Raw genomic sequence first — 274,019 nt, 5'->3', positions numbered from 1 at the left:
CCATCTCCTGAGCCTTTTCTCTCTCCCGCGGAGGAGGAAGGGGCGAAGGAGAGCGCGAGGCGCGGTGCTGGTCCAGAGGAGCCCTTCTGCGGAGCTGGATGGATGGAGAGAGCCTGTCACTGGTGAGGTGTGACAGCAGGAAGACACGGACGTGGTGCAAAGGGAACGGAGCACTGCTGGAGTTTAATAATTCACCAGCCGGGAGGCTGGAACTTGATCCCAGGATGTAACCGGACTCTGGAGAGAGAGGAATCCTGCAACAGCCAGCACGGGCATGTGACCGCCTCCTTCAATTATTGATCGCTGCTCAGCACCCGGCTCCCCCTGCCCTGGCACCCGCAGAGCCAGCCACCTGCCAGAAGGACACCTTCCAGCCTCCGGCCGCTTGGAGGAGGCTCGCTCAGCCTCCCCGTGCTAACGCAGCATCCTCGGGTCCCTCACGCGCGGGCACCACACACAGGAGATCCCTGTTGGCTTTGTGGTCACCGTCAGCAAATGGCAGGGGAGGCAGAACGTAAGAAAAGCTCAAAATAGGTTTCGCCTCTTCCCTGCCCACTGTTCCTCCCCGTTCCTGAGTCTTCCTCCCACTCCCGGTCCCACCGAGGCTCCCTAATGACTGGCACAAGCTTGTGCCCGAAGCCTCCTGTCCTCCCTGCCTGCGTGGAGGCCGAGCACAGCAGCGCTGTGAAAAGCCCTATGCAGGTGGGGCAGGCTTATAAAAAGAGGGGGAGAGCCCAAGCTGGGGTTGAAAAGCAGGAGAGAGATTGTGTTCTCTCTATCCCAAGATGTGTGGCTGTTTTTCCCCAGGAAGGTAAAGCTTTTCCATTAGGAAAAACAAAACCTTTACTCCATCCTAACAAACCCTTTAGAACCAGCGATCTCCTTTGTAAAACTGAAGATCAGAAGGCAAATAGGCAATTTTTAGCCCTATTCGGGACTCGGCACCCACACCCCTGCCAGCAGCATCCCCTGGGTAGCAATGGGCACCAAAACCAACAAGCTTGCAGCAGTTACCTCGTGCAGGAACCACCCATCCCCAGTCAGTTGTAGCCTGAGGGATTTCAGTGTTAATAGCCTCCAAAAGCACCCTCATGTGGGAGCTGCCCCAAAACCTCCGCACAGGCTGCAGCTGGTAAGCCCAAGGTGTAATGCTGTGCTCTGTAGGACAGCCAGCACGCTCACACCACACACATGGCTTCAGAGACAGGCCATTCACCTCTCCAGCCCATGCACAGGGAATAGTTGTGTGTCCCCAGGAGCCCCACTTGTCATTTTCTCACTGTGAGAAATTCAGCCTGCAAGCTCAGCCCCGCTTCGGGACGTTGCAGGACGCAGAGGCACAAGACAAACATGGACCACATCACAACAGAACCAAATTTTAGCCTCTCTTTATTTCAAGTCATGTTAGTTTTTGTTCATAACGGCAGTCCATCCACTCAGAAGCAAATGATTAGGAGTTCAGTTTTGCAGGTTACTTCTCAGAACTTCCAACGGATACATACGTCATTTATAAATATGCAACATTTGCTACAGAAACATTTAGTACAGAAGTCACAATGGGATTTCCAGCAGTAAAAATGGTCAATCCAAATTGTCACAGGGTCAGTTGCTTTGGTGGGACCTGAGCTCAGGTTCAATTGCACACTAATGTAGAGAAAATCCCTCTACTGTTATCCCTCATCTTGAGCTTGCCATGAGACAAGACGGGTTTTCACACCTCAGCCCTCGAGCAGACTGTCACATCAAATCAGGGGACACAAAACAGCCCCTGGGGGGTCTGCTCCCACCAGAGGTGCTGCCAGAACCTCAGTCATCTCTGAAGGGAAAAGGGGAGGGCATTACAGATGGCAACTGGTTGAGGAAGGGTTCCCCCTTCTCCCAGTGCCAGTCACAGTATTTTCCATCTCTCTACTGCAGAAGGTTGCAGAGTTTCCGCCTCCCTCCGAGCCAGGAGTGTTGAGCGAAGGATCCCTTTCCCCACCCTATACACTCAGAACCACCTTGGTCCAAGCAGGGAAAGCAATCCTTGAACTTTTATCTGGCATTGGCCCGTTCTGCGATGCAGGAAGGTGCACGGTGCTTTGTCACTGGGGGTGCTGCACAGACAGGAGCCGGGCTCCAGCTGCTCCAGCTCAAGGTAGGTGGGGGCTCTGGCTCCTGGAGAGGGCCGTAAGGTCAGAGAGCAGGGCAGCAAAACCAAGCACAGTAGTGGAGATCGGGCTGTAGTACAATAACTGTCAGTATTTCATAGCTGTCCCAGAATATGTGTATGTGCACTGTTGTCCATTAAATACGATTATTTTCTAATTAGCAGTAATAGTAGTCCCTCCCCCCACCTCAACGTGTTTGGGCAAACCCGAGCCCTTTCGGCATCTGCTGCTCCTTGCCACCGGGATGCAGGAGGGACACCTCCAGGCCAGTCATCGGCAAAGATCCCGCACCAGCCGCTCGAACTGCTCCCGCTGCTGGTAGATGTACAGCTGGGTGTCCCAGAGGGCGTTCACCAGCACCGTGTCATTCACCTCGTCCAGCATCACATCCGTGTGCAGCTGAGGGCTGAGCCTGCGGACACCGAGATATTATCACCAGCGGGGCACAGACATGAAGGCAACAAGGCAGCGAGTATCCCCAGCACAAGAATCACAGCAGAACCTGGCTCCTGCTTCCTGGGGCGTTCTTTTCCCCTTATCTGGGAAAACTGCAGGCTGGAGGCCTTTCCCCCCAACTTTCAAAGCCCAGCTGCAAGCTTTGCTGAGCCACAGTTCAGCTACTGCTGCATTTAAGACACGAGTCTCAAAACGCACGGTGCAGCGCTCCGAGGTGGAATAGGGCAGGATGAGATCCGCATCCTCAAAGGACCCTGTTTAACATCCTCCAAACCCCAATAACTGACCCCAGATGAGCTGTGCTCAGCGCATCCATGAGCTACAGCATCCTCTGTTATATTACGGAGGCCTGAGGAAGGGGGCAGGGGAACGGGTCTAGGCTGGCACAGCCCTGGAGGGGACGTGATTTGGGATGACACATGCCCCAGCCAGATCTGGAGGCTAAAAACGGGTCCGTGCAGGGAGCAGAAAGGAAGCTCTTACCGGAAATACGGGATATCCGTCATCTCACACCAGGCCCTGGCACGATCCACAGCTGGGCCATCTGCCTCAGTGCACTGCGGGAGAAACAGGCCCGCAGTTAGGGCAGGACTGACATGCTGCCCATCCCCTGCCTGCAAGAGGCTTCCCTGGCACCAAGCTCCACAGCACAAGCCACGGAGGGAAAGGGAAAACCAGGAGCAAGCGCATCCTGGATGGCAAAGATCACCAACAAGAGTGGAGTGGCTTTTTTTTTTCTTCTCCAAATACACGAACAGCCTTGGGACACAAGGAATTGCACCCTACAGACCCTCGTATCACAGCACAGAGCGAATTCCCATAAGAAACCCCCCAGGATGCTCTGAATCACAGCCTCTTTGGGACTTCATCTCTTATCAATTTCTATTCCGCAGCCCGGTACCAGCAGAGCCTGTGATTACTGCAGGCCTTCTGTGCTGTCCTGGGACAACTGAAAGAAAAGATAGCGGAGGCAGAGGGGCCTCCCCAGGTATTTCCAGGCTCTAGGAAGCTAAAAAGAGATAAAGCCACATTATCAAGATTACAGTCAGAACCTCAATTCTGATCCTTCCAGCTTTCATTCATCTGGAATGTATTCATGCATAGTATCTAATGAGCTTCCTTCTGAAGCATGCAAAATCATACGCCTATCGCACAATCCTAACCACAGCTCTGAACTGCTGCTTCTTATTAGTAAAACTCCCACTTTTCAAGCACTTGCTAATTGCTCTAGTGGGGATAATAAAGCTTTTCTTAAGAAAAATGACTCGCTGTCTTGCTGAAGCATAATTTTTGGTCTACATTGCTCAGATGATAATCCATGCTCCCTGGAAGGATTCCAGTTCCACAAACTCACACCTGCAAATGTTCCTAGGAGTCACTGACCACCGTCCTGACCTTAGCTCCTTTCAGCTGCAAGAACTGCACCTCTCTTGGCACTCGAAACACCAAACAGGCAGACAGGGATTCAGACCTGCTGTGCTCGCACAATTTTTAATTTACCCCTTACCCCCATTCCTTGAATCGGCCGTGGTTGGAGAGATTCCAAAGAAAATTCACTTTTCTTCCAAAAGGAAGAAGCTGAAGACTGGAAACCTCTGCTCCCCCTCTGAAAGCAACCCCAAGGCTCTTCCCCTCCTCCCAGTACTCACACAATCCACCACCATCTTGCCGAGCTCTCTGGCCCCAAACATGGTCTTTGCCAGCTCCCAGGGGTTGGAGGGGCGGAAGACATCCACAGAGCTCACCGGGACCTGTGGAGGCTTCCCGGTCCCTAGGGAGACCACCAGCCCCAATTTTCTTACTTTCTGCCTCTGACCCTGCGGACAAAAAAAAAGATTTATTTGCAAGAACCCACAATTAAGGTGAAGTATGCCCTTGGACACTTCAAACCCATGGGATTCCCAGAGAGATGAGTCCTGGGACCAGCTGGCTGTGAAACAGTCCAGCTCTTTCAGTCATTTAGGGAATAAACCTTCCCTCTCCACTGCAGGGAGAGGTAGCTGCCAGTAGTTAGTCATCCTTCCGAGCAACTGGCCACACCGCAGAAGGCATTCACTCTTCAGCCTTGAAGAGTGCCCTACCATTGTCTTCTTCATTTTGGGGGGGGGGAACAGGAAAAGCCCCCGCAGAGCTGTGTCACAGCCCACAAAACTATCAACTGAATCATCCTTGCTCAAAGAGCAAGGGTAGGCAAAAACTGCCTCTGATTCCAGCCTCCCCATCTCACACCCTTGTCAGAGGGGGTATTTCACCTCTCAGCCAGCATTCCCAACACACAACCCCCTCCATAAACTTGCTTCAAGGGTGCTGCGATGCTAACTTGTTTTTCTTCCACTAGAGAATCATCCATTCCCAGTCTCTCCTCCTCTTCAGGGGAGGCTCAGTGGAGGAAACCAAGTCCCAGCCACCCGTCAGGGCCAGGATTTCCCTCACCTTCTTGATCAGAGACTTGTTGTACTCATGGATCTCCGCCATGGCATCGAGGGTCGGGTTGTTTGCTAGCAGCCCGCCGTCCAAAAAGCGCCCTATGGGCCGGAAATAGGTGGGAGCCGCACCGCTGCAGCGAGCAGCACGCCATACCAGCTGGTCTGCAGGGAGACAGAGGAGCAGACGTGCCTCTTTCAGCAGCTTTCCTTCGTGCAAGGAGCATCCCCTCTTCGCGAGGGACAGCTGGTGCTGGGACACCCCCATTTTCAGAACAACGGGAGGAGAAACAGGAATTTTCCTGTGTCTGAGAGTTGCCCCCCAGCGCCATCATCCACCTGGACCTGCCGCGTGCCCACATTTACCTTCTGGCCGAGTGAGTGGTTTGAAAGACGCGGTCGTCTTATATTCAGTGGAGACTTTTGTCTCTGGTACGGGGTAATTCCGGAAGAGGTGGAGCTCAGCTGGCTGCCGGTCACACAACGTCCCTGTCACAATAACTCTGGGGGAAAGGACAAGACAGTTAAGGGTAAAATGGAAAAAAACCACATGCTTATGGCTTCCATAGTCTACCCATCACAGGATCTCCAGATCTGCTCAAAGGAGATGCCAAACATACTCCACGTGGCATCTAAGAGCATTCCCAAGAGAGCCACCAGCACAGCCCCAAGCAGGACTTACTTGGGTTTTTGGACATCTGTCATTTTGGTGTTTTCCCCAAATTCCTTCTTCAAGAACTCATCCAGGGGCTCCGACTCGTAGGGCCGAGAGCCCCGGAACACCATGTCCTTCATGCGGAAGTACAGGCAGCGCATGTAGTCCATGGACTTCCCTGAGGCAGCATCAGGAGGAGCACGGGGAAGGAGGGAGGGCAGGCAGAACAAACAGCACATCAGAGCGTGGACTTTCCAGGAGCAGAGGGTGGTGGGAGGCATCACCCCCAACCCCACCCCCTTCCCAGGCTGCCCGTCCCTGCTTGGACATCAACAGCACAACTGGGAAGGGTTAAAGAGGAAAGGCAAAGCTGGAGCTGAGTTTCCCACTGCTAGTAAGTGCTGATCGCCTTGCTGTAAAACCACTTTGGGGAGAGTGGGAAGAACAGAACGTTTTACTCTGCCACCATGCACCTCCCCAAAATCCAGACCAACTGATGTGAGAAGCAAGAGCGAAAACAGGTCTGGGTTTTCCTTCGCTGACGGACACACCTTCCCTCCGCAGGTAGGGACGACAAATCTCAGGCAGGACTCCCAGAGAGGCAGCTCCCATCCCACATCCCTTCCACCCAGAAGAGCGCTTGGCCCCACAGGAGTGAGAACGAGCCCGTTATTTGCCTCACCGTGTACAATAGCCAAGGCCAAGATGCCCCCGGTGCTGGTCCCTGCGATCCAGTCGAAAATCTCCCGAATGGGACGCCCCGCGGCCTTTTCAATCGCCAGGAGGAGCTGGATGAGCACCAGGCCCCGGATGCCCCCTCCATCCAGACACAGGAGGCGGTCGTAACTGGAGAGAGACAGACACAGCTCACAGGAACGGTGGCACAGCTTACAGATCTTAACACCTGGCCCTGGGGATGGGAAACCAGGCCAGGAACACTGCTGTGGACAAGGTAATGACCAAACAAAGAAATAAAATAAGACCATCCTGTCTCTTCCTCAAGATGACGTTCACCTTCAATTTGCACACAAGTCTGGGCAGAAGCTATTCCTCACTTACCTTCTTCCACCCTCCCTGGGGGAGTCCATGACATCCGGTGTCTTCAAGAACTGTCCAAGCGTCGCAGAAGCATACAAAAGGTCCCCAAACCCTAGAGGGCCATGAATATGCAAGAAGAAGAAAAACAAAGAATGAGAGACCAATCTGCTACCTGAGCCCTCTGACGAGTGCCTCAGAGGTATCAGTCAACCAAATCATACTTAATCGATTAGAAAGCCTTTAATTATTCTTCCTACTTCCTCTCTGTCCCCAAAAAACCCGGCCAGGGTACCCAAACTTCCCACCCCCATGGTAAATGACTTCCACCACAGTAACGCAGAGAACATCCAACGCCCTTCCCAGTCAAAGCTCCCTGCAGGAGACACAAGCCGTCTTACCCGTAACCACCAGGTACCCCCCAAAATAAACCCCACACCGAAGAGGAGAAACCCCGTTCTCCAGAGCAGGCAGCTGGAGGTATGCTGGCAAAGACGAAGGATTTGTAGAAGCAGACGTTGAGCACCACGGGTGAGAGAGGAGTTGGAGCCTAGCAGCGTGCCCACTACGCAGCTGACTGCAAGCCATGAGATAAAACCTAAATCTACTCCTGCGAGGTAACCTAAGCAGGAGAGGTCTGGGGACAGGACGGCTCGTCATTACCCCTCGGCTGATGTAAACCCAGGGCACCAATCCAGCCTAGGTGAGAAGGCAGCCTGTGAAACCAAAAGAAGAACACGGGGAAGAGAGGTTAAATACTGCTGCCAGCACCCAGGCTGGAAGGTAGCTGTGGACGATGGAGAACACGGCGAGGAGTTTCTTCGAGAGCCAGAGTCCGTGCTGGAAAAGGGCCTTGCTCTGTCAGTGTAAGAGAGCTGAAACTCGGTGGGACACCGTCACAAGGCCGTGGTGAGAAGTCCTGAGGTCTCCAGCCAGTGGGACTTGTGGTGGCACACACTCGAGAACCCGAGGGGGGTTGTCCTCTAGCCCCAGAGGAAGGCCTTTGCAACGGAAACCACCATTTCCAGATGGAAAGTGGACCACAAGCAGCTGTCATCTCCCTGCATGCCCTCGCCACGGTGTCAGAGCCTCCCTCCACGCCAGCTCACCCACTGCCTGCTCTGTAACCCTCCCTGCTGCCTCTGCCCAAGCTCTGCAGCTCCCCAGAGGGTGAAAGCTTGACTTACTCAGACTGGGCAGTACAGAGCACAAGCTATGACACAACCACACGTCCTGAGTTTGGCTCTTCCTATGGATAATAAAAACCCTGTACCCAGGGTCACTTATCCTTGGCCTCCTCCCTTCCCTCTCCCAACTAGTGGCCCCCGCGATCTGAACAAGTGACACTTCAATATCCTTACGCCCACTGGGACGTCCTTAAGACAAACCAGCAAGTGCCTCCCCTTCTGTGTGTGACCCAGTAGATAAACTGCATGTAAGCAAGCAAGTCCTACACCTCTTCCAGAAGGGTGAGGGAAACAGCCTTCCCTTTCCTCCATACAGAGCTGCCTTGTGTCAGGTCTATAAAACACGAGTTTAGAGTGCGAGAGTTTAGAGTACACACACAGGGAAAGCGGAGAAAAGAGCCTGGGTCCAGCTGAACGAGGACAGAGTGGCCAGAAGGCGAGAGCTAGGAGACAGCCCCCAGAGCACGGGCTGTCCGAAGAACAGGTCTGAAGCTAGGAAAGAGGAAAGCGAGGGAGGGCCAGGGAAGGCTTTACCTAAGCTGTTGAAGCTGCTCCGCGGGGAAGATGGGCCTTCCAGGAAGAAGGAGGCGTCAGATGGTGGCAGGCTTTGGGAGTCGGGATTGGGTGGGTGGCAGCGCTGTGTCCCTACAGTTTGCAGCAGGTCTAAGAGCACTTTCCGGTTCGCACCTTAGGTGACGCAGGGGGAGTCACAGATCAGAAAGAGAATCAGTGCACGCACACACCTGGGGGGGGGGGGGGGGTCTGCAAAATTCACAGCAGCCACGACCCGCACAAAACCTCTGGGATAACCCAGGGAAAGAGGAAAGCACGTCCTGAATCGGCCTTATCACCGGGCAGCAGGACCTGTGCACAGCAGGCGTGGCCAGCGCCATGCAGCTTGAAGGGTTTGTGCCACGCACGCTTCTTGCTGCGGAAGAACAGCCCGTGCCTGCTTATGCCTGGGCAGCTCAGTCAGATTCCCATCCCGCTGTGAGTCTGCAGTGCCCAGCACCACGGGTCGAGGAGGGGGAGTGCGTGCCAGCTTTTCCTCTTGCTTCTCTGTCTCACAGAGGAGAAATTCACCACGGGCTATTAACACAAAGCCTATGCCACTAGCTTAGCAAGTGCCGGTCCTGTGAGCAACTAGAAGCTGGGAAAGCATTTTGGAGAAGCATTGCCTATGCTTGGCGTGTTTTCACCTCTCCAAGACACAACAAAGGGACACAGGATGCCAGTTTCTGGTGCTGCCTCACCTTTGCTGCTCCTCGCTGCCAACAACCCCGGTGTCTCCCCGAAATCATTGGGGATCTCCACATCTCCTCCAAACACAACAATTGCTTTGATCATATCCAGGTGGTCATGCTAGGAGGCAAGGGAAAGCTCAGTCAAAAGCCATGCTCCCCTCAGCTACATCTCTCAGTCCCTCCCTCCCCTTTCCATGAGCCAAAGCACCCACGAGGATTGCTCCATAAAAGACAACAGTCAGCATTTCAAAAGGGTCTGCCCTTGCCTCAGCCCTTCACGAATATCCTCTCCCCTCCCCGGCAGCCTCTGCAAAAAAAAATCTCACCTTCATGGCCAGATGCAGCGGCGTGTTGCCATCCTGACCCCTGGCGTTGGTGTTGGCCCCGTGTGTCAGCAGCACCATGGCGCAGTCAAAGCGGCCCCTCTCGACTGCAATGTGCAGGGCCATGTCGGCTGTGCGGCTGGCCACATTCACCTCGGAGCCGTACTTCAGCAGCAGCTGCGTCATCTGTGCCCACGCATGCACGTGCCAGGTCAAGGGAAGAGAAAACAGTCGTGAGGACAACTGCCTGAGCGCTCACATAAGCCAGGTCTCACGGGCAAGCGCAGCAGGTGGAGAGGAGCAAGCCTTCGCCTGGTCACGGCAGGAGCCAGCTGCATTGTCCCAGGCACTGGAGACACGGCTTCTCTGCCTTCTACCTCAGAATTATCTGATGGTTTCACAATCTGGCTACAGCTTCTGGATGTTTTGGGTCTTACAAGCAAGCGTAACAACTGGCTGGTGGCAATGGAGACACACAGTTCCTACTCAGGCCAGAATCCCTGCAGACTGGAGGGAAGGAGCTTGCTTTTTCTCATCTTCTCCTCCTTGTAAGACAAAGATTTATTCTGCTCCAAACCTCCTCAGGGCACTTCTGAGAGGGATGTGATACTGCAGGAGGGAAAATGGTCCTTCCATTGAAATGTCCTCTGCTTAAAATGAGCCCCTTACAGGTGCTCCAGCATATCACACCACTGATCTGGATACCTCTGGATACAGAAGGACTGTAACCTACGTACCACGGCCCTGTGCCTACCTCACACTCCCCTCACAGTTTAATGCACCAGTCTGCCTCCTCTCATTAAGCTGGCAGATAACGAGAAGAGAGCTCCCCCCAGGGGTAACTGTGCTTCAGTGACAGTGGTGTAGTTTCACAAGAAAAAGGGAAAAGGGACAAGCTGGCAGTTTCACAACACGGGATGAATTACTGGGACAAGCATGCCAGTTTCGGGTGTTGGTTTCGGTGTGGTTTTTGTTTTTTTTTTTGTATCTCAAGGCTCCACTGCTCCCCGCAGCAAACAGCGCCGGTCAGCAGAGAGCGAAGAGAATCAAACAGCTTCAATCAGCTCAACAGCAGGGCTGTCTTGCGGGCTGCTTGCTGGGCTCTGACACTGCCAGGGCTCTGCACAAACACTCAGCGGCAGGAGGAATGAACCAGCTGCTGAGGTGCTGGGTGGCAGCAGGGGCTCCGGCCATGGGTTGGCTCTATTTACCTCCGCCTTCTTCGCCCAGTGCAGCGGGGTGGCTTCATGGCGCGGGTCCCTGGAGCGGACCTGGCTGGCGTCCACCTCGAGGATGGCCTGGGCACACCTGGTGAAGACAATAAGATGATGAACTGAGATGCCGGACACCCATCCCAAGGTTCACATCAGCACCTGCCTCCTGCACAGAGCCTTTCAGGAAACCCTTCAGCAGCAGCTGGCTCTCCGCAGCACGTGCAAGTTCCTCAGCTGCAAAGCAGTTTTAGTTTGCTCTCCTTAGAAAGGAAGAGAGCAACAGGAAGCGTATAGGCAGCAGTGTTCAGACACAGCAGGATAATCCCTTCCCAGTTCCAAGTTGTGGAACAACACCTTGGTGCTTCTCCAACGCAGGAATATGGCATTTCTGGAAACTCTGAAGACCTGAAAGGAAATTCTCCCCTTCTCTCCTCCCTCTCCCTAGGTAAACATGGGGATAAAACTGAAATAGTTCAACACCCGCTGAAATTAAGTCTGTGTACCTGCCTCTGAGAGGGAAAAAAAAATGATCACATCTGTTGTTACTAGAATAGCATCTAGTGCCTAAAAACTCTGTCTAGGTAAACTTAAATAAACCCACTCCGAAACAATGCCAAGTAAGTAATGTAAAAAAGATTAAGCCCCACTGCAAAATAAGGACCTAAGCACGTTTTTGGCTTGTGAGTGTCCCTCTAACATTGGAGAGCAGTTTTCAAAATGCTGAAAAATCAGCTGGCAGCAGTCTTCGTTGAGGGCCCTTTCTGCAGGGCTTGGACGCTATGAAAATAAGCATTAGAAAGCACAAACAAAGAGAACCAAATTTCTCCCTGAAAAAGAGAACAGGAAGTAAATATTGCATCTCTTGATTCAGAGTGTGTTAATTAAGGGTCAGGAGTACCTTTGCCCACAGGAGACGGAAATAACTACGCTTTGGAATGAAAGCTTATTGGGATCAAAGCACCCAAAGACAGGAAGGCAGAGGTACGGCAGTTAATAAGAGTATTTAAGCATTGGTAAGTCACCTTCTCGTAGCTCATTCTGAGAAAGTGTTGCACAAACTCTTTTTTTTTTTTTTCCCTTTTCTTTTGTGCGTGCCTCCCTCATTACATCATACGAAGTAATACCTGTAGATAAATTTAGGGAAAACCTTTCTTTCTGAACACGTCTCTTTCTTCCACACCACTCTTCGGCCAGCTCAGCAATGTCCTCAGCAGAGGACAGCAGAGGACACCTACCTACTGAGCACCGTCCAGTCTTGGAGAACCCAGAGTAAGCAGACAGGGCCCCAAACGGGAGAAACAGTCTTTCTCTGGCAGCCCCAGTGGCTACTTACCCCTTGTGGGAGTACTTCAGAGCTGTGTGGATGGGGTAGCCCAGCGTCCCCACGACACCGCAGCTGGCCCGGCATTTCAGCAGCGACCGAACCATGTCTTCTTTGCCCAGCTGACAAGCGAGGTGCAGAGGGGTCAGCCCCTCGCGGCTCAGGTGGTCCAAGCCGACAGTCGGGGTTCTGCCCAGGATCTGGGAAGTGGAGGCAATAAATAATAGGAGGAGGAGGCAATAAATAAATAAAAGGCAGACAAGACATGGAAGCTCCACGGACAGGGTTCCTCACGATGCTACAGCCTGTCCTCTTCCAACAACTGAAGCACTTGTGTATTTTCTCCTCCTCAGAAGGAGGACACAGAGTCAAGATTTTTCCCATTTCTCAAGCTGCCTGCCAGCGACGCCGGGGATGCACGAGGCGCTGGGAAGGGACGTAGCCAGGATATTCCACAGCACGTGACATTGTGCTCGGCAATAAAACGGGGGGAGTTGGCTGAGGGGGGCTGCCATTGCTCAGGAACTGGCTGGGCATTGCTCAGCTGGCAGCGAGCAATTGCGTTTCGCATCACTTGCTTTCCCCCCCTTTTCTTTGTTTGTTCTTTCTTATTATACTGTCTTTTTCTCAGCCCACAAGTTTTCAAACTTTCTTTCTGTCTGATTTTCTCCCCACCCCATCCAGCTGGGGAAGGAGCAGGGAGCAAGCGAGTGGCTGTGTGATGTTTAGCTGCTTCCAGGGGTTAAACCATAGCGCCGGGTTGTTACACAAAGATGTCCCGCTGTGGAAACCCAGAAAGTCCTGGGACACACGAGAAAAGCAGGAATTTAGTTTCTTTTCTTTGGTTTAGCAAGGAATCAAAAGAGAAAGAGAAACAGAAGACTGCTAGGAACTGAAAGTATTTCTTTAACAAGCCAAGTCGCCAAAATCAGAGGAATGCAGGAAGAGGATATGGTTTTAATACAAAGGCCCAAACTGCCCTGCTCCACAGCGTGGCAAGCCCCGATCGATCGTCATCCCTCCGCCATCTCACATTAGGAAACCCCACCAGTCTGGCAGGCAGCGGGAGAGCTGTCACGAGACGTGTTGAGCAAACACGGGGGGTGCAGCTGTAGGCGAGAGCCCGTCTGGCACCCAGTGCCCTGGAGCTGACAGACCTGAGGAGCCAAGCGGAGGGCGCTCCCACACCCCCGCCGCTCTGCCCAGCACCTCCCGGCAATCGAGAACACCCCTGGCTTCAGACTGTCTCTGCCTCGAGGCTCTGATCGCTGGGTTCAAAGAGGTCGTGCAGGCTGAGGAGAGGTCAGTGCAGCTCCAAACCAGCCCTCGGTCTGCAGGAAACGCACACCTGGAGCCTAACGGCCCCTTTGGAGCACCCTACCCAGAGCTAAAGGCCCCGTTTGGAGGAGATGTCGCAGGGACAGCCAAGGGCTGAGAAAGTCAGCATTAAGGCCCGAAGCAAAGTGCCAACGAAGGACACTTTCTGAGAAAACCGCTGCTTTACAGAACCGTTCCACTGCAGAGTGGAACTTGGAGTCCGCTTATGGGAAGCTGCACCAGTCAGAGGAGGGAAGAAAGGGGCTGAAACCAGCCTCGGGTATTCACACGGTGCCGCAGCAGAGCTAGCTGCCCTTCCTCTCCCCAGGCTGCAGCCCTGGGCTCTTCTCCTCCCCCACAGCACAGACAGGACCCACTCCAGTCCCGCTCCCCCGGCTTTGAAAGCGCTCCCACCTCGATGATCTGGGGGTTGTGCCCTCGCACAGCGTAGTGGAAAACCGTCTCCCCGTTCCGGTCGGTGACGTCCACCCGCGCGCGGCACTCGAGCAGCTCCAGCAGGCAGGCCACGTCCCCCTTGCGGCACGCCAGGTGCAGCGGGGTGCAGCCATCCTCGCTGTCGGTGCTGTTCACGCAGCTGCAAGAGAGGAGAAAACGTTACAGCACGGGAAGGCTGGGAAGGAAGGACACGCATCCGCCCTGGGAGCTGATCCGGAGGCATCAAACCTCGAGGTTCATGGAAGCCTAGCCCTCGTGCCCTCACCCCAGCACGCGGTTGTGCCGAAAGGCCTCGAGAAGGCCGATCTCCACCGCGACGTGCGCGGGGGACCAGCCGGGGTGGCTGCGCAGGCAGTCGCAGAGCTGCTGGAGCTCCTCCAGCGCCAGGGGCTGGGGCGAGCTCTCGTAGAAGGGCCGCAGGTGCCCGGCGTAATGCTGGAAGCGCTGCAGGGCCTCCGCTTCGTCGTCGAGCTGGAAGAGCCTGGACGGGGGGGGAGAGAGGGGGAGAGAGGTGAGACCCCAAAACCACAGGTTACACCCCCAAACCCTCCCCACCCGCAGTCCCCGGGGCCATTTGGGGGCCCAGGGCTGGTTAGGGGCCCGGGGCCATTTTGGGGCTCAGGACCATTTGGGGGCCTGGTTCCCTTTTGGGGCCCGAAGCCCTTTTGGGGCCCAGAGCCATTCTGGGGTCCAGGGCCATTTTAGGGCCCGATTCCCTTTTGTGGCCCAGCTCCCTTTTGGGGCCCAGTTCCATTTTGGGGCCCAGGACCATTTCAGGGCCCGGTTCCCTTTTGGGGCCCTGAAGCCATTTTAGGGTCCGGCTCCCTTTTGGGGGCCCGGAGCCATTTTGGGGCCCAGCTCCCTTTTGGGGCCTGGTTCCCTTTTGGGAGCCCACTTCCATTTTAGGGCCCGGTTCCCTTTTCGGGACCCAGAGCTATTTTAGGGCCCGGAGCCATTTTGGGGCCCGGGACCATTTTGGGGCCCGGTTCCCTTTTGGGGCCCTGGAGCCATTTTGGGGGCCCGGAGCCATTTTGGGGCCCAGGACCATTTTGGGGCCCGGTGCCCTTTTGGGGCCCTGGAGCCATTTTGGGGGCCTGAGCCATTTTGGGGCTTGGTTCTCTTTCGGGGACCCGGGGCCATTTTGAGGCTCAGGACCATTTTGGGGCCCGGTGCCCTTCGGGGGCCCAGTTCCGTTTTGGGGCCCAGGACCCTTTTGGGGCCCGGTGCCCTTTCGGGGCCCGGCTCCCTTTTGGGGCCCGGCTCCCTTTAGGGGCCCGGCGCCGGGGCGTACCTCAGGGCCAGCTGCGGGCTGTGTGGGCAGAGCAGCACGCAGTCCCAGTAGCGGCCGGGCCCGGGCCCGTAGAGCCGCAGCCGGCCCTCCTCGCTGAGGAGGCAGCGGCCGGGCCCGTAGTCGGCGGCGGGCACCTCCCTGACGCGGTGCGGGTTGCCCAGCGCCTGGGCCACGCCGCTCAGGGTGCCCACCAGCCGCCCCAGGAACTGCATGGCGGCGACACCCCCGCCGCCGGCGCCGCCGGGGCGGGCCAATCGCCGCCGCCCCGCCCCGCCAACCAGCCAATGGGCTGCGCGGAGCGGGGGGGAGGAGCGAATGGGGAGGGGAGAGAAGGGCGGGGCGAGCGAGGGCGGAGGGGGAGGGGGGAGGGGGGGGGCGCGGCCGCCATCTTTGTGAAGGGCGGGGAGGGGGAAGGGGGCGGGGCCAGGCGGGCCCTCCCGGGGGCGGGGCGCGCGGGAGGGGGTGACGTCAGCGCATGACTGTGTTTTTATGAATGAAAGGAATCCGCGGGTGAGTAATCGCGGGCAGCTCGGGCCGGAGGCGCAGCGCGCCCCGCCCGCCCGCCGCGGGGACGAGCGCGGCCTCTCCCGGTAAGCGCGGGGCGCAGGGGGCCGGGGGGGGGGGGGGGGGGGTGTGGGGGGCTCGCTACCGAGGGGCCGGGGTTGGGGGGGAGGCGGCTGGGCTCGGCTCGGCGCCCTCGCGTCCCTCCCGGCCCCGCGTCTCGCCCTCCTGGGCCCCGATTGCATCAGCCTCCCCCTTCCCCTCCAGCCCCTCGCCTGGCTGCCGGACCCCTCCGGGCCCCCCCCCCCCCACCACCCCCCACCCCGGTCCTTCCTCGCTCTGCCGGCGGCGCGGGGGGGGGGTCCCGAGGCGGGGAAAGGCCGCTTGGGGCAGCCAGCGCCCTCCTCCCGTAGGGCTGGGGAAATATTCAACAATAATTAAAAAAAAAAAAAAAGAAAAAAAGAAAAGGGGACGGGCAGAGTCCGGGTGGCTTTCGGGTGCCCCCCCGTCGCTGCTGAATCACGGTGAGACGCTGTCTCGCCCGCCCCCGCGACGTGGCCGCGGCCCCCACCCTTCGCCCCCCTCGCCCCGGGGCGACCCCGCTCGTGCCCGGCCCGGCGCCTCCGCCCGGTGTCGCCCCGCGGAGCCTCCGCTTCTGCTTTCCGAGAGGTATCGGGCGGATCTCGGCCCCGGTGCCCCCCCCCAGGAGGAGGCCCGGCCTCCCCGAGGCGAGGCTGGGGCGCTCGGGGGGGTCCCCACGGCAGAGCATCCCCGCGGTGGGGCGAAGGAGGACGGGAGGCCCGCCGCTGTTGGCCTCTGTTACAGACTTTTTATTAGGGGGAGGGATGGGACGTGGGGGTTTTAAGGCTGGGCGCGGGACAGGGGGGTCGGCGTCACCCCTGGGCGCACGGCAGGCAATAACCGGCTCTTCTCTCGGCAGGGCTGGCACGGGGCGACCATGGCTGCGGACGGGCTCTCCAGCAAGGCGCTGAAGGTGAGCAGCGGGGGGGGAAGACCGGGGGGGGTCACGGGGGTGCGTTATCGGGGGTCTCACGCGGTCTGTCCCGCAGGTGAAGCGGGAGCTGGGGGAGAACACGCCGTTGCTGTCGGATGAGGAGCTGATGGGGCTGTCGGTGCGGGAGCTCAACCACCACCTGCGGGGCCTCTCCAAGGAGGAGGTGGCGCGGCTGAAGCAGCGCCGGCGGACGCTGAAGAACCGGGGCTACGCCGCCAGCTGCCGGGTGAAGCGCGTCTGCCAGAAGGAAGAGCTGCAGAAGCAGAAGATGGAGCTGGAGTGGGAGGTGGACAAGCTGGCCCGGGAGAACGCCGCCATGCGCCTGGAGCTCGACACCCTCCGCGGCAAGTACGAGGCCCTGCAGGGCTTCGCCCGCACCGTGGCCGCGCACGGGCCCCCCGCCAAGGTGGCCACCGCCAGCGTCATCACCATCGTCAAGTCCGGCACCAACCAGGCCGCCTACTCCTAGTGCCGGCCCCCCGTCCCCCCCGGCCGGGCACGGACCCCCCGGGGCGCCTTCCCCCACGGATCGACTCGAGGGTCGCCTCCCCAAGCCCTCCCTGACCTCTCCTCTGCTGGGACGTGTCCCCAAAATCCTCCCCCTCTGGTCCCCAGACCTCCTCTTGCCGGGCCAGCTCTCCTGTGTAGGGGGAGCTGCCACCACGTGTGTGCTGGGGTGGACAGGACCCCATTGGGGACCCCCGTGGAGGCAGCGGTGGCTCCCAAAACCTGGCACTACCCCATAGTGCCGTCCCCTGCCGCAGCCCCACCTCCCCGGCCGGGCACCCCTCTCCCTGGTGGGTGCATGCAGGAGGGGATGAGCCCACGCGGCTGGAGGCAGGGAAACGTCCCACGGCTCCAAGCTGGCAGGAAAATGATGTGCCCCTTTTTTTGGGGACGATGCGGGAGAGCTGAGCGCAGGGCAGGCGCTCCCAGGAGCATGTACCAGGGAGGGAAATGGGGAGAGAGAGAGTTTGGCGGCGATGGGCAGACGGAAAAAGATGGAGGGGGTCGGTATCGGCCCCACGAGACGGGATGGAGATGGCGAGGGAAGGTGGCAGGTCAGAGCGGGGAGAGAAAGTGGCTGCAGGTTGGTGCCTGGGTATGGGTGGGCAGGTGGGGAAGCGCTGGGGGAGCCCGGGGGTGATGGCGGTGGAGGGGAGGGGTCCTTCGGGCAGGGGATGTGAGGGGCTCAGCCCAGGCTGTTGCCCGCGAAGGGGAGAAGCAGCGGTGCTGTTTTCTCTGTCCCCATCACGCACATCCTTCACGCCTCTTCCTGCCCACGGGACGCTCGGCCCGGCCGGGCGTCTCTGAAACGCCGAGGCATTGGGCAGGAAGGAAGCGGAGGCAGCTGGAGCGGCGATAAAACGCTGTTTTGCTCGGCGCAGGCCAGCTCGGACAGCCACGCCAAGCCCGGCGAGCGCTCCCCTGCGCCCCATTGGCCATAAAGCACACGGAAAGGCCGTCCTGGCCTCCGGGAGCAGGAGTTGAGGCTGCGAGAATTGCAGGGAGAGGTGGAGGTGCGGGAGGTGGGGAGCCAGGGCACAGAGCATCCCTGCTCCTGGGAGCCGCCCCGCCGGCGGTCATGCCTCCCTTGGGGTTTTCCTCCAGCTTGGACACCAGCGCGGGACGACCGGCTCTTCAGAAGGCTTAAAAGCCAGAGGAGAGTTGGGTTTGATGAGCACTGGGGAGGTAGCGGGAGGCGGACGCCTCGTGTGTGGCCTCTGCCACCACCTGTGATCGCCCCTTTCTGCCCCTGCCGCGGTATCGCCACGCCAGCCGCCTCGGCTGCAGCCTCCATCCCTCCCCAAAAAGAGGTGCCTGCCGCTCACGGGGAGGGCACCGTGGTTAGAGTCCCCCCCGCCCCGACTCCTCTTGGGTTTATTTATTGCACGACCGTAAGTTATTTTCACGTCCTCTTTGCCATTCCGCCTCTCGGCACAGCCAGGATGTTGGTACAGAGCCGTACTTTATATTTTATATATGCAAATCACATTTTATCTTATACTTATATAGAGCAAAAAAAAATACTTATTTATTTTCTGACTTACAGTATGTGTCCTACCCGACTCCTCTGTATTTTGTAGACTTTACAAATAAAGCAAGTTTGTTGTTTTTTGTTTTTTTTTTTCCAAAGCGAGTGTGTTTGGTCATTCTTAAACCACGGGCTAGAGCTGTGGCTCTGCGATCTTTAGCTTTGCTAAAGGACACGTTCAAGAAACTATGCCCCAAAAAGACTTGGGATGGGGCACAGCTCATGACTTCCAACCCAATGCTAACTTATACTCTTGGGTGTTGCTCCTCCTCTTCTCCCATAACTAGATCCCGGTGTACAAGGCTTCATAGGTTCATTGCTGGAGCTTTGGTGATGCGTTTATCTCCTGGATGCATCTTCCCTCTTCAAATCAGCAAAATCAGAAAGAGTTTCCCTTGCCTATTGACCAGGAGCCGCCAGGCTAGGCACTCTGAGGACAAGACCGGCAAAGTCTCGGTCCCTGAAACTGGGCAAAAATGTTAAATTGGCTCACAGAAGTCACGCACGCCGACACCACCACGCAGAGGCAGCTTATGTACAATCTATATTATCTCTATATTTTTTATTTGTCATCATATTTGCTCATTTCTGCAGAGTATAACGTCACAAAGACCAAAATAGAGAGAGCGGCTTGTCGCTGAGCTCACATCAGTTAAACACGATAGGTACAAAACTAGGTGGCTCTGTCTTATTTATCATACAATTTTTTTTTTTCAGTCGTTTATATACAAAGAACTACTCTACCTGGAAAAATAATAAACAAACCCCACGGGTATGTTACATGGTAAACAAAAAGGAAGGACAGAGAGGGGAAGCAGGTGAGGGGAGCAGCTCCAAGGGCCTACTCCTGGAGCCGACGGGTTCGTTAGGGCCTGGGGCCACTGCGAGCAGACCTGCAAGGCCATGAGGTGCCGTGGCCTCAGTCTCAAGCTCTGGGTCTTCAAAATTAGGTATTTGTTCCTCCGAGCCGGCGAGGCTTCAGAGCCAATCCTCCTTCTGACACCTGCCTGTTGCAAGGGAGCGCAGGAAGCTCAGAGATGATCTTGTGTAGTGTTAAAAAATATATATATGAAATGCTAACGCAGGGCAGCTGGCTGTTGTTTGGGCGCTAGCTCTTCACCGGGCTTCTCCGAAGGCAGCTAGTGCAAGAGGGTTATGCTTTAAACCACTACAGAGAGGAAGCTTTGAGAATATCCAGATCCTATGCACGGCATACATATGCAGCATCCATTTTAAAACAAAGTTCAGAAAACGTATCCCCAAGCCCAGATCATCTTCAAGCTCAAGAGGGCCATTTCAGAGATTTCAGATCTCAGCCACCCCATGCAACAGACACCGGGGCCGCTCGCCGGTTAGGTGACACCAGGGTGTCACCAAGACCTGCAAATACAGGGACAGGGGGAAGGGATCACGTCCCACACCCCGCTTTCCTAAAAGAAGTTTAAAAACAAATACCCCAAACTAAAGGACTATTCATCAAAGCCGCAGGAGACAGAAGGAAAGCCTATCCAATCTTCAGTCCTGCTGTCCAGGTAGCTTATGGGATGAGGAAAAAGAAAGCATCTGCATGTCTATTCAGCAGTGAGATTTAGGAAAAGCAGTAGCTAGCTGCGTGGCGTTGCTGGATGCGAGCACGCAGCCCTGAGAAGGGTGCTGAGGAACAGAGGAGCCCCGTGCTCGCGGTTGCTTGTGAGAAAGTGAACGAGCGAGTGCACAGATCGTGACACACAAGAGGAAAAGCAAACTCCAGGCAGTGAGACCCCGCTTCTAGCAGAGCAACAAGGGGCAGTCTGGAAACGTGAAGGTATTCTTATGGCAAGGCAGGCGTCAAGCGGGAGAACAGAGAAACTAGAGGCAAGGAAAAAGCAGAAACTTGCTGCAGCCTCTCCATTTCAAGGGCTGGGGCATCTGATCTATGGCACTCGAGTGTGCTCCCCCCGCTCCCCAATTTTAAGCAGTTCCTGGTCCCTGGACAGATGCACAGAGGGATTATTTTTATTTTGGCTCCACTAAAAATCTAGGGGGCAATTCAAAACTTGACAAATGTAAAGGGAAGCTTCTTTTCTCACCCCACGGATGCCGGCTCCACCTTGGAGAGCACCGCAGTTGCTGCAGGGCCCGTGAAGCGTGGAGCAGCAGCTGCTGCCTGGGAAGCAGAGGGACACCTTCAAGCAGGCTGCGTCAGGTTTCAAGCCTGCTCTGGCTTGGCCCGGAATGGTTATGGAGCTGAAAAGCAAAGGAGTGTGCAACATCCCTTTCTGGATACTCCAGTCTAAGGGCAAAGCTTGAGCATCTCGCAGGGGGGACCTGCAAGATGACTGACCGGGACCTGCTCTGACAGCTGGCTGGTGCAATCCACGTCTTTAAGAGGGGCAGGGAACAAGAGGAAAGAACAGCTTAGTGTTTACAAAAGTTCCTTCCCCCCCAGAAGGATGAAAGGGCCAGAGCTGTGCAAACTTCCACCACCTATCACGGCCAGTCCTCGGTTTTGCGAGCAGGAGACAGATGCTCCAGGGAGGCATCTTGCCACAGGAATGCAGGGGAGATGTGAACCTGGTGATTAGCAAAGCCTGCCCTTGTGAGACAATAATTCCACCCCTGCTGAGCTTCAACAGGGAGCAGAGAGGATGCAGAGAGGGTGGAACAGGAAGAAAGTCCCGTCCTTTTCCCTTTTGCTCGCTTACGTACAGGACTGCACAACCAGTGCTGAAGAGGGGTGGGAGAAGCTGTTCCTGACCAAATATCCGAGGCAATGGCTAACAGAAAGACCATTCTCCAGTCTGGTCCTTGGGAACGCTCATCACTGCATCCTAATCCCATTTCCCAAAGATCGCAGAGACCTTAGTACCGGGGAGCTGGGAGAGCAAGCTGTGCCTACACCAACCATTTGGGAGGAGGAATACGAAGCGGTCAGGTTGTCCAGCTGAAAAGAAAAACGTTTTTGGCCACAACTCCAGACTCTGGCCAGTCATGTGCCACACCAAGCTGGGCAAGTGGGGGAGGCCAGAGCCCCCGACCCTGTAGCTTTGCTTCGATTAATTCCAGTCAATTGCTGCTGGAAGGAACAGGCTCAAGAACAGAGTCTTGGCCAATCCCCTAACTCCACACCACTCATCGCATCCGTACCCACAAAACCTAATGGGAATTGCCCACTTCTGCAACCTGTACTCTCTAGGAAGTGATATGACTCGCACGTTTATGCTTCAATAAATTAAAAAAAAAAATAATAAAAACCAACAAAAGAGGAAAAATGATGGCCTGCACTGGCCGTTTCCCCTCCTAGAACTCATCATCAGAGCTCAGCAAGAGGGTCTTCTCGTTGTCGCGGGCACCCGAGCAGCTGTGGGAGCGCGAGATGACGTGACCGCCGTTGCGCCAGGGGGGGCCATGCTCCAGCGTCGACTGCTGGGTGTACTGCTGGTAGGCTGGGGAGAAGTTGTGGATCGCGTCCTGGACGATGTCGTGAGGGTTCATGGTCTCCTTGAGGCTGCTGGAGATGCTCTTCATGGGAGCGCAACGACCTGTTGGGGCAAGATGGGGAGGGACACGTGAAGGACGCTGCTGCCTTCCCCCACGCCCTTCGGCATGAAGGTAGGGACAGGGAGCATGCACTCCTAGATCCTGCAGAGCTTTATTTACAGACTCCCTTAAGCAGCTGCTGAGGAAATGCCACACAAACGGTGTCAAGTTTTTACCAGTAGCGCTCCTCCTGAAGTCCTAAAGAGAATCCACCTCAGCACCAAATGGAGGCCGTGCCACGAGAATGGGACTTTACCCCCACAACAACCCCCACTGTGCACTACCTGTGCTGGCTCAGGTGTGCAGCAAAGACAGTCAAGTGGGGAGGTGCTTCTGTAAAGGTTTTTTTTTTTTTTTTTTCCAGCATGGGCCTCTGGCTCTGCTCAGTCCCGAGGACAAGCTCCCCAAACGACCAAGGCATGCCGATTAGCTTCGTGAAAGTGAAGGGAGGCTGCGGTGAGAGAGACCAGACCGGCCCCGTGCAGTTCTCTGGGGAGAGATGTTTCACACAGGCCCAACACGAACGCTCCAGCGCGGGGTTATGCCACTGCCCGAGGGGCTGTTCTACAATTTATGATCCAGACAACCCTAGAGCAGCTGTGTGAGGCAGTCAGAGCCACACGAAGGGGGGACAAGGGAGAGAAGAGGCAGTAGGCAGGCTGGGAGCCAGGACAGAAGGGCATCCCAGTTAAATCCGACTGAGACGAACACACACAGCATGCTGCACCTACCGTATGGCCCGTACGATGGAACGGCTGCATCGGGGACGAGTGGCCAAAGCAAAGGAGAGAGAAAAAGAGGAGGGGAGAGAGACAGAGAGAAAGAGAGAGAGGAAATAACAAGAACTGAACAAGACCCACCACCAAGTCACCCCCAAAGTACTGGGCAGCAGTTTACCCCTTCAACACACACAGATCTCACCTCCCCCAGCTGTGGCCACCATCCTGCCAAAACCTCTGGGGCTGGCTGGGATGGAGGGATTACCTACACGAACACAGCCCAGGGGTGCTGCCTTCCCACGGCTCGGCACAGAACCCCGCAACAGAAAGGAACCCCTTTATTTGGAAAACGAGAAGCCCCAGTTCCTAGAGAACTTACACCTCCCTCTTCCCCAGAATAAGATTTCTAGCAGCTCCACCTTCAAAGTCATTACAGGAAGATCCTCCTCCTCCAAGCCAAACATATTGCCAAAGCACGGCCTCATCCTCCCAAGCTGGAGTCAAAACAGAGCCTGTTTCAGGCCCTGTCCCTCCTGCCTTCAGCTTGTTGCACAATCTGGAGCAATGGAGTTCCCCTTTGGGGAGACAGGAAGAAGGACAAACCCACTCTACCGAAAGGATGCAACTTCTTGCAGCCCTGAGGTCTGCAACAAGCTATCGTGGGTGGCACACTAGGGAAGCGAAAAGGGAACAATGCAATTCAGGCAAGGTTTCTGCCCTGCAGAGCTGTTGCACAACGAAATCTGCTCAGACGCCACGGAGGAGGGGACATGATTCCAAGCGTCCAGGTTGGGAGTCATATCAGAGTGCTGGCTGCTGGAGGGACCCATCTCCACCCAGTCTCGCCACCCGACAGACACGCCATACACACCGGCACATTTCCTACCTTGTGCATCAAGTCTCTTGTCCGCGTACACCTTGTAGGTGAAGGCATGGCGCAGGGCGATGGCCGCGAAAAACATCTCCACGCAGATGATGAAGTCCTGATATCCAGCAGCGACCGTGCCTTCACCCACAGACACGTTGGCGGAGTGGATTTTGGGGATGGCACCACACTTCTCCAAGATGGCCAACAGCATCCCTAAACGAAGCAACAACCTCATGTAAACATGTGAAAACCAGGATTACACACCAACAGGGGCAAATGGAAATAGCTGTCTGTGCTCTAGGAATGCAAATCCATTTAACACAGGAACCACAACCAGAGCAAGCTGGATACTCCCTAGCTCACCTGTACAACAACAAAAAAAAAGGAGGAATAAATGAAACAGATGTGTTTAAGCAAAGAATGTTCAAACATTGATCCTCTTCTATCCTCAGCTGAACTATTCTTGGGAACTAGCTGCTACAGGCCGTCAGCCCTAAAGGATATAAAGCAGTCAGATATTTCCACGGGTGATCTCAGCACCTCCACTAACTAAAGCTAAAAAAAGAGGTAACTGGGCTTTTCTCTTGAAGCATAAACTGTTTATGACACACAACTGTAAGAAAGATATTTTTCCCTGTCCATAACCAGGTGGCTGGCTGAAGAATTCCAGAGAAGGCAGAAAGCCTGTGACCAGATGGCTCGAGATGAAAAAGTAGACAGCTTATTAGTCTGTCTGTACGCGGGGAGGATGGGCCATACTCCAACAGCCTAAATTCCACCTAAGTTCCTACTCAATTAGTCTTTGAAGTGCAACTCGGTAAACTTAAGTAGGGCACCGAACAGGGAAATGCTCAGAGCCAATTAGTAAGAGGCGCTAAGCTGAGGTGGAATTTAGGCTTTCTGAATGCGCGTCTGCGTCACGACGTGTGTGTTCTGAACGCCCTTCACGAACACCAGTGCTTGGTGGTGTTCCTGTGGCATTCAGCTAGCTGGCTGCTTCACGGGCATCACAGACAAGCCATTACAATTTTGATTACACAGCATTAAAAAAGGAATAATTTAAACGTGTCGCTTTAATCAATAAAATGGCAGCACGCAGACAAAACCTTGGCAGCTTGTGCTTTACGATTGCTTCAGGAATGCAAAGGACCCTTCAGCCAAACAGCTGATTTTGCCAGAGAGATGTGTGTGCACGTGCACATGGAGGAACAGCGAGGATTCAGGAGCACAGAAAGAAACAGGAAAATGAGCAAACCAGCTCTCCCTGAGAAAAGCAACAAAAGACCGTAAAACAAATCCAATAATAGTAATAATAAATAAATAACAGAAAGACATTCTGGCTATTAATCATCTGTTCCATGAATTCTAGTGTCTGAGCCCCTGCACAGAGCTCCCTGTGGCTACAAGCGATGGGGAAGGCAGCTCACCTTGCCAGAAGGACAGGAAGATGACAGACTTCACCATGAAGAACTTGAGGACTGGGCTATAGGGACTGAGCAGCTCACGTGTGGCAAAGTAGAAAAGGAAGAGGGCATAGAGTGCCAGGCTGACAGAGATGTTGTAGATGATCGTCACATAGAGGTAGCCACTGGTTACACTGAAGAGAGAAAATATGTGAACAGCTGAAAAGCTCAGTATGATCCATTCCCCTTGCCCTTTCCCCTTCTCCCCCAAACTAGGGCAGAAAAAAACTGAAGCCAACAGGTTTACCCCCTTTCTCATGTACATATTCAGCCCACGAGCATCCCAGTCTTTTCCCATGGCCCAGCACCCCCAGAGGCTGCAAGCGCAGCAGGGAAGGGGAAAGCGAGGCCTAGAGGCTAGACAAACTTACTCAAAGTCACCATCCTGGTACTTGCCGAAGGCCTGAAGGATGACGGTGCTGATGGCCATGAGGGGCTTCACCACACAGAACTGCAGGGTAGCCTGCGGGAACGAGAGAGGAGGAGTGAGAAGGCAGCGGGTGCAAGAGGCCGAGGTCGCAAACAAACACCCAGTGCACGTGTCAGTGTCCTCCGTGACTTGCCGTGCAAGCACCCAACAGGAGACAGAGGAGATTCGGAGGAAGTACGTGCGCATTTATGCCCAGTAACAGCATGAAAACAATCCCGTGCTGTGCTACGGTACAAGCACAGCGTACGTAGGGTGAAGCACACAACACAAAGCAATACTGGGGGAGGGAAGCACACCCCAAGCTGGAGTTGCCATAAAGCTAGGTAAGAAGGCCTCCTTGGTTAAAGAGATGAAACCCAGCTCTTTGAGGAGGAACTGTGACAGCTGCCACCACGTTAAGGCATTTTGTATACACTGTCTGGCCAAAGAGAAGGTACAGCCGTTCTGTTGTCACCCACGCGCCTTTTCTGAATCTCCCCAAAGACTCTGCAGCACTTGGGATCAGCTCTGTCCAGTCTGGCAGCAGGCACTACAGGTATACGTCATGGCTCCTATCAGGATTCCTCTCTCAAAGCCACCCCACGCTTCATTTTTTTTCTGGGAACAGGGAAGGCCGAATGCCAAGGCCCTAAAAGAGCAGCAGACTGTGACCCTAAAAACATCACCATGTCTCCCCAAAGAAGACTGCAAGAGCCTGGGCAGGTGCTGACCTGCACACGTGGGGAGGGCTGTGTACGGAAAGAAAGCAAAACCGAAGAGGAATAATTGCTTTGGATACGATGCAATTTGTTAGTGGTCATAAGACTTCAAGGAGATTAAAAACCCCAGCACATGCCAGTTCGTGAGTCACTGTAAAGATGTGAACTGGAAAAGGTCAAGCTAATTGGTAAACAACTCCATCCTCTGAGCTTCCCCTCCTTCCAATCTCGGGATGGTTTAACCATTTCTCCACAATCCAAACCACCGCCTTCTATTTTTAGTCGCTTGCCCAGAAGATGCTACAGCATACGGGAAGCACATGGATGGTGTGTGACCCACGAGGGTCACCAGACACGGACCCAGAAAGAACCTCGATGGAGACAACTCGAAGGAAATGAGCTGTCCGGATTTTACAGCGCAGCCACCGGCACGCCACCCGGCTGCTGCAGGACCTCGGGCAACGCGTGCAGACTGAGTGACCCTCGGCAGCAACCTGCCTGAGAACAACTTGAGGCTGGTGGCAAGGATGGAAAGGAGAGGTCAGAACATGCAGACTTTCCCAGGATGAAAGGGGCTGGAAAAGCAGAAAACACGGGCAGGTGGTGGCGGGAAGCAGTGGGAGTGCTAGGGAGCAGGGATAAGATGGGCAGGGGGCTCCTTTCCGCACGTTCTTCTTCCTGAGCATCACGATGGTGGGATACTGCACCAGTCAGCACTGACACCTGCTCTGCTGCCCTTTCACACCAACCTACCCAGAAATTTGCCTCGGAAGGTCCCACTCGCCCGTCCTGGAAGTCTACAAGTACCAGAAAGCGAGTGTTGGTGTCAAAGACTTCTCACCAAGGCAACATACCAGCTCGAGCCAAGGAGGAGGGAAGTACTCAACACACCCCTTTGCAAGACGTCTCCCTCGCAGCCTCCACAGCAGAGTTAGTTGTTTGCAAAGGGCTGGCCTGGTGAGAAGAACTGCTGCCAGACAGCAGCAAAGCAAAAGCAAAAGCAAAATGTCCACCTAAGCCAGAGTTACCAAATGAGCTCGAGATTTGCAGAAGCCAGCAAAATCCCCCCGAAAAGTGCTTCTAGTTCTCATTGTTGTGAAGAAAAAAACAAAAAACTTCCCAAACACAACCACATGCAACCCATGATGTAGAGATACTTGCCAGAGGCTGCGAGACATGAGAAATAAGAGGTCTAAGGGAAATTCTCTCTCCAGCACTCATTCACCTCGATGGGTGTTAGGTCTGCTCGTGACACATTTAGAAGGTAAACGTTAAAATTAGGAGAAAAAGAATAGGTAATGCATGGAATCAACTATGGGAGCACAAATGAACCCCAAGAGAAAGAGAATAGACAACACACGGGGAGCAGTTTAGGAATAAAGTTTCAGGGAAGAAAACAGGAAAGCCACGAGGGCAGAATACAGGACAGAGACAAACAGAGTGGAGAAAAAGATGTGTTATTTTGAGAAAGGCCAACCACGCTGCAGAGATTACCACTGGATATTACTAAGAGGCCGCTTTGTACTTTTGATGTTCCTGCATGTTGCTAAACCACAGAAGATGGGGCATGATGTGGAGGAGAAGCCAGGGCAGAGATCTAGCCCCAGTGACTGGAATTACAGCGACCTGAACCCTTTCAAAGAACCAGACTGGCCTCACGCTGTCTCCGGAGAAGCCTCATGTGTTCATTTCAGTCCGTGAGCAAAGCCTTGAAACCCACCTGCTGTTTCATGGCAGCCAGAGGTGACTGACCTGAACTCCAGGGATGAGCAGACGAAGGCTGTATCGAGGTTTAGATCTCTCATTCCCTCCCCATCAACATACCCAGTCCCGCACAGACAGACACACACACACACGGTGAGCAATACCCGTTTCCTCCTACAAAGCATTGTGTCACGCTTAACCTCCACCCCCTCCTCAACTCTAACCACAACGGCAGCGATGGGAATTCAGGAGGCTGTTACACAACTGTTGGGTGTCTGCAACACAGCCCAGCCATCCATTTCTTAAAGTCATGACCTCTGCAATGTCAAAGGGAAGAAAAATTCTGAGTACGCTTCCCAGGGCTAATGTCAGGTCCCAGGGCTAATGGGGTTGAGCAGAAAATATTAACGTCATTAAAAAAAAAAAGAAAAAGAAAAAAAACACACACACACACACACACAACCAAAACAAGAAAAGCCTCTGAGCAGTCTGCAGGCCTCCCTCAAAACGATATTACAAACCCAGTAAAAGGAATGCACATCTCAGAAGTTCAGCAGCAGAAGGCAACATTGCCACCCCTGCCACAGACTTCATTTGGTTCTGGAGAACGGCACAGCTGCTTCAGCCCATACCTGTTTGCAGAACCTCAGGAATCCAATTGAATAGGTCTTTCCCCACAGGCAGCAGGTCCCATACACACAGCTGGACCTGAAAGAACCACCACGAGATGACAGGGATCAGAAGCAAGATTTGGGCTAGAGCACAAGATTCCTGCCCTCTTTGCCTACCTCTGCAGCAGTCACAGAACTGGTGCTTTCTCCAGTCGTGACCACAGTCACAGCCATAGCCTCTTTCAGAGACATGTTTAAAACACCCTAACTCCAAACTCCAAATTAATTCTTTTTTTTTTAAACTGAGTAGCATGGGGAGAAAACCAGCCCTGAAGGAGCATGCACAACCAACTGCAGACCGGGAAGATTCAAAGGAGAAGAATGGAAGAAAAGAAACAAAGGAGTAGGCAGGTGTTCAGAAGAGCTGTGAATCAATCCAACTTGCCCAGGAGACCACGATCAGCCTGATCTGTCTCGGAGCAGGATATTGGTAAATCACCACGAGCCATCCTGCCCAGTCCCAGCAGACGTTTGCCACCTGACACACTTTTTAGAGACAGGACAGGGATAGAGGCACGGCAGATGGGCATGGAAGGATGAGAGCATCATGCTGTAAGCAGGACAAATACTCACTCAATTGGTTTCCCTCTGATCTCAGACATGATGGAGCTCTCCCCTCCCAAGTACTCATAGCAGAGGCTGAGAAAGTTGTATATTACAAAGGCTGCAACGACATCAATCAGAGCAAAATGACAACCAACTTCAAAACAGGTGCAAGGACTGAGAGAGCAGGCAACAACCCAAACATTAGCAGGGACTGCTTATGCAGCATCTTTCCTTTCAAAGCTCTCCAGATTGTTTTCACTGTATTTATCTTCCTACCTCAGCATTTACAAGACTATCTGAGCTGGAGTTTGGCCAAGGTCCCAGGCCAGTTCCACAGCTCATGCCAAAAGGGTCACAGGACCATTTAAAACCGTGGTCAGCCTCTGTTTTACTTGGCATCCGTAAGGCGCCATTCTTTACGGAGTTCCTGTGCATTATTCCACGACATTACATGGCTACTAAATCATATGGAAAATTTATTTCTGATCCATCAACCACATCTTATCTCCTGACTTCACCCTTTGAAGTGATGAGCACAGTCTCCCCCTCTCTCTGAGGTGACTGGATTGTAGGCAGAAGAGTTGGAGAAAAAGTATTTTTTACCGATGAGTGAAACTCTGTTTTCATGCCTGGTGGAGACTTTTGAACAAACAGGCTCTGTGCTTCATTTCCTCTGAAAGATCAAATCTCTTGCGTACTGAACAGCTCTCTTGTCGGGCCACCTCTTTTCTGCCTTCCCCAGCAGCTTGGTGCAGATAAGGAAGAGCCTTCTCGGACTGACCGCTAATACTCTGCCCCACTCCAGTTCTCTTCAAGGCTCAGCTGTGCTGATACACATAAAAGAGGTGAAGACACTGTGGGGAGGGCTCTCACCGTAATTACAGACGTTTCCTTTTCATGGGACGTGACCTGTCTGCCACTCTCTCAACTTGTCGTCGCTGTTGGATCCTGATGTGTAGTTCTGAGATTTTTTAGGGCGAGGACTTTACTCCTAAATTTGCCACATACAAACATGGGGCTAAATGACAGATCAGGTAACCTCTCTTTCAACTTTATTTTCTATGATACACCATCCCTGGACATTCCCTGGAAAGCCACTACCCAGATCCTAGTTTTGGCCCCTGACGCTGACACAATACAAAAAGAAACTAACTCGGGATGGAAACAGAAGTGTCAAGGAACTTTGGAATGAGACCAAAAGCCTAACAATGCTGAAAACCTGACCTCCCCAAGTAGCCACTCATTAGACCTGAGGTCTGTTTTCCCACATGGATGAACTTCTACAGGCAGAGGCAGGCACCGACTCTAATTTGTTCTACAAGCATCCCAACTATGCCCTAGAAAACAGGTACTCAACGCTCCCCAAAATGCTCAGCCTCAAAACATCGCATTAATGGCTTCTAGATGTGCCTAGCTGGCAGGAACGCCAGAGCACATAAAAGCTTGGGGTATACCTGCTTCTCCTTATGTAACTGGGGAATTGTTATTCCATCTGTAACCTTTGTTGCTGACCAGAGCTCAGTATGTTCACACCGCGCTGATTTTGTGAAAGCCTTAATTAGGAAAGAAAACACCAAACATGGAAAATGTATTTAAATAACCGTGGTAACCTCTTCTGCCTGCAATTTGTCAGCAACTTAGGTGACAGCTCCCAGCATCCACAGGAAGAAAAGCCGAGCTTTTCTTATTATCCTCCAGTGACCCCTGCCCTCTGATGTGGTCATTACAATAGCAGCTGCCCATTCCACAGTCACTAGGAAAGAGATGACATCAGAGGAAGTAAACAAAAAAAACAAACAGAGGTGAGAGGGAAGTATCTGTCCCTCCATCCCCGAAATAAACTAGTGCTGATTATCGAAGCCAACTGCACCAGCAGAACAACTGTTCTCCCAGTCCTGATCTGTATTCTCCAAATGTGCTCATGACATCAACGTAACCAAAAAAAAAAAAAATCTACTTGTGTCAGTGTTGCTGCTTTTGCACAAACCTGGTTGCTGGAGTCACACAAAAGGGCAACACCAAAACACGTTCTTCCTAATACACACCATGAAATGCAGCCCACAAGTGGCCCAAGACAGCTTTCATAATTTATTAGTAGGGTCTTCTCCCCAGCGTTTTCTATCAGAGCCACCCCACCTCGATTCCCAAACTAAAACCTTCCTAAAAAATGAAAAATAAAAATGAATGGCAAAGGAGGAAAGACAACAAGAACGCAGTTTCAAAGCAACCTCCAGAAAAAGCAACGGAGAGAACCTGCTGATTGAAGGTGCTTTCACCTCCACCTGCAGTCCTGTCGCACAGCACAACACGCCGAGGAAGCCGGTGAGCTCTGGAAGCGTGGGCTGCCTCCTGAGCAGAGGCTCTGATGTTTGCAAACTCCTTGCGCAAGGCAGGGGGACAGTGGCAGCTGCTAGGAGAGGAGTTTCGCAGAGCAGCAGACTTCCTGCTAGACCTACACACGCACGCGGGGCTGGGAAGGACGGGAAAAAAAAAATAAACGGGCCCAAACAAAGATGCCTTCTGAAGCATGTGCGCACGTTTGCCATCTGCTGCTGCACCTCGGAGCATTGTCACGGACGTGAAGGAGGGCCTGCAGGTCCTCTGAGCTGATTAACGCGTCCACAGGGGCGGGGGCACCTCTCTGCAACGCAGATCTCACTAAAACAACCGCACGAACGAGTTATTGATTTAATGCAGGTACGGTGATAAACGGCTGGAGCGCGTTCTCTCCTGCGGGTGGGCAGAAAGCTCTTGTCTGGGTGAGATCAGAAGGGAAGATACGATCGTGTCTATTGGGGTGTAGCTCACATAAAACCTAGTGGTATCACCTGCAGCCGATGACCGAAACTGAATCAGTGCCCCTCCTGAACATGGCACCCTCCCTCCTGCAGGACTCCAGAGCAGGACTTTGCCCCTCACCGACACTAACGCGTGGCCCTAGCAAACAGGACGAAGCAAGCACCTGGCTGCTAAGTCAGTGACGTTCTAAGAGCCAGGTGCTAACCGATACCTCGCTTTACACGCCCACATTCTTGCCTTCATACCTTCCTGAAGCAAAGGACGAAAGAAAATGATGAATTTTGTCCCTGCAGAACACAGGAGGGAAGGCTCGGTGCATTTTGTCATGCTTAGAGCCCAGGCAGGGGTCATTTTTCAGTCACTGGGTGGTCACGGTCAACCAGACAAGCACCACCATAAAACTGTGTCTCGGCTGATGACAGAGATGCTCTCTTCATGTTCCCAACCAGAAGCAAAAATTCCCTGACGGCAGAGACTTTCCACCTCCCCCCGCTTTGCGCCTGACCCCTGCTTACCTTCATAGCAGTCCCGCACTGTGCCGAAGTAAACGTAGTACTGGTCGTTGGTGAAGAACAGGAGGCTGAGCCAGGAGTCAAAGGCGTAGATGGGCACGATGAAGAGGATCCGAACAATGTAGCGCTGCTCATTCGGGCAGCTATAGCAGCGAAGATGCATGTAGATCTGAGGGGACGGAGAGGGGAAAACAGGATCAGCTGCATGCTGAGTGGAGAGGGGAAAGCGGATCTGAAGAGTCAACTGGAGCGGGGAACGCTAACGTGGTAAATCAACTCTTGATTGTCTCTGGCAACCTCCAGGTGATAAGCATCAGAAAATCACTGCTATCTTAGGGCATCCACAGAGCATCCCTTAGTTTGCAGAGAGAGGGGAAGGGGAGGAAAGGGAAATGAAGGCATTTATAATCTAGTTTCTCACAGGGAGTTAATGTGCTGATACTATCATCACCTTCCCCTTATTCTCTTGTTCACTCTTTTCTCCTATTACCATCCCCATATGCCTGCTATCCTAATTAGGCAGCTAAGATTCACAACACTGCAGGCTCCTTTCTCTCGGCGGCGTAGGAGCACGCTTTTAGGCGCACGCTCACCGTAAACACACTCACTCTCCAGGCAGTTGTGGATGCTTTTGAGTCTCTCACCTTAAACAACCGGAGAGTGCTTTCCAGTGCTTTTCAGTGCCAAGAGCTGGTACGCCCCAGCCCACCTGCTCCAGAAGTGCCACCCTGCACGTCTGCGACAGCGTGGCCACAAAGCCTCAGCCACCAAGGGAGCACCGCGCTCGGGCACTGGGCTGTGCTCAAAGGAGCCGCTTGCTTCGTCCCGCTGTCCACGCACCCACTCCCTCTGCTCAGGGTTTGATGGCCATCATTAAACCCCACACCTAAGCCGCGTTTTTCACAGAATATCCACCTCGTGGAAAAGTTATTTACTGCAAGCATACCCTGGAGATGAGCAGCGCCGCTGTAATGGGCTAATAGCAGAGCGAGAGCCCCGGCTGGACTCGCAGGTACGCTCCATCGGCCACGCAGGCAGGGGAGGACACGTTCTCCAGAAGCCAGACCTTCCCACAGCAACCCTCATCAAGCTGCTGCCCTAGCTGCTGGAATTAAAAGCACCTCCTTTATTACATAGGCGCCTCATGACTGACTGTGTGAAGTGGCACAAGCGCTGGTTTGAAGCTTCACCCTGCGTTTGGGGGGGCGGGTGCTGCGTAGATTCCCTAGGCTCTAAGAAAGCACAGGCTGATGCTCTCACCTCCCCCTCGTGAGGGAGAGGGGGTTATCTTCTCTTCATCTCTCTCGGCCTCTTGGCCAGGTTTGGTCAAAGTCAACTGAAGGGCTCAAAATACTCCTCTTTCCTCCTCCTGGCCCGCGAGGAGCTCACAAAAGCCTCATTTCCTGGCAAGAACAGGTTGAAAATAACCTAACAAACCTTAGTGGTATTTTTCCCCTGCGACGATCCCAGTGAAACACCTCACCCAGCACAGGGACAGCTGACGCCGGGGTTCAGATGACTCCGAGCTTTGCCCTTGGGATGTCACAAGAGCCCTGCAATCCACGTGCCTACGAGAGCACTTTAGGCAGGAACTACTGCCTCCCAACAGGACAACAGCGTGTTTTAATCAACAGTGTCTCCCCAGCACTGTCCTCCATTGGTTTCTTCAGGGAAGCGCATTAATGCCTAACTATACAATGCTATACTGCAGAGGAAAGACTTCTCCCCACCCTCAGTCGGTGATCAATCCGTGCTCTGAAACAGGAGGATCCATGGCACTTGTAATTGTTACCCAAGCTGGTGAAACTGCAGGTGTTGCTCTTATTCATCAGTGACTAATCCGTTTTTGAACTTCACTATCCCCCGTCCTCCATCAACAGGCTGTAGTTTTCTAGGTCCTACTCATCGCTCTGGCATCTATTGACCAACAGGTACGAAGCACAGGTTGATAAATAACAGGGTTATTTGCGTTTCCCCACCGTGCTGTTCAGTTCACATGACAACCGCACGAGAGAGCGGTACAGAACAGGATGCAGCGGTTGACTCGTTCTGGCTCCCAGGGCACCTACCCCAGAAAGAGGGGAGGGGAGAAAAATTAAAATAAAGAGTTTCCTGCTACTCCTTTCCGCAGCAGAGCTCAGCCCGTGGAATCCGCTGGCACAGGAGATCAAAGGAGGTATGTCAACCAGCAGATGACCACGATCATTTAGCTAGCAGCTGACACGGTAGCCAAATGGCTAGGTACAGCTACAGGACCTGGGAACGGATGGATGGCTTGGGATAATGCACCTTCCTGCTAACGCTCCACGGAGGGCCAAATGTTTTATACCTGCTAGCTGTAACGAGTTTGCTCAGTCAGACTACAGAACCTGGGCAGAAAAAGGTTCACACAAAAGCGGTCACCTTGATCAGCAGAGATAATATATTAGATCCCCAAAGAAAAGGTCCTCATACCACCCCCGAGTCTGCAAAACCCCCATCAGACATAAGTATCCAACAGAGATCTGCCAGGGTATCACGGGTATTCCTCCACGTGGGGAAAGGCAGAGGAGCAGAAGTGTCAGTGACAGGGTTTTTACCTGGTGGCAGGTGATGAGCAAAGCTGTCCACACGAAGAAACCTGAGATGGCCTGAGCAGCCGTGGTCATGAGGAAAATGGGCTGCTCCACGGCTGTGGGGCTGCCGTCTTCTGGCATCCAGGAGAAGTTGGGGGCCACGGCTGGAGTGGTGGCAGCTGACCCCAGCCGGGGGGCTGCAGTGACATCAGTCATCGCTATCATGGTGCCTTGCGGTGCCAGGCTCCGCCTGGGATTGCTGAAGAACCGCCCAAGAGCCGAGACCTGCCAAGGAAGAGAAAGAAAAAGCAACAGCACTCAGTGGAAAGGACCCGGGAGGATCACAGCAGCGGGACTTTGCATCAGCAGGCTGCTCAGGAGCCTCACGAACAGGACCTGGAGGAGTCTGTCCCCGCTGCCCCCTGCGATCACACCATACTCAGGAACCTCTGCACCACTCCCAGCACAGCCTTCCCGTTGCCAACACCCTCCTGCAATAAAAGCATTGAAGAACGAGATGAAAACTGCATTCAGCTGAGGTCAGAGGGAAGCGTCTAAATCGCTTGCACTGGAAGATGTCCAGCACACCTAAGTTAACAACTCTGCCTTCCACAAAAGCACTGGCTAGCCTGCTACGTCCTGAAAAGCCAGAGCCCTAGTCTTACGGTTTCATCCAGAAGAGAGCAGAAGCAGCAGCAGCAAGCAATGAAGACAAGCACCATAAAGGCTCGTTGCGTTGCAAGGAGGTAAGAAAAGCACCCCTGTTCCTCCCACGAGCGATCCCTACCTCTCCCGCTGCCATTTTGACAACAACACTCAGCCCGAAGCGCCTGCATTGGAAGGACGTGTGCTGAAAGCTCACCACGCTACAAAGAGGAGCATCAAAGCGAGGCTTTTATCAAACACCATATGGCACGGCGCACTTAGTCAGCCTATCGCTACCTCTCCTAACTCGCATCATTTTCTATGTGATGCAAATTTAACCCGCTTGGTGTCTCAAAGCCAGCTGACCCAGGACAACACACCCAGAACACAAGTATACGCAAGGTTTCCAAGCAGCGTTACCCTTGGCCATTTCCCGGATGAAAAGCTGGTTTCATCCGATGGAGAGAATTCTTAAAGGTCCAAGATCTAAAGCAGCTCTTATTTTCAGTTCGGCCGTAAGGAGGCTCTAACGTGACCTCTGGGTTGGAAGAAGATAATCCACTTAAACCAAGATCACAAGCAGCCAGCCGTTGCCTCTGCGAACTACACGCGCCGCTCCTGATGCTGCCGTAGCGAAGACGTCGTTATCAAGGGAAACAAAGCCAAAGGCCTGGAGCAAAGAAATGGCTTCCACGCGCACACTACAGTGTGGAAACAGCCTCTCCAACACCCCCCCCCAAACCACACGCTTGCAGGAGTGACACGCAGCCCTCCGATGTCACCTACACCGCGTTCCACCTCCTTTCTGCTTTCTGCCAAGGGGGAACAAGAACACAAAACCCAGGAAATATCTGGGTTTGTTCAAGCAGGTATTCACTTACTACAGAGGGAGCAGCACAACTCTATGGTTTAATTCATAAAATAATTGTCAAACTTGGCTTTTCTTAGCTCTTTCCAGCCATTCTTTTCTTCCAAAACATTCCTGCTCTAAGTTACAGCTTTCCACAACTGCACATACCAAAGGGTAATTCCTTTCCAGTCCTAATCAGCGCAGGAAACATAACTGGTAAGTCAGGAGTTTCAAAGCATACACACACACAGCCCATGCTAAATCTAAAAGTCTGGAGAGACAAAGGCAGCCTGGAGATGTCGGAAGGCAGCAAGGCTTTTTCTGCTTTGGGAAAAAGAGGATTTCTACCCGAGTGGCTTCTGAAGCAACCCCGCAAACCACGCACCCCCCGTGCTGACAGCGCGTCCACGGGGCTCACAAAGGGCACGGCTAAAACGAAATGGGAGCAGATGCACCTGCGGTTAACCTAGCTCTAAATAAAGTCCAGCCAGCTGCGATCCTGCAGATCCCAGCGCACTTTGAGAGCTGCGTGAGAGAGGAAGCTGCTAAGCCCTCCCTAAAGTTCACGGGGGAGCGGGTCACGACTTGCAGACCAGCAGCGGCAGGGGGGACAGGACCCGGGGCTGCGCTCCCCAGCTGCTCAAACCTCGCCGACAAAAACCTCGCGCAGAGCCAAGCGCAGCACCGGCCGTGCCCGCAGAACTGAAGAACCGACGGGGAATTCCTCTGCTTCTCCGCACCTCTCTCTTTTGTAAGACGCCGAAGCAGCAAAAAGCGATCAACAGGCCTGCTGACACAAGGGTTAAGCATTCAGAAGCCAGGACATTTACGAGTTCAAGTCGTATATATAACCTTAATACTGCCCCCTTGTGATTACAGATCAACTGCCTTTAATTAAATGATTATGCATCGTTCTTCGCTTAATCCCTTTTGATTCACACAGTCACGGCAACTCAGAACTCTTTCCACCCCTGGGTTCTGAAACAAAACGTGCAAACTTTCTTAATGGGGGCTCTACTTCTCCCTCTGTACCCCAAACCCCCATCCGCCCCATCCATGAGCATCCCCTGTTCCTCAGGGTTGCCTGAGGACAACTTTTATCACCGGATACTTCTTACTGGTTGTAAAACCATCAGCTTGCACTTCATTCTGCTTCCCAGTCAAACACGCAGGAACACTGCACTCCCGAACCTGCAAAATTAACACACCCCTTCCAAATTATCCCTCCTAATCTCCTGAAGTCCCGTACACCACTACTGCAGCGACGGGAGTATAAGCAGTGCTCCGAGCCTTTATGAAATAAATACGACGGCGTGCAAGAAGCTGGAGCTGTAAGAGCAATTCTGGATTTGAGAAACGGATGACAGCACCGATGACTGGAGCCTTAATCAGGTGAGTGGGCTTCAGCTTATTCACTGCCACCAACACAGACTCTGCTGCCTCCTCTTTTGCCTTTGGCAGACAAGAGCATCGTGAGGGCAGGCTACAGCAATCGTCTGAACATCTTGTTTCTGAGCTGCCTCGTTCCCCCCGTGCAACGGGACGCGAGCCCAGCACATCGCTAGAGCAGGCTTCCAGAAAAGGTGGTGCCTGGGAGCAAACACGCTGCCCAGACAAGCTCCAGACCGAGCACCCCAGCGCAGGCAGCTCCCCTCGTACCCGGCTCAGCAAACGTGTTTTGATATTTGTTTCCACGCTCGGGACACCTCATGGCCTGCAGTTGGTCCTAACCAATTCGCGAGCTGGACATCCACCTCCTAACACAACCGCCCCGCTTCCTCTCGGGCCCAGGGAAAAGGTCCGACCCCCGCAAAGCCCCCACATTCTCCTCGATTTTCTCCCTTCTCCCCTTTGCTACCACAGCTTTGCAGCACCCCGACGCTGGTCCGGCCGCCGGCTGTGATCTCTTTCCTGCGTGCTCCTCCCAGCTGGCTGCATTTTGTTTGTTGTTTCTTCGAGCTCCGAGGGACAACCGTCGCTTTGTTCTCTGCCTGCGCAGTCCCCAGCACCGTGAGGTACCGATCCATACGGCGAAGTAGGGGCATTGAGAAACCTACGTGACCCACGCAGCACAAAAGCAACCGATCTAACGCGGAATAAATCTTGTAGAGCTCCTTGCTCTTCTGTCATATCCCGTTTTCTCTGTCCATCTCTTTCACCTCCACGTCACTGCTTCCAGTTCGAGGGAGAGGAAAGTTCCTTGCCCACTTACTCTCCCTCCCTGGAGTGCCTGCCTAAATGTATCAAAGGAAAACATTTCAACACTTCTCAATTTCACTCCGAAGCTTTCCTGCCTCCAACTTACCACCTTGCTCCCCCCGGAGGTAACCTGCAACACAGCATGTCGTAGGCAGGCCCAGGAGAGCGTACAACCAGGCAAAGCACCGAGCTGTGGAACCATACCCCAGAAGCACACTGGGCAAACCCACAGGGCTCCCAGACGTGGGCCTGGGTGGCTGCAGGAGGGCTCTGGGGATCTCGGATCAGCCGCTGAAATTCCTGTGTGGGCCAAGGGCCGCAGCTGCCAAGGCCAAGGTGAAGGCTGCGGTGATGTCCCCGTCCTGTTATCGCTCCTACCTCGGTGCCGTCGCAATTCCGCACCTTACAGCGAGGCAGGACGTGGCACTGCCAGGGCATTAGCTTCAACACCAACCCGGTACCAGCTTAAAATTACCTAACAGACCTTCCGAAAGCACTTTAGGAGTATTAGGCTCTGCCCTCCGTGCAAGGAGGAGAAAGAAAAGGAAAAGCAGGGGCTATTTGTATCACGATGACTGTCCCGACAGCATCCGAGAGATGCAAAAGGCTGCAGCTGAGATCCCCGGGGCTCCAGCTCTGCTGCAGGCTCGCCAGGGCACCTCCAGACGGCCCGCAACCGGGGGAGAACAGCAGCGCAGGCATTCTCCATCAGGAACAGATTGCCAGCCCGGTGTCTTTTGGAAACACAGGCCTTCTGTCTCTAGCATCAACATGGCAGCTTCTTCCACTGCAAATAAACTCGGAACAGTAAACAGAAGGGATCTGGCACAAGCGAAAAGGAAAAGCTTCATTTTTGGCCTGCGTCAACGCACGGAAAATGTTACCAGCGAGGAGGAGCTATTCCTACATAAAGATAAACAAACATAAACACGTCAAGCCCACTTCTGACGCAACAAAAGCGGCGCGAGAGGAGGGAGGGAGCACTCAGACTCAGTCCCCTGCTCCTGAGGGTGCTTCTGAAGGTGCAGACGCGAACGCAGGCAGCGGGGAGCAGGCTGCCTGCTCTGGGCGAGACCCTCGCCCGTGTCGGGAGGGAGAGAACAGTGAATGACACCGCTCCGGAGCCGCTCTCTGCCATCTGCAAACGCAATCTGCACTTTTAAAATAGATCATCGCCTCCGAGGCCGAAAGTATTTCGTTTCTAAACTGCTGAGAGAGCAAAGAACGATGCACAAAGCTATCCCGGGAAAGAGCCTTAACAGCTAAGCCTCCTTCTGCCGCACAAGGGACGATTGGGGAAAACAAACACGACCTGGCTGCACGGCTCTCCTGGAAAGCCACTGGGCAAGGGGTTGCTCCTCTTTAAGACCGACTCTGTACTTACCACAGTGTCAAGCAGCCATCATGCTTAACTTGTTTTTGGTTAAGATACCATAAAACCATCTTCTGCTCCCTTACCTTATTTCTCCAAGAACTTCCCCATGACATTATCCTTACTCCTGACCCCAAAAGACCAACGTGGAAGTGCCGTGCAGTGGGTGACCAAAAGCCTGAGTTTTCTGCCTTTATTAAGACACAAGTAAGAGCTTTACGTTAGTGAAAGCACGAGCTTTGTGGTTTTCAGAATGTCCCCTAAACTTTTAGTAAGGAGTACAAGAACACACGCCAAAATGGCTCAGAGTTTCTTTTAGACTATTTTAATCGTAAGAATGCCGAGAATTGCCAACTGGGATCAGCTCCTTCCATCGTGCCAGGTGTATACTGCAAACCCATAACTGCTTTAAGTTCTTTTCAGCCCCCAAAGGCACGGCATAACCAGCCGATCTGGCAAAAGGTGTGAAAAGGAGGAGGGAGAGCGTCAGGACAAAATAATGCCACAGAGCGAGAGCGCCACTGGTGCAGATCAGATCAGTGATAACAATAAAAGCAAATCAAAAGCTTTTAAATTGATTACTACTTAAATCGCCTTCGCTCTCTGGGGCGGCATCTCCTTTAGTTAGCTACAAGATACAGAAAGGCCCCAGCAGTGTGTTTTGAAGCTCTCCAAGAGCATCCCCGAGACAATCCGTGAGCTAGGTACGTGACCCGGCACGCGGTTCCTACTAGTGCAACGCGTTCATATTCTACTATTCACGCTAGGGGAAGCCTTCTTAACCTGAAGCCACCACAAGTTACCTCCCCACCCGCGCCACAAGCACGTATTTCCAAGCACACGCGAGCACCGCCACGCTCTGCTAGGAGAGGACGGCAGAAGGCGGCGGGTGGCGGAGCCGGGCGGGCTCCTGCACCCGCAGGTAAAGGCTCAGCACCCTCTGCCCTATTGTACAGGCGATCCAACGCCTGCAGCCACATAAAAACATGCCGCACACACAGATGATTTAACCTCCCATGCAACCTCCTTTCTCGCTTTAAGGAAATCAAACCCGGAGAGCGCCACGGCAAATCCTGCGCGCGGCCCCCACCCGTTTCGCGACCCCACCCCGACAGCGAGCTGCTTCCCCTCCCCAGCACCCATTTGCGAACTCACAACCAACAGCAAAACCCTTTTACCCTGCGCTGTGCACTCTTCTTCCCGGAGTTTTTTTCTGCTCTATTAATTCCTGTTGTCTCGCTCTACCCGCACGGCCCTCCTCCCCCCATCCTCCTCCCCCTCTTTTTTACTTTTTTTTTTGTGTGTGTGTGGTTTTGGTGGACTGACCCCCATTGTAATGGGTCAACATCCAGGCCCTTTTTTGGAAGGACGACAGGAAAAGGCGAGGGAGGGGGAGGAGAGGGGGAGAAGGGATGCTCCCCTGCCTTCCGAGCTCTCCTTTGAGACTAGGATCAGACAGGCCTGGGCCAGGCGCTGCGCCCCTTTCCCATATACCCCGCGGCCCCGCTCCACGTGAACCAGCGCAGCCCTTTGCCCCCCGGACAGAAACACAGAAAGACCACAAAGACTTTCTGCAGCCGGCAGAGGCAGCTGATTAAAAGGATGTGTCGTAAACACTCGCGTCCGGCGTGACACAGGAAGTTCGCGTGTCACTTTCCAAAAACCTCAAGAACAAAGTCAAATCAGAACTTCTTCCACCGCCGCTCGCCTTCACCCTTCCCCACGTGGAAGCGCCGCGACAGAGACCGCAAGCTCTGGAGCTGCCACGGGGCAGGCAGTTACCGTGAGAGGCATCCGAAGTCAAACCGCAGCACGACTGAGAGCCACCGGACTCGCGGCTGTCACCCGTGAGGTTACCCAACGCGCTGCACTGGTTTGGGGTTTATACTGCAGCGTGCTTTCCCCGCACAGAAGGCACCGTGCAAACTCTCAGGTCTGTAGTTAGATGTAGCAGGCCGACGGGCCAGGAGAAGGCAGGGATCTCACCGCGAGCCCAGCGATGCGTACGAGGGCGGTGGCACGGCCGAATTCCTCAGCAGCGGCTCCGACGCGGATACACAGCAGCGACGAGCAGCTGCCGAAGGAAAAGCGGGGTGTCCCAGCACAGCACCCAAAGCCGCTCGCCGTGCAGCCGTTCTGCTACCAGTGAAACAACTGACCCGGTGTTCCTTCGTTTGCCTTTAGACTCTCAGTTTTGCTGGTCAAGGAACGAACCCAGACACGGTTCCTTTACGCAGACGTTACCTCTGGACGCTCGTAGGCAGAAAGCGATCCCTGGGGGAGGGAACCATTCCCAGCCACGATGCAAGCAGAGACACCTCGCCAGCCTCCTCTCCTGAAGGCTACTTACAGCGCGCGAGCGGCCAGGAGCGGCTCGTCCTCTCCTGACTCAGCGCCGAAGCTGACCGCAGAGGTCCGCAGAGAAGCCGGCGGGTGCCAACAGGTACTAAACGCAGCTCAGAGCGACTCTGAAATCGCCTCTCCGTACAGAACGAGGCACAGCAAGCATCCGCCTGAGAGGGTACGCGCTTAAAAAAAAAAAAACCAAAAAACAGACAAAACTTCAGCCCAGTTTTTCCCGACGCGGTAACGTTATTTCACCCGGTTGGGTGAAGCTGCCTAAATGGGAATTTATGTGAATAACTTCTGGTTTGAAACTCTGGGCCGCTCGCATCGCTGCTGCTTGGGCTGCTCCCGCGCTGGAGATGACCAGGCAACGGCGGGCTCCCGAACTATCAGCTCGGCAGCCTCAACGCCCTGTTTTACAGCCTTGGGAGGGAACAACGGGCAGGCGAGGTCGGCTTTCAAGGCATTACTTCATCTCACCTGCTTCTCAAAGCTCCGCTGCCGCGCTAGATAACACGTCGCAGACGTCTTCTTCGCTGAGCTACAGAGACCTTTTTTTTCAGCTTTTTGCCACAGACCGTAGCAGGAGGCAGAGGCACAACATACCCAGGCAGGGAGCTGAGACCGTGACACCACCTCGTTACGCTCTCGGTCACAACATCCTCAAACAGCTGATCCTTTCAGATCATCAGACTCCCAGGCACTGCGACCCTAAGATAATAACAGCAGCGTTTCCATCAGGGACTTGAGGGCGAGAAGACAAATATCCGGGTACTCTACGGGTTAAACGACACTCAGTGTTGCAGGTAGAGCACGTGAGGTATTTCCTTCCACAAGTTTCCTGTAAATTGGGCCTCCCCGGGGGGCTGTAAAGACCTGGTCACACCCAGGTGCGGCACCGCTCCTGGGCAGCCTGCCCACGCGCTGCGTTTTGCCCGGACACAGTTTGTTCTGTTCCCAGACATTTCGCTTATACCATCACGGACAAAAACTCCTCGGAGGCTGAGCTGATTTTTAAAGATTAGAGACAACGTGGCTGCAAGCATCACGCCACTCCCCCGCCTCTTCCTAGAGGAGGAAGGCTCTCAGGGGAGGCTCTGGAGGGTGGCCGTAGCTCGCTGGCAGAACTTCACCTCCGAAACCTTCCCAGGGGATCGCTGCTCTGAAAACACACAGTTAGTTCCTCCCAAATTAGTCCATAACGAAAAAAAAAGCCACCAAAGGTTCCAAAGGGTGTTTCCGGTGCAAGCACTACCGTATTTTACAGTACTTTAGCTGAGTTTTTTAAACCGTCTTATCGGTTTCAAACCGCTTTCAGAGTCCTGAGCATTCTGGCAAGGCATGATGTCTTGGCAGGGAGCTGCTCTTCCACCGCACACCCCGAAGAGTTGGGGGAGAAGCGAGAACAGCACACACACACCCCACTTCAAGCGAACAGACGGGCAAGTCAGCACACAAAACCCAACCGCCGTGCCATTCTCTACAACACCTCGACTTTCCAGGGACTCCGCGACTGCGATCGATCACAAGCTCTGGAAAAGAACAAGCCTCTGTCCCCAGCCCTGGCCGCTCGCCCTTCGGAATCAACAAATCCGATTTGCAGCTTCTTGTTTTACCCCAACTTTCAACACTGCGTCCGATGCAACGCTGGGCTCCGCAAGCGGCTAGGACCGAAGAATAAAGGGCTGCCAAACAATTCGCTGCTCCTCCGGGCACTGCTGCAAGAGCTCAAGGATGCCCTTTGCGCTGCTGGAAACTGAAAGAGGCAAGAGCTCATCTCCACTGCTGCAAACATAAGCCAATTAAACACGGACCCAAAACGGGAGGGGAGGAGGGATGAAGGGTAAGATCCATCACAGAGAAATTAAAAGGTTGTTGTCTTAAGTCAGAACGTGGTTAGAAGCCTTAGAAAATTCAACAGCAGAACTGGACAGAGAAGGGAACTGACATCTTGAGAAAAGAGCGTTTTAAAAGTTACTTTATTATAAGTTGGAAAAAAACCACACCCTTCCTTTATTCCGTAAGAACAGAAATCTTAATCCGTCAACTGCAAATCCCAAAAGCTCATCTCCCAGCCTCCTACCCGTTAACAGGCAAGCGAGCTGACAGAGAACAAGGTGGATTCCTAGTTAGAGTCTGTCAAATCTTCAGAAACAAGCCAGCTCAGAACGCTGTCGTTATGCCAAACCACCTAAAATCTGATTTCTGAGCAGCCTCTGCATGCCTAAGAACCTTCCCCTTCTAGCTGCCACGTGTCCTACGGCAGCTGAATAACAAAAAGTACAAAGGATGCCCCAGCGACTGGAAGGCACTCCGCCCCCTGCACCCCATTTCCGAAACACAACCTGCTCTGCAAAATCTGAACCGATTTTAGAGACCGGGGAACTGCTCAGGGACACTGACTGCAGCAGCAAAGCCGTCCGCATCCTTTCGCAGCAAGACACGGCTTCTGCTCCCGGTGTAGACAGCCACCTGCTGCATACACACCGCTTAGGTTTAGGGTACGTCTGTAACAACAAAGGTATTAAGGACTTAAACACCGCTCCGCTAGACCAGAGCGGACACGCATCCCATTTTCCTTCGGGGCTTTTTGCACCCATTTGACAACGGTGCAAAAAGCCCTGAAGTAGGCCACTGTGGAATGCCTTCACATTACTAAAACCTCGCCTCTGAGCCCTGTTGCTTAGTATTTAGCCAGCATCCCAAAAGCGCGAGGTTGTTTTTCCCCAAACTACTGCACACGTGAGAAACCTTTAGGACGTCAAATCTGAAACTTTTAGGACGACAGACCCGAAACCTTTAGGATGACATACCTGGAACTTTTAGAACGACAAACCTGAAACCTTGAGGATGACAAACCGTAAACTTTTAGGACGACAGACCCAAAACGTTTAGGGCAACAGACCCGAAACCTTTAGGACGACAGACCTGAAACCTTTAGGGTGACAAATACGAAGCTTTTAGGACGACAGACCTGAAGCCTTGAGGATGACAAACCTTAAACTTTTAGGACGACAGACCTGAAACGTTTAGGATAACAAATCTGAAACCTTGAGGACGACAGACCCGAAAGGCTGAGGATGACAGACCTTAAACTTTTAGGACGACAAACCTGAAACCTGAACCCCTTGAGGACCACAGACCCTAAACCTTTAGGGTGACAGACCCGACCACCACCACCGTTTACAAGGACACCTCTGCCCCCCCCTCAGGCCGACGGCCGCAGCGCGACACCCAAGGAGCGCACCAGAAGCAGCCAACTCTTTGTTAGCGGGACGCGTGCTTCAGCACACCCCCCCCGCCCGCTGCCTGTCCCTCAGGGGCAGGACAGGGACACCCTAACCCCCCCCCCGTCCCCCCATATCCCCCCCATATCCCCCCGGCCCGACACGGCGCCGCTCCCCCCCTTACCTGCGGCCGGGGCCCGGCCCGGCCCGGCCCGCTGGGGGGGGGGGGGGGGGCGGGGGGGGGGGGGGGGTTCACGAGCCCATGGCGACGCCGGGCCCTCCCCGGCCCGGCCCGGCCCGGCTGTGCCGCGCATGCGCCGCCCTGCAAGGGGAGGGGAGGAGGGAGCGGGGCGGTGACGTAACCGCGTAGGGCTTAAAGGGGCGGCGAGGGAGAAAAATGAATAAATAAATAGATAAATTAATAAAGAAAGAAATAAAAATTTTAATAAATAATACGGAAACGGGGGGAAAAAAGAAGCTGACCCCACCTTCCCGAGGTGCTAGCGCACGCCAAAGTGGCGGGCAGCACCTCACAGGTTGCCCTCACCCCCCCCCCTTCTTCCATTTCCTCACAGACTCATTTTCGGGTTTTGGGGGAATAAAGCCAAAAAACGCAAATCCCAAATCCCGTGGCCAAGCTATTCCTGCGTGGAGCTTGCACGGACCCCATCCTGCCCTCCCCAGGGTCATACACGGGCCGTGAGGGCCTCAGGGCCATGAGGCAAGATCCCGCACGGCCTCTGGCTCAGCGCCCCGCATTCATCCCGCAGCTCCGGGGATCATAAAAATAAGCTCCGGCTTATTTTTAGGTGCTTTTTTTTTTTCCCAGGAATTGGGATCAAACTCGTTCTGGGAACTCAGGGAGAGAGTTTGGGCCGCGAGGCAGCGCTCCCTGCTCACGGGCCGAGGAAGGAAGAAATGACAGATGCTGGCATCACTTTATCATTTTCTACTTTATTACTTCAAATTAACAACCACGATAAAGCTCAAAAAAGTCCAATATTTACACAGGAAAAAAGTACAAAATCCCCCCCAAAGTTCTTCAGGTTTTTTTTTTTGTTTCTTTTTTTTAAATTACAAAGTAATAAAAAGTTTTGCTCTTTAATTAAAAAAAAAAAGAGAAGAGAGACAGTAAGAAGGGTAAATAAATTAGGAAAAAAAACAAGGGAGGAAAAAAACAAAGTGTTAAATAGAAAGGATAAAAACAAACAAACAAAAAGACTAACCCCACCCTCCCCGCCCTGCCAACAACCCATCGGCTCCACACTCCAGTGACAGTGTGTCTGCTACAGGCCATAGGTCGCAGTGGTGATCCTTGTGTTTCAAAGCCCCAAGCGGCACCAAGCAGCTTGAGGATTCCTAAATTAAATTTAAAAACAACTAAAGTGGGGGGGAGGGGGGGGGGGGGAAGAGGGAAGGAAGGGGGAGAGGGCAGGAAGGGGTTGTGCACATACGGTGGATCTTACTTGGGGTTGCAAGAGGGAAGGAGAGAGCAAGAGGCACCGCTCCGAACGAACACCACACTCTCCAGTTTCTGCGTACCCCTCTCTTCTCCTCGAGTCCCACGCTCTCTCCGCGGGAATTTAAAACAAGTTTTAATTAAAATACAAAAAAAAAAATAGAAAAACACACACAGCCAGACGAAAAAAAAAATAAAGACAGACCCCGCTGCAGGATGGGAGGTGGGTTCTCATCTCCCGGTACGCCAGCTCCTGCCTCCCCATCCTCGATGTGGCCGGGTGCCCCTACGCCGAGACCCCTCGGCACGTGAGGACCGCTCAGAGCAGGGAAGGCTGGCGCTCCCCGACAGCCCAAAAAAGATGCAGAGAAGCCACCCAAGGAAAGGAAGCCCGAGTCAACGATGAGGCCCGTTGCCACAATTCCCCTCACAGCTTAAAATTAATTTAATGCTTGAGAAAATAAATTCTGTTATAATAATAAAAAAAAAAAAAAATCAGACTTCCACCATCCAGCGTGGCTGGGATCTGATTCCCTCCCAGCCCACCAGGCGCCTGCAGAGAACAAAACAAAGAGAGCAAACAAAGCCCCCCACCCCCTGCCCTCGGAGAAAAAGGAGAGCAAAGTTAAAATGTATATGGCTAGAAACCATATGACTTGAAAATGATTAAAAAAAATAATAAAGCAGAAGATAACCTAAAGGGGAAGGGGGGGGGGGAAAAAAAAAAAGAAAACCAGGAGCAGATAAATCAGGAGAGGGTACGGGGTAGGCAACGGTAGGGCCCGGGGGGGCAGCGGAGGTGTTTCTGCACGGCTCCCGCGTCATCAGCTCCTCGGAGGTGCTCGCTCTGGGGGACGCAGACGGCCCTCTCGGAAATGGCTCGCGCCAGCACGGGGGCACAGCTCGACTCCTCGTCGTTGGCAAAAAGAAAAAAATCGTTCATTTCTTGTGTTTTTTTTTTTTGTACGATTCTTTTTTTTTTTTTTTTTTTTTTTACTTTTTTGTTTGGTTTTTTTTTTTTGGATTTTTTGTTTTTTAAAAGAAAAATACAGTGAAGACACTAGAGAGATTTAAAAAAAAAAAGAGAGAAAAAGGAAGACAAAGTTAGGAGAAAAGGCTCTTCCCAGCAATTCCAATACCAACTGAAGCATAACAAACCAAATCACCTTCTACAGCCCTGCCACCCCTCAGAGTTACCCTGTCCAGTCAGAAGAGACTAGCTGTGCAAAGTTTCACACTCTAATACATGCTCAGCACCCTCCTCCCCACCACCATCACACTGCCAGAAAAGCATTCATTAGGAACTAACAAAATGGCTCCCCAGCCTGGCTCCCCAGCCCAGTACCTTCTCCACCCTCCCTACCCTCCAGGAGAAATGGAAGCTACTTTTACGCCCAAGATAATTCATCCCCGAGGCTTTGGCAGCAAACCTTACACTTCCTTCTGAAGCCAAAAAAAAAAAATCTCATTTTAATTTAATTCATTAAATTACGGTAAGGTGAAGGGAAAAGGATATGGCCCCAGTCCCCCACAGTAACTTCAAGGCTTTAACCTAATTCCTAGTGCCAGCAATTCCCTCCTTGTGGGATCCCAGGCATGAGGACAGGCTCACCTAAGCAAACACTGGTCCAGTGGCAATTGCTCCTCACTTCCCAAGGTGATCAAATGGCACACTTGTCTGCAAAAGAAGAGAAAGAGTATGTAAGGGATGGAGGAAGAAAAAGGCAAGAAGGACACAAAAACAGAGGGCCTGCGCTTTTCTCTCTGGATATCATCCCTCCCAAGGGTTTACTGTTCCACTTCTCCAAACCACTGTGGTCTGGAAGACAACCAGGTGAAGGCTTACTCTGAGCAAAGCAGAGCTAACACCATACTGAGCATGGCTTGCAGAAAAAGCACAACTGAAGACCGAAGCCATAACCTGGCACCACTCCCCTCAGCGCGCTGCAGAAGCTTCAGGCATTGCGCTCACGTCAGCTCCAGCGAGTCGAGCAAAAACCGCCTGCAGGGCCCTCGGTCTTTGTTAACACCCAGGCCAAGGCCACGTACATCACAGCGGGGGCTCACCTGTGACGCTGAAATCCGTGACACTTCTTGCCGCCCTGTGAGGTCGGATGAGGAGACGTTGGCAGGAGCTCCTCGGTGTAACCTCATGCTGACCTTCCGCTCCCTGTCCACTCTGGAGATTGCTCTGGGGGACGTGTTTCCTGTTGGGGCAGAGAAACGCGAGACAACAACGTCAGCCTAGTTCCAGCATCCAGTCGATAAACAGGGGCAGCTCCCCCATCCCACTCACCAGACTGCTGGATTCGGGAGGTGGGGGTGGAGGCCATGGGCTCTGTGACATTGCGAAGGCGGTTGGCAGTGGCTCCAGCAGGTGGGCCAGGGGCCAGTGCTCGTGTGGCTGAACCCCGCAGCTGCCCCATCCTCTCTTCTCGCTCATGCTCTCGCCGCTCCCGATCCATGTCTTCGGGGTTTCGGGCTGCTCCCTGGGGCAGAGAGAGAAAACCAAAATGTGGCAGTCAGGCAGGGGAGACAGTAGCAGCAGACAGAAGACTCAGGGTACTTGACCACAAGAAGAAAGGAAAGCTTCATCCCCAAAACAAGCTTGCCCCACTATCTTCCACTCCACCCAGAGGGGCTTCATTCTCTCCCATGGAGAAATGGGGAGGAAAGCACATGGTACTATAGCTGTTATTGCAATCTCCTTCTGTCCCATCTCCAGCTGTAGTTCTCTCCTGAAAGGTTACTTCTACCTACATACAGCGTGAGATCTATCTACTGATACACACGCTGCATCAGACACACTGACAGAACGGTAGCTGTACCCCTCAGCACCACAGAACAGCTGTACCTCTTTTTACGCTACCTGGTCCCCTTTCTCAAGTTGCTCGCTAGGCTTAAGTACACATGACAGGCAGTCTCTGACTTTCCTCCCTCATATCCATGCCACAAGTCAGCCCATGCTCCTCCAGTCTTTTCCCCACACACACTCACAAATTTAAGCATGTTCCAGTCAAAGACGTAGTCGTAGGAGAAGCCCTGGCGGTGGAAGAGGTTGCGGAAGAGCTGCCGCAGGTACGAGTAGTCGGGTTTGTCATCAAACCTCAGCGAGCGGCAGAAGTTGAGGTATGTCGAGAACTCAGCTGGAAAGAGCAGAGAACAGTTGCTTGTTAGACACCGTTTGTTCCCCCAGCCCCACTGGGGATCTACCACAACCTTTCAGCAGCAGCGTGCTGGACCAGGAGAGTGCAAACACGGAGCTGGGTAAGGAGGAAAACAGAGCCTGAGGGCTGCAGTGCTCCGGCCACAGAGAAGATCCCATCCATATTTTTACTGGAGGCAACGCTCACGCATCCCTCTCTTCTGGCTGCTTCTTCAAGCAAGAGGCAGCAAGTCGCTGTGTCTGCTGAATGTGAGGAACCCAGGCCTACGTGGTGTAAAGATGACCAATGCAGTTCAGAGAGTGGCAGGGACATAATCTGTGCAAGAGGAGCTGTACTCAGCTCAGGCCAGAGGTCCTCCTTAGTCCAGCGGCCAGAAGTAGACAGCTACAAAAAAGGAAGACCAGAGCAAGCACGTCTGACACTTCTATTGACATTAGCCCAACTTCCACCTATTTTCAGCTCAGGGACTTCCTGATCTGGACATGGTTTCTAATTATTTAGTAACCCTCCATGGATCTCTCTTCCACACAGTTGTCCAGCCTCTCCTTGAACTCCTGTAAGCTTTAAGCATCCACAACATCTTCTGGAAAGGAAGGAGTTCCACAGGTCTACTACTGGCTGTGTGAAGAACTGTATCATTTTGTTTTGAAGCTGGCAGGAGCCAGATTTATTTGGTGGCCCCAGTCCTTGTACTGGGAAAGAAGTCCACTCCCATCCAAACTTCTGGAGGCACAGAGGGAGTGCAGACTTCTATCATCTCCCTTCTAACCATATCTCCTTTCTGGATTCCAGCCCACTCACTTGCTGCATGTATGGAAGTCACCTCACTGCTGCTCACACCTTTGGTCCTTTCCTGGGCCTTCTCCAGTTCTACTGCACCCTTTCTGAAATAAAGGGAAGGACCAGAGCCGCACAAGGCACATACGGTGTGAGTGGGCCACGGGTTTATACGTATTGTTTGTGCTTTTTTCTTTTCTAACAATTCCCAACACCTGACTGACTTTCCTCAGTAGCCACTCAGTGCGAAGCTGATGCTTTCACAGAACCACTTATTGTAGCTGAAGCAGCTCCCTGCCGAGCGGCACCTGTCACCTCAGAGCCTACTGCTTTATACGTGCCATGAGGACTTCTATTCTCCCCCCACATACAGGGCTCCACATTTGTCTACAAAGGATGGCATTTGCCACTCCACTGCCTGGTTATTTCTGGGATTCATCATGGTCAGCCCTAATTCCTATCAACCAGAATAGCTCGGGATCATCTGCACACCTTCTCACCTCACTGCCCATCCCCTTTCCAGATTGTTTCTGAGGTTCTCAGAGATCCTTCCCAGCACCCTCACGCCCTTACTAAAACAAGGCTCATCCCTCCACTAAAACACCTAAGTTTCTCACTTCTGAGCCAGAACTGTATCATCACGGGTCTCTTTTGCTTCTCTTCACTGGTGTCAGCAGCACATCCGGGTCTGGGCTTACCAGGCCATGCCCTTCAGTACCCAAGACTCCAGGGAGTTTCAGCAGAAGAGCAAGCCATGCACCAGACAAGACAGCCATCGAGATCAGAGCACTTACAAGGGTACCCTTTGCAGAGCACCTCAATGGGCGTTGACATCTTTTTCTCGCTGATCCTCTCGTACTTTTGGCGCTTGGTGGCAGCCTTGAGGCCCTGCCAGGGCAGCGAGCCCAGGTTGAAATACATGAGCACGTAGCCCAGGCTCTCCAGGTCATCGCGGCGGCTTTGTTCTGTGGGAAGAAGTTACACGGGGCAAGGAGTGAGCGGCAACTAGAACTGCTTTGGCAATCGCACAGGTTTGGAGGTGAACACAGAATCCAAGAAACAACATCTCTCTCTTCTTTGTTGCGTCTGTAGGGATAGACAAACTCGCAGAAGAAATTCCAGTACGAATTCCTACAGGGGTGTTCATACTGCAGTTACAGCACTCCTCTCCCCACACAGCACAATCCACTCATAAACGGGTAATTACTCTGACTACCTCCTTCCTCCCTTGGAGGAGCCTTAATTCACAAGAGAATCCAACACCAAGAAGTGCTGCAGCAGCTCTGCCGGCTTCCTCTTCCCTGTCACAGAGGAAGGGCACTTCCACTCCTCCACCCAGGAGGATACCTAACCCAGGGATTAGTCATGGCAGAGACTGTCACGGAAAGACAAAGCTCACAGAAGCAAGCCCCAAACTACCCTTTCAAACACATCTTCCAGCTAATCTGCCGATATTCTTTAAACAGGGCAAAAACAAGGAACTAGTGACCCCTTCTCGAGATAAACAACTGTGCTCATAGTTTAGAGAAGCCCAACAGGTAATATTGTTAGGTAATACTGTGCAGAGACGGATTGGTGGCATTTTTCACGAGGAAGAGGAAAAAAGGCGTATTTTGAACAAAAAGGTTCCCCTCCAAATGGGAATGACTGTGTAACCGGCACCACCAACAATGCTACTTGGGGCAAGGACTGCCCTTAACAGGTCATTATAAAGGCCCGCTTTTAGATGCGTATTTATAAAACACAAAGCTTTGTTTCCCAAGCAAAAACATTTCACACTGAACTTTTTCTCTGGCATCACCAAGCCATTTTGAGCAAACTAGTGACTTAAGATGCTGTTGACACAGAAGCTCAGCAACTTGGACAGGTTAACTTGTGAAACTTCCCTCAGCTCCCCCAGCGTAAGTACGAATTCATCTACATATCTTGCCAAGAAGCTCTTGCCCCTGTTGCCCTACTTCCCTCCCAAATACAAAACACTTTGGAGGAAGTATTTTGCATCTTCAGGAGAAGAACTTAAATAGATAAGATGCAAAATATGGCTTGATGGAGAACACAGGGGAAGAAGAAAGACTAACGAGGTTCATCCAGGACATTCACCTACTACTACAGCACATCTTGCTGGATTCAGTGCCGCGTCCTGAAAGTTGCTGCAGACTACGTATTAGTCTGTGGGTTCAGTGTCAGCTACTTGCTGCCACCTGCCCCATCCGAAGGCCAGTGCAGTGTTGCAGGCACCCCTCACTCTGCCAGCCTACCTGAGCCGCTGCCTAAAGCCTGTAGGAGGTCACAGACCCCGATGACCAGATGTACCCGCACACGCTGCGGGCCTTTCTTCTCCTGCATCCATCCCTCTCAACCTCTTCGTGCTTTTGAAGACTAGGGTGCTTGGCAAATTAAGATATATTAGGGGAAGGGGAAGAAAATAAGTAAAAAGACTGTGGTTGCAGAAGAAAAGGAGGGGCTCATCACTTCAGGACTGAGAGGAGGTGGCATAAAAATGTTACGGCCCAAGTGCAGGAGAAAGAAGCCCCACTGATCCCCAAACTGTCTTACTTTGAGCATGCAGGAATAACTGCGCCACTGCAAGTTGCCCACTTTAGAGGGGCTAATGCTTCCTGATCTCATCAGGCTGCTGCCAAAGATAACTACAGGGCTGGCTGTCAGACGCTCAGATGCTATGAGGGAAGCAGAGGAAGGAAAGACACCGTTTTGCATTTGGCTGAAGGCTGGGTTGCATATACTCTGAGGACTGCGATTACACACCTCACATATCAAATAAATTAAACTATACCGTATTTGATAACAACCTACATCCTGACTGAGACGGGAAGCCTGTAGAAGTGGAGCCAGAATACACATCCAGGGCCTGAAAGCAGAGGTGCTGAGGGCAACCCGGATTCTGCAATTTGCCAGCCCTCAACTTATCCATGGTGTAGCTCTAACAGCCTGTAATTGTTGGTTCCCTGTCTGGAGCGTAGGGGTAGTCCTTAGAGTAGGGATAGACAGGGCAGGAACCAGAGAAACCTACTGGGCAGAGGGTTAAGACGACCCAGGTCAGTGGGGGATGCTGCAAGGCCTTACTGGAGGCAAGGAGCTGCGTCACAAAACCAAACCGGGTGGCTCACGAGTACACCAGACACATACCCAGTGCCTTAACGAGCAACACGATAGAGGAAAAATAACTCTAAGGAGGTTATCCAATTACTAAAACATGGAACGATAAATGCCTTGCTGTGTGGTATCCCTGAAGTGGGATTTCTCAGGTACATCTGGTCATTGTAGCCCTCTTAAACAATTTCAGCGAGATTCAAATCTGTGAGGAGCCCGGAGCACCGACATGATGGGTCATGGCTGTCAAGCTATCTTAATTATAGTACAGACCTCAAACACTGCAGGTTTCTTTCACCTCTAGCCCCAGCTGAAAGATCCTTGATTAAACTTTGGGTGATGGTGAAGAAGAAAAGAGTTCCTAAATCCCATTTATCTATTTAATTTCCAGAGTCACACATTCCTAAGCTATCTCCAGTTGTTTGTGTTTTTTTGTTTTTTGTTTTTTTTTTTTTTAAAAACCTGATCTTGTATACCAACAGCCACAGAATTGTAGGTAACATTAGACAGCCACAATGGAGTAATTAATTAGAGTTAGGAAAAAAAACTTCACCTCTATGAACCAGAGAAGTGTTATTTAACATCACTACTTTTCAATTTCAGAAGCTCGACAATTGTTGAGTAACTCTCAAAGTATCGCTGAGAAGCAGGTCAAAAGTCTCACTCTACAGATTGAGAAGAGAGAAAGAAACACGAGTGAAGTGAATGCGTGCGCAGAGCGAGCCAGTTCAGAAGCAGGATTACAGTCGTGACCTGCGCCTAACCTGCAACGCCACATCACACTTCCTCTCTCCATTTTAGTTCTCAGCTCTCCTACAACAGACGGGGAACTGCTACTTCTGTAACACGCTGCTCCTCACTCAAACACCCTTCCAACACAAAACATGAGGCTGCCTTCCCACACAGCCCAGCACGGCCTCTCAAATCCAACCCACTCTGCAAGCGATCTCCCCCGTGCTTAGGAGCGGCGCGGAGATGCGGTGCCAGTTTCTTCCCACTCCCAGGGAGATCCCAGCCCACACCGTAGCTCCCTTTGCACCGCGGGGTCCTCAGAGGGAGCTGAGTCAGGGGTGAGTGGCAGGAAGGTGAGTTACCTGGTGGAGACGCGCTTGGGCAAAGACAAGAGAACGAGGACTGTTTGCCTCGGATGCCAGGTTCATGCCAAAACTAGTTTCTGTGCTGCTCGAAGCACCTCCCGGTCCCCCAGCATGGTGCTTCCCTCCCACCCCAAGCAAAGCTGTCCCCACGCTGGGCTCCCTCAATAAAAAACAGCTCTCTTCGCCAGAGCCAGCCAGGCTACAAGCAGTCTTACCCAAGCAATGCTTTCCTGATTACGCACTCAGACCTGACTCTGCACATTCTGGGACTACGCTTCCCCTTCCTCTCCCCGCCGTGTGATGACAGCCTTTAAAAGCGCACAGAAATCTGAAATGGGTGGCAGGAAGCGGGATCAGCAGAAGACCTTTATGACCAGCGCAGCCTGCGCCGATGCCGTCCTCGGGACGGGTTTGGGGAGGAACCGTCCCCCGCCCCCAGCCTCCTGTTATCCAGACAGAGCCCACCAGGCTTCCCCCAGCGCTGTCTCCTGGGCACCCCTGGGCATCTATTTCAGACTTCACAAGCTCCAGAGGGTGCAGGGGACTCTCATCCCCAGAGCATGTGAAAATTGACTGGAATGCGTGAACCAAAGCCTGCACAGTCCACGGCCTCCCCCAACGGCAAGTCTCCAGCTGTGGAAGCCCTCCCCGATCTCGCCTCCTACTTTTTCCCCCGGTCACTGGGAGAAGAATGTGTTTCCTCCAGACATCGGAATGCCCAACCCTTAGCTTGCACATTCAAATAAAGGCATTTATTCATTTGCTATTCCCGTCACACGAGTACCCCAGCACCTGGTTCCTTCCCTCTCCCTAAACTGCATTAATGCAGCACTAAGACAGAGAATTTAGTATCTGAAAAGTCAAAAAATTCAGAGCGACTGTTCCCATGGCGATGCTGCTAACTCACAAACACGTCTGTCATTTACCCCGTGCTAAGGTCTTGAGGAACTCCGGCTGCCACCCTGCCACCCCCAGCGCCTCTCCTCCAGGCAGGTCAGCTCCCCCGAATCACAGAGAGGTGACATATCTGCAGCGTGGAGACAACGTGCCCGAGACCTGCTGCACCAAGTAACTCACACCCAGCATTTGAGAAGCAAAGGGCAGGAAGAGAGCAAGTGACTGTTGCGCTCAGATTGACGGCATATGCAATTTGCCCTTGGATTAGTGCTCAGATGTTTGCTCATCCTGACCCACGAGCCAAGCACCAGTAGCAAAGGGCTAAGTTAGGGGTCGGGTGAATAATAAAGTCGTTCAAGAACAAACAACCCACACCCACAACCAGACAGCTAGCCTCTCACGCTCAGTTCAGACAGGGCAGGCACACGCAGAAGAATCGACAGACATAGCAGTAAGAATTATTTTGTGCATGTCTCCTTGCGGCAGTTACCATGGCTGTGGAAATCTTGACCAAGAATTCAATGGAAAGCCAGTTATATATAAGCAGGTCAAGCCAAAATACAGAAGACCAACCCGGGGAGCACCACAAGAACTATTTTTACTACACGAAAGAAGTCGGGAGGTCACAGTCCACTCAACACACAGCAGTCCCTGTTTCAATATAAATAAAGCCGTTTCGGTGTACAACCATACAGTAGGAAGCACGGAGGACAGGGAGAAACTGCTTTTTCCGCAGGTCAAGTGTTGGCTCTAGACTTTTGAGAAAACATCTGCAGGAGGGGAGAAGCAAAAGCTTCCCCTGGGAATGTGAGGACATGAAGTCTTGTGGAAGCTGTTAGTGTAAAATATCGGAATTCTTTGCTGGGATTTTCAAATTCCCAGATCATACATTGAAGAAGAAGGTCTCCCAAATGCAAACTGAACTGCGTTCCTGAATCGCCTGGCAAGGCAGTTTCGGTGCTTCTGCTGCTCAGATGTGCCAGGCAGTAGCAGAACATCAGCCTGTTCAGAACGAACCCTGTGGCAAATACGAAACTCTCACAGCGGGGACAAAGAGGTCACACAAAGAAGCACCCAGTGAGGGAATGGGAGAAAGAACTGCGAGAGGTTTTCACCTCTGTTCCTCACAGCAACCAGGTGTTATGCATCGGGCTCGTTCCCTGGACAAGAGCTTGGGTGACTTCAGGAGGTTTAAGTGCCCCGTGGATTACCCTGTGCAGTGTGTCTACAGAGCCTGTCACCAGTATAAGACGCGGCTGAACTCCCAGCACTCTTTCCCAGCCCAGCTTTATCACCACTGTAGTGGCCTTAAATGCTCAGGGCAGAGAGCCCTGTCTCCCTAGAGCTGCCTCATATTCTCTCTCAGAGGTGAATGGGAGAGTGTTGTTAAAACACCCACGCATTTTAAAGGCCTGTGAAAGCCAACCCTCATTATCACAAAACCTGGATATTTGTGCCAAAGGAAACCTCCCCTCATTTCAGCTTCTTCCGCATTGCCAGCACGTTGCTGTCCCCATCCTCAGGGGTGGCTACCAGGAGTATCACCACACTGTGGTGGGCCTGCATCCTCCTGACAGCTACGAACTCATCACTGATGCAGGCACCAAGGAGTCAACAAGAGAGGTTCCAGTTGCACATATCCCTAAAGGCTTAGCGTCTGCCAATGCCTCCTTACACATCTACCAGCCTGCAAAAATGGCGCAAGGCAGAGTTAGAAGCAGTGAACTCAAGGGGGTCACAGCCTCACTGCTTGAAATAGGGCCCTGCTGTACTAAGCAGCGCACAAACACATACCAGCAGACAATTTCTGCTTTCTGGAGCTCAGAGGGATGCAGAAGGCAGGAGAGGTGACACAGGCATAACAACTAAGTTATTTGCCCACCACCCGCACGCAGGCCAGCAGCAGAGCCAGGCACAGGACCCAGCTGCGAGTGACTCAAACCCTGGAGGTGGCTTTGCAACCTTCAGGAGAACATCTGCTGCCCCCCCAGCACCAGACACACGCTGTGGCCCGTGGAAAGCCCCACCGAGGAGCAACAGCAGGCTCACCGATTCCCAGGTGGGTGTTGATAGAGGCGTAACGGGCTGTGCCGGTCAGGTTCTTGTTTTCCCGGTAAGGGATGTGCTGGTGGGTCCGGGCGTCTCGGTACTTCTTGGCCAAGCCAAAATCGATGATGTATACTAAGTTGCCTTTTTTGCCAAGCCCCATAAGGAAATTGTCTGGCTTCACGTCCCGGTGGATGAAGTTCTTGGAATGAATGTACTCAATACGGCTAATCTGGAAGGGGGAAAAATAAAATAAAAGTGAGAAGTGGAAAGAAAGCTCATCATAGCTGCATCCATTATAAAGATACCATACCCTGTCAGAGCAGGAAAAGGGACAGAGAACATCAGAGATGGCAGCCAAGCAAAAGACAACCCTGCCCACCCTCTGGAGGCAGTGGGATCTGGAGATGGAATTCGACCCTGCACACCAGCACAGTCCTCAGCCTGGGGAGGTCACCACTAGCACCACAAGGAAGGAATGGAAGACACTTTGCACGGACCAAAACTCTGAGCTTCAGCGTTGACACCAGTCGGCTTTCAAACTAAGCCAGGTTGGAAAAGGAGAGGGTCCAGAACAGCTAAGGATCCTAAGCCCAGGGCAGGCGCAGTTTACTCAAGGTGGGTAGCAATACCAGTTGCTTATCATGCCAGTAAAAGTATCTGCGCATGCAACACTAACAGAGGGTGAGCAAAAGAGGAAGGAAGGAGGGCTAGAGATTAGAAAAAGTCAGCAGTGCCTAGGTTCCAGGCCTCCAGCTTCATCAAGAAAGAAAAACCTGGCAGCCACTTGCTGCTAAATGCAAAAGCCTGGGGTACGGCATTTCTTGAGCACAGTGGATGGGGAAAAAGATAAAAGAGGCATGGAAAAGGAGAGTAGGCACAAATGCTTCAGAGGAAACTCACCATCTGGTCTGCTAGGAGCAGAACTGTCTTGAGACTAAATTTGCGGGAACAGAAGTTGAAGAGATCTTCCAGGCTCGGCCCCAAGAGCTCCATCACCATCACGTTATAGTCCCCCTCCGCTCCACACCACTTAATGGAGGGGATACCCACTGGGGAAACAGAAAGATTAAGCCCACAGAACAGAGGAAAACTGCCGCGTTCCCCGCTGAGAGGGTTCTACGCGATACCAAATCATTTTCTTTCTGAGGCCCTCCAGAATAATTTCCTCCCTCAACCGCACCCCCAGCCCCATCCTTTCCTCCCCAGCTCACCTCCTCCTTGCATCATCTTGTAGAACTTGCTTTCGATGTGGAGCTGGGGATGCTTGGTTTTGACACATTCCAGTTTGATGGCCACCTCTTCACCGGTTGCAATATTGGCTCCTGCACAGAGACGAGGGTAAAATGAAGATTGAAGAGGCTTCCAGGGATGTTAACCGTTTTAACAAGGCCCTTACAGACGCCCAAACCTTAAGACTTGCCCTGAAATTTATTCTCTGCAACGCAAATGAGATTCGGCCACTTCCTACCAAGTTTCCAGCCCTGCCACGTGCAGAGACGTGTCCAGAGGAAGGCACATGACTAGTAAGCCAGCTCTGCCCCTGCGGCTGGGCTAGAATAACAGTTCTACGACACGTAAACTGCCTCGTTATCTCAGCGAGTGCCAGACTTTGAGAGGACAGCCTGCATCAGCAGAAACAAAACTGAGTACAAGTTTTAGCTGTCCCCGAGCATACGCTCAGCCCCCTAAACCCAAGCCAGCTCCCAGGCAGGGATATGGAGTACATCTTCCCCAGAAAAATTACTGGTTACCTCAGGTACCAGTGGGTTCAGGAGACATTGCTAACATTCCCTGCTACCTCTGGTTTCTCTACAGCCCTGACCTGCCTGATACAGACAATTCCCAAATCTCCAGCTTCTCCCTCTCCTGAGGGCTTTAATAATACCTTTATCTTTTGCCAACACAAAAACATTTGCTGCATCCAAAATTAGAAGCGCGAAGAAATAAACTGAGTCCGGAACTGAATTAAGCTACTCAGACGCCTTTTGTTGAAGGTATTGCTAGATGGTTTGTGGTGACACAAAAGCACCTCCCCGCGTGCTTCCTTCTAAAAAGGAGCGAGCTGCCAGCCACGAAAGCCAGCACTTTAGTCCCAAAGCGCGCTGCCAAAGGAGGAACAGGCTGATCCTTCTCTAGTATTAGCGGGGAGGATTCCAGATGTTTCACATCATCCTAAAATGGAAAGAATGAAGATCTGCCACAGGTCACGGGAATGACACTCAAGACTTGCTTCTCTCTCCCCCTTCCCGCGCCTGCCTCGCACACAAACAAGCCCTTCCTCGTATCAGGGACTATTAAAAGTTGCACTCGAACACAACTCAGATTACCAGCTGCTTGTGAACTCTCCCAAAGTAAACTGCTCCAGAACACGCACGGGGAACGTGAACTGGAGTCAGAGATGGTGTTTTGTAGGAAACCCACAGCACGCTTTGGTAGGTACGGTTAATTCGTGCCTCCCGATCCCTGTGTTAAGACTCTGAAAGTCTTAACAAAGAAGTCCACACAGACAGACCTCCCTATCCATTCTCTTTCACACACTTCTTCCAGAACCAGGGACTAAAGAAAAAAAAAAAAGGGAACAGTTCATGCAACTAAATCCCTTCTCCCACTGGATCCTAAACGAGATCCACCTCCTGCTGAAGGGTTCAGGCACTGCTTGTACACAGAGTTAGCCAAGAGCTCCCTGCTAGCAAAAAGACGTCATCTAGATACTACAGTGTCAGGTCGAGACAGACAAGCTGCTAGGAATTTGAAAGAGAGGAACAAAAACGATCAGGGCCTAGAGGGATTGATTTACTAAGAAAGATTAAAAGAGCTAAATATGTAACATAGACAAGAGATACAACTAAGAAGGGTGGGGAAGAAGAATGGGACATGACAACAGTCTGCAAATATTTGAAGGCTGTAAACACCAAGGAGGGAGAGGAATTATTTAGGGTGCTCTGAGGGAGGGGAAGGAGGAGCAATGGAATGAATTTAATAAGGGTTTTTACTCAAGAGCCAGTCGAAGGGAAGGGGGAAAAGCCACCCCAATAGTTAGAGCTGTTTTTCCAAGGGTGACTTCTGGAAAAAAAAAAAAAAAAAAAAAAGATTGCTATTTTCCACTTAAAAACCTGCTGGCCAGCCAACCAAGCCTGATATTTCCCTTCACTCCACTACAAGACCCTTCTTACAAAGATCAGGGAAAGAAGAGCAGTAAAAGGGGCTCAGATCACAGTAAGGACGTGGCCCTGGACTAGCGATGTACCTTTTAAATGGGTGTTCAACCATAGGGCCACATTCAGCATGGGAACACCCAGGATACCCAGAAAGACGAGAGCATTTCCTTCCTTTCTCTCTTTCCCCTGCCTTTGTGAAGATTTTCCTCCAAATCCTCCGCAGCGGCTCCCTTGTGCATCCCCTGGGGGTTTTTTCCCCCCCTCTCCTAGCCCATCTGCTGACACACGAGAAACGATGACTCCTGTTGACTTCTGGCAGCGTTAGCATTTTCAACGAACCTTACCCCCAAAGCTGAAGAGCGGAAAGACGAACGCGTTCTCGTCTCCGCATCGCCACGTGTGTTTAGGAAGATGACAATGCATCCACTGGCAAGGCTGCGTGCAGGCGGGGGGTGCCATCTGTGAGCACGTAAAGCGGCTACGGGGAAGGGGTGCATCAGACATTATGAAAGCTTAGATCCTGCAAAACGTGAGGGTGGCACTCAAGTGATCGGCGTGGCCACCAGCCCCACGCTCTCGATAGCCCAGACACAGGTGTCAGTCTCCGAGAGGAAGCACGATCCCCCGTGGCCTGGGACAGCAAAAGTAGGATGAATCAGGCGTGATAAGGGGCTGTTCTTTGCTGAGGGGGTCACGGACCTTCAGCCAGCCCCCCGCCCCTAATATCTTCGGGTTGCTCCCTCTATCATTTATTTTTGGGGGGGTAGAGATCTACTCAGACAGCCACTACCAGGAACCAGGAGGGAATCCTCTCTGATCCTTTGTTCCACGCTTTAACCACCATCTTTTTTTAAAGGCACAAATACAAAAGCAACAGTTCCTCGCTCCTTCCCCAGCCTGAAAAACCCCACGTTTCAGACGAACGCGGCAGAGCCTGCCTAGCTTCAGCCAGTCGAGAGACGTATGTAGGATCGGGGATAATTCCTAACATCCGCCCCCAGTCTCGCTCCGCTGTGGGGGCTGCACAAACGCGACTCATTCATCACGAGCTGTTTGAAATGGGGCCCCGGGGACAGAGGATGTCACCTGCCGAACAGGATCTGGTTTTAAGAGCGGCCTCGCCGCGCGTCTGATGCGGCAAACGCCACCCTCCTCCCGCACCGGGCGAGACAACGGGCGCCTTCCCCGCTCTCCCCACCGCCCCGCTCCCCTCCGGCCAGCTCCAAGAGGGAAGAAAGGAGGGCTGCGAGCAGATGGGAGAAGTCAGAGAGGGCGAGAGAGAGTTAACAGGCCAGGAAACAAAGGAAACGCGCTCCCCTCCCAGCGAGGAGGAGCTTGCAACCAGGAACTGTCCAAAGGCAGCGCCGTGTCCCGGCATGCTTTGTCTGCAGCGCGCTCCCTCCTTCCTCGCCCCCTCCGCTCACCCCAAGGGCTCCCCGGGTGGACCCCAGCCCCGGCCATCTGTACGAGTCCAGCAGTGCCGCCCTGACAAAGCGGCTCTTCTCCGAGATGGGTTTTGTTCCCGTGGTTGAGCCTTTTTGGAGGCAACCGGGCTAGCCAAGGCCTGCGGGCAGCCCCATCGCAGCCCCCATCCCCACGCCAACGCAGGGGGAACCCCCTCGGCACGCACACACACCCCTCGAGGTGGAGCACGAAAGCAAGACGTTGTGGTTTGGAGCCCCAGCCTGAGACTCACAACAGTCCCCCCTTTGTGTGCGCCCGTGTGGAAATTCAAGTTTCCTTCTGACAGGAAACCCAGAAACGAATCCCAAGGAGCAGAGCACGCAGCACCCGTCGGTTCCTGAGGCAGCAACACCCCGAAAGAGGGAGGCCGGGAATACACCACAGCCCGTGCTCGCCTTCAGACACGAAGCCCATCTCTCTCTGCTCCAGCTCCCCACCATTATCAAGAGAGAACCGGGAGCTGGATGTGGTGCCGGGGAGACATCCCCACGAGTGCGCCCGCCTGTCGGCGGAGCAGGCGGCGAGAGGCCAGCGGGAGCCTCAGCGTCCTCCAGACGCACCGCCACAGACTACGAGCCTGATCCCTCCGGGCTGGGGAGTCACCCCGGCTCCAACAAGTCTCGCTATCGCTGCTTCAAAACAGGCTGGCTTGCACCTCAATGAGCATCACAAGGGCTTTGATACCGCGTTCGAGCGACTCGGCTGAACCCAGCCACCCTGTGCTCGCCACACCATGGCACCAGAGCTTCCCCTGCCCCTCGTGTTGTTCGGTGACGGGCCAACCCCTTCGCCTGAGCCACTTTTCCATGCCCCCGTTGTGTGCATCTATAACCAGCTCTATGATGCAGAAATACAGCATCAGGCCTTTCCACTCAGTACCTCCCTCCTTTCTCCACACGTATCCCAGATGTTCTGCAAGATCCTGACATCTTCCACGGCCTTAGAGGGGCTCTGGAAGGCTTCAAGCCCTAGCAGGAGTGGAAAAGGCTGCGTCTGGGCTAAGAAATCATCCCCCCTCGATCCCTAGCACCTGGGCATTACCCAGGCACCTGAGACACCGACCAGCTGAAGGGCCGCAGAGGAACAGGCTGCAGCAAAGGCAGCACACGGTGGAATTGGGATCCCTTATCCATTATTTATCACCTTTGTTCATGCTCTGGATAAAGGTGGCAACAAAGCCCGTTACTGATGATTCCCACAGGATACTTAATCAAGGGGAGCTGCCAACACCAATCAAGAGAGAATAATAAAGCAAAAAGAGAACTGGAGATAAAAGCCAGAGGTAGAAAACAGAAGGTGATTTACGAAACAGGGAGAGGTAACCTGAACTAGAGGCATTCACTGAAGGGAACTCGGGGAGGGACGGAGATGTTGCAGAACCTGGAAGAGGCCTCGCACAATACAGCCGACAGCGCGTTAGGGCCAGCTCTGCAACGTGATACAGCGCTGGTGACGGGGGAAGCCAAGGAGACCCAAAGCGGTCTATGCAGAGGCACCAAGTTACAGATCACCTAAGGGTGGCCCCCCTGGGCCCAGCGCTGGAAACGTCACACCCAAAACGCCGTGGAGGCTCCAAGCTGCTCAGCAGATGGATAAACTGGGAAGAACTGAAAGAGCAGCAACAGTGAGGAGCAGTGGATGTAGTGGGAAACAAAACAGGGCTCCACCGAGCAAACAAACAGCCAAGGAGCATACGCTAACCATCTGTAAGTACCCAAAGGGTGCAAACACCAGGAAGAGAGGGCAATCATTCTGCTGGCCTGCGGGACCGCAGCTTACAAGGTAATGGTGGGAACTGGACAAGAGGTGAAGCCAGCCCAGCCCTCACGAATGGCTCTTTCGGGCTACTGGATAGTCTCGCCACTCCAGCCCCACGTGGTTTGAGCCACTAACATCATCAGCGGGCAAAGCATCAGGGAACGCATCTACACGTCAGCGTGCTGGCTCGGAGGAACTTCTCCCCAAGTGCTGTGGCAACAGGAAACCCCAGAGTTTCGCAGGCTCCGTCCACCGACCCCATGCAGCTCCCAGCTCAGGTCACTCCAGATGGTAACTCTAAATCCCACCCCACCCATTGCAGACCTATCAGATCTGGGTCCCAGGACTTTAACCAGGCCGGCCTCTCCGACCTGTTTTACACCTCCTTGTCTCAGGCCTCTCTCACAGGTGCCGGACCACCTCTTCCACTATCAACCTTCCCATCGCTTTACTCGTCTTACCCTGAAGGAAAGGCCATCTCCTCCCTTTCCACCACCCACTGACAGAGTTTATACCCACACACCCAAGCTCAGGAGAAGGAGGCATGAGAGTTGGAGTAGGGTGGATGACAAATACACCCTCAGTAGTCCAAACCTAGATCAGTCTAATCAAACACCACTGTGTCTCCAGTATCTGTGAGGCAAGGTGGAGTTTACCCCACCCTCTATGCCAACAGAAGACCAGCAGCAACTGGAAGTATTCCTTGAAGCTTTTTTTCCCCCCCACTTTCTCCACCACTTCCAACCTTAGATGGCACCTAAAAATATCAACAGGCAAACAAACCAAGAACAGCGATGCAACTGAGAGAAAACAACCTTGCAGGTGGAAGGACACAGAGACTCGCGCTCACCTAGATAAATGTCTCCAAACGAACCGCTGCCGATCTTTCTGCCCAGCCGGTATTTGTTCCCCACTCGAAGCTCCATGGTTCAGGCGTGCTGTGGAAAGAAGGGCAGAAGACACAGTCAGAGCAGAACCAGGAACTGAATCGCTACCCCGTGGAAGGCTACAGAATAGGCCTCGCCGCTTCGCCCAGCACTCGCTCCAGAGGCTGGGTACAGCTTTTAAAGCTCGAAATGTTTCACCTTCTACACAGCCACTATCCTGACCGCCTGGATGTCCAGGAACAGCGGGAGCTAGAAACGCTGCAGGAACGTGACCCTTTCAAGAACATCACGGGAACGCAGAAAGATTGAACCTCATTTCCCACCATTTTGTTCAGACTTGGGGCAGGAAATCCCTTTAGAAAGGTGCTAGAGGGCGACCACTTCACACCACAAGGAGCAGCACCCTCCCCCTTCACGGCCACCTAAAATAACCAGCGCCAGGTCACTTCTAGCACCAGAAACACCAGAAAGGGTGCTCCGTCCCGTGACAATGAGCTCCCTCTGGCCCAACACCACACCAGCACCACAATGGCAGAGCAGCACCGTAACCAGGGGCTGCGAGAGGCAGACAGACAGACAGACTGCCAGGAGCAAGCACCTCCGCAGCCCCTGGGCTGGGGCTGGCGCGGGGGACAGGGAGGAGCCGTCGCGCAGAGCCGGGCGGTGGAGAGGCGTGCTGAGGAGGAACAACACCATTTGCTTATCTCCTCGCACCTCTGCTGATGGGATCGCAGCTGGCTGAGCCTCCCCACCTGTGCTACCCCCCGAGGTGAGCCAACTGCTTGTTTTTGGCAGCCGGGGCCTTCCCCCGTCCTTGTGCCCGAGGGGATTAGCTAACCCTTTGACCTGCTGTACCCGGTTGCCTTCCCCAGGCTCAGCCTACTCACCTTCCAGAGAAAACCCACTAAGGTAGAAGGCCCACAGCCATGGAGCTTGTCCCCCAGCCGACCTCAACCTGCAGCAAACACCTCTGGTCCAGCAGCTCCCCCATTAGCTGCCCCATTTCCCTCACCCCTTTCACGGCCACCAACTTGTCCTAGGAACCGCGGCTCTTCCTGAGGCAGCGAGCACGGCTCCTTTTAGAGGAATTCGCCACACTCCTGATTTATGCAATGCCACGTTATTAGCGTACAAAACGCAGACACAGAGTCTGTTGGGGACAGGAAAGGTGAGGAATGATTCATGTTTTCACAAGTAGGTGAGAGGAACTTTCCCTCGCTGCAGCCCGCTGGGAAGGAAGCATCACCGAGGGAGAGGGAGGAAGGGATGGCTCTGTGAGACGCATGCCCAAAAAAAATAATCCCAGCCATGGGATTCTGGGCACACCATAAACCCGGAGCTGCTCCTCCTGCCCCAGGAGATGGGATTACAGAAAGAGGAACAGACGAGCTGCAGGGACGTCCGCCCGGGGAAATAATCCTATCAAGGCATTCAGGGGACATTGTGAACCCTGAAAGCAGAGCTCTGCCACCAGAAACCACACACAAAAACACTGGGAGGTGGAGTCCCCTCACCTAGTATTTGCTTATGCATGTGGGTTTCTGCGCGTCTGAAGACTACAAAACCCCGTGGCTATTTCTGACTTTCTTACTCCGAGGAATGTAGGCAGAGCCTTGGGAAGCGAACCAGGCGGCAGGCGTACCTGGGCGAGGGCGCAGCAAGCAGGCACGATTTGTATCCGCTGCCTGCTGTTCCGTATAACCACGTTAACGCACAGCCGAGGTGCTCGGCCTCCTACGCCAACGACGGATCAAAGGTCTGCGTCCCCAGGAACCCATCACGCCACCACCATGAAGACGGCTCTCCGGCCTCTGTCCTTTGTGGCCACCCGGAGCACTTCCAACCCGAGATGGGCCTGGCAACAGGTCCCAGTGGGGTCCCATCGCACCGGGGCACGGTGACACCGGTCCACAATGCCACAATCCCAAGCCTAAACATGGTCCCACCCTTCTGGGACAGCTGGGTTAAGAAGGGTTTCTCGCACAGCAGGGCAGCAGCCCTCCTAGCTGATTGAGCAACAGGCTCCAGAGGGGAATCTAAAAAAAAAAAAATGTTCCGGGGTGAGGGGGTGGAAGCGGGAAGCAGGATAATGGAGTGAAAAATCACAGTCACACAGCTGTCACCCTGCCTTATCTCCCCCCCAGCACGCACACAAGTGCGCCCGGAGAACCTGGGCGGCGATGATGGCCTGATGGGGACAGCGGGGATTCGATGGCCAGATAGGGACAGCGGGGATTCGTGGCGAGGGGGGCAGGCACCCCCCAGCACCAACTGCTGCAGGAGTTCCAACATCCACCACGTTCGCTGGCTGCCTCCCACTCCACACGCGCACCCCTACAGCTCCTGCCCTTACCTCACCTTCAGGTCTACAACCGCAAAGAGAAGAATGGGGGTTTTGCACCGAGGACTTACGTTCTAATATTTTAAAATTATATCACTCTATATATTATTTATAGATGCGGCAATCTCAGGAATCCACCCCCCAGCAGACTTTAACTCCCCTGCGCTGCCACCCTTCTTGCTGTGCTCTCCAGCCAAGGCAGCGCTCCCAGGGGCTGCAGGGCAATCATTCAGTTAAACCATTTAGTTTTCCACACGGGATTAACACGCATACAACCTTAAAGCAAGCGTGTGCTCTGCATGAGCGTTTGCATACGTTAATATCCACATTACCCAGACACCTACAACATACTACACAGCCTCAGAAAAGAAAAAAAAAAAAAAAATACTATGCAGCCGCCTGTGTCGGTCCACACACACGCACCATTTTGCACCAATCCCCTTTTATATAATATAAAATACCCACGTACGTGCACAAAGGCCATTATATAAACACACCACGGAGCCGATCGCACACCGGTGTGTCAGCAGCGACGCCGGGCGAAGGCACTGCCAACCATTTCAAAGGGGGAAGAGTTGTCTCGGCCCCACCTGAGGAGGTGGGGAGCGAGGCGGCGGGTACGTGGGCTACCAAAGGCCACACAAAACCGAACGAAGACGGCTGAGTTCAGCAGCTGCATCATGGAGGCTGCCGAGCCCAGCACCGCTCCGGCTTGAAGGGGAAGTGTGGAGAGTGGGGGTTGCTTTGCCCGTAAAGGCTGTGCACGGCTTTTTTTTGTGTGTGTGTGTGTGTGTGTGTGCCAGTGTGAAGGGAATAAAGGAAGAGGCTGGCGACATGATCATCGGAACTGGCTTTAAAAAAAAAAAAATGGAAAAAAAAAACGCATTCTGATTGAAATGCAAAACATCAAACACCCCCCCCCCCCTCACACTTACAAAAAGGAGAGGGTCTGGCAGCTGATAAGATGGGGGGGCAGAAAATAAAATTAAAAAAAAAAAAAAAAAGCCACCCAGCATCGAAGCCTACATTTTAGGAACAAACAGCCACAAACAAGAAAACGGGGGGAGGGGGGGGGGGTTGAAATTAAATAAATCTTTCCCTTACACCCCCACCCCCTACAGGCAAAACACTCCGAAAGCCAGCCGTACCGGGGCTTTTATTTTTCCGGGTAGGCAACAACAACAAAAAAATAATAAATAAAGCAGCCACCCCCCGGGAAGGGGCAGCCAACTTCTCGGCACCCCCCCCCCAACCGCCTGCCGGCCGCGGCCCCCCATTACCCCCTATCCCCCCAAAACCCCAAACCCCATTCCCCCCCCGGCACAAAGGCGGTGGGGGGGGGGGGGGGGCACATCCCAACGACCCCACTCGGGGACCCCCCAAACCCCCCCCATTTCCCATGCAGGGCCCCGGCAGCGGGGACCCCCCCCACCCCCCGCCCGGCTCCCCCCTTCCCGGGGCGGAGGGGGAATGGGGGCGCCCCCCTCCCCGCACCCCCACAAAGGGGCTTTTGTCCCCGCTGCCCCCCGGCCCGGCGCATCGGGCCCTGCCCTCCCTCCCCTCCCCGCCCCTCCTTCCTTCCTCCCTTCCCTTCTTCCCTTCCCCTCCCTCCCTCCCTCCCCGGGCGCACACAAAGAGCCGGAGGGGCCGCCTTTCCCCCGGGGTTTGCGCCCCAAGATGGAGGCGGGCGCCCCCCATACCCACCCAGGCGGGAAGGGGGCCGTGTGGGGCTGCTGCTCCGCCGGCTGTCAGGGGGCCAGGCGGCCGCGGAGGGGAGGATGACGGAGGATTGGGGAGGGCTGGCGGCGGCCGTGCCCGGCTCGGTCCCTCCTTTCGCTCGGCGCGGCGCGGCACTGCCTGCCGCCTCCCCGCCCGCTCGCCGTCCCCTCCAGCCGGCGTGTGCTCGGCACAGCCCGGCGCTCACCCAGTTTCCATTGAGCCCCGGAGCCAAACCCACTGATGTCACCCAGCGCAGCCCCGGCCCTCCTCCTCCTCCTCTCCTCCTCCTCTTCTCCTCCTCCTACCGCCCGCCGTTAAAGGCGCAACCGCCGTTCGCTCTGCCCCCCTCGCCCGGCACGGCCGCGGTCCCCGTCCCCTCAGCGCTGGGACATGGGGGACCTTTCCCCTCGGTGGCTCCCCGCTCTCCTTTCGGCCCTGAGGGGAACCAGAGGCCCGAGGCCGCCCGCTTCCCTCACACCGCCCGGCCTGCTTGGCTGGGAGTTAAAATGTCGTCGAGTTTTTAGTGGGGAGGCCGCGGGTGTGCGGCCCCGAGCCCTTGGGGACAGCCCTGAGGGTGGGCGTCACGGCCCCAACGGGTTCGGTTTGGCCAGCACCAGTGGGAGCAGGAGCCCCGTGCCCTGGTGTCACTGCACTGCCTTCACACCATCAGCATAACCCAAAATATTTTGCCCGTTCCTCTTTTCACTAGCCATCCTTCCCCTTCCAACCGCAGCTAATAGTAACGTGCTTGCTCCTCTCCCCTCAGGGGTGCTTCCAGCACCTTCCCCATGCCCTCTCCCCCTGCCTGTGGATGCTGTGGTGCCTGACTCAAAATTTCATCGCTGGACAAGGCCAGTGGGCACGGCGCAGGGCGATGCCAGCTCTGCCCCTCAGCACCGGTTGGCACAGCACGGCACAAGGCTGGGGCTGGGGTGGCGGCGGGGGCTTGAAGAAATCCCCAGTGGAGACGCAGCCCTCGCGGGTGAAATCCGAATGCGTGTACGGACACTCCCGCTGCCTTTATTTTAATCATTTCGGGCTTAAAATAATAACTCTTTAATTAGAAGTGTTTCCTTAATTGAATTGTAATCAAGTTTTCAGTGCTGTTATCCGGGCTATCCACGTGATCTAATAACACCCACCTTCTCTCCAACACTGCCTAGCTACACCTCGTCTTCTGGAGTGATTTGTACTGGGGAGCCCGGGCCAGGGGCTTCTGGTTTGGGGATGCCTGGAGCAGCCCATCGAGACCCCGTCTCCATCAGGGCTGTCCTGTTCTCTTGGGAAGGTCCTCGGGCAGCCCCCAGTGCTCGCGCTGCAGTGCTGTGGGGGGAACCCATGGTGATGGGTCATGGGCTGAGTGTTGTAGAGACCCTGCCCCTCTCTGAGCACTAGGAGCGGTCGGAAAGGCACTCGCTGGCTGGTGTATCCAAGGGGGATTCATCTCAGTGCGAACCCAGCCAGCATCACCTCTGCCAGCCACTCCATTCCTGGGGTGGGAAGGGAGAAGAAGCACCAGAGCTGCCCCCGTCATTCGCGGTGTCACTGCTGGGTGGCCTCCCAGTCACCGTACATGATTTTCCATGACCAGGGAGCTGACTTCATAGCACCTAGCAAAACTCATGGGTAAACTGAAGCCCTCCCAAGGGAAAGCTGAGCTCCAGTGACCCGGCAGACCTCAGAGCGCTGCCAGGTCGCGTTTGGCAGCTCTGCCTGCTCTGCAGTGAGCAGATTCCTGTTTCATCTGCTATCCAGGGAGGGACGTGCTGCTTCAAAGACCAGAGCCGTGTCCTCACATCTACGAAAGTGTGAGGAATGAGAGGAAGAGCAGAGAAAACTTTGAATCTGTGCTGATATTCTACCTCTACAAGGCCAGCAGAAGCAAGAAATCTGAAGTGAGAGCAAACACCTGGGATTCAAGAGGAGGCAAACACACACAGCTCGATGCATCCAGCAGCGCAAACCTCCTGGCAGCCCAAGAGTCCCTAAGGTGACTTCCCACTGGGCCAGGGGCACCTCTGCTCATCTAACGCTGTTAAACTCAGCGTAGATCTGGCAGCCTCCTGCGCTCGCTTACCCTGGGGCTGCAGCTCGGCTGCCCTCCTGCCCTTGGTGTAACGGAGGCACGGGGTTAGCAGTGTGTCACGAGGACCACAAGATTTACTTTATCACGCTCGAAATGCTATGCGAGGGCAGCGCTAACGCAGCACAATCCTCAAACCCGAAATGGGCCGAAATAGGAAGGATATGGATTACGGTCCAGGCTGTATAAGACCACATGCATTTCTTGTCCCGGGATCCCTGCCCAGGCTGGCTGGTGATCATTTGAGGATCAGCTGTCTGGTATTCTGTTTTCTCCTTGTTGTTCAAAGCGTTAACTCACAGTCTATTAACTTCAGGATAGTCAGCCCCTACTCTAAAAACAATGATTAATGTTCACGGGGTCTTTTCACAGGACACACACTTTGATTTCTCAGTGCTTCCCAAATAATCAGGGATTTGCCTTCCCAATACTCACACCAAGCAAAAGAGCAGCATTTCAGAGAAGACCCAATGTTCCCCGAGGTAAGGTCAGAAGTAGCCTGCAATGTGGGGATGCCGATCTGAGCGGTGAGCCTTGCCAGAGCACTTTGCATTTTGTAGCCTTTTGTACAGTCAAGTCCCAATTCACGCACAGCAGGGAGCAATGAATACTCCTGCAAATGAGACATCAGGATCCCAGGATAGCACGAGGCTAAAAACAAAGCAAAACGCCAAAATAAATAAAACATAGCTAATAGCTACCTCCAAAAAGGTTGCTGTGAGTGACTCGCTCAGCATCAGGTAGGAAATCCGCGGCGGGGCAGGGATCCAGGCCAGCACACAACCGTCTCAGCAATGAGTCACTCCTTTTCCTTCACACTTTTGCAAAAAAAAAAAAAAAAATTTACAAAATGATGCTGAGGCTCTGCAAGGAGGCTCCTGCATGACACAGTCCCGACTCATCCCAAGCACCGTCTAACCTGCGTGCGGCAGGTGTCCTGTGGAAAATAAATCTGTGGCCGTGTAATTAAAGAGTCTATGGTAACTCAAATGCACGAGGATGCTGAAGGGTAGCTACGCAGACAACCTTGGTGCTGATAAAACAGGGAGAGCGGTGGCCTGCTGTCCCCAGTGAGGACTGGAGGTGGTGAGAGGTGGGACACGCTGCCGGCTGGTGTCCGGGGTCACATCGCAGCAGCGGTGAGCCTTGGGAATTGTGGCCCCTTGCCGAGGTGCTGGAGAAACCTGTGGTCCCAGCAGCACAAGGTGGCACGGCTCCATCCCCAGTCCCACCTGCCACCAAGCCCCCCACAAACGCTCTGGTTCCCACCACCCCTCCTCTGCTCTCCCCGTCCCCACTGCACTGCCCCGGCCAGCCCTGCTCTCTGCTCCTGGGCCCCAAAACTGCTCCTGGGAAAGCCCCAGTCCTCCGTGGGAAAGCCCACACGTCGTTTCTCCAGCCTTGGAAGCCGCGGGAGGGTTGGGCAGGTTCACAGAGGCTGAAATCCTTGTAGCTGGGAAGCTGTGACAAGCCTTCCTCCTGCCTGTAGCAAAGCCATGTAATTTGTCCACGCCGGTGGGGGAGAGCAGCGGTGTCACGGAGCTGGCAAAGCACAGCCTCCGTGACACAAAAACTGCCTTCCTGCCCAGGGCCAAGCCCTTGCTCAAAGCCCAGAAGACCTGGAGCCTTCATCCCCTGGGCCAGACCTTAGGTATATATTCTAGGTTTTCAGAAAAACTCAATGTTTTCACAAAAACTCAATAAACGGGCCCAATTCAAGCCGAGGCAATCGCTGGCAACTTAAAGTTTCTGCTTGGTTGGAGAAACTTTGACAAAGTTATAAGGTAGTGAAAACAGGGTCTTAAAAGGGGAAGTGTTGGCAACGTTAATAATAGGAGCTGCTCCTGGCCACACCTATAATTAAGGGCCTTTATTGTTTTTTTCCATATACCTCACCTTTTTTTATCCTTGTGGTATTCCCAGCTTCTGTCAGCCACCCACGCCGCCTTGCTTTGTTTAAAAAAATAGAATAAAAAAATGACCAAGTGGAAAAAAAAAACAAATAGGAATATTGAGGTGCACCCTTGGGGCTGTGTTAGGCCAGGGCAGACGTAGCAGAGGACTGCGGGACAGGGACAGGGCAGAAGAAGGGCTCAGGGCTGAGTCTGCAGCATCTTGTTTGAGGATGTATAAGCTCATCCTTCAACCCTCATCTTTTTTGGAGAAAAGGGGTTGAATTTATCACTCTCTCTGCTTGGGTTTTGCCCCGTGGCTGAGCCATGGGCTGGGGCAGCCCCATCACATCATCCTGGAGGGCTGGCAGCAGGAGGGCCGGGGCAGGACAGGCGGCTCCGTCCCTTCCCGCGAGGCGTTGGGGGTGGATTTTTTAGCTTCTCAGAGCCTCCGGTGAGAGGATGAGCAGCCCATGGAGAAGACACCGAGCTTGCAGATGACACTCCATTGGAGGGAGGACCGAGAGTCACGGAATCATTAAGGTTGGAAAAGACCTCCAAGGTCCAACCGTCCCCCTACCACCGATATTACCAGGGATGGTCTTGCAGGAACTCCGTGAGTTCAGCAGGGACAAATGCAAAGCCCTGCACCCGGGAAGAAGGAGCCCCCAGCAAGGATACGGGCTGGGGAGCAGCTCTGTAAAAGACAGCCAAGCCCTTCACGGTGGTGCCTGGTGAGGTCCCTTTCATCCCGCGTTGCCCTTCGGTCCTGTGATGTGCAGCTCCCGATTGCGTTTGGCATTTTTGGCACAGGTGAGGCGGCACATGCCTGCCATGGGAGCAAAAATACTCAGATACCACCCGCGGTGTGTGTGTGTGGCGGGGGGGGGAAGCACAGCATTCACCCGAGCTCGTGATTCACGGCGGTGAAAAACGGTGGCCAAAAAGCCTCCCATGTACGAGCGAGCCCCATGTATGCATGCGCCGGGGGGGGGGGGGGGGGGCAGCCCTGGCGGTTATGAAACCAGCTTGCCCAGTCAGGATAATTCACGTACCGCTGTGGGAGGGACGGGAGAGATAAACAACATGCGGGGAGCCGGGAGGGCAGGGAGGATGGCTTAAAATGCAGCTTCCCGGCATGCCCCGCTGGATTAGTTCAGCATCTCAGCACAGCTCCTCTGCGATTCTTATGCAAGGGGGTTCTCTGCAAGGGACAGCCTGTCCTCGCCGGCTGAGCGCCAGGCACGGGGCACCGATTAACAAAAGGCCATCTCACCACGCGGCCCACGCGGCCGAGGGCGAGAGGCAGCTGGGGACCGGCTCCCTGCGACAGCCGAGGAGCGGGGGGGGGTTTCGTGCTCATGGGCAGGTCGCTGGCCAAGGCACACGGTGTAACTGCTTAGCCCCCAGCAGCCTGCACCTAAGTGATGGCCGTGCTTTGCATGTGTTTAACCAGCTGACCATTTCAGTGACTGCAGCGCTGGGACATTCGAACAACTCCATCCACGCACCGCAGCCGGGGACCCTAATATTACCAGGTCCCAGGTCTCAAGACGTGCTATTTCAAATTCGGGGCCGGCACCAAAATAATCCTGCTAATTTCAGAGGCCAAAAGGTTTTAAAGCTCAAATATCCAGTGTCTGACAGACTATTTCAGGACAGTGTTTGTGTCCATCCTGCATTTCTTTGTGGGCACTAGGGCAGTGAAATCGCATCACTCCGCTTAGCAGCACGCATTTCCTCTTCCCACGCTGGCCTGATCTGGGTAGCTTGTCACTCGGGGTCTGCATGCTTAGAGCTACCCAGAGAGCAGAGGGGTTGTCCCCACTGGATGCTTCCTTCTGGAGGGGACATGTTCAAAGGTAAGGAAATGACTAATGGCCCATTGACTGCTCTCCTCTTGTTGCTTTTCTCAGGAACTGGGAGAAACCCAGGAGCAGAGACTCTGTACGGTTTGCAAGCCAGGCTATCATTACCTTATGTCCTGAGGGGATACAAAAAGGTCGGTTGCCAGAAGAGCTCCTAGGGCATTGAAAGCCCTGCAAGCTGTACACCAGCCACCATGCTGGCCAGGACACGTCCCAGCGGGGCATTTCTCCACTACCACGCAGGTTCACAGCTGCCTGGGGCAGGGGAAAGGCAGCATTACCCTGCTGCCCCATAAGATGCGTGTGCCACGCCAAGGGACTGAGTAATGGAAATGTGGGGAAAAAATGTGAAATGTTGAGCATCTGCAACCAGCCAGCTTGCAGAGGTGACAACTGAAGGGACAGGCAGGTGGCAGGGCAGTGACCAGAAAGACCTGGCTCCGAACCCAGGTTTTCTCTGCACAACTTCCCCGGGCTGGCACAGCTTTGCCCGGAGAAGAAATCAAAGCGTCGGTGTACATCTGAACGGCACTCAAAGCCAGTGGGTGCTCTGTGAAAGCTGCTGAGGTTTTACAGAGCTGATAGTTGATAGAGCTGTCCCCAGCCAGCCTGACCTTTGCTGTAGGTTGAAGGACCAGGCTGGGAAAACGTTGGCACCCCGGTGCCCGTCCTTCCAGAGCGGGCGTTGTCTGCAGGATGGGAAGGGGAACATCCCCACCCCCTGCACCCCATTCCGCACCCCCCCATCCCGCACCCCCGGGGGTGTCCCCAGCCCGGTGTGGCCCCGCAGCCGCTGGAGGAGCAGGGAGAGGCAGGGTGCGAGGCTCGCTTTCATCCCTAGGTGGTGCTCTGAGGACAGCCAAGTGCCGCAGCATCCCCGCTCCGGCTCCCGCAGAGCACCAGGGGGCTGGGGAGGGCTGCACCCCCCAGCAGAGCCCCCCCCAAGGGCTGGGCACAGCCCCTGTGGCACCTCGCTGCCACCTCAGCTCCTCTGCTTTGCACCCCCAGTCTGCGCAGCCCCCCTGGCTGAGGGACCCCAAGTCCCAGCCGGCTGCACCCAAGGGTCCCCTGCCCACCCCGCTGCTGGGCGCCCACCCTGCCGGGTGCCCCCCAAGCGATGCGCTGAGCTCCCCCCCGACCCCACAAACTGCCCTTTCACCTCTCCCCCTCCTGCTCAGCCCAGCTTTCCCCTGTCCCAGCTTCCCAGCTTGAGCACAGGCCTCCCGCCGCAGGGGGTTTCCGATAGTGGCACTCCATTAGGGCCCTGCTCCGCGCTCACCCCAGGCAATGGCAAAATTCCCATTGACTTAGCAGGGGCAGGAGCGAGCCCTTAATGGCCTGGGAAGAAGGGGAAGAGGCATTTTACAGCGCAGAGGTCACAAGCCTGCGTGCAACCGGCTGCTCCCCGCTCCGGGACACAATGGAAGCGGAGCTGGGTGCAAAAAAAAAAAAAAAAATGCAGGTTTCTTCAGAAATGAGAACATTTTCAACGTGATTTCCCGACCACGGAAATCCAGACCCATTTTCTCCCTGTTTGAAACTATTATCGTGTTCCTTGACAATATTTTTAGCCGCGGTCGTGTATCAAAAACGTTTCGCTGAGCAAGTTTTGGGGTGAGCTGAAAGGTGCCAACGACGGTCTCTTTTCAAAAGGGTTGGCTAAAAGTGTCACCAAAAATAAAACATGAAACAAATTGCTCAAGTGTCATTTAAAACAACAACAATGTTCATCTGAGAGCTGGCAGGAGCCAGAGCGTCATAGTTAGCTGTCATGGGGTGCAGGATCTGAGCCAGTGCCTGGATCTCATTCATAGGGGAAAAAGCCCTTCCTCTCCCCGTTAGCTTTCTGAGGTTTGAATAGCTTTCAACAACAAGCCAAGCCCCAACAAGCATTGCAGAAACGATCCCTCCATCAGGCCCTGCAGGGGCGAGGGAGCACACAGAGGTGTCTTCTCTGGAGAGCACAGAACCAGAAGGCATCCCCTACCTGAAGGGCAATGCTCCACACATCATACACTGCAGCACCCTGTCCTAAACCCCATCTGTATTCGTCTGTGAATGGCTGGGCGAGCCGATTTGCAGACCCCCTTAAAAGCCTTCTCTATAGCAAACAGCCCTCCACGGTGGATTCTGCTGGTGGTTTTTTGTGGGCCGTGTAAAGGAGCCCCCGGCATCTAACCCCAGAGGCGCTTGTTGCGATGAATGCTGCTGTTGCACAAGGTTTGTGAGCCCGTGGCTGGGTGTTCATGGGGTGCGGTTGTGGTGTAGGGTGGTTTATGCCCACGTGTGACATATGCGTGTGTTCCTGGGCACGAGTACTTGGTGATTTGGGTGATCACAGGGAGGACGAAGGATGTACCTACCCCTGTGCATTGGCAAAGCAGGGGAAATCTCCCCCACATGTCCTCGTGGGCTGCATCCCCTTGCAGATCAGCCTCCCCGGAGCTATCAGGCTGGGGGATCTCATTGTCCCCCAGCGCTTCCCTCCCTCCCAAAGGATGCTGTACCTCGGTTGGGGGTGCCCGGCCATGTGGGTTCCCCATCTTTGGGAACCACGTCCTGGGTGCTCGTGTCCTCGCACACGGAGTCCTTCCCTCTCGGTCCATTAGTTTGTTTCCACTGCCATGGCCAGCGACAGGCAGCCAGCTCTGAAAGCTGTATTGAAAGCCAGGTCAATACCGGCCCCTGTTTATTCCCTCTGGGGAAAATAAATAAATAATAAAGGGAGGGAGGGACTTTGTTAATTAGCAGCGGGGAGGGGAGGTGGGACAGGGACACACGCTGAGAAATGAGGCTGGGTATCAAGCTGTACGTGGGAAAAGCCAGGAGGCACCGTGTGGAAAACAAAGGCTTCTCTTGCTTCTTGTACCAGTTCTGAACTGATATCGAGATGCTCTCTTTCTGTTCTGTAGATCAAGGCTGAGATGGGAAATCATTTCTTCAGCCGTTTCCCTGATAGCACATCTGTTAGGCGCCCAGAGCAGCTTCTTGAGCTACCCATTTATCTTCCCATCCTCATATCATCTACAGTATTAAACGAGTTATCCTGCTGCTCCTAAAGGGAAAGACTCACCAAGCTTTTGTGTCTTCTGTGAAATGATAGAAAAGTGATGTTAGGTCTAGTGGCAGCTGATGCCCTCCCTTTATGTATCCCAGTTCTTACTCGTACCTAGCAATTTTGGGATGGGTGGGTTTTTGTCTTGTTTGTGTATGTGTGTGTTGAGCCTTACATCTAGAGCGGTGTTGAGTACATCTCTGCCTCTTCATCAAGCACACCCCTTAGCCTTTCTTGGGCAAAACTCCTGGTATCTCCAAAGCAGGCAGGATTTTTTTGACCCATCCTATTGGAAAATTTAATGCAAATGCATCCCTCCCTCCACACATTGTGTATGCAACATATCCTAGCCCCAGGCACACTCTTTGAGCCTCTTATGGTAGGTCTTTCCCAGAGAGGCCCAGAACAAGGCAGCCTCGAGGCACTGATGCCATACAAACAGCAAACACCAGCACTCATCAGTCTCTACACCGGGCTGCAGCCTTGGGGTCTCTCCTTCGCTTCCAAACCTCCCCCCGGGATATTAGACTTTATTAAAAATAAATAGTTACAAATTCAGTTTTACAGCTGATGGCAGCAGGGAGAAGAACGGAGGAGGTGGAAGGAGCAAGGAGAGGTTCTGCTGTCCAGTCAGGTCACTTGTCTGCCGTCCTGGCTGTACCGTGCCGGGAGCAGTCCGGGCGTGCAAGCACAGGGCCCTGCCTCCCCTGCCAGGCATCTCGGGGGAGAAGCAGGACGTGTGTTTCGGGAGGACCGGGAGAGCTGGGTCTGAGTCCGTGGAGCCGAGCTGCTTCTGGAGGTGACGGGCGCCAAAAGCCGAGGAGAGTGCAGAGCGGGCTACGTGCAGTGTCCTTCTCTCCTAGCTTGGCGTTTACAGTGGAAGAATATGGATTTCAGTTCTTCATCTGTTTTATGTACAAAGAAAGTCATGTGCAACAAGCGATAAACATGCAAGCAAACCCCTCCCTCCAGAGCCTTCCCCGCTCCCTCCAGGAGTCCTAAACTCTCCTGTCCATCCTCATCTGGTCAGGGCTAAGGTATCACCACTCCTCTCCTCGTGACAATCGTGACTCTTGATAACCACGGGGCCTGCCCACGTTGGGAGGGGCCAGAAAGTCTGTCATTGTCTCAGCTGCAGATACAATTTCAGGGGGTCCCAGCCTGCCCGTTGAGGGCACGGACTCCTGTCGCCTCTCCAGAGATGAGAAACCAGGCGTGCTCCTCTCCTGTCTCTGGGCAGGCAACGGGTCCTCGCACAAGCTGCACACCCCGGAAGGATCGTGTATCCTAACTCCTCTTCCAGGCGGTATAACTTCATGGGATAGGGAGTATATCAGAGCAGCTCCAGGCCTTGATGTACTCAGGTGCTGAGAGGTGGTCACGGGCGGGTTTTTTTTTTTTGGTGGGCAAGGGACTTATCCGGCTACGTACGGGTGCAGAACAAAGGAGGAGATGGTGGGCAACGGGTGTAGCACGGGGAGGTTGGAGGAGTTAGATGGCTGACTCCCTGCGGTACGAGATTGTATCTAGGGGCAGAGTTGCCTGGAGCCGCTCCAGGTCCAGGTGGCTTCCAAAATCCATCATCTGGATGACGCCTCCCTCTTCCTTGGTGCTGCCACCTAATGCCACACCCACTTCATCATCATCTTCATCTTCGTCTTGACTGACAAGAGCCAGCTCATTCTCATAGCAGAAGGCACTGGGAGGTGGAGGAGAAGGTAGGATAGTCATCTTGCTTTCTTGCAGCTCCCGGGCAGAGCAGCAAGGTGTGCCAGCTACCTCATAGGTCTTGTGAAAGCGCGAATAATCCACTTTGTAGTGGTTCTTCTCCTCAAACACGACTGGTTCAAAACGGTGACCCCAGAGTATTTCACTTGCGAGGTAAGAGCTTCGTGCCTGAGTGGTCATGGCCGTGGCTTCCACCATCCCCTCCAGGATAACGACAATCTCAAAGTTCTCCGTCTCCAACTCCTCCTTGCCAATCCCATAGAGTGGGCTTTCCTCATCGATCTCATGAACAATAATAATGGGCGAGACCAAAAATATACGATCGAGGCCCACATCGTAGCCTACATTGAGGTCCCGCTGGTCCAAGGGTAGGTATTCCCCTTCCTCCGTCATGTAGGGCTTGATGAGCTGGGCTCGGACGTGGGCCTCCACAATGTGGCTCCTCCTCAGGTTGCCCACTCGCCACATGAGGCACAGTTTGCCATCCCGCACGGAGATGACCGCGTGGTGACTGAAGAGGAGAGTCTGGGCCCGCTTCTTGGGCCTTGCCATCTTGGCCATGATGGTGCCAATCATGAAGGAGTCAATAACGCAGCCCACGATGGACTGGACCACAACTGCCATGATGGCCAGCGGGCACTCCTCAGTCACGCAGCGGAAGCCGTACCCGATGGTTGTCTGTGTCTCCACTGAGAAAAGAAAAGCCCCCAGGAAGCTGTTCACATGCATGATGCAGGGCTTGAGGAGAGAGGGGCCACCTCCCACTGCCGGTGCGTTGAGGTCACCGTGGAAGAAAGCGATGCACCAGAAGAGGAAGCCAAAGAAGAGCCAGGAGACCAGGAAGGCGGCGGAGAAGATCATAAGCATGTACCGCCAGCGCGTGTCCACACAGGTGGTGAAGATGTCGGCCATGTAGCGCTGAGACTTGTTGCTCAGGTTGGCAAAGTAGACGTTGCACTGGCCGTTCTTCTTCACGAAGCGGTTGCGGTGCTTCCGCCGGGGGGCATGGCCCTTCCCGTTCCGGCTGTGCCCGTTCATGCTGCCCAGCGCGGAGACCTTGTGTCCATCTTCTTCGGTCGAGACGATGCTGTACCTGGAAGAGAAGGGACAGGCAGAGAGATACGTGAAGAGCAACATGTTGTCCCTGGCGTTATATAAGGCTGGGCGTTTCTATTTTCTCCTCTGCTCTCCTCACCGACTCCATTGTGCGTTGGTGACAATGTTTATACACTTCCTGCGCTCAGGACAACTCAGTTGCCACAGCAACAAGCGTGGCTCCCAGCATCCCGCATCCGAAGCCAAAGGTGTAATTTGGAGATCAACAACCAAAGCACTGGCAGTTTCCCTGGGAGAAACTCCCCTCTTTGGGGAGCCTTTGTCCTCCCTGCTCCCCTCTGTTATGGATGGCACCGTTGCACCTCTCCTCGCTGCCAGGAGAAGGCAGCTTCTGAGTGCTTATATGCTGCTGGGTCTTAAGTCGCAGACGCTCCTTAAAGGCATGATGGCAGAAGATGCTCTGAGCACTGAGGAGATTAAGCTGCCTCTCCCCGAGTGCACAGACCCACCGAGACCACTCTGCCCTCGTCACCATGGCCTCCCAGGACCACTTGGGCTGGCAGTGCCTCCCTCCCAGCCCATCACGTTGACAGGTTTGCTGGGTTCCTCCAGCATGACCACCATCCCCCTGGTGCCAAGTGCTCCGTGCTTAAATAGGGTGTTTTCTTCAGGGCAGCCTAACAGCTCCAGCACCATCTGCCATCCTCATCTCATTGGAAAGGGGACGCGGGGCTTCTGCAGTCCTGCTGAAATTGGCAATTTCTGGGCCAGGGCAAGTGTCCAGCACTGCATTGGTACTTTGCTTCTCCTCTGCAGCAGCCAACCCTGATGAGAGCCAAGATCTCCCCACACACATGGCGCGTTTCAGATTGGAGCCAGAGAAAGGAGCCATAACTTGGAGCAGGAAAGCCCCCGGCGGGTATTTTGAGAAGAATATAATGAGAGATGGGCTGAAGGCAGAGCCTGAGGGACCAGATGAGGCTGCCCAGACCACCTGGTGCAGCAATGGTCCTTGAGATGAAGGCTACTCACCGGTTGACTCGGACGCTGCCCATGGCTCGCTGTATCATCGGGTGTCGGGGGCCAGGGGAGCTCGGAGAGCGTGGGATCTCATGCAGCGGCACTCACACGGGACCGAGCGGCTCTAGGTTTCACCTCTGGCCAGCTGAGGCCCACGCTGTCATCGCCATTGCTCCTGGGCATGTGCCTTACAGAGAAGGACAGAGCAAAACCCCATCAAAGCCCCCCCTGAAAGCACCCGTGCTGGGTGTGTGGAGGGTTTACAGCTCCCAGAGGGGCCTGGTGGTGCCGGGGGACACCACTCCACAGCTCTGCTCCGGCTGGTGAAGGGATGATGGATGTAAGCCTGGTTCACCCACAGCCTGCAGTCCCCAGCCCAGGTAGAGGTGCTGGCAGGCTGGTCACCACTCTCCAGATCAAGGACACAACAGCTGAGCAGCTTGCAGGGCCCCTGCCCTGAGCCAATATATTAATATCATAGCTTACATGAGGGCAAGAGCTCAGCCAGCCTAAATACCCCGCACACAAGGACTAACAAAGCACGGACACACGCGGCGGTCCTCAGGGATCTCTGTCAGCCCAGCCTGACCCAGAGGGCATTTAATTCCAGGGAGTGCAGAACATCCCCCCACCACCACCATTTTAAGGATGGGAAGAAAAGCAAGTGGGAGAGCCAAAAAGGAGAAGTGATGCAAAGGAAGAGCTTAGGGGTAGCTAAGCAGAAGCCAGTTAGAGCAAACAGACCTTGCAACATACCACGCTCGCTGTGGGGAGCACGTCCAGCGGATGTTATGTCCCGACCCGGTCCTCCCTGAACTGAAGGACTGGGAGACCGAAGACTTGAGAGCAGACCTATCCCACCTGCCCAGAGCTGCTGGGAAGTGAAACGCAGCGAGGGGGTAATGACTCACAGATTAGGAAGGGCTTTGTACACCCATGCTAATCCTGCACTGTAACCTTTGGATTACAGCAGCCGGCGCAGAGCACACAGCGCAGACACGGCCAGCCAGTTCGCTTCCTCCCAGCCTCACCGATGAGCAACCAGCGGTTGCCATATCTCGGTCAAATCCAAGGATTTCTGGGTCAAACCCAATGTTTAGAGCTTGTTGCAAGAGCGGGGTTTTGTGTGGCTAAGGGTGACCGCCACCTTTCCTGACTTAGGAGCACAGACTGGATGGCAGCAAGTAAGGAGCTCCAGACATCACCTCTGATGTGCAGGCACTGCTGTTGCCATGTCTGTGATGAAGGTTAATCAGCAGTCCCTTCCCCAGAGGCCAAGGTTACTGAGGCAGCTGAAGGCCTGTGGCAACACAACCACGGCCGTTCAGAGCAGGGGCACTACGGGACCATGAGACAGCAGCAGCCTTGTAGTTTGCCACTTACCATGTAGAGGTAAAAGTGAATTTTTGCTCCGCAAAATTCCCAACAGGAAAAACCATGATGCTGAACTCTGCCAGCACCCACCCCTCAGCACCCTACAGCATCCAACTGTTTAAGAAGGGTCCCTTTGGCCAGACATGGAAAATTCTGGTGTGCAGCTGGATAACCTACAGCAGAAACTGAGGTGGGTAACCTAAATTGGTCAGAAATCTTGAGGGATGACTAGGTGACCAAGAAAGGTCACTTTGTGCCCACAGGTGGTCCCAAAAGGATAAAGCTAAGCCACATCTTTGTTGATTACATGGTGAGTTTGGACAGTAGGGTCCTGCCTTCACTTCTTTAGCAGGTGGCAAAGGTGGGCAACTCAGGCATGCTCCTCTCCACCACGTCCTCCCCAGCCTCTACTTTCCCTGGCTGCAGAAATAGGTGCACAAGTTCCAAAGAGACTTCGTATTTCAGGGCCAGGCGAACTGCTGGCTCCACACGAAGAGGAAGGAGGACCCAAGGAAAATCTGCCCTCTGAAGCTGTGAGCAGCAGCACCCAGACCTCCACTTCTTACCTGCCCTAGCTCACCAAGAAGGGGCAAAGGGAAGGGATGAAACGCAGGTACAAGGGCTGTGCTCATCCCCCGTTCAGCTAAGCGAAGGGATGTGTTTAGGAGAACCACATCCCCTGCTGCTGAGCACATGGGAGCCCAAGTCAGCTCTTGTGCAGGCCCACCACAGCTGGGCCTTGCAGCTCAGAGCCTGGGGAGTGCTTGCTTCTGGCTCCACCGTGCCAAAACAGCTACAGCAGTACCCATAATTCATAATTAACCACAAGGAAAGCGTTTCTGTGAAGAATAAAGGCTACCAAGGTGAACATACGCAGCCCAGCACGAGAGCAAACGTTTTTAGTGTCGGCTGTGGTGGGACACACGTGGCCTCAGTCTGCACGCTCCCCCACGGGACCCCCACAGCGTTTCGTTCATAGGTCTTTCTCTTCTTCAGCGTCCGAAATTTTGCCTGTAGACTTAAGGAGCTCAGCAACAAAGTTCAGTGACTCTGCTCCAGAGACCAGCTGTCTGATGGACAAGTTCGCACCCGATATTATCTTGTGGAGGCTCTGCAAGGCAAAGTCTATGTTGTGCTTCACCGCCCCCAGGTCCGTGGTCTGGCCTGCTCTCAGGTTTTCGTTCTCCACCTTGGAGGTCTCCAGCTCCCCCTGGAGAATGATCATCTCCTGCTTCAGCCTCTCCACGTGGCCTTCCGCCTCCAGAGCCCGCTGGGTCATGAGCTGGAGGCTCCGCTCGGCCTGCTGGACGAGGGACTGCAGCCCTTGGGCCTCTCTCTCCTCCTTGACCAGGCTGGCCTTCAGCCGCCTCTCCAGGCTGCGCACCGTGCGCGCCTGGCTCTCCAAGGAGCTCTGCATGCTCCTGACCATCCTCCTGAGCACGTTGTTCTCATCCCAGAGCACTTTGTAGGTCAGCTGCAGGGAGGGGAGCTCCCTGTTCCCGACGGCCTCCTCCTGCTGCATGTGGGGCTCTGCTGCCCTGCCGTGCTCCGGGTAGGCGAGGTACGGGTCGCTGGCGTGGGCCCACAGGGCGAACGCATCCGTCCCCAGGTGCTTGCTGGTGCCGTGCTGGAACGAGTCGTAGGGGCTGCACGGAGATGAGCTGGCAGCGCGGGACACGTGCGGCCTTCGGTGCACGGGGAGGTGGTAGGTCCTGGTCCAGCTGTTGTCCTCCTCCTCCGACAAGCTGCCAGACATTTCCTTCTCTTTGTAAAATGGCTCCTGAAACTCCTGAGCGTCCTCCTCGAGCTCCAGAGCGTGCCTGGCCAGCCTCTTGGCGTACATTCTGTTTTTCTCGCCATCTTTCACCATGCAGGAGTGTCTGGGCTTTAAGGGGAACGGGATGTTGACTGGCCCACCCGGATCCTCCAGCTGACTGTCACCAGAGCTGTCGCGGCTCTTGCACTGGGGCGGAGGATGCATGGAGTGGCAGGCGTACCTGTAATCGTCGTTGTCATCATCGTTGTCATCATCATCATCTTCCAGGTCTTGAGGCTCCGGGCAGGCCCTCTCCATCACCCCGGAGATGCCAAGCGGCCGCGACATTTTCAGGGCTGCAGGGAACAGGAGGATCCGAACTGCCCTCAGCCCTGGTCCCGTAGGCAGGTGGCACCTGCCCCGTGCCAACCTCTGCAGCCTCGGTGACACTGGCAGGGGACCAGGCGATCACCGAGGCCCCTCCAATCAAACCAGCAGGGTGTTCGGGTGCGTGTGGTGGGGAGCGGAGGCGGCAGGGAGGGGAGGACCAGGCATCTCTGTCTTTGCTAGGGGGGGCAGAGGAACCACCTCGGTCTGTGATGTCACTGTGCAGCTTCCTTGCCCACTGTGATGTCACGACGAGGAAGCGAGGAATCCAGCAGCTACACAAGTGCTTTTTGGTATCGGGGTCCCACAGAGCCCACCCAGCCCAGGGATGCTGTCGGTGGGTGGAGAGGAGCTGGCAAAGCGACCCGAAGCCTCTCGCGGTGCACGGGGAGAGGGATCGGTGGCCCTGGGCAGGCAGCGCGGGGATGGAGACATCTCTGGCAGCAAGAGCAGGCTGCTGGCGCGTTGCTGCCAGCGCTGGCACCAGGCAGGGGAAGGGGACAGGGCTGGCGAAGCAGGAGCGTGCCGCGCAAAGCCGCAGTCGGGGGCACGGAGGCTGATGCGGGGAGAGGATGGAGGGCAGGGACAGAGCACGAGTCGGGCTTTAATAAAGACAGGCACCTGGCTAATTCTGTCAGCAACCTGGCAATCGCCGAGCCACGTAAAGTCCACCCCGCCGGCGGCCTCAGCCCGCTGCGCGGGGACACCACAGCCATCCCCTCCGGACAGCCCCTCGAGCATCCCGCGGGGCACCTACCTCGGTCACCGGTGGGCGGCTGGGGACACCGAGGCTGCCCTTGCTGCCTCCTGCGAGGCAGGAGGAGCCGAGCGTGGCTGCCGGCAGCCGAGCGGCAGCAGCGCTTTGGGCAGGGCATCGGCCCCGCGGGCTGGCTGCAGACGGGTCCGCGCTGCGCTGCTGCCGCCCCGCTCTGTCCCCTGCTGCCAGCTGGCAGAGGGACCGCTCGTACTGCCGGCCGCCACAGCCTCGCAGCCGCACGAGCCAGGAGACGGATGGAAATAAACCCGCTCACCGCTCCCAGCCCCACGCACCCGTGAGGGTGAGATGGCCCTGCCTGTGCAATGGGCTCCCCAAGGTCAGGGGTCGTGCCACCAGCTCACCCCGTGCTCATCAGCATCCTCCCCACCGTCCACGCCAAGGGGACACCGAGGGGTCCCATTCCTCCCCCGAGACCTAAAACATGAGTGGGATGAGGTGGGAGGGGGCTCGAGGATGTCCCCAGCAAAAGGGGGTGACATTCATGGCCTCAAGTGGCTTGGTCGTACAGACCAGGGGATGAAAGCCTGTCTGAAGGCAGAAATGCAAATCCCCATCCCATGGGAACGTGCCCAGGGAGCTGGTCCTGCATCCAGGGACTCATGCGGAGATGGGGCAAACTGGAGGGTTGGTTGGTGGTGATTCCTGAGGACGCCCTCGGTGGGCACAGCATGGGGGCAGTGGCAGCCCCTGCAGCCAGGCGGGTGGGAGTGCAGGGCCAGCAGACCGGTCCTGTCCCTCCCTGCAGCCTGCCCTCCTTCCCAGCCGCTCCCCATCTCCTGTGCCATCCACCTGGTGATGCTGGGAGCACCACGGCCGTGCCACAGGTGCCCCAGGACACACCATGCTCTTCGCTTTATTGGCACAAGCCATTGCGCCAGGCCCCGAGCACACCAGCTTGGTCCATGGTGCCTGTCACTGCCCCTCTCTGAGGGATCTGGAGGCTGACAACACCGGCAGCACGCATGGCACCAACACGACACCTCCATCGCTTGATCCCGTGCTCCTGGTGCAGTGCCTGGCTCGTCCCAGGTTTCCTCCATCCCCTGCCGAAGTGGCTCATATTTGTCAATCTTCCCTCAGCTCCGCAGCGGAGCAGCCTCATGAAGCAGAACAGACAAGTCCACGCCGAAGCACTCCCCCACTTCTCTTTTTATAACAACCGTATCTGGCGCTCCAGGACGTACACTGCGAACGACGACGGCGATGGAAAAATCCCATGGTATTTTTACGCTTTGCTTTATCTGGAGCCGTCTGGCAAATGTTTCCTTCCCGTCTGTGGTCACTGCCTCTCCGATGGTGGCCACTGCCTTGTACCTTTTCTCCCCTTCCCCTGCTGCTCCCTTCGGGGATCAGGACCCCAGCCTTGGGCAGAGCCCAGCAGACCTGCAGCCGCTTCCATTTTTTTCCTCTCCATCCCTTTTGTGGCTCCAGCCGGGAAGCTCCCGGTCCTCCCAAATCCTCACGGGGTCAACACCAGTGCTCGGAGGGCAGCGGGGTGCTGCGGGGATGTGCTGCGTGGGCTCTGCAAGTCCTCCTTGGCCCCACTCCTCCTTAGCGTGGCTGCCGTGCGGGAGAGCAAGAGGCAAGTGGTGTAGGGCAGGTGAGGGGAGGAAGCTGGAAGCAGCTCCATGCCATTTTTATATACACACTGCTGCCTTTTCCTTCAATAATTATAAATAGATCAAGTTGGTGCCAGCAGTCCCCATCTGCCCCGCAAGGCACGGCGAGCTGACCAGCTCCTCGGCGCGACCTGCTCTCCCCAGGAGGGCTTTGTGGATGTGCCTCTGCCCGGGTTATGTTTTGGGGTGGAGTGAGAGAGGGGATTTTTCCCCCCTGCGAAGCCCTGGAGCCTGGGCATGGGTAATATGAAAACAAAACAAAATGATTTGAAGTTAAACCATCTCAGTGTGTGACTCAGAGCTATTCATAGCTCTCCGAAGCCAGCTGCAGCAACAGAGCCAGAAGGATTCTGCCCGTATTATTATTCCAATTACCATCTGAATTAAAAGTTTGAGCAGTGATCAGCCCACATACCGACGGGAGGGGGAGAGGAGAAAGAGGGAGAGAAAGGGAGAAAACACAGATAAAAATGGGCTAGGCGCAAAGGTCCCCGGCATGACACAGCCAGCAGCAGAGGTTGCAGTATCCCCTCCCCTGGCCCCTGCCCGCTCCCACGCCTGCCCGCCCGCCACCGAGCTGCTCCCACCCATGGCACTCGTCCCCCGTCCCCTGTCCCTCCAGCACCAGGGACGAAGGCTTGGAGAGCACCGAAAAGCCTGTCACCTCCCCGCAGGAGCAAACCCTGCTCTTACATCCAGCCCTGGCTCAAACAGGAGGCACCAGGGATGGGCACTCGCTCTCCTTGTAGCTGCAGAGCTCCTGACCCCCTTGTTACGGGTCCTCGCCATGTCCCTGCATCCCCACAACACTTTCGGGCTTTCCCCAGCCCGTCCTCAGTGCCACCGCCAGCCTCTGACATCCCCGTGGCCTCCTGGCGCGCGCGTGGCAGAGCCATGCAGGCTCACGGGGCCGTGGCACTGCTTTCCCCTCCTCTGCCTTAAAGTAACTATTGAAGCCCCTTTTTCTTTTATTTTTCCATAATTCCCTTTTCCCGCAATTCCCTTTTTCTCTGCGCAAGGGGTGATGCAGGCCGGGATGGACGGAGAGGGCGAGGAGCCGTGCGCGTTGCGTTGGGAAGGGGGCAAGGCACAGAGGCTCTGGCAAAGTGCATAGGAGGGGACAGCTCCCCAAAACGGTGACCTGGCCGAGGGGGAAGCAGGGGAGGAAGAAGAGGGGATGAAGGCAGGGAACAGGCAGTGGAGGGCAGGCAGGGGCAGGGCGGAGGGGATGCTGCACGGGCACAGGATGCTCGTTGCGTCGGGGCTGGCCGGGGAGAGGGGCCGGGGTCTTTCCTCGGTTTCTTTGGCAGGGGACAGCGTGGGGGGGTGCCGCCTCCCTCGTTTTCACACGGCGCCAGGCTCCTGCTGGAGCTTTTCGGGAGAAATGTTGCCATAGAAATAAAGCAGCGGGACGGACGGCTGGGGCAGGCCCTCCGCCACGGCGGCGGTGCTGGCACGGGTGGGGTGGGTGCGGAGGACCCCCGGCCAGCCAGGGGACCAGCATCTCTGCCAAAAACAGGCAAAAACTGCTGGGTCGGGGAGCAAAACCAGTGCCCTCGACACCTCTCGTCAAAGCGCAGCGCCTTTGGGATCCTGCACGACCCGCACCACGCGCACGGAGCGAGCGCGGGCAAGGGGCCGGCGCGTTTGTGAGCAGGGGATCGATCACGAAGACACGCGGCCATCTATCGATCCCCGGCCGCCGTCGGGTTAAGCGAGCCCGATGCGATAACGCAACGGACCCGATGCAATAACGCAGCGACCCAGGAAAGTGGGAACTCGCTGACGGCGGATTGCCATTAAGCGCCCCGCGCCGGCATCAGCGCTGATGTCAGCCAGGGCCTGGTGGCCGTCACCGCGTCCCCCCCGTCCCGCCACCGCCCCCACGGCCGATGCCACCCCGGGGACGTGGTGGGTGAGCGCTGAGGTTCTGGGCGGCCAAATGGCCGGGAGGACCCTGGCTTCCCCGGCCACCACCAGCCGAGGAGGGGGAACGGAGGGAGAAGGGGAAGGCTGCGGCAGGGGAAGTGGGAGATCAGCCCTCTCCCGTTCATCCTTTCCGTTGCCGTCCCTCGCCATCCCCACCAGGCTCCCGTTTCCCTCTCAAAGCCCAAATCCCAGCTATCCTCAGTATTATTGTTGTTGTCGGCAGCCACAAACAGGAGTGGCCACGTGCTGGGCTGACTCAGGCATCGCTTCCGACGGCGAATCGAGAGGGGCACGTCCCCATGGCTTCATTGAGCCGTGCTCCCTGTGCACCTCCCTGGCCCCTCCAGGCTCCTGGTGACCCCAACCTGATGGAGCCATGTGTAGGGCCGTCCTCACGCCCAGCACCTCCTCCATGCATCCGAGACCATGGGTAACCACGGAGGGGAGAAACGGGAGAGGGAAGGAATGGGAGAAGGAAGAGGCCCCAGAGCTTTGCCGTGGAGGAAGCCAGGGCTGGGTGATGGAGACAGGAGATTGCAATCTCCTGGGGGTGGGAGGACAGCGGGGGCTGAAGGTGGCACCCAGTGACCTGCCCATGCCACGCAAACCTGCCCGCCAGCCCCACACCTGTGGGATTTCTCTGGCATTTTGCTCACGGTTTCCTGAGCTCCTTCACCCAAAACCTGCATCCAAAAGACCCTTTGCACAGGGCTTGTCTGGGACATGTTGGACCACCCCCGGCAAGACCAGCCAAGCTGGGACTCTAAAAGCTTGAACGGTCAGGTCCGGAGCCCAAAAAGCTCCATGCACAGATGGAGAGCCCACACGTCTGCTTCAGCCCCGTCTGCACCCCATTTTTCGGAGAACACACTTCCAGTGTTGTACTTCTCCAGGCTGAGGGATCGAGCCTGGACCGGCACATGCAGACGGATGCGATGGTGCAGGCTGGCCCACGGAGCAGGAGAAATAAAAGGCGAGCAGGAGCCAGCCCGAGGCAAGCAGGAGCTAAGCAAATAGCGGGAGCTGAGAACACAAACGAGTTACCTGCGAAGCGAGGGAGGTGCAGGCGGCGAGGTGAGAGGAGGAAAGTTGGGGAGGCTGTCGAAGAGGTGCGCGCTCGTGCCCTCTGCCCCGGCACGCTTCGTTAGCTGTATTTACATCTGCCGTGCACACAGGCAACTTTGTTATTCACTGGCACACTCGCATGAAGCCACGCATATCTCACTAAGTTATATTTATAGCCGTTCCTCAGAGCTAGCGCGGATGAAACGAGGCAGTATTTTCGCAGGAAAAACCTTCCCGTTGTCGTGCCGGCACCGGGAGCCGCGCTCCCCAGCGCCGTCTCTTACCCGCATCCCGCCGGGGGCCGCCTGCTCGAGCCGTGGGGAGCCAGCATCAGAGGACGGGGAGAGCAGCCGGTGCCTCCATCTCACCACAAAACGCCTCAGCTCGCCTGGACGGAGGAACCCGGCAGGTTTCTCTTCAGCCCCCTCTCGCCTTCGGGCTGTTTTCTTTCCCGAGGAGCCCCTCGCTCGCCGTGCCCTGCTCCTCTCCTCCTGCCTCTGCCTCTCCTCAGCGTGCTTTGCCCTCGGGAGCGTCCATCCCACGAGCTCTGGTGCGCTCGCAGCTCGGCGACGAGTTCTGCTCTGCCCCCTCCTGCCCCTTCCCCTCCTGCCCTTCTTTTCTCCCCCTGCGCCTCCGCTGCTCCCCTGCTCTCTCCCCCAAAATTTCCGCGCCGCCTCTCCCGTTCCCCCGTCCTCCCCGCTCCGCGCTGCTCCCTTTCCCTGGCTCCCTCTCCCCCTCTCTGATTGCTATGCAGGCTGTAGCTAAGAAGTCAGTAACTCCGTGGTAGGATCCAACAGCTTTCCGCTACTTTAGCCCATCCTCGCGTGTGATCTCAGAGCCATGGATACGCGCTGCGGAGCTGCCATGGGGGAGACGAGAGCGCAACCATCGGCAGCGGGAAGGGGACGGCGGGGACGGCGGGTGCCCCCCGGGGAGGAAAGCCCCAAGTTCTGCCGTCAGGCCGCGGCGAGGGGCTGCTGTCCCCATGGACGGGGGGATTTCTCCACCCGAATCCCCCATGCCGGGCTGGGACCTCGCTCTGAGCGTGGACCCGAGTCCCCAGTGGGTGCCGAGCGTTCACCTTGGGGGATCTGCGCCAGGGAGCTCCCCGGGGGTCCCTGCTGCCTGCAGCACCTCAGGGGCTTTGGAGAGGTCACCTGCTGGGGACAAGCAGGAGGATGAGGGACAGGAGGGCAGCACGCTGCCCTGCAGGGGCCAGGAGGCCTCAGCTCGCTCTCCAGCTCCAAATCCCTGCTGGAACAACACCTGGAGGGGACAGAAAAGACCAAAGCCCGCTGCTCCAGTGTCTCCTTTGGAGGCCATGACCCCCTCCCAAAATCACCCCCCGGCACGTGGGACACCGCCGGCACCCCCCTGCCGGCATCCGTGAGCGTGGTACCTGGGAAAGCAGCACCGGGAGGAGCAGAGGGTATTTTTAGCACCTCTCGGCGCCGATCCGCAGCTGCGAGCGGGGAGCGCAGCCAGCACCCTGCAGACAGCCAGCTCCGCTCCGCTGGGCCCGCCGCGCGGGGCTGGCTGCTCCCTCCGTCCCCAGCCTCCCTGTCCCCAAGGGGACCTATCCAAGGGGTTGTTCTCCATCACCGCAGGGGCCACGGCTCTTCCCAGGGCTGCCCCACAGCCTCCTGCTCTCACCGTGGTGGCTGCACCCCAAAAGGCGAAGCCTCCTGGCACCTTACACACCCCTGCAGCCCTTTGGCTCACCCCAAAACCTCACCGTGGTCTTCCTAAATGAAGACGGGGAGAAACGCGCTGCCACGGTAGTTCTCTCCACCTGGGTGAACAGCTGCAACCAACACGCGGCGTGGCCAAGGCACGGCCAGCATGGCCGGGCCATGGGGATGGACATGGGGATGTCACACCGAGGATGTCACCAGCCCCTGGCCGCCCTCGCAGCACCGGGGTGCTGTGCCCCGGCCACCCTAGGCCCACCGGCCCCGGCAGCGGGGTGGCTCACACTCGCCACCCCCGCCCGTCTCCACCGGCACCGTCTTTAATAAGAAGCGTGGAATATTTTAGCACCTATGGAAAAGCCACCACAGACGGTGGTGGCAGCCGTTGCCAGGGAGACGGTCCCAAAAATAGCCCCACTCCGCCAACCCTTCCCGGTGCTGCTGTGGGGATGGGGGAGGCAGGGGGCAGGGGGATGGAGGGGTGGAAGGTGGGGAGGAGGGAGGGATGGAGGGGTGGAGGGGTGGGTGGAAGGATGGACGAAAGGAGGGATGGAAGGGTGGATGGAGAGGTGGAGGGATGGGTGGAGGGATGGAAGGAGGGAGAAATGGATGGAGAGGTGGAGGGATGGAGAAGTGAAGAGATGAATGGAAAGATGAAGGTGTGTATGGAGAAGTGGAAGAAAGAGGTGGATGGGTGGGTGGGTGGGTGGATGGATGGATGGATGGATGGAGGAGAGGTGGATGGATGGATGGAGAATTGGATACATGAATGGATGGATGGATGGAGGAGAGACAGATGGATGGATGGATGGATGGAGAACTGGATGCATGGGTGGATGTATGGATGGATGGAAAAGAGATGGATGAATGGATGGATGGAGAATTGGATAAATGGATGGATGGAGAAGAGGTGGAAGGAAGGAGGGAAGGAGGGAAGGAGGGAAGGAGGGAAGGAGGGAAGGAGGGAAGGAGGGAAGGAAGGAAGGAAGGAAGGAAGGAAGGAAGGAAGGAAGGAAGGAAGGAAGGAAGGAAGGAGGGAAGGAAATAGGGGAAACAGGAGCTCCAGGGAAGGTGGGCAGAACCTGACCCCTCTCCTGCCTGTGGATGAAGCCAAGCACCAGAACCATGCCAGCAGCCCCTGGCTGGGCAGCCATGGTCCTGCCTTCCTGCCACACCACCTGAAGCCAACACAAAACCTTAAGCCCCCTCTGTCCCAGGCAGATCTGACTCCAAGTGATTAAGCAGCCAGCACAGCGCTGGACTCCTCAGCACCCACCAGGCTCCCCTACCTTCCTCTCCACACTATCCCACCGCTGTCCCCAGTGCCCCAGCACAGTGCTCCTGCAGCAGTGGCCCAGCACAGCCCGCAGAAGCCTTCCTGGTGGCAGAAAATAAACGGTTTAGCAAGAAGGGTGCCCAATGTGTCCCCTCTTCTCGGTGCCATCGCCTTGCAGGAAGGGAAGGGTTGGGAGGAGACCTTCAACGGAGCTGCTGCCACCTGGCCCCTGTTTGAGCAAGCCTCTCAAACCGGCGCAGGCAGAGAGAGAAACCCAAAAATAGAACTAAAGGGAAAAAAAAATAATTAAAAAAAAATCCAACAACCCCAAATTCCCGTTTTTAATGCCAAATCCCAGCTCGCTCTCCTCCCTGTCACCCTGGCGACATTCCTTGCAGTCGCCATGGAGACGGGAGGCATGGAGAGAGCATCACCGCGCGGGGTGGTGGCAGCGCCCGGCAGTATTTCGGGAGGCAGGGAGACACTGGGTGCGAGGTGCTTCGTGTGGCGGCAGGGAGGGAGGAGGGGAGGTTTATTTTTGCTTGCTCCCACTTGGTGTGCCAGATTTTCCTTCTCGAAGCGCCCGGCGGCCAGGCGCCCCTCGCCAAGCTGGTGGTGGCCTTCCCATGAAGTCCCCGTGGTCACCTTGCCCGGCGGTTCCCGGTGCCACCGCTGGAGATCGGCTCTTGTTAGGTCTGGGGAAGGCACGAGGTGATGAGGATGACCCTCCACCGAGGAGGATCGGGTTCACCCCCTGAATGGGTCAACAAACAAAGCACCAGAGGATGACGAGAGCTCTCAGATGTTGTTCTCCAAGGGCTGGGAGGGGGTCCTAAATCCTCCATCCCACTCTGCGCACCCTGCCTCGGTTCCCTCGCAGGTGGCATCCCTCGTTTCTCTGCGATCCACGGCTGTTTTGCAGCCCAACCTGCAAACGCGGCTGGAGAAGCCCGGCACGGCAGGTGCTGCAGCGGCAGGGAGGGAAAACCCACAGCCAGCGCGATGGGCAGGGAGCAAATGTATGCAAATGCATGCAGAAAGGAAGCCGGGGATGCTAATAGACTTGTTAGTAAGCACCGGGAATAATATTTTTACGCTTTAATCATTAGGGACGCTACTCCGGGCGAGCCCAGAGGGATGTGCCCGTAAGGGAGGGAGACCTGAGCGAAGCGGCTGGGGGCGAAGGCTGGGCACGGGGGGCAGCGGCTGCAGCACCCTCCTGCCCCTCTCGACACCCCGAGACCCCCATAAGACCCTACTGAAAGAATAGGGCTTGTCTGGCCAAGTTTCTGGGTGCATCCAGGCTCAGTGATGGTCCCTCCCCAGTCCCCTGCTGCTAACGGGTAAAGATGGCAGCACCGACGTGCCCCTTTCTCGCGACGCGTGTCTCGCTTTATTCCTGCTGCACCAACGGGACACGAGGTCACAGCAGCCCGATAAGTGGCGTTCCCTCTGCCTTTGCTCCTTTAAGGACGCTTCCACGTGTAACTTGAGACAAGTGGGGGAAAAGAGAGGAAGGGGAAAAAAAAAAAAAAAAAAAAAGGAAAAGGGAAAAATAGCGCAGTTACTCCCGCCTCCGCCTCCTCCTTTGCCTCCTCCCCGGCCAGCCGGGAGCCACGTCACCCAGCACTGGCTTTGGGGCTGCTCAGCCCAGCCCGGCTCGGCCGACAGGACAAAACCCAACTTTGCCCAGGCCTTGAAGGTTTGGGGAGGGAGAAAATCCCCGCGGTGGGGACATCAAGGCAGGGGGACGCCCGGCCTGGAAGGCAGAGCGGTGCAGGGGGAAAGGCGCTTGGAAGGGGGGCTGAGCTTTCCTCCGCCAGAAGAAGAGAGCTGCAGGCAGCGGGAGGAGGAGGAGGAAAGTTCAGCAGGACGTGAGCGCGCGCTCGGCCGAGGATAAAGCTCCCCGCGGGGTTTTACAGCTGCCCTCGCCCACCACCGCCAAGGAGCCTGCGCCACCATGAACGTCTTCCGCATCCTGGGGGACATCTCCCACTTGCTGGCCATCATCATCCTGCTGCTGAAGATCCACAGGTCCAAGTCCTGTGCTGGTGAGTGCCAGGGAAGGAGGGGACCCTGCCCAGACAACAACTGCGCCCAGTCCCTTCAGGGGCATCAGCCTCCTCTCCTCCCTTGGGCTGCCTCCCTGCTGCTTCTTCCACCTTTCTCCCGCCCCATGCTGGTAGCCCTGGGTGGGTTTTTTGCCAAGCTCCAGCCCCAGGGCTTTGCTGCAGCTTGTAGGAGCCTCCACCAGCCCAGCACAGGGCGGTTTCCCCGCCAGGAGGGAGAAGGACGTGCTGGAAGGATGTGATGTGGCACAGCATGCCGCCGCCGTGCAGGTGTTTGTCTGGGGGAGATGAAGGGGAGGGGAGGGCGGTAAGGTGGAAAACGAGAAGCTGCGGTGGCACCAAAAGCAATCACCTCCAGGGGAAAGGTGCTGCTCCAGGCTGGAGGCCCTGCCAGAGAGCAGGCAGGCACCAGAGGCTGCTCGGGCAAGGGATGGGGAGAGGTGGTTTCCCGCAGGCAGATTTTGTTCGGGGTTCGGAGCCGCAGTGACTCAGCAGCACCCATCCCACAGCAACTCCCCGGTGTGGCAGGTGTCACAGCACACAAACCCACGGCAGGGCGGGCAGGCGTGTGGAGGGAGCCAGGAAGGGAATGGAAAGGGTTTTTTCTTGGTGGTGAGGCCGGCCGTGCGTGTATGCGGCTGCTCTCAAAGAAGGCACGAGGCAAAACCTGCACCCGAAGGCATTTTCCTCTTACTTGCCCTGCCCTCCTCTCCCCGCCACGCAGGTATCTCTGGGAAGAGCCAGATCCTTTTCGCCCTCGTCTTCACAACCCGCTACCTGGACCTGTTCACAACCTTCATCTCCGCCTACAACACCGTGATGAAGGTAAGGAGGGGCAGCATGGAAACAGAGGTTTCCCTCGGCTCGCCGTGGTTTCTTGGGGAAGGAGAGGTTGCACGTTCACCACGCTGTTTTTTCAGTCAGAGGGAGGAAGGAGAAACTCCATCTCCTCCAACCATCACCAAAACTACAGTGGGTTATACACAGAAGGGCAGCTAAAGATGCTCCCTTTGGTGTCACCAACCCTCCACCAACCACAAAACCCCCTCACTGCAGCGAACGAGGGAGCTGGGCCTGCCACATTTAGTCCACCAAAAGCAGAACAAGATGCAGTGAACCAAGGCTGGGCACCCTTGTGCAGCAGGAACATTAACAGGCGGCTCTCTTCAAGCACTGGTGGGGCGATCAAAATATCCCCATCTTCCCTCCCTCCCCCAGGTCATTTTTTTGATATGCGCCTACGTCACCGTGTACATGATCTACGTGAAATTCCGGAAAACGTTTGACAGCGAGAACGACTCCTTCCGCCTGGAGTTCCTGCTGGTCCCCGTCACAGGCCTGTCGTTTCTGGAGAACCACAGCTTCACCCCCTTGGAGGTGAGGAAACCGTGGGGCAGGGGAGGGGAGGGGAGGGACACAGCAGCCCAACACTGCCCAGCAGAGTTAGCAGGATGTTAAATAAATTAGATTTTTATTGCCAAAAGCATGAGGGAGGCAATGTTGGCAGGCCTCAGAGATCACACCACCTCTGGAGCTGCTCAGCACCATCTTCTCTCATCAGTCCCAGCGTGGTAGGCCCATCCTGATCCGGGCCATACTACAGGCAAGCCCACATCCTCACCACCTTGATTTCGCAGATACTCTGGACCTTCTCCATCTACCTGGAGTCTGTGGCCATCCTCCCCCAGCTCTTCATGATCAGCAAGACGGGGGAAGCAGAGACCATCACGACGCACTACCTTTTCTTCCTGGGCCTCTACCGCGCCCTCTACATTGCCAACTGGGTCTGGCGCTATCACACCGAGAAGTTCTACGACCAGATCGCTGTGGTGTCCGGGGTGGTGCAAACCATCTTCTACTGCGACTTCTTCTATCTCTACGTTACCAAAGGTAGGTGAAAGGGTTGGTATGAGGCCGAAAACGTTCATTCGGCCTTCTTGCAAGGGATGGTGGAGCTGCAGCTTGCGCTGTTAATCCTGACGTGAGTTTATCATTTACTGTATTTGTGTAGAAATTAAACCAGAGCTCAGCCTGGTTTAACCCACCCTAGGAAGTTAACAATTTCAGCATATTCACTTCCATGTACGTTTTGACAGATTATGTATGAATCACACACAAAAAAAAAAAAAACCTAGAGGGGGGAGGAAAAAATAGCCGCAGGCAGACGACGTACCTGAGAAAGCAACTGCAGACATATGGAGGTTTTATTAAGCCTACTTTTTCTTTTGGTGTAAAAGATGCAGCGTTCCCAAGAGCTGATTCTGTAGGAAGGCAGGCATCTGCATGTACAAGACACTCCCTTCTGTTTGCCAAAACCAGATGCCCCTTCTGCTGCAGCGCTGTGCTTTGGTAAAGCGCTGCATACCAGAGCTAAAGAGCTCATTGCGGGCATAAAATTTGGTAGCACGGCTTGCTGAGACTGAAAAAAAAAAAAAGATTCACTTTTCTGTTGAGGAGGGTGGAATTTGACAAAATGTAGCCAAATGAACAAATATTTTCTTCTTTGTTCGCATTCCCCAACTAGGCTGCCAAAACCAGTAGGGACAAGCCTGCGCTTGATGTTTTGAGGGATGGACCTTTAGGGGCTTCACGCAATATTCCTGCTGATGGAGAGGTGACAAGAGCATTGAGCAGGTTAAGCACATTAAGACTTCCTTCCATCATTGAAAAAATCTTTGTGGCTAGAAAACTACTTTGTAAAACCACCATCAAGGCGCTCCACGTCAATTCCTTTTTATTTTTTTCCCCTCCACTAATTCCCATTTTAGCTTCATTTAATTCATATGTCCTGCGTCCTTCTACATTTTGTTAGAAATCCACACCCTTTGCAGGTGTGGAAGGTGGAACAAAAGGGGAGAAAAAGAACCAACTGCTGGCTTTCAGCATTGCAGCACTAGCAACAAAGCCACGAAATTTAGATACAGGAGGGAAGAGAAAAAAAAAAACATTTGTCCCTGGGACATCACAGCAGACAGAATTGCCTATTTTTTTTTTCCTCCCCTCTTTTATTTTACACCAGTTTCTGGATCATGGGGAAGAAAAGGTGACTGGAGATATGCAAATACTCCACAGTCATTTATGGAAACCAAAAATATTATAGCAGGTTGCATCTCTCTTACACTCTTGCAAAAAAAGCGTCTTTTCAAAACATTTCTAACACAGAGGAGCTCAGACAAAAGGGCAGTGATTCTGATAAGAAAAGCAAGGATGTGTTATATAAAGAAACCTATTTAATAAGGCTTCAGAGCCGATACCAAAGCATTGTAAAGGGATTTTTATATAATGCAAGTTCTCTTTATCTTGTTTTCAAAACTCGATGAGCCGCTTTCTGTTTAACACAAGGACCTGAAAGATATTTGGAGGAAGCTTTCAGCTCCCAAAAGCTTGTGTTTCACAGAGCAGTTGAGGGTGGGAGCACCCGCGGGGATCATCTGATCCAGCCCCCAGCTGACAGCAGGGTCACCTAGAGCAGGTTCCTCGAGGCCACGTGCAGTCAGGTTTTGAGCATCACCAGGGTGGAAGCACCACAGCTCTGTGGGCAACCCGTGCCAGCATTTGACCGTCCTCACAGTAAAAAATAAAAATTAAAACACACCCCTTTTTTCACGCGTTTAAGTGGAATTTCCCATTGCCTCTTACCTGCCGCTGGCCACCACCAAGGGGCCTCCTATCCAACCCGCCACCATCAGATGAGATGAGGCATGCTGGGGGTGGGTCTGGCCACAGGCCACATATTTATGGCACGTTCTCTATTAAAAAAAATTAAATAAAACCAAAAATGCACCAGGAATAGAACAGCAGAGTCCACATGACATCATCAAGAAAAAAAAAAGGGGGAAATTTTGGTTTGCAAACCTGACAACCCACTATCTAGCACTCCAAACAGCAGGTTCAGGAAGTGTTTCATGGTTTCAGGAATATTCCTTCCTTACCTTCTCTTTCTCTGTCCTTTCATAGTCCTAAAAGGGAAGAAGCTAAGTCTTCCAATGCCTGTGTGAAGACATTTCCACAGGCAACACAAGAAATTCCGAAGATGAAGCGCTTACGATGACAGCTTTCCTTTCCTGGCCCTTGTCGACTGAAGAATGGCTCAGCTGAGCTTCACTCGAGTGCCAGGCAGACAACGATGCCCGGAAAGCTGGTCTGCTTTTCGTCTGGACGAGACTTTCCCTCCACTTTTTTTTTTTTTTTTGTATTTCTTCTTACTTGAATTTGGTGCTATTAAGTAGTGCTGGCCAATACTAAGATAGTGCAAATCATTCTCTCCCTGCTCTTCTCAGCACCCACCTCCAAAATATGCCTCTGCTTTGACCCTGAGGCACGACAGGGAATAAAAGGGAAATAAAAGGTCACTGCCTGTTAGTCCTTCAGCAAGTGCCTATAGTAAAGGGAACACTTTAAGTCTGGTAAGATACGCAAAGGCCACTGGCTCATTGCACACGTGGCCACATCCGACACAGCAGATGCTATTGCTGTTTTAACCACGAATTACCAGCCCCCCAAAGTGCCTGAACCCCATCCTCCTCAGGGCCTCCAATCTTCCAACGCCACAGGTATTCACACCCCGCTCACCCACCTGCAGTGACAGTTCGTGTCCTACAAATAAGGGATGTTTTGATTAAAATCAGAGGGTTGCCAACAGCTGTTTCCCACTCCTCGGATGTGACTTTTGTCAAGAACTGGGAAGAATGGGGGCAAAGACTGTTTTACACTCCAAAAATAAAGACAAAGCTCACAATTTTATTGACAACAGTGTTTTTATTTATACCTACAAAAGAAAACAAGATGGTATCAAAAGGACAATTTACAAACTAAGAATAGTAACATAGCTCTTAGTATCCTGTGTCTGAACACCACAGATCTATGAATCTCTCAATTCAAGTCTTCATTAATACAACAGGAATGTGTTCAGAGACCAGCAAGTGTGAAGCAAGATGCTGATCCCACACAAAGCCACTAACCCTTCCATTGTTCAGAGAAGTCCAAACAGTAAATTTCTTCAGGAAGTGGGAGGGGAGGAGACACCCAAGTCGTTTGACACTCCCACAGAACTTTTACAGCTTGAAAACAATGCGAACACTACTAGACGCTAATGCTTTATCAACAAGGGCCCTCCAGCTGGTATATGGAACAGAGCAGCGAGCACCAGGTGGGACAGGGGCAGCACATGCCACGGTGCGTTTATGCAGTCAACATTTGGTTAACACTCTGAACTGAACCGAGACCCTGGACTTCAGCTGACCTCAGTGACAATAAAGCACTGCAAGACTTGGCATGTTACGTTTACATGTGCACAAGTCCCCCCCAAAAAGAAGTGAAAGCTATCGCAGACTATAAGGCAGCTTTGGTGGTCCAGAGACCCTTTTTAAAGCCAGTCAGCAAGATGTCCTACTCCTACACCCCTCAAACACATTTCTGCATCAAATTCATAAATTTTTTTAAAAAGGTAAAAATAAAATATAGCTCTACACTTGCTTGTGAGGGAGGCCAAAGACAGATCAGTCAGTGCCTGGATAAATGAAATGTTTCTGGCTTTCACTTAACACAAGCAAAGAAATTTCCTGCCCAAGCAATGGAATTTGAGATGGGACGAGGGAAACAAGGTTCTGAAAAATCTCTCCCTTTTCTCTCCTTGTCAGCAACCTACCTGTGTACTGCACAAAAAAATGTGCATTCATCCCCCAAAATTATACTCTGGGAATTAAAAAAAAAAATCATTTCTGTATAAGCAAGCTCTTTTCCTGGGCTATAAGAAGTTCCACTCTGCTACAGAAGGGGTGGGCTGCCTTGCTCATCCATATGCAAGAACGCCAACAGAAAAAAAAAGAAAAAAGGAAAGAAAACAACCTGCACTCTCATAATGCAAAGATTATGCCTCACAAACCAGGAGATGTATCCATTCTTTTGTCACATTCTTAGATCGAGAGCAGCCAACTCCTATTATCATCTACTGTCTCTGAACCGTCTGGTATTAGAAGTAACAAGTCGACAACATGCTTTACTAAAGGGGAAAACCCCTCACACCCACCTTAGCCTGTAAAATAAACATTTTTTTATTTACGTATTTACTAAAATTCCACTCTTCTCTAACATTTTCTAAAATGCTACCTACCTGCAAGAGCTGAGCTCAAAGGGACCAATGGAACGGGGAAATGCACCCAAAAGCCAGGAAAAGCAATAGTCAGAGCAAGGTACAAAAGAAAGAAAGCTTCAGAATTAAGATGCACTAACCAGCTCGCTCCTTACCTCATGGAAAGGAGATTCCAGGCAATCTCCTCCTCCTCCTCCCTTCCTCCCCTTATGCCCCCCACCCCCCCGCCCCTCAGCCCACCCTATTCAAACCTCTTAAGTGCAGAAAACTCTGTCACATTTTGTTCAGCGTAGTGGCATTCAGAACACTCCCCGTGGCAACACGTAGTTTGTTCACGAAGGACAGACAAACGAGACTCGCTGTTCACAATCTCCGTTCGGTTTAGTTTCTGGGCTCTCAAATAAGACTCATCTCAATAAACCCAACAGTAGGAACTTGAGAGCAGAAACTAGCTGGAGTAAGGAGGTTGCATGCACTTACAATGCTGCAGTTTAACGATTGTAGGGCAAGAACTTATTTGGCCAAACATTACAGCAGCAACACCTGCAGTGACTGCATTTAGCTTTCAGGTACTGAATCCAAGACAGGTTTGGTCACCAACGCCGGGGTTTTAATCCCAACTTCCCTGCTACAGGTACCAGAAGGTGTACTGCTGCTTCCAGAGCTGCAGGAAATGCCAACAACCCACGTGGGTCATTACTCAGAACACCGCCCCACCGAGACAAATGAGCAGAGTTTTCCTATAGAAAGTTACCTATGATAGATTACAAGCAACGATAGCGAGCTATTAAAAAATAAAATTAAGATTAGGAAAAGTGAGCGTTGCTCCCTTGCATTTATCATGTTAAATGAACTGCGTTTTGGCTCCCCAAAGTTTCCCACCTCTCTGGATACTTCCTGAAATTAAGTTAACGTATTACAGAATAGAAACTTCCTCCCCTCAAAGCAAGTATTAACACAAACCTTAGACACCAAGATGATCGAGCTGGGACCTATCTGCCTTATACCCATTTCTTTTAGAGAAAATAAAATTTCCAATTTCCTCAACATGCAAGACAAAAAATAATAAATTTTCCAGTCAACTATATATATCTCTTAAAAAAAAAAAAAGAAAAAAAAAAGGACAGGGTCAGTAATGTGGACTGGGGGCCATTTTTGATGGGCTCAAGGGATTTGAATGGTGAATTCTAAGCCTAACCTGCATGAGAGAGACACCACAATGGGAAAGAAGAGAAAGAAAAGGTTCCTTTAAATGCAAGAGGTCTACACTGGTCACCAGCAGGCGAGTGGTCTCATTTGCGTGAGGGGGGCGGGGGCGGGGGAGGGGGTGGATACTGGTAGGTGGCAGTCTGTCCCATATAGCCCATCACGTTAGTGGCAGGGGGCTGAGGAAACTGTTGTGACATGAGCGGCTGTGGCTGCTGGCCCGAGCGCCCCACCATCCCTGCATACTGCTGTTGGGTAGTGCTCTGTGAGGTTCTCCCAGCGGTGGCAGCTGTGGTGCTGGCACCATAGCCACTAGCACTGTACTCTGCAGTGCCATAGCCACTCGTGCCATAGGCAGCTGCTCCATAGCTCCCTTGAGTGTAACCATACTGGCTCTGTGCTGCCCCAAAAGCGGAATTTGGGCTCCCGTAGGCACTGCCATAGGTCTTGTTGGCTCCGTTGGCATAACTGTCACCACGCTCACGGTCTCTGAAGCCACCTGAGTCTCTCCGGCCCTCTTTCACTCCCCGGAGCCTCCTGTCACACTCTTCCTGGTACATCAGGTTAGGGTTGTTTACTGAACTGCTCGTTCGGTAACGAGAACGGCCTCCTGGCGATGGATACGGTAAGATTTAGTACCGTGAACACGTTTTAAAACAATGAACTGTGGTAATCACGCCACCCTTTCCCTCCCTTCTACAGCCACAGCGCTGCCCACGAGGAGCAAGTTCTTTTGACTGTAACTTCCCTGCGAGGCTGTGCATTCATCCCTGCGTTTTGTTCAAGGTGGAGAGAAGAAGTTCAGAAAGTTTTCTTAATGTGCGTACTGCGAGCCAAAGGAAATGGAAGGAATTCAGGACTAACTTGGAAATGTAATTAAACTTATTATTCCATCAGGGAGAGGGAGGAAAAGTAGTCTCAGTCCCTGAGGGTCAAGTCGGTATTTCCCTTCGCTGATTTCAATTTTGCATGTCTATGCACAGGCATCCTGTTACCTGTGTTCAGGCAGGAGGTGCAAGGAATTAATTCAAGGAAAATTAGCTGTGTGAGGACCTCATCAGGAGAAAAAAAGAAAAAATTTCTCCAACTAAGTTTTAATGGTGGACTATCTCTCGGTTGGACAGAAATACTCCGTTTCCTGAACACCCTCGAAATCTCAGGTATAAGACAACTTTATCACTAACCTGTCTCTTAGACTTGCACTTACTATTTCCTTACCCTCTTTTCATCTTCCCTCCCTCAAAGCAGAGAAGCTATTCCCTACGTAGCCCTTTCCCCATGTGCCTTTACCTCCACCACCACCTCCTCCTCCTCTGTGGTCCACAAGCTGCATCAGCTTTGGATTGATGGCTTGATTGGCTTCTTCCAACACTTTGATAAGCTCCCTGGCTTGTTTCAGGTTTCCTGGTGTGAAGAACGTGTACGCAGTACCTTTGTTGGTACTACGTGCGGTACGGCCAATACGGTGCACATAATCTTCAGAGCTGTTCGGATAGTCGTAGTTTATCACAAATTTAACATCTTCCACGTCTTGTCAAGTGCCCAGGTGCGAAGCACAGTGAAAGGGTGGGGTTGAGGAAAGGGGAGAAGAAGAGAGGACGTGCCAACGAAAGGTGGGGAGCACGAATGCAGGTGACAGTAATAAGAAAAAAAAAACACATCACAAAGTTAGTAACTGCATGGAACAGATACAAGACAGACTCATCCCAAAAGAGTAGAAGACTCAAATTTACGATCATCAGGCACAAAGATCAGTGTCCTGAAAAACAGTGGAAGTTTTAAAGCAGTTTTTCCCTGCACTCAAATTCATCCTCCCCGGAATGCATTTCTCCGTATTCCATTGATGTTTTTAAATGAGCTAAATTAATTTTGTATTTTTTTTTTCCCAAAACACAATCTTGATGGTGAAAACGACACCATCAGACACAGCAAACTGGGGTGGAGGAAGGGTAGGACTGCCACGGTGAAGCTTTTACTCTGTTGGGAGAAGTCTAACAAATAATAACAGTAATGAGATCACTTACCTTCCACTTAGCAACATGAAATAAAATGCAAGTAAAAATCATTTACAATCCTAAAATACAGTGAACTACCTCTCCTAGCCTGAAGTTTAAGACGCTCCAATCACACTACTATCATTCAGCCAACTCATTAAAAACTGTTTGGATCATACCTAGAATATCTTAACTTAGCTTCGTAGTTACAAGAATGCATTACACTAACATTTCACCATACTGTTCTGTCCAGTTCAGAGCAGCTTTTGTAATTTGGGCAATCCTGCTTTCCGTTTACAATTCCCTACTTCCCATGTCAAATGGAAGCAGGAAATAAAGTGACCAAAGTTGCTACGTACTGTAAAATAATATTAAAATTTAAGAGATCAGAACAGCTCACCTTTCAGTGAGGCTACAGAAACTCATGGGACAGAAACAAAGTAAATGTTAGTGTAACACTTCAGTGAAAGCATTTGAAGTACCAAAAGCACCTATTTGCTACAGTATAGAATGTTCTTTAAAAAAAGCATGGCATTACAGTAAGTCACCTAACAGCTCATAAAAAAAAAATCTGCATTTTAAGATGAATATTCTGAAAATATCCAAGATAAAACACAGATTTTTTTTGTGATTTCCTTTCTTTTTTTTTTTTTTTTTTTTTTTTTTTTTTTAAAGAGAGAAACATTCTCTGTTTGTTACCAGACCGATGCACACTCCCTCCTCCTGTGGGAAACCGCTGCAGCCGATCCCGTCTCTTTGCCTTTTATTTTTGGCGGCCTCCTTTCGAAAACTCCGCCCTCTGACACGGGACCACTGGAGCGCGGGGAGCATGCATCAAGGGTCCGTGGCAGCGAGAAGTCCCCACACACGCTCACTCTGTGAACTGGCTTAAGACGCTTCTCTGTAGCCCCATTTGGTTGTGAAGCGCCGGAGAACCTGGGTTCAGGTAAAGGTTTCAGGTCCTCCAACGCTTTTTGTCCCCTATTTGGGGCTCTTAGGGGCATTTGTCAAAAAAAAATGCAGGTACAAAAATTACATCCAAGGGGTCAGACTGCATCTATTGCCCAGACTGCATCAATTTCAAAGGGGTCGTAGGAAAAATAAAAAGAAGACGGTTGTGGTGGCAAGAGGGGGGACTTTATGTCTGTTTCTTATTACAGCAAAGGGGGGGCTCCTCAGTCTTTGCTGACTCCAAAGTCCTGAATCACACCAAAAAAAGGGAGTGAGAAGGCAGGTTTCACAGGGGGCTGCGCGAGTCTCCAGCTAGGGTCCTTGATGCAACAGGTTGTGGTTTTTTTTTTTTTAAAAGAAGGGGAAAGCGAAATAGAGAGGAGTACATATGACAGATTGCATCTTCCCAGCCAGGGTGTAACTAATCTGACAAGTTGCAGGCTCCAGGAGCCTCAGTCAGTCCCATTCTGCACATCCATCAGTAGCAAAGCAACTTGAATTAGCACAGAGGATACAAGGGCGTGCTTTCCTGGCAGAAAGCACAGGGAAGCACAGCTACCAATGCAGACAGTGCTGACTTGACTGGGGAGGACTGGGAAGAATGGGAAGGATGGGAAGGCAGGAAGAGGAAAATGGAAGGGTGTTTTCCAGACCAGAAAGTGATCCTGGGAGAGCACGCAGCTGGCTGAAGAAAGACCCGAGCAAGTGCAAGACTCGGCTTCTCCAGTCTAGCATGCTCCAAAGTGCTTGCGCACGCTCAGAATCTTCCTGCGCTTTTAGAAGATAACGTGGCAGGATCTAGAATCAAAGCTGTCGATCATTTCTGACAGCTACTTGGGAAACATGCCCTTTGTCAGACCATCAGAATACCCTATGGCACAGACAGTCTCCGATTATTAATCAGAAGGGACAAAACTAGCAAACATGCTAGTCTAGAGAGCTGTTTCAACCATCAATGTAGATGTGCCCCCACCCCTGCACTGAGAATGATCTGTAGCTGATATCAAAGTTTCTGTTAAAGAAAACAAAACAAAACAAATTCAATGTTTTTAGTTTAATAGACTGAACAAAAAATAAATAAAAAATAATCAGTGCAGAGAGAGGACCTCACTCCAGGGAATCATCACAAAGAAGTCATTATGGGACTCAGAACTTACCTGGAAGAAGCTTTTTTGAAACCAATGTTCCATTAGGAAGAGGGAAAGCCCTGGTGACTCAGCCAAAAGGCGCGCGCCCCTGTTTTATGTTATTTAGGTAGAAGCCTTCACTTTCCAGGATCTTGGAGGAAGTCGTCCAGAAGTTTGCCAGTTAAGTGACTTATTTTAAGAAGCAGCAAACTCAGGGCCCCAAAACAAGCAGAGATGTTGTTCAGTAACAAGAAACAGACTCTGGTACCTTTCCCCCACAGCTCAGGCGAAGTGGAGGATGGGAAGTGGGGAGACTGTTTTCTGAAGTGTTATCCAATTGAGTAGTTTTGGGGGAGTGTTTTTGGAGGGGAGTGAAGCTGTTTTAAATGTCTAGGCAAGATGCACAAAGAAGCTACCAGCACATAGCAAGCCTGTTTAAAAAACGCTGCTAGAGAAAGCAGCTCTTTCATACAAACTGGTTTCAGGCCTCAGTCCCTTCTCCCAACAGGCCCAAGTACTAACTGCACAGGTCCAGACATGACCCTAGAGGGCAGAGACTGAAGTCCAGATAATCACCTCTCCGAGGAAGCGTTGGACGTTTTTTTTTGGAGGGGGGGGGGCTGGGAACTAGGGGTGCAGGTGGTGTGAACAAAGGCTGCCAAATCTAGTAATGGTCTGCCTGTGTTAAAGTGACCATATGATGCACAGCACAGCCACCCTTCCAGCATATGAAAAACAGAGCTCAGATAACTGTGATTTTTAATAAACCAGAGATTTTTCTGAGCTTATCTGCAATGACTCACAATAACTTTGTCTGAAGTTTACCATAACAAGACACTGACCCCCAAGGGGTTTATCTTCTACCAAGCTCGGGGAGGGTGGAATATTCAGTGCTCGTTATTAAGCTAAGAGCACCTCAGAAGTCATCCTCCTCTTCTAGGAGTGGGCAGATGTACAGGGACTGTGCCTAGCACACAGCGTTTCACCATACAAATATGCTTATTTAAAAAGGGGGCGCAACTGATGCATCCAGACAGATCATTTTCAAGCCACCAAGAACAGAGTGGCGCAATTTTGATTCAGTTACACATTTGGGTAGCGCTACGTTAATGGCCATATATAATATAATCTCAGTGGTCCTGCCTAGAAGGAGCACAGAGGAGGGGAGTTACGTGTCAAGACCAAAAATCTGGAGCAGTGCTTTCTCAGATGTGAATACATCTGCGGGGTAAACATGCGTGTATGCTGGGGTTTGTATGCTCAAATCTGGGGGGGATTATGCAGGGAGAATATTAGCTATTTGCCGTTGAAATGCTCTCCCACAACTTCCTACTTGGGCTTTATCTGACACGCTCTGAACAGAGCAATCCATCCCTACCATCCAGCAACAAAAGCTGGATTTGGGGAAGAAGTGAGTGTGGTGGAAGGGTTGGGTTGCATAATTGGACGTCTCTTCTCCCTCTTGGCGATCGATTAGTCATGCCTAGGCCTTGCTGCAGACCAAAGCCTGTTCATTAGGAGCAGGAAGAGACTTTGAATATGAAAGAAAAAAAAAAGATTAATGTTAAAAAACGTATTTCACATGTGGGGGAAAATCACGCTTTGAATTTTTTTTTTTAAAAAAAGAAAACATATTTCAGTCCAAAGAAGAAAAATATGCAGCAGTAGGCAAGAGTGGTCTATGTGTACAAACCTAGCCCACGAGATGCAACGTCGGTAGCAATGAGGATAGGAGCCTTTCCAGAACGAAACTCTGTAAAACAAAGCACGCTATGAAGTAAGATTTTTAAAAAAGATAGTTATCTGAATTTGATTCACACTAAATGCTCATTTTCCAGAATCTAGGTAAGATAATTTCATAAGCCCCAGCAAGTCAGGATATAAGGTGTCAACTAGTTTTCAAAATCCAGCTCTCTGGGTTAAGCAGTCATCCCATTCAATTTTTGGATTAAAAAAAAAAAATAAAAATACAAGCACTGAAATTAACAGTACAAAGCCAAAAGAAGTTCCTTCGAAACATCTCTCTTGGTCACAGAGACAAAAGGAAGCCTAAGAACAGCGCGTCTGAATTACGTACAGCAGCCCGAGTTATTCTCCCCTCAGCGACGGACTCACCATTAAGCACCCAATCTCTTTCCGGCTGACTCTTGTCTCCATGGATACACATAGCTGGCCAACTGCCAAACAGAGATGCACATTAGGACAGACAGAAAGTACATATATTAAAGGCAACAGGAAGCTTTATTGACATTTCAGTAAAAAGGCCAAAAAAAAAAAATATGTATTTCTCAAGTGTTTTGATTCCCTGTCCCCCTCCTCTGGCCTTTGTCTACCTACTGTGCATACAGTTTTGTTTCTTGCACACTAAACCCACTAATTATATAGCAGCCATTGAAGTCCAATCACATTTGTGAAATTAATAGTTTGTCACTTCATTATATCAGTATTCTTACATACTGAAAGCTGCACAGTTTACAAATATTCTCCCTTCCACTAAGGCTTTGATGGATTGGAACCTTCCAGGAAATTAAGACTGAATTCAGCCAAGAACCAAACTGACAGGTTGTTCCTAACTATAGCATCGCGAACATTTAGACCTTACTGCTTTTATTACAGTTTCTGTTTCCCACTAGCAGCAAAGGGTAGGGGGAGGCTAATCACCCATCTCTGCGCATCCTTCGAGTGAGATCATCACATCGCCTCTTTGTCTCCACAAAGATGATGGTTTTATTCTCCTTCTCTGCCATGATTTCTTCCATCAGTTGTATCAGTCTAAAACAGACACGAGAGCTAGTATAGATATCCACACATACAAGAATACAGGAACGCTGTCTCAGTTTGCTTTAAGAAAATGTATAATACACATCCACAAAAGTAAAAGCCAGCACCGCTTACACAGAATTTAGCTCTTCTGTACAATGGTACGGTGAGAATATATGCAACAGACTGGATAATTACAGGACTTGTTTGGTAACATTCAAAGGTTAAATAACACTGCAAAAAAATCCACTATTCAGAATTCACATTTGGCTCAGAAAACAATGTAGATTTCCAAGTGCAGCTAAAAAACCTGAAATGGTAGGCAAGTCAACGTACTTATGGTCTTTCTCGCTTTCCATGCATACGTCCACTATCTGCAGGATATTGTGGTTGGCACTCAGCTCCAAGTTCCCCACGTTGATCTGAACATAGTCCTGTAGGAAGTCCTCGGCAAGCTGGCGCACTTCTTTTGGCCAGGTGGCACTCCACATCAGAGTCTGTCTGTCAGGCTACGAAAAAAGGGAAAACATTTATTTAAGGTAGTGGGCTTGGATGGGAAACCAAGGGAGGCTGTCCTTTAACAACGTTCACGCACCCTTATCTGGTCAACAATTTTCCGAATTTGGGGTTCAAATCCCATGTCCAACATTCTGTCTGCTTCATCCAGCACAAGGTACGTACACCGACGAAGGTTGGTCTTTCCTGCCTCAAGGAAGTCAATCAAGCGACCCGGTGTAGCAATGCAGATCTCCACACCTTCAAAACAGAAGGAGGAAAAAGAATAAGGCTCTTCATTTGAATGTCAATTGGTATTTTTAGTCAGAATGAATCACCTCCCAGAGCAAAATTGTTTAAATAAAATGAAAAAGCACCACCCTCATCCATACCCAAGATTGAGTCATTTCAGTAGAAGCCCTAGTTTCTTTTAATAATTCATTTTTTTTTCCATTCTGAAATTACTGTTACAGTGCCATTAGAATAATAAATGCAGTGCAGAAGCTAAAAGCCTACTGTCAGAAAACACCTGCAAAGAGCTGCCCAAAAATCAAAACTAAAATAAGCTTCTACTCAACCCTGACCTACCTTCATCCAGAATTACACAGCCTGGAGAGCTCTCTAGTAAAAATAGAACTGAACTACAGCTAAACTCTACATGTTAAACAAACATGAAGTGCTCCTCTTGCTGTACAGGTCAGATTAGTTCCACTTCCACCTTTTTTTTTTTTTTTTTTAAAGGTATATAAAAGCCAAACCGTAGCCTTTAATACTGAATAATTATGCCCTAAGCATGACAGACAACCATCCAGCCTGTACCTTAGTGTAAAAACAGAACTCAGATATTCTTAAGCTAGTACCAGGTATGGCAAATTATATATATATATATATATATATATATATATATATATATATATATATTTTTTTTTTTTTTTTTTTTACAAGAAGGGACTAATTTTCACCAATTTCCAAATCTTAAGAGGTGCACCCTTAAGTGTCACAGAAACAATCACAGAAGTTATGTTTAGAGAAGTAGTGAGGTGAAAACACATAAAAATAGCTTTGCTGATACTTCACTTCCAGATGCAGAGTATTTTGCAACAGCCCAGATTGTTATGTCTGTGTCAACTTGGACTCCTCAGAGCTGATGAAGCTGGACACACTTTCAGTTTCTATAAAGCTCATGCAAGAATTAGATTTCTAAGAGTCGCTGGTCTTCCAGAGAGACTGAAAAAACTGCACTCTGTTGTCAGTGATGCACTCCTCCAAAATAAATTCACTAAATACCCAGAAATCCACAACTGACAAAAAAAAATATGATTTTTGATCTCTACTTACTCAAGAATTTTTGCTGCAGCAAGCACTAAGCAACCATCCAAAGATAGAAACACCTAAAAGGACTGAAAGCAGGACTGAAAGCATGGTATCTGTCCACATCCTTTAACCAAAATGTTTTCATCATATGTGGGAGAATCTCTATTGTACAGCACTCCAGGAAGGTGTAAAGAAAAAAAAAACCACCACGTTGATGCTTCCATGGTCTCTTCACGTAACATTGTCTCCACCATGAACAATGGTGCTTTTTATCGGATGCACTACTGTTTTTTGGATTAGAGCTATCCCACAGCCTTCTGCCACACGTTTTCGTCCCGTTATTGAAGTGTTCAAGAGCAGCTCTTCAAACCACGGTGATAAATTTTGTTTAAATTACTTGAGCAGATCTGTGTAAGCTTACCTTAATAAGATTTCGTGCATCTTTTCATGTAATTCTATTGTATTTTTTAGCCTAGTGAAGACAAAAGCCCTCAGCACATTGCTGCATCTGAAATTATATGCAACTAGCCCTTCACATGAAGGTTGGGCCACTAGCACACTACTGCTGCTACAGTGGTTGCTGCAGAACCACAGCTCCCCAACAGTCCTGTCTCCAGCCCTCTGCTACATTAGGAAAGGCAACGGAAGAACCCCATGGGGCAGCATGACCAGAAAGAGAACCTAGTCCTTAAGAACAATGAAGTACCAGGAAAAACAAACAAACAAACCACTGTCTAAAGAAGTTTCTATGAATTCAGAAATTACATTTTATTATTTGAACAAACCTGGGCGGAAAACTCAGTCTGGCTTAAGAAAAATTGTTCCTTAAGCTTGCTGCTACTGCACCTTCTCAAAATAATCTGTCCTTTCTGACAAGTTGCTTCCCCTCCCCCTTCCTAAGTCCCGTTGACCTTCGTGAGTGGAAAGTTCAGAAAATGGAAGGAGGTCTAATATCCGAGTAAGTCATTATACAACAGAGAAGGAAATTATCACATGCCCTATCATTTTAACTGGAAAAAGAGACAGCCACTCACCTCTCCAAACAGGCTTTAAGATTACTTTCAAGTTTACTTATATTTTGCAGTACCACCTCCTACAGAAACTTGCAGACACCCATTTTAAAGATCTCAGTTAAATTACCTCTTTCTAGATCTCTGATCTGGGGACCTTTGGGTGCTCCTCCATATATGCAGGTACTCTTCAGCCTTGAACATTTGCCATAATCATCAGCCACTTGCTGCACTTGCTGGGCCAACTCTCTGGTAGGTGCTAGAACCAAGCACTGCAGAAGGAATCAGTTCAGGTTAACCAAGCTGTACACGCATCCCTAACTTAAGGACTCTGCTCAAATACCATAAGCAAAGCTGGACCATCTGCTCTCTATTAGCTAAAACATTTAAGTATCGTTAGATTATGTCAGCAATTGCACGGAATTTCAACTAATGAGTGGGACGTTCACATTGTGATTGTAAACACTCTCTACTTACTATTCTCATATACCAATTAAATAAAGCACATATCTCATTAATGGTGCCACAAACAGAAAGGAAGGGAATTGACAAGCACTTACAATTGGGCCATCCCCTCTCTCCAAATATGGCTGGTGGTTGATGTGAACGATCGCAGGCAACAAGTACTGAAACAGAAGAATTCTAAGTTAAGGCACCGGACTTCCACATTCAGTGCCAGTGACCACCTGCCATGACAGCTGGACCACAGCGAGAGCCCACTTAGCCTAACAGCCCTCCAGAAGCCAGTACATAATGTTCCAAAGATAGGTAGAAACCTCAGCTATATTAAAATCAGGATTTTGCAAAACCAGGTATTTGCATTTACCCAACAGAAGAAATGATTTGCAGAGCTGCTGAGCAACCGTATCTGCTTTTGGCATGAGTAGAAAACAGAGGTGCTTAGCACCTCTGAACAGAAAACTCATTTAAAATTTGGAGCCTGAATTAGTAGAATTGAGCAATCTTTCCTCTAAACAGTGCTTTTCATAAAGCATAAAATTCCTTCTTGACCACTGCAGATAAAATTAACACATTAATGAAGACTCAACCATCCTTTATTTTAACTTGTGTAGTTAACAAAACAAATTGGCACATACTAGTTATTAAACTGCAACGTAAGCATGGACCAAAGGGAAGTAGCTAAGCATCAGAAAGAGAGACATGCAAAACACATGCCTGTGAATAAGACAGGCTAGATGGGTTGAGGCTTAAGTCTCACCCATGATGCAATAAAGAAAGCTTTAAAAACATGTCATCACTTCACTTTACACTTGAAGCACTGTCAAGATGAAAAACTGGTAACAAGCAGCCAAGGTTAATTTCTACAAGGCAACTGTGGAAATAAATAAAACAAAAGAAGTGAATACGCACCGCTAGTGTCTTCCCAGAGCCAGTCTGTGCAATGCCCACCATATCACGACCACTGAGAGCAAGTGGAAAACCTTGGCACTGAATTGGAGTGGGTTCTGTGAAATTCTGGTCCATCAAGGCATCCATCACATACTCTAAGAATTTAAGAAAGGAAAAAAAATTCTTAAAGGCCAACTGAGGCTATATGCAACTTCAGAAGACCTTTTAGAAATGAAAACAGGCCTTAACACTTGCTGCCTTTGAGTAATCCACATTTTCTTAAAGAATGGCAAAATACTTACGTGGAAAGCTACACTGGTGGAAGGCAAACACAGGCTTGGGGCAGCCCTCCATTCCTCGAATTGTTATCTCTTTCTTCCTTCTCAGTTCTTCAACTTCATACTATTGACATGGAAAAAAAACAAAGAAATGCTGAACATCAGCAGAGACTTACAGTGCACGCTTCTATTAAGTGACTTAATGCCTCTTACTAACAGTTTAGTTTGGGAGATGAGATAGACAAGAAGATCTAAAAACGACAGCTCTCCTAAGGATTTTACCCTGAGATTGAGCTATCACGTAGGTTCTCCAACACTCAAGAAGTAGGAGTTCTCTGTGCAGCCTAAAGGAACTGATGCCTGTTTCCTTCCAAGCAGTCTTTTTTAATGAAAAGTGCATTAATACAATCTTTTAAAAGCTTTTAGCCATCTTCCAGAAGCCAGAACTTATCAAGAGCTTCAAAAGTGAACAGAGGCAGAGGAACAGATTAAATAAATTTTATGTGACAATGCTGAGAACTAAACAAATTAAATAGGCCCTAACATACAACAAAAAAGCAGAAAGCAGGGCAGTCCTTCTCCTTCCATTAAAACACTCCAGAAGCGGCTAAGTACGTAGCTCTTGCTGTACAGCCTGCAACTCAGAAACGTCACTTGGAACCTTTTTGGAAGCAGCGTTTCTTTTCCGCATGAAAGACGCCCAAACAACATCATGATGACATACTAAGGCCCCACAATTTTTTTTCACTACTATTTCTGAAATGTGTATCCACATAAGGAGAGTTTTAGGGTTAGGAGAAGTGTGTGTTGTTTTCTTTTTTTCCCTATGTTATATTACAAGTCCAACAGCACTCAGCAACATGCTTCCACAATTCATTACCTTATTCTAACACTCACCAAAAATCAATATGAAAATACCCATCAGTATCAAACATGCATTTTACCCAAAGCAGTAAACTTACTGTTTGTGAAAAATTTAGAGTTCAAACAAAAGTTTAAAACTAAAACTATATATATTAAAAAAAATCTAAGAAGAATGTGAAAATCCTTTTACTTTTAGCTGGCTAAGGCAAAGACAGCACCTAAAGCTAACTGGTTCAGTAGTTCAAGTTGCTGCCTTTGAACGGCCACGGCCTCCTTCAGTCCCTTTATGCCATATAACCTTGCCATGAATACGTGACTTGAAGATTTGTAAGTATATGCAATTGGATAAGAAAACCTTTTGTTTTCCTCAAGTTTCCTTGTGTTAAGAATGAAACCTGTTAATTTCTAAATATAAGACATTGAAGAGGAAGAAAAAAAACTAGACTAGTTGGGTAGGAAGGGGAGATGATCTATAAACACGGAGCGCTGTGTCCAGTTCTGAGCCCCCAGTGCACGAAGGACGTTGTTTAACCAGGCATGTCCAATTATGGCAGGGAAAGCTAGAGGCTGAGGTACAGGCTGGACAAAGACTGGGAGCACCAGATTCGTGCAGCTCGGGAAAGAGAGGACTAACAAGGGAATCTAACAGCTATTCTCAACTACCTGATGGTCATTATAGAGATCGAGTCAGACTCTTGAAATTCCAATTAGTTATCAGTGGAAAAAAACACCACGAGAAGCATCAAGACCTGAGACGGCCAGCCAGATAGGGTACGGACTCTCACCATCCTTAGGGATATCCAAACTCAGAAGTGCAAGGTGCTGAGCAACCTGCTCTACTGTGGGGCTGAGGATTAGACGAGATGTGTCCCAAGGTTCCGGTTTTTCAGCCTGAATTATTATTATAAAACTGTATGCCTTCCAAATGTTTTTCAAGTGTTTATGCCACTCAGTTCTTTATTTTAGGTTCTTTCAGGGTCTCTCCAGTATTGCAACTTTTAAGCTCTCCAGTCAGAATCCTCAATGACAAAGCATGACATTCTTGTTGGTTAATTTCAAATAACCAGACCACAATAGCATTATGATGATGAATTACAAATGACCAAATGTAAAAAAACTTGCGTAAAGACAGCTGAGAACAGAAGCATCACATTTGCTAATGTTATAATGACTCTGCTATCCGGCAGAGCATACACACAGAAAACAAACTTAACGAGGACAGTCCTATTACACACTGTCCCAGACATCCTAGGACAAGATTTTCCACTTGTGACATTTTGTTGTATGTAAAATGAAACAGAAAGAACCTAGTGACTTACCGGAGTAAGCCTGGCCACTTCTGGATGTTCCACATAAAAATTCTTCTCAAACTTGGGCAGCTCATTTAAATCCCATTTTTTCTTACGTAAGCGTTCCCCCGGATTACCAAATTTCTTTGGAGGAAGAGGACCTCCACGACTTGCTCCAAAGCTGGAATGTCAATGTTAATTATAAACAATTCAATTAGTCTGGAATTTGCAAGTTTCTAAAGCATTTTTCACCCCTCCCACCCCAAGTGGACACACAAGCACAATATTCTGTCAAAATTCGCCCCCTCCAAGAAAACTGCTATGATAGCATTCATGACATAAACCTGCCCAAAGTCCGTTTTAACCCAAACCCGTCCTAGAGGTTGCTTCCAGTACGGCCATTTTTAAGTCGCTGCCTTAAAGCTCCTGTCACCAAGCTTCTGTCTCTTGGTTCCCTCTCCTGGGACAAAGCTGCTGGTACAGCTATGGCAATTATTTTGTATCAAAGCTGAGAGTGTAATTAAAACAGGACAGATGCAAGGGGTGGGAAAAATCTCTAATCACAAGTTCCTTGTATCTCAAGGCCAGTTTTCGCACAAAAATAGCTATTTCACCTTCTCCCCGTGTCCTCTCTCTTTTCTTATCAAGCAGTGTGCCTCAAATAAAAAACAAGTAAAGACAGAAAGTAAACAAGTCCACCCAAGCTTGGAAGTCTATGTGTAATGCTGGAACCAAAGCAATAAAGCTTTTATTTTCAGAAAAGAAAGAGAAGCAGAAGAAAAATATATAAAAGCACTCGGGAAAAATTGTATCCCTTCCCAAACGCTTCTGATGAAGACTCAAGAGAGTAAAAAAAAAAAAAAACGCTTACTCTGCTAAAAACTTCCTAACTAACAGCCACTCAGAAGTTACTGTTCTCCCTCTCACCTAAGTTTTATTCACCCAGTTATTTTAATACGCTGAAGAAGGGTAAGAGCTGTCATAACTCATGGATGCATTGGACAACACATAAGCTTCTGGCAAGAATCAAGAATAACTGAAAACTGAGGGGTATAAATTGTTTAATTATCAAAAACATTATAAATGATTACGTATTTTACAATTCCACCAGAACGTTATAGTTCTTTCATTCATATCATACAAACACAGCAGGAGGCACTTTTCCAAAAGCTATCAGATCATATTTTGTCCTAATGCAAATTCTGGTTAATAAAGCTACAGCTTTTCGCAGAATATGAATTCATGAGAAGTGCCTGCTTTTATTTAGATAGCAAATCCACAGCGTCTGCACTTTATTCAAGCAGTCTGCTAGTAAATCAAAACAGTTAATGAAACAAACCCAACGCAACAAAAATCCCAAAGCAGTTTTCATACGCTGGTAACTTGAGGAGAAAAGGGCTTGATAAAAACTAAAATAGATTTGAAGGAAATTTTTACGTTATCCTAATTACAAGGCTCTCTGTTCAGACATTAGCTACATCTGCTGTTTAAATTGCTTCCCAATGGAAATTACAAGTGACAGCGACTAAGAGACCAAAAAAGCGGAACTCAAATCAACGTATTAACAGGAACGAGGGGCTACACTGTTGGAAAAACTAGGTATGGTAGATATAATTTAAAACCTGGTAAGTAAATTCTAAAATGCTTGTCTTGATGAAACTGCTTCATTCAGTCTCCTCTCTGTTGTATAAATATCCCTTATTTTCTTATCATATTTTTATGAGAACCTGTATGTCAGCATTTTTTGTCATATGCAAAGACTGTAAAACACAACTTCAGAAATTAAGCAATTATAGTTTCTTTTGGACAAAGTAACAAAAAATTGTACAGACTATCATCTACAGGAACATTCATATTTACTGAGGATTTCTGCTGCTGATCACGCTAACTTGAGGTCAAAATGGCAACTCTTTACGTTTCCAAGTTGTTCTAACAAAAGGCATAAGCGGCTTCACTGAAGTCAACTGGAGGGTCAGAGGGCGAACGAGTTTCCTTGCAGAAGGAAACACACGGAAGAACGGATTGTGAGACTGGACACTGAAACAGCTGCGTACTGTATTTGCTCCACAGATATCCAGAGGGAAAAATCAATACGTTCTGCATAAAAGTCGTGCAGTTTCAGTTCTCCGTTCTCACGCACAACATGGCTGCACGCTGACCTGGAAGAAGTGAGCCCCGCAGCATTCCTGAAACGCTGCCTCCGCTAACCCAGCAGCGACTGACACTTCGTGTTCGGATCGCAAGTAACAACTGGATTCTGATTCCAGCTAAACTGATTTAAATCTGGGATTATCTCACTGATTTGCCAACAGTTCTCCTGTCAATCAAGTGGAAATTCAGACTGACCCAAAACGCTCTTGTCTAACACTACTGTGCCCCCATTTCTGGGACAGAACTGAGCAAGTTTATTACACTCCAGAGCAAAACAGGACCGCTTCCCATCCTAAGAAGTCATCTACAGCTTGTTCCTAATAGGAAGAAAACAGAAAGCCTGTATTTGTTAGTCAATGAAAGAATCAGTACTGAGAAGGTGGTAAACTTCCAAACGCAGCATGCTGGGTGGTCCAAAGTTTTCACAGAGACTCTTTATGAATTATGATGCATGTTGGTGGTTACAAGTACTTTCACACCTTAAATAAATGTGTGTAACAAGCTGCATCCTGATACATTACACGCATAGCTTCCGGTACAATAGGCCAAGAAAAATGTTTTTGGACATTTGCGTTGAAAATCTTGACAAAGAAGCACACAGACACTCCTTTTACTTATGCGAAATTCCTGATTTAAAAGAGAAGCAACCATCTATAATCAAAATCTTTATGCAGAATGGGATTACACACGTTTTAAGGCATGCTCAGTATTGTAACAACACTTTGGAGAGTGTTTTTTTTAAGGAACCGTATATAAATCTGCATTCTCAAACTTGCTCACTGAACTCCAAAAACAGTTCAGACCCCCAGCTATCTCAGACTTGCCAAAGCATTCACTCCAATTGCGTTACACTGAGCTGGAAAGCTCAAGATGAAAAAACACCAAAACCCTCCTCTCTTCTCTGTGGAGGGAAAAAAAAAAGGATCTCTTAAGTTCAGAGTGTGAAATGTGGATGTAAAGATAAAGCAGAAAATACAACTATCTCTCTCCACAGACGAAGAGAAACTAAACGCTAAAATGGATTTCAACATAAACAAAATATTCTTCAATCTCCCAGTAGGAGAGAAAAGAAAAATAATAAGAATAAAAAACGTAAGACTCATTCTTAATATGGCAGACTAGATCTAATTTGGTAACAAAACTCACATGACATGTTTATTGTTAATCCTTGCGAACGGAGGCCTAGCTACTTGTGATTTGAAGGACAGAACATACCACTCTCCTAAATGGGGTTTAATTTTCTCTTAAAAAATGGCCTGGGATGAAAGCCTTACTACTTTTAACCCATAAAAAGAAAACCAAGCCTCAAACTATTTATGTACTATATCCATATGTACATATACATATGTATATGTATATACATATGTATATACATATGTATACATATGTATACATATGTATATACATATGTACTTTATGTACTACATCCTATGCTGTACTTACCCTATACTACCCACAGCACATAGTATTTTTTTCTTTTTAACTGCCATCCTTGGATGGAAAAGAAATTAAACCTGCAAAAACCTTTCCCAATGCTAGCTTCCTTTCAATAGTGGTCTCAGAAGTATCAAGCACTAGGCCTCAGCCATGCCAGACAGACAACTCCCGTTCGATCGCTACGTAAGCTTGGTCATGCTCGTTAAGTGTGGTCCAGGGCCATGTTTACTGAACTCGGCCTCCTGAGAACGCAAGTCCCCCGCACGGCAGCAGTTTTCAACCTCATTTCCTCTCACGATAAGCCCGGGAGTGCAGCCGGGAAAGACCTTTCACCAACTGCCATCTTTCTAAGAAGTCCAGAAGGAGCAATGACAGCCAGAAGGGCAGCGTGTCCAGCCACCCTTGCCAGGGCCACTGGGACTTTCATGGTTTGCAGGGGGGAGAGGGACAGGAGAACAGGGGTGGCAAAAAAAAATAATATATATATATATATTCATATATATATATATATGAAGGGAAGGAGAAAAGGAAAAGGCAAGCAAGCAAGCAAGCACATACGGTTACATGTGAAGAATACGAAAACATAATATATAATATATAACCCCCACCCCTTGCTGCCAGAACCGTGATAGTAAAGTTCCCAACCCCTCCGACCCCCCCTCCCCCAACACGAAAATCCAGGGTGAAATCTCCCCCCAATCCCACCACCGGGACGTGCCGTGTCCCTCCCATCCCCCCCGTTCCCCAAACCCCCCCCAACCCCTCACAGGGAGGTGAGGGCCCCTTCCACCGCCCCCCCCCCCCCCCCAAACCCCAGCCCTGCCTTCCCCGTCCCCCCCCTTACCCGCCGCGGTCTCGGTCGCGCCCCCGGTCCCCGAAGCCCCTCATCGCACCCGGGGGGGTGGGAGAGAGGCAGCGGAACGCCGGCCGTGGCGACGGCGAGGGACTGGGGGTACGGGGAGACGGGCCAGCCAGGGGCGGCTGCGTCTCGGAGGAATCGCTTTGCGCCACCTCGCCTCTTGGGTGGGACACAAAAGGAGAAGAATTGGTCAGTGGGTCCGAGACCCGCTGGACGTCGGCGGAGGGAACGGCGGGGCTCTCGGTCGGCTCCAGGGCCCGTGCCGTGTGGAGACACTCGCGTCTTCTTCCTCCGGGCTCCCGGCACAAAATGGCCGCCGCCGCCCCAACCCGCTTCGCTTACGTTACGGGCGGTCCGACGCTGCGCAAACTGCGGCCCTCGAAAAATGCCTACGCTTATTCCCGGAAGCCAACTACGCCCCGAACCGGCTCTGCGAGACGCTTCTCCGCGCGGCGCGGCGCGTACGAAAGCCGCGTAGCGCCCTTTGCTCCGACAGGCCCAGCGCGAGGAGGAGAGGGAGGGGAGCAACGCTCTTCCTATTCCTCAAAGTCAGTTACGCAAGGAGCCAATGGCGTAACCCCTTCCAGAGGGTAGGGAAAAGCTGGGCCGAGGCGCACGTTACGTAAGTGCGCGGCGTACGCAGGTTGCGTAACTCAGGCTGACGTAGAGGAGGAAGAGCGCGGCCGTTTTGCGTAAAATTCTTCCGCGGGCTGCGCGCGGAGGGTTGGCGGCGGGTCGCGGCGTTACGCTAATCGCGTGGCGTAGCGGCGCTTGGAGAATACGGCCCGGCGCCCGCTGGCCTCGCTTAGGCGGGCGGCGGGGCTGAGGGGACGATGATGGCGGCGGGGGCCCGGGGGACCCGGGCCGGTACTGGGGGCTCTGTCGGGGCCCCGCAGGTCCCCTCGGGCCGGGTTTCGCCCGCAGAGCACCGCGCACGGTGCCGGTAGCGGCAGCAGCCATGATGTGGGCTTTCTGCCCTTAAAAATGGCCTTCTGGGCCCGGGGATCGCGGCTTTGCTGCCTGCGGCCGCGGTCCATGGGGGCTGGAAGTACTGGGTTGTGTGTAACACTTGAGATAGTTTTTAAATTTTTATCACAGGCGGTGTTAGGAGGCCTGTTGTTGCCTTTTGGTCCTGATTGGCTAAGCATAGGTAATTTTTTTTGCAGGTAAAGAGTTATTCAGAGGCAACCACTTGGTATCCATTTAGCTCGCTTGCTACTTAAACGCATATAAATACCCATTACAGCAGCAAATGTATTCCCGATTTTACTGCCCTTACAATGTCACCTTCATAAACTTCATCAATTCTCGGTGCTATTTTGTAAAAGAGAACCTCCTCCTGCAAGGTACAGGGCCTGTGTGCTACGGGGAGGTCTTGGCGTGTGGCGTACTGCCGATATTTATGGCCTGTTAGTCTTTGACTCCAAAAATCGAGCAGAAAATCCTAACTAAACAATAAAAATTAAGTGTATATTGTACAATATACAGTTAATTGTGTATTGAATTGTGCAAGAAGTAGAACTTACGGTGGTGACCGTGAAATGTCCTTTTATATATATAGAATTATATATATAACAACACATAATAAAATGTGAAACGTGCTGTGCTCGTACTTCTAGCACCTATCAGGCCGTCCTGGCACCAAAATTTTTGCCTGGTGGTGATCTGTGTACACAAGCCAAAGTAAGCCCTCGCCTGAACAAAAGCCACGCAGTCAGCAGTGCTTTCCAGGCTATCAGATTGTCAAAAATCAGCCACACTGGCAGAAGAGAAAGTGAGTCCCCTTTACTTTTGAACCCTTGAAGTTAACAAATAACTCAGCCTGGAGCCAGGCTTAAAAACAAGATATGTTAAGAAACCGCTAAAAGAAGGCAAACCCTTTAGGTCTGTCACAGCGTAAACTCGCTGAAGTTAAACTTCGGCTACAGCATCAGGCTTTTCTTCGATGGTTTTCTGGTCACTGATGTGTTTTTACTTCATATTACCTTATGTGTATTAGTTAATCTAAATAAAAAGACAAGATTTTTAACCAGACACCAGCTAGACCCATTCTAATCAGCATTCTTATACAGAAGGGAATAATGATAATAAAAAAAAAGCCCTTCCATTAAAGCATCTTGTGTGTAAATGGTCTAGTCTATTTTGAAACAAATTCCATGAGCATCAGAGGTAATGCAGACTGGATCGGTATTTTGTCCCCTACCCCCCCCCATTTCTCTCTTTACTCCCAGTTTTTTCCTGTGCCCAGAGTGATGCACGCTTTGGCTGGTTTGGAGCTACACCTGTGCTGAGTGGCCTGTGGGCACGCTCTCTTAGCAAGCTGCATCATAAACATGTTACCCTCAGTGAAAGTATGAGTGTCAGCCTCTCCCCCATGTAGTCCCTGCTTCTGTTTTCTTCTACTTTTTAATAAAAAAAAATAATGACAATATGTTTTTTAAAAAACTTTGGTTTTAGTATTCTTATTGATACTAGAAGGAATGTTTGTTTCCTTAGAGAACCAGACAAAAGGTTTTAAAATGTTGGGTTGCATATGTTCTATTTCTCTCATGAAAGATCAATGAGATTATTGAAAGCAGGAGTTGATTAAAAGAACCCAACAGAAGCAGAGTGCTATTCTAATTTGTTTTTTATTTTTACCTTTAGGAAAAACTATTTTAAAACATTCTCTCAAAAAAAAAAAGTGCTTTAAAAAGAAATTAAAAATATTTATTGAACATAAAAATGCTTAAGTATTTTCAAGTAACTGTTTTTCCTCTACTGTACATGAGATTCTATCAAGTTCTTGGGCTCTTGTTCCTGCCTTCTCCATATATTTATCACCTATGTACTTGTCAATTTTTAAACTAATTCTAATTCTGTTTGATTTTACACTACCTCAGAGATTTCTTTAAAGGAACTAAAATATTAAACATGAAAAGACAGCTTTGATTTTCACAAAAAACAGGAAATGGATTCTTTGAACAGTTCACGAGCTTGGTTTTTATATCTTTGTCTGCTGAAAGTTCATTTGCAAAGTGAAGAGCCTAAATGAACCAAATTCTATTAAGATCAATAAAACTGAACCACGCAGAGTTTATCCTACTGTCCTCCCAAAAGCTCTCAAGCGGTTCCAAAAATATAAAAATGCAGCCAGGGAGTCAGTGACTTTGCACAGATCTTCATCCCAACTACCTAGGAGGTTTTCAGCTGTATATTTGAATCTGTTTTCTGCCTATTCTTTGGCATCTCCAATCCCTCCAGCAGTTATTGCGAATGTGGCTTCATTTTCAGGCATCTCAGGACTGGGGGTGGAAAAAAAGAAACTTCTGGTTTCCCCCCATGTTAAATGCAGTTGTGGAACAGTCCCCGAAATGTAACTATAAGCAACGTGGACTACTTCAACATGGAATACTTCAACATCTTTATGCCTGTGGGCAAACTCTAGAAAGTGATCAATATTATCAAAAATGTGAAACCCACCTCTGAAGATGACACACAAGGGAGGGGAACGGAGAAAGTGCATGAGAAGAAAGGGTTCTGTTTATGCAAACTTCAACTTCCATGTCTTAGCTCCTGACCAGGCACAGTGGTCTCTCTGTGCAATTTCATTAATATGATTTTTAATGACTTGCATCTGCCACAGCTTAGCAGGTAAACTGCTACCAACTGAGGTCAGGAAAACTTGGTAATTTAACAGCTCTGGAATGTTCCTGCTAAGGGACCACCAGCCTTACCAGACTATTCGATAGTCTCTAAGAGATGAGCACCTAGTAGGATTTATGATGAAAGATTACGTAATCAAATACACATGATATGCAAGATGACTTTAAATCTGCTAATTAGTTTCTCCTTTCAGATATTCTCTCAACGTACCATCCAGAAACGTGGTTAATTTGAAACCATGAATCGTTTCACAGGCTCTTAAGTTTCAGTACCGCAAACTTTGTCACCTTACCCTTGCTCGTAACGTGGCTTCCTCCCCATGAAGGGACGGTGATTTACCTGTCATATATCTTGGCAATGCGCAGCTCCCCCCGCCCTTTCCTCAAACTAATTCGGGTAGTCGAAGCATGAGCGAGGATGTGGCCCCCAATGGGCTTCTTTGGGTCTGCCTGGAAGCTAAATTAGCAAGAAAATGTTGATGATTCACTGTGCAAATTCCATAGGTTAATGGTGTCATTAACTGGCAGACAAGGCATACTGAACTCAGTAATGAATAATAAATAAGCAAATAAATCAAAAGAGGACTGAAACACGCTTGCCTCAAGACAGGATGTTCAAATGCCCGGTGCAATGCTCAGTGGCGTAATTGTCCTCTCATCAGATGGAAGCGGCTCAAGAAACGCACGCCTTGAAGTGCATACATACACTGCTCCCCAAGAAAGTAATGTGTTTTGTTTTCAATAGTTTCTGTAGTTTGTTCTCTTTATTCGAGTCACAGTGAAAGAGGCCATCATTCCAGGCAGCAGATAAGCATTTACAAAAAATTATGAAAACTGAGAGAAACCTATAGGTGTCATCCCTAAATGATTCATCACACCAGAAGGGCCAATGATCAGTCTGAAATAGTTGAAGAAAAGAGGCGCATACCTTCATATCAACGCCTCTCGCTCCACACAATCTCAGTTTTCATCTCTGATAAATATGTAATAGGGATGAGAATAACAAAAAAAGAGAAAAAATATCATCTTACGTCATAGTTGCTCCTGGATCAGCGGTCATCTGATTGGTCACAAACACAGCCACGTTATATTCTGCAATAGAAAATAAAGCCAAGAAGGCGGGCTAGATCAAATTAGAACTCCAAAATATTCTCACCCCCTTGGTAAGAGCAAGGCTGCTAATGAACCGCTTCAAATCACAAAGGAAAGAGAAGCAAATCTTCCTTTTGTCTGCTGGCTGGGCTTGGTCAGAAGACAGCCTAACTCTGCTCCTGTGTGGCTCCAGCTGTAATATTTATGCCAAAAATGAGCACTTTTCAGAGTCCCACTAAACAAGCCTTTCCCAATTCACATCTTCCCTGTTGGCTCCCTGCCCTAGGCCTCTTCTCCGTCCCTCTGTCTGTTCCCCTTTTTTTTTGGTATTTACTGCATAAAAAATATTTGCTCATTCCTCAGCAACATCTCTGAGACATTCCAAAAAAGGAAGAATCCTGTTCATCTCATCATCATCTCCGAGAGCATTGCACAGTGCAGGGAATGAGGCAATGAACACAGCCTACTCCGCTCTCTGTGCCTTCATCCTCTTTTCTTCGTGTTTCTTGAGTATTTAGACTGTAGAAACTGGGGAAAGGCTGAATATTTGTCCAGTTCCACAGCCTGTCCTCTCATTTAGGACTTAACACTGTTTCTCAGAAAACTCTAAATGTTGAATAATTCCAAAGACCCCTTAATCTGTCATGTTTAAATAATATATTTTTAAATTGGTTTGATCTTTTTTGTTTCTTTTTGGTAACTGACAGATACGTAAAGTGAGGAAAGATTCCTGGGCCAATGCGTGATTGGATAACACACTCAGACTACGAGGTGGTTGTGCTACCAACAAGTACTGTTTCAGTAACCCCAGTCCATGTTTTCCATATTTTGCAATGCTTCCCTTACCTTCTGATATTTTTTGGAGCCTTGACAGCATCTGAGCGAGTTTCTGTTGTCGTTCAGCCAACTCTCCACGACCACTGAAATCCACACGGAAGAGTGCCATTATGGAGTCAATGATCTATATTGGAATTATGCTGGATAAGTAAATTCAGTGGGAAAAAAATATAGAATCTGAAAGCAGAAAGCATAGGAGAAAAAAAGTGTCTTGTACCAATAGCTTGAAGATACCAGCTTCCTCATGGAACTTGGCTGCGACATAGTCGAGCAATTCCATCTGATGTTCACCTGATGGGAAGTACGGTTGACAAATGAAATTAGGATCAGAAAGAGCTCTGAAGCAACAAAAGCCTGGGTTTTAAAATTCCACTTTAGGTGTCTGCACTGTTTATATTTTCACTGCCAGCCGTTTGAAGTGCACTGCCCATTAACAAGCGACCTCTACAATACCCAATAATGCCTAAGTTTCTGAAGACTTCAATTACCACTTGCCCAGGCAACAAAACTTCTTTGTGAAAAGCTGCAACACAAAGCTGTGTGAAGAAAACTTTTGTATGTGTGTGTGTTGAGAGCTGAAAACCAATACAACTGTTTCAATTCAATGCTGAATTAAATGACACAAAGAAATTGTATTGCCGTATTTTCATGTTCATGTTGTATTCTGAAAATAGAAGTCCCATTTAAAATGTCCTTGAAGTTTAAGTGCAATGTATTCTGACAGAGTGCATTCAACTATCCCTATAAAGTTCTATTCACAAAATCATAGAGGATTTCTGTACAGAAATCTATAAATTATATATAAATATATAAAAATTATAAATATATAAAATATATAATTCTGTAAATTATAGAAGTAGCTGACATTCAGGCAATCATGGTTACATTAATTGGTGTTTCTGTTACTAAGATGGTACACTGACAACCATCGTACACATAGCAGCGTTGTTGCAGCAAACTGCAAAACTTTTTGGAGTGCAGTTGAGCTGGAATACTTACACTGAGCTAGTCTGCTACAGTACACCCCCAGAAATAGAAGCAAGCTTGTAACTCCTTTTGTTTATGATTTTTAAACATTATTTATGATCCTCAGTGGACAATTTCACCCAATAAACTGAGAACTATTAAAATAGAAGCCTTAGGGGGAAAAAACAGGTATCACGGCAGTTGCAATGATGGTCTCACTAGTATATGCACGTGCATACAGCACGTTGTCAAGTACGGCATCGTGGTCAACGTTGAAGCGATCAGCAATGTCACGAAGACGGTCTGGTCGGCTGATGTTAGTCAAGGTTAAGGATTTCTCTTTGTACAAACCATGCTCTGAAAATACTAAGACTCCATTCCAAAATAAATCTATGGAAAAAGAGAGCATTTATTCTGATCCTAGAGAAGACTGACTTTTCACACTGTCTCACATACGTTGAAGAAAATTTGGGGCTCATGATGATAATTGCTTTGTGTTTAGGGTTTGAGGGGGGGATTGATACATGGATAAAACCTTCTATCACCTTTCATCGACCTATCACCTCCTACCATGTACCATTACTAAGAAAGCATGTTAGATCTCAAAAAAGCAATTAAAAATAAATCTGTATCCTAACTATTTTTTCCAGCTTGGATTAGATCAAATGACGGAGAAATGTCACTGCCTTGTGGGCCACTACACACTGTGCTCTGCAAGCTTTCTGTGTCCATCATAATGTGTTACATGCATGGAGCTATCTGGAACCTCCTTCTTGCTTAAACTCATAACAAACCGAACTGTCTTCCCAGTTCATTGTACCTGTAGCTTTCAACAGCCCAAAAGATACAAAGTGTTTTCAGTATCAATGAAGATAATCTTTCCACCTGTGTAGCCACTTGGTCCTGGAAGCTGAGCTGTCACTAGAATGAATCAGAATGTCAACATGAAAAAGTGGGAAAAATAGTTTCTTACACTATAATTATTTTTAATAAAATCTGATGACTGTTTATCCATATCACAAAGAGCCACCAGTTTTAATCAATGTGGAAATCACTCGTATCTCAAGTCTTACTGCCAGCTTGAAAAGAAAGCCACACCATTTTCCTTTATTGGAGATCAGATGAGATTTAATTAATGGTGTCAAAATTGTGTTTTACTCAGCAACATCACTAAATCTGTATATTTTATATTGAAAATAGGTGAGGGTATTATTAGTTAGTTTTTATGCACAAAACACCCTCTTATTCCTCTGCCCGAATTAACAGTATTGATTTTGTAGGTTTTTTTCAGCTGTAATTCATATAATCAAAAATTCTTTGGGTATAAATCTTTCCTGAATAGTTACTGATTGTGGCTTTAGTTTCTTTGAAGCGAATAAACTAAAATACTCAATTCATTCAGTTGTAATCGTTCATGCAAAAAGATACAACTCTGCTGACTGATTTGGCCATTAGATTGTACTAAATGGGAGAGGCTCCATTTTTCCAGAAGGTGCCACAATCCTTTTATAACAAAGGGTTCATTTAAGTGAATGTTTGCCTATCCAGCGCCTAGAAACTATATTCCAGCAGTGTTCATGGTTACAGCAGTTATTATTTACTACTATTTCCACACTGTGAGATAGCGCTGAGGAATCAGAGTCCTGCTATATCGGGCACTGCCAAAGTCTTTGTTTATCCAGTTAATACGAGCCAGTAGTATCCTTTCAGTGCCCTTTCAGAATGTCATATTCAGGAAAACCTCCTGAAATCAGGAAATTAAAAGCATTGCTGAGAAAGAATCTTGCCTTTGCCCTTTTCTGAGCAATGTCCCTGTCCCCCTGTAATCCATATTTTGCTCTGCTTTTCCAGATACTGTGTTTTGCTCTCAGGGATTGTTTATGGTCTTCTCCCTCCTTATGGCAAAACCTACAGTATTAAAAAGCAATTATGTACATGAGTTCTGTATCCAAACACAATCAGTAGAGGTAAGAGTCACCGAGATCTTTTTCACTGTATTTCTAGAGATAGAAAATTCTGACTTGCCTTTATATGTTGAATTTTGATATTGTGGTAAAGAATGGGTTCAGTGGAAAAAAAAAAAAAAAAAAAGCTCTCCATTTTAAGGTAGCACACTTACCACAAAGGGTGTGAGATAGCTGGGTTTTGCCTGTCCGGAACTCTATTAAATGAAGAAAAAGAAAAAAAAAAGTATTTTTTTTTCTTCAGAGTTTGGCAGATTCAGGATTTACAGCAATTAGAAACATACACTTATAAAATTCACTTCTATTTTTACCCTTTGTATCTTTCAATCTAGATATATAAATCATATAATGTGCAGTCAAAATATCTTGCATGAAATGTAGAATCTAAAATGCTTTCATTTGATCTCACTTGACTGCTAATTTCATTTCTACTTTACTATAGAAATTAAGTATTGCAAGGCAACTATGCAGAAGTAATAATTGAGGGAAGAGGAAAAAATAACGGTTGGGTCCACTGACCAGGCCCAATTTCATTTTCAGTAAAATTATCAAGAAGTTTATGAGTTTATTAATTTCACTACATCAATTCATACAAGTCTCCGGTATATCTTTTCTAAAGGGAAGACTACGGTGTTTAACAAACTCTTTTTGTTTTTGAAGCGTTATTCACTACCTGATCAAACTTACTGTAATGATAGGTTAATTGTGAATGCAAAATATTTTATGAAATTCAATACATCCCGAGTGTGCATAAATAGAATATCTTTTGTGTCATTTTCATTACTGAGAAGGTACAGAGATTGCATCAGGGCATTAATAATGGTATGTCATACTGAATCAGCATGCCCCCAAGTCTAATGATTACTCATCTCATACTGTCTGCAAGCAAATGACGAGAAAAAATAGGAAAACACTAAAGGAAGTGGATTCTTTCTTTTTCCACTCATGCAGGTACTCGTCTTATAATTACAATGTGATGTTTGATAGAGGTAATGCAGCTTGATTTAAAATCTAAACTATTCTGCAGTTCTTTGTCTGTTCAGTAATACTCATTCACTGTGGTTTTCTCACCTCCAAAAGCCTCAGTGATTGCCATGCTTTCAATCCCACCACCCAGAAGTTTACTGAAGAGAGAGGATTATGATATGGTTAAACCCGCAAAATCACAAGAAGAAAGTTAAAAATAATTTTTTGCTGCTTTAAGAGAAGTTATTTCTGTCCTAAAGCCCCTCACATCATGCATTAAGTGCAGGGTTCTAAATGATCACTGATTCACAAAAAAAAAATTAACCTTCCTTAGTATGTGCAAGAGAAAAAATAATAGAAAGAAAAGAAATGGAAAGAAAGAAGAGAGAAAATACCTTTGGAAGATCAAATTCCATAAAAGTATCTCAAGAGAGGTATTGAAGACTTACAACTTTGACCTGAGACATGCAAGTTGTGTAACTAGGTGAAAAAATGATGTTGCAGTCAGGATTTTTGGCAGCAAACTCTGTTTATTTACAATGACTTTACAAAGTCAGGTTTTCATCAGAAAAGGAGCTGTTTCTGTTTCTTACTGTTTCAGGCATCTTTGAGCCAGCACAGGCTCTAAATGCGAGGTAATCTATGTATCCTGAGTATTTGTTCTTCTATATTTTTCTGTCTCATTACAGACAATAAATATGATTATTGGAACAACTTGGCCTAAGGCAGGATTAAAGCAGAGGTAAGCTTACTCAAATTCCTGGCTGCCAGTAGAAATATGAAAGACCATCTTCCGTTTTTCACTGTACTCAAATGCGGTCAGGAATCCTGGCTCCTAAGGTAGACCAAAGAGAACATGAGACATTTTTTTTTTTTAGCTTTAACCTGTTGACAGAGCATGATATTCCACTAAGGCATCTTCTTCTCCACCCTAGCCTCATCTACACATGTTGAGTATGAAAAGCACCACAGCATTCGTCTGGTTGTTGTAGAGTATAAAGTATTATCCCTTTAGAGTAATGAGCAGAATTATTTTCAAAATTGTCTTGATGATGTGGTGAAAAATTCTGTAAAGAGAAATTCTGCATAGCATTTTGGAAAGGACAGAATAAATTTAAATTATCAGGAAAGTGACTGCCTTACAATAAGCTTATTTGCGGCTTCTTTAATCTTGTCCACCTTGGCCTCTGAAAGCCCTTTTACATTGCACAGCGCCCGTCTTGTTGTCATCTGGATTCCTTTGATAGTGCAGATCCCAACTGACTTCAGTTTTTTAATATCTGCTACGTTCTGTGAAGAAAGTTCCTTTCTATGAGTACTTGTGACAGGTAACAACTAGAAGGCAAAGTAAACCTTTCAAACACTTTCTTATACACTCAGGCATGTGTATTTTCATAAAGAAATAGATTTACAAGTAAACTCTTTCTTCTGCAGTTTTTGACACCCAAATAGCAGTAAATTTTGAGTAACACTGATGTGAGGGATCTTTTTGCAGAGACATCCTGGTGCTTTTGTGACAAAGGCAATGTTGGGTCCAGTTGTACTTACCTGTCCCTGTTCAGTACCAGTCTTTCTAGATCCAAGCTGGTAGTAAAGAAACAGTATGGATTATTTCAGATAGCGTGGAGCGTAACCTAACAAACTCTACCAAACCCAGTATGTCCTTGGTCCCTTAGCCCAGATAATCTGTAAACCAGGTAATCTGATCATGGATAATTGGGAGCTGACTTGCATGGGTGGTTCGAAGCGGACTATCTGCTGTGCTGTTTCTGCATGTTCACAGCAAGTCCAATGTAAAGCACACATAACCTGCCAGATCCAACAGACACTTTGAGCTAGAATGGATTTACTGGGGTTTTTCATTTATTGGCCACAGTATGACTTCAGTCAGCACCCTACTGACACATTTTGCCTCATCTCACCTCATTTTATGAGTCTGACATCACTCGAAATTTAAAGGCAAGCAACAGATTACTCAGAAGAAAACATAACACATGAAAGATTTGGGATAATACTTCAACTTACCATCTCCAGCCAAGTTATTTCTTTAAAAAAAAAAACAACCAACCACACACTATGAACTGGATGTATCCTCTATTTATCTCAAGTGTGTGGGTACATAAGACAAGAAAGGAGGGGGCTATGGGAGGAATTAGTCATGTTCCTTGGGAAGCTTGTTTCTCATCCTGTGAAGTTTTTTTGATTATTACATTAATAGTGATAGGTGAGGTAAAATCAATTACAAATAAAAACAACTCTTCCACCCAGAAGAATATAAAAATCAGCAACATAAAAAGCACTGAACTGTTGTTCACACAGAGTTTTTCTATTAAGACAACAAGCTACTCCTGCAAAGATCATTTTTCTAGACTGAAACTTTAATTGCATCACCCAGCTGCTACATTTCTTCAGTGGCTTTGTCTTTGTTATCACATCAAATTAAGACACTACAATTTCCCGAGTAGTAGACCTGGTTGCAAAAGTTCTTGTTCTCTCCCTCACAGATACACCTTTCACCAACAGTGTATTTACCAACCCAGGTGCTAGGATTTACACATCCTTAGACTACAGTTCAATACTATGAAGCATTCAGCGGTAGTAGTCCTGGCTTAACATACTGACACACCTGCCCCCTTGTACCTCCTGCTTATCCTGATCCTCTCAACCGTATTATGTAGCATCTCTGTCCCAGCTGTATGCCTCTGAGGTGGAAACGGGAGCAGATCAGGAATTTTTAAAATACAAAACTAAAACACATTTTTTCTTCTGATACTTTTTGCATGACTTGATTCACAAATCTCGTTCACCAGGTGGCTGCAACAACAGATCTACCAAAAGAAGCAATATCATGCTCTAGGGATAGGAACGCTAGGCAGTGACTGTGGGGTTGCAGCACCTATCAAGTCATTTAAACATCAAGCCACAGCCCAGGTTCTGCTTATCTATTTGTGGCCAGACTGTCAGGTCTATTAAATACTTCTCTCTCTACTCCTATTGAAAAAAAAATATCTAAACACACAAAAACTAATTCTTTAAGCAAATGAATGTAACAGGTACGGGGCATAATATGTTCACTGGCACAGCTGAGAATACCAGCTTCCCCTGAGGGGTGGGAATAACCACTTGGAAAGAAGGAGAAAAAAAAATCAGGGAACTCTTATTAAACCAGATGTATCTCCAAAAAATGAACAATAGAGAACAGCCTAAGTCATCATCTCTTTATTTTCAGGATCCTTCATACCTTAGTATCAATTCTGTGCATGCCTTATTCGATATTGACAGGCTAATACAGCTCCCTTACAGCTCCCTTCCAGCTCATAAGGTCAACCTCTTTGGTCATCTTTTTTAAATTTTTAACACAAGAATCTGTGTATTTTTCCTACTCTGTCCCACGCTGATTACAGCCCCCTATCTCATTATCCTTCTGCAGAACTCTCTTTAAAACTGTCTGTCAATGAACTGCCAATAAAGAAGTCAACAACGATTACACTGCTGACATGCTGAGCGCAGTAACTACAGTGCTGATGAATGCTGTCTCGTTGTGCCTGCCATCCCTTTCTGTATCCATCTATAGTCATTTATCTTAAACTTTACATTATTTCAGGCAAACCCAACTTCTCATTCTGCTTCTCTAACACTGAACATTCCGATCCATGAGTCAGTCTCCTGGGCAAACACATAATAACAATAATTCAAGTAAAAAGGTGATGTTTATGTGATAGTAATGATGATGATGAAAACAATTATAGGAATTCATATCTGATGAAGAAATCTATCCACTTATTTCTCTAGTTATTTATAGTTTCTTCACTCCTACTCTACTCCCTTATACAGCATTCTGAAAATAGTTTAGCAACAATTGTCACTGTGTAATTTCACAGGAACCAAAAACGCAGGTATAATTACAGAGATTGGCAGGAAGTAATCTATCACACAGTTTTCAAATAAATTAACATCTGGTTGGTTTTTCAAGAAGTACCGTGTGCTAAATATTTTGAATATCTTGCCACTTTATATAGGAATCTGGCGGGAATGAGATTTTGTCTTAAAACCAAAGGCAAAATTTGTCTTCACGCGAATGATTTAATATTTATTGCAAGGAGGAATTTCAGTTATTTGTATCAATGTGTAAACACTTTTGGAAATAACATTAAAATAGCTTTACATGGACAATTCTGTGTGGTAAAGTCATTGGTAATACTTACAATTCCATGCTTTTGTAGCAGGTCAATATCCTGAAAAAAGGATTCCTAAAAAAAAAAAAAAAAGATTTATTTTTCTTACAATTACATCTATCTCACTACGTGTGTTTGAAATTTGTAAACCTTGAAATGATTTCCCCTAATAATACATATCTTGTTGAACTACCAAAATAAGAAAACCCACAGTAAGCCAAGAGGGCCTACACATTTCCTATCACTTTCTTCTTAAAGTGTATCTTCACAGGCAAGCAATCCTCTGCTGCGCTAATAAAACTTGTGTTAAGATCATTGTCTCAACTCTTTCATCCATAGTTCTTCAGGCTTTTCAGGCTGATGACCATTCCTTGGAAGCATAAAATTAATGGCTAATCCCCTCGCATTTAATATTCAAGTGTAAGATATAGAGCAATAATGATAATCCCATTAAAAACTGTGCATAGCTTTTGAAAGGTTAACGAAGAGCATTTGAAGAGCAAGACTGTAAAAGGACTACGAGAATGAGATTTTCTTGGTATTAGACTGTAACAAAATTTTAAATGCATTGAACTCCCTGATGGCCTTTGGGGACATCGTGTCTCTCCATGGAATTCATTACACTACAACAATACCTTCAGACATTTGCTGCACCTGTTTTTCAATGAACCACAGATTTACCTCATCATCCTGGTATCCTGATTCTTCTTGGACTACTTGATCCTCCATGGCCTTCATTGTGAAAGCGCAGGCAATAAAGTATTGATCAGTACTGAGAAACACAAACAAAGACAGCATTGGAGGGGTATTAATTGTATAAGTAACTGTGAAGGGACTTTTAAAATGTCCTCAAACTACACAGCCTTCCAAGTGCGTCATCACTTATGGATTTAAACTTGGATTCTGTATTCCACTTTTTGTCCTACCAGACCAAAGCGAGAAAATCTATTGTGTTACTCTCTGATGAACCAATACAGCTAGAAAGGGTTTAATTGGTATTAAGAAAAGAGAACTCATTCCCTTGTGAGAATCTTGGGTCCAAGTGTGATTTTGGAGGTGAGAATATTTTAAATGATTTATCATTAGCTGAATTTATTGCTGTAAGGAAGTTAAAGATGGTATTTTTATATCAAAAGTCAGCAGAGTTGCAGATAGAACAGGTATTGGAAAAGTCTATGCAACACCTCAGCTTCCTCATCTTGTGTGACCCAAAGCTCACAAAAAGGTGCTATTGAGAAGACTACAACTTAGTCATATATCTCGAGGGCACACTATAGAGTCGTATTTGTTTTCAAGTTCTTTGCTGCAGTTCAGAATACCTAATAAAAGCTGAAGACATGCAAGTAATGCCTGTAAGAAGTATGCAAGCATGAAGAGAATAAAAGAAGGGTAGTAGAAATCTCAGGCTTTTGTTATGCAAAAATGAAAGCTTATTTCATGGTTTCTCATGGTTAACTTGCCATGTCTGTACTCTGCTACGGCTTCACTGCCCTTTTTGTGAGACTTCCCATAAACAAGGCCTAGAACCAGAACAGGCACTTACCAAATAAAAAGCTCAAATAAAAAGGACATTATTACCTCCTTAAGTTTCATGAAAGCAGGATAAATGAATAGTTCCTTACAAATATGGTCTTATAACCCACTTTATCAGTTCTGGGATTTTATAAATTGTTATGTTGCTTCTGTCTTAATTGTGATCTGCCTTCATTGCTGTAGCTATGGTTTATCAAAAGTTTTGTAAAGTACCTCATCCAGAAGTGTTTGCTTACCCATCCTTGTTAACAAAATCCATGAAAAGTATATGATGGGTTTATTATGAAAATACAAGATGGGATAATTTAGAATAAATATCTGCAAATAGCTTTTTTCAGTTTTTAAATGGATACTTAAGGTCTGCCTAATTTGCTCACAAGAATCTTGTGTATACAGAGGAGGGAAAAGTGAGAAAGAAAATATAATGTTAGGATGGTATTATTTGGGGTTTGGAGTGAATATATGATGGAGTCACTTCCGTTAGTATTCAGTAGAAATACTCCTATAATGTCAGTTATTTCTGATAGCATCAAGATGTATTTTGTTTTTATTTCAGAATCCTGACAATTATGAGACAATTATGACAAACAATGAGAAATCATGCCTTCACATCATGCTTTATATCAGTCAGAAAAATAATTACAGTAAAATAAATAAAAAAGTACTTGAAGAGATTTTAAAAACCCCAAGCTTCAAAGACTGAAGGAAGAAAAACAAGTAATGCAAAAGGTATTACAATCCCCTCCTCCATTACAAATATCCTCCTGAAAATGCACATAATCCTGAACTACAAGCACAGTTTAATAAGTCGTAGGTTCACTCTCCTACTCCCCGTCCTTAGGCAATTGGCACCTCAAAGCAGAAAAACTAGGCAGACCCAGACACGTGCCTTCCTGCGGGCTAGAAGGAAAAATCGAGAAATTATACCACACCCTCTGAAAGCTTTAGGGATGAACAAAACCCTGTTTAGTGCTGAGTCCTCCTGTCACTGGTGTGTTGGTACAATGAAGGCCCAGAGGATTCCAGCCGTCACTGTGAACTAGAAAAAAGGCTGAAAGTCTGCAACAACACAGCAAATCCGTTATGAAGTAAGGATCTTTGGGAAAAAACACGTTTTTGTGGCACCTCAGGTGCCTCAGATGCCATAAAACCTTGTAATTACTGCCCTAGGAGCTATTCATTAGGATGCATGGGCAAGACCAGCTTGCTGCACGGGTTTGAACATATATAGGTTGCTGGTGTGACAGGCGCTTGGCCTGAGCAAGTAAAATTGGGTTTAGTAAACGTTTTTTTGGACAGGAACATCGCAGCTGATTTGACAGGAGCTGAGTTTGGGCCTCCATGTTACAGGCAGCAGGATGACCCATTCTCTCCTCCCCCTGACCTCCTGAGGAGCACGGTGCTGGAATTCCACATTTACTGACTCAAGCGAAAAATAAACGATTAATCACATATCAACACACGCATTTATTTGGCCTTTGCTCGCCAGCTGCCTTTTCGAGGGATGCAAATTCACCTTCCCAAAAGGGGCGAGGCTCCACAGAAATCCCCTCCCCGGTGGGAAAGCCGAAATCCCCCCTCAAAATTGACCACGGTCACTAAACCACTGCTCGGACCCAGGCAGCTCCCTGAAGGGCTGCGACACCCTTGGGTGCTGACAGTCCCAGTCCCGGCAGCCCGCCCGCCCGCCGCGGGCCCGCCGCTAATGGCCGGACCGCCCTGAGGGCGGCGCGCGGGCTCCTGACAGGAATTGGGCTGCCCACTCCTCACCGCCTCCCGCCGCCTCCACCCCCCCCCCCCCCGCACCGAAATACGTTTGAAATACAGTTCATTTTTGTCCTAAAGCCTGTTGTCTTCTAAAATTTACCGACTGTTGTGTTTGTCATCGCGGGGGAATGTTGTATTACCCTTATTTTATGGCTGGCTTCGCAACACAAAGCGGTGGTGGGTTTGAGGGCAGTCAGTTTGATGCAGTGCAGTGGGTGCCCTACACACGTCCCGCTACACCACGCGTTTTTGGGTTGGGTGGCCGAAGCCCGTCAGAGGGCATCCACTTCTGAAAGGTGGAAGAGAAGTGACTTGCCTGAAGCCAGAAGATAAGAAAATGAGATTGAGTCATGCACATGATGATCTGTCATTTTAAAAGGATGGGAAAAGTGCATTTTAGGATATAAACACTTCCAGCGGCATGCAGACCCATCTCCTTGGAGATCCTTTTTGAAAAGCGAATGGCCTGTTTTAGTTCAGCTGTGTGGAAATGATCTGTCAGTGCAGCCCCATGCTCAGGAGGAGCTGGTGGCATCCCGGGGTCAGTGCCCTTGGTTTTATTGGACTTTCAAGTGTTGTGAGGGGTGAGAACACTGCCTCTTCACGTGTGTTTCAAGGCACTTTGAAAATTTCCATGCCTTCTGTCTGTGGGAGGTGAAGAATACATCCACTGTCTCCAGTATTAGCCAAAGCAGGACACTGACCAAGCAAACAAAAACATCACAGCCCCTTACCACCATCAGCACACTGCAGAAGTGCCTGCATGGCCAGCACTTGAAAAATCAAGCTTTTTATGTAAGTACTTAGATTCTAATTCTGGGTGCCTAAGGCTCTGTCTGTAGAGAGGAACTGGCTGGCACAGCTTTTGAAAACTGCATTATTCTGCAAGAGCTATTCCAGAAGAGCACTTAGGGAGGCAGTCCTTTGGCCTAAAGATGAATTCCTTCGCAAAGTATGCTTTTTCTCCAGGACAGAGTGCACACGCAGAGGGTAATCTTTCTGGCACTGCTGAACAGCTCTACAACAGCTAATGCATGAGGAAACAACCTGCCCTCCATTATTCCTCTTCTTAGAAAAGCTGATGAATGCACAGAATGTGAAGATCATTTTCCATCCCAAAGTACAACTTCGGATAACCAGTTACACCCTACATCTTCAAAGCACCGTGTGATCACTAGCTGCTCGCGTGGCTCCCAGCAGATGCTGTGCAATGACTCCACGCATTCTGTCACCTTACACAGCAGGCGAGTGACAAGGTGTACTCGTCCCTACCCCTGCCTTCGCTGTGCAGCCCCAGCTGCATTTCGGGCTGTGGCGAGGAGACACACCACTGCCATCTGCATTTCCTCTCAAGTGAGATTGTCCCAGCTCAGACGAGGCATGACCCAAGTCAAACCACTGCCATAAAATATGCTAAGTATTCAGCTGACTTTGCCATCCACACAAAACATTTTAATCCATGGTAACAGGAGGGAAATCATGTGGTTCTTCTGTTGTTTGCTTCTGGTTTTTATTTAGGTTTATACAGATCAAATGGACTAGAGTCAAATATATAAACTAATGCCTCCTCTGAACTTTCAAGCTGGCAGTATGCCTGTTCCTAATCAGGACAGAATTATCTGATATCTGGCCTTCCAGAATTTAACACATGAAGATTCAGCCTTCAAGAGCGCACATTTATGTCTGAATTGTTTTGGAAAAACTGTGCCTTGTGGTTTCCATAGGAATATGTTTCACTTACAGTTTGTTTGAGACTAAAACATTCCTGTGGCACACCTGGAGTTTCAGAATGGCAGAATGCTTCTGGGCAAAGACGCAGCAATTTCTTCAGATTCTTCAGCTCTCCTATCTCTAGCAGCTTTTGTGTTTTTTTTTGTTTGTTTGTTTCCTGTAAAGTTGAAAATAAATGGGAGATTTATGTAAAGGAAACAATTTTGTCTATGTTTTCTTTCTCTATGGTCAAGACCAAGATGAACTGCTAAAGCTGGATGTACAATAGTTCTTGGGATAGGATTGACAAGATATCAGATCAGCCAAGCTTCATAGACCAGACTGGAGATCCAAGATGGTTACACTGTTAAATGGAGATACCTGGAAGGAACAGAGATGGTACTGCGGAACTGGGTGATGTCCAAGTCTTTAGAACTTTAGACAAGGCCTTGACAAAATACTCAACACCATGCTGTTGGGACTGATCTGGAAATAATAAAGTCATAAATTTTGCTATCATTAATTTACCTTGAGTTAATCATTAAGGATATGGTATAAAATTAAAGATCTCTTCTACATATCAGGATGTCCAGTCCAGACTTGGTTCAGCATCAAAACTCTAGAGGAAATGATGAATTAGATGGTTGTGTCCATTGATATTAAAGAGATGCCAGTCGAAGTCAGGACCACAACAGGCTGGCTATGACTGGAAAAGAAAAGATGCCAAAGAGAACTTATTAATATCAAAAAAACAGATGAGATTACTCAAGCACAGTTATTTTTCTGAGTGAAAAAGAAATAATCCATAAGTACGTAAACTATACAAATACAGTAAGCGACAGCAGTCCAAGCACCATAAGCTTCATTTTCTTTGTGATAATTTTAATAGATGATTGTGAAATAAGTAATTTTTTATGTATAACAAAGGATGTTATGAAAAGAATACAAAATGCAGACTGGAATAAACAAGGCCACTTTTAAGCTTTGCAAAACCTAAACCCAGTTAACAGCCTTTCTGGAGACATGCATCAATATATCATTGGCAGAGTCCATCAAGAAGATAAAGGATGTAAGAAAGCCTTTCCTTTTTGAGAATGCACATTCTCAAGATTAAAAAAAGCAAACCAGTAATGGACAACACCAAGGCTGAAAGGGACATCAAGGATAATCTATTACAAAGCAGAATCAACTAAATTGGCAGATGTTTGCTTGCCTGGAGAGGCTGTGGATTTTCTTTGACCAGAGGTTTGTTTTTTGTTTGTTTGTTTGAGAAAGAACCAGACAATTTCAGTGCTTGACTATTCTTGCCATTACCCTTGAACTCCACTATTCACTTAATAATGCAATTTTGTCTGTAAAAATGTGCAATATTCTTTGAGCTAACTTCTAGTTTTAAAGGTCAAATAACTGTGACTAACTCTCGCATTCTCATGTCTTCTACCACAAAAGAGACAAAATCCCAGCACAGTCAGTTCTAAAATAATTGCCCAGACCTGCTGCATTACCTGGGCTTGCTCTTACCTGCTCAGCCCTTTTGGGGCTAAAGCATTGTAACCATGTAGTTCTGTAATACAGTATTGCCATTCCCAGTTTTATGGTGAATTTGCAAGGCCTCAGGAGCAAGGCTTGTCCGGCTTGCTTTCTGTGAACTTCTGGTGACCCTTTTGTAACTTTGTTTTACTTGGTTAGCTGGGACAGCAGTTTCCATAATTGACCAGGTGTCTATGGCTAATTTGTTTTGCTTCTGCTTATCTGTGTTGTACAGCCATCAATGTATAAAAATAGCAGTAACAAGCAGTTATTATGTAGAATGAGAGATTTACAGCTAGCACAATGATGTAGTGTAGAAAAATACAGGCCTGATGTGATAGCAGAGGCCTTGAGAATTGCAGACAAGATGGGATGCAAAGGAGTACAGGCAAGTGATGATAAGAGGCAGGGCACAGGCTTGGCATTGGAGAATTGGTGGCTATAAACAGTTCAGTCATCAGCTATAAACAGTTCAGTGATCAGTCAAAGAAATGCAGGCCTGGAGCTGGACAAAACTGGTTTGGGTAGTAACAAAGAAATAGTATCTAACATACATAATATGCACCACGCATAGCAAAATCAGATGTAACATGAAACCACGGACATGAACATCATATTCCTCCCAGTGAAGGACTCCAGATGTGACAACTCTCTGCTACATTCCCCACATGCACCAGAATGAAGCCACCAACCTTACAACCCACAGGAGCAGTGGAAGAGGGAGTGAAATACAAGGAAAAGGGACAGAAACCAAGAAGTGTGTTACAATTTTATAGGACTGTAACTGCATTATTGTTCTTTCTGTAAGTTACAGCTGGATCAATAAACATTAGACTCTTAAGATTTCAATTATATTAGCAATAAATTCTTGGCTTTGCATTATATGTAAGATGTACTTCCTCTTTGTCCATAAACGAGATTCTGAGCATAGCAGTGTGTGTCACTAATTAGTGGCTGACATACCCACTTCTAAATTTCACTGGTGGCTGATAAATTAGGAGAAGCTCAAGGACTGCCTCAGCTAACAAGCAGACCAGTACCGAAACAGACATGGATTAAGCACTCATCCTGGTTGTAGCTAAAATTCAGTCTTTTAAAATCTATCACTGAACACATATCTAATTTTGCTAACATATTAAAATAAATAAATAAATAAAATAAAACTGTAGCATTGAAAAAAACATCCTTTTTCATTTTTAACAAAATAATTTGTCCTATGAGGAGGGCTGCTGCTGTGACCTTCTGCAATTTATCAATTTCAGAGTGAAATTCTGCACAGAATCTTTGTTACAAGGAACAAAATGCAGTTGCGGAAATATGCAACTCTGAATCACGAAATGACTACTTTGGGAGATACAGGCCTTTTTTTACACTGGGAGAGCTTTCTAAATAGCTTTTGCAAATTCCAAAATAACTGCTCTTGACTAACTCCACACATGGAGATTTTTGTTCTGGAGTAAGTGCACGTTGTTCTACTTTAGCTTAATCAACTTTATGATAAACAGGAAGAACAGGCTAATTATGGAATAAGACTGCCTACATATGTAGCTAAGTGGGAAGGGTAATTGCAAGCACTTACCTACATCTCTGGTCATTTGCGTTAACCTCTAAGGTCAGATGAACTTTACTACTGCTTTCTTTATCCTACTTTTATTTCCTATGAAATCGTTACGAGTCTTCAAAGTCACTGACAATGCTACTGACAAGCTTGCATTTGAATTAATGTTCAGTCACAGGCCTGGTTCAAGTCTATGGGTGAATCATCTTCATTTCACTCAAGTAAAATGGCAGAATTGACTCAATATTCATCAAAAGTCACCTGAAAGAGTGAACAAGAAAATTGCTCACGGATGGGTCTACCATGCAGCAGGACACAGGGCAGTGTGTGTATTCTTCACACCAAAGAAATTCTGACTCCTAATACAAACAAGCTGGAAGTACTGCAAATATTGTCTTAACTGTTATGGCCAAAAAAGTCGATGCTTCTCTAACTTATTCATACATCAGCATTGAAAATTAATCTACATTAGACACAAAATAAAGCAGCTTAATCCACCGAACACAGAAGAGCAGAGTTTTTCAGTGCTACAGCTAAAAAAAGTATAATTTATGGAATGTTTTTTCCTTTAATATATCCCAGCTCACAGAAGCCAAGTGCTTCTGTTGTCAAGTAAGTTGAATAATGACTTTGAGTACAGTGCTCTGTTTTGTACTGAGGGCAGCATTTTCATTGGCATGGTTCAGAAACAAGAATGTACTTAATGTGCAGCTAATAAAACAAGTTTGATTTCCAGGTTACACAAGAATTCACTGGTCACATCAAGAAATCACATCAAGAAATGACATTTTACAAGAAAGACATTTTTAAATTCACACTTGGAAGAGGTTCAGCACTGGTATTAGAGACATTTCTTCTTAAAAAAAATACAAAAAACAGAACACCCCACAAGCTTTGAAGAACTTCAACTTTTGAAAAACAAATGATTTTCGCAGTGTTTCTAGTGTTTCTTCATACTTGATGAGTCTGGAAAAGTTAAGGCTTTCTAGCTCAGCTTCTCAGTTGGCGGCAGCTTTTCTTTTAAACCAGCCATACTGCAGAACTAGATGTGCTCTTCTTTTGGCCAGTTTTCTTCTCTTGGCATTGCTGCTGCTTCTGCAAGTGAGTTTGTATGTAAACCACAGAGAAAAACAGTCTTGCTCCATTTGTATTCCATATGTTTGCCAGGCTAGTGGCCAGAAGAGATCATGAGCAGTTTCTTTTCAAATTCTAAAACGTGGATAGGCATTGACTGCCTCATCACAGTTATTTTCAGTTTAGAATAACATTTAGAACTCTCAGAACAATTGTAGCCAGCTTAAAATACTGTGCTTCCTTGATTTTGCTATACATAAAGACTTAATTTGCAGTGATGGCGCAGCCAATAATTATCTTCAGTCTTGCACCTTTAAACTTCAGTGATTGATTAACCTGATTATTCTTGTTTTATCCCTTGCTCCAGTTTCCTTGGATTATCATGGATTCTTTACCAGCATTACTGGAAGTGTGTCTGTTTCTTATACATGTCTATACCTCAAAGTAAGTTTTCATGCCCTCCTCCTCTGGTGCTTTGGCTGAATTGATGATTATAAGTGGCATGTAATAGTCTCTGAAACTCAGTACAGGTGCACAACTCCCACTAAGTTCAATATGTTCACAGTACAGCAAACTGGAGATAAGAAGCTGATGAGAATAACAACCATCTTCCATCCCAGGCATTTGTGAGGACAATGACTGAGTGACCTTGAAGGAACTCTATCGAAAGTAAAAGCATCTGCAAATCGACTCAGGAGACTGAACTACCCAGGCAGAGGACTTTTCTGGATGTTCCTTCAGGAGGAAGTTATGTATATTTGATAGAAAAAAAGATAGGGAAGGAAATTCCAGACACTGTTGGAATAAATACGCAGTATATCGTTCATCACCAAACACCGTATTAAAATTCCTAAAGAGCAAATGCTGGAGGAAGCCTACTGAGAAGGACAAAAATGCTACAGAATCCTGAACTATCATAATTGCGAGACTAAAAACATAACAAAGCACTAGGCTTTGGAAGTTGCATCTGTCAATAGTTTGAACACAACAAAGGTTGTTTAAAATCTCTTAGAGAACCTGCATCCAGACAAAGGAAGAAAGTCCTCTCACCCATTCTTCTCAGGATGATGGAAGGTTCTAACAGGGAACAGGGAAGGGACCTTACTGGTTTAGGGACAGAATCTGTGGAGATAAACTGACAAAAAAGCAACACTAAAAATTGCAAAGCAATCCCACTTCTGTACTCCCTGTATGCGAGCAACTGCCCTTAAGGATCTTTCTGTATTTGCATGGCATATGTGGATGCCAACAAAGAAGATGAGCTATGGCAGCAGGAGCAAGAAAAATTCACTCAACCAACCACAACATCTTCCATCCTTCTCCAAACACTTTAACACCTCTCTAGGATGACGTGCTATTTTTAGCCTTCTAGTTTTCAGCATATGTTGAGACTGCTTCCAAACACTTTCTTTCTGATCCTTTTCCAGCTCTGCATCTTGGGTCTGGAGGTCTGAAATAAATACCGAGTCTGGATTGCCCTCATTTAGCATGTGCCAGTGGACCCAATGCCTAAGAAAGTATTTGCACTAATTAGACACACACAAGAGGATATACATGCAAGCAGCTCCGATGGGTTCCAGCTACCTAGGATTGACAAACACATACATATATATGCACATGTACACGCACCCTCCTGCTTCTCATATGGGGAGGACATGTTACAACAGAGCAAAGACAGTCAGAGCAACAAGACTGCAGAGTCTTAGTAAAATAAAATATGTTTTACCTTTTCATCCCAGTTCTATGCCTGGAAAAGTCACTGTTTCATACTTTCCTTGTTTGGACTTAGAGGACTTCGCTTCCAAGATATGATGAGGTTGGTATTTGCTAGAAGCTTGTCCACGTCATAGTTCCTTCAAGAAAAAAAAAAAAAAAAAAGAAAGGCAGAAGAAAAGTTTGAGTCATTTACCACATTGGTAGGAATAATGCCTTAATTTTCATATATTCTCTTTAAAGAGCCTAGCTCATCCACAAGTGAGACATAACTGTTTCTAGGGTGAAATACAGCATCCACTAGTGCTGGCAACACCACATTGCAGTCATGTGAAGAGGAATAAAAACATCCTCTCCTGCTGAAACTGCTAGAGAAATTTCAGGGTGGTAGAAGGCAATTATAGGCTTGGAAAATAGCTGTGACACCAGGATAATGCATCCATCTAGTAAAAAATAACTGATTAAATTATACCATAAATGCCCAACATTGCTGAAGTCAGCTGTCTCTAACAGAAGCAAATTTGGAGATAGCCTCCCTCGAGATTTATTGAGTCCATAAATTCCTTTAACAAAATTAATAAAGCACAACACGCTCATCTTCTCCGTTTCAATTTGCAGGTCTCGGAAGAAAAGTGGCACTAGCATCACATCGTTACTGTATTTCTTTGAGTCAGTTTAATAAGCAAATTAATCCCTTCCAAATATCCATTCCCTGTGCAGTTACTCAGTGAAATGCGTTTCCCCCTTGCTGCTCCACAATGACAAAGCAGTGTGGGTGAGAGGTCTTCTCCTAACACTCTGTAATGGCAGGACCCTGGCTGTGGCGAGACAAATTGACATGTTGGCAGCGTGGAGTTCACTTTGATGATAGTTAAATATACACAAAGGGTTTCCAAAGAATAAAAGTGACCTAGAGCCTGGGATAATTGCTGTAACAGTGCATGTTACAAGAACAAAAAATACACTAAACTATGTGCTTGGTCAAGAGAAACAGAAGTTGTTGCTTCCACTTGCTGGCAGGCAGGACAACACAAACGTTCATTACAAAAATATGTAGAAATCAGCAAGATGCAAGCTGAGTAAAGTCTGTGTGCTGTGCTGAGAGTAAGCGTCCTCTGCGATAGCACTGAATATTAAAGAAAATGCCTGACATACTTTATTTTGGACTTTAAGGAGAATAACTTGATCTCTTGCTAGCTTTTTTTCTAAGGGGTTGGATTTAACAAAATAAGCAGACCTTAAGACTGATCACCCATTTCTTTTCCACTTCTTCAGTGTGCAATACAGGAAAAGTAAAAAAGTTTATAAATATACACATTCTTAAATCCAATTTAAGAACAATATAGTTCAACGTATTTCCAAAGCATCTCTAGAGAAATAAATGGCTGTCAGTACCAACTTTGAATGCTCTCATTGGCTTCTGTATCAGGTTCAGCATTCCCAGCCTCCTATTCAATGCAGCCTCTGTCTACATTTACCACTGCTATTCCTTCCACTGCTCACACTTTTTTCCATGCTACTTTGCCCAAATACCCTTCTCTTACTTTTCTCCTTGTGCCTTACTTTATTTGCTCTCTATGCTTACAACTTTTCCCTTCTTTGTGCGACAAATAACCATCTTTCATTTCTTCTAAAACACTAACAAAAACATGACTGATAATAACAATGAATTTCTGTTAGAAATTTGCTATTCTGTGTCCAAGCACAGTGGGAATGTTCTTGCATTATTCCATCATACAAGTAATTCAGGTCCCAAGATTTCAAAACAATTAAATCAGAAGCTCCTAATTAAACAGCCAAAACTTAATTGCCAGACACCTGCATTAGCTGCAAAATAAATGGTTATTATGGAGTATTTTTGAAAACATAGCTACCTAATAGTCACCTAGTAGGTGACTAAATATCAAATTAGGATATTTGTTTCAGAAACCACAATCTTTGTTTTTTTGTTTTTTTTACCAACTTGATCATCCTTATTTGCAACCTGTTGAACACTGGCTCACCTGTCTCAAATTCAATTACAAGCTTTCCAGTGTCCTGCACAAGGCTTGGCATACTGACATGACTCCCAACAACAAGTTATCACCACCAATGCTTTGATCTTGGAACTGAAGTAGCACATTACTTCACCAGTGGATGAATGAATGTATTGTGTAAACAGCCTGCCTGCTGACCTGTGACAATTTAGCTTTCTCTTGGACTGACAAGATTTAAACCTTCAGGGACTCATTTTCACCTGCTTTTATTTCCAAAATGAATCAAATTACATAGACACGTGAGCTAGGAACAAGTACCTAAGTACAACAACCCCTCCCTCACAATGTTAAATATGAGATTCTTCAAAATATTGGAGCACTTGGTGCGTAACTCAAAACTGAGAATTGTTTTTCCCATGTCACATTCTTTGCTTACTTCTTTTCAGAAGGAAATATCTACTGTATTTTGGCTGCAGAGCACAACAGAGACAATGAGCGCTGCCTGTGGAAGGCTGACCTGTGATGAGAATCCCTAGACAACCAGCGAAGAACAAAAGGTGCTGTGGGACATGTGATTCAAATTAGTAAGACCAAACTTAGAAAAGAAGAAAACTCCTGAGGACTTTAGGGAATCGCTTCTTAATGGTTATGAAAAAATTCCTTTTTCACATCATCTGACAGACAAATTGATCAAAAACAAAAAGAAACAAACCTGTCAGTAATAGGAACAAGACACAGAAGTCAGCAATGGATTCTTTCAAAGAAAGCCTTAGCTTCTGTGACGCATCCACTTGGTGGCTGCATGTCTTTGCAAACATTACATTCCATTCTTGCAGGGAGTGCTTATTAGTCTTCTTTGGACTGCTCGTCATCTTGAAGGAATGTGGGGAAAGGAAGGAGAATGAGAAACAGTTCGTCAGTTTTGAATCCAAGACTCAGAAACGAGTTTATGCAGAGAGCACCCTCCACAATGTCTATTTTGCTTGGACATGCAACGCAACCATCATTTTCATTTTGGATGCTATGTTCACAATTTGTATTTTCAGGGTTCTTCCCCCTGTTAATCAACAAAGATCCTGCTTTCCCACTAGAAAACACAGCAGTACCATCCAGCTATTTATGACAGCTGTTGAGCTGTCAAGAATACCTCATGTAGTCCTAGTAGGTCTCACATCTGCATCCCTTGCTACCCCAGAGAATGATGTGAAATTAAAAAAAAAAGTAAAGCAGATCTCCCATTTAGTGATGAACATACTATAGTACCTGGCCTTCACAGGTATCTTAGAAATAGATTCTAAATATTTCAGATGTCTCTAAATAGCTTTTACCCCATGCTAGTTCAGGCTTTCTGTGAGCAGTCATATGCATTCCCCCAAAACCTGAAAAGCTCCTTCAACTACATACAAGCTTACAGCAGACACCAGGTACGGAAAGGACTTTTTGGGCCACACAGTCCATTCTCATGGTACTGTAGACACCACATAACGTAAACCCTTCCTTATTTCTAATTTTGCTTTTGCTAAAAGCCAGTCCACAGACATACCTTTTTAACAAAAAGAATCAGAGTAAGACCTGCAGGCCAAGGGATCCTGGGGAGAAAAATGACCACCCAGTTTGGACACTAAACTTCTAGGGACTAGTGAGAATTGGTTACCTCAGTGTTCTTACTACTTTCCTCTGTCTTTGGTGACAGCAGATTGTTCGTCTTGATTTTCTCTGTTCCCAAATGGGAACAGTCCCAGTCAGTGTACCTCTTGGCATTGCCAGTGTGCCTAGGTGGAGAGAAAGAAGGAATAGTGAAAGAACACAGAGAGAAGAAAATACTTGGTACTTTTCTATACAGTATGCTACACATACTAAGCTTCACGTTATCCCATGATGCAGTATCACTTAGACAAAGCACAGCTGATATCCATCTAAGACATGAGATAAAAATAAGCTTAGAAGGGGATTTAGAACGCAGGCCCTGCTCACTCTCCTTTGTAAACAAGAGTAGATCAACCCAAAGGCCTAACATCTTGTCTCCAGCCACTGCCAGTTGTGGAGGGTTACCACAGAGCGTAAGAAACAGACCAAGATCCTTTCCCTGGTACAGCTTCTTCCCTGTATCCAGTATCAGGATTCCATAGACTGGAGGCTTACTGTCTCATGATTTCCTGGAGAGGAAAATTTAAATGATTCACACAAACGGATGACTGTGAAAGCAAGACACAATGAGAATGAGAAGAAAGACAGGGAAGCAAGCAAGGAGTAGCCAGGTAGAACAGTTTGGCAAGAATGGTTGAGCAATCACTTGAAAGCCTCTTCAGAGGCCTGGGAAATTTCTATACAACGTCATGACCTTATATCCACTTTTTCTGTTTCTAGGGCAGAGGATACATGTTGTACACGTTAGTACATATAAGAAAGGCCTACATAAATAAACATAAAGGTGTATGTGCGAATTCAAGGAAGGAGGGCAAAGATGGAGACTGAAAGACAAGGGATAACTCAATTTCCAGCTTACAGCTTGCTTAAGCTGCCTTTCCTGACAGGAACAAAGCCACTCTCACCTACCATCCATTCTGAAATTACACTGAAAAGCTGTGTCTTGAATTCATCAGTACTGAAACATGATCTTGGGAAACCAGAACTGAAGCAGATATACAAGGCTCAACTCAGCAATGAAGGGAAAACCTAGGGTTTAAGGAAAGAAAAATGACAAATCCATGTAATTTTTTATTTAAGAGATCACTGTCAGACTGTTCTTTTGAATGACAAACTCCATGTTTCTGCCAGAGGAATAATAAAGCCTTGAATAGCCAGCTCAAGTATCAATATGCTGTTATCAGCATCAGAGTTCACTAGTTCAGAGAAACCTTCAATTGTACTATCTGCATGACCTGAAAGCATACACACTTTTTATTTTGGATTAAGTAGCAACCAAAGTTTCAATTGATTCATAGCCTATAATTAAATAGAACTGTAATATTTAGCAAAAGAAGGATTAAAACATTTCTCCCTCTCCTTTTTTTTTTTTTTTTTTACGGAAGGTGATGTTAGCAAGAGAGACCAATCAGACAGTTTGCTAATGCATATATTTAGAACCTTCAGGAGACAGTAAAAGCCCTCTGTGAGAAGAAGAAGAAAATGAAGAACCCAGGAATAAGTAATCACCTCAAAGAGAAGGCAGGTGTGAGTTAGGTGAAGGTATATTCCTTGGGTGAGAGAGAGAGGGCAGAGATGAGTGACTAGAAATCAAAACAGTGCTTTTCCCTCATTTGACTATTTTGCTTTATAAAACTTTATTATCCAGAAGACAAAGGCATGAACTTTCCTGGTTATCACTTGGTGATTTAATTTAAGGGTAACACCCATTACACCTCCATGTCTTCAAAAGTCACAGTACAACGGATGATTGTATATTAGGATCCCTGTAAGAATCAATTAATAGATGCCTACACATCACTGTGAAAGTCTCTATAGGATAAGTATTAGTTTCAGACTGCTCCTGTGATGATGGATTTCTGCGTCTCATTTTACTTTCTGACTGTTTTCTCTGCCTAGCTGTACACATTTTAGTGAGGGCCTCCTGGTGGTGAAAACTGTGACAGTCAAAGAAGAGGAAAGTGTAGTTTGCAGTGAGGTGAGACAGCTGTCCTCTTATCTCTTGAGCTGACTATAATGAAAAGAGAAACAGAAAAAGAGTTGTTTGCTTCATCAATAAAATATAGGTGAGATACATGTTCTGATATCTATGATGCTAGAAGAAAGGACTTAACTGCAGAACACTGAGGTGACAAATTACCTCACCGCTGAAGAAATCAATTGGGGATGAAATTAATTTCATTATGCAAAAAAAAAAAAAGTATAGGTTTTACACTCAGTCTCATTTAGCCCACCAGTGAATGTAGCAAGCTTCAAGCAGCAATAATTAAAATGAATGTTCTCTTTGACATCAGAATAAGCCTAGAGTGTCTGAGTTCACCAGTCAGTGGAGTTTCTCTCTAATTGTTGATATAACAGAACAAAAATACTGCAGCGTATATGAAAAAAAAGGCAAGAGAAACACTATGGAGTTAAAAGAGTCTCTCAGATCATCTAAGCTGTATTGATTGCATCAATTCTGTATCGATTGCAACCTGAAAAAGCTGACGATGTTCTAAATTAAGCCGCCAAGAACAGCTTGAACCTATTCCACAACTTCTACATTGTCAAGTGCTACAGCCCCATCTTTCATCCCATCACTTTCTCAGCCTTCCACCAGATTTCCCAACGATGTCCTCATAAAAAGATATGCAGTTTCCTTACATGACGTCTGCAGCATGCAGGTTCTTCACTGTCTATACAATGGACTTTTGCAGATCCTAAGCGATCTCTCTAGTTATTGTACTGGGAGATAAGACTGCACTAGGTGTTCACTTCCCCACAAAGTGACAGGCACAGAACACAGCGCTACACCATAATGCTTTTAACACGTCTAAAGTCACATGTCAAGCTATCCCTTGGCAGGAGAACAATACAATATATTGAGAGGCAATGCTAAAAATAGCAGCAGTCAGTTCATCCCAATACCTACCTGATATAAGTGGAGATAAAAACACCAAAAGCTATTGCCAGAATAGCCTGAGAGGTTGGTGCAGCGAGGAAATTCCACAGCATTTTTTGAGGAAATGAAGTCTGGCAAGAACTGAAATTTAGTAAAAACAGGCAAAGGAAGAAAGATTCCTGAAGTAAATCATTCTGGAAATCAGACACTGAACCTCTTTCTCTTGCTCTCAAACTTCTGGAGCTTTCTAAACTCTCATTCACGAGCCCTACTGACTGTAAAAGGCACCCCATACAAACTAGCATCTGCGTGCACAGCCGTGAGGCGTACAGAAGTACACATTCATGTCACACGCCAAGGTGGTGGGGATAGGCTGCCTGCCTTTTTCTGAGTCTCTGCCTTTGTCAGAGAATCACTGCGAGACCCTGGCTAAACGAGACTGTTTAATTTTATAATAGTCATGATGTATTACTACAACGCTTATCCTGCTTAGTGCAAGAACTCACACGCACAACTGTATTATACATTTTTTTATCATACAGAATACATTTATTTACAATTACAATACAATTATAACTTATTATACAGGATACAGCATTCCTCTAGGAAGGGGAACATTACCACCCCTGCAGAGCTGGCAGGGCACATTTAAAGCCTGCTTGCCCCCTCCAGTAACAAACTCCTTGAGCGTTTATAATGGAAATATAGGTGCCTTTGTCTTTGAGCATCTCATGGCATTTCTTTTCCCATCTGGAGCTCTTCTGCTCTGAGTATTTATTTGGAAATTCAACATTTTAATGCCTTTAAGAACAATTGGGGAAGGGGGACGATAAGAAAGCAAGCATTAAGAGCCGAGTTCCTCACTCCTGTGTGGTCTCTGACCCACAAGCACACACGTTCGGTGCAGGTTTTCCATTCCATAACTAACTTTGTGTTCCCCCCATTTTTCCTCCCAGTTTCTCACCTCGCTTCTTTCCACCCTCCTTACCACCCTGCACAGACACATCTATGGCTGTTAAGCCCTCAGCAGACCCACAACCCCACAAAACCCCCACTTAACCTCCACAAACCTATCTAACCGCCTGGCTACGTTCTCATTTTCTCCTTTTTTTTTTTACTGTTTTTCCCTTCCTCCCTCTCCCATTTGCCCATATAAGGAGGGATCCCCCGCCCTCAGGCCCCAGGGCCGTCGCCATGGCGACGCGACGGCCGCAAACCGCTGCCGGGCCACGCGGCGGAGCAGCCTACTGCGCGGAGCGGCCGGGGGTCGCTGCCCGCTGAGGTGATTCCCCCCCTTTTCCCCCCTTCTCCCCCCCGGATCCCGATGGAACAGCCCGCTCCTGCCGCCCCCGCACGGCGGGGCAGACCCAACCAACGCGAGGGCGGCGGGGGGGGGGGGCGAGGGGTGTGGTGTTTCGCTGAGCCTGCTTGTTTCGCTACTGAGGTGCCGGGAGGGGAAAGCAGGACGAGAGGAGGGTTGGATCTCAGCTGTTTTCTGCCCCGCCGGCTTCTCCTCAGCGCGAACCGGGCGGGTGGCTCCCCCCGTCCCTTCGGGTGGTACGGCCCGCGCCCCCCTAGTTCCCGGCCGTGTGGGGAGGGGGGAGGTGGCGAGTGCGCGTGCGCCGGCCGCGCTGGGGAAGGGGGCGAGGGCGAGGGCGGGAACGGCCTCGCGGCGGTTTTCAGCCGTTAGGAGGCTGACGTCAAGGGGCGGCCTCGCGCCGCTCCCCCCCCCCCCCCGCCAACCGCCGCGCTCGGTTCGGTCACGTGGTCGCGGAGGCGCGAAGGCGGCCGCGTGCTGAGGGGGGGGTGGGGGAGGGGCGCGGTCCTGTCACGGAGCCGCCTCAGGCGGGGAGCGGCCGTCGGCGGGCCCCGGGCCCCCTCACCCCTGCCTCTTCTTCTTGGGAAGGCAGCCAGGAGGGCAGAGCGCCATGCCTCTCTTCGGTAACACCTTCAGCCCCAAGAAAACGCCGCCGCGGAAAGCCGCCTCGCTCTCCAATTTGCACTTGGTAAGCCGCCGGGTTCTGGCTTGTCTGCTTGGGCTCTTGGTGAGGAGGGCTGGGCGGTTCGTGTGGTGGAGCCCCCCCGCGCCACCTTCCTCCCCCGCTGGTTTGGGGTCACAGGGTGCGAAGGTACGAGTGGGGTGGCTCAGCTCATCATCACCACAGCCACTGCCCCGAACGGCTTCCCCTGATGGTTTAAAACCCAGGGAGATGAGTGTGCTCGCTGCCCACAGGACTGTGAATGCAACAGACCATAAAGAGCGAACGTCTCCCTCTTAATCCTCAGATGGTATCTTCAGTTTGGGGATAAAGTTTGTTTGCTCAATGCGGACTATATATTTGGGTGGGAGAAAGTGCAGGCATAGTAATGAGAGGACACGGTCTTCTGCTGCAGCAGTGCATGAGTATGAGTAAGATTTCTGGCTCCAGGGCCAGACTGGCAACTCAAATTGGGATGGTGGTTACTAGGAAATGGGAGAGTAGGACGGTGGCGGCTTTGTGTTTCTGTAAAACTCTGTGTGCTCTTCTCCTTGCAGCTGGATAGATCCACCCGTGAGATTGAGCTGGGCCTGGAGTATGGCAGCCCCACCATGAACCTTGCTGGCCAGAGCCTGAAGTTTGAAAATGGCCAGTGGGTGGCAGGTAGAGCGCAGCTCGGCGTGTTTGGGTCTGCGATGGTCATGGATGGCTGATAGTCCTTATCGTGGTCTCTATTTCCTCCAGAGTCAGGGAGCTTCACGGGAGATCGCAGGGAAATGCAGCGCTTGCGCAAACGAAACCAGCAGCTGGAGGAGGAGAACAACCTGCTTCGCTTGAAAGTGGATATTTTGCTGGACATGGTGAGTCTTTAGTGAACTTCCACCTGCCTGCAGCAGCGGAGGTGCCCATGTGAGGGGTTTTGGGAGCACCGAAGGAAGCGGCTCTTACTGCAGGGGGTGCGCCCCACTCCTTCTGCTTTCCCCCACTATGCAAGAGAGCTTTGATGCCAAAGTGAGCGTGGCAGTAGTACAGTCTGATTTTATCTGCTCCCCCTGCAAGAAGAGGAGAGGTTCCTCCAGCAGCAGGGCTTGGGTTTAGCGTGACTGGGTTGGCCAGGAGCCCCTACAGGTGCCATGTTTCCTCTTGCCCTCTTAGCATGGAGTATGTCATCGCTCTTGCCGCTCCAGGCTCTACGCTAAATGTGAAGTCAAGTTACAGTCACTCTTTCTGGTCACAAATTAAAGCTCCAGGATCTTCCTTGTGGTCTCCCATCTGTTCCATATGCAAGCCTCTGGGTGAAGGAATTCCCAAGCCCTAAATTCACTGAAACTCGGCCTTGCACAACAATCACAGCTTTCACACTCAAAATCTGGAGAGCTGCTCTCCCCGTGTGCTAGGCTGTGTGAGCGTGACATCTCAGCTTCCGTCCCACTGGAGTGGGAACACACACGCTCTCACGCGGGTGCTGGCTCATGGCTGTAAATCTTGGTAACATCTTTGGAAAGATTGTGCTGTGAAACGCAAGGCGTCGTCGGAAAAGCTGGGACAAGGGGCTCGCTGCGTGCTGCCGCAGGGAGATGAGGCGCTTTGGGGTGGGGGAGCCATCTCTGCCTGATACCTCTCGCACGCCTTCACGTCCCGCTGCGTGAGAGGCGCCGCAGACCGCGTTCTGCAGGCCTGCTGCTCGCCTCGCAGGCGCGGCGCGAGGAGGGAGCGCTTCATTCTTGTTCGCTGTTTGCCTTGCAGCTCTCCGAGACCACGGCCGAGTCCCACCTGATGGAGAAGGAGCTGGAGGAGCTGAAGACTCACAGCCGGAGGAGGAAGTGAAGGAGAGCTGGCTGGAGGAGGAGGGGGCGAGGAGGCTGGCCTATTGAGTCCTCCTCGCCCCTGCGGGCAGGATGCCTAGGACTGGCTTGGAATTGTGTCGGTACTACATGCAGGGACTTTGTTCCACGGGACGAGATGCCTGTGGGTACTGCGTAGGGGATGCTGCAGCACCTGATAAGTTGCACCACAGCGCTGTTAATGAACACGCGCGTTTTTTGTTGGAGCACTTTACAGCTTTCCTTCACAGCCGTGTAACTGCAGGTACCTTATGCTCTAGGACGAGCCCGACAGCGGAGATTCCCCCTCCGCTGCCAACCCGAGCCCCGCGCGGCCTCGCACCCGGCCTGCGGCCGCAGGGGCCGCTCGCCCCGAAGGGCTCCGCTCTGTTCTCAGCCCTCTCCCCATTAAACGTTGCCTGGAACCCAGACTCGGGCCGTCCGCCGCCTTTCTGCGGGCGGGTGGGCGCGGTGCCACCTCCGGGCTGCCGGGTGGCGCTGTCCCCGCGCCGTCCCCTCCCGCCCCGCTCCTCCCCCGGCGCCGCTCCGGCCGCGGTTCCGCTTCCTGCGGCTCGCTGCCCCGCTCCGTCCCCGGCGCTGCTGGCCATGGCCGCCCCCGCGCCCCTGCCTGCGGACGAGCTGCTGCCCAAGGGCGGCGCGGGCAAGGCGGAGGAGCTGGAGGACGAGCTGGAGGAGGACGACGACGACGAGGAGGTAGCGGGGAGGGCCGGGGGGAGGGCCGGGCGGGGTGACCCTGGCGGCCGGCCGGGCCCTGACCCCGCGTTTGTCTCCCGCAGCTGGACGAGACCCTGGCGGAGCGGCTGTGGGGGCTCACGGAGATGTTCCCCGAGAGCGTCCGCTCGGCGGCCGGCGCCACCTTCGAGCTGTCGCTGACGGTAGCGCAGAAGGTGTACAGGTGAGGGCGGCCGCGGCCGCGCCGGCACCGGGGGCTGCCCGCGGGCCGGACGCGCTGCAGGGCGGGCGTCGGGGGCGGGGTTTGGGGACCCTCGTCTGGAGGCGATCGGCGGCAGGCAGCGGCCGAGAGGAACCTTCCCGACGCGCTTTCTCCTCCCTAGGTTCTCCAGGGCAGCTCTGTGGATCGGGACCACCTCCTTCATGATTCTAGTGCTTCCTGTCGTGTTCGAAACCGAAAAGCTGCAGATGGAGCAGCAGCAGCAGCTGCAGCAGCGACAGGTGAGGCCGAAACGCCACAGCCCTCTCTTTGCCGTTCGGTCCAGCTCCCGCACGGCCTCGCGGCTATCAGGCGTTGGCAGAGCTCTGGAAATCTGAGCGTGATTTGCTCCGTGCTGTGGTCTCGCTCATCCCACGAGACGCTCTCGCAGCATCCTCCCGGCGTGAATCCTGCTGATTCACAGTCCGGGGCTGTCCGCGAGCCCCCGCGGACACGAGGCAGCGGTGGCCTGGCCCGCACGCGTGGAGCAGCGCGCACGCGGGCCGAGGGGCAACGTCCAAAGCGCCCCGGCACCAAACTGCTCTGTTGTTGCAGAGAGGAGACCGGTATTGCAAAACGCATCTGGTAACTTTGTTATTGGTGCAACGTGCCAGGTCCCGGGGGTGTTCGCTGTCCCCGCTCCAGCTGGGGGAGGGCGGCGAGGTGCAGGCCCCTTACAGCTTCTCTTCTTTTATGGATTCTTTCTTACAGATCCTCCTAGGACCCAACACAGGGCTGTCTGGGGGCATGCCAGGGGCCCTGCCTCCGCTGTCTGGAAAAATCTAACTCGTAGAAGCTGCGTTGGATTCGTATCATGTGGGAAGACCTTGAGATTACGCTGTATTGAACTGTTGATTTGTTGGGTCAGGGCATTTTTTTGTTTGTTTTTATTTTTGGTTATAACTTTGGGACATTGACCTGTTCATAACGTGGGGGGGGAATTCCCCCGTCTGGACCTGATGGTGGCTCCTGCCTGCATTTTCCCCCTGTAGAAGTCACGAGTCTTTTCTTTCATTCAGTCATTGCGCCGTTACCGGTTACAAAGACTTGAAAGCGGGGAGCTCCCGTCAGGCCTCCCCGCCTCCCAGAAAAACCATCCTGGGGTTCAAGTCGGGCCGCAACTGGCAGCAGTCAAACCCCCACCTTTCGGGGCTACCCGGAAGCCTCAGGCCACCGGTGATAGAACAAGTAGCGACTGTCCCAGCAGATGAAGTAAAAGAGGAAGAGGGGTTGCAGGTAGCTGTACCCTGTGGGGGAAAAAAAAAAAATCCTCCGGGAAGACACGTGTGCAAATATTTTCACTGCGACTTTGTGTGTGTGCGTGTGGAGTACCAAGGGAGCAGCAGCCCAGGTTAACAAAGATCACGTCCGTGCTGATCCTCTGCGTCGTAGAGTAGACCTTCAGATATCAGCTGCATATTTTTTTGTATTGAATATTAAATAAATCCAACCTGAGCAGTGTGGTTTTAATAGACGTCCCTGCGAGAGGCTCAGTTCTTTCCCTGAGGGCAGAGGGGCTGTGCAAGCGGGGACCCTTCCTGTTCAGGCCCAGCGTTGCTGAGGGGGAGGAGGGCTGGAGAAATTTGGGGTAATTTAAGGGAGTTTGTAGAGAGATTCTAGAAATCTAGAATTCTGATTCTAGAGATTCTGCCTCAGCACCACCAACCACGTCCCAAGGTTTCTTAACTCTCCCCAAAGTCTGTTTTATAACCAAAGAAAAAAAATTTTATTTTTCCTTTACATAATTTGTTACAGAACAATTCAGTTGAACATACAGAAGTGATAGGACATTTATATGGAAATGTTCTTTTTTTTTCCATTTTTTTTTTTCATATTTGGTTAAACAAAATACATCTCTGTAAACAAACCCAAGACGAGGCTCTAACAAAACCAAACAAGCAAGAAAACAAACACAGGCTACCCCCCTCCCTGTGGGACAGGGGCGGTATGCCCACCACCCCCTCCATCACAGCAGCCTCGCTCCCCCCAGGGCCGTGATCGGTCAGTTTCCCTTTACCTGAGCAGCTGGATCACGCTATTTTGCCCCACGGGAGAGGTGCTGACATACGAGGAGAGGAAAAGTAGCCCCAGAGTATTTTAAAACATCTTTGCATATTGTGCACTGATCCGTTGGCTTGCAGTTTCCATGCAAACAGGGTTTCTCCAAAGTGCGATTTTAAATCAGCATAGAAAACGGTGCTGTTGAGATTTCTTTTCTTTTTTCCCCCTTCCTCTCTTGAAGAAATGGCTTCAAGTCAGGAGCAGAACGGCTGCAGGCTTCGCATTCTGCTTGTGAAGTGTTTAAAAATTCTGCCGGCTGGTATTGGTCACTGGAATGTGTTACGAAACAGGACTTTTTATAGAAATGTTGGGTGCTTAAAACACAAGAGCCGCCCGCCCTCGACTTCAGGAGGCTGCGCCCAGCACGCTGCGGGACGGCGCTTGCGAGACGCCCGCGGGGCAGCGAACACCGCCGTGGTCCTGTCGTCACACGGCCTCCGCCCCCGGGAGCAGCGAGGCGTGGTGCAGCGGTCCCGTTCGGCTCCGAACACCTGCTCGCGCTTGGCAGAGCTCTCAAGAGACAAGGAACTGAGAACAGGTGAAACGCCCGCAGCCCTCCCGAGGCTTTGCTACCCCCTGAGCAGAGCCGCTGGAGCCCCTTCCCTCCCCAGAGGTTTAACCCAGAGCTCACGTGGAAAGGAGGGAAGCAAACGGCAGCCCGGCCAGGAACTGCTAAACGCAGCGAGCTCTGCTCGAAATCCAGTGCTTCCTCCTGCTGCTGCTGCCGTGGACGGAATGACCGAACGACAGCGTGCCCAGCGGACAGAAAACAACCCATCAAGATCCCTCTCGGAGTCTCCGTGGCCAGTCACGTTTTCCCCCGCGGAAGGGAGGGGAGGAAGAAGCGATTTGCCCATTAGTGGAATGTTTGGCAGCCAGCACTAAAAGAGAAGTTGGTTCAGCCACCAGGCCCAGGTCTGAAGGTTCTGGTGGACGCTCTGCACCTCCCACGTCAGCTGCAAGTAACTATAAAAAGGCAAAACCTGGCTATCATAAAGCCTTCACGCCTTAGGATGATTTTTTTTTTTCCTTCGTAACTTTAAACTCACTGGTAGAAAAGCTCCTTCTGGGACATTCTGCGTGACATTTGTGACCGCGGGCTAGACTTGTGGAAAGAGGAAAGCAAGAGGGAATGAATTCCTCTAAAAACCCCTTCGGTGTTATTCCCCTCCCCGAGCAGCCCCTAAACTACCGGGTGGCCATGCAGAAAACCAAAATAGCCTCAGATGTTGAAGAAACTAAAACCCAAGACAGTACAAAACCCCAGGCAGACTACAACCTCGATCAAGTTCGGAAACCTGACACTCCTCCACGAGCCTGCGCTTGCTGTTGCCACATCGCCTTCGCCAGCCCCACGTTGCCAAACAACCACTCAGCCCCAGACAGAAATCCTTGGAGATACTGGGGAGGAATCCTCTAGCTACCCAAAGTTCTTGGAAGATGACACTTTTTTTTCCCCCCCCTCTAGTTCTTGGCAAAAGCCACCCCTACAAAGCGGAGAGTCGTGCTGAGCACCGTACCGTTCCTAGTGTTTGAGAGCGCCCCGAAGGACCCTTACGAATTGCGAACGCCTTCACAACTACTTGTTTTGGAGACGTGTGGAGGAGCAGCAGCGTGCTTGGCCCCTGCTCCTCCCCAGTAAGCTCTGCGGGGAGTTACTGACCACGCGCAGCCTTGGACGATTTGGGGAAAGGGAGGCCAGAGGCTTCCATGCACCCTGGTCCCAAAGCCCAGTTTTTAAAGAGCGCGACGCCTTCTGGTTAGCTGAAGGGCACACAGCTCGTTCACCTTTGTAATGAAAGTGATTCGCTTCCAGTTTCCTCCACTCTACCCTCGATTCTTCCCCACCCACCGCCCCCAGTGTCCTAAGCCACTGCCCTATTGCACCAAGGAAGAAAGGAAAGAGCCTAGCAAAGGAAGTTCCAGAAGAGAAGAGTCGGGGCACCCATTATCCAGGTTTCAGGACGTCAGGAGTTCCGTAAAGGGGCAGAGCTGTAGTGGGAGGACAGAGTGGGTCCGGGTCACACGTCAGCTCGCCAGCTCTGGTGTGCTTCCACCTCCTCTGGCACCACCAGCAGGAGTTCACAGTTCTTTCCTCTCAGCTGATGTTTCAAAAATTTCCTGCAGCAAGGTAAAACAGAAATAAGCGTTACTGAACGTAGAACTTTGTCATCTTCTACAACGAAACACAACTAACTGTGCAAATGTGGCAGGAAACGGGAGGAACATCCCCCACACACCTGTAGTTACTTTCTGACAGAAAGAAAAAAGTAAAACCCCACTAGATTCAAAACACCTCGACCCAGCAAGTTACTGCAGAATCAGACAGAAGTGATCTTAGCTTCAGCAGACGGGTCTACAGAGATGTCATTTTCTGATTTTCCAAGGTGGCAGAAGTAGAATTAAAACAAGTTCAGTTTCTTCAAGTCTCCAAGACCAAGAATCCCAATGTGTTTAAAAATAACTCCAACAAATCTGGAATATTTGTGGGGAGAAAAAGAACAGCATCCACCATTTGGATGTCTTCATCCCAGATCTCAGCAGCAGAGTGCCACCCAGACACTTGACGTGGTTCTGCAGCCCCTTCCTGCCCATAAGCTTCTTCTAACGACAAACCTGGATTAACTGCAGTAACTATGAAAGTCAAATCAATGTTTTCTCTGATATCTTCCAGCCCACATTTCCAAAATTCGCTACGTAGCAAGGCTGGATTTATTGAAGAGCAGCACACACACGATTAAATCTACCGGAAGCCCTGCAGAGCAGATTTGCATTGCTTTAACCTGGAAGTGCACAAAAGGCTTACGTGCCGTTTGCCAAGACTTGAATGGCACGACAGGCTCTGCAAATATTGCTCATGTGCAGTCCCTAATTTAGAACAAGCCCGGTCAAGACAGCAATGCTGCTACTGCAGTACTTGGGGACAGGACGGAACGGCAGTGAAACAGCAGCAAAGGGCAGGCTGCATCCTACAGGCAAAGCCAACTGCACCCGATGGCTTGTGTAAGGTTGAAGAGAGGAGGGGAGACAAGCCAGATGTGCAACGTACAATTAGATAAGCAAGCAGGTTTTACTATTATCAAGAAAAAGGCTGCACTTTTAAGCTGGAAAGATTTTTGTGGGGAAATGCACGAACAGATCAGTATCCGATCACACCGGAGCCCCCGGTGGAGCAGGTGGATGTGGCCTGGAGGAGGCTGCGGCCCGTGGAGAGCCCCCGCAGGAGCAGGCCCCGGGCCGGAGCTGCCGCCCGTGGAGAGGAGCCCACGCAGGAGCAGGGGGTCTGGGGGGAGCTGCCGCCCGTGGGGGACCCGTGCTGGAGCAGTTTGCTCCTGGGGGATGGACCCCGTGGTACGGAGCCGTGTGGGAGCAGTGCATGAAGAGCTGCTGCCTGTGGGCAGCCCCCGCAGGCTCAGTTTGGGAAGGACAGCATCCCCTGGGAGGGACCCCATGGGGAGCAGGGGCAGAGAGGGACGGTGAAGGAGCAGCGGGGATGAAGTGTTAGGACTGACCATAGCCCTCATTCCCCATTCCTCTGAACTGCTCAGGGGGAAGAGACAGAAGACTCCGCACGGGGGGAAGGTGTTTTGAGTTTGCTTTTAGTTCTCACTGCTCTAGCTTGTTAGTACGTTGGCAATAAATTACACAAATCTTCCCATATTGAGTCTGTTTTGCCCGTGATGGTAATTGGTGAGTGATCTCCCTTGCCTTTATCTCAGTCTACAAGGGTTTTTTTCCATCATATCCTCTCCCCCTGTTCTTTTGAGGAGGGGTGCGTATGAGAGAGCAGCACAGTGGAGCTCAGCTGCCCATCAGCGTGAAACCACCACATAAGTGGAGGCCCAAGACTCATTACCGTCAAATCTTTGCTATTGGAATTCAACCACAAATGTTTCCACCCCAAGCGTTTAAGGACAAATTCCCCCCTCCAGCAGGGAAGAGAGAACAGCACAGCAACCCACAAACGCACACCCACACAACCAAACTCACCTGAGCTCGCTTTCACCTCCAATCCACTCAGGCACCTTGAGTTTGGAGTCGAGGTTGTAGTAGGTGCCTCCCACCTCCCGGACGCAGATCCAGTGCTGTCGCTTGAGGGGGAGCTTCAAGGGACCCCAGCAAAGGCTGGAGGGCAGGTTCATGATGAAGCCCATCACGTTGGACAGGGCAATGACATTAACATCCCTAAAAGAGGGCAGAGAACAAACGGCAACAAGATTACGTTCTGGTACTCCGATGTCATCTGTTTTGTGGGGTTTTTTTGTGTGTTTTTTTTCCGTTACAGACAGCAGCCATCTCTGGAATCGCACAATTTCTTAATACCTGCGCTTGTCCCACCAAACTGCCTCATAGCCTTTGGTCTGAAGCGCTGCCATGATTACGTTCACATCATAGTTCCCATTCCCCAGCATGCTCTTCTTGTGGGGCGTCACCATGGTGTTGGGAGACAGCCTGCAAACAGAACAAGAGGCTGCTCTAGCAGGTGCTTGTCGAACCCGTACTCCAGTATTGCCATACAACTCCACGCCTGTTTTCAGGGGGTTTGTCTGTTGTTTAACCATGAACTAGTCCGTTTCCCCCTTATCCCTCCAGCCAGGGGACTGAGGGGGCTAAATAATGTGTCAGCAACAACTTTGTTATACCAAACCTCCAAGGATCCTAGCTTTGACGTGACAGACTGCAAAGCGTGAAGCCTTTTCCCCTCCTTGAACTGGTACTTCTGAACGATGCTTTAGTAACCGTTCCCTCAGCTGAGGGCTGGAACAAACGCCAGTTTGCCATTTAGAACAACGGCTATCATGACTTCAAGAGTTTAACGGTCACCGTTCAGTCTTGAAGACTGGATGAGATGGCAAGAGCCAGGGTAGGCTGGCTGCAGAAAAGGTCGTTCTGCTGTCCCCCACTGGTAAATGAAGGGTATTCGCACACAAAGCCGTGAAGACATTTGGGTTTGGGAGGTTTCTGAAGCACTGCCTCTGCTAAAAGATTAAAATACACATAAATATCCGTTGCTGTAGGTAACTAAACAGCTAATCTTGCTGCAAACAAATATTTAAGCTTTAATAAGCTTGCCAAGACATCACTTACATTACTGCAGTATCTAAAAATCCAGAATCACAGTCCATCGTGTTATTATGCAAAAAGATAAGACAGCATTTGCTGTCTACAAACACGGATAATGGATGCAAGTCATAAAAGATGGAGACGTGTACCAAAAAAAAATATGCCAGAGTCACTTTCACGGTCTTATGTTTTTTTTCCCCCCCAAGGAACATTTTAAGGAGGGAAAGGGATGAGGTAGTGAGTTACTCTGAGGAGGACAAATGGGTTTCAGCTGCTGGAGGAAGAAGCACAGGGGGAAACTGGGAGCCCCTAACAGCAAAGTCATACAATGCCAAAGAAGAAAGTCAAGCCCAGGCCCAGCTCTGTTGCAATGGGTTGCTCTTTTGAGTGGTGAGGACTCCGTTACTGCTGGCACAAGGCTCAGATGTTTCACATCACCCAGCTACCTACGTTTCTCCCACCTCTCCTTCACATCAGCTCCGTCCCCCAGTGCTCCTGATGCTCGGCCTTCAGCACGGTGCAAGTCCCGCAGGCACCGCTCCTCCCGCAAGAACACCTCAGCCCCTCTGCGTTCAGGTACAGGGCAGGGCGTTTCAGACCAGCCAAGGCTAGGAAAGCTACGGACAGGTAACCTTCTGCATCAGCTGCGTCTTCTCGTGGCGCAGCCAACTGCAGCAGAACAGCCTGGGAAGGCCGCTGTGTTATCTACAGCGGGGAGAAGAGCCTGGAACAGTGTGGGAACCCCAAAGTCTACCAGTACCTGCCGCTGGGCATTTCTGAGCGAGGCCGTGGCATTTGCAGAAAATCGGAGTTGCCAGTCTCCAACTCTCTGCTGTGCTTTATAATTTTCTAATCACAGAGATGCTGCTGCAGCCTGTCACAGCCCCGCCAGCATCGCCACAAAGCAAGATCACTCAGCTACAACTAATTCCTCAGGAACACTGCTTCAACCTATTAGCTCTCATGAGCGCTGGCAAGCCACGAAAGCCTCCCAATTAACAGGGCTTGGCTAGCACAAGCACCCCCTCGTGGCACAGTTTCCCAGAGACAAGCCTACTTGAGGGCTGAAAGAACGCATTTATCTGTGTCCCTTCCTGCAACTTTCAGAGCTCCAGAAGTGAGATGAAAAAAAATAGTAGAGGTAACACACTAAGAAGCGTTACCCACGAGCAAGCTTTCATCAAGAATTATCCCAACACACTTCTACTCACTTGCACCTAAATAATGTCCACAGTCATCAGCTGAAGGATTCTGAAGCTGAAAGAACAAAGTTGCCTTCTCCCACTTTAATAACAATAAAACTATTTATCTGGAGACTAATCTGAGGAAGACTGACACACAGAATTCCACGTACCAACCCTTCCAAGCTTTCTAAGTCACAAACCTTCGTCACCATGTTGTCTTAACGGAACAGGCTCAAACTCCAACACAAAGTTGTCTTTCCTAACCAGATCTCAATAAACAGACTCAGGTGAAGCGAAGCGATTTTGTTTGTATCTCCATGCAACGTTTGGAACGAACAATCTCACTTCCTGGAACAAAAGCCAGAGAAACATCAAAAAGAGAGTTCTTGTACTAGAGAAGACAAGAGAGGGAGGGCTACAGAGTCAGAGGGGAGCTTGTAGCAAGCTCTGACATACACTTGAGATAATGATAATAATCAGAGGACACTGGCCTCCAGCAGTGGAGTGCAACAAAAGGGAAATTAATGATTAAGCAATGCAGTTCAATTATTCTTCAAGGGATGTGGTCAGCGCTACAGAAAGCTTAAGCTTATTTGTGATTTCACTACCTTGTCAACAGAGGGCTTAAAAAAGAAAATAGAAATTGTATCCAGCAACATTTCTGTAGCGTATTAAAAATACTCATTGGTCCTTTCTCATATTCGTTAACGCACAGACTGTGACGAGACACAGGCAAGAGAGATGGAGAAGCACTGTATAAAGGCAGCTAAGACCACGCTACTTAAAGGCGAGTTGAAGAGCCAGACACAAGTAGTAACCCAACGCAGATGCAAAGGTGGTGGCAATTCCTGTGCCTATTTTATAGCTCATCCGTTTCTGACAGGGATTTCCACGGGTATTCCATAGTTCTGTGGGGCTGAGTCAACTGTGTATCTTGATCTGATTGCTAAAATGGAACAAAACCAGGCTGGAATGAGAGACAAATTCTTCCTTCTAGGGCAAGTGGTCTCACCAGAAGAGCATCTCAACCCTTTCTGAGAAGTTTCAGGCAATGCACTAATTCTCTTTCACCAAGCCCAATGAAAACCAACTAATTAGATCACCACCTCTATCACATGGACTGCCTTGGTGTGCTTCAGGCCAACAGGAATCCATCTGTGATTAAGATCCTGACAATCGCTGCTCTGGAACAAAACCACAGAGTCTTTCTGCTGGACAAAGAGCGCCTTTACACCGCTGTGGATCAGCTCCTCTTTGTGAATAGGAATATTATTTACAACTCCGTCACAAACAGCACTTCCATCTGGTATCTGCGGCTGCCCATCACCACAACTCTTTCACCAAAGAAAGGAAGGCATGTACTCGATGAGTCAAGCCCCGGTTCCACAAATGTGCTTGTCTTTGGGACGGCAGCACCGTGCGAGCAGCTCCCTGCGACTGCTTTGTCCAACAGGACCCGCACAACTGCTGCCACGGAGCGTGATTTCCTCCATGTCGCTAGCGCAATGTGCTGTCAGTTGCTGGTAACGGGTATCCGAGCATAACCTATGCTGTTGTAACAATTATAAGAGCTGCAGATTGAGCATCAGGGGAGACTCCATTTCCTCTTTGATTCCTTAGCTTTTCAGCAGTGAAAAGTCATCAGGGTTTTCAAAGGCATGCTCAGGACGATTTCCACTAAGCGTTGGAACAACGTAAATAAAACATCGAGCAAAATATGTGCTATTGTACAGGGCACGTTCATCATTCACATTTATCCCAGTAAAACTCAAAAATGCTTTTATTAATTATCTGAAGCTGCCAGGAAACGCTTAGCAATACTGCAGAAAACATGGATCTAGCTTCTGAAATTAAATCCGATTTGACAGAGCACACAGGATCTCACGGCACGGAAGAAAATCCACAGCACCTGAAGAACTTCATTTAACTGCTTGAGTAAGTCCCTCAATTGGCAAAACTTCTGATTTCCAACAACTCAGAAGTTTCGCAGTATGAAATTGGGAAGTTTTTATGGTGACCCCTTTGTCATTCCTGCCACCTTCGCTCTCTCAAGCCCATCCCCAAATCTGTTATTAACATGAAGGTAACGCACTGACACAAGGCAGGGACAAAGATACAGAAGATGGGTAGAAGATGCATTAAGGTAGGTGTGGGAGAAGAGGGTACGGTAAAGCACGACATCACCTGCAATAAAGCTCTCAGACCCAAATTTGGCAGCCAGAATAGTTTGAGAAACAAGAAAAAAAAAGAAAGAGGATTTCTAGATGGAGAGAAGGGGGGAAATAGGAAGGAGGGGTGTTAAAAAAGCTATATTCAGTTGAAAGCAATGGCATACTCTGAACACCTTTGCTCTGTTTCTCACCCAAAACAACATCCAAGGATCCCTCCAAGCAGTGGAGGAGAAGGGGAAGCTAACGGCAGCGCAGGGAGCATCCTACCTCTGAAAAATCTCCTGCAGGGTTTCCCTAGTGAAGGCGTTGCTGTCCTGGAAGACATTGTTGAGGGCATGGAGGGCACACAGCTCCCTGCGCTGCTTCTCGTGGTAAATATGCGGCGGCGGCGGCTGGGGCGGCTCCGCTGATTCCGACTTGGCCTTGTCACCTTTCCATGGCACGCAACTCATCTTCTCGCCGGGCGGGCGGCGAGGAACGAAGGGGCCTCGAGTCTCTTCCTCCGGAGCGCCGGCAGCAGCCCGCTGCCCCCTTATTCCAGCGGCTGGCCCCTTCCGCTTCACCTTATCCCGCGACCCCCGCCTTTACACCCCACAGAACCCCCCCCCCCCTCCGCCCATACCCCGTTAAGACGCGGCGCGTCCCCTCCCGCCCCCCGAGGCCCAGCAGCCCCGTTGCTGTGTAACCCCTCACAGGCGAACCCCTCAGCCCCGGGGCGGCGGCGGCGGCTGGGCACACCGCTCCTTCTCTTCCATCGCCCGCCGCGCCGCTGCCAGGCCGCCCGCAGCAGGCCCCGGAGGGGGAGCACGGCGGCAGGGCGGGCGGAGGCTCCTGAGGGCGCCGAGGGGGGACGGGGGGGCGGCGGGGGCCGTCAGGGGCGGCTCAGCCGCGGCCCTGCATCGCCCCTCAGGAAGGAGCCGTTAGGGCCGTTGGAGCCGTTAGGGCCGGCAGCGGGACGGGGGGGACGAAGCCGCCGCTCGGCCCCAGCCTCCCCTCCCCACTGCGCACGCGCGCCGCGCCTCAGGAGCTTGTACAGCCCCACAGACCCCCGGCGCGCGCCTTCGCTGTTCCATTGGTCGGCGCGACTGTCTGTGAAAAAGTTCCTCTTTCTTATTGGTTATTCCAAGAGAGCGCCCGCCCACCAAGGTGGGCGCTGCCCATCTGTGGTGGCCGCTTAGTCCCACCCCTTCGTCCGAGCTTTCCCGCTCGATTGGCTCCGAGCGCTGCTCGTCAAGACGCCCGGCCCTCCCATTGGGCGCAAAGCCCCCGACACGTCGCGCGCGCCCCGCCGCCTGTGTACACACCGCAAACCCCCCGAGCCGCCAGCGCCTCTCCCATTGGCCCCGCGCTCCGCGGGGGCCTGCCCCTCCGCCCCGCCCTCGCGGCCCCGCCCCCGTCTCCATGGTTACATGCTAATCACCCCCCTCTCCCCCGCCTCCCATTGGCCGGCTCCCCCGGGGGGGGGGCGGGGCCGGCGGAAGGCGGAGGGCCGGGGCAGGCAAGATGGCGGCGGCGGAGCGGAGCCGCTCCCCGCTGGGGGGCTCCCCGGTGCCGGCCTGCATGTTCGCCCCGGAGCCCGGCTCCCCGGGCGGGGGGCCCCGCCTGGCGGCCGCCGCGCTGCCCCGCCGCGCCTCCTCCTTCGACGCCGAGGACGGCGAAGGGCTCAACGGCGAGCCCGACGTCGACCTCACCAGTAAGGTAGGCCCCGGCGGGGGGCGGCTGCCCCGCCTCGCCCCCCCCCCCCCCCGCCCCCCCTCAGGGCCGGGCTCGGGGCTGGTCGCGGGGTGAGGAGAGCGGGGAGGGCTCGGCCCGGCCCCGCGGGGGGCCCGGCAGCCGGTCCTGCTCCCGCTTCCATCTTGCAGCGAGGTAATAGCGCACGCCCCGCGCGGGTTGCCGTGGTGCCCCTCGAGCTGCCGGCCCTTCCCGCTGGGGGGTCGGCGCGTCCCACAGCCGTGCCCCGCTCTGAAGTCTGGTGACAGCTCGGTTGGGTCCCCCTGGGGTTACGCCGTCCCAAACTAGCTGGAGTTCCCTTGTGTTTTTCTGCCGCCCCTCCTCTATCCGTTTCTGTTCCAAAGCCCTGGATTTCCTTGCCCTCAGAAGTGAACGAATTGTAGTGTGTGGATCTAGGTACCTTTCTCTTTGAGGGCATGACCCAGCGCGGTGCCGTATTAAACGTTACGAAGATGTCTTACAAGGAAGTAAAGCGCAAAAGTCACAACCTGTTGAGCCGCCTGCGCGTGTCTTAATGAGCTGGACAAGATTTTGGTACAGGATGCCAATACCCACCTGTGCTTTGTCTTCGATGTGGCTGATGCGGAAGAGCACGCAGGAGGACGCTGAGGACTGTCACTGATCCTTGACAGCCAGGAACCTGAGCACAGCTCTGACAAAGAGAAAAGAAAGTCTTTCTCCCACTACCTCCGTTTGTATTGTCAGCCAGTCTTCCTTTCCTAAAAACCTGCAGGCATCATGGAAGTAATACGTAAGTGTGTATATATATATATATAAATTTTTTTTTACCTTTATTACAATTTACTTTTCCGTACAGCAGTGTATATATGCTGTCTTTTCCCCAAGACTTTGATTTATCCCCATCTTGGATGAGAGCTAAGACTGAGCTCTGCCCCATCTCCCCAAGTTAGTCACCTGCTCTGTGCTCAAAAGAGCAGCCCCACGTGCAGTAGCTAACTTGGTCTCTCCCCTTCCACCCCCCGTTTTCTCCGTCTTCCCAGTTAATTGCTGCTTGCCACTTCCTGCTTAAAACAGTGACTCTCCCTGCTGTCAGTTTCTATGCTAGCTTTCTGTCCAGGTCTGAGCCAACTCGCCACTGTGTTGCATACTTTTCTCCCGGTCCTCCTGCTGACCCGAGCACATTCGTTGTAAGGTGTGCTCTGCTTAGAGAAGAACGTTTGGGATTCTGTTACCAAGCACGTAACACCTTGTCAGTCGATCAAGCGAGCAGTTCCATTCATCAGCGCAAATTCATTGCTTCTTGCTTGCTGATGGGCAGTGCAGAGTGGCACGGTCCGTCTTGTCACCTGGAATAAGCTCAGCCCGCTGCAGCTGCCACCCACCTCCAGTGTGTCTTAATCCCAAAGCTGACCAGAGGAAAGGTGGGAAAAGTGCTCTCCTCCCAGAGATTGGGGTGGGACTTTAAAGGTGGCATCTCAAACTTGTACGTTTTCATATTTTTCTGCTGTCATGAAAATAGAACAATAACTGGTTGTTGCTTTTTTCGCCCTGTAGGAATTCTGAAGTTCCTGGACCCGCAGGACTCCTACCGTTAACTCCTTGATGCCTGGCAAAGTTGAAAGAACAGAAGTGAAAATTTTTGACTCGGTGAAAACCTCTAAAAAACAAGAATACGTAGTACAAGGAAAAAAAAGAAGCATAGATGCCAAGATAGAGGGCCTCTCTCTGACAAGGAGTGTGCAAAGAACAGCCGCCGTCTATCTAGGAAGGTAGCTAAAGAGATCTTCAAAACAGCAAGTACAGTCTTGCAGTGACCTAGGAAACTGCAGAGCTGTCTGGGGGGCTGGGGACTGCAGAAGCAGCTACGAGGAATACTGAACGACGCTAGAAGGTGTGATCCGTGAAAGCTGACGTTTGTTCTACGCGTCCTTATTTGATATCCTACCAGCTACAAGCTGATGTGCTGCTTGAGCCTCCTGCCCGGCACCGTGGAGAACGGCTGCAGTGAGCTGCTCGGCTGAAACGTCCCCTGATGCTTGGGTCAACGCGTGGCTGAAGCATTTGAAATAGCTGAAAAATGAAGCTGGTGCTGAAACTTGAAGAAACGGAAGTTAGTGGCCTCTACGCTGATGGCCCCGCTGTTATTTTATTGATCTTTATTAATGTAACAGCCTGTTTGATGGATGTTCCTGGGACCCTGACCTCTGCTGATGCGCTGGCCTGAGCAGTGAGCCGGCCTGCTGTGCTTCCAGGAATTCCTGAAAGTGCTCGCTAGGCAAAACGAGCCCTGCGTGTAAACGCACAGCCCTCCGTTCTGTCCCGATCCAGCCTCTGAACAGCTGCTGGTTCTCCTCTCGATACATGTGCATCCCGTGGTCTCCTCTAAGAGAAGAAGAAGAAAAAACCAAACAAAACCAGAGCAAACAGCTAATGAAGGCAAAGCTCAGTTCATCGACGCACAAAAGAGAAAGACTACGTGGCCTTGCAGATCAGAGCGCTTTGCTACCCCTAGCGCTTTGCAAACCACGCCAGGTAGTCCAAAACCGTAGGTAGGGCGTGCACCTAAGCAGGCACACGAAGGCGGTTGTCTCTCAGCTGTCTGCCCCTCACCGACAGACACGTGTTCTGAGTGACCGTTAACGTTTCAGGAACGTGTTGCTTTGGCAGCCTTAAGCCATCTAATTAGCACTTGCTGTCTGTGCTCCGTTTTCCCGGGTGCATGCACTGCTACGGTTTTGAAGCTGCTTTCGTTAGGGGATTTTGGGTTCTCTTACGCTCTAACTTCCTAATAAAAACCTTCATCACCTGCGTAGTAGTAGGTGGCAAAGGTAGTTCCTGCTTGAGTACACGTTTAGGTTGAGTGCAGGTTGTTTTAGGAATGTTGGGCAGGCTTCAGGTGGAACCGTTGTGAACTGCAGTAAGCCACGTGCTTTAGGAACATCCTGCACCAGTTTCAGGCTGGCCTGGGTGCGTAGTGGAGGGAAATGCGTCTTCCTGGGGGTGATTTTGGAATGTATACGTAAGAACAGCTGGTGGAAGTACGGATTTCATGGAGTGCTGTCGGGTGACACGGGAGCGCCTACCCGCGGAGCTATCCGTGCCTCTACAATTGTTGGCTATCTTGCGTTTTTAACAGCAGTGCCTTCCTCGGTCCCAGCGTTTGAGCCACGGTACCAGGATGCTCAGCCACCTGCAGATCTGTAATCGCAGAGGCAGCCAGGGAGCAGGTAGCCACACGGTCCTGAACGGGTGACGAAGGTCTCCTGGCTCTGCCACCCCACCGATGTGGCTGCTCCGTGGAGGCCTCTGCACGAGTTCTTCAGCTGTGCCGTACGAGTGGCACGGTTCTTTGCCAGAAGCGGTGCTACACACAAAGGTGTTCTGGGAAAAACCCTCCCCAAAGCACTTTCCTGTCCTCATTTTCCTCTTTGTTTCTGTCCGCTTTTTCCTTCTCTTCACCCCACAGTAGGGAAGGGCAAAGGAAGTTGTGGTTGTTGCAGTAACTGCAGTCAAAGCTTGTTGGTAACGCAACACTGCAGCTTCTTACGTGCTTTGAAGTCAATTTTCCAGTGTAAATGAAGTCCAAGCTTGAACAAATAACCTTGTGCAGTGTCACAAGGAAATAGTTGTCAGTGAAGCTGGTCTTGAAAAACGAAATACCAGAAAGCGGTCCTTGGGAAAGACCCCTCCTCTTTCAGTAAAGCACGCTGATTGATTGGCCTTACAACCGAAGCTGGGTTTGAAATCATAGTGGCTACTTCATCTCTTTTCCAGCTGGTGATGGTGAGTCCAACTTCAGAGCAGTACGACAGTTTGCTCCGGCAGATGTCGGAGAGGATCGATGAGGGGTGTGGGGAGACCATCTACGTCATTGGACAGGGATCAGGTGAGTGCAGCTTCCTCGGGAAAACAACAGAAAACGTGAAAATTGAAAGGAAAGCCTAGTTCAGCTAACGACTACTGCTGAAAGTAGAACTGACCTCTCCAAAATAACTTGGAAACCTCTGTAACAGAACATGTGGGACTTTTTTTTTTTAACCCCACCAACAGCTGCCTTAGGAACTTTTGTATAAAATCATACCGGTCTTTTTGGAAATGAGGCATAAGTTGTCTGGGAACAACAGCAGAAGATGAAGGGTACAACGCTGTAATACCAATTTTAGTAGAGACTTCCTCGATGTCTGATGAAGGCCGTGTTGTGTCTTGTTCTGGTCACTTCTCCATTGTAAATAATATTTTCACCCCACAGGGCTATATTGGAGATGCGTCAGATGGCCGAAATACATGCTGCTGACTTTCCTTGTAAGCATGTGCCGTGGAGAGGAAGGTTTTCCTTTTCTCAGCGTGAAGCTTTTAATGTCACATTTACCAGGGTGTGACCGCAGTCATTTGCCTTTGCGGATTTTAGCAGTTTAGCACAGATCGCCTTTTTGCTCCTGTTCACAATTGGCACATTTGCATCCCGTGCTGATAACAGGCTATTGAGCACGGCCTTGCTTGGAAATTGAAATTTCCTCTCTCACTTCTCATTTCATTCCAGGCCGCCGCGTAGCTGAGGGAGGTGGGGATCTTTTCTGGGGATTGAGGCTATTGGAAACAGCATCCGATAGAAAAAAATGTATATATATGTATCTTCTACTTTCTCATTCAGTTTGAATGTCTATGATTTTGATCATTTTGGGTGCCCGATGAGATGCCTGAGAGGCCAGGGAAGGCTGCTGGGGCTCACCGCTTCGTCAGCGTTGACCCTTCCCTTTCTCCCTGAGCTCTTACTCACCTGTCCTCTACTTCTCATTCCCCTTCCGTGACTCAGGACCCCAACCACGGCGCCGTTTGTTTTCCCCGCCATCTCCACATCTCCTCCGTTCGATTACGAGCTAGGACTGGAGATGGCCCAGCCCCCCTGCTTGTTTCAGAGCCGCGCGGCGGTTAAAATGCCGATCAGTTCGTGCAGGCTGCAGTCACTGCTCGCCGGCTGATGAGTCAGCCGTGCATATAAACGATTGCACAGCAATGGTGTTGGTCGTCCAGGTGCTATAAACGATTGCACAGCAATGGTGTTGGTCGTCCAGGTGCTACGCGTCTCTCCACCTCTCTTTGTGTCTTTGTTTGTGATTTTTTTTTTCTCTCTTTTTACCCACAGAGGAGATTCGGGCCTGAGATCTGTGCAGCTTCTGAGCACCTGGGGCGCAGGGGAACAGCCGAGAGCTCTGGTGGCCTTTCACGTGGCTAGGAAAAAAAAGCCCCCTGGCTTTCTCTGGCTCTCAGCTCTTTGCTTGGGTGGGCTGCTCAGAGGCAAGAGTGCCTCCTTGTTTTTTCTGGCCTCGTGCTCGCGTCAGCATTTCTTGCGAGTGCCAGGCTGAAGGCAGCGAGGCAGGCCAAAACCATTGTTTTAACTGGAGCGTGTGGGGGCTAAAGGAATTGCTGCACGGGCCAGATTTGCAGAAAAAGTGGACTTGGGATGTGGTTTTTATGGAGTAAGCTGATAGTTTAAATTGCTTCCACATTTTACTGGTCAACCATGGGGATATTTCAGTCGCAGCTTTCCTTTTGTTTATGGTTTTTCCTCTGTTGTAATGTGAGAAGAGATTTTCTGTCAGGCTGAGGGAAATGCACGCAAATTACCTTCAGCTCGTGAAGTATGGGAATTAGACAGAAATAACATTTTCCTTGCCAATCTCTAAGTTTTTGTTTGCAATAAGAGTAAATAAGGTGAAAGAGGGCGTTTTTATAATAATTTTTTAAGACTTAAAGTGAAGACCATCCTTTTTTCTCTCTGACGAAGGACGTTTGTTCTGTTTGCATGGCTGATGTCTCCGGTCCACGTGTGAATCCCGATGGGTGTGAAAGTCCTGGGCGGAGTGGAATTGCTGCTGCCTCTTGCAGGGTGGTTCTCACTGTCCGTCCTTTGTCTCCTCAACCCCATAACCAGATGGGACCGAGTACGGTCTGAGCGAGGCAGACATGGAAGCGTCCTATGCCACGTTGAAGAGCATGGCAGAGCAAATCGAGGCAGACGTGATCCTCCTGCGGGAGCACCAGGAGGCGGGGGGCAAGGTGCGGGACTACCTCGTTCGGAAACGCGTGGGTGACAACGACTTCCTGGAGGTCAGGTGAGGAGCCGGGCGCGTACAGGGTTAGTCAGCAGCCCAGCTACATTTTTACCCCGTGGGCAGGCTGTGGTGCTGAGCCAGCAACGCTGACTCCAGTCTGGGTGTTGTAGCTGCCCAGCAAAGGGAGCTGAGCTTGACCACTCCTTGCTAACAAAATCTCCTTTTTGTTGTTGTTGCTCTCGCTTTTGTGCACAGACTGTGAAGGTTTGCCTCTGGTTAGCTGAGGGCTGTTGTTTGGGTGACAACCCCACAGTTTAGGGATCTTTTGTGTGCTTGAATCCCAGCAGGGAGCCACATGTGCGCACATACGTGTGTGCGTGTGTGTGCATATATGCACGCTGCTAGAATACAACACTTCTGACTAATGTTTCCATTCTACTCCAAGACTGTGATGATTCAAGTCACCTTCTAATGGACATCTAATAGCTTGTGTAATTTGACTTGAGAGCCTGCCCAGCCTTGGGTGGGGATGGATTTCCGACATTTGCCAACAGCCGTAATTGTCACCTTTATCAGAGGCAGAAGGAGATTGCTACAGGAAGGGGTTTTCCCCTAAAAAGTTTGCGTTTGAGCTTTGCCTTTTCTGAAAACAGCAATCTAATCTCCCTGGCACCTGGTGCTACATAACAAGTACAAAAAAAAGCAGAGGGATTCTAGCCCAAACTGGGATTTAGACTTTTCTTTTTGAATTGGCCCAGCACGTGTAATTGATTGCAGAGAATAGGAGTTGGAAGAGAGGTTCTGTATAGCACCAAGCAATTTTGGATCCAGCTCTCTGTGTTGTGAGCACCAGCAACATATCTCCACAGTCTTCCACATCCCAGTTATCCCTGTTAACTAACTGTGAAATAATCTCTGCTCTGTTTGTGAGGGTCTAACATTTTCAAATTTCTATTTGCAGGTTAGGGAGAAAAATCTAATTATTTACAGCAGCAGTGGCGTTTGTTTTTTTGTTTGTTTGTCTCTTTTCCTTCAGGTCTCAGCTTTTACCAGGCTCCTTTTTCCTCTCCCTTCCAGGGTAGCAGTGGTTGGCAATGTGGATGCAGGGAAGAGCACGTTGCTGGGTGTCTTGACCCACGGTGAACTCGACAACGGCCGAGGCTTCGCTCGGCAAAAGCTCTTCCGCCACAAGCACGAGATTGAGTCGGGCCGCACCAGCAGCGTGGGCAACGACATCCTGGGCTTCGACAGCGAGGGCAATGTGGTGAACAAGCCCGACAGCCACGGCGGCAGCTTGGAGTGGACAAAGATCTGCGAGAAATCCACCAAGGTCATTACTTTCATTGACCTGGCTGGCCATGAAAAGTACCTGAAGACCACCGTCTTTGGCATGACCGGCCATTTACCCGACTTCTGCATGCTGATGGTAGGTAGCAAGAAAAATACACGGTAGCAGCAGCAAGGGCGCTGTTCACAGCTTTACAGCCTCAACTTCTTTCCTACTGCAAGGTCCTTGTGGGTTGTGGAGGGAGGCGGCATCTCCCAGAGGTGGAGAGCAGCAGCCAGTGGGGGTTTTAGCCAGGATTCTGAGGCAAAGTGTCCCAGGACAGTCAGTCACAAATTGGTCCAAGATGTAGGATTGTTGAAAATTGAAAGGTTTCTGGTTTCCAGAACACCTGGTTAAAGCTGGAGGAATGAATTCTTAGTGTCCATGAGCATTTGAAGTGGGCTGGGTCTGCTCATAAAGTCCCAATGACACATCTACAACCTAATCACAGCCTGCTGCGTGTCTGATGCAAGACCTTCTCTGTAACCCAGCGCTCGGCAGGAGGAACGCTGACGTGAATGTGTTTGTATCCCCGCTGTAGGTTGGCAGCAATGCTGGGATTGTAGGGATGACCAAGGAGCACTTGGGCCTGGCCCTAGCACTCAACGTTCCCGTCTTTGTTGTGGTGACCAAGATCGACATGTGCCCTGCCAACATCCTACAAGGTGAATCTTACGAGCTCTCTCCAGGCGTGTTCCTTTCCTCTGTGTGTGCTCTTGTCCTCCGTTTGGGTTGAGGAACTGTTGCTGGAAGAAAGCTGCTTTGTCTGGGTTTGACTGCATCTTAAACACCTTCCAGAAATCTACTCTTACTTTTCCTGGCCTGTTCTGCAAGGCAGTTCGCTTGCAGTCACCATTTCAAAGTTACCCAGGTTGGGGGGCTCACCTGGGCAACGAAAAAAAGTGTTTGCTGTAGGATTTTTTTTTCAGCTCTAGGGGGAGAATTGTACAGGTGGGTAGTGGATTTGCTTTTTCTGTGGGAATTTATACCCAGAGGGAAAGTCTGGAAATCTGCCTTCCTTCTGGCCCGCAGTTTGATTGTGATCTCTAGCTGTGCTCAGACTTGTTCTCTGGCAGCAGCTAGTCGAAGGGGCAGCTCCTGGGTACATCCTGCTCACCTGGGCACTTCTCCGCTCTGCTGGCATAACTGCAGCCGTTATTAGCGAGTAATAATAACTTGTTGTTATAATAACCTGTTGTGAGGACACAGGAGGGAGCCGCTCCCTCCTGTGTCCTCACAACCAACCAACACGTAATCAAATCATGGTTCAAAGTGGCTGCATGAGTTATGGTAGCAGGACTGGAGCAGACACAGGTGAGGGATGGCAATGAGCAGCAGGGGCTGGCAACTTCCGTGCTCAGCAGCAGTTAAAACAGCACATCTAACCCCAGCAATGGCCCTTTAACCTATGCTTCACGTTTTTTCAGGTTGTGACCAACTCTCACCTATAAAATTCTCTCGATGTGTTTCTCACACCTTCAGGAACATGCTGTGGTTAATTGGAGTGATGCTGTTTTTGATAAGTAGTCTTGAGGATGGGGAAAGTGTCTGTTCCCAGTACTGTCCGTAGTTAGTTCATTTCTGTGAAAATGCTGGATATTTTTCAGATGAACAGAAGCGTGCGATCAAAAGGTAACCTGAATATCTCTGTAATAGAGATTTGGCAAATAAACGAAAGGCCTGACCCTAACACGGTAACTGGGGAGGAAAGAGAATGCTTGGCTCAGTGAGAAGAGCTTCTCCTGGGAGAAGCTGCTCCTGTGTCATGTTCTGTTTAAATTAAATAGTCACAAGATTTGGCTCAAACCTATCTGTGAAGAGCAGATGGCATGATTAAATGTTTGTGTTTGTACCCAAAACATTTTACTCTCCCATAGGCAATCATTTGTTCACAAAACCCATCTAATTGGATGACAGTTGTAGAATATAAATGATTTGCTCTTTTAAACCATTGTTAGCTTTTTTTTTTTTCCCCCCTCATGTGTTATAAGGCACTTTGCAGGAGACTGATGCTGGTGCACCCCTGCTGGGTGACAGATCCGAGGCTTAAAAAAATAAAAATAGGCAGGAGATCAAAGTTGGGAGCTGGGAGATTTGTCCCAAAACAGTTACTTCCAGATCTGGTCGCCCTGCATCCCCCTAGCCTGTGATGATGATCTTTACCCTCCTCATTCTTCTCTAACCTTCTGTGGCAGGTTAATTGCCAGCCAAAGTGTTTTGAGGTCAAAATTGATTTCTAATTCACATATTCTCAAATATTCCAGTTCCTGAGTGCTGACAAGTTTCGTTGATCGAATTCAATGCGAGAAATCCTTTATAGGAAGAAGAAATATTTTTGTAACTACTTAAAGCTATTTAATAGACAGCTGTAAAACTTCACAGCATTGCACTTGTAGCTGCAAACCTGTGTGTCTGTTCATGTACCGTGTCGCTTGGCAGCCGGCATGAAATGGAAAATGGAATGGCTCCTAAGTCCCACCTTGGCTGCAGCAAACTCGTAGTGGCACTCACACACCTTTAGCCATCTTCTCCTGTCTGTTTGTGGCAAGAGTACCAGTCTCCCTTCGGGAAACCGAACAAAAGCGATTTGTAAAGGCGGGAGATGCTGCCCTAACAATATTCATTTCACCCTTTAAGAAACCCTGAAGCTGTTACAGCGACTGCTGAAGTCCCCAGGGTGCAGGAAGATTCCCGTGCTGGTTCAGAGCAAGGATGATGTCATTGTAACAGCCTCCAACTTCAGCTCAGAGAGGTAACGGGAGCAGAGGAGAGTCGTTTCTCTTTCGGTCCTATTTGGAGACTGGGTGAGAAGATTCAGAGAGAGAGTCCCATTGTCTAGATGTGTTCAGGTTGTATTTGCCATGTGGTGTGTTGATTCCCTGAGAATGTGTTGGTTCTGAGATTGACCTGCTTGTGTTCCCCTCTGAGGCAGAAATGAGAGGCTGCTGCTGGGCAGTCTGCAGAAGATGGCAGGGTGCGCTCAGCTCCCTTCAGTCCCGGAACCTTACACCTTTTCCTGAATGTCATTAGAAGACAGAGACAATGCTGCAGGGTTTCAAACGTGGGGTGTTGTGCATCTGACTGCTTGCCGGGCTCTCCCTTCCTAGCCCTGTGTATTGAACACAGTCCGAGATGTTGGATGTCTTCCTACGCATGGAATCCCAGGCAGGGAAGCGAACTGACTCCATTTTCATCCATTTTCCTTTACAGGATGTGCCCGATTTTCCAGATTTCAAACGTCACTGGGGAGAACCTAGATTTGCTGAAGATGTTTCTTAATCTCTTGTCTCCACGGACCAGTTACAGGGAAGAAGAACCAGCAGAATTCCAGATAGATGATACTTACTCTGTCCCGGTAAGGGACCTGGCATTTTAGGAATTTTCCACCGTGTTTTGGGTTGAAGAGGGTATCTTCCTTAGAGAGGGGGATGTTCTAGAGCTCATCTGCTAGTGTGGTCGAGTAAACCTGACTAGTGTTGTTTCCTTTTTGGTACAGGGTGTAGGAACGGTTGTGTCTGGGACGACACTGAGAGGCCTAATCAAGCTGAATGACACCCTGCTGCTGGGGCCGGATCCTCTTGGCAACTTCCTACCTATTGCTGTCAAGTCCATCCACCGCAAGAGAATGCCTGTCAAAGAAGTGCGGGGAGGCCAGACTGCCTCCTTCGCTTTGAAAAAGGTGAGGAGAGCTGCCCTACGCCCCCAGAACAGGAGCTGCCCCCGTAACTTTAGAGTGCTCTTGGAGTTGTGCTGCAAGCAGTCTGCTTCTGCAAACCTCAGCTACCTCATTTCACGGCACAGTAGAAATCCCACAGAACCCGTGTCGGTCCCATGTCCTGGTTGTTCCACCTAACAGGTGCCAGGTGAGAGCAGTGAGACCCCTGGTAACGAGGAATAGCGTTGGAGGTGTGTAACAAAGCGAGAAAAGTCTGTGCTGCAGCAGCAGTAGTGTTCTGGGCAAGGTATTCACACACTGACTCAAACTTGGTCAGGAATTCCAGCTGAACTTGATTTTTGCAGCCTTTGCATAACGTTGTTGCTTCCTGCTAAACAGCTATCGCTTTGCCTTTTGGTGGGCATGAGTTAGTATCTGCGAAATCCCTCAGGATCCTGCTGGATGCAGTCAGCCAGAGAAGCAAATTTCTTCCCTGGAGGATCATGCTAAAGTTTTTTTTTGTGTCACTGCTTTTCAGATCAAGCGTTCTTCCATCCGGAAAGGGATGGTAATGGTGTCACCCCGCCTGAATCCACAGGCGTCGTGGGAGTTTGAAGCAGAGATTCTGGTGCTCCATCACCCCACCACCATCAGCCCGCGGTATCAGGCCATGGGTACGTGTCACAGCGTTGTCTCATCTTTGTTTCCCAGCAGTAATAGTTTACATCAGCTCTAGGCAAAGGTCTTTTCGCTCCTGACGGCTCTGTCAAGCTGAATGTAAGCCGTAGTTCTTGTTTTAATGGTCCCAGCTGTCCATTAGAGAGAGGGGAGGAATTCTACAGAGAAAAGTAGTGAGGAGAAATATGTGAAAAGGAGATTTGGGGCTCCAAGTGTACTTGTAGCCTGCCTGAGCCATATTTACACGGTGCAAAGATTCTTAAGCTTCCAGTGCAGAGACTCATTTTGGGTCCTGCCGTCTAGCTCAGCCTCTTGGCGTGTAGGATTCTGGCAAGGGTGCTCCAGGAAAGTCTCCGTTCGAAAGTAACTGTTCCAGCTTATGTGTATTTTCTTTTGGAGGACCGAACAAAGCCTGACCCATGTAGTCTATGGTGTGCAGTAGATTTTTACGCTTCAAACTCAGCACCGTTAGCTGTAAAGTCACAAGAGCCACTTTAGATGTCTGTCTGAAGCTTATTCGGCTAACGGCACCGGCTGTTGAAAGCCTTTATGCGTTACCTTCGCAGTGCATTGTGGCAGCATCCGTCAGACGGCCACGATTCTCAGCATGGACAAGGACTGCCTGCGGACAGGGGACAAAGCCACCGTGCACTTTCGCTTCATCAAAACCCCGGAGTACTTGCATATAGACCAGCGGCTGGTCTTCCGTGAAGGCCGCACCAAAGCTGTGGGTACCATCACTAAGGTAAAGGCTGAAGAGTCCGGCTTTCTTTTTTTTTGCCCATTAGCTGCTTTTGGCGCTGAGAAGCCAGCAGGAGAATTGAGGGAGCAGCCCGTCCTTCGATCGCAAGCGTCAGCCCTGCCGTGGGTTGCAGATGACCGGTGTGCTTTGCTGTGTGGTGGGTCTCGGCTGGTGCAAATGAGGGAAGGAGAAGGTAGGGGGTGACCCAGATGCCTCTGACTTTTCAGGCCTGGTCTCTTTCTGATAGCTTCCAGCCGCTCCCTTCGAGTCACAGTTTGGAGGGCTGTGTGTCACCTCAGCTGAGCGGCGCTTTAATCCCCGTAGGGGTTCTTGAGGGCAGCTCAGGGTTTCTTTGAACAGCTACTGCCTGCGTTCTTCTGCCGATGTACGTCGGTGTCAGTTGTCCAGAGGCTGTTAAAAAGCAACACTGAGCCTTGCCAGATGGGCCTAGCTGTTTTACCGTTGCTTTTGCCCTCTCCCTTTGTAATACGCAGTTACTCCAGACCACCAATAACTCGCCGATGAACTCCAAGCCCCAGCAGATCAAGATGCAGTCGACAAAGAAGGGAGCTGTGACAAAACGAGAGGATGGTGTTCCCCCGGTTGGGATGGCAGCTGGGGGCCCGCCGGCAGGGGACGAAGCCCCTTCAACGGCTGCAGCACCGCCAACACCTACTGCCCTGCAGCCATCGGTAAGTGAGGGAAACGGCATCTCTTGTAGCTGTTTGCATCTTGTTTTTTGACTGTTGGATGAAGGTTGCTCTAAAGCACAAGTGTTACTCCTGTCATACCTTTGCACTCACCTTGGGACTCAACGTGTGACAGAAACGGATGGAAATACAAATAGTGTCACAGCAAAAATCAATTCTCAGATGACTGGGTGACTTTTCCTGGCTGACCTTGCAGCAGCTAGCAGTGTAGGGTCCCGGGACAATTCAGGTTGGACCTCAGGAGGTGTCTAGTCCAATATCCTGCTCTAAGCAGTGTTAGTTGTGAAGTCAGACCAGGTTGCTCAGGGTTTTATCCAGTCCTATCATGAAAATCTCCAAGGTGGAAGACTGGGCAACTGCACTTGGCAACATTTCACTACTTGACTGTACCGTGGTGAAAAAGTGCCTCCATATACCCAGTAGCTGAAGTAGTGAAGCATCCAACAAATGCTCAGAGACTGCTGGCTGAAGGAGCGGTAGAGCATCCCCGCACTGGAGAAACTACAACCGAAATAGTGGTATCAGGCACAGGTCATCTGCCCTCTCAGGGAGGGAGGATGGGGGTGGCCAAGGAGAAGGAAAGGCTTTTCATTTCTAGACAGATGAGTCCAAGCTGTTTTGTTGCTTAAATCTTCCCATCTCAGCTTGTCTGAGAAGGATACCCCACTGTTCTCGTGTGAAAGGAACGGAAACTCCACTCTTAACTGCGAGCTTTGGGTAGCTATTTATCAGCTTTATCACATGGATTTCCTTTTACTGTACTTATCCAGAAAACAAAAGTTCCCGAAACTGAAAGCGTCAAGACAGTTGGTCAGCATTCTTCCTTTTAACTGTTGTAGTTGCCGTTGGTCAGGTCTCGGCCTGTTGAGCCAGGCTGGCTGCTGAAAGAGGGCCGCTGACAGGGGCCCTTCCCTGCACGTACACTTGTTGTTCCTTCCTGATCCCTCATCTCCTCCTTGTCTTTGCTGTGGAGTCATCGTGGTTATAAGAAAGGCCCCTAGCTTCTTCTTTTTGTCCCCTCCCCTGAGAGTCCGCGTTGCTTTCGCTCTCGCTTATCTTTGTCTCTCTCTCCTTGCTGCTTCCCCTCAGCCTGCTCTGGATGAAGAGCCCCACGTCCGTGAGGGCAATAAGGTATCTGGCTGCTTTGAAAGAGAATCGTGGGTTTGCTGGCTGGATTTGGGGTCAGAGTCGTGTTAGCAAGAGAGTTCTGGGAGGGGGGTTCTCCTTCCATTCCCCACAAAGCCAAGGGAACCCGAGGCCTCGATTTTTCCAGAAGCTGAGCCCCGTGGCTCCTGCTGACTCTTACGGGAGTTAAACACTCAGAATATCGGGAGATCAGGTCCTCCCCAGCCTGATGGCCCAGACTTCATGGTAGTAAGCAGCAGATCAGTCGCAGCTGCCATCCCAGTGTCTGGCTGTGCGTGTTGAACTCTCGCTGTGCTGATATTCTGATTACTGCGCACTAAGGTGTCTCTTCTTGTTTTTCAGTCAAAAGCCGGAGGAGGAGGAGGACGGCGACGTGGAGGTCAGCGCCATAAAGTGAAGTCTCAGGGAGCCTGTGTGACTCCTGCCAGTGGCTGCTGAATTTCGTACTCCTCCTGCTTCTGAGGAATTCCTCCCCTTCCCTTCAGTTCCTATCCAAAAGATCCAGAGCAGCTTAAACCAAAATCCATCCCAGCTGATAGGCTGCAGAAGAATCTTCCCTCCTCCCCAGAGGAAATGATGGAGAGGAGCATAACTTATAAGCTAATGAAGGTGATGAGACACAGAACTGAGTAACTGACACCTTCCTCCTCCCCCTATCGACACATTTTTGTACATCATGGGCTTAGTTTTTATTCTTATTAGTTTTTATTATATTTTGTGTGCATGAAGATGAGAGGAGACTCTGGATAGAAGCAAGAAGAGCCAGTTAGCTGCCTCCCTCCTCCCTCACCCCATTCTGTCTACAGGACCTGCTGCTCTCTCCCACGTGCTGTCTCAGACCCAGGGGCTGTCAAACACCTGAAATTTCGGACTTGCAAAGGTTAAAACAACATTGTTTAGGGTGGCTCCCTATGGCATTGTTTCCTCACCACTGTGGCCACGTGCCAGATAGGTTTCTGGATTCTCCCCCATCTAAAACTATTTGTCAGTGGGTTTAATTTCACGTTGTAGCGACTTGAAGTTTGAAGGAGATGATGGTAAGAAAATTCATTAGTTGGAGGTCTAAGGGGGAAGCAAATTGAAAATCAGTTCTCGATCTTAAGTTGAGGAATCCTATACTAAAAATCTCCTTCTCAAATACGTTAGTAGCAGTTAAGATTTTAATTAGAGCCGGCATTAATTGGGCAGTCGTTTGCCCATCCTGTTCCCCTTCCCATCCTGCGGCTTTTCCTGTTGTCTGTTCCGTGCATTTTGGAGCAATTCGTAACTTGCCTCTCGAGGCTGTGGCAGCTCAATTAGCAGTATTAAGAACGTTGTGCAGGAACACTCAGTCCGTCCCCTGAGCCAGAGAAAGCCTTCTCACCTCGACGGGCAGAGATCCCAGGTGGGAACGTACCTTGGGAACAGAGACACCAGGCAAACGAGACCTCCCCTTGATTTTGTTCACTCCAGGATTTCCCAAACGTTTTCTAGAAGTCACTGGCCAAAACTTTGCCACGATGGAGGTGATTGGGATTGTCTTCTGCCCTCTTTGGCCAAGAGGGTCATGATGAATTCGCAGCAAACGTACAGAAGTGCTTTCAGGTTTGGAAGCACGTGGTAGTTTTTCTGACTTTATTTTTGAAGTGGTGAATTCTGGCTTCAGGAAGGCCCTGCGAGGACGCTATGAATTATCAGTATCATGATTTTTAACCCCGGGTTGTGTGATTTGAACAATTCCCTGTTTGTTATTTCTTTTCCTCTTACCCTGCCTCTCCGCTTGGCTCCCCGGAGGACAGGAGTTATCCCCCGCAGGCTCGCGGTGAGCGGTGGGAGCGCGTGAGCTTCCTGAGGGCGGAGATGGTGTTACCAGCACTCCAAAACCATCGGAGGTGAGGGATTCGGATCGGAGCCGAGGGTACTTTGCCTTAGAGACTGTGGTGGCCTGAGCAGAGGTGGCAGCGGGGAGGTCAGACGGTCCTTTCCAAGCTATGTGCCTAAACACCAGCGCTCTCCCGGAGAGGGGGGAACCATAGGCGGCTACAACACCAATAGCACCCGCATTGTGTGGGTGTGAAGTGTGGCTAAGCAGGGCACACGAGGGCCCGTTGCGTTTCTGTCCCGGCCCTGTGGCAGCATCAAACTGCATCTGATTTCACCGCCCTCCGCTTCCCAGGGGAGCGGGGGGCCCCCGGCGGTTTTCTCTTTCTCCATTCCTTGTGCTCCAAACGAAGGAGACTGCCGAGACTGGAAGAGGGTTGACTTCAGTTCAGGCGAAGGAGGCGGTGCGATCTCTCTTTTGTGACCAGCATTCAAAGATCACTCGGGCTGGCGTGATCTATAAAATAAATTTTAAAAAAGGTTTGTTCCACGTTAACGGATGTCTTGTCGCTTTGTGTCCCTCCGGAAAATTGGCGTGCGCAGCTTTGCCAGGAGCCAGGACGAGGGTGTCAGCCTGGCACCGCGCTCCTTCGCTGGCTGTGCACGGCGGCTGCGCTCGTGGCGGGGGAGCAAAGTCCCGGGGAGAGCTGCGGCCAAGTCCCTGCACAGCTTTTGCTTTGTGTGAGAGTTGGTGCTTCTCAGTGGGGGGGAAATGAGAGTGCTCGCATGGTGCGGGCTGAGCTGCGCCTGTGTGCGCGCCTGCGTGTGGAGAGCTGCTGTAGCGAGCCGTTTGGGGCCAGCTCCATCTGAGGCGCTTTGCCCGCTGGAGGATGTGGGTTTTGGGCACAGCACCGTCACTGCCTGCATATGCGTGTGCTCCCCGGGCCCTTGCAGTAGCTGGCAGAACTCACCTGTTCCTGTAAGTACAGTAGGACTCGCCAGGGCTTGGCGTTGGCCTTTTCCTGCTTTCTCGGTTGATCTCAGGTTCCCGAAGGCTTCTGCCCTGCACGGCCCTTTTGGCACACAGGTAAGTGTGGGTGGGAGCCACAGCCCCGCTCCTGCTGCGGCAGGCACTGGGGGCAGCGGAGATGCTGCTGGAGCTGTGCTCTGCCCTCTGCCTGTCTTTATCCCCAGCCCGAGGCCCGACACCCCGTCCCTTTCCCCATTTATTGCCCGAGGCAGTTTTAGGCCCTGAGGTGGCCTTGGTGTGAGCCTGCCTCTGGCCCCTCCTGCAATGCAGCTGCAGGTAAGCACAACAACCACCCAGCTCAGCAATTCCTGCCCCCGCGGTGCTGAGCAGACTCTGCCCTCGTGCCAGAGCCTCCCCCCCAAGCACAAAGCAGCTCTGCTTCGTGGCACGGAGAGCCAAGGCGGGCACGGCGACAGCTGTAGCACAGCCAAGGTCTGCCTCATTCCCCCCAGCACGTTCACCTGCAAAACAACCCAACAACTCTCGGTAGTTTTGATATAATTTATTTGTCTCGGTCTTTTTTTTTCTTTGCATAGGCATAAATTACAATCTGGATTAAAAAATAACATGAACAAAACAGTGCAGCATTTGCAACAGGCTACAGCATCAAGTACAGATTCATCTCCTGCCTGTAACCAGCCAGCTATGCAGGGCTGATTTGTAACAGTGGTGGAGGGCAAGCCCGGAACGAGGGAGGATAAAGGAGGAAAAACGGAGTGGACATGGAGTAAATAGGGGAAGTCTGCTCTGCCAGCTGCTTCTTGTTTCTCCTGCCTCACCTGGTGCATCAGCAGGAGGGTTAAATAAACCCTGGGCAGGAGATGCACTGTGCTGGAGCAGCACCTTTACGTGCCCTCTTTTCCCCTTGCAGCTCAGGAAAGCGTTGCACCTCCCACCTGCACGCCCCTTTTACAAAGCATCGTCTCGGGCAAACACCCTGCGTGCCCTCGTGGTCCAAGGGAAAAAGCTGCAGGCACGGGAGCCAGAAGGGACGTAAGGAAAGGCTTTCCAGCCCAGTGCCTGTGGCGTTTCCTCCAACAGATGGATAACCGTAAGCGAAGGGAAGAGCTTTCCCTTCCCCTCTCTGTTTCTCACCAGAATAAACACAGGAACCTCTCTGCCAGGCCTGGGACAGGTCTGGGCACTCCCAGCAGCGTGGCTGTGTGTGCAGGGCGCTCGCAGGAGCCGTGACTCCGAGGCGAGCAGGCAGCTGCAGACGAGCTTAAAATAACTCAGGCCACGGATGCCAAAAGCTGAGGCTCCGTGCTCGATATAGGAGAGGATTTGGCCGCGGGGCTGTTTTCCCCTGGCAGGGGGGGCCTCCCAGCTCTCCGTGGGGTGATTTTAACCGGATCGCCCTCATCCCCTGGGGCCAGCACGGCCCCGTGCCCTCCTCTACACCCCGTGCCCTGCAGCTCTCCAAGCAGAAAGACCAGAACTGACTCTCAGTGCCCCCCCCAGTGCCTGGGAGGATGACGCCAGCATCCTACAGGGCTGAAACACTACACACGAGCCCTTCAGCTTTTTTTTTTTTTTTTTTTTTTTTAAACTAAATGCAAGACAAACATTGAGGTTAGAAACACTACCCAGAAACATGAGCTGAGTTAGAAACCAGGCGTGCTGCGGGCTGGTGGGGTTGCCTTGCGTCCCCTGTCTCCCACAAAGCAGCTAGGGACAGAGAAAACTGCGGGGCAGCAGGTCCCAGCAATAGCTGCCTATACACACGTGCACCGGAGGACGGCCTCCGGAGCCAGGAGTGCTGCTGGCACCCCGTGGAGGTCCCTGTCCCAGCGGTCCAGCCTTGCTCAGCTTCTTTTAGCTTATGCCACGTGCGTGCGTGTCCTCGTGCTAAGCAAAGCCCTAGCCCCACTGCGCGTGGAAGCCGCTCGCCCGAGCGGCCCCACGTCACAGACCGGCCTCCGCTTACGCAGGAATTGCGTGGAAAAAGCTTTTTCCTTTGTTATTACAAAAAAAAAGAAATCCCCAACACCCTAACCAGAAAATAGCCCCCCCAACCCCTTTAAAAAAAAAAAAAGGAACAAACCCATGGGGGAAGCAGTTTTCAAAGAGCATCCTCAAGGTTAACAACCGGGAGCATCGCCGAGACCCGGCGGCACAGGGCTGGCTTTGCAACCCAACCTGCTGCGTTTCTCCCCTCCTGCTGCCCCCTGCCTCTACTTTTATATTAATACTTTGTTAATACTGTTAATGATTCCCCTCCGCCAGCCCAGTATCGAAGGTTTTGAGGTCTTTAAGAGCTCGAGAAGCACAGAGGGGAGGCACTGCATCGCTCCCCAGCCCGTGCGAAGCCCGCCGCAGAACTGCCCCCAGCCGCGGGAAGGGTGCGTGTGCCACCAGAAAGGGGGGAGCCGCCCGGCCCCGGCAGAAAAAACGAGCTTCAAGAAGTCAAAAGTGTCCGAAATGCACCGAAAGCGACCCCGCGTGGGGTGCTCTCGCCTCACCCCCTTTGCAGGCAAAAAGTCCTCTCCTCCGCAAGCAGCAGCGCAGGCAAGGCGAGGGGGGGGGGGGAAACTCCTCCGGCACCCCGGCACGTCTCCGTCCGAGCCCCCGCCGGCAGCCGGGGGGGTCAGTGCGCCGGCTCCCCGTGCACGCGGAAGCGGTAGATGCAAGTGTACTCGGGGTGGCCCCAGTTGCTCAGCACCCGCAGCTCCACCAGCTGGAAGGCGCCCACGTCGTCACCCTTGGGGACAGAGGAGATGGGTCACAGCACCACGGTGGTTGAGATGGGATGGGACATGGAGGCCGCCAAGCCCTGCTCCTGCAGGGCCACCCAGGCTGCCCAGGTGGCTTTTGGAGGTCTCCAAGCAGGGAGAGTCCCCAGCCTCTCCAGGCAGCCCTGTCCTCTCTGCAACCTCCCCTCAGGGATCTGCACACAGGGCTGGGATCCCCCTGAGCCTCCTCCTCTCTCCTCACAGGAGAGGTGTGTTGGTGGGGAGGTGCCACAATAGGAAAGAAAACCCCACCTGAGCATCTCCCGAATTTGGGAGCTACAAGGGAGCGGGAAGGGCAGCAAGAGGCAGCTCCCAATGAAAGAAAGGCTCAAGGTGGCCACCTCCCCGTGCCCCATTTCACAGGCTGAGGGCTCTGAGGACAGGGGGAACCACACAACCCACCCCACATCCTCACCACCACCACCCCATTTCCCTCCTGCGGTTCTTTGCTCCGACAGCAGCGCCGCGCCTCACCTCCAAGAGGAACGTTTGGATGGGATTGCCATCCTGGTCGTAGGTGAAGCGCCCCAGGAGAAGGCCCTCCTCCTCTCGCTCCTCTTTCAAGCCCTACGGGGAGCAGGGAGGCAGAAAGGGAGAGCTGGGGGTGGGCAGCGTGGCCAGGGTGGGAGAAGGAGACGGAGGCATGAGGCTCCCCAGCCTCCCGTCCTCCACCACAGCGTCCTCCACCGCGGCATCCTCCCCAGCCTCCCCCCTGGGCTCTACTCACGTAGACGGTGAAGTCCTTGGGGGCGCTGGGGATGGTCCCCTGGGGCGAGAGGGCTCTGGGGACGTGCTCCAGCGTGACGGCCGTGGGGCGGATGAGGCTGGAGAGGCGGATGACGGCGAAGCCCTGGGAGCCGCGAAACGCCCAGCAGTTCCCAGGGTTGACGTCTGGCTACGCGCGCGGGAAGGGGAACAGCAGCCCTTAGGTATCAGCAGCAACCTTACCCCCTTATCACTGTTTTCTTCCTCCCACCTCCACCAGCCCAACCGCTTGCCTTTTCACACCCAGCACCCACCTTCCAGTATAAGCGTCACTGCGGCTGCATGGGGCAGTGAGTGCTACAGGAAGGCTGCGGCATCGCTCGCTGCCACCCCAGCAGGCTCAAGCAACTGCAGGAAGCCTGACTGCAAACTGCCCCCATGCAAAACCCTGCTGAAACCCCTCAAGGGCACCCATCTCGCCCCGCTCCCCGGGTGCCCACCTGCAGGATGACGCGCGGGGACTGCGAGTGGTACCACAGGGGGATCCCGAACAAGCTCAGCAGCGCCGTCCTTGTCTCGTAGGTTTCGGAACAGCGCGTGTTGATGACGCTGGCCCCTGGCATGGCGATGGGAGGACAGGGGTAAGCTGAGCACCAGCACCCCACGGAACAGCCCCCCCCCACAGCCCGTCCCCCGCCACCTACCCGCTGACTCCAAGGCATAGTCGACCATCCCCACGCGGTCCTCGCTGTAGCGCTTCAGTGCCTGGTCTACGATGAGGTGCACTTGCTGCAAAAGGGGGTGAACAGAGGGGTGAAGTCAGGGCGAGGGGGTCCTGCCCCCTCCCCGGGGCCTCCAGTCCACGGGGCCAGAGCCCTTCCCACGGAGCAGGCGGGCGATGAATCAGCGCGGCAAAAACGAGAGGACATGCACTTGGCTGCAAAGCCTCATTAGAGGTTGCTAAAAATACCCCCGCTGAAAAGCACTGTGCAAGGGAAGGGGCAGCGCCCGGGCTCGCCCTTCCTGATGCCCATGGATGCGAGGGCCCTGGCCAAGGAGGGGGACAGGGACCAGGCCCAAGCACGGCCCCACCAAACCTGAGGTCCTAGCAAGGCACCAGGCATCCTTTGGGAGCCGAACCCGTGTACACGAAGCCCGTGCAGGCTGCGGGCCCTGCCAGTCCCGCTCGATCCCACCCTCGGCAGGGATCTGCCAACGAATCTTTCCAAAGCAAACAGCCTCATTTTTTCCTGTGGTGTCATTCCGCCGAAATACTTTGCCCCAAGTGACTCAGCACCGCTGCTAGGGACGGGGTAACCGAGGCAGCCCAGGCCCTTTGTGAGCACTGTGGGGTCCCCAACCCATGACTGTCACCATGTCCCTGGGGCTCACCTCCTCCGTCACCCCCCCGGCACCCCCTGGCTGCAGGGCCACGCCGATGCCGGCCGAGGCCTCCCGCGCCGACAGCCTGCGCTCCTCCTGCACTTTGGCCAGGATCTTGCGCTCCAGGGCCTGGAGCTCTGCGTGCAAGTCCTCCCGCTGGAGGACGAGGGCGGCCGCGCCGTCCTGGTGGGGCTGCGACAGGAACCGGCCGATCCACGTCGGCATCTGGGCCTCCACCTGAAACCGTCGCAGCAGAGCTCAGCCCCTCACAGGGGCCGGGACCCTCGCCCCCGCCGAAAAGTGCTTGGGGGAGTGGGGTTCGGGACTCACGTCAGCCCGCAGCGCCTTGAGCTGCTCCAGCAGCCCCTCCACGTGCTTGCCCATCGCCTCCTGGTCTGACTTGAGCCCTGCCAGCTCCCTGCGCAGCCCCGCCACCTCCTGCTCCAGCTCGCCCATGGCCTGCTGGAAGCCACCTCGCAGGTCCTCCCGCACCGAGCTGCACCGCAAACAAGAGAAACACAACAAAATGTCTGCACCGAGGCACCTCCGTGCCGCTTACCCCCATGTTCACCCTCATTTCCCTTGAGGCTGTGCCCCCACCCCAAGCAAAACAGGCCCGGATCCCCCCGGAGCACCTCAGCAGGGGTTTCTCCCTGTGCTGCCATGCGCCATTACCTCTGCCACCCCGAATTCAGCTCGAGCAAGCGGGCCTCCATCTCCTGCCAGCACAAGGAGGAACAAAAATCCGCATGAGATCTGCAGCGGCGGCGGCAGCGAGCTCACCCCACGTACCACCGGGCGTGCGTCCCCTTACCTGTGAGGCGCGCGCCATCTTCTCCAGGCGCCCGTCCATATCCCTCTGCACCTGGGCTCGCAGGGCGTCCAGCTCCCCCTGCGGGGCGAGGACAAGGAGGGGACATCAGAGCCTGTCCCCTCGCACCCCCACACCTCGGGCACCCCTCACTTTCCTCACCTGAAGGTGTCCGGCCATGTCACCTCGGAGCTGCTCCTTCATCCCCGCCTCGCGGCGGCTCAGCAGCCCCTCCAGCAGCCCCAGGATGTCCCCCGGGGGTGGCTCGCTCCCCATTGCTGCCGCCGCTCCTCGTCGCAGCTCCCACCGCGACACCTCGGCCTCCAGCGCCTCAAAACGCTTCTCCAGGGCCTGGAAGCGAGCCAGGAGCCGCTGCTCCCCCCGCAGCCCCTGCGGCGGGGAAGGCAAGGCGCCATGCAGCCCCCCCATGCAGCGTCCTGTTCACCTGCTGCTCCCCAGGAGAGCTGGGAAGCTCCCTGGGGAGCTTTGGGGACTGTTCCCCCCATCGTGGACCCTCCGCCTGCCTCGCCCCCCAGTGTGACTCCTTTGGGTGCCGCAGTTTACCTGGTCCAGGGCGGTCACGTCTCGTTCCCCAGGCACGTCGGAGGAGGATGAGGAGGAGGAAAGCCGTCCAGCCCCCCACCACGGGAACACGGGGAGGCTGTGCGTTGACAGGCCGTACGGGTAGAAGTACCAAGCTCCTGGGGACGCGGGATTACAAGATGATTAAACAGGGGGATGGCAATGGGGACAGAGTGGACATGCCACAACACTGAGTCGGCTACCGTCCCATCCCCGTCACCCCCAAACCAAGGTCCAGGAGGAGCACGATGTCTCTCCAGCCCCACACCACCACAGCACGGCCCCAGACCTCAGGGCAGGGGACGAGGGGACCGTGGGGCCTACTCACCATAGGCGGCGGCAGCGAGGAGCACGAGCAGCAGCAGCAGCAGCAGCAGGGACTTCTTCAGCCGCGGGTAGCGCCTGAAGGAAGAGGGCTGTGGATGCATCCCACAGCAGTGGGATGGGGCCCCGTGGGGCACCCGCTCGCAGGGGGCTGCGGTCTCCCCACGCTCCCCCCACCCCAGGGTCCTGCTCACCTCGACAAGGGGACACGTGCCAGCTGGGGAGCCCGGCCAGCCAGGCGGTGCCAGGCGGCGCCCACGCAGGAGAAAAGCCACCCCACGAACCGGACTGGGGAGGGAGGAACGGGGCTCAGAGAGGATCCCAGCAGGGCTGTCCCCTCTGGCCCCAAGGCTGCTCTTCAGAGGAAGACACCCTGTGTATGGGCTAAACGGTGCTCCGGCAGCAGGGCCACCCCTTCCCTCCACATCTCGAGCTTGTGAGAAGTGTAAAACGCCAACCACTGCATGCATTTAGGGTCAACAACATGCGAGTGCAGCATCCCTCCAACATCTCACCCACACCACTGCCCAGTTCTGCTAACAGCCCTCGTGCCGCCACCACCACTCCTCCTGCACCTCCCCAAACCCCACTGCTGACATTGTCCCTTCTGCGACTTGTGTTTATTTTTATTAGCGACACCTAAAGGGAGAACAAGCCTCCACGTGGGGAGGGGAGATGCCAGCAGGGAAGAAAGCTGCCTCCAGAAACACCCCCCCCTGCACCCGGACCCCACTCACCCGGCGAGGTGAGGACCTGCCAGAGGAAGGAGCCGACCCTGGAGGCCGCGGACCTCAGCCCCGAGCCGGAGCTGCTCTGGCCAGAGTAGAAGTGACCTGGAGAGGCAGCGAGACATCAGGTTGCACCCTCACCCCTACCTTTCACCATGGGCGAAGGCTTTGCATGGGGGTCAGGGTGCAGGAAGGGGCTGGCCACAACCTGGGGGCCCGCCACTGCGTCCCTACCAGCGTAATCGTCCTCCGAGGAGTACCCAGACGAGGAGGCGTAGGTGTCGTATGTCTTGCTCTCCAGCAGCCCGTTGATCTTACTGGACTCCGTGTCCCCTGTGCCTCTTCTCCTCCTTGTGGAGAACTCCCCACCTGCGTCCCCCCCGCAAAAAAAAACAACCCCACAGAGTCCCCTCAGAAACCAGCCACCCCAAAAACAGCTTCGGGCACCCCAACACCACGGGGAGCCCCGGCTGCTACGGGAGGACGGGCTCACCCCAGTAAATGCTTCTGTCCAGGGGATCGTCCAGCCCGGAGGTGCCCAGGGCAGACAGCCCCCGGCTGCCCCCCAGGTAGGACTCGCTCATCATGGACTCGCTGTAGTAGGAGGTCTGGGTGCTCGGGGCGGGGGACAGCCGCTTCGTGCTGCTCGATTTCCTGCGGACCGTCCTGCTGGGGGGCGAGAACCGGCTCGTCGGCACCATACCGTGGTGGATACATGGCGGGGGGGAGAGGCCAGCCCCGGTGCCCACATCCCTGCCCGCCCCAGCTCTGGGACGGCGCAACCACTGCTTGCGAAACCCGCTGCCCTCAGCCCCTAGGTGGGGAGCCCCCGGCCCCGCTTCCGCTCGCACCGCTGCGGTTTTCCGGCGCGGCGCGCTTGCAGCGCGCTTCCCTCCCGCCATCGAGCCGGAGGCTGCTGGGAGCGGGCGTGCAGTGCGCAGGAGAGCCCGAGCACCCCCCTGTCCGTCCGTCTGTCAGTCCGTCCGCCCCCCCCCCCCCATACCCCCCATACCTGCCGGTGCTCTCCTTGAAGGGCGTCTGGTGGCCCCCCAGCAGGGAGCTGCTGCTGCTGGCGGCATCCTCGTCCCCGGGGTAGTAGCGCGAGGTGACGAGGCGCTGGCTGCGGCGCGACATGGCGGGGGGACGCGGCTCACCTGGGGGGGGCACGCAGAGGGGCAGGGGTCAGCCTGGGCGTGCGGGGGGGCACCCGCAATGAGGGGACAGCCACATTTAGGGGACGCCCACAATGACGGGACGCCCACATTTAGGGGACACCCCATGCAAGTGGGGGGCAGCAGGGAGGTCGCGGGGTGCCCAAGGGGCAGCAGGGATGGGCCCAACCCTTGGGGTGGGGGCTCCTCGCCCCCTCCCCTCCCACCTCCCCACCCAAAAGGGCACCCCCTCACGCTACCCCCATTGCCACAACACCCCCTAACCACCCCCCTCCACCCCAACCCCACCCCAACAAGCCAGCCCCCCTCCACCTCCCCGCTCCCCAAAACACCCCCCCGGGCCCCAAACCCACCGGGTGCCAGGGGCGCAGCCCAGAAGCAGCAGCAGCCAAGCGGACCCCCCCCCGGCCCTGCTGCCAGCTCCTCGCCGCTCCCTTTTGTTTTGCAGCCGCTGCCCCCCCCCCGCTCCTCCTCCCCCGCTCCCCGCCCCGCCGCCCCGCCCCGTGCACGGCGCGCGCGCGCCCGCGGCCCCCCCCAAAAAAAACCAACCGGGGGGGGGTGGGGTGGGGAGCGAAACCCGGCCCCAAAAGTCCCACGGGCCCGTTGTGTAACGAGCGCAGCAACCCTTTGTCTCTTTTTTTTTTTTTAATATATTTTTCCCTCTTTTTTTCTTTTTTTTTAAATTTTTTTGAAATTATTTTTCTTTTTCCTCTTTTTTCTTTTTTTCTTTTTCTTTTTTTTAATTTTTTTAAAATTATTTTTTTTTCCTCTTTTTTCTTTTTTTCTTTTTCTTTTTTTTCTTTTTTTTTTTTTTCTTTTCCTCCTTCCACCCCATTTTTCCCTCCAGCCTAAATCCCACGCCATTTCCCAGCCTCCCCCCATTTCCCCCCCCCCCCCCCCCGCCCCGTGACTCTTCCAGCATGGCCATAGGTCCCCCCCCCGGTACCCCGTGTCCTCGGGGACCCCTCGCCACCCCCTGCCCGGTGCCCCTGGGGATGGCTCCCCGCCACCACGAACGCCCCCATCCCACGGCACCTGCCCCCAGCTGACGCAAATATACCCGGATTAACCCCCCGGCGAGGCTTAGGGGATAAGCTGGGTGCCGGGCGCTAAATACGGTGCCGGGCCCCCGGGGTGAAGCTGTCCCCCGCCGGAGCCACCTCTGCGGGCGACGCTGGGACCGCCGCGGGGATTTTTGGGTGGGTGTGGGAAATCCGGGGGCAGAGCGGCGCGAGTTGGGTAAGTTGAGGCAAGCGGGAGCATGCGGGCAGCTCAGGGATGGCTGGGACATGGGGAGCAGTGGCGAGCTCGTGCCTCAGTTTCCCCACGCCAGCACGCAGGGACCCTGCCGGGGGAGGCCAGCGCCGTGCCACAGAGCTCGCAGACGGCCCCAGTTAAACACCGAGCTCTGGAGGAGCTTGCCGCAGGCTGGGGAAAGGCTGGAAAAATCCCTGCTCTTCCTAAAAGGGTTTGGAGGGCCCGTACGACGCGTCCCGGCACGCAGAGGTAGTCCAGGACTGGAAAAACAGCCCCGGTGGCCAGGATCCCAAATATGTTTTCTTCACTAGGCCAACCTTTTTATTTAAATAATCCACCCGTCCCGACAATCCCCGCAGCCCGCTGGCCCACCACATCACCCCAAATGCCCCATCCACACCGTGGGGTACGGGGCTGCCAAAACCCGACGCCACACACCCTGTGCCTGCAGTGTGACAAACCCCGTCCGTCCGACCCCATATCACACCCACGGCCCCACATCGTCCACCACCACCTCCCCGGGCCGAGCCGCCCGGGCCAGGCAGCGTCCCACGGCCGCCAGCACCTTGCCCAGGCGCCGGTCCAGCGCCCGCAGGTGGGGCTCGGCCAGGATAGGTGCCAGGGGGTCGTCGGCCAGCGCCTCCCGCAGCAGCTCGCTCAGGCGGTAGGGGTCGGTGGCCAGCAGCTGCAGCCGCAGGTAGGTCGACTTCTTGATGCTGCCGAAGCGGAGGAAAGAGGGCTCGGTGTCGGGAAGGGGGGGGTTTCCCCCGAAGGAAATGCGGTGTGGGCGCCTTACCTGCAGCACTGCTGGAGCGGGGCCAGGATGGACATCTCGTCGTGCGAGTGCGTGCCGAAGCTGGGGGAGAAACCCATGAGATGGCATCGGGGCACGCACAGCGTCACCCCAATAGTGGCTGACATTTTGGGCCACGGCCACGGAGACCCCCCCAGCATCTTTCCACCCCAGCTGTGTCCCCTTTGGGGTGGCTGGGCCCCGTCTCCGTCTTTACCCGCGGCCGTTGTCCAGGTGAAGCAGGAAGGTGTCGTTCCCGAATTTCTCGAAGGTCTCGTAGTGGTGCCGGTCCATGTTGCCTGGAGCAGGGAGGGGAAGGGGTAAGGAGAGGGTGACAGCAGCAGGGATTCAGGCGGTGTCCTCAGGGACGGGAGCAGGGAAAGGCTGGATGCCAGGATGGGCCGAGCAGCCTCACCCACATACACAACGTGCCTCTGGTTCTCTGGTCCCAAATCTGGGATATGGGAACAGGGAGGCAGAGCACCCTCGTTGTGCTAAGCCCACTCCCCAGTCTGACCATTGCCTTCCCATCAGCTACTGGAAAATTGAGGGGAAAACTGAGAGGATGCAGCTTGCATGGGGCAGTGCCCACACAGATGGAAATAAGCAGGCCGTGACGGTGGGTTTTTCCCTCGTGCCTCCGCGGGGAGGTTTGTGACCTGTCTCCCCACACGTCTGATTGACACGGTCCAGCAACCACCACCCACCAAGGAGAGGACAAATGAGGCCACCGCACATGTCCGCTGTTTCCCTGATGTGGCAGTGACCACCCTACAGCTCACGGCTCAGCTGCTTCAAGGGGAGGAGAAAGGGTGCGGGGAGAAATCCGCGTGGCACACGGCTCACCCATGAGGAAGTCGAGCACTGTCATGTCGATGAGGTCGAGCAGGCGATGGCCCCTGTCATAGGGCGGCGTCTGGCGCACCTGGGCGCAGTAGTTGGGGTTCAGCTCCCACCTGCGGGCAGAGGACGGGTGACGGGACCGTGACAGCGACCGCAGGGCAACCCGGGCAGCCCCCTCCCATCCCACAGCCCCCCACGCCTCACTGATCCCCCATGCATCCTCCACCCATGCGTGTCCCCTCGCCCCCCGTGTCCCCATCCCGGCTCACTCAGCCTTCTTGCTCTTGTGGTAGGAGCGGCGCCAGGGGCTGCGCCAGGAGCGGCGCTTGGCCAGGGCTTTGTCGGGCAGCAGGGCGGCCATGGAGCCCTCCAGCTGGTCGGGCTTGCCGCACAGCGCGTGCTCGGTGGAGCAGTAGTAGGAGCACTCCCCGTAGAAGCAGACGTTGCCCGCTGGCGTGGGGGACAAAGCAAAGGGTGATAGAGAGCGGACCGGACACGGACCAGACGTGCACAAAGCAGTGGTGAGGTGACCCTGCTCCTTGAGGACAGCCCCATGGCAGGGGACGTGGTGGCAGCTGGAGCAGTCCCCAAATGGGTGGTCTCCAGAACAGGAGCAGGCAGCCATGGGAGAGAGGATGGGCAGAGGCGAGAGCTCACCCGGGGAGATGAAGAAAGTCTTGGCCAGTTTCTTGTCAGTTGTGATGTCCCGGATCTCCTTCGTTATGTTCACCAAGCGGCCAGAAACCGGAGGGATTCGCCGGAAATCCAGGATCCTAAAATGCAGAACGCGGCACAATTTCTTGTCGACTGAGCCTATTTTCTCACGCCAAGTTACTAAAAGCACCACAAGGTGCAGGCATCCTTCACCACACACAATACGGGGTGAAGAGGTGGCTCAAGGAGCCATTCCTCAGCTGCATCCACAGCTGGATGCCAAGCGTGCTTGGAGGCTGCAGACCCCCAAAGGAACCTTTTGGCCAGGTTTCCCACCCCAAGCCCCAGGCAGCCACCACTTTTTGGGCACGGAGCAGCACGAAGACCCACCTGTCCAGGTGAAAGGCTGCGATCTCCGCGTTGTGCCGCTCAAAGTCCGAGAAGTAGAAGAAGTCAACGGGGGTCTCCTGATCCCGGCTCTGCCTGCGAGGAGCGGGTAGAATGGGGATGATGGCCAAGGATGGGGTCACCTCCTACTTGGCCCCATTGCACTGTGTCCCCAGTGCCACTGCAGACGCAGCCAGGAACAGCTTCTTCTTCCAGGTGTGCCCCGCTGGGTGCTGTGGCCCCAAATCCCACCGGCACACAGGCTGGAAAATGGTCCTCATGGACCTTCTTCTTCTCCTTCCCACCACTGGAGGTCACTACCCCATCACGAGCTGCACCCAGCCTGCTGCCGGCCGCGCCGGGGAAGGCGAGGAGAAGGGGGCCACCCGGTTTTGGGGCCTGAAGCAAGGTTCTACTCACTTCATGGGCTTGAAGAGGGCCTGCCCGTAATTCGGGAAGGTCATGATGAGCTTCAGCTGGGTCCCACCGGACTTCTGCACTGGAAGGGGGCACATGAGGGTGAGGGGGGACGGTGGGCATGGGGTGGAGGGACAGGGGCGCGGGCAGGGGTAGGGTACCCGAGCTGACGATCCTCATGGTGGCCAGGTCGTGGAGGAGGGTGGGCATCAGGGGGTCCCGGCGGGGGTACAGCTCGTAGCGGTTGATGCCGACGTGGAATTTGAGCCAGGCGGGGTAGGTGTCGTAGGCCGTCTTCCCTGTCGGGAGGATCGTCTCGGCTTTACTGCTGCTGACCCTGCAGCCCGACAGCCACCACCACCCCAACAACAACGACAGCGTTTAGTTGGGACGGGGCATGCAGCCCCAGCACCTTCCCTGGGGAGACCCAGCACAAGCCCTGGGTGGTGGTGAAAGCCCCCGCGCAGGTCCCACCAGGGGTTGGTGGCCGGGGAGACCTGCCAGCACGGCTGGAGGTGGCTCTGTGGCTTCCCTTGAACTCCCCATGGAAAGGCCCCAGGCTCATCCCGCTCCTCCCAGCCGTGCCTTAATTTCCAGCTGGTCTTGTTGCATTTCCCTGAGGGGTTAAGCTCCCAGGAGCTAATGGGGTGTCCGCCCCCCGTGCCAGTGCCTTGCTGCAAAGAGACAGCCCAGGACGTGACCCCAAATCCACGTCTCTCTGGGAAAATGCAGGCTGCGGCCCAGACGAGCCAAACCCATCTCCCACCATTAGTGGTGGACGAGGTGGTCCTCAGAGATGGAGCAAACGCCTGTTTGTGGACAACAGCGCTCAAACCAGCCCCTATTCTCTCTCATTTTCAGCAGCCACCGCGTTTGGAAGGTGTGCTTTCCGTAAGGAAGCTGCTACGTATTGCTGACGGTAACTCTTTTAATATCTTCCCACCTAATTAGGGGTTAGTGGCGCAGGGCCAAAAATAGGCACCCAGCAGCAGTGAGATCGCCGTACAGCGGAGCCTAAGGAGGTCAGCGAGCGCCCTGTGAAACACAGGACAGACGTGGTCTCGTGACGAAAGCTAACCTACATTTGGGGTTTTGCATTTCCAGAGTCAGACAGGTAAGAGAGGGGGATAAAACCAGTTAGAAATCTGGAGTGGGGAGTTCCTCGGGTACAGAGACAGGCCAAAGTCTTTCCGCTGGGGAGGGCAAGGAGATGAGGAGATGACCCAGAAGATACTATACATAATACTATGAATAATTCAGGCTTCTCCTTTGACTTTGCCATGTGCTACATGGGCAGGCAGGCTCCCCGCGGCTCCCCAGGGTAGCAGCCTGGAAACTCGGGGCTGAGACAGGAGCTGAGGCACAGGAGCAGCTCACTCAGCACTGGGGCTGTCCGGGGTGGGATGCTGATTCGCCAAGGAAATGACCTGTTTGGTCCCCACCTTTTGTCCCCTCAAACACTGCCAGGTATCCCCCCAAAAACCCAGCCCGCTCCTCACCATTCGTCGCTCCCGCTGCTTTGCAGGCTGAACTTCTCCATGGGGTTGACGACGAACAGCTTGTCTTTGTCTGTCACCGCCGGCATCGGGATGTTATAAAGGGGATGCTCAAACAGCGCGGCCAGCTTGGATCCCTTGGTCCGTGCCTGATTCGTGTCTCCGTGCTGGTGCTGGATCTCCGGATCCTTTGCTCGTGGCCCCGCTCCCTGCGGGTGGGAGCTTTTCTCCAAGGAGCCATTGCTGCCACTGAAGTCCTGGAGGATCCGCAGGCTCAGCTTTTTGGGGCCGGCCAGCAAGGGGCTGCCCGACATGGCGCCCGAGGCTTTTGGTGCTTTCCCATCACAGCTCCAGTGCCTGCGAGCCGTGGGGAGAGCTAAATCCATCGCCAGGTGCAGCAGGAGGGCCAAGAGCAGGAGGAGGAGGAGGACAATTTTAAATTTCCTTTGGACGAGCGTCTGCAGCCGGCGCCGCATCCTGCCGCGCCTGGGCACCCACGCAGGGTGAGCAGGGAGTCAGAGCATCCACGGCCCCGTCTCGCCTCCGAGCAGAAATTAGAGATCTAGAGTCCTGGGTCTAGAGCATCGCAGCAAAAAGCAGCCGGAGTCACGGGAAAACCCCGGTGGGGCGACACCGCCGGCGGGACAGGCTGAGGGCTAGGAGGCTGCAGCGGGGTTTATCGGCGCTGATAAGGGACGAGCTGCCAGTGCCAAGGTTAGCGTGAACGGGGCAAGTTCCAAATCGATAGCTGCAGGTGGCTCGGGGACAGAGATGACCACAGATAAATCACACACGGGAAAAAAAACAGGTCACCTGCACCATCCCACCCCTCTGGGCTTCTACGTGCCCAGCTAACCTTGTTTGTGCCCCTTTTTCACACACCTCTGACCCATCTCCATCCCATCTGCTAGGTTCCTACTATATTTATGTCCACGCGCGTAAATCAGTTTCGCTCCCACTGCTCAGGCTGGGCAACTTTACCCCCTCCCCATCTATCCAAGGATGTTTATTTGCAACCGCCTTTCAAAAAACCACTCCAGCTGGGCAAAATAAATAGGATTTGAGTAGCAGCATCGCTGAAAAATTGGGGTGGCGGTGTAAGGAAGGGCTTGGCAGGAGAGGTGCAAGGGCAGGGCTGCGCTGAGTGCCTCTGGAGCAGGCAGGGAGCCGGGCTGGAGCCCCCCTCCTGTGCCACAGCCCTGCGCTACCCTCTCGCTCGCGCTGCCCTCTCCGCACCGGCCCCGTCCGGCCCACGCGGGCATTGGGAACGCGGCGTCCCCGGCTCGCTGCGTCCCGCGGTGCGACAGTTGCTTGGAAACCGCCTCCGGCTGACACCGTCAGCCGCCCCAGATTCAGCCAGCCCCGCGTTTCCTTCCCCTCGCCGCCGCGCGATAACAGCATGGCCGAGGGGAGCTGGGGCGCGCAGGGGAGGAGAGCTGCTCCCCGCGGGGCTGGCGAGCTCCGAGGCGCGCAGAAGGAGCTGGGCGGAGGGGAGCAGATGGCTCGCTTGGGGAAGGGAACGCGGCGTCTTGCACCAGGAAGCTTTCTGGATCCGGTCTGGATGCGCGTTTTGGAAAGAAGGCGCCGAGGAGGGGCTGTGGCTGGAACACAGGATCGTTAGGTCATTGCTTACCACAAGAAAAAAAGAAAGCAAAAACATGTGCTAACCGCTCGCAGCAAAGAAGCTGGGCTCGGCTCTGGGAGCAGGGCCATGGGTTCTTTTATCCCAGAGCCAACCCTGGGAGAGCAAAGGGAGAGGGAGACCCCCCCCCCCGAGTCCTTCCAGTGCCCCAGCAGCAGCTCCAAACTGGGCTTGTAGGATGGCAGGGGGACAAAAACGTCCCTCCTATGTCCTAGAGCCAGCACGGAGAGCCCCCGGCCTTCTCTCCCCGCTATGGGTTGGGGGCGTCCTTCTGATCAGGAGTCCATCCCCATGCTAGGGGAGTCCACAAATCCCCCCCTCCTCCCCAGCCCTAATTTAGCCCCAAATCGGAAAGCAGAGGAAGGGGGAATAGGTGGGGCGCTCGCCACCCTTAGCACTTCAATGCCGGCATTAAATATTAACCAAAAGATTTTTCAGAGAGTCAAACACGAGCCTGCAGCAACGGGGAAGAGCTGGGGAGCTTCAAAGCCTGCCCTGACTGCCTGGCAGCCCGGCAGCGTACCGTGTTGCCATGACATCGTCGCGGAGAAGCGATTGAATTTGCACCTCTTCCCTCCACTTTTTTTTCCAGCTCCTTTACCCCTTCGCAGCGGGCTCGAGTCACCTGCGGGATGGAGGAGGAGCCGCACACCCAAGGACATCTCCTTTGCTGGCTCAGAGCGCAGACTCCCCGCAAGCCGACAACGACGTTGCCCGTCTCCCCTCGGCGGGGAGGGATGAAGTCACGAAGCACAGCCACACTGCGGCTTTCCGGGACGGCCGGATAGAATGGGTCGTTCTGGCTGGCGCTGATGCATCACCCCGAGTTTTTCATCCATTTTCCATCTGACTCAGCCTTGAGGCTTTTGAATGGCGGCAAGAAACGGTAGGGAGAGGAGAATACAATACCGAGATACCTGGTCCCAACCTCCCCGGCTTTCCGTTGAAGTTTTTTTTAAGGTCAAAACCTCCAGTGAGAGATTGCAGTTTTATAATCGAAAGCATATAGGCCCTGCAGGCTCCCAAGCATCAGCGGCAGAGGGAAAACATGGGACAACAAGGGGCTGCCTCCGATCCATGAACTTTACTCCCCTGTGAATTACAGGCATGCCGAAAACTGTCAGTTCTGCAGCAAAAGGAGGGTGAAACTCTCCTTTTTATAAGGCACAGGAGCCAGCACAGCATGATTCAACCTGCAACGGGCAGGAAAACTGATCCTACTGAATATTTGCTTGGGGCCTTGACACACACAGCTGAATTTTATGCTTTTGCATACAACAGGCATTCAGACCAGCTAAAGGGGGTTGGCTTCTTTGTGGTCACTTTCCATAGGCAAGCTCTTACCCTCGGAAACAAAAATAACCTGCCGGCCTCCTGCGAGCCACCTCACGCTTACCTCGGGGGAGCTGCAGCGCAGGAGCTACCTCGCTGCGAGTTCACACCTAGCTCACCTCCATTTGTTCGCGTGCTCGTGCTTCGAGGAGGCCGGGGACTGGTCAACGTTCACTCGTTGCAGGTGCAGGTCACGGAGACATTGGCTGTGGTCAGCCGGGGGCCACCCAGATAACGGGAGGCGGCGAGGCCAAACGATTGCACGCTGAGGTAAGCGGCTCCCTCAATCCCTGCAGGTCAGCACGACCCTGGGGAGATGCCCATGACCAGCCTGCCCGTGCACAAGCACACAGCAGTTAATTATTCATTAGCAGGAAAGAAGCACGATTGAAGAGACTACATATGGCCGAGGGTATCGTCGTGCTCCAGCAAAGGGCGTTCCAAAGACCCGGCTTTACCTTTCCCTCTGGATCTACAGATAGAAAAGGCAGGGGAGGTGGAAAGCCTTGGAACAGAAAACCAGCTTTTCCACCTGCCAGCTGCAGAAAGTGCCAGTCAACAGTGCTATTTTCATTTAAATGCAGCCAGCTGGAGCGAGACAGACAGAGTAACCACACCAAGAGGAAGCTCAGAGGATTTGGAGTCTTCCAGACTGCTCGACAATCCGGGCACCGTGCTCTGCTGTACCGAGCAGATATCATGGTGCCAGTCACCTGCTCTGCCTACCTTGCAAGTCCCTTCCACTTTTCCACTTGATCAGTAAAGAATCACGCGCGAGGATGTGGGGCCCGGCCAGCACTGATGGTGTAAATTTGAAGTCATTTCTAGTGGTCTTCATATTACTTCAATTCCTGCCTTATCACAGAGCTCCTGACATGCTGAGATGGCAGACGGACATCTTCATCATCACGAGTTTGAGAGGAGGAACTAAGGGAATTGCAAAATCCTCCACCAGTTTGACCCACTGCAGGCACTCATGCAGAAAGGTCTTTCAGAATTCAAGTAGGGACTGGGCTACAGCCTCTCATAAAACATGAGCAGTCACCGGTACCGCTGTTGGCCTTGGAGGAATGTCCAAAAGCCCAAAGCAGCCACAAATGCCAGACCCCAAAGGTCAGAGTAGAGGCACCCTGGCTGGGCAGAGGACACGGGTACGCTCCTCTTGCTGCTACTCAGAGGACTTGGGTCAGCAGCACCGCAGACCTGGCAACCTTCCTCAGCACCGTGGCTTGCACGGAAGTCAATGGGGGGGGGTGGGGGGGTGAGAGTGCTTCTCTGGTACCTAGGAGTCACCAGGGTGAGAGACCTGCCGCCGGCCTTCGCCTCAGCTACACCGCTGCTTGCTTACTTCCGTGTCTCCTGAGCTATTTTGTCTTCCACGTCGGAATTTTCACTTCAGAGCAAACACAGGAGAGGACAATTTAGTATATTTTTATTGTAAAAAACCCCACAGTTCCACAGATTTATATAAATAAGCCACATACATAACATCCAATTACGTTCATCCTCCAACACTGACAGCTTTAAAAGATGAAACGGGCTAAAAATGCAAGTCCAAAAAGACGTTAGGTTTCTGATGACCAAGTGATATCTCACATGGAGCCTCCTTCCCCTGCCAGCCTCCAAACAAGATGCTGCAAGTACACAGCACTTGCAACACCCCCAAGAACTGACAGGGAGCCATTCAAGCTGTACGGAGAGTTCTCACCCACTCCCCAGGCATCGTCAGCCGCCTGTGTTTTAACGCTGTCTGAGCGTGCGGGGGGTGAGAAAGGAGGGGGCAGCTTGCAGAGCAGCCTCCTACGCCCAGGCAGCTCAGCTGTCCTCCCAAATCGAGCTGGGGAGGGTGAAACGAGCCCGCTTCCCCACAGCTAGCACCTCCAGGGACAACCCAAAGGCACACCCTTGACACAGCCCCGTCTGTGCAGTCATCTTGCAAGGGAGGAGGAAGAAGGCGTTGTTACACCAGTGTTCGGAGAGAGCCACACCATACGGAGTGGGGAAGGCAGGGAAGAGAGGAGACAATGCGGAACAAGTGGGAGGAGAAAATGTAGGGCTCGATAGCACCTTTTCTCTTTTGCTTCCCCCCTCCCAGCGCTGCTGCGCGGCTTCGCAGTGTGTCGTGAGATTACCTATCCACTGCCTCTTGGGCTCAAGTGCCAAGGAAAGAGCCACAGGCAGATGAGAAATCCCACGAGCGAGGAAGGAGAGGCAAGTTTAGACCCATATGCACCACCTATACGCATCCCATGGAACTGTTACATCGGTACGAAAAAAAACCTCGACGTTTTAGCTATTAAAAATAAAGCCCCGCCTCCAGGTCGTACAAAACCTGCGAAGAGGAGGAAGAAATCTCTTGTACGCAGCGGGTCTGGGAGCTGGCCAGACGTCAGGAGCACTTCCAGACACACACAGCCAGGCTGCCACCGAAGAACATGTACAGCAGATTCTTCACCTCGTGCGTGATCTCAAAGCCAAAGCCTTCCCCGATCACCACGTGCCAGGAGGAGCCAAACTTCTTGTCCATCATCTCTTTGATCATCTTGGCAGCACTCTGACAAATATTAAGGAGGTGAGGCAGAGCAAGCAGTGAGTTTCTGTGCAGACAACCCCCTGCGCTTCCCCTCCCTTTACCAGGGTTCTCAAGCCACAGGCAGCAGGTAGCGCGGCTGCGCTGAGGGCACTGGAAGCACCCCAGGGCTATGCCGAGGGGGAAAGCAGGTTACTGTGCTTTCAGCAGCCTCCGACACAGCAGCTTGGAGAAATTAAGGAGCTGCATCTAGCAGCCACTTCGGCTCCTGCTCACACAGTCTGAAGCAAGAGTTCTTTTTGAGACGGTGGCGGAGTTACACTGGGTGCAGCGAGCGCGAGAGGAGATTCAGGTCACTAAGCTGCGGCTATTTTTACAGGAGTCCTTCCCCCCCCCCCCCTTCAAGCTAATTACCAAAACACTGAAACTAGGCTGACTTTCAAAAGGCTTGCTTCCCTGAGATCACACCCTGCCTGGTCTCGAAAAGGAGAGAGGAAGATTTTGCAGTGATGTGCAGTGTCTCGGGCAGGAGGGGACAGAAGGGATCTCCTGCTCTGTAGCTTTGCCTTGCTCCAGCACAAAATCCCGTCGGCAACAAGCAGTCTGTGCCCTGCCCGGGGAGCAAGGTGTGCTTTCGTTCATCTTTTGAAAGATGGATGCGTAAGTTATGGTCTTTAGTTCTCAAAGCTAAAGGCACTCCCCATTTACATGCTCTCAGTAATTTCATTCCAGAGGATGAAAGCTGAGAGGGAAGTCTAAGCAGACTGTACCTAAAGGTTCAAAGGCCTGCATTTGCTCACCCCCGAAGTAAGAGCTTCCTGCCCGCTCTGGTGGGGAGGGTTTTGCTCGACACTGAAGAACGAACCTGCATTTTGGGAAGGGCCCTCCCCACACAGTTCTGAAACAAGCCCTCGGGACAGAGAGCATCTTAGGAACAGAGTGGAAGCACGTCATAGGCAAGGCAGGATCGGGAGGAAGGTAAGGTTTGTGAGACAGCATCACTACGTGACTCATCTCTGCTTCCTGCATGAAAGCAGAATGCTATTACAGGTCCTGCTGACAAAGGCAACCAGATCTGAGATCTAGCCAAGCTGCCTCTTTCTGCCCTTGCTCGGCAGAGGAACAGAGTAGTGTTCCTGAACTGACAGGCTGTCAGCGTCTGACTCCACTCTGCCCTACAGCCCCAGCCCCAATCCTGCAGATTCCCCGAGCTGCAGCAACTGAAGGCCGTCCTGACTGGGACTCGGCCGGTACCTCGTTGTTGGTGGCGTACTTCTCACACGCCGTGACGCACAGCTCCATGGCCTCTACGCGCATCTCCTCCGGCATGTCCGTGTGCTGCAAAGAGCAAGCAAGCCAAATTAAGCAGAACAATAGAAGCTAGACACAAGACAGCAGTAAGTGGCCTCTACGCTGCCCATGCTGTCGCTGGGGCTGAGGCTGCTGGGCAGGGGCAAGAGGCAGCTGCTCCTTGTGATGTTTGCTTCAAGCAGCGGAGCACCGCCAGCAACAGAAGCTTGTCATTTCCACCATTTCAGAGAACGATAGGTATGAAGATGGCTTATTTACAACTTGTCCACGCAGAATCGTTCTCTACCTACATTAAGGCTAGCATTAAGCAAGCACAGCTTAAAGGAGGAGCTAAATACGTCTGACAGTTTTCTTGTTACGAGATGAAGGGCAAGAACGTTAGTACTGCTCCTACCGTTGTCCTTCATGGTTGCTGTAAGCATAGCAAAGTCTAAATGACATAGCCTTTGCCTCCTTTTCTGCTATCTGGCTGGCTAGCACGATCCTTTACTCCAGCTCCATTAGAAAAAAAAGCTGTACTTAGTATCCTGAACACGGGAGGGGACTCCAAAGGCAGCACGTTCAGCCCAATAGATGGATCACTTTGCCCCCGGCTGACAGGGGAACAAGGGTGCTAACAAATTTCCTCAACAGAGGTCAAGGGCAGGCAGGAAGCAGCGGCGATGACTGAGATCCCGACCCAGGACTGTTAGCGTGCACTCCCAGCAGCTTGTCAGTGGGAGAAATTCTGCTCTGGAAGGTTGGTGAGAACGAAGGCAGAATTTCACACCTGCAACACCGGTGGACACGCAATCCACCCTTCTTCTTACCCTAATCAGCGGAAAGCTGTGAAGTCGTTTATAATCAGCTTCCTCCTTCTTCCCCTCCCCAGTGTCGGCCATGGTCCTTCCCCACGGACCGCAGGAAGGGACAGAGGGCCGGGCTGGAGCTCAGCAAGGTGCTGCAGTGCAGGCGACTCGGAGGAACGCGGCTCTGAGGACAAAAATGGACCAGCAGCAGGGAAAAATTCAGCCCGGAGGACACTGCTTAAAAACAAAAGACAGGAAGACAGCTTTGAATTAAAACAGAAAGCTAATGAAACCATTATGAGAACGCTGTTCCTGCCTTCACAGTTACTTACTGTATTTCAGCACCTTTTCACACGCTGTGCACTTAGTTCTCGCAGCGCATTAACGCAAACAATCGTTTAAAACCTAACACTTTCCATAAACGAGCCTTCAACAGCACAGCACTTCCCAGAAGCACCAACGGAGCTTGAGGGACGAGCAAAGCCGGGGCACTGCTCCCAGCAAGCGATGAGTACGTCAACCCTCGTGGCCATCATTTAATGCCAAGAGGACACTATTGCCTGCAAGGGCTTGAAACAGTGCACCACGAGCAAAGCGTAAGTGAATTTAGGAAGAGGATTAGTGTATACAAGCACATAGAAATACCCCGATCTGTTCTGGGGTAGTTAACTCATGCGATTCACGAACGTTTGCCGAGCTGGGGGCTTGGATATTGGAAAACGCTGGGCCACTGCTGCGTGCCCGCTCACCAGCCGGCCCCTACCTGGGCGCAGCACCGCACGGCCCGCACTCGGAGCCCTTCACCACCGCCCTCCCGCGCGGAACGAGGGAAACACCCCCCCCACACGCGACCCCGTGGCGGCCAGCACCCGCTCCCCGCAGCGAGGCAGCCGCCACGAGGCGAGCCTGGGGACAACGGGACAGGGCCCCGCAGCCCCGGGAGGCGGGGGCCGGGCGGGCCCCGGGGCGGGGAAGGGGCCGGGAAGGGAGCGCGGCCCGGCCCCGGTCGCGGCCTCACCTGCGCGGCCCGCAGCGGTTGCTAAGGAAGTGCCCCGGCTGTCTTAGCAACCGGCGCCGGAAGTCCCGCCTCCGCGCCGCCCATTGGCTGAGAGAGCCGGGCCGCCTCGTCCTATTGGCGGAGGGGTGGCCGCGGGGCGCTGGGGGGGGGGGGGCGGCCCTGCTGGGGTTAATTGGGGCAGCCTCATTAGGGCCGGCCTCATTAAGGCTTCCCGGTGTGCTGGGCAGGGCTGAGAGGGCTGGGCTCTGAGCCTGGAGGGACAACGTCTTGTTGGCCTAAAGCCACCGCGGGGAGCGGTTCTGATCTCCAAATAAAGATATTTGTTTCGATAAACGCCTTGTGTTTTAATTAGCAAATTATTTATATAAATAAACAAGCGCCTTGTGTTTTAATTAGCAGCAATAAATGGTGTTACGTGGGTGTGGGTGGAGAGGCAGCCGGCTGTGTCCTTGCCTTGCTGCAGCTGGAGGGAGGAGAAGATGGCCCTGGGGTCTGGAGAGGTGAGGTGGGCTCGGGTCCTGCAAGCAGACCTTGGGGGTCTGCGGTGCTATTAGTAGGAAATTAATCCAGGCAAATTAGTCTGAAATTAATGGGTGAAGAAGAATCAAGCTCCTGGATAGCACCAGGGGAAAAGGCTGCTATTCCTGGGCTGCCAGGCACGATGCCTGGGTTTCCATCAGGGCGCCTTCTGGTCATGGGGGACAGTTCGTGTTCGTGAAGACTTCTGGCTGGCGTGTGCTTGAAATGTCCTCGCCGCTGGCTGCCGAAAGAAGCGATCGATTTTCTCCGAGACAGAAAGAAGAGGAGGAGGAAGAAGCTGGGCGTTCTGCTCTCCCCTCACCCCGATCTCCAGGCTCGCCCCTACAGCTGCAGGGCGGCTGGCTGCCCTGTTCGCCCAGGTCCCCACAAATCCGAGCAGAGCCTGGGGCTGTCGTTGCAGTGGCCGGTGCTGGGAGGACAATGCTGCAGTGATCATTTGTCTTCCCGTCTGCCTTCACCGCTGCCACTGACAGGATGCAAACGCTGCCTCCCGTTCCCTTCGCTTTTACCGCTGCAGTCCCATTTGTGGGGTTGGTGCCGGTTCTACCTCCTTCCCCTTTTCTACAGGCAGTGGCCTTTCACAACAAGGCAGGCACAGCACTAAAATTGTCAAGAGAGAGATAAAAGCTGGGAGATCATCCTTTTTCTCTTTTTTTTTTTTTCCTTTTTTCAGAGGAGATAATTAGGAGCAGAATCTCTGCGAGGAAGAAGATCTTTCCATCATTACTTTATCTCCAGACAGCTACTCTAATCTCTCCAGGGATACAGTGCTTTCAAGCATCGTATTCTTTCTGTGTTTTTCTTTCTTTTTTTTTTTTTAATGCTTTAATCCCTATGTAGTTCACCCACTTTTGCTACGAAGCAGCAAGTCGGCAAGAGCCGCTGTTTATGTGCGTGTGTGTCCATTGGCGGCTGTGTGTGAGAGCGCATGCGCCTGCGATTCTGGCTTCAATTAAACACGCTTTGGTTTTGATCAATGTGGGTCCACAGGGAATGCTTCCCGAGGGAAACGCAGACACTGTTTGTAAGAATAATTCAGCGGCAGCTCCTAGGTTAAAGCTGACAAAACCAGCCAAACCTAAGCTCCAGAGGGGCTGAGGTGAGGAGCTCCGTGTTCCCCGTGGTTGCGATGGGTGATGCAGCAGGGCTGTGATGCAGGGATGGAGGGAGAGCATCAGGTGGGCCCCTTCCCATCTGTGATGGCTTAGGAAAATGTGGGCAGCTTTGTGCCTGAGCCACTGGGAGCAGGGCTTCTGTGGGCTGCGCCTTTGCAGGATCAAAGCCACCCAACGCTGTCTTGGGCCGATGCAGGTGTATGGGGGGGTATTTTCCATACGGAGTGGCCTGGTGCCCAGCTGTAAATGAAGGCAGTTCTTTGGCAAGGCTCAAATTCGCACCTCTGGCTGGGTAACAAACCACGTTAGAACAACACCGTGTTGCTGTTGCACAACGGTGTCAGGTTGTGTCGTGTTTGCCGTTCTCCTCAGCTGGGAAATGGCCACCGAGCGATAAAGTCACCGCAACAGCAGCGACCCGCTGGAGCACTGCACAAGCCTTGGTGAGCTTCCTGCCCGCGGGAGCGAGCGGTGCAGGCTCCCGGCAGGATGCAGAAGCCCGGGGAAGCAATTAAGGCAGCCTCCCATCGCTAGGACAGGGCAGATAGCAGGGCTTTTTGTACTGTCACCTGCTGGGGACACGTGCAGCCCGGCTTGGCTGGGTCCAAGGGGGATGGAGGTTGGCATGGCACGGAGAGACACAACCCACAAGCCCCAGTTGAGGTATCCCAACTCCCAGTGTAGGAATTTCAGCATTTTCTTCTCAAACCTCATAATTAATAGGTTCGGCCCTTGGGTGGGAGGGTTTCCAGCCTCCGTGTTTGCCCTGGTGATCTCGTTCTCTGCACAGCGAAGTCCTTTGGGGGGAGGCTTGTTTTGAGCCTGACTAAGCTCTTGGTCTGCTGGAAACCCCGCGGCAGTGAGCATCACAGTTTAGCAAAGCATCTCTTCTCTTTCTACATCTTTAATTTCTCTTTTATTTATTTATGTATATTTTTTTTTTTGTCTCTTTTGAGAAGAGGTACCCGGACACTGAGCAGTACCCAAGGCACATATCATGGCCACAGCACGCTCTCAGCACAGCTGTTGAACAGCTCCTTCTTTAATCCTCCCAAGAACGATTTTGTTTTCCCCTGTCTCGGTGCACAAAGCATTGTTTTTCAACAGGCTGTCCTTAGAGAGGCTCAGGTCTTTTCCTGAGTGGTTATGTTTAATTTAGAAGCTAGCAATATCTGTAAGTCACTGCAATTACTCCTTCCAGCCAGCAGCACCATCGATTTGTTACCTCCTACTGTCTCCTCCAACCAACCAGCCTTTTAAGCCCTGTAGCAGGTTTTTGGTTCTTGCAGGGCTCAGATAACCAAAAATTGTACCTTCCTGCTCTTCTTTTCCACCCAGATGTGGAACACGCAGCCGCAGAGCGTCAGGGCTGGGGCTTGCCTCTCCCAGGAGGGAAATCAAATATTTATTCCTGCTCTTGATTCCCCGTCTCTCAACCAGTTTCTAATCTCTCCATAATGACTTTGTTTCCTTAAGAGCCTTATGCAGAAGAGTTTGCCGTAAGCCTTTAAAATGCCTGCGTAAACTATAGCCAGCCTTCCTGTGCCCCCCATACTGCTGAAGTGTCCCCAAGCCTTTGGGGACGTATCTTCAGGTGAGAGCCCCAGCCTGCTTTGTGGCATTAAATATCTGCAGCGTGGCCAGCAGGAGCCATGGGGACGTGGCTCAGCTCGGTGTCCCCACCAGCACCTGGCAAAGGCAGGACCCAGCGGAAAACTGGAGCCTCTCTGCTCCGTTTTCCCCAAATATCGGTGAGGTTGTGGCCCCGCTAGAGGGGACAAGCATCCTGCAGCCCCGCGTGCTCCAAGTGCTGTGCCTGCCAGCCCTCTCCTAGCCAAGCCTCACGCGTGGCTCGCTCAGTAACTCATTACCAGCGCTTAATTAGGCTCCTACACCGCGTGAGCTCCTCGGCACCATGGGCTGACCTGGAGGCAGGGGTTTCCTGCTGCTTCCCTCTCCCTGTGCTCGGGGCTGGGTTCCTCCTCCTTGCTCTGCAGTGGGGTGGATGAGAGATTCCCGAATGGTGCCTTGCCATGCAGCGATACCCAAACCTTCCCAGTGATGTTTTGGTAGGGGTCTTCCATCTCCCTCCGGGTGCACATCCAGTACCCTGGGGATTTTTCCTGGGGGATTTTTCCTTCTTTTTCACCCGAAAGCAGCACAGGGCTCGGGTTTGCAGCCCGCCTCCCCTCCCGCCGCACGGCACCCCACAGGAGGCTCCGACAGAAACACCACGTTTATTGTCCACAGCCAGCGTTACAAAAGAAACGTCCCGGCACGACACGGCCACGCGCAAGCGAGCGAGCAAGGTGGGGGGGGGCACGAAGATCACAGTGTTTCCCACTTGGCACAGGGGCTGCGCTGTGTCCCCACCACATCCCCCCCTCCCCGGCGGGCTGTCCCCTCTGTCCCCCTTGTCCCCAAGCCACGGGGGGGGGGGGGGGCAGCTGGTGCCGAAGGTGCAAAGTGGGACTTTTTTGGGGTTGGGGGAGCACTGGAAGCTGGACACCACACGAGCGACCATGAAACCCCCCCCCGAAATACCCCCCACCCCCCAGCGCGCACACACACACACACGCACACACACGCACATATCGAGACACCGGTGACCGCACGCGTGGAAACATCGCACCCGCAGGCACCCCACGGGGAACACCCCACCCTGGCCCCGCTCCGGCCCCAAGGTCAGCAGCTCCCTTCGCCCCAGCCCCGTGCCACCAGTGTCCCTGTCCCCAGCCAGCTCAAAGCAGGGGACCGAGGCACAGGCGAGGCCAGCAGCCCCCTGCGAGCAGCTCAGTGCCCAAAAGGCCAGGGGGGTGGCAGGGAATACTGTCCCCGTGTCCCTTTTCCTTGCTTTTGCTCCATTCTCTCCTGCACCCCGAATAGGACGGGGGGCATGGGGACGAGGCTCTGCCCCTCTTCCCCTGCCTTCTGTGTGGGCACTGGGGCCCCAGCACTGGGAATGCTTAAAAATAAATAAATAAATAAATAAATAAATAAATGAATGAATGAATAGCCCCCCACAGGGCTCCTTTCACCCATGGGGGGCCTACGGCGCCTGGCACACTTGACCGGAGAAGAGCTGAAGGGGAAGAGGGGAGGATGCTGATGGCTACCAGCAAACAGCTCGGGGCCCCGTGGGAGAACAGGCTCGCAAAACCAAATATCAGGGCGATAAAAATAAACAGGTGAAGGGGGTGCCCTGCTCCCAGCTCCCGCAGGGCCCACAGACACGACAGCCAGCGTATGGCACGGTCCTGCCAAAACAGAAATAGGGCAAGGTGGGGGGGGGACAGCATGCCAGGGGGGGTGTGAGCCGTGCCAAGGGGCTGCCACGGGACCTCCCTGCACGCCGGCCCCCCCGGGACGCTGCCGTGGGGGCATGGAGCATCGTCCCGTTGTGGTGGTGGAGGTGGTGGCGGGGCCCGTTGGTCTGGGAGGGGACAAAGGGGCTTTTCCTGCGGTCCGCAGGCACCTCGGCGCTGGGGGGGGGCCGCTCACGCCTTCCTCCCCTCGTCACAGGCGGTGAAGGCGCCCTTGCTGGCCCCCCCAAAGACCTCCACGGCCTGGTCGTCCCACTGAATGACGTTGCCCTGCAGGCGGGAGGTGCAGTTGGCCAAGGCCAGGATCTCCGCCGGAGCCAGCATGTGGTCCCACACGCCGAACTGCGCCAGCTCCCCCACGAAGGCCTGCGTGGCGTCAAAGCGGCCGCCCAGCGTGTCCTGGGGACGGGGACGGAGGTCACATTAGCGAGCAGAGAAGCCCCCCTGGCCCTACCAACCAAGGCCCCGTGCTGAGAAACCCCTGCCCGCGCCCCACGGGCCGGCGGGTACCTGCTCCTGGCCCAGGATGACGACGCCCTGGGGCTTGATGGCGTGCCACGAGGCCAGGTTCTCGCCCGCGCCCCGCTGCTCGCCGTCCTGGTACGCCGACCACTTGCCGTCCCGGGTGGTCCACGCCACGCAGATGTGGTGCCAGGCCTTGTCCTTCAGGCTCAGCGGCAGCTGGGCGACCTTTGTGTGGAAAGCAAGAGCTCGGCACTCGACGGGGCTGCCGGAGGACCCCTGTGTCCCCCAGGCCCCCATCCCTCCTGTGGCAGCACCCTAAATTCTACAGACATCCAGATCTGCTGCTTCTCCCCCTGAAAACCCACCCCGTAGAGCTGTCCTCCCCATCCTCCTCCTCCACGACCCTTCCTCCCATCTCTTCCTCCTCGTGGTCCCCCATGCCGATCCCAGCTCTGCATTTCTCCAGGCCAGGGTGGTGCAAGCACAGGGAACGGGGACCAGACCCGGTGATGCCCGGGGGACCCTTGGGAGCACAAGGGATGGAGGGAAGGGGACGAGGGAAGGCGCTTCCCTCCCGTCCCGCTCCATCTGGGCTGACCTTGTCATTGATGAGCAGCTCCAGGGGGTTGGTGCCCCACTCCAGCAGCACGATCTCGTTGGCTTGGCTCGGGACGGAGTAAGAGAAAGGGGTGCCGAGCCCCGCCAAGGCCTTGGACTTCAGCCACATGCAGATGGTGAAGGCGTAGAGCTCCGGCAGGCTCTTCTTCATGCGGGCGTACATGTAGTTGTTCTGCACCGGGATGGTCACCTTGAAGGCGTCGGGAGGGCTGTAGCCTGGAGCTCCTGCATGCCAAGGACAGGGAGGAGAAGAGGAGGGTCAGGAGCTGCTCTTGGGGTGGGGACACCCACCCCGGAGCTCCCCTGGAGGCGCACCTTGGGGTTGGCATCACCCCACGCTGGCTGGTTCCCCGTCGGGCAGGACTCACCGTGCTCCAGCTCCGCCACCCGGCTCTGCAGGGAGTTGAGCTCCTTCTCGATGTCGTGCTGCTGCTGGCTGCGGTCGGTGTTGGCGGCCTGCCGCTCCTTCTGCAGGGTCAGGATCTTGGAGAGGAGCTGCTCCTCCAGCTGCTCCATCTTGGTGTGCAGCGCGTCGCGGGCGAGCGCCGGGGCGGTGGGCACCGAGCCGTTGGTGCGGGCCGGCAGCTCCTGCTGCGCTCGGACGTAGAGGGAGAAAATTCAACATGGTGTCAGCACAAAAGGTTAAATGCACAGCCCCAGGGGCTTCTCCAAGAGCTTTGTCCCCATCAGCCTCATCATTACAAAAAGGAGCTGGCTGCCTCGGTTACCCTGAAGGACTTTTGGCTGCTGCGGAGGCAGAGCAAGACCAGGGCGCACAGCAGCTCGGGCCATCCCGCCGCTCGCTTCGCTGTTTCGGCACGGCCGGTGCCGTAGCATCATGTCACAGGGCTGCAATCCTCTTAGCCCGGCTCAGCCCCTGCGTGGGCGCGTGCACGCGTGCCGGGTCAGGCAGGTAGCTCCCCGACGGCGTAAAGCCAGCGTCGCCCATCTGCTGGCAAAGCCCCAGCCGCCGGGACGCGTGTAAGCGGTGCCACGGAGGAACAGGGTCAGCGGCCGTGACCCCGTCCCGTGGGGACACGGTGACACCCCCGCCCCGCTTCCCCGCTCGCACCTCCCCGCCGCGCCGAGCTGCCCTGGCTGGAGGAAAGCCAGGCTTGGCCGTGCAGGATGCGGCCGCCGCGGATGGGAACGGCAGGGGGAAAGCAGCAGGGAGAGGAAGAGCGGAAGGTGGTGTTGGCGTGAGCGCAAGTGGAGCCGGACCAGGAGGGAACACGCTGAGGCTGGAAGTGAGGAGATGCTGCCAAGCGCCAGCGAAGCTCCGGGCTCGGGAAAAGCCTCCAGCGGGGACTGCCAGGGCAAGACCTCCGCAGGTTTTGCAAAGAAAACCAAAGCGGAGAAGCAAAAACCAAAGGGGAGGTTGGGCAGAGAGCATGTGCCAGCCCCAACCAGCAGGCACACGCCAGCTCTTACTGCCGGCTTTCTCCGGGATGCCCTTGCGGAGAGAAAAACCTCTCCCAGGAGGGAAAAGCACCCGGCAAAGGGCACCCTGCCTCCGGTCCCCATAACAGAGAGAGGGGTTAGCCCGGGAGCAGTGCCGTGGGTACACGTTAGTCACGGCCCCGCGTGTGCTCCCCTCCGCCGCGCCTGCAGGCTGCGACTGCTCGAGCCGGGGGCTGGACGCCTGCCTCCCTGCTGCACGCCCAGCTCCATCTGCCGAGCACCAAAAAAGAAAAGACTGGGCACTTCTGTCGCTCCCGCTAGCCCCCGATAGCCTGCCCTACATTACTCAACATGGGATGATCGCTGGCTTTTTTTTTTTTTCCTCCCTCTCCGTAACTTTTCTTGCTCTGTCTTTCTCACTTCTCTCGCTCCGTGGCATCTCCTCGCGTGCCCTCCTGTCCTGTTGGGGCACAGCCCCCCCAGGCTGGGCTGCCTCTCCTTAAAAAGCATCCCCCCCCATCTCCCAGCGCTTTTTTCTCCCGAATTATTCGCGAAACTATTAATTACGGCCGTGCAGCTGTTATTTACCGGCGGCTTTCGGGGAGGGGAGAGGGGGGAGCGCCTCCTCCCCGGCTGTTCGGTGGGCGCCCGGCTTCCCATCTGCCGCCGCGCAGGCAGCAGGGGAGTGGGCAGCGGGTGCGGGGGAGGCTCGCTCGGCGCTTTTTTGGCCACCGGAGCCGGCGAGGAGATTGAAGGCTGCCAGGTAATATTAATCACGTTAAATGTCAGTGGCTGGCGGGGGGGCGGCGGGGCCCGGCACGCACTTGCTCAGGCTGTAGTCATTGTTCGGCAAATGCACTTTCATTTATGTAAGGAGATCAGAGCCGTAATTTACTAATGCATCAGCAAACCTGCTCCCCAGGGCTTCCCCTCGCGCCCCGCTCACCTTAGCTGCTGAGACGAGGAGGGCAGGGACGAGGGACGATGCCCACCGTGGGACCCCGAGCGGGGTGTGCGGGGAGCAGCAGCACCCACATCAGCTCCGTCCCCTTCCCCGCACCCATCCCACACCGGCACAGCTCCTTTGCAGCCCCTACCACCACGGGATGGTCGCTGCTTTTCCTCGCAGGGGAAAAGCTCACGGCACATTTCCATCACCCCCGAGTCTTGCTCAGGGCTCTCATCGCTTGGGTGCCCCTGCCTGTGCCCATCGGCCCGCTGCCGGCAGCCAGCTCATTGATCGCCAGGCTGTGCCCCTCCGAGGAGACATCCTCCTCCCTCCCAAACCTCTCCATTTCAATTTGCAGCAGTAATTAAAAGCATGTAAAAGGAGCATCTGGCTCCCCGGCTCGGTGTGCCGAGGCGATGCGTCCCAGCGTGCGGATGTGAGCACATGCAGAGAGCGAGGGGGGAAAGGAAAAAGGGAGGAAAAAGGCCAGCCACGCTGTGCCGAAGGAAAAACAAAGAGAAAGGCATTCGGGAGACATTAGGGAGAGGTGACGGACGATGCTCCTTGGTGAGGCATGGTCAGGGAGGGCTCCCCGATGCGCCCACCCGTCCCCTCACCCATGGGGGCACGGAGCCTGCCCCGCTTCCCCCAGGGCAAACCAAGAATCAAATGACCTGATAGGTTTTGTATCAATAAATCGTATGTCTTACAGGGCCCAGGTTATATCGATGGTCTTCTGCCAGCCCCCCAAAGCATCCAGCATTAAGCCTTGTTGACAAAACCATGGACATCACCTTCCCGGGACGTTTTGCTTCACCCCGCTCCCCAGACCGAGCTCAGCCAGGATTCCCTCTCCCTCCTTCCCCCTTCCATGGTCCACCCCAGTGGGAATTTTGGGTGTCCTCGAGGTGCTGCACAGCATCCTATGGGACTGGGTCCCCCAAATGTCGCGTGCTCCTTGGGCACGCGTGGATGTGGGTGAGCCAGAGCCCCCCCATGGCCTGCGGGACCCCGCTCGTGCGAACCCTTCCCTGGGGACGGTGCTTTGTGGGGAATTAAGGGGAGGTGGGCTTTGCTGCTGGGGCTGGGAGAGGGGCTGGATGCTGGGGCCGAGGAGGACGGGCAGCAAGTCCCAAAGATGCCTCCTTCCCCTGCCTGTGGCCTGCTGCTGCGGTGAGGGGGCAGAGGGGCAAAACCAGCCCCGAAACCGTCTGCTCTGCCCCGAGGGGGCCCGAAGTCCCCCTGCAGGCAGTGGGGAGGGTGATGGGGACCCGAATGGGAAGACCGGGCGGTCGAGGACTCGCAGGTGGCACTGGCCCCGGTGCACCTCAGGGGACAACGCGCTGGATGGAGCCCCTGGAAGCAATGCCCCGGGTAAAGCAGGCGGCTTCCTTCCAGCGGCTCTCGTGCGCCCTAACAATCAGCCTCTGCTAACTCTGCTCCCCCAGAACCGCAGGCCCACACCGACTCACCTCCGCGTACGCTCAGGGCGGGCTCCCCCCAGCCCCCCCCCGTCCCCCAGAGCCCCCTCCCCGCACCTCGATGCGGTCGATGCGGTCCTGGAGGGCTCGCACCGCCTCCTCCAGCTCCCTCACGGCGGGCGGCTCGGCGGGGGGGTGCCCCATGGTGCCGGGCCTGGGGGCGGCCCGGAGCCCGGCGGCGGGGGCCGGGGGTGCCCGCAAGCCCCCCTCGCAGCGGCTGAGCTTGCCGGTGAGCTCGCGGATGGTCTCCTGGTCCATGCGGATCCGCTCCTTCTGCTCCAGCGCCGTGCGGCGGAGCTGGGCCGCGGCGCTGCGCAGGGCCAGCAGCTCCTCGGGGCCGGCGGCCGCGGGGCCGGCGGCCGCGGGGCACTCGGCGCTCAGCGGCGTGCACACGAAGCGGCTGAAGAGAGGCGGCGGCGAGCCGGGGAGCCTCGGGCCGGCGCTGGCCAGAGCCTCGGCGGGGCCGTGCAGGGCCCCCAGCCCCTTGTCGGCGGGGGGGAGCAGGGCGGCGGCGGCCGAGTCATTGTCGGCGGAGGAGGAGGAGGAGGGTGGGGAGGAAGAGGCGGCGGTGCCGGCCGGGTGGACGCTGGCGATGATGCAGATGATGGCCCCCAGGAAAGCCAGCATGCCCGCCGCCAGCAGCACGGCCAGAAACTTCAGGGTGGCAGCGGCGTGGGGGGCGCGGAGCCCGAGGACGGCGAGAAAACGGAGCGGGAGGGGACGGACGGACGGACGGAGGGAGGGACGGACAGCCCGGAGGCAGCCGGCGGGGACGGACGGACGGACGGACGGACGGACGGACGGTACCGGCAGCGGCACCAGCACCGGCGCCGGGGCCCCGCGGCGCCGCCCTTATATGCGCCGGGCGGTGCCGCACGCCCCGCGCCGCCCCCGGCCGCCCGCAGCCTCCCGGTGCCACCCCCCCACCCCGGCCCGCCCCGGGGCGGGGTCCGAGCGGCGGAGGCAGAGCCCCGAAGCCCCCCCCCCCCCAAAAAAAAAAAAAAAAAAAAAAAAAACAGCGCTGAGAAAAAATGGGGAAAAAATGGGAAAAACTGGGTTAGGGAAGGGGGTGATGCTCAGGTAAGCATCCAGCCCCAGCTCCGCCTTGGCTCCTGCCAAGCCTTCAGCCCGTCTTACCTGGGGATCCGCAGGGCCTGCATAGCGCACACGCCCGCTCCCAGGCCGGCTGCCTTTATTTCCAGGTCTCGCGTCCCAATAAACGTGTCTCGTGTCACCTCACCCCCATTACGGGGGCTGTCTGCGCCAGCACCCTCAAGCAAAACCTCACCGATGTCCGTGTGTCCCATCCAGCCTGGCATCCGCCTCTCCGTCCTTCCTGCTCCAAAAGACGCGGCTAAGACGGCTTCATCGGCAGCGGGAAGCGAAAGAGCTGCCCCAGGACGCCCCCACCGTTTTTTTGGCACACCACGGGGTTGAGGTGAGCCTGGCACAAGCAGCACAAAATCTTGGCCGCGCTCTGCTTCGGCGGGCAGCGATCCCTGCCAAGAGCACATCGTTTCTGGAGAGGGCTGCCCCGGGGCTTCGTGAGCCGCGGATGCTGGAGATGCTCCCCGAGGCGGCAAAAGAAGGTTCCTCCCCCAGCAAACCCATCTGGACAAGAGTCATGTCAGGGAACAGCAGCGTTATGGGGATTTTTGGTCACTGGTCACCTCACACGGCGCCAGGCACTGGCAGTACCTAGAAACTACCCAGCAAATATTAAGTCACCACGGTTCGCACCATGGTTCTCCCATTCCAGCCCTCGTCGCCCCAAACCACCCCCTTTCCCCATCACAGCTCAGAACAGAGCAGGCATTTCCAGTTGCCCCCGTCCCAGCTTCCCCCCAGACCCCATCACAACCCCCCCAAGAACAACAACCACATTTGGAATGTAACAATTTATTGGGGTTAATTTTTTTTTTCCTTTTTTTTTTTTTTCTTTTTTTAACTCCCCATTTCTGGCATTGATACAATATTCAAGAGCAGCAGAAAGAACAAAATGTACAAGAATACAAGAGTAATTAGCACAACCCCCACCCCCAAAACCTGGAGCAAACCAGTTTTCTTTGCGGGAAGCGCCAGGGGAAGGGGCGATTCAATCGCCCCTCCGGTGGCTGTGCCTCCCACCCATCCGCTCTAGACAGAGTTTAGCCAGCTGGGAACTGGATTAAAAACAAAACAAAACCAAAAAAAAAAAAACAACAAAAAACAGAACAAAAGCAAACACTATTTAAAATGAAAATTGCAAGACAAAAAAAAATATATAGATATACAATTCATCCGTGCACAATTCTTAAATGCATTTTTTTTTTCAAAATAAAAAAAAAATTACAAGATACATATTTAGGTTTGTTTTAAATTAAAAAAAATGACCCCCTTCACTCAGTATGCCAAGTGAGGGGAAATGAAGAGACAGATGGGGTGCACCAGAACCACCAGCACTCTAGGAGTTAGTTCTGCCCTTCTCTAAGAGAAAGAGTAAGGCTCTGGTGCTGCCAAAACTCAAGCGCAGGCAGGATCTGAAGCACCCGAGTACCACAGAGCTCAGTGGGGCAACTTTTGCCTGCTTGGCGTTGAAAGAGTTGCAGGAATCTGCAGGATTCGAGCCTAAGCTTGGCACTGGGGAAGGTGAAAGGAAGAAACAGATGAGGCAGGCCCCTGTCCTCCACCACCACCGGACAACTTTCTACCCAAAAGGGAAACAAACAAGAACAAAAAAAAAATCCCAAAGTAGAGAGAGAGTCCTCCGTTCTTGAGGAGCAAACGAGGCTTCACGGCAGGGGATAGGGGAAGAGGAGGGGAGGACAGCAAACCAAGCTAACGGGGGCAAGAAAGGGGCACAGCCATGACGACTTTTTCCTAACACGAGTCATCACGGAGATTTTATTTATTTATTTTTTATTCCGTTTGAGAACTTGACCTAAGACCACGTCCTCCTCCGCAGCCAGCAGGCCCGGCTGCAGCGGGCTCGCCCCTTCGGCCACCTACCTGCCGAGGAGAACCTACCTGCCACACCTCTGCCCGGGGGGCAGCCTCAGCCCCTGCACACCAGGGCAAAGCCAGAGCCCCACGGAGCTGGGAACAAAGCCACGAGAGCCGGGGCTCTGCTGGGAGTTGGCTCTTCAGGGGCTCGTCCCGACCGTGCCCCTTCTCTCCCCGCAAGATGCGTTTTTCGAGCTGCTCCCGAGGCTGGTGTCGCACTGCGTCCAGCTGCCCTTCCATCACCTCGCTTCCTCCACGTGCCACATCAGAGTTCCCGCTCTGTGCTTTCCAATCCTCCATCCCCCTCGGAGGGACAGGGTTTCGAGGCAAATCCCTCAGAGGAACCCTCACCCGGGGACAGCCCCGGAGAGGCTCCGTTTCGCACCGTGCAGAGGCGGGAAGGGACAGAAGAGCTGCCGGAGACAGCCTGGTCTCCCACGGGCAGACCAGGAACAGCACCTTTCACTGCTGGAAGGAGAAGTCTGAAGAGGAGAAGAAGAACCCGAAGCCCTGTGGCAGCTTTTTAAGCGCGGCAGCCAGGACGGAGGGCGCTTTGGACTCGCTGCACAGAGCGCGCGCGGAGTTGCCAGTGCCAAAGGTCCAGCACGGGGCAATGTCAAGAGGGGAGAAAAGTAGAGGATGGACGGGCAAAGGTGGAAAAGGGTGAGGATGGAGACAGACTGATGTCTCCTCCCACCTATACCCCCCAAAAAGAAACCCTACGCATTGCGCTCTGGGAAGGACCTTAGGACTCTTTTAAAATAAAACCAGTTATTTGCTCAAACCCGAAGTGCCACGATGCTTGCTCGAGTCGCCTAGGGAAGGAAGCACAGGCAGGGAGAGGGGGATTTCTGAATCAATACTCAGCCCCCTCCAGCCCCGTGCAAATACCACGGGATCCATGCTCCTGGCATCCTCAGCTGGATCGTGGCAGGGAGGCAGAGGCAAAACCCCTGGGGAAAGGCAACGAACCACAAGGGAACCTCGAACCCAGGGGGAGCCCAAAGCCCGTCCTCCCCCCCCCCCTAAAAAAAAAAATAAAACCAACCCTCAGAAAAATGCAGCCTGGGGAGCACGGGGTGGGGCGGGATGGGCTGCACACGGGGTGGCGGGGAGAAGGGGGTGGTGGCAGAGGGGAGGGGGCGTTTCTTTTATATTCATATATTTCTATATAAAAAAGTAAATAAGATCCCAGCTCTTGCACGATTATTGGGCGATTGAAAAATGCAGCAAAAGCAAGCGACATTGGAGTAAAAGGATGCGCCAGGCAAGGAGGAAAAAGGGCTTGTCAGAAGGTGGGGAAGGAGGCGAGGGGGAAAAAACAAGCACTTAGCCAGACACGCGCTCCAGGTTTGTTACACCTCCCTGGGGAGAAAGATCTGCTCCCAAGCCGTCTCACTAATGCCACAGCCCAGACTGGGCAGAAGCTGGGGGGGAGGGACACTTGGGACAGCACCCCCAGCACACGGCAGAGCCCCGAGAAAGCTTTTCCTCTTCTGCCAGGAGGCCCCCAAAGAGGTGGTCACCTCCAGGCACCGGGAGCTGCCGAAACCTCCTCTACAAAGAGGGGCTGGGAAAGGGAGTGAAATCCCTAGGAAGACTCAGCTCAGAGACAGCTCCTACCTGGTAAAGAGCAGGATCGGGTTTCGTTATTTCATTATTATTATTTCATAAATCTCCCTGGGAAGGTCGGTGAGGGGAGACGTGGAGAAACGCGCCTCCGAAAACAGAAATCGAGCCGTGGCTCACCACAGCCGGGCCTGCTCACCACAGCCTATTTTCTCTGTTTTCCACCCCGAAAGGAGCTCGCACATCTCATCGGCTTCACGCCTCCCTAGTCCCGCTCTGCTCGGCGAGGAGGGAAGAGAGCACGAGACGGGAGGCTGCCGCTCCGAGCCGAAGGCTGCGGGAAGCACTGAGAGACCTCGACGGGTAGGGAGGGAGAGAGAGAGAAGAGGAAGCTCCCGAGGACAGCAGAGGCTGTGGGAGGCGTCGGTACATCCGTCGCCTGCCACCGCCGAGAGGAAGATTGCAGCGCTGCTCGAGCAAAATCCCGTCGGGGCCCTCCTCTCGCCTCCCCGGAGCCTGGAGAAGAGGGCACGCCTCTCGGCAAAGACTTCTGAGCGCACGAGGCAGCGCCTTCACCCGCCCCCGAAGGTCTGGCTGCAGCCAGAGCGGGGACGCCGCACTACAGGCGGCTGGGGCTCGGTTCTCCGTCCCGATGGGGTGAATCCTGCGTGAAAAGTGGCACCGGGCAAAGCTCAGAGACCCTAAAAGGAGGGGAGGGCGAGTCTGCTTCCCGGGAGGTGAGCCCCCGCGGGGTTTAATCCCGCGTGGGCTCGGGGGAGGGAAAGGAGAAGAGACGGCGACTTGGCAGGGAAGGTACGTGCCCACCCCAAATCTAGCAGCTTGCTGTGCATGCAAAGTTAAGTCAACTGTTTCCGTGTCGCGGGCCTGGCCCGCGCTCGGGCAGAACGAGGGCCGGCCGTTGCTGAAGGCCGGGGAAAAAACCATTTGGAGACTCCACCTTAGCTCACAGGAGAGGGATGGGAGGGAAGGGAACTCACTCCGACACCTGGGAGGCAAGGACGGGAAGGGTTTGCAGACAGGGTTCCTCCAACACGCAACTTGCCTTTTCAGCCAGGTCGCTGCTCAGTCCCAAGAATGCCTTTCCCTCCAGTTCAAGCAAGCCAAACACCATCCCAGACACACATGCTTCGATACTACAAAATACTCTTTTCTCTAAGGACCATCTAAAACCACTACAGTTTGTGCAATCACTGCATTTATTATTCATTTTTAAACTCGCTCTCTCTCGCTCTCTCGCGCTCTCTCTCTCCCTGTAGAAATTTTTTTTAAGCTTTTCTTTTTTTATGCAAAACTAATCATTTCACTTTTTCCACTCCATCATAAAATCTCCTCTAAAAACACAACAACAAGAGAACAAACATGGCACAGACACAGAGAATTATCTCCCTGTTTTTTTTTTTTTGTTTTTCTAGGGGTTACGGGGAAGGGAAGGGGATACTTTCAAATAAACTCCTCCCTCCACCCCATGCCCCTCCTAAAGGGCACGGAGAGATCTTTTCCTCCCATCTCCGTTACAGAGCATGGGCAAAAATTTCAGAGGGGGAGCGTAACCCACGTGAATACGAAGGTCGGTTAGTCAGCCCCAAGCGGCTCGTCCACCTGAGGGAACTTTTGAGGCTGCCGCTGCCTTCGGGTTAGCAGACCTAACCCGAAAAGAGCACGGGATCTTTGTTTCAGATCCAGAGGTTCAGGGTTTGGTTCCCACCTGGTGACCCCCCCCCCCCCCCCCCCCGGGGGGAGATGCGTCACGCAAGCGGTCGAGCTGTGTCTGCAAGCCGGATCGTACTCCTTTCTTCCTCCACAGAGGGGATCTACCGCACGAGTTCCTCTGCCACAAGAAGCCCTCCCCGTCTCCTCACCACAGGAAGAAGGTCCTCGCGGAGTATTCCCTACAACGACCCACTGTTTTGCTCTTCACAGACAGTCCCCTTGCTTGTCACTCTGGAGAAAGGCAAAAACCCTTCGATTAAACAATTCCTGCCCCCCGCCCCCAAAGAACACCGTACAAGAGACACTGGGGAAAAGAATTCTGCCAAGCGAACACGTCTTGGCCAAAACACATCAAGAGTTTCCTATTAAAGTTCCCTTTTATCTCCCGCTTAAACGCTTCAGTTTGTTTGTTTGTTTGTTTTTCAGAACCTCATTACCACAAAACGAAACACATCACCACGCGCACACCAAACAGCAACTGAACAACCTAAAGTGACTGGCCAGTTTGCATCCACCCCACAAAGAAGCTCCTCTTATCCTGCAGCCTCCAAATAGTTGAGTTTTTTGTTGTTGTTTAGAAGGGGAATAAGAGAGAGATCTCCCTGCTATTTCCCGAAGAGCTTTTCCCTAGAACTACAATCTTTGAAGCTGCAGTCGCATGGATAGGCTATGCTAAAATAAGGGATCCCCGGGTGTGCCAGGCACAGGAAAGATGCAAAAGTAAAGACACAAAGAATACAGGCAGGTATTAATACAGACACGCACACGAGTCCAACGAGTTATAGGAAGCCTTAGCTTGGCGAATGGATCGGGGAAGTCTCCTTCTCCCTGCCCCTAAGCTTCAGCCGTGAATGCGACCGCATCCCCAAAGCGTCCACTGAGCTCTTAAAACGAGGAAAGGAAAAGGAAGAGGTGTGCCAAGGGGGGAGCTCCCGAGCATCCTCCCGCAGAAGGGAATTTCCTTCCCCCACCCTTTTCCACCTCCGCACCATGTATGTAGAGGTAAAACCCCTGGGCCCCATCCCGGGGACGGGGCTGAGAGGCGAGGCTCTCCCACGGGTCGATCCGTCAGCACCTCTTCGCCTTGTCCCCACAGCCCGGCCACACGCAAGGAGGGGGAGAAGGGAGAGCAAAGGAGCGGCATCTCACCGTCAAGCCTACGGCTGACACGGAGTCGAGCAAGCCAGAAGAGGCAGGAGAAGGAGAGAGCCTGCTCTGGACACGAACAAGGGTGGTCGGGGAAAGAGGGAGCTGTGGGGAAGAGAAGGGCCAGCTACGGGTCCTCGCTTGCTCCTACTTGCAAGGGACAAAGAGAAGGGATTTGTAGATCGACCCGGGGTGCTCTCAGGGGAAGAGAACCAGCACACGTGCTTCTGATGCGAGAGAGACAGTTATTTCTTGTCAGCACCTTTGGTTGACAGTTGTACGGGCCCTTTCAGATCCCGAAATGACAGGGGGGAGCCCTCTTCCAGGCCGCTCTCGGCAGAGAAAGGAGAGAGGAAAGGAAGCGGGAAGAGCAAGCCGCCCACCTCGGCGTCCTCCCTTCCCTCTGAGGGAGCAGGGGGGAGCGGAAAGGTCGAGGGGAAGCTCATGCAGGAGGCAGGAGAGCAGCCCTGTCAGCGCCTCTCCTCCCCGGCTGCGGGACGGACGCACGGCCGAACTCCCGCTCCCACCACAGAAGGGCCGGGGGGGGGGGAGGGACATTTCATGCCCTCTCCCCCAGGCAAGTGCAAGTGACGAACGCCAGGAGGAAGGTCCTGGCTGGAAGCAGGCTCCTCTTCTCTTCCCTCTCCCCCCTGCAAGGCTGAGCAAGTCGGAAGATGCAGGAGGAGGAGGAGGGAGCAGGCCACCTGAAAGCGGCCGTACAACTGCCAAGGTAGCACCAATAGTTAGAGGGAAGGGGAAGCCAACGTGGGACGGTTTGCGGCGTGGGGCAGCCCCACGGCCCCAGCTTTGTCACCAGCACCTTCCAGGCACGGCGCTTCACCTCACGCCCCTCTCCTCCTTGTCCTGGGGCACCTGGAGCCACCACCGCAGCCCAGGAGATGGCGGATCCAGGCCGCGGGCCAAGGAGGGCGAGGACGGTAGGATCGGCGTCGTGGCGAGGGGGAAATAGAGGAATGGAAGAGACTGCACGCACCTCGGGGGGGGAAGGCTCAGGGGGTGGGGGCTCCAGTCCTCTTCCGTCCACCCCTCAAGGCTGCGGAGCTCCTCTGCAGTTTTTGTCGAAGATGGAAGGGGGAAGAGGGGGAAGAGCGGCTTCCCCACAGGCGCAGGCATACGCTCAGCCCCAAAGGCCCCACCGCCGGTTGGACGACACCACACTCAAGGACAAACAACCACTCCCCGGCCCCACCACCGCCTCCTCCGCCTCCCGCTCCCCCCACAGCACAGCACTCCAGCCTCCGGGCAGGAGGGGAGGAGGAGGAGGAGGAGGAAGGGCGGCCGTGAGGGACGAGGGACAGCGCAGGGGAGAAGGAGAGAACCAAGGACAGCCATTCACACCACGACTTCTCGCAGGTAGAGCTCCCCCCACGCCCCTGGAGCAGGGGGACCTGGCTCGCTCACTTGCTGCCGCCTCCCCCGCCGCCCGCCGCCGCCGCCACCTTCTCGAAATCCTCCGCGTTGCAGAACTCCTTGATGGTGACCGTGAGGAGGTTGCTGGTGACATCCGTGACCACCACGTTAGAGCAAGGGGACATCTCGGGACGCCAGTCGCCGGCCTCCTGCTCCGGCTCGGAAGAAGAAAGGGACAAGGAGGGCGTCTGCCCCCCGCCGCAGCCTCCCGGGGGAGAACGCTTGCTGGTGGCAGCTGACTCGGGTGGGATGGAGAGGTCGAGGACCTCCGACTCGCGCCAGTCGGGGATGGCCGGGCTGAGGGTCTCGGGAAGCAGCTTGGGAGGGGAATCATCTGGGTCGGACGAGGAGTGGGGGGCGGGCGACGGGCAGCCGGAGGAGCTGGAGCTGGGGGCATCGTACGGGGTGGAGCCCATCATGAGCCCGCAGGAGGCCGCCTGGGAACCTTCGGCCTCCCCTTTGCCCTCCAGGGAGGGGGCGGGCGCGGCGGACGGCTTGTTGTAGAGCGAGAAGCCGCCGAACTTCATGTGGCGGATCTGGGTGCGGAGGACGCTCTCGCTGAACTTTTTGCTCTTGCCGATGACGCGGTTTCGGGACGGGATCTTGGGCCGAGCCAGGGCCCCCCCGGTCCCGTTGGCCGGCTTGCCACCTTTGTCAATGACTTTGAGGTTGAGGATGATGCGGCTGCGCTTGGGCTCGCGGGGCTTCACCTTGCGGTTAATGATGCGGACGGTCTCCGAGAAGGGCGAGACGGGAGGACGGATGCCGGCCCCGCCACCCACGCTCCCCCCGTTTTGGGGGTCCGGGCGAGGCAGGGGGCGCCGGGACATGCGGTGGCATCGCCGGATGTCTTTCTTGAGCCGGTGCACCGCGGCGCTGGAGTGGAGCTTGGAGACGAGGTGCTAGAACCAGGCTTGACAGAAAAGTGTACATCCCCAATGTGGAGGGCCTCCGCTTGGGCCCGAGCCTGCGGTGGTGGGGAGAGAGAAAAAAAAAAAAACAGGGTCAGAGAGGTAGCCTAAATGCAGCCACTTCTCAAGCCAGGCGCCGAACAGCAATGCCATGTCACACACTAATGACAACCAGACAGCCATACCACCTCCCCTCGAACCCACCGGTGATCTGGGCCTGGAACCCCCCTGCCCCAAAAACGCAGCTCTGTCGGCATGAGCTCCCACTTTCGGTGCCAGATTCCCAGTTCTGTCCCCAGCCTGCCACCGAGTGAGCGTCCCAAACTAAAATCCAGTCTCAAGAGAGGGGGCTGCACCTTGTCCTCTGGAAATAAGCAGGAGATGAGGGGGAAGCAGAGAGTACTACATCCAGTTTGCTTTTCCCCTCCCACAACGAGACGTATCTGCTCTTCCACTAAGCACGGCAGGTCTTGAGAAACAAAGATGGAGGTGGGCGAGGGTGGTCTGATGAAGTTGTCTTTGCCAAGCACAAGAAACGCAGAGACCCGAAGCTTAATTTTTAACTCGAGACCACGGGCAGGCTGCTGATCCCTGTTCTGCTGTGTGAACAAGGTCCGATGTTCAAAGCCGGAGATGAGGCAAGCTGGAGCTCGAGCGAAGTTTAACTGCATCTCCAAGGAAGACGCTGCTTTGTCCTTTTGAACACCATACCTTTTTTAAAGCTGTTAGTGAAACAGCAGGAGCAACACCGGCTTAACTGCCTGGCGCCAGCCCTCCAATAGCCAGGGCAGAGGAACAAGACTTCTAAGCTCTTCTGTCCCTTGGAGACAGTGCCCTGGTTCATGAATCAGAGCGACACGAGCAATTTCAACCCCGTCCTCATCCCCCCTCAGTGGTGGCCACAGGCAGAAGCAACCCACAGGTTGATGGGGAGAGCCCCCTCTCCCGTTACCCGTCTAGCGAGCAGCTTTCCCCATCTCGTGGGCACAACCAGAACTGCAGTGCTACGAGACAGCTGCTTTTCTTCCCCAACTTTTCTCTCCGGTTGCCCCCTCACGCAAGCCAAGATCGGGATGGCCGCCTGCCAGCTAAGAGCTTAAGCACTCCCAACACCATCTCCTTTGTCACCCTGCAGGCTGTGCCTCCTACCGAAGAAACGCCTGGGGAAAAAAATGTTCTTGTAAAGGCAGCAATCTAACAGATCTAAGCAAGGGGCCCAGGCCTGCTCTTGCACAATGAGCTCAGAGCCCTGGGCCCGCGTCCCCAGAGAGCTCCACTGTCACCCTGTGCCCCTTCGCCTCCCACCGAGGTCCCAACACAAACCACAGACCTTGAACGAGCAGGGAGCGGGGACGTGAAGACATTTTGTTCCTTCCCAGCTAATGCTGGGTCGTTCCCTGCAGTTCTCCTTACATCCTGGCTGTAAGAGGACTGCAAGGATGAGGCCTCCTTCCCCTGCCGTATGTATGCAGACTGAAGGTTCACCCGCACCAGGGATTCAGCCTCACTCATCACTCCACACCCAAAACAGTTCAGAAAATGGATAGACATGGTTCTGTCTCAGGCATCCAACGGGCTGGAGCATAGCAGCAGCTCTGGATGAATTCCCTCAACTCTCCGTGCTCTTACCCCAACCATCCATGACGTGGAGACCCCTTCAGAAGGGCACAGGCACAGACAGACGCACATTTAGGGCAGTCCTCGCTCCTCCTCTTCACAGGTCCCTCTGAAGCAGATGGCAGACACCAGGACAAAAAGCTGCAGTTTGCTTTCCGACGTTACATACCAGCACGGACTGGATTTGGAACTTTATTCTTCCTTCCCCAAAAGCAGACAGCCCTTCCAGCACTGCTGCTCTTATGCTTTGGGCTTCTCGCCAGTTTACCACCGCTTAGTGGATAGCAAAGTGCGACACAACGTCCTGTTCCAAAACACGGGACCAGGAAGCCAGACACACAGACATCCTTCAGGGCCTCTCCTGCTGCATGTCTTCTAGATGAACTCGCTGGCAACAACCACGCCTCACACCGAGGGGCTCTGCCTGCTCCGTGCCCCGCAGAGCAGACTCTGAGTGTGGCTGGCTCACAAGGCTGCCTCCCATTACCCACCTGAGAAAGCAGCAGCACACCTTATTCCCCCACCACCCCCTGGTTTAGAGGAAGCCATCACAAACACCCGCGGATGCCTTCTACACCCCAAATTTCTCGGTGAAGTTTCCCATCAACCATGGGAAAAGAAAAACGGTAATGCTGGGAGCGTCGCTGCTTGGCCACTTCCAAAGTCCTGCTGCTGTCATGTTTTCTGTCTGTGCACATGAATCAGCTCCTGTCCTGTCTTGACAGAGATCTGGCTTTGCTTTGTGCTTACAGAGCAGCTAGCACCCAGCATTGCTCCATGCCTACGACTCTCCCAGTGTGCCACGACAAGCAGGTCTCCTTCATTTACTGTGTGCCTGCGTTTCCAGTTACTTCTGGGGCACTTCTTCATAACTCATGTTTCAGCTCTCTGCATTCATTAAATTCCAGTTTTGGTGCTCTCCACGCAGACTACAGGAACCGTTGACCTCCTTGGCCAAACTGTTAAGAGACAGGGTAAGCTGGGAGCTCCCCAGGTGCTACGCTGCTGCTCCCAGTGCCCAGCTTCAACACCAGTTCCAAAGAACAATATGCAAATCTGCAGGCTACCTTGAGCTTGTTTCTCCAGGTAAGGTTTCAAGGAAAATAGTATCGGATGCTCTATCTAAGACCAGCCCCCTCAGCCCTCTCTCACTTGCGAAGCTCCATATTCCTACTGCAGGATCAGGTTTATTCAGGCATCAACTACACAAACTCCGGTCCCTTCCCTGCAGAGCACAGGGCGTTTTCTGGGCTCGGTCATTTCCTTCTCTTGCTTCCAACTTCAAGTAACGTGCACCTGCCGTTTCCAGGAGACTCAGCGTTCAGGTTTAGCTGCTGGAAACGTACCTCTCCCTGTTACAGGTGCGTTACTCTATCACGCTCAAGAGCTGTACGAACACCAAGCCTTTGAAAACGAACCTGTTCCATCCTCTCGGACGCGTCACCGGGCTGTTACTCAACCGAGAACTTTTCCAAATGGGAACTACCTCGCTGGGTCTGGCTGCGTTCACCCGCAGGATTTGCTCACCGCTGAAGAAGTACTCAGCACGTACATGAAGTAATTCGCTCCCTGCTTACAGCTCAGCCTACATCAGGAGGCAGCTTCTGGAGGCTTGCTGCAGTGCTCTGTCACGAGAGCGAGGCAATTGCTGGGATCGCTTCCCTTCCCCCCGCTTCCCTTTTGGGATATGTATCACCTTTATTTAGCTTGTACGGCTCTTTCCCATTGCCTCTGGGAACTACTATTATCTCCCTTGTTCCCTACTATTTCTGAATAAATGTCCCTTGAGGCCCAGCGAGCATATTTGTTCATTCATTCCCTTAACGCGCTGAGGCGCACAAGCACGTACACCGACACGTGCTTTGTGAAGGCTTGCTTACCTGACTCGTATCAAAACCTTCGCAAGGCCTTTTTTTGTTTTCCTTCCAGATTGCAAGGCAACAGATTTCTCGTTAATTATTTCAAAATCGAGTGATCTCCCGTACCACTGCTGCACCATAGTAGCGCTGCTCTCCCGCACGTTACTGGTTCTGCTTTGTCTTTTATTCTCCACCTGCATTCCCACAGTCCTTGTTCCAAACGGCACTTGCAAGAGCTCTTCTTTCCCCTTTCTGGCTGCCATTCTGCCTTTTTATTGCCCTTTTTCTTCTGCAGCCTTCCAAGCGACAAGGCAACAGCAAGCCAGTTCATAGCATAGTTCTCCCAAGCAACACTGCCATAAACTAAAGTTTCCCTACTGGATGGGGAACAAAATGCTACAAAGGGGAACAGGCTGTTTTCAAACCGCTCGGGGATAATTTACGAACAGGGAAGAGATCAAAAGAAACCCAGCTCCAACTTCAGAGTTCAAGGAAGGGCAAAGTGACAGAACAACATGCTGCTCTGCCCCTTCTTCCCCCCTCTCCCCCACCCCGCCTCTCCTTTACTCTGCTCTCAGTTACCTCTCTCTCCCTATTAACCTTCTCCAGCCTTTTTCCCCCGGTGCATTTACAGCCACCGAACAGGACTCCCCGAACAGGACTCCCCGAACAGGACTCCCCGAACAGGAGTCTTTGCTAGCCACCCACTGAGCTTGGAGACCGGGCTCTGTCTCTTAACAGCACGCGCTAGACTTTATTAGATTAGTTGGTGAGTTTTGCATTCCTCATAGCGGAGTGCCGAGGGAAAAGCAAAATATAAAGAGCAAACCAAGCCGGGGAGAAGAGGAAGATTACCACAGCATGCACGATCGGTTAATATCTCTTTCTAACCTTGCACAAGCAGCCACTCCACCCTCAAGCTGAAGGACCTGTCCTCAAGGAAGACTTCTGGCAGACACGGAAGCAGGAGGGTAAGAGCCTTATGCGCCGTGCTGCCCGTTCCAGACCGAGGGCTCTGCTTCCCAGGCACAAAGCTTGCAGCATACCAGGAGCCTCCCAAGAATTACAGCCTCCCGCCAAGCTTGATCTCAGCTGTGGGAAAGTTTGCCCCTAGTATACAGAGGATAAAGACCCATTTCCTGCCCAAAAACTCCGCCGCTGGAATCTGCAGGGGTCCCTTACGGGGCCGGCCATCTTGGTGGCGGTATCGCAGAGCCCGGCCCGTGGTTTCCCTCTGCGGTCTGGTCGAAAGGGCAAGCGTTGCGCAGCTCTCTGCAACGGGAGCCTGGCTCGCAAAGGCAGCAGGTGGCTGAAGATGCAGCTTTTCAAAGCTTTTCCCAAGGCGTGGGCCTCTAACCTGCTGGAATGCTTTCTGCAAATCCCCCTGGGTGCCTACCTGCAGCTTTTGACAACTAATCCCTGGATAAACCTATACCCACCTGCAACCTAAAACACCCACACAGGTCAGGGGACAATGGTATATCGGAGCACGTATTTCCACGCCTTCCTGGAGGCTCAAAAGACCAAGTTCGAGCACTGACATACGTGGAAGATCCTAGCAAGCCACTGAGTCGAGGGCAGACCAGTCAACCAACGCAGTCCTAGGCCAGGCTCCTACTTAAACGTCACTCCATCCAGGCCTAATCTGTTCAGCCAGCAGATCAAAAAGAATATTGTTCTAGCTGCCAACTCCAAAGACTCCCTCTGGGAAGCGAGAGTCAAATTTCTTCCCCTGCTTCAGAAATTCTCACTGGCAAGAGATCCTGCAGCCGAGAACCAAAAAGGTCGCTAGCGATGCGCGAGGCAGAGGCGAGTCCCGCTCGTCCCGCGGCAGCGCCAGCCCTGCGGCGTTATCAGAGGCCACGCCTGCATCTTCAGCAGGTCAGAAGATTTGACCGAGCCGCACGGGGAGCAAACACGACTGGCTGACTAGCGTGCCGGTCCCAGCTGCTTCTCTAGCTGCACAAGGTTTGCCTGAACAGAGCTCGAACAAGTTCAGATGGAGCTGGCTGAGACGCGGATACTTCTCGCTGCCTGGCCTGGGGTGTTATTTTTTAAGGCAGGATCAGAAGTTGAAGAAAACGGCAAGTCGGAGCACCGGCAGTTTCACCGGCTCTGTCTCTCCAAGCTGCAAACGAAGCGAGAGCAACGGGGCTCTGCCCTGCCCTGCACAACTGGGCACCAGCCATCAGGAGAGCACGTCTTCCCCCTCATCTCGTCCCACCTTCTCCAAAGTACCATGCCAGTTACACAAACCTACGGGTTTTCGGTAACATTTGAGAAGCTGGCAGAAGGAAGATGTGCCACGGAAACGTGTCAGGGATGTGATTCAAAGGATGCTGTTGAATAATTCAGGTTCCAAGTTTGGGAGGTTTTAAAGAGCAAGGGGAGAAGAGGAGGAATGAGTGGGTTTTGTTGTTTTCTTTTTCCTTGCTTTTTTTTTGTGGTTGTTTTTTGTTTGTTTGTTTGAATGAGAACAAAAAATTGGCAATGGATTTTGCCGTAACACATTCAGAATCAAAAGAAAAGAAACTGATTATACCTGGTAAAGTCAAAAGCACAGAATAAACAAAGAAGAAATACACTCTTCTACCACTGAACAATGCCAGGTGTTACAAATACCAGAATTTTTTAATTCAAGCAGAGAACTATTTTAAGCCAGTGGTTTCCCTTTAAGCTTTCCTCTGCATTGTTGGAACCCTAAACACTAGGGTTTCATTTAATGCGTGACTGCCAGAAAGAGAAAAACCAACTAGTCCAGTTTCCCCGTACAAAGATTAAGAGGTGGTACCCATCGGTTACGTTTGTAGTTTCTGTACCTGCAGACTGAAAGACTTAGCAGCAAGAGAGGAAAATGACAGAGAAGGAGGATAGATCTATCATCTGGACTTTCGGAGGATTACCACTGTCCCCTGGGTTTTACTCAGGGCATCAGAATACGCCCATCCCTGCATTTCTCCTACGTTATGCGCTCTCAAAGCGGAGGAGAGGTGACACCCTACCCCTCATCGCTCTTTCCAGTGCTCATTCAGTTAAAGTGCTACACTAACTTGAGTAAAGCTGCTGCTGCTGCCAGCAAGAGGAGAGCATTAACCTGTTTCACAGATGGGGAAACATGCACAAAGGCTAAATGACTTGCTCAAAGCCACAGATTGACTCGGTGATGGAGACACCTTACTACACGGTCCACTCCAGCTGTCCCAGGGCTTCATACTGGATCAAAACCAGGGAAGCTCCAAATTCCCTTACGTGCCTTAACCATACAAAGGTGCATTGTGTTTCTACGTTCATCTGAAGTCTGTGATCAAGATAGTTGGGGGAGGTTGTGGGGGGGAAGGGAAGGAAGGAAAGCAAGGAGTTCTGTCTTTGGACAAATAAATCCACAAAGCTCGCATAGATGTCACACAGCTACCAGGCTTCTGAATTAAAAAAATAAGTAAAAAAATTAAGGGGAGAGCTGCACTAGGACTCCCTTCGTCATTCTTCTCTGCAAGAAGGCAGAGATGCTACAACGATACCTTCTCGCAAAGGCGCAGGGTCTGACAGAGAGCAACTGCAAGCTCCAGCTGCTATCCTACACAGAGCAGAAACATTCCTCCCCCCCCCCCCAACAAAAAAAAAAAAAAACAAAAAAAAAACAGCCTGCAGCTTACGGATCAAACCACGCGACTCCCGCGGAGCACCTACACGCCGAAACGCAATCAGAAGAGCGCGAGCAGCAAGCAGCAGGACTCCAGCCACGGCCGCCCAGCCGCTCGGCGCGCTGCAAAGTCGCAGGGCACGGGCCGGAGGCTGCTGAAGGCAGGGGGGAGCGGGGCAGGCTCGCTCGCTACTGCGACAGCAGCAGAAGGCCGTGAAAGGGGGGAAAGGATTCCGGAGCAGGGACCGCAGCCTCGCCATGCACAGCCGCGCGTGTGCGAGCGTCCTGCTGGGGCACCCGCCAGGCACGCACCCGCTGGGCTCCTGCCTCCCTACCCCCTGCCGCGGGCGGCCGGCCCCGCGTCCCCCCCGAGCGGGGCGCGCGGAAGCGCGGTCCTTCCAAGGGCACGGCTCCGCGAGGGGTCTCGAGGCGGCGGGCTAGGCCCGAGTTATTTAAATGAGAGTTACCTTCAGGAGAAAAGTTTTGGGCTTCGGTCCTCTCTTCTTGGGCCCGTACAGCTCCCGTTCCCGTTCCCTTTGGGGAGCCGAAGCGGTGGAGAAGTTAGAACGGGTCCCAGCGGGGGAAGCGCGGGGGCGACGGCCGCGGCCGCCCCCTTCCTCCCCGCTCGCCCCCGGCCCTGCGGCACCCCACGGCCGGGGACCCCGCGGGGCCTGGCCCTACTCACTTCTGCTCGAAGGCAGCGATGAGGCGCGAGTCCAGGATGTTCTCCTCGGGCTCCCAGGTGCTGTACCTGCCGGGGCGGGCGGCGAGACAGGGGCAAGGGGTGAGCCCCCAGGACCCCCCACACCCCATACACCCCCCCCCACACACACCCCACGCACCCCCCGGGGGGGCGCTGCCCCCCGCACTCACTTGATGGCCCAGCCCTTCCATTTCACCAGGTACTCGATGCGCCCCTGAAAAACACGGGGGGGGGGGGTTGTAAAATAAAAATAAAAGGGGGGGGAGATAAAGGATGGTGAGAGCGGGTCGGGGGAAGGACCCGAGGCAGGCGGCGCTCCCCTCCCTCCCTCTCCCCCCCCGCCCCGCCCGGCGGCCCCGCACCTTTCGGATGCGCCGCTTGATGATGGACTCGGCGGCGAAGACGCGCTCCCCCACTGCAGACAGCTCCATCTTGGGCTCCTCGGCGGCGGCGGCGCCCACAGCCCATAATAATCCCGCCCGCCCGCCTCCCCCCCGCGCCGCCCCGCCCCGCGCCGCTACGACCGCCTCTAACGCCCCCCCACCCCAAGCGGGTACGCGCACGCCCGCGCGCCCCCTCCCGCCGCGGCCGCGCGTGACCCCCCTCCTCCCCCCCCCAAAAAAAAATTTTAGGGTGGGGGGGGGTTAAAGGGGTGGAGCGTGTGGGGTTGGTCCGAAAATAAATAACTAAAAATGCATAAAGATCAAAAAAAAAAAATCTAAAAATTAAAAAAGAATAAAATGGGAGTAAAAAGTAAAAAAACACGTCGTTTTCCTTCTTTTCACGTCATCTTTTCCGTGCCACGAGGCGCCGCAAGGGAAGCAGGCCCCAAAATCTTAATGATAATAAAAGGCAAATGCTTGGGTGCGGGGGGGAATTCCCCGCCTCGAGTGTTCCCGTAAAAGCACCCTCAGCCTGCAGGAATGACATCTTGCAGGTGGTAACGGGGCAGGAGAGGGGGGAACTAAACCCCGACAAATCCCAACAAACCCCAACGAACCCCCAAAACCCAACAACGCCCCCAGAAAAGCAGCGAACCCCAACCAACCCCAAGTGGCCGCCCGTGACACAAAATGGCAGCCGGGCCGGGGCCCCCCACGCTGCACCACGTTTGTGTTCAGCCCTCATCCTGCCTGCACTGACGCGTCTGGACAAGAGCAAGTGGCCGGTGCCCACCGTGTTCTGGTGTTTTTAATTGTGTTGATTAATGCTGTCTGTAAAAACGAGTGCTTCGGGCTCCCCATCCAGGTGCCCCCAGTAAATGGGGGGCTCCCCAGGGCCTGCTCCTCGCCCCTCGTGACAGGACAGAGCCCAGGCTCGCTGCACAGCCCCATAGCTCGCACAAGTCTTGCCCCTGCCCACACTTGCTCTTTTTTGGCCTCTCGCAGCAAAACCAGTGTCTGAAGAGCCGCATCCCTGGGTATTTCCTTTGTTTCGTTCACATTTCCAGTAAAACTCTCAGACAGGGGAGATGGCGGTCCCGGAGCAGCCGCTGGTCCCCACAGGAAAGTTGTGGGGAGGCAACAAGACATGTGGGTGCAACGAGGCCTTCCTCCCCAGAACCACTGGCACACAGCCTTTGAGCACAGGGGGAGAACAGCAGGTGTGAGAACATTTTTACTTTATCCATGCCACTCGATAACGAGAAGCTCACCTGCTCCAAGCCCCCAGGCCTGTGATTTTGCAGACTGGTGGCCTGCTTGGGTTGGCATCTCCACCCAAACGGCTCCAAGAGTTAATCAGCCAACGCTGTCGCTCCAGCGCTTCTGTTTTCTCCAGCAAGAAGCGGTCGTGCCCTCTGCTGCGCTGAGGGGCTGGGGTGCAGCAGCTTTTCTGGTGTCCTTTTTGGGTGCTGCTGGCTGTAAGTAGGGGCCCAGGACATGTTCTGAGGTACAGCCAGTACCCAATCCTCACGCACCCCGCCAGGAAAGCTGCACAAGGCAAGCTGGCAGCACTGCGTGGATCGGAGGGGTGGCATAACAACAAATTATTAAAATATATATATACACACACACACACCATCCAGATTAACCTTTAATCCAACCAACGCACGCATGTGAAAGGCCAAGCCGCTGAGCTGCGAGTGCCAGCCAGCCTCTGCAGCATTGGCAGGGGAAGGAAGAAACAATCTCTGGAGTAGGCTTTCCCATAACGCTGCACTGCAGTTCCTTACTACTTCACCTAACTCGCTAGCTGCTGCCAGAAAATTAGTGGCTGGCTGGAGGCCTGCTCCAATGCCATCGGTCACATCCAGCCCCGCTGGCTCAGGACAAGCATGCCGACCACACTTTGGTAAGGCAGGCACGGCCTGCGCCTCAACTGACTCAGGAAAGCCCCCCACCCCGAGGCTTTTGCTCCCCGTGCTGTTGTGACTCGGCAGCCATGCTCTCTCTCCTCCAGCTAGTGCCAGCGGAGCTGTCCTGGCACCACCGCATCGTGTGAGGACGTCAGGAACTCCCTACGCCCGGAGCAGCAGCCACCCTGCGACTGGCATTCTGCTTTTCCAGTTCTGATCCATCAAAGGCCAGCTGTCCTGGGTCACCTCTGTACAGCTCTAACTCACCCAGTGGTTAAAAATTAATAAAAACCTAACCTCCTCAAATTGAAGTAATGAGTAATGCCAGGAACAGCCTTCTGCAGGCTCCATTCCTCATCAACCTTTCTTTACTGATCGTTCTCACGCACGCACACGCATTTTTCCGTTCTTTTTCCAACCACACTGCGTGCTTATACCAACAGGAGCGACGGGGGGAAAATAATTCAACTGTAGAATTAAAGGAAGGGGAGGTAAATGACCACACAAACAGACCATTAAGTAAATGTCAGTTCTCATATTTAATATTTTAATAATTTTGTTTGCAACATTTACCACATAAATCATCTAAATAAATAGATGCTGTACAGTCTCTTATCCATATCAGTACAAAAATAAAACCACACTTTGTGTCAAATTATACTTGAGCCTGCCCTCCCTTTGCTATTACAACCTCCGTTTACAGCACATACTCGCTCAGAAAAGGCATTATACTCCGATGGGTTTGTTTGGAATTGGTTTACTCCCTACTTCTCCCCCTCCCAGACCCCCCCCCAAATACATTCAATTAGTCTGTACAAAAGCTAGAAGCTCATTCTGTGCAAAAGGAAGCTTTCTGTGTGCAAAGACTCGGATACTCTAGCGTGCTGACAGGAACAACAGCAACAACCGAAGAGACGAGAACAAAAACCAGGGACCCTCCCTCCTAACTGACCCCATCCCCACGTTCCCCCCCCCAGCAGCAGGGAAGCATACCAAATAAGATGAGTCAGTGCGCAGAAGAGTCCAAATGGCGTGGATAAGCTGAGGGGAAAGGTTGGAGCTGAAGCCCCCTTGAGAGAACTGGGGTTCCTCCAACCGTAGAGCTCACTAGGCAAGGGAGAAGAGTCTCTCATCTTAGCCTGCTCAGAAGGTTCTTTAGATATGCAGAATAAAAGCTTCAACTGAATCGTTTTAGTTATTTTGTCACCGTTTTGTTGGAGATAAGGTGAGGAAACAGCCTCCAGAAAAATCTGAAGACAGCTTCTGGCTCACCCTCCCTTCCTCTCCCCGCATAAGGACAGGAACCTCCCCAGTCCCCAACTAGGCTAATAAGGTGCAATTCTTCAGACAGAAAACTTTACACAGATGTCTCCAGAGCTGGAAGAAGCGGCCGTAGTTCCAGACTGGGACCGCTGAAACTGAACTTCATTTTTTTTCCCCGTTCCTCAGGGAAAGGAGGTGGCGGGGAAGAAGCCAACACGCACCCTGAAGGTGAGCTGGGGACTCTGCACGTCTCCTCTCCCCCCTCAGAGAGCCCTCCTTCGCTTGGCATGGCTGGAGCAAACTCTCCGCCTTCAGCCATGGGAGGGAAGCAAAGGGTTGGGTGGCAGCTCTGGAAAAACGATAAGGAACAGCCAGCATCCTGAAACAGATACATCTTTCGCTTTTCAAATGCCACTTTTAGGCAGACGATAAGGAGTGCTTTGCACTCCTAGTGCTTTGCATTTCCAAAGTGCTTCAAAACATACTTCAGACTTAAACGCAAAAAAAAAAAAAAAAAAAAAAAAGCTGCTTAACATTTTGACAGATTTGCAAAGAGCTTCTTTGTGCTGACACTACATTTTCTGGTTAAAAATAAAGTAATAATACAAAAAAGTCTCCTCCTCCTCCTCCCAAATCCCCCTCCTAGTCAAAACTCTGCTACCCCAGTAACGAGATAAGCTGGTGGAGGTTCTCAACAGGCTCATGAGCTCTCTCCAACATCTGACTGGCACTCTCAGACACCACCCACAGCACGTTTCAGACAAGAACCCCTGCAGTCTTTGCAGGGTGGCCCACGGCAGACAGAAACAATCTCAGCAGCGAAGTACCTACCCACGCCGTCTCGGTAGCAATCCATCTCTCCCCTAAGAGCCATTACCAACTCCCACTGAGCTCGGCTCCTCTGTACAACTCCCGGTTACCTGGGGATCATCCCTGATAAGCCACTGCACTGAAAGTAAGGGTGCAAGGGAAGAGGGCTGGAAGAGAAAGAAAGGATCATCCCCTCAGGAAGTACTTGTTGCAGGAAAGGATTTGAAGGGTCTGAATTCAATTTTAAGTGATTGCTTCTCTCTCCCTCTGGCAGTTTCATAGGTGTTCCCATCTTAACCAGCTAGGTGGAATCTGGGTGGTTCGACACCCAGAAGGTTCGTGCCTGTCTCTGCAAGGACAGCAAGCGCAGCTCCACGGCAGTCAGGCTCAGTGGGCAGAGGACAACATGATCGTAAGCTATTGTCTCAAAAACAAGTTTACCGCGCCCTTGGAGACAACTGTTTTGAAGACAAGCAGGGTAAGAGACATGCTGCCTTGACCTGTACGTGCCACTGCTATACACTCTTCATATGCTACGTAAGCTGTTAGCAAACATCCCCCTTGCTTTCCCACCAGTAACAGGGACAGATGAATGCAGTGCTGACCAGCTCCTCTCTACACAGCCCACTCAGGCGGCCATCCACCCACTGACGCACCGTAACTGATGCAAGGGATCACAGGTTTTGGAGCAGAAGAGGCTGCATTTGAACAGTGGCTGAACACGGCCTGACTCCATCCCCCCAGTGTCTCTTCTCCGTATATTGACCCTTCCCCATCCCCATCATGGGATTTTCCTCCTCTTCTTAGGGACTAAGGCAAATCCACGGCCAAGTGAGCAGCACGCGGAGCCTGTAGGGAACAGGCTGCTTTAATTTAGCTGCTAGTGACTGAACTGGGCTTCAATGGATGGCAGTTAACACCAACATGATCAATTGCAAAAAAAAAAAAATCAGGTTTATCACCTCGGCATTTGTTTTTAATCATGGGGGTTTTGGCCCGAGGCCCTAGATGGGCCTTGAGTTTCACTACAAGTTCTCTGCTCTTGCAGCACATCTTCTCTCAGCTAACTGCTCACCCCAAGGCCTGCCCTCAGCAGCCTAGCAAGAGCAACTCTGAGGCACCTCCTTCCCTCCCTTCCCCCAGACAAGCAGCTGCCCCTGCTATTTTCCTATAGAGTCCAACAGCCTGCTTCTTCCCAGGCTGCAGGGAAGGAAGGGAGGAGCAGAAGAGGGGTAGATACCACTTAGCTTTAGGAAAAGGAGGTTTCCCCCACACACATACACTTTCCCTACTTCAGAAAACACGAACTTAAAGCCTGAGAGGAAAGGGTGGAGAGGCAATGGTAGATCGAGCTTTGCTCAAATACATGGATGTGGCTAACAGCACTCGCTGCTGTCTTCCGCACCCCAGCCTCTGTTGTGGCTACCACTGAGGGTCTTGCATGAGCTACCCTGCCTATTTTTTGACCTGTGCAAGGCCTCCCGTCTCTATTCCAGTAAAACCATCAAAGAATGCTAGCTGGTGTACAGCAGGAAACAGTACTGGGGCCACTGGCCCCCTGTGAGGTGAACAAACATTTTTACACAGTCAAAAAAAAAACCAGGAGAACAATTTTGGACAGTTTCACAACACTAACAACAACTGAAAAAAAAAGCCATTCATTTCTCTGTAAGCTTCTTTCTGTTTCTGAGCCTCTGACATAAGCAAGGGTCAAGTCACTAACAAATTTAGGCTTACTTTGGAAAACAGAATGGCACCCGGGTGTTCTCACAATGATATCCTGGCTATGCTTGAAAAAGAAAAGGAAAATAAAACAAACACCTTGGTCTGACTTCACAAGCAAGGGGCCCCCAAGCAAAGGCAAGACAATAAGGAGCATGCAGGAGCTACGAGGCTACTTAATGCCACTATTTACGTGCTGAAACTTGCTGTTCCAAGGCATCACTTACATATCCAAGCAGTAACATCTAGTTTATAACCAGCCAGGAACAGAGGCAGTCCTTTCCAATTATTTATTGTTAACACTAGTTGGAAAAAAAAAAAAAAAGGTTTTCCAGTCGCAAGAAGCCCCTCAGTCCTGTCATATCATATACAGTGACTTTACTGTGAGAAGATTTATGAAGAAACTTGTCTCCTAAACACAGCTGGTAAATTCTTACATGGAACAGTTCTTGGAGAATTTTGTTCCTTGTGCATATTTCAGTAATTTTCACTGGCTGAAGTTTGTTTTCCTTGTTTATAGCCATGGAGCCAAATGATGTATGGGAGAGTTAGCCCATTTCTATTCTCAGCTTGTTCTTCAAATAGAATTACTAAACTCTGCTTCAGCTGGATGCTATTCTGGCTCTCCTAATCAAACGGAATGCTTAACGAAATTCTGAGCACAGCATCTGATTTTCCTGATATGCTAGCTCGGGAGGTCCCAATCCAATTGTCTGATTTTTTGGCTGAACTCGCAAATGGATGGGACTGGGGAAAAGAGACAAGTAAACCCAGAGGGCCTCTCCTGCCACCAAAAGTAAAAAAAAATCCCCATACATCTCTACACCTGCAGAAGTGGAGTAAAGCTAATTTTAAAGTCCCTGAAGACCAGCTCCACCAAGGAAGTCTACAGTGATATGTCACCAGACAGCATGGAAGAGAGCCACATCTTAAGCAGAGAAAAACCTTCTCAAAAGATCTTTAAGATAAGCAAGAATTAATGAATGTCAAAAAAACAAAAAGCCAAGAAAAAAACCCACCCCACAGTAGCTGCTTAGTTTCCTGCCACAAACTCCTCCTCACACGCACACACACCAAACCCACGCACATGCAACTTGTTGGATCTTAACCTGATACGGGTTAACTCCTAACTGACCTGCACAGAAAACAGCATGGTAGCCAGGTACCTCGCTTGACGCTTCATGTGGCAAGGTGATTAGTCACCAGAAGAACACAAACTGGCCTGATCCAAAAAAATGATTAAGAGATGAAGCTGTGGGTGTATCATCTTTGAAAAAAAACACCACAGGTTTTTGAGAACTCCACTGCAAGAGGAAGAAAAGATGTTTAAAGAGAAATGCCACAACAAAACATTGAGAAGTCTCAGCTGGTGAGTGGAAAAAAAAAAAAAGAAGACGGAAATCCAGTTTACTAGGACAAGCTCTTTCTTGCCACAGGATTGGTATTGCTCCCAGTGTCAGCCAAAACCTGTTTACCTTAGTAAATAGGAAGCTTTTTGGTGCGTTTGTACACTGCGATGAAGACAGGAGAAAGGTGGCAGTAGCTGCATTAAAGAAAACAGATCCAACAAATGCCACGAAAATGTAACAGGATGAGCTGGAGTTCACGACTTCTCCAAAAACAAGCTAAATATTACACTTCTGCAACCGTAACTACCTGACCTGCTGCAACCCTGATGAGTGGACTCAGCCATGTAGGAAGACCACAGGTCACAGCAAAAAGAGATGCAGGTATTCAGCATATTTGGCACGTGTCGGGAAGACGTGTGTGCGCGTGCATGTGTGTGTAGGGGGTGACAGTGAGAGAGACTGTGTGACCCCACGCGCTGCAGAAGAGTGATCGTGTTTATATGATGCAACTCCAGACTCGGAAGCCTTGCTCCAGACACCCACTTTCAACAAACATCCTGGGCCTGTGTGCTTACCTCATCCATTCTGCCCTTGCTAGCTATTCTAAGCTTCTTTCCCACTCGCTCTTCCTCCCACCACATAACTCTCCCCCCCTTCCACTTCTCGCCCTCTCCGATTTCTCCATAATTAAACTGTCGTGTCAGTTCTTTGGGAGACAAAAGATTAGTCCAAAAATTCAGGATCTTCCCAGCGGTCCTGAAACTGCTGTGACACAGTAGAAGACAGGCCTGTTCAAACAGCTTTGAGACGGAAGGGGAAATCCTAAGTCTACGCTGACCTGTCACATCCTATCTGCCATAAAACCTGCTTTTAACAAAAGCTTTTGGGGCAGCCCAAGCACTTTGCAAAAAGCAGATGTTTGGATGACCAGAAGTCCCAGAGCTCCCAAATTCTGCAGGCTAGCAGCCAAAGCCTTGCAAAGGAACTACCGCACGCTGCGGAGTTCCACAGGTGTCTTTACCTCAGAGCTCAGAGGGCGCATAGCTTCCTGTAAATACAGCAGGTAAGAGATGCATTGTGTGGAGTGGGGAAAGCGAACAAAGGATTTAAGGACAGTAATCACGACAGCCCATATTACTCTGCAGCACTCTCTCTGGCAGTTCCCACCTCAGACTCTAGGTTACTTTTCTTGCTTTCCATAGGAAAAGGTCTATAAAATTTTAAGTTATTTAAATAAAACTTGATTTTAAAAAACGGAAGAGAATATGCACGTGCGAGAACAGATGTTAAACTACCAACGCAAAAGACAGCAATTCTTCAAAACCTCAAAGTGTCACAGGCAGTCCAGCACAAGGCATTTTTAAGTGCAAGATCAGGCGGGGTCTATTGAAATGCAGACCACTTTCCTTGGCAAAGAGTTTTAAGCCTTCCAAGGGGAAGTTCCCATCAGTAAAGTAGTACAGGATCACAGATACTGTGAGGAGACTGGAGTCATGGCAGATTATTACTCCAACAGTACAATCCAAGAATTCTCATTGCTAAGAATTAAGATTTTTTTTTCCCCTCTTCAACTCTAACGCATGCCTTCCCCACATGTTGTTTACCTTGGATCTCCCAATGGCATCCAAGAACAGAATTTGCTGCTAATCAAGGTCCGTTCCTAGCTCAGTTCTGTCCAATTCCTGCGTCCTGGGCCCGTGCCAGTATCTCGAATATCTTTGCAGTGCCAGGCCACGCTTCAGTTGTCCTGGTAGCCCCTCCTCCCAGGGAGCGGGAGTCAGTTTTCAAACAACTACTACCACGGATTCAGGGCAGCATTTGTCATTAATACAGAATTTGGCAAAGGATAAGAACACCCCACTTTCCGTAACGCATTTCTCACACAGCACAGACGAGCCTGGAAATCTTGTTTAGCGTAGACAGAGCGGTATGTCTTGACTGTGCTGGGTTTCTGAGCTTTAATGAGGGCAAATTGAATTTAGGGAGCCAATCTAGATTTCAGGGATGCATTTCAGGCTTTCCTGCATGATCAACAAGCAAACGGAGAAACCTCTGCCGTCTAGATGGACCTGTGCTGCACAGACTTACTTACCACAGGCAGGCAAACACAGTTCTGAAGTCCTGACAGCAGGCCACAGGGTAAACAGCACTGGAGAGAAAGTCTTAACAGGCTGGAGTTATCTACACAGGTAGGATCCATCGCCTCTCGCTGCTGGATGAAGAGAGGGAGGAGGAAGGTGGGAAGAGCAATGCACAGAGAAATATCTTTATCCAGGGGATATCAATTGCAGAACAAGGCGGCAGGCTAGAGATCCAGCTCTCTTTCCACCTCCACATGCCCTCTCCCCACAAACGCAGCTGCCGCCACTTAGCAGGATAAAAGGGGAATTGTTCAGCTTGCTGCTTTCACATCTAGGAGGGGAGTCTTTGCCAGGGAAAGGGCTGTCAGTTTTTCGGATGGACAAAGCAGTGACAAACACACACCCCCTATGCTGCAACCCCCCCCACCCCTTTTTTTTTTTTGCGTATCTGAAAGGGGAAAAAGGAGGAAAAAGAAAAGGTCTCTGTAAACATTTTAAGGAGACATTTTGGATTTTTTTTTTCCTTAAGGGATAAAATAACCCCTCCCTAGCCCCACCCTAAAAGCACTGGATTTGGGGAGCACTGAAAACAGAGATTCAGAACTGCGCACTCCGGTCTCGGAAGAAGCCCTCGGCCACTTGTGCTTCTCTGAAAGTGACGGTGATGGAGTTTGCCGTGATGTCTGTCACTGTCACTTCGCTGGGGGGCACAGTGGGAATCCAAGGGAGACTGCCATCCACATCTGCTGCAAAAGGAGAGGCAGATAAGAGCACGTTAGTGCGAGGGAGAGAGGGCAGGGGAGAAGGAAAGGGGAAGATGGAAAAGGGGCCTCCTTTCTGACAAACGGTGGGTGAAATCAGCCTGTACCGAGTCTGCACACACAAGGCAAGAAAGGGCATGGGCAAGCCCTCCCCTCAGAGGCTAAGGGAAAGCAGGAGATCACTGCAGGTTATGATGGGGAAAGCAAACAGCAGCAAGGGTGTTGAGATACACACCAGCATCGAATCAGAAGACGTAAGCCAACAAGACCCGTTAACACCACCCAGTGCATCCCACCAGCCACGATTCCCTGACATCTCTCACGTAACAGCCCCTCAGTTGCTTCTGTCAGTAAAACCCACTCACCCAGGTGTGAGCTCACCCGCTTGCAAATGCCCTACCCTGCTGAAAAGTCAGAAATCACAAGCTCTTAGAGACACTCCGCTCTTCCGACCCTCCCATGGGAATCAAAGGGAACCAAAATCGAGGGTCTTCCGCGTACTGCACCTGTAATGCAGCTTGGGTGCAATTCTCTCCAAAACTCATCAATATTGCTTCACGGAGAAGCTGCTCTCCCTTTCTCACATCCGTCCTTTGCTCCCTGGTAGGTCCATACAAGAAACCCAAACGTTCCTGTACTTTCACACTGTAAGAATAATTAACTGTCCCTCTCCCACCCAAAACCTCATTTTTAGCCCCGAAAGACAGACACAAAAACGTACAGAGAGAGGGCAGAAAACATACCCTCTCTCTGTCACTCTACCTGTACCATGCTCTGTTGTCCCCACCTAGCAAAAAACATGGGAAAAATACCCTTAGGAGGGTATTTCCTGGCTTCTGTCTCAAATATTTGGGATGTCTACTTTCACCTCAGGAAGAGTCCAATCCACCCTGGCGCTAGGTGGAATTCCACACATGCCATATGTCAAGGAGAGAACCGTTTTACACATCTCTAGTGCTGCCCACCCTTCAGATCCCGATGTGCTTTAAGGACCAGCACTCTGGGGGAGAACAGCCCCCCGCATCTGAACACTGCCTGTATGTGACCCCAGGTTCCTCTGTGCCTGCCCCATTGCTGCCTCTCTGGATTTCAGTCGCTGTTTGAGTCCCTCTCAGAGAAAAAAGAGGGGATAGTGCTGATTCCCAGAATGCAGCCCTCTCCCAAAATCCTGCCTCATCCAGCCTGGCTCACGACTACTCCTAGCAAGGAGTAGCAGGATTCCCTTAGCTACTACAAGCTGCACAAGCCCTTGTTTTCCACTCCTCGGGAAGGCTTACGCCTTCAGAAGCTCTAATAATGCACGGATAGAGTTTCCCTGGTAACTCGGAGCAACGCGCACATCCCACAGCTCTCCCGCACAAGATGCTGGTATCCCTCCCCACAATGCCAAATGTGCTTGGACATCTCCCATGCCTACACTCACGCTGCCTACTCAGAGGGATCAGGCAGGAGTTACCATCCTCGCTTCATCTCTCTCACCCCCCTTGCACATAGCTCTGCAGCAACAGACTTCAGAGAGGATGCGGGGTGTGGGGAGGAAGGGGAAGGAGGGGGCAGAAGGAATGCACTGCGGGTTCCTAAGGGCATTCCTGTTTGCTCTCAGAGCAGCACTAGGAGAGGAATGCTGGTGTCCTTGCTTGCCCACAGCCAGCCAAGCTCCTCTTAGCAGAGCAGCAGGCAAAACACGTGCCGGTACACGGACAGAGGCAGAGCTCATCACTGTCGCACCTGCGTGTCACCTCTGCTGGGAGGAAACTGAAAGACTGCAGTAACTTCCAGCAACTTCTGCCTGTTTTCTAACATCGGGAGGGGCGTTACCCATTTAAGACTACAACCACACAAAAAAACAGATTAATCACTGAATATTGCAGTTGGAAGGGACCCACAAGGATCACCGAGCCCAACTCCTGGCTCCACACAGGACCACCCAAACCTCAGACCACGTGTCTGAGAGCGTTGTCCAAACACTTCTTGAACTCCGTCAGGTTCGGTGCCCTGACCACTGCCCTGGGGAGCCTGTTTCAGCACCTGACCACCCTCTCGGTGAAGAGCCTTCTCTAACACCCAGCCTGCCCTCCCCTGTCGCAGTTTTCTGCCGTTCCTTCGGGTCCTGTCGCTGTTCACAACAGGACGGTAGATTAAGATAAATCAGCAGGTTAAGATGTGCTGACACCCAAACAGGAATGGAATTTGCAGACGGGAGAGCCACAATGTGAGCCAGGGAGAGCTGCCCTGAGGACCTGACCTAAACCACAATCCCAGGATGGGGCAAATAAGGGGGAAGCATGTAGGGCATCCTTCTCATGCCCCAGAACTTCACCGTCAAGAGGCGCCTGGCCTTACCTTCTTTGCTGGTGTTCTGCACGGCCTCCCAGTCCTCGGGGCTTTGCCTGGCCTCCAGGCCCACCGCATCGTTCAGGAAGAACTCACACCTGCAGTTCCGGCTCTCCAGGCTCGTCATGCGGGGGAACTTCTTCCTTGACAGTCGCAGGTACTTCTGGTTTTTGCGTTGCTTCCGGAGAGAGAATGGCAGGACTGTTCCCCCAGTCTTCTCTGAGAACTCTGCCTGCCCTGTCTTGGCCCCTGGCAGGCTACTGTCTCCTCCTCCAAACCTCCGTGCAAGAGAGAAACAGAGCTTCTCCTTTCCCTTGTGGGCACTCCTCAAGTCCATGCCATACAGCCGCTGCCAAGACATCAACACAGCAAGGGGCAGAATGGGAATCTGATAATAGCCAGGGCTCTCACCTGGGAGCTGGGAATCTATTCTCAGTTCAGGCCCTGGGCATCTAGGTGACCTAGGAGAAGTCGTTCTGCTCCTACCACACTGTTTCTCTCACTTCTTCACCTGCCATCTAAGCTCCTTCTCACACGTGCAGCCTGAGATTGGCTGCTTTGCGGGGCACCAATCAAAGCATGCTGGACCTCCACTTCCAAGCAGTTACTGCCTTGCACATGTCGGAAAGTCCAGGCCCAGGGTGAAATTAAAGACCATGCAAACCAGGTAACTATTTGCAACCACCCAAGTCCAAAGCTAAGATCCTAGTTCAGAGAGCAAGAGCTGTTTTTCTTCCTTTGTTTTTCCCCTTCTTCTCTGCTTTGTTAGCTGCTGTTCGGCTAACAGGTTAAAAGAACCTGCCTACCCACTGATTTAGCTTGCTACCTCCAATTTTGTCCACACAAAAACCAATGGACAGTTTCCACTTTCCCGTGGGCAGGGCAGCAGCGCAGCAGCTAACCAGTCAGAACTATACAGTAGAAGAGCAAGAGGCTACCTGCAGCAGGAGGCGCTTTGGTTTGGGGCCTCTTTTTCTGTACCCTGAAGCGCGGTCTCTCTCTTCCCTGTGAAGGAGGAACACAAATCAAGCCAAGCACCAAACACCACAGCACAAAGCCTAGTCCAGACCTCCACCTTTTGCAGCAGAGCTCCCTCGTTTTCTCCATCAAAACCCAATTACAAGCAGCGCGGGCTTGGAAAGCATTCCAGAATTTCTTCTTGTAGGAGTGAAATTCTTTCTATAAGGGATTTTTTCTCTGACTTTGCTGATCAAGGATGGGTTAGGGACACTTATCACCTCACATCACTCCAGTCCAGCCCTGGACCTGATTAAAACCTGAAACCGATTGCGCTTTGGCTCAATGCTGCTTGTGTTTGGCCTCATTTCCCAAGCAGTGCCAGCCCTGCCTTATCTGCCTCAGCCAAGACCGGGGTACAGAGATGGAGCAGGACTCATCCCTACACATCTCATCTTTGATTGAAGTAGGGTACTTTATGCACGCTATGAAATAAAGACAGTATTTCCTTTTCCTGCATCCAGGGAGAGAAAAGAACATGCGCCCTTACTTTTCTTCATAAGCCACTACCAGGCGAGGGTCCAAGATATGATCCTCTGGCTCCCATGTGCTGTATCTGAAGAAAAACATAAGGAATATAAAGTAAACAACATTTTAATGAAACATTCTCTCTGCAGGGCTGCTCCCAGCGTGCTGAGGCCCTGGATACTGTCTTCACAAGGGTCAGTGGGGCCTGCCACAACATTGCTAGAGCTCTGAGGAATCCCAGCCATTCCCCCCCTCAAAACTTCCTGCCAGACACCACCTCCTCTTCCCAAAAACCAGCAGGGCCAAGCATCAGGCAGCAATTTGTAGAACAGGGAAGGCTTTCTTCCCCAGGGCTCCCTCCACAGTTTGCAAAGCCTCTGCAGAGGCACAAACTGTTTTTAAGACAACGCCTAACCAGGTCACATTTGCAGCACTCCCACAAGTCCAGCAAATACATGGAACGAGATGAGATCTGACACAGCTTTCTGAAAAATAGGTCTCTCTTAATTTAGCGTGCTGGAGGATTAAGTACACTTTCTCACCTGCATTATTAATTACCTCTAATCACTGGAGCCTAAAGTATTTATTTAAGAAGAGTTCAATTTTTCTCCACTGTTGCCATTCAACTAAACATGTTCAGGCCTGGGCCCTGAGGCAAGTTGATGGCGCCTTTCCAACCCTTCCTCCTCTCGCTCGGCTCCCCCTGCAGGTTATTTCGGTCTAGCAGAGGCCATCAGTTACGTCTGTACCAGAGCAGGAGGAACCCACCTGCACCGTGGTTAGGGCTACTGAAACTACTCAAAATAAGCTCGATGCTCTCAAAGTAGTTCGTGAACAGCGTCGCTCGCTGCCCCATCTCCCTCTGTGATTGCCAGATAGCTACGATGGAGCCAGCTGCTCGGGAAGGGTATGAACCCACACAGCAGGCCACACCAAAACCCGTTCCCAAGGGGCACAGCCGCATTTAATACCAGCAGAAACAGCCAAAAACTCCCACTGTAAAAGGTTTCTGGAGGGTGGAAGGGTCACAAGGCAGTCCTTGCTGTGTTTTTTTTTTCTAAGGACTCGTGTTTGCCCAGAAAAGATGGGTGGCGTGTCTCTGTTACGCAACCTCAACAGCAAGAAAGCAAGCCTGAAACCCCAAATGCCTCCGGCCATTTGGTTTCCTGGCCTGGAGGCAGAGCTCCTCCAGCCCCCGGTGAGGAGGGCCAGACAGGAGATGCAGGTGGGTGGCAAGAGTGCTTTTGTATCCGTGCCTTTGAGCTGGGGAAAAGCATCTTAGGATGCTTCCATTTCTGGTTGAAGCACAGACTGCACATGAGGGCATGTGGTACATGCATATATATATGCAGGGGAGGTGTTTTGGGAATGTTTTTCTTCTACCTCATGGGCGGATGAAATGGAAAGGCACTGAAACACGGGAGAGTTCCTGGAGAATGGTCCTACCCATGAAGGTGCAGTTCTTTTACAGAATGGAGGAACAAAAATAAGAAATTCAGGTATCCCAGAGTGCACCGTACATCAGAGGGTTAAGAACAGACGTCTTCATAACCGACTGATCCCTCCCTCCCCTGCCCAAGCCTCCTGCAGCAACCTGACTGTGAGCCGTCAAAGCCAAGATGCTGTTTGAACAGAGGAAGGTTTCCTCCCAGCTGCAGGGATTCTGGCACTCGTACAGACTTAGGAAAAATAATAACACGGGGGGGGAAAGGGGGGAGGCCATCAGATTACTTTTCATGGGCAGGAGAAGAAAGAGGATTTGCTTTAAAAAAAAAAAAAAAAAGAGAAAATGAAAAATCCATGGTGGGTGTTGCCTTTTTCTCTGCAGCTCAGTTCCTGGCTTCACTGCAGTGGCAAAACACTGCATATAAAAAAAAAAAAAAACACAGTTCAGTTTGCCACACACGCACAGAGCTATATATACGGGCACACACAGCCCAGGCTGCAGCAGAACTGCAGAGAGCAGGCACTCTGGAAAACATAGATCATATGATCCGCCTCCCCCTCCTTCTACTCCTCCTCTTCCCCCTCCCCTCTTAACTCCAACACAAGTTGTAAACAAGCTTGTAGCTAGAATCAGACTGTAACTCCTCCGTTACCTGACTCCTGCAGTACAAGCCAGGAATCTGAGGAGCAGGGCTTTAACAATTTTCTTTTAACTGTGAAATATCAAATAAATGGCAAAGCAGCCAACTGCAGTCCTATCCTTGCTCTCCTCCATGAAACCTTCAATAGGAATCATGGAGTAACCGGTGCAGAGATTACAGAGCAATGCGACAAGGTTGGGGAGGGGAATGAAGCGAAACACGACAGGGGATGAGGAAATAGATATATTGGAAGGCAAAGATGCAAACAGCTTGTGGTGTTACATGCCGTCACAGGCATATTTATGTTTAGAGAGACGGAAGAGAGACTGCTAGCAGGATGAAAGTGACTTGCATGCTCAAAGCATCCTGGTTTTAAGCAGCTCAAGCCACTGAGCGAACAGTTAAATAAATCAGCGCTCTTCAAAGCTGGAGCGCGCAGAAGAGGGAAGGTGTTCAGACTTATCACAGCATCACAAGAAGGGAACCTTCGCACCCCCCTTGCTCCCTGGGCAGAAGGCTGTGCTTTTAACTCTCAGAACAGAGCTCCTGGTTCCCCCAGAGTTCGTTCCAAGGTGCATGGCACGGAAAGGCAGCAGCAGGAATAAGGGCTGCTCTGTCAAAAGAAACACGATACCATGCCTCCATCCACCTTCTGCAAAGTCACTAGCCAAGAAGGACCTCAAAGTGTTTGTGGAAAGGAGAACGGGACAAACATCGGTATTCCTGCCAAACGGGACGGTGCCTCACAGACTACGCATGTTTCCCAATCTCTACCAGTGATTAAATTAGGCTTTGCTACTTAGGAGGGAGAAGTGGTCCAAGAACTGAGCCACACTACGTGGCAGCTGGTACTCAAACGCACAAGGTTACGCTCCGACAGCGGAATTCATAGTCAAGAACAAAGTCACCCCGCTCCCACCACCACCACCAGAGAGAGAAAGCTGCTTATTTGTGCGTGCCCTCCAAGCGCAAGGATTAGGCATGCAGGAACACATTTCAGCCTCTGAAACACCAGGTACAATCTGTCGGGACAACATCCGAGCAGCCCCCCTCTGCAGCTGCAAGGATGAGCTAGCAGGAGTTCCCTTCTGCTCAGCCCCATCCAGTGCAACCGCACGCGTAGCGCAGTCGTACCCACGCACGTTGTGCATGTGCACAGCTACAAACAGAAAAGCAGATGGGTCCCTGCACGGACCGTGAGGCTGTTCTGCTAGAGCGCTAGCTGACATCATATTCTCCAGTTACCTAATCTTTTTAATCTCAAAGCTTTTTACAGATTGTGTAGGCACAAAGCAATCGCGCTTCTTCAGAGGCGGTTGCATTTTAATAGAGAAGTATCTGTAAACAGTGCGCAGCAATGCTGTAAAAAGATAGATACGTTCTTTTCTTCTTGCAATATGGCAATCAAGCAAAAGCAGAAAAAGCACTCAAAACAACAACAGGTTTCAGACAAGGAAATGAAGGCATGGCGGTAATTTTCAAGGGACAAAGATCGCCTTTATTTGGCTACCATCAATAAAACTGAAATATTGCCCCTTTCCTTTGTGAATTGCAGAAGAGATACAGTAGGACTACAAGATAAGACCACCACCTTGTTTTCTATTTTAAAAGACTGCAAATAGCTCTACAAATAAAGCGGGGTCCTCTTGGTGCTGACTCAGAAAAGCAAGCCCCATTCCAAATCCAGAAGAATCAGGGTTCCCTGTCAAACTCGTACTGAATTTAAAAAGACTTGTATCTAGAAAGCATCTCAATGGAATATTTCAGTGGTGCCAAAAACCAACCAGAACAGACTGACACACGGTTTGTATCCCTCGGCTGCCAGTCCGGAAATAGTACAGAGTTTTGGTCTGTGGCTCTTTGTTTGTAGTTGTTGGAATGAGGCACGAGGTTACCCATGAAGAACGAGATGCTCAGTTGCAGAGATACAGTGAAAGCTATTACCGAATATTAAAGAAAAAAAAAAGACAAGTAAAACACAACTTACTTTGGGGGCCATCCTTTCCACTTCACCAGGTATTCTACTTTACCCTGAGGGCGGAAAAAGGAAGAAGAAAACAGGTGAACTCTGCAACCAAATATGGGCTACAGTAAGAGGTGCAACCAATCAACAGGACTAAACTCTGCAACTGAAGAGCTCATTTCCCATCACTTTATTTTCAAAAGAAAGCCACTTCCTCGTTCAGCTGTGCTTGCTGTACCTCTTCTCCCAGGACATGGGGGCACAGGGCTATTTAAAAGTGCCTGAACTACCATCAGCTTGGGATCATACCTTTGCAGAAGCTAGCAGGCAGAACCCCAAAAGCCAGCCGGCGAGCCAGACTGCAACCGTCCCTGCGTTTACAGGGAATGCTTCAAGAAGTCAGCATGCATAAACATGAGAGGGAGATGCATGCCAAGAGCAGGTGTCAAAGGAATTTGTTTAAGCAGTGAGGAGAAATACAAGATTTCAGATCCTATGAAGCATCTCTTTGGCATGTTCCCTTCCAGTTGCTACACGCCTTACTCGAGCACTGCTCCATCCATCACAGTCACCCAACCTTTCGACCCAAACAAACAGCAGTTCACAACCCAACTTCAGAGTTAACCGTTTATTTGTTCGCTCCAAGTACAAAACCAAAAACCAAGCAGCAGCAGCACATTCAAGGGCCCAGGGGAGCACGCGCAATCAGCGCAATCTTTAATATGATACCGAGGGACTTGCAAAGCACTTCCCAAAGTATGGCAGAGGCCTTCAGGTTAGCAGGAGGATGCCAGCGCTGCAGGTGCACAAGCCTTTACACAACAGCACAGGAGGCAAAGCGAGCTGCAATGTGGGATTTATTTACCTATGGGGGGCAGCTCCCAGATGTTTGGGAAGGCGACCCCATAAGGAACTTTGTAAAGGCTGGGGGACCCCGATGCGCTGCATCCCCTGTAACCCCCTATGGGGGTGCAGCCCCTTCCTCCACAGGAGGAACCCCCCCCACCCCCAACCTGCCCGGGGGTGCCCAGTTCGCCTTGTCGGCAACCCCAAACCCCCCCCAACCCCTCCCCACACCTCCCCCAGCCCCGTCAGCGCCGTGAGGGCGGCGGGAAGGAGCCGGTTCTGTGACAGGGGCGTGCGTGGGGGGGGGGGGGGGGGGGGGGGGGGGGGCCGCTACCCGCCCGCCGCGCAGCCCACCTTCCGCACACGCTTCTTGCGGATGCTCTCCACCGCGAACACCTGCTCCCCGATGGCCGACAGCTCCATGAGGGCGGGCGGGCGGAGCGGGACGGCGGCGCGGGCGCTGTGGTGACGGCCGTTACGCGGCGGCCGTTGCCCGGTGGCGGCCGTTAACGGTTCCCCCCCCACACACACACACACCCCCTCACACGCCCCCTCGCGCACGCCCCCCCCCGCCCCGCTTTAGAACCTGCGCAACGTTTTCCTCAGGCGCGCGCGGGGGGCGTGGCCTCGCGCTGGGCGGGAACCGCCTGAGGGGCCGCTACCGCTCCCCCCCCGCATCCCCTCATGGCCGACCCCCCCCCTCACGTCCCCGTCCCCTTCTCCCCCCTCCGCCGCCGGTCGCGGCTCCCCGTTTTTTCCGCTCGGGGAGCAGCGAGGGGGAGAGGGAAGCCCCCGGCTACCGTGAGGCGGCGGAGGCGGGCGAGAAGCCGCCGGGTGACAAAGCGTTAAGGCGGCGGGAGGGCGGGCTGAGGGAGGGGAAATGGCGCCCGTCCCCCTCAGGCGCCCGCCTCCCCTCAGGAACCCGTCTGCCTCAGTCGACCGTCTCCTCAGGTGCAGACCCGCGCCACCGGCTGCTGAGGTGTTTCTTCTTGTCTTTGCCATCTCAGAGCAGCCTGCTCAAAGTTCACTGCTCAGGCTTGCGGTCGTAGGGCTAACCATTAAATGCGGCTAGCAGCCTATAACGGCGTTTTGGCTTTGTAGCTGCTTAGCCGTTGAATGTTCAAGGTTTCGGTGCTGTATTGCAAAGTAAAATTTAAAAAACTGTCAGTGCTTCCTTCCTCATATTATATTTCCACGTTTTAGAGGGAATAGAAGAAAAATATAAATTTTACGCTGTAACTCAAAAGTTAAGAGCTTCAGAAAAATGAGGGAAAAAAATCAGAACATTTCTCTGAGTTGCAAGTCTTTTTAATCCCTTTCCTTTCACTCAAATAAAATTATTGCAGAGCTAAACTGGAAAATGGGAGAAACTGTACATTGTCAACTGTACGTTGACCATGTAGGGATAAAAGGAAAAAAATATCCCACCAGCAGAACAAATAAACTTGCAAGTGAATTCGTTATTGATAACCTGCTGGACCTGTTAGGATAGGAGATTTACATCTTATTTAATATGTCTTTTAAGCTCAAGGGTTATTTTTTTCAAGATTAAAGTAAGTTTGTTATTGAATACTGAAGAGGTTCTCAAAACGAAGCAACCTGCATTTGATCACAAGCTTTGATACTCTTTTAAACAGAGCTGTACAATAAGAATCCAAGCCCTTGATACCATCAGTCACATTTCTGCACGATTATTCCCTTCTTTCTTCCCACTTTTCCCTTTCTTTTTCTCAAACCAACTATTGACCCGAATTCAATTTAAGCAATATTTGCTTCAGGCATGTCACAGCTCTTGAAAAATGGTACTCCTTCACCTGGAGGTGATGAATGCTGCCCATAGGATGACACCAGCATGCAGCCAAGTTCCAGGCTCATTCCCCCACAGGACTACAATTTGTGTCGTTGTTTGCTGGGCATGCTTCTGTGCCACTCCTCATCCATTCAAGGAGCTTTTATTCTCACATGAAGTTATACCGACTTCAGTGAAATTTATCTGTGTAATTCAGGCAGCCACAAAGGCAATGCTCCTGTTTCTTCAAGTGCCTTGAGTGGCAGAACATGCTACTGTGGTTCATTTTGACTTTTCAGAAAATGTTACTGAGTGTCTCACAATAGTCTGAGCAGTTTTCTGCAGAGCTCGTTTGCACACAAAAATTGCTTTCTAAAGCTGTTACTCCACAGTTAGTTATTATTTTAATAATGGTTATAATGTAATTTGAATAGATGGGGTGTGGAGGTTTTATTTTTGGTTGATTAGTGGGTTTTGTTGGTTTTGTTTGCTTGTTTGTTTGTTTGTTTTTTGCATTGACAACCAAAACTGGAACCATAAGGGTGAAAAGCAAGAACATCTCCCTTCCTCCCACCCTGTCCCAAGTTTTGAATTACCACTAAGAGAATCTTACTCTGCCGTTTATAGGGACTAGAAATAATTAAGACAAACAATTTAAGCAATCAAATTTTTCACATCTGACGGCCTTTAAAAGCCATTCCGTTAAAAGACCTTTTTAAAAGTATATCAAGAACTAGATTACAGAAATCTTTACTGGAGTTGTTCTTGTTATGGCTAATTGTACAACCACACTAACACATAGCAGTGAACTCAGTGTGCAGAAAACCAAAGCAAATATTGAACCTTCCTTAGTACAAATTCAGAGACCCAGATCCACGAGTCTTTAATCAAAATTCCAATTAACTTCAAAGAGTTTTACTTGAGTAAATGCAAGCAGAATTTAGCATGGAGAAATTGCCATTTTAATTGCTACTAGTTTGATTAAACGACTCAGCCTGCAGTAGATACAGGCACTTACATTAACACTAAAAAATTATTAATGGTCATTTCTATTCTACAAAGCCTAATCCTGCCAAGGATTTTTTTTTTTTCCAGAAGACTGCAGCAAAGATCAGGATTGCTTCAAAACAACGCGGCACATCCCTGAAGAAACGCTGCTTGATGAAGCTCCAAGAAACGACCTTGCAGCAGAAGCAGGATTTGGCAGCCTGCGAGCACGACGCTGCCGCGACTCCGTAACGCCGCGGGAGCTGGCAGCCATGAGCAGCCGTGCTGCCGATGATGCCGTTCGCAATGTTATCACTGGCTTGATTGGTGAGCTGGCCTATGGCTGTGCGCTGCTGTATGTTTAATTATCAGTAGATGGCACTCATCGTGCTGCTCTGTGTGCGCAGGTCCGTTTTATGCGCAGATCGTGGGTTTGGTACGCAGCCTCGTAACACATCACAAAACCAAAGGGCAGCAAATGGACAAGCTGGCCTCTGAGACCAGCCCGGTCAGAGCTGAGCTGAGTCAGTGGGCTGGAAGCAGGGCAAGGGGCAGGCAGGACATGCTGAGTACCAGCAGTGAAGCCCAAGGGCACCACGAAAACTACCCTATGGCTATGCCCATGGCCATCAGTGCTTTTAATGCTGTAGGTTTTTTAAAGCTTATGGAAAGAATGCAGCTGCCCTCTGCCGCCAATTGGCAGCCCCTTGGTTTACCCAGAGCCTTGCAACAGCCGCCAGCAACTGAAGTGTTTAAAGCTGCACCTCTGCTGCATGTTCCTCGCCTGGCTCTGATCCTTTCCCAGCACAGAGATTTCCCGAAAACAGGTGGCCAGCTAGCCCCAGCCCTTGCATAAGGTGATGTTCTGCTTTCAGAGGTTACACAAAACACAAGGAAAACAAACAATTTTGTCCCTTTGCCATGGCTAAAGGGGCTAGTCCTGGTTAGAAGAAAGATCTCCTGGCACAAGCCTAGGTCCCTCTGAGAGCTCCAGGTGGGGTCTGCCACAAAGAAAATTATCTGTTTTGGTTCAGTTTCATTTCATTTCTACCCTTAGCCCCTTTTAACCCAGCATGGGGTTTCTCCACCCCTTGCAAGGCATACCTCACAGCTTTCCGCTTCAGCTTTTCACCCTGTTAGATCAGAGCACCCAGCATTTCTCTTTCATTGTGGCTATGCCTTGGGTGCAGCCCCGAGGCACCAGGAGTGCCGTCTAAATGGGATGGCAAGCGCTGAACCCCAGACTGTGAGCCTCTGAACACCACACAGCTGGCACTTGTCCCTTAGTGTCACCTTACCTTGGGGGGCAGCTTTCCTGCACCTGGGCTCACAGCCGGGAGTGACATGGAACCATCCTTTAGGTTTTCTTCCCAATCTTCCTCGAAGAGCTCCACTAGTTCCTAGAACAGGATCAGTGCCAAAAGTAGCAGCTATCATTTTTCTTTGGAAATGCCGCTGAAAGATGACTTGTTTTCTTACCTGTTAAATGATAGCTCGGCAGGTACAGCACACATCCAGCGGTGCTAGTGATCAAGGTCCCGTTCCTCTTCTGTCTTTGGGATCCCATCTTTGGGGGGACTGCCCCAAACACCAGGTTATTTTCTGTCTCGGGAGTAAGGGGGCACACATTCACCCCCTGAAGCTGTCCCACTTGGCGCAAAACAACTTCAGAGCTCCCTGGGCCAGGGAGCAGGCGGCTGTGTGGCACAGCCCAACCTGACAGCTATTTTCCTGGGCAAGAGATCTGTGCCCTGGTCCCGACGCCGATCCCTGGCTGTGCGTACATGTTATCCAGTGCCTGGTTCATGCGAAATACGTAAACGGGTCCTTGTGAAGGTGCTGAAAGGCCCGTGTCTGCTTTCCAAGATAAATACTTAGCTAGAGAACGGTGTTCCTTCTCTCGGGGCCACTTCAGATGCTGAATATTTCTGTGTCACAGCAGGACTGAAGTACGCTGGTTTGGTACACAAAGTACACAGTTTTTACAGCTTCCTTTTCAGGAAGCTGCAGTAGGATTTTTTTCAGTGCTCTGAAGCCTAGAACTGAAGTGTGGGTGGGAAAGGCAAAATAAGCGCTTTTGTGGTTCTTTTTTTTTTGGTTTGGTTTGTTTTTGTTCGTGTGTTTTATATATATACATATATTTGTGGTTTCAATGAATTTTAGTTTTGTTGTTTCAATAAGCTTGAATTTTGCTGTTTTAATGAAAGCCTGCCCAACTATGGCCATAAGTATGTCTTTAAAAAGCCTTAGCTCCCACACACTACAGAAACTTCTCCAGCTACTCACTCTCGAAGATTCCTGCCCTCATGTACGAGCCTCTCGTGGCAGCAGCGTTCCTGCAGTCCACCTGTGCTCTGTCCTCTCCTGCTTGTGGGATGTCCAGCCCTGGAAATTTCTCTTTTCAGAGGGCTATCTGCACGCAGGGTGCTGCACGGCCAGAGTTGCGATGCTCGTTTTCTTCTTTTCAGCAAATAATTTTGCATTAGGCCACCATATAAAATTAAAATCAAAATAATGTGGAGCGGAGCAGGCAATTGGACCTCCCAACCCCTGCTGAACATCCGGACCTAGGCCAAAGTGATTTCTGCTCCATGCATACCCTGTGGCCCCCTAAGCTTTCCATCCCGGCCTGGGTGCCCCGGCTTGCTGCTCGGGCTGAGCTCTAAGCTCCAGGAGGATTGAGCTCTGGCACATTTTCCGCCTGCTCCCTGCCCGGGTGGTGGTTTGCTGACTTGGGGTGCCTCCTTAGATCAGCAGAGGCAGAAACCTGGATGCAGTCCTGGGAGGCCCCTTGGCCCCTCCCTATCTCGCTGTCCGGGCTAAGGCAGCCTCTGCCACCAGCACTGAGCCTGCACTTTGTGTGGAGTGCTGATTCTTCTCTTTGACGATTTCCTTCATAAAAACCGAGCACTTCCTGGGGGGAATGTCCCCTGGGCTCTTTAAAGCCATTCCTGATCCTCGTGCCTGACCACTGCCCTGGCTAACCAAAGCTCAGCCTCTGCCCCCTGGATGAGGACAGCACACAGCTTGTCCCCTCAGAGAGTCCCGGTGCCATGTGGGGATCGAGCCAGCGAGCCCCAGGAGCAGGGTGCAGGTTGCAGCACTGCATCGTGCCACCCCTCTGGCCCGTCCCTCGGAAGCTGTATTCCCAGAAGCGATGCGGGGAAAGGAGTTCCTTTGTTCTCTTACTCAACTGCTGCTGGCTGTTGGCTTGTCCCGTGTATTTGGGCTCGGCCAAAAGCTGCTCTGAGACTTGCAAAACAAGGCCAGCATTATCTGCTACCTGGCAGCTGGGCTGTAAGGGTGGGACAAGTCATTTCTGAAGTGCTGGGAGATGGACGAAAGGCGCTAGTGTCCTGAGGAAGAACTCTGCAGCCACCACTGCCCGCTCTCCCTGCCCCAGCGGCTGCTCGTTAGGTGGCACTGCAGGCCTGGGATTTCGGGCGAGCGCAAGCTCCAGAGGGCTCCTGCGGGGCTGAGCAGGGCTTTGCAGGCTTTTTTCTCACCCCAGCTGTTTATTTTTCCCCTCAATTGCCAGGAAACCTCGATGTGGAGGGAGCGGTCTGGATTGATGCTGCCCCACGCCACAACATCTGCGCCTCCTGCCCCTGCTGGTGCTTGCCCCTGCTTTTGGCAGGAGGTACCCAATGGGTTTGGGGGTGTTCCTCCTCCACCGAAATGTCCTGAGCTGGATCGGGGCAGGGAAGGTGCCTCTGCTCTCCCACAGCCCTCCGAGCCACCTTCTTCCTCACCTTGCTTTCCTTGGCAAGACCTTGGGTAAATGTTTAGACAGGTTTTCAAAGCCAGGGAGCGCGCGGGCAAGATCCGGGAGCGCTTCCCTTTCATAATTGGGCCCAAGTGCTGTAAGTCTCTCTCCCAGCGCTGCTGGTTAATCCAGGCTCGATCCTGGCAAGCTCACGCATTCATGGCTCTACTGAGGTGCACCTGCAAATGCCGTGGCTATTCCTGTCCTGGCACCTTGCAAGAGCCAGGCCGGGGCTCCTCCACCCCAGCGGGCAGCTGAACCTTGCCCCAGCCCGGGCACCTGCAGCCTGCCCAGTGCCCCCCTGTCTGAAGCTGGAAGATAAATGTCCTTGAAATCTGAAGTAACCACGATAATTTGATTTTGAACAGGAAAATGGACTGTTTTTTCCCCTTATCTAATTGATTAGGAATGTCAACTATTCCTTTTTGTACACCGTGCATGCCTCTTATTTATGTAGGAAGCAGCTGGTCTAGTGATTCAGCCAAACACTTTTTCTAACTAAAAAAAATAATCAAGCTTTCTTTCTAAGGGGGGGACATCGCTGCATTTCATCGCAAGCTGACAGACTGAATCCATCTCTCCGCTTCTCCCCCTGCATCCTGACGCGTCCCCAGGGAGCCATGTCCCCGCTCCAAAGACGAGGGCAGGAACCTGGGGCAGGGGCGCCGTGACGGGACATGGGTGTCACGACGGGACACAGGCTCGGCAGCCATGTCTGGGTGCCCGGCTGACATCAGAAACCACCCTGGCTTTTGTCTGGGCAGATTTCTGCCCGCGTCTATTTCTGCACACTGCTGAGCAGGGCTGGATGCGGCGGGTGCTGGCCGGAGGGTGACGGGAGCTGCGTGTCCGCGTGACTCCGCCAGCGACTCCTTTCTGTAATGGGCTTAAAATGGAGCGCTCGTTCCCGTTTTTCTCAGAATGCAGTTATGCTTCCCATGCGAAATTACACAGGCTTAGGCTGCAGTTCAGAAAGTTTTCTTAGGAAGTCCCCAAAACTGCAGCGTAGTGAGATTTGTTGCAGAGGAAATCTGTTCATCTAGCCCAGCCGATGGGTGCTGTACGGTACGCATGCAAAACTCGGCAGAAGGATGGTTCTTGGTGCAATTTGGTCAAACGGGTGAGTAAAAGCCCCTAAAAGACTTCAGACCCTGCAGAGTCACCAATCATCACACCTAGGAGTTGAAGCAAAGCGGCCAATCTACAGAAGCATTCTGCAGGATAAACATGGAAATAAACTTGCAGAAAAGAAGGCAATCAACATTATAGGTGCCACTGTAGAGCAGTCACCGTGTTTGGCTCCCATCACGCATCTCCAGCAGCCGTGTCAATGCCCCAGTCAGGGAGCCACCTCTTCTCTCCCACCAGCAAATCCCACTTGTGTTCCTGCTCCCGCAAGTGCTTGTTTCTGCAGCTTCCAGTGCCCCCTTGCCCACATGGCCTCGTCCCAGAGTCAGAAGAAGAAGTAATGGAAAATTAAGTAAGGCCACATATTGCACGGGGAGCGTAAAGGTGTATCTCCGGTAACATCCCTGTTCTCAGAAGGTGATGGATCATACACTGAGGGATGGTTGGAGTAGCAATTGTCTTAAAATCTAGCCTTGGCATTGCCTGCAGGAGGTTTGTACCTGGCTGGGGAGAGCTGGGAGGCACCAAACAAATGGGACAGTGTCTTACCTCTCCTCTTTAAAAAGTTCACAGGACTCTTTGTCACTCAGCCGTCGCTGATCTCACCGCCACTGCTTCCCATGGTCCGTGATGCAGATCAGCGTGGTGGGTTTTCATCACACCTCATGGATGTGTGCTTGCCCCGTAACCAAAATGGGATCTTGTAGAGAACAGAGCCACCCTGAGTCGGGTGGAGCAAACAGAGGTATGGGTGGACTTCCCCAGTCAAAATGGCACATAGTCCCTGTGACAGGTTGCTTCAGGGAGTGATCACTTTGATGGTCTCCTTGAAAACACCTCAGTCTGTTGGGTTGGTGTGACACCGGTACAGCTTTCAGCCAAGCCCACCACTTACCTACTTTGGACTCCAAGCTCAAGCTGCGAAGACCATTAAGAAGGGTTTGAGGGAGCAGTGTTGAGACCACCTGGATTATCCTAACATGAATATTCCCCGTTCTATACCCTGGCTGTGCAGCCCCTCCTAGGGCCATCTCACAGCTGAACACGCAGCTGTCGTTAGGGCAGAACAACGCTTCGCACCTCAACGCTGGATATACAAAAACAACCGAGCTGCTGCTTGCTGCCCATTGGACTCGGAGGGACGAGGCATCTGAAAAGGCTTGACTTCACCAGCTCTGGCAGGAAGCGCTGCGGTTTGTTTAACCAGCTAGCCAAACAACCTCCAGCACCTGCTCCCGCAGCAGAGGAGGCCAAGCAACAAGAGCTGTGCCAGATAAAAATTTCCACCGAGCTCTCGCCATCAGGAGGGTGAGCCATCGGCAGTGCTGCCCAACCACTGAGAGACCATCTCCACAGCTGGACAGGACCCAAAATGGCCAAACTGGAAGCCCCCACTGGGCATGAAGACACATGCACGGAGATCTGGTCCAATGTTTGGGTTTGGTTACCCCAGGTTTTCACCTGTGTTATCAGGAGAGGGTGAGTTGCCAAAGGTTTGACAGCTGATAAGAACAAGCGCTGTGCCAGTGCAGGGAAAACCCCTCTCTCTGACACGTTTCAAGGTGCCCATGGGACATATTCTTTGACAACACTGCTGGAGGACGAGGCACACTCTGCAGGTTGAGCAAACCGGATTTCGCTGAGACAGCGGTTCCCATGATCAGATGTGAGCACTGGCTGGAGACATTAAATAAATCAAGGCAGGAGCTGTGTTCCGGGGCTTGCCGCTGCTTGTCGTACACTGGCACATTGTTCTCCCAAGGTGGGATTCACTGAGCTTGGTGTTTGCCAGCTGAAAATTAAGCACCTTAAAATGAGCTGGCTGAAAATTAACCAGTCAAACACTGGCAGCCCTTGTCTCCTTCTCTAGACAAAGGAGAGCGTTGAGCACTGCCACGACGTGATTCATCCCAACCCTAGGGAAATTAAGCCAAGGAATTAAGTTCTGTCACGGAGGTGCCCATCTCTGCTGACTATGGAGGGAGCTGAGACAGCTGGATGAGACTTTGGAGCCAACTTTTAGGTGTCTACCACGAGGTGACCCCCCACCATCGGCCAAGAAGTCCCAGTGTGTGATACCACCAGACGTGGACGGGTTTGGGAGCACAGCAAGTGCATAGGAAGCACAAACCACAGCCTTCAGCGGGGCTGCCTGCTGCATCCCGGCTCTCCCCCAGCTTCCTTCCTAATGACCTCCCTCTGATCCATCTCCAAAACCTCTTTGGCAGGGCTAACGCCTGCTCTGAAGCTGGAGTTCGCTGCCCGAGATGTTACCTGGCTGCTGCCGTGACTGTGCGGAGCCGCGTCGGTAACAGAGGTGGGACGTGTTTGTCAGCCCCTAGCGCTGGGACCATCTCCCCCAGCAAATCCTGGTGTAAGAAATCTGGGGGGATGCACACAGCTGAAGCAATGCCATTTTGTCTTAAAGACAGGATTTGGCTTTAAAAAAAAAATTAAAAGATCAAATACTGATTTTTTTCATCTTCCTTTCTTGCACCTGCTATTTAATGAGAAATCACAATAATCCTCAAAGAGGTAGAGATATAGAGATGATAGAGATAGAGATAGACAGAGATGGAGATAGAGATAGAGGTAGAGAGAGACGTAGACGTAGACGTAGACGTAGACGTAGATGTAGACGTAGATGTAGACGTGGTAGAGGTAGAAGTAGAGGTAGAGGTAGAGGTAGAGGTAGACGTAGACATAGACGTAGATATAGACGTAGACGTAGATGTAGAAGTAGAGGCAGAGGAAGAGGTAGAGGTAGAGATAGATGGAGATGATAGAGATAGAGATAGATAAATAGATCTGATCAACCCCTTGATGGCCGTTGATTGACGCTGCCAACAAAGAAGAGCCTCAGATGTTAAATTTCTCAGGAGAGAAGTCAGAATAAACAAAAGCAGTTTTCCTTGGATTCCTCCAGCATGCAGACACCTGAATGCAGTCATCTGGGTGCGAGCGACAGTTGGCTGGAAGAGAAATCCCCGGGAGAAGAAAGCTGAGCCCCAGCCAAGTGGCACCTGATGACTGGAGAGCCAAGGGGCGAAGAAAAGGGTTTCCCCTCATCCCAGGCTGCAAGCCTGGCCAGAAATGTCATGGAATGGCTCATCCCACGTGTGATGCATATCGTTTTATTATTCTGTTTTATTTAACCTGGCAATAAATCAGCGTATATCATATGACTGCTGTGATTAGCTCCTACAGGCAGCTCCTTAGCTCGGGCTGGCTGTTTGGGGGGACACGAGGGATGTCACTGCAAAGTGGCTCAGCCCCATCCTGCCGACGGGCACCGGATGCTTGGAGCAGCCCTGGAGACACCAGGAGCTCTTTTGCAGCAGCAACGGGAGCAGGCTGGTGGTGCCGGGGGCCATCACCCCACGCACCGACCCCGAGACAAACAAGAGTGGCCCAGGAGGGCCGTGTTGCGAGAAGGAAGTATTATTTAATGTGCATTGTGTTGGGAAATGAAAACAAGGGGCCTGGCGCCGGGCCAGCTCCCTTGGCCTCTGATTTTTTTCTTGCTTTTTTCTTTTCTCTTCTGGGCAATTGTTCTGGTTAGGCCTTTTTTTTTTTTTTTTTTTTTAATTATTCTGTTTTGTTTTGTTTGCTTTGGTGTTTTCGGAGCTGACAATGCGCGGGGTGACTTCTCAGCGCGCTTCCTGTGTTTTGGCACGGGGGCTGCACGAGCGCTCCGCCGAGCTTCCCTCCTGCCACCGCCACCACCACGGCCACTGTCAAGGCCACCAGTGTGTGGGTTACATCACGGGGGCACGGGGGCTTCTCGCCTGCCCCTGGCGGCGCGGGGCAGAGGGGAGCGGCGGGCAGCGGGGTGAGTCAGTATGGAAAGGCTGCGCGCATTGCTGCCGGCTGACTCACCGGCCCTGAGGAAAGAAAAAAAAAAAAAACAACAAGAAAAGAAAATTCCAGCCAGATTCTTTTGGGGAGGTAAACAAGGTCAGGCAGCGCGGCCAGATCCTGTTTACCTGGGACAGGACGGATTTGCGGAGCCTGCGCTGGGAGCGGGATGTGTTGGCACGACTCGGGGCACCCATGAAGGAGCCCCCGGATCACTTTGCAAGAAGTCAGCCGGCTCCGGCATGAGGACAAATTCCCAAATTTAGGAGTCCCCTGGCTGCTGCCAGTGCTCACCCACAGCCCCCCACGTGTGGAGGATCCCACGCGGTCCCGCTCTCCCTCCCCACGCGGAAGCCCCGGCGGCCGGGCAGCCCATCGGCCCCTTCCAGACGCTGACTGAGTGTTTTTTCCTGATAGCGAGGCGTGTGTGAGTGGATGTTGCTCAGGCGAATATCCTGTTCTTGCGACGGGACGGGGACGCGGGGGGGTGTTATGCCGGGATTTCGCATTCCTGGCATTCCTGCCTTGGCCAGGGATGGGAGCGCTGCAAAACAGCCTGGTGGCAGGGACCGGGCACCCACGGGCGCACCGAGTGTCCCCTCCGTAGCTGGTGCCCTGGCGAGCCTGGGGACATCCAGCTCTGTGTCCCCATGGTGTGAGCATCGCCGATGGGCTCAGCTGCTTCTGCAGCACCCGTCCCTCAGCTCAGCCTCTTCCAGCGTGTCCTGGCATGGGAATGCATGCGGGGGCTGCAGGGACTCATTGGGTCCCCGCATCGGGCCCCTGGCCATGCGTGGAGGTGAGCCGGGATCAACAGCCCAGTGATTCCAGACTGCAGCACAGAGAGCCTTTTGCTTTGCTTTGCTTTTTTCTTTTTCTTTTTTCTTTTCTTTTTTCTTTTTTTTTTTTTTTCTTTCGTTCATTGACAGAACAAAACGAACAGGGCCAGTGCTACATCGTGGTGGTTTTCCCTCCCGGCCAAAGCAAGGCCCTTGGGGTCTTGCTCCTCCAGGTGTTTGGGCCCTCCCTTTTCACAGCGTGCCGTGGTTTCGTGGCTTTCTCAATGAAATGCGCACGACACAGCCCCATGGGCTGTTGAAAAGAAGGAGAAGGAGACGCCCTGGCTCTGGCCACCAGCTGCACACGTGTGCTGCTGGAAGGGGAAGGGACAGGGAGGGAAGGGGACGATGCCTCTGGTCACATGCAGAAGCCAGGCTTTGAGGAATTGAAAGCGTGTTATATCTGCAAGATTTCAAAAAATAAAAAACCCAAAAAACTAGCGTGCCTCTGTGTTTGAGGAAGCGGCCGGCGCAGCGATGTCCCCCAGGACCGGGAAGGCTCTCGAGGGAGTCCCAGCGATGTCCTCACCGCAGGGACACTGGGGCAGGGTCTGAAACCCATGGGCAGAGCCTGGCCTGGCCTGAGACCCCTACAGAAAGGGGCAGGAGCGAGACCTGAGCTCCCCAGAGCAAAGGTCCAAAGAGCAGGAGCACGAAGCTCCGGGCGCTTGAGAACTTCGTCCTTGCTGCAGCTCCAGGTCCTGGGGGTGGGAAACCCCCCCGGCACCCACTGGGCTCCCTGAGCATTACAGCCAAATGACTAAAGCGGTTAGGTCACTAACATGAGCTGCTTCCTTTTTTGGGCAAAGTCAAGTGTCAGAATCACAGGTTTCCTCTTTCCTTAGAACTGGGCTTTCTCGATACCACAAATCCTTCTTGCGATGCTAAAATTAAAGGGTCTGAAAGCACATGCAGAGTGTTGCAATCCCGCCGCTCTGCTCGCTGCTCTGCGTAACGCGCGAGTTGGGTAACAAACAATAGAGGTTGGAAATAGCCGGGACCGAGATTTCCTCTTTCAGCTGCAGAATTGTTTCCTTGGCTGGTGCGTGCATAAGCCAGGTGGCAAAATGCTTGCCCCCACCAGGCTTCCTGGCAAGCAGGGGGACCTTTGGGTGAGGGGTGGAAGTGAATATAAGAGTAAGCCCCCCCCAAAAGCAGCGCCTACTCTTCTGTAGCTTAGCTGCGCCCTCCTGCTCCGCTGCGAGCTCGCCCAGCCTTCCAACAGCCGATTCTTGCAGCTCCTCACGAGCTTCCGAGGTTCGTTTGCAGCCCCGTGGATGGGCACAAAAAAATGTGTGGACACCGAGCACCGCATCCAGCCAGACCCTGGCGCTGCCACCAAGCCCACCCGTCGGTGGCACCTGGCTCTGCGCACGCACCCAGCGTGGGAAGCCAGGGCAGGTCTTCTGCTCTCTCCTTCCCGGCCACAGGCTTTGAGACCCTCGGCAAAGACCTAAGCAAATAACTAAGGGCAACAATAGGTTGCGGCTCAGCCGGCGGGGCTCTCCGTGGAAAAGGGAAAATGCGTATCACGGGGAAAAACTGCAGATCCTGTTCAGCTGCTCCTTTCTGTTTCATTTAACGGAGGCGGCTGCACTGGGAAAATGCTTTATTTGGTTATGGGGCTGCTCACATCAGCCAGGAGAGCTTCATCTGCGCCAAACCCAAATGCAAGGAGCCAGCTCCAGTTCCAGCCCCTATGACCAGAGCCACGCCGCAGCTCGTCCCTAGCGGCCCCAGGTAGACGAGGACCGGCTAACAAAGCCGCTGGCTGCCCTCACGAGCCCCATCCCTCCCTGGGGAGAAACCCGCACCCCCAGCCTTTCTCCTCACTGCAGCAGGCTCTGATCCTGCCCTTTGTGGACCTTTTCTGGGTTTGTGCATCCTCTGGGAGCACGAATTCGGGATGGGCAAAACCAGCGTGCCACAACACCCCCGGCCAGCCGGAGGCTTGCTGCCCCTTTGCTGCGCTGGTCAGCGCTGCCTCAGACTTTCCAGGGCAGGTTGTGCTCCGATTGCCGTGTTTTGTCCGTGGCCACCAGGTTTATGGGGCACCAGGGAGACCCCCCTTTTTCCTCCCTGCCCCCCCAGCACACGCTTTTTTGTTTTTCTTCTTGATTAGCGGAAAAAATTCCTGAATCCATCGGGGGGGAAGGAAGGTCTTTTCTCTCTGTCTCTCTCCTCGGTCAATCAGTCAGATACAAACAATTTCCATCGTGACCGTGAAACACTTTTTCCACCGAAATAACACCTCTGCAGGCTTTAAAGGCGCAGGCCCCTTTGCACGGCCCCCACCTCAGGGTTCATCCATCCCCACGCTCCTGCCCTGACCTCGGCCTCAGCCATGGGGGGGCCTCTCCTCCTCTTTGCTCCTGGAGCAGTTTCTCCCGTGCAGAAAACACCCGAGCAGGGTCTCTCTGGGGAGCAGAGCTGCTTTATGTGGCTGCATTGCCCAGCGGTGGCTGGGGACGAAGGTCAGCGGATTTGGGAACTTGGGAGTTTCCCAGGCTGCTGGGCAAGACGGCGATGGCCCGGCGTCCCCAGCGCGCTGTGCAAAGAAACATCGCTGCGAGCGCTTCGACACGGCCTCTCAGGCCACAAACCTCCCTGCGACGTTTGGGTCGCTGAATAATTGCTTGCAAACGGTTCCTCGGACTGAGGTGGCGATTGCAAGGGGGTGGTTTTCCCTGAACCCGCTCTCATCCCAAAACCTGGGCAGCTCACGGTGTTGGAGAGTCCCCAGGCACCTGCCTGGCCGGGGGACAAAAAGGGAAGGGGAGCCCCTGCTTGTTTTTTTGGGGTCCTGAGGTTCATTTTTCCGCTAACCCTGAGATGAAAGCTGGGAGCAGCCGAGGCTGCTTGGCTCCTTGGCAATGCCTTTTAAGAGGGGAAATTCCTGAGTCACGGGCCGATTACAGCCCAGGGGGGGACATGGCTCCGCTTGGTCACGGGCTGCGTGAAGGCGAGTGGTGAACAGCTGCAGGGGAGCCTGACTCCTTTGAGAAGCATTTTGTGGGCTTTTTTTTTTTTTCCTAAATGGTTTTTAATTCTTTGTATTTTCCTCCCTCTGCGCATCCTGCTTGGCACGGGCAGCTCCTCCACCCCCAGGACCCACCGGGCGCACGGACGGTGGGCTGGGGCCACCGTGGGACATGTCCCCTCTCCCCCGTGTCCCTTCCCACCTTGGGGTCCCGTGGGACGTGTCCCCTCTCCCCATCGTGTCCTGTCCCACGTGGTGCCACCACGGGCGCTGCTTGAAGCTTGGCTGGCCACATGTCTCCTTGGAGCCACAGGACTTGGGGAGGCCTGCGGTCCTGCACACTCCTGAGCACAGTAAAACCAGCAAAGAGCCAAGGGCCTGGTGAGGAAGCTGTGGCTAACAGATTTTTAACAGATCTTTTTTTTTTTTTCACCTGGCCTCCAGGTGAAACAGCAGGCGCTGGTAGAGCCGTGGCGATTAAAGCAGGGAGAGCTGCCACGGCTGCCCAGTTTTTGGAGATTGCCTGTGGCACCGAGTGAGCCAAGCCAGCAGCCCTATGTGGAGCAAAGGCTTCTCCCCGGCACGCCGCAGCTCTCCCGGGGCTTCTCCCTCGAACCCAAAGCCCCAAAGCCCGAAGAGCGGCTGCTTCGCCCGCCTCGCGCCCGCCTGCCATTTGCGCAACACCTCCCTTGCTTGGGGGAAAGGGAAGAGCGGCAGCCTTTCCGAAGGAGGGAAGGACCGACGTCGTCTAGACGGTATGACTAAGGAGGGACCGGGCCGAGTGTTTGCACAGCTTTGAAGAGTGTAAACACCGGGCCAGCTCCTTCAAAGCAGAGGAATCCGGAGATGGGATGAAAGCGCAGGGCAATTCTGGCTGTGCCTCCGAGCGGAGCAGCTAACAAAAAAGGGGACCTCTCGATAAGAAATCCCCAGCGCCTGAGTCATTTCGGAGCAGACCGTGCGCTGGCAGAGGCCGGAGGGAGGGCTGCTGCGCTGCTGGCCGCGGGCAGGTGCTGGCAGGACTTTCCCAGCAATGGGCTGCTTCTCCCCGCAACCTCAGATTAAATGTCCTGAAAATGAAACTGGAGGCACCGGGAATCCCGATCTGCCCTGCAGTGAGCTGCTTGCGCCTCTGCTGAATTTCATTCAGTTCACAGAAAGGAAGAGAAAATGTTGCTTGAGAGGTTTGGTTTCCTTTTTTTTTTTTTTTTTTTTTTTTTTACAACTTTAAATACAGTACTGAGTATAAATTAATCTTACATTAAAAAAAAAAGAAAAGCCAAACAAAATAAAATACAACCTCACCGTCTTTACAAACCAAAGGAAACAGAATTTGGAAGAGGAAAGCAAAGCATCTTAAGACTTGAGGGCTCGGGGCAGGAGGGAGGCAGCGCCGTGCAGCCCCTGCAGCGGTGTGAGACGTGCTCCGGGCGGGCAGGGGGCGAGGGCTGAGCCCCCCGACAACCCGCAGCAGCCCCAGGTTGTGTCTTTGCCTCCTTCCCCAGCTCCCTCTGGGGTTTTGCTCTGCCATGGGGCTGCGAGCGTGGGGAGAAGTGGCTGGTGGGGCAGCTCGAGCTCAGCTTCGTGTGCAACTCCACAGCACCCGGCGGGATCAGAGAGCGGGATTCCCGCGGTGCCGCTGGGAATTCCCATTGTGTGTAACATTTCTGGTGTGTAACCTTTCTGGCAATGACTAAGGGGTGTGCAGCTGGCCCCTGCAAACAGAGCCCGTCTCCCTCTGCCACCGCCCACCCGGTCGGGCTCCGGGTCCTCCCCAGGCTCATTTCTGTCTCAGATCGCTGCTGCCAACCGTGAAGGCCGTGCTCATGCCTTTCTCTACACCTACACGGAGCTGCCCACGGCTTGGATCGACTTCCAAGCTAAGTGGGCTTGCAGCAGCTAATGGGTAAAATCCAGAAGGAATCTGAGAGGGAAAATGTGAGGGAAAAGACGGGAGAGCCAGGGCCACTCGCAGGGCAAGAGCACCGATGGCGCGGTGCGCAGGACGCCCGCGAAGGGGTTAAAAAGCTCGGGGGAATGACATGATTCTGCTTTCAGGACCACAGAGCAGGCAAGGACAGCTCACTGAGATTAAGTCATGCTTCTAAGTTTGGCTGTTGCTGGCCTTGTTGTGCTGCCGCTTCGCCTCCTGCAAGGAAGTTGCGACGGGGGGTTGGTGGGGAGCGAGAGAAAAGGGCAACGAGATGGGGAGAGATCAGACGGGGAGTCTGCCCGTCCCCTCCCAGGCCTCGCGGGCACTGAGTAATGCTGCAGACACAGGGCGCTGTTCTTCCAGCCCGACGGAGCTGACGCACGCGTGCCCCCTCCGAGCTCCCTGCCGCTGGGGAATGAAATCCGTTTAAGAACATATATATATATATATTTATATATGCATGTATAAATACACACACACACACGCAAACACATGTATAGATATACACACATATACACGCGCACACATACGGAGCGAATTTTAAAAAATAGATCTGAGTCCGAGCCTGGAAAGTTGAGTTCTCCACCAGCATGTGCAAAGATGGCTCCCCTCGTGAGGGGCCGGGGGCGTGGAGGCGAGTCTGCCGCCGTCTGCTCCTTCCCCACGATCCAAACACCTTCCAGTCAGCACCAGGAGCAGGAGGGGAAAGGGAGGGGGGGAATGCATTTGGCTTCTTGGTTTTGTTTTCGTGGTGGTGGTTGCTTTTTCTTTCTTTTTTTTTTTTTTTTCCTGTTCCCCGAGATG

At 52.1% G+C, this 274,019-nt stretch overlaps 20 protein-coding genes and 1 long non-coding RNA gene across 32 annotated transcripts in view; 6 read left to right on the top strand and 15 right to left on the bottom strand.

The window, feature by feature from the left end:
• The window catches only part of BAIAP2L2 (BAR/IMD domain containing adaptor protein 2 like 2), a 9,589-nt gene extending 9,542 nt beyond the window's left edge, over window positions 1–47 (bottom strand). Inside the window, exon 1 of the mRNA XM_035551962.1 lies at window positions 1–47. This exon is cut by the window's left edge and continues 35 nt beyond it. Within this exon, the coding sequence (XP_035407855.1) occupies window positions 1–4 (4 nt within the window). The 5' untranslated portion in view covers window positions 5–47.
• A 1,325-nt stretch (window positions 48–1,372) lies between these two features.
• On the bottom strand, window positions 1,373–15,333 carry PLA2G6 (phospholipase A2 group VI). 2 transcript variants are annotated; one of them, XM_035551947.1, is made up of 16 exons: window positions 15,073–15,333; window positions 14,047–14,262; window positions 13,740–13,920; window positions 12,021–12,208; window positions 10,685–10,781; window positions 9,477–9,659; window positions 9,160–9,268; window positions 8,441–8,593; window positions 6,744–6,834; window positions 6,367–6,530; window positions 5,712–5,862; window positions 5,396–5,532; window positions 5,040–5,194; window positions 4,256–4,423; window positions 3,090–3,163; window positions 1,373–2,562 (listed from the first exon to the last, which is right to left on the bottom strand). In XM_035551947.1, the coding sequence occupies exons 1-16, from the start codon at window positions 15,282–15,284 to the stop codon at window positions 2,421–2,423; spliced, it is 2,421 nt and encodes an 806-aa protein (XP_035407840.1). In that variant the 5' UTR covers window positions 15,285–15,333; the 3' UTR covers window positions 1,373–2,420. The 2 variants fall into 2 exon arrangements, with proteins under 2 accessions (XP_035407840.1, XP_035407841.1); XM_035551948.2 differs by lacking the exon at window positions 8,441–8,593.
• Window positions 15,334–15,536: 203 nt separating this feature from the next.
• Window positions 15,537–18,724, top strand: MAFF (MAF bZIP transcription factor F). Its single transcript, XM_035551999.1, has 3 exons — window positions 15,537–15,662; window positions 16,514–16,567; window positions 16,644–18,724. Exons 2-3 carry the CDS (start codon window positions 16,532–16,534, stop codon window positions 17,055–17,057), a joined length of 450 nt encoding a protein of 149 aa, XP_035407892.1. The 5' UTR covers window positions 15,537–15,662; window positions 16,514–16,531; the 3' UTR covers window positions 17,058–18,724.
• A 144-nt stretch (window positions 18,725–18,868) lies between these two features.
• On the bottom strand, window positions 18,869–46,020 carry TMEM184B (transmembrane protein 184B). Of its 2 annotated transcripts, XM_035551963.2 has the most exons (10): window positions 41,352–41,387; window positions 35,504–35,598; window positions 35,132–35,392; window positions 32,556–32,721; window positions 29,269–29,359; window positions 28,657–28,732; window positions 25,564–25,655; window positions 25,157–25,326; window positions 23,748–23,942; window positions 18,869–22,144 (listed from the first exon to the last, which is right to left on the bottom strand). In XM_035551963.2, exons 3-10 carry the CDS (start codon window positions 35,330–35,332, stop codon window positions 21,903–21,905), a joined length of 1,233 nt encoding a protein of 410 aa, XP_035407856.1. In that variant the 5' UTR covers window positions 35,333–35,392; window positions 35,504–35,598; window positions 41,352–41,387; the 3' UTR covers window positions 18,869–21,902. The 2 variants fall into 2 exon arrangements, with proteins under 2 accessions (XP_035407856.1, XP_050565820.1); XM_050709863.1 differs by lacking the exons at window positions 35,504–35,598; window positions 41,352–41,387 and adding an exon at window positions 45,931–46,020.
• A 2,164-nt stretch (window positions 46,021–48,184) lies between these two features.
• Window positions 48,185–69,919, bottom strand: CSNK1E (casein kinase 1 epsilon). The gene is made up of 11 exons (XM_035551964.2): window positions 69,616–69,919; window positions 65,534–65,621; window positions 59,515–59,625; window positions 59,204–59,352; window positions 58,304–58,532; window positions 51,944–52,114; window positions 50,203–50,351; window positions 49,502–49,694; window positions 49,273–49,412; window positions 48,818–48,883; window positions 48,185–48,265 (listed from the first exon to the last, which is right to left on the bottom strand). Exons 2-10 carry the CDS (start codon window positions 65,607–65,609, stop codon window positions 48,851–48,853), a joined length of 1,251 nt encoding a protein of 416 aa, XP_035407857.1. The 5' UTR covers window positions 65,610–65,621; window positions 69,616–69,919; the 3' UTR covers window positions 48,185–48,265; window positions 48,818–48,850.
• Window positions 69,920–79,929: 10,010 nt separating this feature from the next.
• KCNJ4 (potassium inwardly rectifying channel subfamily J member 4) lies at window positions 79,930–83,922 on the bottom strand. Its single transcript, XM_035552006.2, has 2 exons — window positions 82,345–83,922; window positions 79,930–81,349 (listed from the first exon to the last, which is right to left on the bottom strand). Exons 1-2 carry the CDS (start codon window positions 82,380–82,382, stop codon window positions 80,020–80,022), a joined length of 1,368 nt encoding a protein of 455 aa, XP_035407899.1. The 5' UTR covers window positions 82,383–83,922; the 3' UTR covers window positions 79,930–80,019.
• A 757-nt stretch (window positions 83,923–84,679) lies between these two features.
• On the bottom strand, window positions 84,680–85,810 carry LOC118250644 (endosome-associated-trafficking regulator 1-like). The gene has a single exon (XM_035551902.1). The coding sequence runs from the start codon at window positions 85,808–85,810 to the stop codon at window positions 84,680–84,682; it is 1,131 nt and encodes a 376-aa protein (XP_035407795.1).
• Window positions 85,811–95,767: 9,957 nt separating this feature from the next.
• KDELR3 (KDEL endoplasmic reticulum protein retention receptor 3) lies at window positions 95,768–101,014 on the top strand. Its single transcript, XM_035551880.2, has 5 exons — window positions 95,768–96,258; window positions 97,001–97,101; window positions 97,495–97,653; window positions 97,914–98,166; window positions 100,234–101,014. The coding sequence occupies exons 1-5, from the start codon at window positions 96,168–96,170 to the stop codon at window positions 100,272–100,274; spliced, it is 645 nt and encodes a 214-aa protein (XP_035407773.1). The 5' UTR covers window positions 95,768–96,167; the 3' UTR covers window positions 100,275–101,014.
• On the bottom strand, window positions 101,015–122,011 carry DDX17 (DEAD-box helicase 17). The gene is made up of 13 exons (XM_035551881.2): window positions 121,438–122,011; window positions 117,036–117,186; window positions 114,877–114,976; window positions 114,596–114,729; window positions 113,785–113,850; window positions 113,355–113,496; window positions 111,001–111,161; window positions 110,742–110,914; window positions 110,307–110,417; window positions 109,761–109,822; window positions 109,339–109,398; window positions 104,864–105,103; window positions 101,015–104,183 (listed from the first exon to the last, which is right to left on the bottom strand). Exons 1-13 carry the CDS (start codon window positions 121,479–121,481, stop codon window positions 103,660–103,662), a joined length of 1,968 nt encoding a protein of 655 aa, XP_035407774.1. The 5' UTR covers window positions 121,482–122,011; the 3' UTR covers window positions 101,015–103,659.
• A 2,259-nt stretch (window positions 122,012–124,270) lies between these two features.
• Window positions 124,271–146,612, bottom strand: DMC1 (DNA meiotic recombinase 1). The gene is made up of 15 exons (XM_050708332.1): window positions 146,454–146,612; window positions 145,995–146,121; window positions 135,778–135,868; window positions 135,127–135,171; window positions 132,065–132,211; window positions 131,674–131,756; window positions 131,027–131,079; window positions 130,111–130,152; window positions 128,840–128,912; window positions 128,211–128,302; window positions 127,243–127,316; window positions 127,035–127,149; window positions 126,128–126,188; window positions 125,437–125,553; window positions 124,271–124,736 (listed from the first exon to the last, which is right to left on the bottom strand). Exons 2-15 carry the CDS (start codon window positions 146,000–146,002, stop codon window positions 124,667–124,669), a joined length of 1,071 nt encoding a protein of 356 aa, XP_050564289.1. The 5' UTR covers window positions 146,003–146,121; window positions 146,454–146,612; the 3' UTR covers window positions 124,271–124,666.
• A 7,050-nt stretch (window positions 146,613–153,662) lies between these two features.
• On the top strand, window positions 153,663–156,716 carry CBY1 (chibby family member 1, beta catenin antagonist). Of its 3 annotated transcripts, none has more exons than XM_035551764.2 (5): window positions 153,663–153,767; window positions 154,396–154,491; window positions 155,022–155,127; window positions 155,209–155,324; window positions 156,211–156,716. In XM_035551764.2, the coding sequence occupies exons 2-5, from the start codon at window positions 154,414–154,416 to the stop codon at window positions 156,289–156,291; spliced, it is 381 nt and encodes a 126-aa protein (XP_035407657.1). In that variant the 5' UTR covers window positions 153,663–153,767; window positions 154,396–154,413; the 3' UTR covers window positions 156,292–156,716. The 3 variants fall into 3 exon arrangements, with proteins under 3 accessions (XP_035407657.1, XP_050571851.1, XP_050571856.1); XM_050715894.1 differs by having other exon boundaries at window positions 153,679–153,767; window positions 154,392–154,491; XM_050715899.1 differs by lacking the exon at window positions 153,663–153,767 and adding an exon at window positions 153,928–154,042.
• Window positions 156,717–156,816: 100 nt separating this feature from the next.
• TOMM22 (translocase of outer mitochondrial membrane 22) lies at window positions 156,817–158,713 on the top strand. The gene is made up of 4 exons (XM_035551762.2): window positions 156,817–157,001; window positions 157,085–157,203; window positions 157,364–157,481; window positions 157,951–158,713. The coding sequence occupies exons 1-4, from the start codon at window positions 156,894–156,896 to the stop codon at window positions 158,023–158,025; spliced, it is 420 nt and encodes a 139-aa protein (XP_035407655.1). The 5' UTR covers window positions 156,817–156,893; the 3' UTR covers window positions 158,026–158,713.
• Window positions 158,714–159,547: 834 nt separating this feature from the next.
• On the bottom strand, window positions 159,548–168,731 carry JOSD1 (Josephin domain containing 1). Its single transcript, XM_035551763.2, has 4 exons — window positions 167,987–168,731; window positions 163,624–163,752; window positions 163,291–163,485; window positions 159,548–161,421 (listed from the first exon to the last, which is right to left on the bottom strand). Exons 1-4 carry the CDS (start codon window positions 168,169–168,171, stop codon window positions 161,322–161,324), a joined length of 609 nt encoding a protein of 202 aa, XP_035407656.1. The 5' UTR covers window positions 168,172–168,731; the 3' UTR covers window positions 159,548–161,321.
• Window positions 168,732–169,201: 470 nt separating this feature from the next.
• On the top strand, window positions 169,202–186,078 carry GTPBP1 (GTP binding protein 1). Its single transcript, XM_035551812.2, has 12 exons — window positions 169,202–169,417; window positions 173,186–173,297; window positions 175,344–175,524; window positions 176,542–176,890; window positions 177,333–177,456; window positions 179,429–179,543; window positions 180,002–180,146; window positions 180,288–180,470; window positions 180,985–181,120; window positions 181,691–181,869; window positions 182,361–182,558; window positions 184,065–186,078. The coding sequence occupies exons 1-12, from the start codon at window positions 169,223–169,225 to the stop codon at window positions 184,158–184,160; spliced, it is 2,013 nt and encodes a 670-aa protein (XP_035407705.1). The 5' UTR covers window positions 169,202–169,222; the 3' UTR covers window positions 184,161–186,078.
• A 961-nt stretch (window positions 186,079–187,039) lies between these two features.
• Window positions 187,040–195,468, bottom strand: SUN2 (Sad1 and UNC84 domain containing 2). Of its 5 annotated transcripts, none has more exons than XM_035551844.1 (18): window positions 195,343–195,468; window positions 194,830–194,971; window positions 194,311–194,486; window positions 194,052–194,186; window positions 193,827–193,922; window positions 193,284–193,377; window positions 193,094–193,167; window positions 192,748–192,884; window positions 192,346–192,573; window positions 192,187–192,264; window positions 192,048–192,091; window positions 191,703–191,868; window positions 191,382–191,609; window positions 190,694–190,778; window positions 190,490–190,605; window positions 190,012–190,179; window positions 189,759–189,851; window positions 187,040–189,253 (listed from the first exon to the last, which is right to left on the bottom strand). In XM_035551844.1, exons 2-18 carry the CDS (start codon window positions 194,949–194,951, stop codon window positions 189,140–189,142), a joined length of 2,154 nt encoding a protein of 717 aa, XP_035407737.1. In that variant the 5' UTR covers window positions 194,952–194,971; window positions 195,343–195,468; the 3' UTR covers window positions 187,040–189,139. The 5 variants fall into 5 exon arrangements, with proteins under 5 accessions (XP_035407737.1, XP_035407738.1, XP_035407739.1 ...); XM_035551845.1 differs by having other exon boundaries at window positions 194,311–194,483; window positions 195,343–195,467; XM_035551846.1 differs by having other exon boundaries at window positions 192,346–192,534; window positions 195,343–195,465.
• A 1,195-nt stretch (window positions 195,469–196,663) lies between these two features.
• On the bottom strand, window positions 196,664–201,652 carry LOC118250519 (extracellular serine/threonine protein kinase FAM20C-like). Its single transcript, XM_035551743.1, has 10 exons — window positions 200,840–201,652; window positions 199,502–199,677; window positions 199,344–199,422; window positions 198,927–199,019; window positions 198,540–198,655; window positions 198,152–198,332; window positions 197,886–197,995; window positions 197,257–197,338; window positions 197,043–197,102; window positions 196,664–196,962 (listed from the first exon to the last, which is right to left on the bottom strand). Exons 1-10 carry the CDS (start codon window positions 201,310–201,312, stop codon window positions 196,728–196,730), a joined length of 1,605 nt encoding a protein of 534 aa, XP_035407636.1. The 5' UTR covers window positions 201,313–201,652; the 3' UTR covers window positions 196,664–196,727.
• Window positions 200,344–200,956, top strand: LOC118250520 (uncharacterized). The gene is made up of 2 exons (XR_004779473.1): window positions 200,344–200,454; window positions 200,866–200,956. It is a non-coding gene; the product is annotated as an uncharacterized LOC118250520 (long non-coding RNA).
• Window positions 201,653–205,225: 3,573 nt separating the features above from the next.
• On the bottom strand, window positions 205,226–209,525 carry DNAL4 (dynein axonemal light chain 4). 4 transcript variants are annotated; one of them, XM_050712688.1, is made up of 4 exons: window positions 209,458–209,525; window positions 208,461–208,676; window positions 207,595–207,678; window positions 205,226–206,364 (listed from the first exon to the last, which is right to left on the bottom strand). In XM_050712688.1, the coding sequence occupies exons 2-4, from the start codon at window positions 208,530–208,532 to the stop codon at window positions 206,200–206,202; spliced, it is 321 nt and encodes a 106-aa protein (XP_050568645.1). In that variant the 5' UTR covers window positions 208,533–208,676; window positions 209,458–209,525; the 3' UTR covers window positions 205,226–206,199. The 4 variants fall into 4 exon arrangements, with proteins under 4 accessions (XP_050568645.1, XP_035407549.1, XP_035407546.1 ...); XM_035551656.2 differs by having other exon boundaries at window positions 208,461–208,673; XM_035551653.2 differs by lacking the exon at window positions 209,458–209,525 and adding an exon at window positions 208,772–209,140.
• A 4,149-nt stretch (window positions 209,526–213,674) lies between these two features.
• Window positions 213,675–220,595, bottom strand: NPTXR (neuronal pentraxin receptor). The gene is made up of 6 exons (XM_035551807.2): window positions 220,590–220,595; window positions 219,407–220,003; window positions 215,887–216,109; window positions 215,499–215,743; window positions 214,946–215,125; window positions 213,675–214,834 (listed from the first exon to the last, which is right to left on the bottom strand). Exons 1-6 carry the CDS (start codon window positions 220,593–220,595, stop codon window positions 214,610–214,612), a joined length of 1,476 nt encoding a protein of 491 aa, XP_035407700.2. The 3' UTR covers window positions 213,675–214,609.
• Window positions 220,596–224,679: 4,084 nt separating this feature from the next.
• CBX6 (chromobox 6) lies at window positions 224,680–237,403 on the bottom strand. Its single transcript, XM_035551806.2, is given in 7 exon segments — window positions 224,680–225,862; window positions 228,200–229,097; window positions 229,100–229,175; window positions 236,703–236,769; window positions 236,921–236,986; window positions 237,109–237,152; window positions 237,301–237,403. Coding segments are annotated over 7 exon segments (1,272 nt in total). The 5' UTR covers window positions 237,370–237,403; the 3' UTR covers window positions 224,680–225,810.
• Window positions 237,404–247,052: 9,649 nt separating this feature from the next.
• On the bottom strand, window positions 247,053–256,358 carry CBX7 (chromobox 7). The gene is made up of 6 exons (XM_035551746.2): window positions 256,290–256,358; window positions 255,114–255,157; window positions 251,062–251,127; window positions 250,493–250,559; window positions 249,564–249,903; window positions 247,053–247,205 (listed from the first exon to the last, which is right to left on the bottom strand). Exons 1-6 carry the CDS (start codon window positions 256,356–256,358, stop codon window positions 247,057–247,059), a joined length of 735 nt encoding a protein of 244 aa, XP_035407639.1. The 3' UTR covers window positions 247,053–247,056.
• Between the last annotated feature and the right edge of the window lie 17,661 nt (window positions 256,359–274,019).

This window comes from Cygnus atratus, chromosome 1, assembly GCF_013377495.2.
Source record: "Cygnus atratus isolate AKBS03 ecotype Queensland, Australia chromosome 1, CAtr_DNAZoo_HiC_assembly, whole genome shotgun sequence".
Taxonomy (NCBI): Eukaryota; Metazoa; Chordata; class Aves; order Anseriformes; family Anatidae; genus Cygnus; species Cygnus atratus.
The sequence above is the reverse complement of the archived record's forward strand: the minus strand, read 5'-3'. Positions and strand labels throughout refer to the sequence as shown.

Bases quoted from the DNA above. Each gene is read 5' to 3' on its own strand.
- CBX7 (XM_035551746.2), bottom strand. From the start codon at position 256,358: ATGGAGCTGTCGGCCATCGGGGAGCAGGTGTTCGCGGTGGAGAGCATC. The intron at 251,128-255,113 runs GTAAGTTGTGTT...GTTTTTCTTCAG, and splicing joins TGGAAAGGATGGCCCCCAAA to ATACAGCACATGGGAGCCAG. The intron at 250,560-251,061 runs GTAAGGGCGCAT...CCTCCTTCACAG, and splicing joins GTAGTGGCTTATGAAGAAAA to GGAAGAGAGAGACCGCGCTT.
- DMC1 (XM_050708332.1), bottom strand. The intron at 131,080-131,673 runs GTAAGCTTACCT...CTCTCTCTTCAG, and splicing joins ACTGGCAGCCAGGAATTTGA to TAAACTTCTGGGTGGTGGGA. The intron at 126,189-127,034 runs GTAAGGGAAGCA...TTTCTATTGCAG, and splicing joins GCTCCAAAAAATATCAGAAG to AATATAACGTGGCTGTGTTT.
- KCNJ4 (XM_035552006.2), bottom strand. From the start codon at position 82,382: ATGATACAGCGAGCCATGGGCAGCGTCCGAGTCAACCG. The intron at 81,350-82,344 runs GTGAGTAGCCTT...CTTCTCTTCCAG, and splicing joins GGCAGCGTCCGAGTCAACCG to GTACAGCATCGTCTCGACCG.
- DNAL4 (XM_050712688.1), bottom strand. From the start codon at position 208,532: ATGGCCGACACTGGGGAGGGGAAGAAGGAGGAAGCTGATTATAAACGA. The intron at 207,679-208,460 runs GTAAGAAGAAGG...TGCTCTTTGCAG, and splicing joins ACAGCTTTCCGCTGATTAGG to CACACGGACATGCCGGAGGA. The intron at 206,365-207,594 runs GTACCGGCCGAG...AATATTTGTCAG, and splicing joins AGTACGCCACCAACAACGAG to AGTGCTGCCAAGATGATCAA.
- LOC118250519 (XM_035551743.1), bottom strand. From the start codon at position 201,312: ATGCGGCGCCGGCTGCAGACGCTCGTCCAAAGGAAATTTAAAATTGTC. The intron at 198,333-198,539 runs GTGAGCTCTCGC...CCCCCACGCCAG, and splicing joins GACTTTCTTCATCTCCCCGG to CGGGCAACGTCTGCTTCTAC. The intron at 197,339-197,885 runs GTGAGCCGTGTG...TCCCTGCTCCAG, and splicing joins AGTGCTCGACTTCCTCATGG to GCAACATGGACCGGCACCAC.
- CBY1 (XM_035551764.2), top strand. From the start codon at position 154,414: ATGCCTCTCTTCGGTAACACCTTCAGCCCCAAGAAAACGCCGCCGCGG. The intron at 154,492-155,021 runs GTAAGCCGCCGG...TTCTCCTTGCAG, and splicing joins CGCTCTCCAATTTGCACTTG to CTGGATAGATCCACCCGTGA. The intron at 155,128-155,208 runs GTAGAGCGCAGC...TATTTCCTCCAG, and splicing joins AAATGGCCAGTGGGTGGCAG to AGTCAGGGAGCTTCACGGGA.
- MAFF (XM_035551999.1), top strand. From the start codon at position 16,532: ATGGCTGCGGACGGGCTCTCCAGCAAGGCGCTGAAG. The intron at 16,568-16,643 runs GTGAGCAGCGGG...TCTGTCCCGCAG, and splicing joins TCTCCAGCAAGGCGCTGAAG to GTGAAGCGGGAGCTGGGGGA.
- GTPBP1 (XM_035551812.2), top strand. From the start codon at position 169,223: ATGGCGGCGGCGGAGCGGAGCCGCTCCCCGCTGGGGGGCTCCCCGGTG. The intron at 179,544-180,001 runs GTAACGGGAGCA...TTTCCTTTACAG, and splicing joins TCCAACTTCAGCTCAGAGAG to GATGTGCCCGATTTTCCAGA. The intron at 182,559-184,064 runs GTAAGTGAGGGA...CTTGTTTTTCAG, and splicing joins CTACTGCCCTGCAGCCATCG to TCAAAAGCCGGAGGAGGAGG.
- KDELR3 (XM_035551880.2), top strand. From the start codon at position 96,168: ATGAACGTCTTCCGCATCCTGGGGGACATCTCCCACTTGCTGGCCATC. The intron at 96,259-97,000 runs GTGAGTGCCAGG...CCCGCCACGCAG, and splicing joins CAGGTCCAAGTCCTGTGCTG to GTATCTCTGGGAAGAGCCAG. The intron at 97,654-97,913 runs GTGAGGAAACCG...TTGATTTCGCAG, and splicing joins ACAGCTTCACCCCCTTGGAG to ATACTCTGGACCTTCTCCAT.
- DDX17 (XM_035551881.2), bottom strand. From the start codon at position 121,481: ATGAGGGGCTTCGGGGACCGGGGGCGCGACCGAGACCGCGGCGG. The intron at 113,851-114,595 runs GTGCGTATTCAC...CTTCTGTTTCAG, and splicing joins GCTCTGGGAAGACACTAGCG to TACTTGTTGCCTGCGATCGT. The intron at 110,915-111,000 runs GTGCGTGAACGT...CTTTTTTCGTAG, and splicing joins AAATTGTTGACCAGATAAGG to CCTGACAGACAGACTCTGAT.
- NPTXR (XM_035551807.2), bottom strand. The intron at 216,110-219,406 runs GTGCGGGGAGGG...GTCCGAGCGCAG, and splicing joins ACCGCATCGACCGCATCGAG to CAGGAGCTGCCGGCCCGCAC. The intron at 215,126-215,498 runs GTCAGCCCAGAT...TTCCACACAAAG, and splicing joins AGCTGCTCATCAATGACAAG to GTCGCCCAGCTGCCGCTGAG.
- LOC118250644 (XM_035551902.1), bottom strand. From the start codon at position 85,810: ATGTCGCGGCCGCTTGGCATCTCCGGGGTGATGGAGAGGGCCTGCCCG.
- PLA2G6 (XM_035551947.1), bottom strand. From the start codon at position 15,284: ATGCAGTTCCTGGGGCGGCTGGTGGGCACCCTGAGCGGCGTGGCCCAG. The intron at 8,594-9,159 runs GTGAGGCAGCAC...GCGTCACCTAAG, and splicing joins GGCAGCGAGGAGCAGCAAAG to GTGCGAACCGGAAAGTGCTC. The intron at 6,835-8,440 runs GTAAAGCCTTCC...ATGGCCCTCTAG, and splicing joins GAGCAGCTTCAACAGCTTAG to GGTTTGGGGACCTTTTGTAT.
- SUN2 (XM_035551843.2), bottom strand. From the start codon at position 194,951: ATGTCGCGCCGCAGCCAGCGCCTCGTCACCTCGCGCTACTACCCCGGG. The intron at 192,092-192,186 runs GTAAGGGGACGC...TTGTGCTGGCAG, and splicing joins AGATGGCGCGCGCCTCACAG to GAGATGGAGGCCCGCTTGCT. The intron at 190,606-190,693 runs GTAGGTGGCGGG...TCGCCATGCCAG, and splicing joins CTATGCCTTGGAGTCAGCGG to GGGCCAGCGTCATCAACACG.
- TOMM22 (XM_035551762.2), top strand. From the start codon at position 156,894: ATGGCCGCCCCCGCGCCCCTGCCTGCGGACGAGCTGCTGCCCAAGGGC. The intron at 157,002-157,084 runs GTAGCGGGGAGG...TGTCTCCCGCAG, and splicing joins AGGACGACGACGACGAGGAG to CTGGACGAGACCCTGGCGGA. The intron at 157,204-157,363 runs GTGAGGGCGGCC...TCTCCTCCCTAG, and splicing joins GTAGCGCAGAAGGTGTACAG to GTTCTCCAGGGCAGCTCTGT.
- CSNK1E (XM_035551964.2), bottom strand. From the start codon at position 65,609: ATGGAGCTTCGAGTGGGGAACAAATACCGGCTGGGCAGAAAGATCGGC. The intron at 59,353-59,514 runs GTGAGCTGGGGA...CTGTTTCCCCAG, and splicing joins CAAGATGATGCAAGGAGGAG to TGGGTATCCCCTCCATTAAG. The intron at 49,695-50,202 runs GTGAGTGTGTGT...TCTCTGCCCCAG, and splicing joins ACTGGAACATGCTTAAATTT to GGAGCAGCCCGAAACCCCGA.
- JOSD1 (XM_035551763.2), bottom strand. From the start codon at position 168,171: ATGAGTTGCGTGCCATGGAAAGGTGACAAGGCCAAGTCGGAATCAGCG. The intron at 163,753-167,986 runs GTAGGATGCTCC...TTCTGTTTGCAG, and splicing joins CTGCAGGAGATTTTTCAGAG to GCTGTCTCCCAACACCATGG. The intron at 161,422-163,290 runs GTGAGTTTGGTT...ACCTTGCTGCAG, and splicing joins GGAGGTGAAAGCGAGCTCAG to GAAATTTTTGAAACATCAGC.
- TMEM184B (XM_050709863.1), bottom strand. From the start codon at position 35,332: ATGATAGCGATGACTGATGTCACTGCAGCCCCCCGGCTGGGGTCAGCT. The intron at 28,733-29,268 runs GTGAGTATTTGT...TGGTTCTTTCAG, and splicing joins ATCAGAGGGAAACCAATTGA to GTCCAGCTGTGTGTATGGGA. The intron at 22,145-23,747 runs GTAGGAAATGTG...TTGCCCCAACAG, and splicing joins CAAGAGACTTGATGCACAAG to GTCGTTGCGCTCCCATGAAG.